Below are 288,358 nucleotides of genomic sequence, written 5' to 3' on the forward strand. Positions count from 1 at the left end.
ACTGCACATTAAAGAGCGCCTGTTTCATTGCTTAAAAAAACAACATTATTTTGTGTATTCGGTAGCCTATAATAAAATGTGTTCGCTTGGTTTACGGTTTAAAAAACATTATTTTCCACATACCGTACGTTTTTGTAGCTCTAGATTTCACTCTCTTCCTGAAACACACAGATTTGAAAAGCACTGTGTCCCTGATTGGCCAGCTAATCTGTACGTTGTGATTGGCCTGAATACCTCTGTCGTCAGCCAGAAATGTGACGCTTCTTACCATGTTTGAAAGATTCGCTCACAATGCAATGCTAACAGGAGTTAACATACAGGCTGTGAGTCCGAAGCGAGAGGAATTCTGATAATGTCGGTCTTTACTACATCACCAATCCCAGGAAGTGAACTGTTGCCTACAATCCGTGTGTTTGTTGTAGTCCAAGAAAAGAGAATTACGTTGGAGACGATCTTAATTTTGTACTTGTTGCATATCGTTAACATATTAATAAACATTTACACACCAAAGGAAATTTAAAATCGTGAATCGGACAATAGGTGCTCTCAGTTTTCGCACTTTATTCAAATCCTTTACAAATGCTTTATCAAATGTCTTCATTTAGAGGACCTAGCCCCAATCTGTATGACTTCTTCAGATGATGACAATCTGCTAGGGGTGTAACGGTACGTGTATTCGAACCGGACCGTTTCGGTTCAGGGCTTTCGGCACGGTGCACACGTGCACCGAAAGGCCGAATGCATTTTGTGTGCGCCTGTGCGGAACATAATACGTGCGTTTCCGCACGAACATATTAAGTGGCGGAAGTCTCCGCGTTCAGCGCAAGTCTTCTGTCAAACATATAACATAATTCGGCCCACAGAAAGATTTTTATTTACTTAGTTGTATATCTGTTTGATTATTGATGTAAACGTTTACGTGTCATATCTAAAAGCGCATGTTAAACGCGTGTCAACGCGCTGCTTTGTTCTTTCAAAAGTGCGTGAGAGGATGCACGTCTTTCGTTGCTACGCATTCATGAGACGCGCTTTCTGTGACAGCGAGAATAAGGAATGCGTGATCAGATTTTTCATCTGCACATCACGTCAATCATATCATTGTCACAATGCGATCAGCTGGTCGGGACAGAGAAGAGCTGTAACCCGGGCTTACTCAGCTACGGAGGGCTTCATTAGTAAAGTCACAGGCAGCTTACATTGACGACACAAGCAAAGATTAGGATAAACATGCAAAAGATCAAAGATGGCTATGTATGCAGCTCACTAATCTCAAAATGAGTGTATAATAAGTATATCATCATGTTGCTTGCTATGCAGTTACACATAGAGCAGTAATATTATTTTTTATACAGAGATGGTACATAGCCAATTCAATACTGTGAGTTAAACAATCCAAAATAAATCAAAACAGAAAATTTTTGGTGGCAAAAATGTAGGCTAATAGTTCATTAATGTATTCAGGAATTGAATTTGTTAGTTCAAGGTTTTAGTAGAAAAAGTTTAAGAGAAGGTTAAGAAAAGAGTTACCTTCTGTTATATTTTATTTATTATTTTTTCATTTTATATATATTTTATGTGTTATATTTTAATAAAAACTGTTTAAAAAAAAGTGTAATCAAATTGTAAAAAAAAGTTTATAGTAATAAACAACCTGCAGTTTAATGTTTGCATTTTTCCCTTACTGTACCGAAAATGAACCGAACCGTGGCTTCAAAACCGGGGTTCGCACCGAAGTGTGATTTTTGCGTACCGTTACACCCCTACAATCTGCGTATTCAAATTGCACTTGTAATTGTTAATGTGTCAACAAATGTGTTGTGAACATTTTAGACAACCACTGTCAGTAAATAAATGTGATCAAGCAACTTGTAAAAAAAAAGGACAAACACATATGAGATCTCTTTTTTATCGCAATAATTTCTACTAGACATCCTAGACAAAGAAGGACAAAGAAAAAACAAGAAATCTCACAACTGTACCCATTATGCTGTGTACACACCAAACGCGAAAGCATTGCTACTGTATACTTCTATGATTAACTTCGTATCATGCGAATCTACTCGCGCACAACGTTGAATTCGCGTTTGGAGAAGCATCGCATTCCTCGCTCCAAATTGTTCTTTGTGTCATGAGAATTTTTCGTTTAAAGTTTTTAAAATGTGTGAAGACACGTTTGAGGTGAATAACGCATGTTTTCGTGGCAAACAAGTCGCCAAATTTGTGTCAATCGTGTCACCCCGCGCAAGTTTGCATCTATTCCCTGGTGAAAAAGTAGTACACTTCCATAATGTACTTAAAGTGCTTTATTTTCGCACACTAATTTTGTACTTAATATACTAAAAATTAATCTTTAGTACTTCTTAAGATGTTCTTAAGATGATCTAAGTGTACTTCACTGTGCTATTTTGAGACACCATGAATATGAACTAAAATGCACTTTTAACATACTATCTCTGTATTAAAAAAATATTTAGTTAACACTTGTATTACACTTGAACTCAACTTTCATACAAAGAGGGGTTCAAGTTTACTACAAGTGGTACCTAAAATTTTTTAAATACATTTTTAGCATACTTTAGTTCATATTTATGGTGTCTCAAAATAGCACAGTGAAGTACACTTAGATCAGGGTTCCCCAAATCTTACCCTGGAGGGCCGGAGCACTACAGAGTTTAGGTCCAACCCTAATCAAACTTACCCACCTGTGATTGTCTAGTGATCATGAAGAACTTGATTAGCTTGCTCAGATGTGTTTGATCAGGGTTGGAGCTAAACTCTGCAGTGCTCCGGCCCTCCAGGGTAAGATTTGGGGAACCCTGACTTAGATGATCTTAAAAACATCTTAAGAATTACTAAAGATGAATTTTTAGTATATTAAGTACAAAATTAGTGTGCGAAAATAAAGCACTTTAGGTACACTATGGAAGTGTACTACTTTTTCACCTGGGTTCGCGTCTTTACGTTGACTTTATGGGCCCTATCTTGCACCCAGCGCAATTGACTTTGTCAGTGACGCATGTATCATTCGTATTTTGCGCCGGCGCACAGCGGGGTTTTTCCCTCCACAGATGCACGTCAGCAAACTAGTGAATGAACTTGCGCTCCCTGGGCGGTTCAGCGCAAAAAGGAGGCGTGTTGTGGCGCAAACCATCTCTTATGCTATTTTGCAGTTTCAAAAAACAATTGCGCTACTAACCAAAAAAAACTAGTCTAAAGTCAGTGGCGCGTTGCGCGTGGTTCATTATGCTATTTTAAGGGCGCATGCTTGACCATAATGTGTAGCGTGCACAACGCGCATACACTTTGCTTATCTAATCTACACAGATGCAACAGTTATTTTTGCAAATCATAAATTGTTACACTTAAAAATATTAATACACGAGATAAGGGGAATCATAGTGGGGAGCATTGTGGTGATATTTTGTATTTATTCTCATGCAACGATTAAAATATTTTCATAACTTTGTTGTGTGGCTGTATTACGTTTATTTTATGTAAATAATAGTTAAAATGTTTTCATAAGAAACCTTAATGTATATGAACTTGATTTGTAAGAGTACTTTGGGGTTGGACCTTGCTTGCGTTTCTTGGGTCCGATTTCAAAGCCCCCAAACCCTTTCAGCGGGAGGGTGGACGCAGCGATGTCCTCTGCTGGCGTCAGGTCCTGAGGCAGATCCACCTCCCGTTACACGGCGTGCCCGATTTATGCTGGCAAGCGTGGGATTCCCCCGTACAAGGACGTCGGTCTCCTCGGCTGTGAACCGCTCCTGGCGTGCGCCTGGTAAATCCGTCATAATAATAGCAACCCGCCATGGAACTTGCGCCCTTACGTTTAAAGGGAATGTTGGCTAGCGTTCTGATTGGTTTATTTGACATTACGCCCAAACCACACCTATGAATAATGAACCTACTTCAGACCAACCTCTTATTGATTTGCGCCCGGCGCAAGAGTTATTTCTCACGCCGGGAAAATAGCAACAGCGCCCAAGATCCGCCCACAAACTCACTTGCGCGTTGCGCTTCGCACTTGCGTTTCAGATCGTTAAAATAGAGCCCTATATGTTATCTACTTGCGCAAATCATTGAATTCGCGCTTGGTGTGTACACCCCATTAGAGTTTCAGAAGATATCTCAATGTCACAAACTGAGCTCAGATTTGCAAAGTGAAGATTTCAATATGAACTCAAACTATTCTCATCAAATTAATCCAAATATACTCTTAATACATTTTATTATTGTCTAAGCAGGAGAAATTCCTAAGTTGAAAATCTGAAAACCCGTCAAATCTCCTGAGCTATGAATGACATCCAAGCAGTAATAACATTTTCCTTTGCGTTTACAAACAACTGATATCTAGATAAGATTGTTGTTCAGTCCCAATAGATTTACCACCTACTGCCAAGTCTCTATCTATGTACTGTAGGGTTTTTGCTGGCAAGTGATTATTTGGAAAAATCACGTCTGCGAGCAATATCAGAAGACTCTCATGGCAGCCAGTATTTCATTCACAGAATTTTACTGTAACAGCATTACCACTGAAATGAGAATCAATTACGTCTCCAGCAGGCAGTGTCTGGCACAGGATTTGAAAAGATAAGACAACCTTTGTTCTGCTTCTTAAAACTACAAACAGAGATCACAGCTCTACAGGGAATTATAAAGTTTGAATCGAAGTTGATGGTGAAATGGCTTCAAACTATAAAATCTTGTAATTTACTACAGTACCCCTGCAGAACAAGAACAGACCTCCCTTTAACATGAGCTGATAAATTTCAGACAAGTGCGTTATTGGTTTATTGGCATAAAAGATATATTGCTTGGCACGACGCCCTCATCCTTTAATATGGTACATGTTAGCAGAGGTGTCGTTCAGGTTTAAAATGAAACAACACAAACCACATCTGTTCTTCTTTATAGGTCTGCCAGATGCATATCAAGGCAATCAAACATGCTCTTATGATCTCAAAGCACATGAGGGATACCGGTAACACTGCTACCCACTGTGGACCACCAGTGAATGAACTCTAGTGTGGATGGTTAAAGACATGCTGTATTGTGTTATTGTAAAGACTGTTGTTGATAAAGACAGTGGGTCAGTTTATTTAACAGGCTGTTTTATAGATTGTGACAGATTTTGGACTCTCTAAACTTAACAAAGAGATCTATCTGCAGTTGTAGCCTAGTGGTTAGAGTGTCGGGCTTGTAACCCAAGCGTTGCCGGTTCGAGGCTCACGACCGGCGGGTTGCGACTGTGGTGCCCTTGAGCAAGGCACCTTAACCCTAATTGCTCCCCGGGCGCTGCAGGGATAGCTGCCCACTGCTCCGGGTGTTTGTGTGTTCACGACTTGCAGTGCGTGTGTTCACTATTCACTGGATGGGTTAAATGCAGAGGTCACATTCCAAGTATGGGTTACCATACATTGGCAAATACTCACTTCACTTCACTGTCTGTCTGCCTGTCTGTCCATCTATCCATACAAAGATACATACACAGTTTTGTTCTACTTTCTATCCATATGATTTGTTTTTACATTGCTTTGGTTGCTTGCATATGAATGCAAAACCATTTTCTTTATTATTAGGCAGAGAATAAAGTTCTGTGGTTTATATATGTCTGTCTATTTGCCTGTCCCTCCGTCTGTCCATCCACCCACCCATCAGATCTATTTATCTATCTGTCTGTCTATCATCCATCTATCCGGCTGTCCATTCGTCCATCCTATCTGTCTGTCTGTCTATTATCTGTCTGTCTGTCCATCAATCTGTCTGTCCACCTGTCCATCCATCCAGCTGTCTGTCTGTCTGTCTATCTACCTATCTATCTGTCTATCCTTGTTACCTGTCTGTCCGCTCGTCCATCCATCCGTCCAACCATCCATCCTCTCTGTCCATCCATCTATTCCATCTGTCTATCCCTCCATCAGCCCATCCACCCTGTCTGTCTGTCTGTCTGTCTGTTTGTCTATATATCATCTATATACCATCTGTCCATTCATCCTATCTGTTTGCCCATCTGTCTATCTGCCTGTCCGTTCATCTGTCCATTCACCCACCCATCTATATTCCCATCTCTTTGTCTGTCTGTCTGTCTGTCTGTCTGTCTATCTATCTATCATCCTTCCATCCATAATACCTGTCGGTCCACTCATCAAACCATCCATCCATTCTATCTGTCTATCCATCCATCCATCCATCCATTCATCATCCTTCTATCTATCCCATCTGTCTATCCCTCCATCCGCCCATCCACCCTGCCTGTCTGTCTGTCCATTTATCTATATATCATCCGTCCATCCATCCTATCTGTCTGTCCATCTTTCTTTCTAACCATCTGTCCATCTGTCTGTCTATCCGTTCGTCCGTTCATCCAATCTGTTTGTCCATTTGTCTGTCCATCCATCTATACTCTCTTTCGGTCTGCTTGTCTGTCCATCCATCCTATCTGTCCATCCCTCCATCCGCCCATCCACCCTGTCTGTCTGTTTGTCTATCTATCTATATATCATCCATCCATCCATTCTATCTGTCTGTCCATCTGTCCTTCCAACCATCCATCCATGTAACTATTGTCCGTTTATCCATCTGTCCATCCATCCTATCTGCCTGTCCATCCATCCTATCTCAGTCCATACATTCATACATCCTGTATGTTTGTCATCTGTCCGTCCATCTTATCTGTTTGTCCATCTGTCCTTCCAACCATCCATCCATCCATGTATCTATCATCCTTTCGTTCGTCCGTCCATCCATCCTATCTGTCTGTTTATCCATCCATACATCATGTCTGTATGTTTGTCTGTCTGTCTATAATCTGTCCGTCCATCCATCTATGTATCTATCTGTCCTATCTAATGGTCTGTCTGTCAGTCTGTCTGTACATACAGTTTTGTTGTACTATCTACTATCTATATGGTATTATCTTACACATACTTTACATTGCTTAACCATTTCTTTATCATGCAGAGAATAAACTAAAGTTATGAGATTTACAAGTGATGTCTGAGTCAAGCTTCATTTCTAATTACACACAAACCGGCACCCAGCGTTCCCTACACTTTCCTTTGTGCTGACGCTTAGCTACATGTTTTTAAGGTTTTTCAGGATAGTAACTGCATGGAGCAGTGTAAAATGTAACTGAAAAGGCAAGTAAAGGCCAAAACACTGCTGGAGAGGCTTCTGACCACAATGGTCTCTCACCTCTGTGTGCAACGCATTGTGTTTGCCAAGTTTTACAAGGCCAAGTGTGACTGACACGAAACTGGAATCGGTTAACAGGGTCCAGACCAAAGTGTGTTATAAATCTCACCCCCTTTCTTCTTCTGGTGTCGGAAAGGTAACATACCGTTTGAAATCTTATGTGTATGTGTATTCGTGCAGACTAAGGAAAGCAAAGATAATTACAGAAGAAGGATACATTTACAGTTTACATTACAGCATGTGTTTTGTGTGTTACACTGCTTTTCATTTGTTTCCTATTAAATCTTGTCTTAATTTTTACAATATACATAGTTACATGTTAAGCACGTGTTGTTCATTATTGGCCAATACCTCATTCATTCGCTTTCCACAAGCTGTCAAAGTTACAGTACAATAGAGTTCTAGTTTTACATCAGTTCAATGGCTGAATAAACATCCCTCCACAAGCCTCCATATACTGTATATCTCAAGAATTTGACTAATATAATATCCATTTCTGAAACTATATATATATATAGTTTCAATTCAACTGACTTGAATTATTTAGCTAAAAAATCATTTCTGATCTGAAAAATGCTCTAAGTGGCTGAAAAACACTGTAATATCTACAATTTTAATTTAATGAATTTTGCTTGTCATTTATTTTTTAACACTCATTTGCTGAAGTATAAACATACTCGAGGAGTCTATAAGCACACTTTTTCGAATAAGTGGATGGAAAATTCTTGTATAGCCACTGGCTGTACCCTATGTGATGTTGACTGAGCGTTTCCACACATCGGACTCCATGGGATTTCTCTCACCCGGCCTTCAAGCACCAATCAATTAAACGAGTTTTTAACAGTTAAGCCTTTGATTTAAATGCTATTCTAACTTCCATGGTTGTCTTACTTTAGAAATGTCATTAAGCGTTGGCTTTGTTCCAAGTCCTATACTGTGAACCTGTAACAGATTTATGTTCTTGAAGGGTTAATGTATTTTTTCTCATTTTATCGCAACAACATTTTAAGTTTCACTTGAATCTGGCAATAAAACAGTCAGGAGTCAGGTAACCTGCTTTATGACTCACAGGAGCAAACAGACACAAAATCCTTTGAGCTTGTTTCAAAAGTAAGATCACTTAAAGGCAATAGCACACCTCTCCACGATATCCAAAACAGTTTGAGGCACCATTTATGTCTCTATGGTGCAGGTTAAAAACAAACATCTTGAAGGGATAGTTCACACAAAAAATGAAAATTCTGTCATCATTTAGTCACTTTCATGTTGTTACAAACCTGCATATTTTTTGCTCTGATGAACACGAAGGAAGACATTTTGAGGAATGTTTGTAACCAAACCGTTTGTGAGCCCCATTCACTTCCATAGTAGGAAAAAAGAATACTAAAGTGAGTAAATGATTACAGAATTTTTTATTTTTGGGTAAACTATCCCTTTAACAAACACCAGTGTACACCAAGTACATCACTGCTCTTCTCAATAATATTGTTGAGCACAAGAAGGATGATACTTTTCCCAAGAAAACAAGATGTTTTTGTCAGCCTTGGTGTTTACTGATGGTAATGGTCGGATCGTGATTAAATGAAGTTTAACTTGGCTTACCTTTGTTTTATCACCAGTCCAAGTGAAGTTCTGGCAATGTTCAGATTTTTCCACAGTTTGACCACCTCTATAATGACAGGTTGTGGGAATCGTTGTTTTTTACTGGGAGCCAAACACTAATAGCAGTGGCATTTAGCCACACCATGTGATAATTACAATTATCATAATTAACAACATTTTGGAGGACAGTCTCGGTTGTAATACGCTGCTGGTCGCTAGATGGCGCTTATGCCTACGTAACTGTACCTCATAATAGAGTGCTGCAGGAATGACGTATTTTTGTCGGCCAACATGGAAGCTAGCGGGACTGCTTCTCTCTTGCCAAAAAGCCCATTAATTCTTCCCATAGACTTTTGGATTATGGCAAAAAAGCTCAATGTTGAATGTAGTGATGGGTCGTTCGCGAACGCCGGCTCTAAGAGCTGATTCTTTGTAGCGAACGAGCAGAGCCGAATCTTCAGACGCATGCAGGGGAACCGGCTCTTCTAAGGGAGCCGAGCCAGAAGAGCCGAATCTATGAAAAGAGCCGGACTGCCATCACTAAAATTTAGAGCCGGAGCTTGAACCGAAAGAGCCGAATCAATGGAAAGAGCCGGACTGCCCATCACTAGTTGAATGACACTTGCACATTTTGTCTTCACAAAAGTTAATATAGATTTTTTAAAATCTAAATGTGTTTACTAGAAATCTAGGAAAGAAATTTAGACTTAAACATTCATAAAGGGTTGTCTTCATCTGTGAAGATTATCTTGTTGGACAATATGTGTAAGTATCTTAAAGGGGACATATTATGAAAATCTGACTTTTTCCATGTTTAACTGCTACAATTGTGTCCCCAGTGCTTCTATAAACCTAAAACAATTTGAAAAAGATCAACCCAGTAACTTAGTTTTGGTAAACCATTCTCTGCAAGCATGTGAAAAAATAGGTCATTGTAATTTGGCTCCTATTGTGATGTCAGAATAAGGTTATACCGCCCCCTTTATCTGCACTATCCAACCACAGCACTGCCATTTAGTACAGAGAGAAATTGAGAGAGAGAAAACAATTCACAGCACAATTGAGTTTCAATTGCAACAAACACCATCATTGTGATCAGTGTTTGCACTTCAGCCGCTCATTTGCATTTAAAATGACACACCCAAAACGGCACACTTTTGCTCAGACCTAGATTAAGACTTAGTTTACATCTTAAAAAAAATCTCATAATATGTCCCCTTTAAACTTTTGTTAAACACAGAGCTTTTTTGCCAAATTTGGCCAAAAAATATATTTACTAAAATATATTTTGGAATCTGTTTACAAAATATATTTGCACTGATATATTTTTCAGTAGCGCCTCACTGCAGAACACGACATCCACGGGGCGGGGTTGGATTTAGATCCAGGGGCGGAGCTGGATCCCGATCCAGAGATCCAATTGGTCGGCAGTTTTACCACAAGACACGTCATACACGTGTTGCTGCGTTACCATTTCCGCATTAAGTCGTAACTAAATTAAGTTATTATTTTAACATAAAAAATAACTTTACTTATGACTACAATAAAAGTAGTGCCTTTAGGGTGAAATGTAAGTTTTTTGCTATATTGTTTTGGAGTAAAACATTTCGGGTAAGCCTACTACGAGTAATCTTACCACATGCAGTTTAAGACCTATTAATGGATACAGTATAAATATGCATAATTATTAAAAAATATAGGCTATGGCATGTTATTTAGAAATTGAATAAATTGAATTAATCAAACGTACACTTAAATTGATACGAGCAAACGTTGGCGACCACAGGTTGCAACTAATTGCGGGCTGCAACAATGCAAATATACTGGTTCATATGGCGGAACAAAGTACGGTATATAAAGTGGGAGGAGTTGGATCTAGATCCAACCCCGCCCCCTGGATGTTGTGTTCCGCAGTGAGGACCATCTCATATTTTTGGCCATTTCTTGTATATTTTGAAATATATTTTAAAAGTAAATACATTTTAAAGCTTTAAAAATATATTTAGCCCTCCATATTTAAATTCAAGGAAATATATTCATGTCGCATTGGAAGAAAATCTTTGTTTATTTTACGAACCTGTGAACATAACAGTTTTAAAAAAAGTTCAAATTAAACATATTTTCAACTTCAAAAATATACTTTATAAAATTAACGTGTATTTTGCATAATATATTTAAAATATATTTAGGCAAAAAAATAAATTTTTGCCATATGGGATGTAAAATTTGAAATGTATTTGCTTGCTTTTGAAATACATTTTGAAATGTACGTTGATATATGAAGGTTAAAACTAAATATATTTCCAAATTCAAAATTATATTCAATTGAGCATTACATTCTACAAAATATATTTAGCATATATTTAAAATATATTTTTGGCCAGAGAAATTTTTTTCCGTATCGGTTTAAACAGATGAGTTACAAAATTCACCCTCCTCCTGTTGTCATAAAGGGCAAAATTAGCTAGATAGATCAAAAACTATTCTGTACCAGGCTGTAACCATATTATTTTCTACTGTAAAGTTGGGCATTTTAACATGAGAGTCTAGGGGGTTTACTCCCTTTTGGAGCCTCTAGTGGCCATTCGATGAATTGCAGTTTAAATCACTTCCGTATTGGCTTTCGGTTGGCATACAAAATACGTCATCCATGCGGCACAGGCGACCATATAAGGTCATTATTTTTATAGGACAGTCTCAACAATACTATTCACCAAAGCAGAAAATGTAAATTGTGTGATACATTGTTAAAAAACATATATTTCTATTAAGTCAGTGTGATTTAAGGAAGTGAAGACAATAAAAATGTGTTAGAAATAGATGCTTAAATGATAATTATAGCTTACTTATGACTGTGTTTCTGTTCTGTGGAATTATGCTATTAAAAAAACATGAAAGTAAAACAAAGACTTGTTTGCTACGCAGGAGGACCAAAAAATGCCATTGCAGAAGGAAAACTAATGAAAAAGGTTTTAATACCGTAATTGCTGCTATGGAGATTAACTTATTTTCATTGGTTTGTACTGAACAATAAAACAGATACATTTAAAAATGTAAGGGGTTAAATCCAGAACATCCAGAACTTTAAGCACGAGCCATTCACAAATCAGTTTAAGCAGACTGCTACATTATGGGTGGTCGCAATATATTCCAAGTAAAGTCTCCCTAGAGACACTGGTCAACATTTGTGTGATTCATTGCTTATTTTTAATAATATTATATGATTCAACTGCTTAAATGTGAAGTCGTTATACAGATTAGGCCTACAGCTGTGATTTATTCACAGGTAAAGATGTGAAAAGGGGTTTTGCTGTTTTTGGACCTGCATTTTACTTTCAAGAGGGTAATTTAATGATAACCACATGGAAAAAGCGAAAGTAAGAGTAAAAGGGGCCTTTATAGGTGAAAATTCTTGTTTAAGGTTACAGTACTTCCCATTTGCTAGAGTGGCTGGATTAAGCTGTCTGCTGAGTCACCAGTCCAGTTGTCCAATCGGGTATATGGATTGCTTTGTGCAACAGCACTTTCTATAAAGAGAGAAGAAAACAATCATTCTCTTGTGTCCTCTCTCCTCTTTTCACATCACAGAGGGACTGGAAACCTTCTGTGTCCACTTCATCAATCTCGCTCTCTCTCTCCTCAACCCAAATCTCCAGTCCGGTACGAAACCGGGAGTCCTATGGAGATATAGAACTAAAGAAAATAACCCCACTTGCACTTGCAAGGTTAGATCAATACAGTATCTGTTCAAGAACAACAATGTGACAATAAAATCATGTATTTGTCAAAGGCTCCAGAGCTTAAGTATATGAAAAAAGAGGTTACTGTTTTTTTTATAAAATCTAAAAATTTCCAAAATTATTCATTTTGAACAGATTTAGCTATTTTTAAGCTAGTTCAGCACAAAACATGCATCTTAGACATTAACCATTCATAATCCAGTTTATCCGGGCCTTAAATGTCCTGAAATATCAGTCTAACACAGAAGGAAACGGGAAGTTAGGGTATTGAGTGTCTCCAGGTTCCAATAATGTTTAATTTATCTTGTGGTCTAGAATCTGATGAGAAGCTAAAGTGCAGAATGATGTCATAAAAATCATCAATCTGTTTTGGGAGAAGTGAGAATTGAATTGCTTTTGAATTGATTTGCTTATATTTTCTTAAAGCAAACTTTGTCACAGGTTTTTATTTCATGGTGACGTTAATTTTAAAACTTATGTTAAAGCATGGAACACTTTGTTATGGTTTCTGGTGGTAGGTTTGGCCACTGTGTTTTTATTGCAGTTTGTGGAGCCTGGGCTGTCTCCAGAGATCGCATTTTTTTACAGTTTGATCAGCAGACAGGCAGCAAGCAGATAGTGAGGAGATGTTTGTTGTATGTAACAAAAAATTTTTTATTGTCTAAAATGCGTGAATTCGATTAGAGCACCTTTAAAGTTTAAAAGGTAAGGTATGTCTGTCATAAAGTGCATTAAATTCTCTGAGTCATTTGATAGCGTTGTATGAATAACAGACATTTAAGTTACTATTCACTTAAGTATTCTTGCCCTCCTCCCCTCAGAACATAGCAAGATACTACAAGCGAGCATCCTTGTTTACACAAGCAAACAAACAAAAAAGTTTTTTTTGGAGTGGAAAGAGACTTTCCAAAACTTAAACAAACATATTAAATTATACAGTGTAGTGGTGATGGTTAATTTTTCTGTGACGAGTTATCTCGTCAATTAAAAGAAAATCTTTTCCTGCCAATGACGCTTCCATGACGAGTTTTTACCGTAATCTATAACTCTGCTATTATCCACTAGGTAGCGCTCTTACCCAACTTTTAAAAAACGGAAGCATCAACTTATTCAAAATCAGTTATAACTATGTGTATGTTTTGATCATTGTTTTGAATCTGATCTCTAACAAACGTTATTTACAAAAATGCAGTTGTTTCAGCTTTTTGCTCAAAATTTGGTATTTTTGAAGAAATGTACCCATATTTAAGAGCTGATAAAAAGTTTTTGTCGTTTTTGTTTGTTTGTTTGTTTGTTTGTTTGTTTGTTTGAAAGCTGAGGGTCTGTTCTTTCATTTGATTTGTTGTATGTTTATATATTTATAGAAGAGAACTTTCTGAAAGGCCCCCAGTTTGAGAATACTGTCATAAGGTATTTTGATATTGCAATTAAACATACATTTCTTTTATAGAATAGCAATTCATCGACTGGTCGCTTGAGGCTGGCTTCAAAAGGGAGTCAATTACCATAGACCTCTATGTTAAAATGCCCAACTTTACAGTAGAAAATAATAAGTTTACAGCCTGGTACCAAAATAGTTTTTGGTCAATATAGATAATTTTTTTTCATGACAACTGTAAGGGGGTGAATTTTTTTGTAACTCATCCGTTTAGATTATATTAAGCCTTAAAGTTCTGTATGATTAAGGGCGTGGCCACTTGAATGACGGGTGAGCTGCCACTGCTGTCAGCAGAGTTGAGCTAGGCGGGCGTGGTTTGAGCAGCCAGCCACCTCAGCTTCACCCACATCCCACCTCTTTACCCATTTTCAGATATCCACGGGTGATGCACAGTGACACGCAGCCAAGATGGCGGCGGCCGGCACCACCTACAATTGGCTTCAAAAATGATCTTCAGAAACCTATGGGTGACGTGACGGACACTACATCCATCTTTTTTACAATCTATGGGTTATACCCAAGTGTGTTGCAGAATGAAAAGTTTTGGGAACCTCTCCTTTAGACTATTAAAAGATAAGAAGGAATTAGTTCCTTTAAAAAAACTTTGACTAAAAAGGCAACAAAAATGGTTCTCCTCTGGCATCACTGCAAAGAACCCCTTTGAAATTCTTTTTTTTGTAAAAGTGAACCGTTCACAGCAGCGTACCAAAAATACATTTGCACGAAGAGTTACAGGCTTGAGTAAAAGTAGAAAAAAGTCTTGACTTCATCAAAAGGGCATCATAATAAGACCAGTGTATATACTGGAGATATTAAACCTTTTTAATGACATTCTTCTTCAAGTCATGTAAATACAGAGAACAAAAGACATTACAGAATCTTCTTTGAACCTTTCAATCAAGTTCTGGTTTTATCTGACAGATTATATCAACAGAAATCCTTCCATAAACAGTTACCTCACTCCACTTGGAACGCTTGTTGTCAGTCTATTGTTGAATGTGAATTATAAGAGAATGGATGGCTTACATTTACTATCGTAATAAAAGCCATTTGACCTTTTATGTCATTTCAATTGTCCTCCGTGTCATCCCATGTTTGCTTTTAAATGTTATGCAAATACCTCGATTGAAACACAAAGAAACACTGACCTCGCAAACATTACACCGTTTTACCATAATCTGTTCTGCAAGTGTTTATTTTGATTTATATTACAGATTGAACAAAGCTAATTTTCCCAAACAAAATAGATGAGTAGACATAACCACAAAAACCACAAAATATTGTTGTATGCGAGTATGATTTAATTGCTTTTGTATGATTTGTCCATTATTACCCCCATTGAATGACAGAAAAAACTTAGTACAAAGGACTTGAAGGGCATATTACAAAGTCAACCTGACACTATTTGGATAATTGCTTTCAAATAAAAAACTTTTGTTAGGTTTTCAGCAACTGATGTCCCCAGCAAACTGAATTAATTTTAGATCAAAATCAGATGTATTGTTTTCAATCGAAATTAATGAATCGGGAGAGACTGAGGCGCACCGAGCATCATAATTTCATCACGGCAAACCTGGAGCCAGCCTTCGAAAAAGTGAAAAGAAATGAATCAAAACACAGCGAAGCATGGAAGAACCAGACTAATGAGAACCAGACGCGGGCGGTTGCTAAGTGATAGTGTGGCAGGCCTGAAGCTTGGGCCACAGTTGCTCACCTCCCGAGCCGCCCGCCTTTCTCTCCCCACCGCAGTGGCTCTCGCTCTGGCAGGGCAAGACAGGGAAACAGGGCGGCCTGAAATGAGAACCAGACCCCTTCAACCCTACAATTGGCTCTCTTCCCCTGACTATTTTTTTCCAGTGTCTAAAATTGAGGGAAAAAAGCGGAGTGCTCCAAAAATAGATTAGGGATTGCGTGCCAATGGGTTTCGAAGACTTGTTTTTTTCACTCCCTCTAGTCACGCAAGAAGCCTGGCAGGACTTTGTAAAGCAAAGCAGGAAAAAACAAAAAACAGAAGGAAAGACAAAGGGCCCCCTAGAGGCCGCAGAGAGTAGGGAGTAGCTGACAAATATGAAAGGACCCCTAATTTTGAGACATTAAAAATGACACCACATCCTTGACCCCTGCATTGACAGACGTAAAAGTGATGTCTCATATTGACGCTTCTAAGATCACCTCGCAGGCCTAAAGAGAGCTGAGCTACAACTGGATGGAAATCTAGACAATATTCAAAGAAAGCACATTATGGGGCCCTCGGTGACTAGAAATATCTCTCTTTGTGGGTCTGCCAAGCTTGGCCGGCATGGCTATGAAAGAAACCCTTTAGACAAAGGGCAAAATAGTCGTTATATTTCTCCAGTTCTGCTAAAATCATTAAATTCGACAGTCGTTATTGTCATTACATTTTCAATACCATGCCAGGCCTTTAGCTATAGCTAGCCAGAGAGGCTGCAATCCCCTTGGAAAGGTTGAGTTAAAGGTTAGTTTGTCATGAAGGCCCACAAGATGTTTTTGTAACCTGCTGTTCAATGTGACATAATTTAGTCTCAAAGTTGCTTACAAGAAGGTTCAATCTGGCTCCGTATCGACCCTTGCAGACACAACAAACCGATCTCATCAAAGCCAAAATGTCAGATGTCATATGCAAATATGAGACAGCACTGAAGATGCTTCAACAAAAACCTACTGATGTAATAACAGGTAAACTTGGGTACGACAAGCATACTGTACGATGATGACATGGAGGCTTCAATAGCTGCGTCCACATTAGCATAACGTCACCAGCATGCACTAGTGATAAAAAAATACCAGTACGCAGGTCCTAGCAGCAAACACATTGTGCGTTGATCATGCTGATTTTCTGACAGAGTCGAAAACTATCACAGGCTATCTTTGGACGCAAGACCGGAAAAACGTCTGTCTTTGAACCTCTCACACTGCACGACATAGGGCCATATGAAGAGCCACGATCACAGAAATCACGATGGCAATTTTTCGTCTGGAACAGCCAATAATCATGCAGTGTATTCCGGGCTTTAAGTTTTAAACTGATATGTAGTGCAGTCAACTATGCAAGAATGATTGGACAGTCCTCTTTTGAGCTAAAAACACAAAGTGCGTCAACAATGGAAAACGGTACGAAGAAAGAAACAGCTCTCCAACTGTGTCATCTCTCTTTCCAACAGATGTAAAAACCACATGCTGTACTGATTTTTTCCACATAACTTGGTGTGACTTAACTGATGTCCAAAAGAATGGGATGGACTCAGAACTTTATGTATTAGGAACAAATTATACCTCACCAAAGTGTTCAAACACCATCGTTTTTCAATATTTTATGATGTTCTTACCTCAACTTAGACGAATTAATTCATACCTATCTTTTTACAGTGCATGCACTTAATTTTTAAACAGCGTGTTTTATATTTGTTAGCATTTAGCCTAGCCCCATTCATTCATGAGGATCCAAACCGGGATGAAATTAGAAGCCATCAAACACTTCCACGTTTTCCCTATTTAAAGACTGTTACATGAGTTAGTATGGTGGCACAAAATAAAACGTGGCGATTTTTTAAGCGTTTTTAAGATTTTTTTTAAATTTTATGGCGAAAGAGCACTTAGCGGCAAGGTCAAAGTGCTGCAAAACTAAGTGCTTCTCTGCCATACAATTTAGTGTTGTTTCTCTGAACTGAAATCTGTTTAAGTTTCACAACAACTTTTTTCAGTTGCTTAAGAGTTATGAAAACAGCATCTAAACATGACTTATTGGGGTATAGTCTTACAATCTCGTCTGACGGTAATAAAAGCGCATTTTTAAGGTGCAAAGTACTGACAGGAATGTTCATCTGACAGAAAGTTTTGTTTTATCAGGTATGTGCGTGTACCATATTTTTCCACTGGCAGCACGACTAACATGGCAGGGCATCTCTGGGTTCAAAGTCAGATATTATATTCCATAAAAGTCTAGTCTAAAAATGGCATAGCAAACTGTTATAAAAAAAAAATAAAAAATCGAGAATCGAATCAAACCGTGACCCTAGAAGCGAAAAGGTAATCGAATCGAGTATTTGGAGAATTGTGACAGCCCTAATACTAACTCGTGTAACTACTCATGTAACAGTCATAAAATAGGGAAAACATGGAAGTGTTTGGATCCTAAGGAATGAATTGGGCTAGGCTAAATGCTAACACATTTATGATGCGCTGTACAAAGATTAAGTGTACGCATTGAAAATAGATAGGTATGTATTAATTTGTCTAAGTTGAGGTAAGAACATAGTAAAATATTGAAAAGCGGTGGTGTTTTCCTTTAACCAATAATAACATATTTTTGGAAACAGACCTAAATATATATTCATCCCTTGCACATGGCTGAATTTAAGTTTGCACAGAGCCAGCAAGAGCTTGGGTACTGTGTCCTTGCATGACAGTTTACGCGCTGTCAATGCTAATATTTTGAGTTTCAGTTTTGCTTCAGGCAGCTGCCTGCCAAAAAATGATTTAATGATATTTTGGAAGTAAATTAAAGGTTTCTCCTTACTTTATCCCACTCCCAAAAAAGTTGTAGAAAATATGGCAGATGGCATGGCTATGTTTTTGTTACAGAAATACTCTTAAAAATAAAGTTATATAGAAAATGTTTTCACAACAAAGCACATTTTGTGCAACAGAAAGGATCTGTGGATGTTTAAGAGTTCTTTATGGAACCATATAGCCAAAACAAACGTCCCTTATTTTATACCACTCATCACAGGTTGGTAAAACATTTTGGGCAAGTTACAGCAGCGTCTTTTGCGTATACATTATTTTATATGTAGACGTGCAGCAAGCACACTCAAATAAGGAGCACATTTCACCACAACCGCACCACAGGTCATGTGGCAAGAACCAACCAATCAGCTTCAACCTCTTCATATCGTATCATGTAAACTGTTTCATAGCCCTACACTCGTAGCTGTAAGATTTAAGGGGTACAGAGTGGGCATGGGTTCAAAATGGGCATCTAACACAGTTAGGATCCATATGGATGATCCCAAGTGGGCTTCCCATGTGGTTCCTATTTGGGCGATTAATGGGAAATATGTGCTCGATTTTTTGATCAAATATGCAAATACCAACAAATTCAATCCCTTATATAGGTTGATTACATGGATAAACAGTGCACATATTGTATGCGTCTTTAAAATTATTTTTGTTGTTGTTTTGACACTTGAATTACTTAATTTAATAAAAACCCTTGTTTAAGAATACAAAGTAAAGCATGACAAATACAACTGTCACAATCTTCCTGTTTCATGTTTGTAGTCATTTTGTAGTTCTTTTGATAATCTCCCCAGGTGTTTCTTGTTACCCATGTTTATATATTGCCCTAGTGTTTCAGTTGTTGTCAGGCGTTGTTGGATGTGGTGCTTGTGCATTCTCGTGTTTATTTTCATACTGTGGGATATTCTTTGTCTCCGTTCAAGGATTACCTTTTCTCTGTTTTGTTAAATAAAGTAACTGTGTTTGGCTCCTCTGACTGCTTACCATCAAATTATGTGAAAGTTGATGTACAAATGTGAAACTTTGCTTAAAAGTGTGAAGCATTGGTTTCTGTTTATTGAATACATTTCAAATTAAGTGGATTAAATGTCATGTTGCATTTAGGGGATTACTGAAAAGTCAGGTAACTCAAACATATGTAGCCATATCTATACATTTAGTGGCCCATAAGAGACCTTCAAAAGACCTATGTGGGTCCCATCTAACCCATATAGACAGACTCCTGTTGGCAACAAATGTGAGCTACCTGTTTAACCCATATGGGCCCTACGTGGAGCCCATCAAGGTCCCATCATCAGCCTATCTGGGCTAACACATGTGGGGCCACCATGGCGAGTACTAATGGCGCTTTTCCATTGCATAGTACCACACGGTTTGAATTGGGTCGGGTCAGCTTACTTTTGTGAGCTTTTCCACTGAGTGCAGTACGTAGTACCCAATACTTTTTTAAGTACCACCTAGGTTGGGGTTCCAAGTGACCCGAGCTGATACCAAAACGTGATGCGAAAATACTGTAGATCACTGATTTGTCTGAGAGAATCGTCACTACCAGCGTCATCACTATAATGTAAAAGATTAGCTTTACCTTCATGCTAGCTTGCGCTGTCTTGAGTAAACCTGTTGTCATTTGTGCTTTGCTGTAAGTTCCTAAAGATAAAAAACATCCACAGGTTGTGAATCAGGAACACCATGACAGTTTTTTTCCAGACTTGCAGTTTGTGGCGGCATATTCGCGACACACACTTTTGCCAAGCCAACCAAGCCAAAGTGAGTTGAGCTGACCCGACCTGACCCAAACCGTAGGGTACTAATAGAAAAGCACCATAAATTAGCTGGGTTTCAGTTGGGTAGCCCATGTGGGCCCCACATATCAGCCCAGGTGCAATCCCTATAGGCACCACATGGGTGTGTTGGCTGGGGCATTACTGAATCTGGGGAAAGCAACGCCAGATGCTACCCATGGACTTTGGAAAGGAGGGGAAAGAGGTGTGGTCGCGTTTTCCAAGCTACGCAAAATGTGAACCGCCCCTAAGGTTTAACATTCAATGTTTGCTTGAATCCCTAACCATGAAAAAGAGCACCACACAAAACTTTTTTTCTCGTTTTTGAGTATCAGCTACTTGGCTGCAAAACAAAACTGCATTTCAGAGATCTTTATAAACTCTCACTAGAATGCTGCTTGCTAATCCAAAACCTTCGGTTTGTCACATTTTAGTCAAACACGTTTTAAAAGAAGTCATTTTAGGGAGTCAACATATTTGCAGCCAAATTCTAGAAGGTTCGTTGGGTCTCTGAAAGCTTGCATAAACACAGTGTATGACATATCCTGTAATCCAATCTGTCTAAAGCACGGCTCTAATGACATGCTTTAAAAGATCCACAAATCATTAAGGTTTAAATCATCATCATCATCAGTATGAAGGATGACTAACTCTTCCCCTTGTGTGGCAAGGTCTGTTATTGTCCAACCGTCTGGAATAAGCACTCTGACTTAAAACCTATTTTGCCCGTTTCAAATAATTAATTCGTCCCTGGCTGTACAGCAGAGCGACCGGACCTACTGTAGTGAGTTGTATATCTTTTCGCTCGATTAAGACCCTTTGGAATTGACAGTTTATTTGGCACTTCCACCCAAAGACTTTGAAGGTCAGGTGGAAAGACTTTTCCCCATCAGTTCAGACCAGAGACCAGATGGAAATACATTAGCATTATATAAACAAGGATTCAGTGGTGTTTGTATGCCTGCAGATTCACATGTGAATCAAATATTAACTGTCTTGTACGTAAAGTATTTACTTTATCCAATCGGGAATCACACATATTTTTATCTGAGCACAAACGTCAGTATTTCCCACCCTTTTTTGGCTGTACATCTGGAATCGATTTGAGTTCAGTTAGTCCCTGCAAGATTCCCAGACTCAGCTACCAATCCACTCTTTATGAACATCCTTGAAGGTCAAAACACCTCAAGGCCCTTTTACATCCACAAATATTAAATTAAACAAATAACGGCACTCGGCTTTTGACATATTTTAGTCTCCTGAAAATATGTACGTTTATAAGTTTTGTTTTATGTGCAAATGTATAATGTAAACAACACATAATCATTACATTTGTAACCAACACATTCAGGCTTACATCCTGTTTACACTTAACTTAAATAAGAAATAATGATGTTGAAGACTACAAAATACATTAGAATGAGAAGTAAACTGATAAATACAAATGACACCACAGATTATATCAATGCCATTTGGACTACCTGATACAAAGGTAAAACAAATACATGGCTAATGTAGGGAACACAGTGCTATTTAAAAGTAATGTAAACAGATTTATTCATGAACAGTGAGAAACATTTTGAGAAACCTTTTTTTCAAACACTGTGAACAAGTGAACATTATTTATTTTCCTTCAAGTCAGCATGAATATAACACATTTCACAGTTAATACGACTGAGGATTTCTTTGTGTACAAAAAAAACAAAACAATATTTGCCATAAATAAAATGAAATGAAGAGGGAGAGAGAGAGACCCCTGGAAATTAAGCTCAAAAACAAGATGGGCATCAATCTTACAGCTGTAATAGTTAAATGTTCTTCTAATTTTAAGTGTGTCAACAAAACTATACATTACCTATTACAAGAATCATTTACTTTGATCATCATTATAAAATCGAGCCTTTGTTATAGAACTCAGAATAGACTTTGAGTCAAAAATAAAAAAATAAAAAAATAAATGCAGCATAATCACCTTGTTTGATTTACATATTTGAGAAAACACATCAACAATTACTTAAGTAAGGTAAAATGCTACACATTAATCTTGTCAATCTTTTAATCAAAAATGATGTGATGTCACCATCGTTTAGTCTGGAGTACTATACACTGGAGTAACAAAACTAACCAAAACCAAATAAAATCAAACTATCAGTGTTTCAAACAAATACGGTTTCCCTAACAATATTTAGCTATGCTGTATACATACATAAAAACAAAATATTGATCAAAACCAATTATTCAACCACAGTTCTGTATGAAAGATGCTACAATAGGGATTTTGTTTCAGGATATGTAAAAAAAAAACCAAAGACAATGTGAAGGAAAATAATACTTCCAGTTACTTTATGAAGTTTGTAAGTCTCAGCTTTATCAATCATCAGTGTGCAGTTAACACTGCCATGCATTTTTGTTTAACTTTTTTATTATTATCAGGCTATTTTCTTGAATTGCCAGCACCTGTAAGCTACAGTTGTTTTACTTAAGTAACAAATAATCAGGGCTGTCAAATGATTAATCGCGATTAATCGCATACAAAATAAAAGTTTGTTTTTGCATAATATATGCGTGAGCACTGTGGGCAATAATTTTGTATATATAAATACACACACATGCATGTATGAATTTAAGAAACATTTACATGTATATAATTAGATTTTCCTACATTTTATTTTATATATAAAATATATATAATATATGTACATGAATAAAATTTTCTTAAATTTATACATGTATGTGTGTATTTATATATACATAATAATAACACACACTTTATTTCACACACACAAATATATAATGCAAACACAAACTTTTATTTTGTATGCGATTAATCGCGGTTAAACTTTTGACAGCCCTACAAATAATGCATTTTAAATGTACAAATGAACCTTCAAATAAATGGAATTCACTTTTAAAATACCTGCAAATTTTAAATATCTGAATTTACCAATATTTTTTTTGTCTGTTTAGTTTTAATGAGCTTCAGTTATCGCCCCATTAAGCTTAAGGAAAGGGGAAGCAGCATGTAAATATAACTGTGAGAATTCTATAGCATAACCTTCCAAAATCTGTGACATTTTGCAGATTTTTTTTATATAAATACTGACAATAAAACGTGTTTCCCAAATATTTAAGAGCTTAATACTGAACACACTTTGAACCTATTAGAATGGCAACTGTTAATAAACTAAAACAAACTCTCATAAACAACATACTGTCACGTATATACAAATATAGATGTATGTCAACAAAACACAGGTTATAGCAACCGTTTGACATGTGTCACTTGAAAAAAAAACATCAGTACAAAAATATATAATACAAAAGTGTTTCCTCTAACAAAACATTGACATCAACAACAACTGTCTTTATAAATGTGCAAATGTTGGGCGAAAAGTCATTTGATCTTCATGATCGTAAGAACAGCATTATATAATAGCCATGTTTTCAGAACTCAAGTCAATAAGTCTGATGAAGGGTGAAAACACCACATTCTGAAACCTCTGGCCAGCCAGTGGGGCAACATGATATTTAAAACTACGCCAGAGGCATTTTTAGTACATGAGTCAGGTGAGAACGCTTTCTGGTAAGCAATAAGAGGTTATATTCTCAGTTCTGCCTCCTCAATGTGTTCCAATGAGTGCTCAGTCGTATTGAGAATGGACGAAGAGTGACCCTGTGTGACCCCAAAAGTAGAGATGGCTGGGGAATGGGCTGCAAGTGGCGAAAGCGAAGGCGAGAAATTCGGAGACATTGCTATTGAAGAAACTGAACCGTCATGGTCAATGGGAGATCTTCGCAGTGAAGACAAGTGGGGAAATGTTCGGCCTACAGCAGGTTTTGGCAGAACAGTTTTGGCCCCTGGGTGCGCTACTGAGGTAATAAGAGGAGGTGGGTCAATTCTGGGCTTGGGATCAGTCTTGGATTTGGAATGAAAAGGCCGCCGATGGCTAGGTGGTGCGTTTTCATCTTTTAACCGAGCTATTTCTGTAAAGACATTAGCCAGAGGCTGAAACTGAGGGCACCAGTCGAGGAGATAGTCCCAGTTGTAACTGCCCCTTAGCTCTTCGTCACTAGCCACAATTGCTGTAAGAGAACCATCAACAACAGGCTTACCATCCTCCGGGAATGTGTAATCTTTTGAATGTGAGATGCTAAGACCTCTTCCAACTCCGAGATATCCACCTCCTTCATCCCGGTATGTTGGCAACTGGCTTGATAATAGTGTCCCGCTTAAACTTCCCAACTTCTTCCCTTTAAACCAATGATTCGCATCCATTCCTTGCTCACAAGAAATATCAGAGAGCTGATCAGCGTCTTGCTGGATACCAGAGTCAGGCCCACGAGCGGATATGTGTTCCTGCATGGAAGAGGAGATACTGGAAACTCGGGGATATTCATTGATCATCCGAATCTCATCATCTTCTGCTGCCTCTGCTTCGGCGGAGCCACGTCCACTGGAGTGGGACGGATCGAGCGACCCACCTCGTGTATAGGTAGTCCCCCCAGTCCCGGATTGGTCTGCTGCATACCCAGGAAGGGTCTGATGGTAGAGCTTTTCATTACCTTGAACTTTTGGTTCCTCAAGACTCTCTAGAACAGTACCATGGGTGACTATTCTCGTACAAGCCTCTTGTTCTTTGTACCTTTTGGATCTCAAAAGGACTATGACCACAACAATGATGACCAACACCACAATGGCTACTAAAGAAGCTGCTATAGCACTGGCAAGCACTACATTCATGTCTGTGGATAAGCCAAATGATGTATGAGTAACATCAATTGTGATCTGGGCAGAAGCTTTGCGTGAGTTTTCCAGAGGACTGTGGGCAATAACATCCAACGTCATCTGGCGCGTCTCTCGCTTGGACCGGCTTATATGTCGATGATAGGCATCCATCTTTAGAGATATCACTCCAGTAGTTGTGTTGACTTCAAAGTAGGGTGAACTGTTTGCAAGAGTGTAAAGGACAATGCCATCCAGGCCTCCATCCTCATCTTTAGCATTTACCTGTCCAATGCTTTGTCCTTTCTTTGCACCCTCAGGTACACGAAATTCAAAGTCTGAGTGGGTAAAAACTGGGTCATATTCATCTTCACCCATCACAAAAACCTGAACGGTGACTGTAGCTGAGAAGTTTCCTGCATCCTTAGCCAAAGCAGTAAAATTTAACTTGCTGTCCTTCTCGAAGTCGAAAGAAATGCGGGTTCGCACCTCTCCTGAGGTTTGGTTCACTACAAAGAAATCTGTACCATTGCCTGAATACATAGAATACGTCAGCTTGCCATATGCTCCGTTGTCGTGATCAATGGCATGTAAAATGGTGACGAGAGCATTTTGGGGTTGGTTTTCACGAATGCTTGCTGTAAGTGTTTTAAGAGGGAAGTAAGGCCGGTTGTTATTGATGTCCTTCACCTCCACAGTTACAGGAACAAGAGCAAAGTGACCCACACCATTTGAGGCCTGAATGATGAGCAAATGCGAGGAATGCTGGTCACTATCTAGAGATCTTCTCAAACGAAGTGACCCATTCCAGCGATCTACAGAGAAAAGCTCAGACTCGTCTCCAGAACTGATAAAATATTCAACCTCTCCGTTAGGTGTCGAGTCTGGATCTAGCGCAGAAAGTTGTAGTATCTCAGTTCCTTTTTCTACCCCTTCATTGACGACAATGTTGTATTCTGCCCTGCTAAAGGCTGGTGGGTTATCATTGGTGTCTGTTACAGTGATCAGCACTGGAACACTGGAGCTTCGCTGCGGGATGCCACGGTCTGATACAACTACAGTGAGATTGTAGGCATTCACAGTCTCAAAGTCAAGCTTGTCGACTAAGATCAGCATTCCGACTGTCTGAAATCCATGGCCTTCGAGAAAACGAACGCTGCTCTCTATTTGGAAGACGTTGCCGATGTTTCCACTGGCGATGGCAAAATCAAAGCCACAGTTGTCCCTAAATAAGTCCACATCCACCGCTTCCAGGGTAAGAATGGTTGAACCAGGAACTTCATCTTCCGAGACGGAGGCTTTATACTCGGTTTGATGGAAAACAGGGGCATTGTCATTGACATCTGATATATGGATCTGAACAGTGGCTAGGGCGGACAGTGGAGGTGTTCCACTATCACTGGCTTCAATCACCACCAAAATGGAAGGACGCTGTGGATCAAATGTAACCTTCCGCTTGACAAAAAGAGTACCTATGCAAAGAAAATTATATTTTAGATGCAAGTTCAAGCAAACACTGAGATTTTACAAAAGAAAATAAACAAATGCATGGACAACTCACCATTGTTTGGGTCGATGTAGAACATGTCCTTTGTTGAAACAACCCTGTATGTTATCTTTCCATTTTCTCCAGAGTCTTTATCTGTAGCAGTAACTGTGATAACAGAGCTTTCTGATGGTGAGTGTTCTGCGAGAGTAACCTGCCAAAAATCAAAACTGCCTTAACACAGATTGTTTGAGCAATACACAGTTAAAACAAAAATCCTTTGCAGTTACAACACTATAAAATGTTCTGCAAATCAGTTTGTGGTCAAAAATGTTTGTATTAAGACAACCATAAAATCTAACCAAATGAGGCAGATAATGTGAAGTCACCCAGTCAATAACTCTTTCCCCGCCAGTTAGCGCCAGAATTTTATGATTTTCACAAACGTTTAATGCCTTCCAGAAAATTTTCTTCTTAAAATGAATAAACATATAATACATTAAAGGAAAGAACAGACCCTCTGCTTTCAAACAAAATAAACCGTTTTATCCTACATCAAGTTCTCTTTTTATCACCTCTCAAATGGGTAGGTTTCTTCAAAAACACAAAAAAACTTTGAACAAAAAGCTGAGATAATCCCAATTTTGTGAAGGACTTTTGATAACAGATCAGATGCAGAGCGACCCTCAAAACTTATACGGAAATACAGCTGTTTGCCCTAGAATGATACTTCCAGGTTTTATAAGTTGTGGAAGATGGTGGATAGTGGTATTACAGAAAGCTGGAAATACTCGTCATTGGCAGGGAAGCGTTTTGGCGGGGAAAGAGTTAAGGGGATTGTTTACCCCAAAATTATATTTCGATAAATAAAGGTGTGCACAGAGTTGACGGTACCCGCCGACTTTCATAGTAGAAAAAACAAATACTACGGAAGTCAATGGGTTCTGTCAACTGTCTGCTGACCATCATTTAATAAAATATCTTCATATGAGAACAGAATAAAGAAACTCATAAAGGTTTTAAAACAACACAAGCGTAAGAAAATGATAACCAAATGATAACTACCCTTTAATGCACACATACCCCAGTCACTATGCCTCGTTCATTGTAAACTTACATTAACATTTTTACATTTATGACAAACACATGACCTTTCAGTTGTTAACACAATGCTATACCAAGTGAGCTACGGGATTTAAAGCCCCCCCAACCTAGAAACGTACTTTTAAGAGTCGCCAGTGTGTGTGCAGAAACATCCTGTTATTATACAAATCCATCTATTTTCTTTGTGTAATCTCCTTTAAACCACAACAGTCACACAAAACAGGCTGTTGGGGATGCCCTATTAATGTGATGTCACATTGATTACACCCTATCCATAACCGTTCACAGACTCCGCCTTATGAGCGCGTAGTTCAACCTTCTGCCAGAGACACATGTTTTGATGTAGTCCAAAGCACATGTGTAAGCGCTCTACCCCCTACATAGCATACGGGGAGGGGAACAGAAGCTTTCTTTGCATTTAAAGAGACACACACAAAAACAGTGCATTTTTCATTGTAGCCACAAATGGCCATGTTCAGCATCGTATAATTAAAGACCTGTGATGAATTTTGATCTGAAACTTTACTGATACATTCTCGGGATACCAGATACTATTTTTATATTACTGAAAACACCTATGTTAGGGGCCCTTCAATATCCCTGACTGTACAATATCCCTTACTTATAATATGTGACCCTGGACCACAAAAGCAGTCATGAGGGCCATATTTTGAGATAACTGAGAACATAATTGAGAACTGAATAAATAAACTTTCTACTGATGTATGATTTGTTAGGTTAGGGCAATATTTGGTCGAGATACTACTATTTGAAAATCTGGAATCTGAGGGTGCAAAAAATCTAAATCTAAACATTGAGAAATTCGGCTTAAAGTAATCCAAATTAAAGGAGTAGTCCACTTTATAGATGGGGCCCATTGACTTACCATAGTATTTTTTTTCCTACTATAAAAAGTCAATGGACCCCATCTTTAAAGTGGACTACTCCTTTAAGTCATATATTACTAATGATAAATATATTTTTGATATTAACAGTGGGAAATTTACAAAATATCTTCATTGAACATTATCTTTATTTAAAGCAACACTATGTAGTTTTTTTTTACCTTTAAATAATGTCTCTAAAATTATTTCAGTGATAGAACAACTTTTAACTGGACATATTGTACTGTTGCTGCAACCTGAGCAGCCTCCTAGCTGCTACAAGCACACTCTGAAAGTGGTGGTGGAGGGTAGGAAACACAGCCCCGCCCCTCCCCCTGCCTGCAAAAGAGTGTCTGATACCAGGCACTGTTGTGCTTTTCAACCACATGGGGGAGCTGTAAGTCATTTTTACATGGAAACTACATAGTGTTGCTTTAATATCTTGATGATTGTTGGCATAAAAAATCTTACATTTTGACCCATACAATGTATTGTTGACTATTGCTACATACCCGTGCGACTCATGACTGATTTTGTGGTTCAGGGTCACATATTAGTAAAACATGCTATATGATATAATAGAATTATTTTCTTTGCCACATATTATTCATGTACCATAGCCTGGGTTTAAATTTAATTTAATCTTACAGGTTAACACACTATGGGGGCGGTTTCCCGGACAGGGCTTATCCTAATCCAAGACTTAAATGCATGTTCGAGCTGCATTCATTTCTAAACATCTTGTATTGACATATCTTAACATATATCAGTGCTATTGTTTTGTCTCAAAACACACCTGTATTGTTTTTAGTAAGATCTGTTTGTAAAAACTACTTAAATGTCCTAAAATAACTAAGGCCTAGTCCTGGATTAATCTAAACCTGTTCAGGAAACCACCCCTAATTGATTATTTCCTAAACTTTCTGATCTCTCGAAATGCTTTATACCTCATAAAGGTCCTGGGAGAAGACTGGAGCGTTATCATTGACATCCTCCACAAGCACGGTCACATTTGCCTGACTTTGTTGCTTGGAGTCCGAGGAGCTAACGGTCAACGTGTACCAAGTTCTCTCTTCAAAGTCCAGAGGTGCAGTCAAGGACACTCCTCCTCCATAGCGATGTATTCCAAATCTTCCCTGAGAGTCCGAGTCCAGGAGAAGTGAATAGGAAAGGGCTGGCCCGGAATCCACATCATTCCCTGTAACCTGGGTGATCACAGTTCCAATCAAAGTATCTATAGATAAAAACATTATAATCCTGCGTTAAACATCATTAGGTTTTCCAGTTCGGTTGCATCTTTCTCTTCGTATTAAGTTTTACAGTGACAGGAAGTAGCCATTAAAGACTTGGCGTGAAAAATGCATGGTAATTGAGTCAATCTTTCAGTCTGGTGTGCCTCATTGCATGCCTGCCAGAAAAATAGGAAATTTAGCTTATTGATTACACTGAAACCGGGTTCACACAACAGTCAACTTACTCTCAGGGATTCGTAATTCTCGTGGAACGGGGATGGTGGGACTGTTGTCATTCAGGTCTACTATGATCACAGTGAGGGTAGCAGAGCCTGCCAACCGAGGTGTGCCTCTGTCTGTTGCCATAATAACCAAGCTGGAGAAATAAGAGGGACAAAGGAAGAAGTCACTATACAGTTTGTGTGAAGTATTTTAGCAAAACCCACAGTAATCATTCTCATCGTCAATTTTCTATGTATATTAAAGGAACATGCTGACTTTTTGGGACTTTAGATAGATCCCCCAGAGTTAGATAAGTCCATACATACCTACCTCATCTCTGTGCATGCCGCACTCAGTCTGACGCACCCACCGCTAGCCTAGCTTAGCACAAAGACTGGAAGTAAATGGCTCCAGCTAGCATACTGCTCCCAGTAAGTGACAAAATAATGCCAACATTTTACTATTTATGTGTTGTGATTTGTATAGTCACAGCGTGTAAAAATAACAAGATCATATGATAAACAGCCATCTTTTAACCCTATACGTACTGGAAACTATATTCTCAGAAGGCGAAGCACTGCTACTTGGGCGGCGTGACTATGGTTAAAAGATTTGTGCTAAGCTAAGCTAGCAGTGGGTGCATCAGACAGAGTTACGGGACGCACAGAGATGAAAAGGGTATGTATGGACTTATCTAACTCCTTGGGATACAGTGAATAAGCTATAGTCCCAAAAAGTCAGCGTGTTCCTTTAAGCTTATTATAGATTTTAGTTCATTATGTATTACAAACAGTTCATTCTAAACTTAAGTGAACATACAACTTTACATAAAGTATTATGCAAAAGGCCACCACCAGTTTTGTTGCTTTAGCAAAGTTTTAAAAGCATCTCTATTTATTTATCACTCTCTTTATTAAAATACAAACAGGAAATATTAACAAAAAATGTACTAATTTTTAGGACAAAATGACTCTTTCTGGCACAAATCTACTGGCACTAAGACTTTTGCAAAGTACTGATTTTTTTTGTGTTTTTCATCTTTCCTAGCTTCAACCCTACTACTACTTGCAAACATATCTTTGTAGACTAACTTATTCTTAGCTCATTGACAAAATTTTAAATGCGGTCTCATTTGTAAGTCGCTTTGGATAAAAGTGTCTGCTAAAAGGAAAAAAATGTAAATGTGAGCATATACTTGGTTTGTGTCCAGATCTCTCTGTCCATGATGGCAGCGGTGGAGATACTGCCTGTAACCGAATCGATCTTGAAGAGGTTGCTCATGGACGATGACCTTATGGAATAGGTCACCTGCCCATTCTGGCCCTGGTCCAGGTCATCAGCCAGCACCTGAGAAAATTACCAGGGGAAATTGGCAATGAAAACACGGGCAGATTTGCAACAGCTGCTTAAACGAAACCTGAACCGCCGAGTGACGTTGGATTGGAACTTCAAGTTTTTGAAATGGGAATTGGTTGTGGCTACATTGGAGAATTGACACTATATTCTCATCACTGAATATGAAAACATGGTGGGAAACTCTTGAAACAAAAATATGCAAAACTATTCATGTTTTACTTTGCACCATAACAAAGAACTGATGATTGTGAAAACTAAGAAGAGATTACTTCACCTGAATAATAGGGTGATCGTAGCCCTGGGCCTCACGAACGTAAGCAAAGTAATTGTGTAGCTGAAAGCGTGGAAGGTTGTCATTGACATCCTGCAGGAGAAGGTTGACTGCCATGAAGGAGCTGGAAGATGCAGTTTCAGCTTTGACCACCAGGCGGAGTCGAGGGGTCTCCTCAAAATCCAGACCTGTGGAGCTCTCTACCCAAATCTCACCTGAGAAGATGGGTACAATTCATTGATTCTAACGAATGGTCTTTGTTTTATCCAATGAAAGACTATTATCACAACCAAATGATTTATATTTAAACCAAGTCTCAGTATCATACCCGTGTGAGGACTGATGGTGAAAGACCTCTGCTTGTTGCCACTGAAAATGCTGTAGTTGATGCCACTGGTAGAACCATCAGGATAGTGAGCCTGTATCTGAACGACTGCTGTACCTTTGAAAGACAAAACCATTCACAATTAAAAAAAAGTCCTGAGTGTCAATACCACCAATACATAAAAAACATCCCTGGTTATGACTGTAACCCTTGTTCTGCCGAAGCGTTCCCGAAGCATCACTACGTTGATGCAGCGTTTGTTCCCTCGACAGAGAACGTCTCTGGTTATGACTGTAACCCTTGTTCCCTGAGAAGGGAACGAGACACTGCATCAACGTAGTGATGCCGAGGCGTTCCTAAAGCATCACTACATTGATGCAGCGCGAGTTCCCTCGAAAGGGAACGTCTCGGGTTATGACTGTAACCCTTGTTTCCTGTGAAGGGAACGAGACGCTACATCAACGTAGTGATGCCAAAGCATTCCCGAAGAATCACTACGTTGATGCAGCGTTTGTTCCCTCGACAGAGAACGTCTCTGGTTATGACTGTAACCCTTGTTCCCTGAGAAGGGAACAAGACACTGCATCAACGTAGTGATGCCGAGGTGTTCCTAAAGCATCACTACATTGATGCAGCGCGAGTTCCCTCGAAAGGGAATGTCTCGGGTTATGACTGTAACCCTTGTTCCCTGAGAAGGGAACGAGATGCTACGTCAACGTAGTGATGCCAAAGCATTCCCGAAGCATCACTACGTTGATGCAGCGTGAGTTCCCTCGAAAGGGAACGTCTCGGGTTATGACTGTAACCCTTGTTCCCAAAGAAGGGAATGAGACGCTGCGTCGAAGTTGTGACACAACAGACATTTCTATCTAATATTAATAGGTAATTATGAAATATTTCACATATGATATTCCTGTATTTGACAGTTTATTATCACACCTTTGGCAGCGTTTTCCTGCAGGCTAACATCCCTGGTGTTGCGAGAGAAGCGAACGCCTTGATAACTCTGTTCTCTGATGTACACAACCACAACTCCCAGAGACGACTGGGATGGGTTTCCCTGGTCCATTGCCTCAACAATGAGGGTCCGTTGGCTCTGGGTTAGTGCATGGAGCTTCTCGGTGGCCTGGATGGCTCCTGTCAAGGAGTTTATAGTGAACCCTTTGACCGGGTTGGCAAACCGATAAAACACTGAACCGTTTGCACCAAAGTCCTTATCTTCGGCTCTCATAGTGGCCAGAACCTTATGGTTGGAGACACTACTGCTTGAGACGTTGATGATCAGTGGGTCTGTGATAAAGAAGGGGGCGTTGTCATTTACATCCAAGATGTGGACGGTCACCTGAGCAGAGGTGTTATGGGGGTTGGCGGCTGAGGAGTCCATGGCATAGACTCGGAAGCTGTAGGAGGAGACTTTTTCTCTGTCGAGGAGTGCCGCTGTACTGATCCGACCTGTGTGTTGGTCCACGATGAACATACCTTTGGACTCCTGGCTCAAGAAGTATACAAGCTGGCTGTTGGAACCCTCATCCTGATCTGAAGCTGATACCTTCAGAACCAGAGAACCTTCTGGGGCGTCCTCGGATATTTCCACAGAGTAGCTGTTGCTAGGAAACACTGGGCTGTTGTCATTCAGATCTAACACATTGATATCCAAAGTGACGGTGCTTGTGAGTGATGGCGTGCCCTGATCTTGTGCCTCCACAGTGAGGGTGTATCTTGCTTTGGACTCTCTGTCCAAAGGCCTGGAAGTGGACAGCACACCTGATGTCTTGTCCAAGTGGAAATCTCCAAAACGGTCACCCTCTGTCAAGATATGAAAGCACACAATGTTGTTACCTGATGTGAAATTAACAGTTCTTACGGAATAGCACAATTAATCACATTAATACAACAGTATCATGAGTCCCACCTGTGATTTTGTAGTGCAGCACCCCATTGTCCCCTGAGTCTTGATCTGTGGCTCTAATGGTGAAAAGTGTCACAGGCTCCTGGTTCTCAGGAACTTCCAGACTGTAGTACAACCTGCCAAAGGCCGGCCTATTGTCATTCTCATCCAGCACGGTCACGCGCACTGTGGTCTTGGCGAAATTTGGCGGAGAACCACCATCTCTGACATAAACTGTTTATGAGAAAGATAGTTATAAATCGACTTGCCAAACATGTGCTCAGCCTTGACATAAGACTGGCATCAACTGTTATCCTAGCCATTAAAACATTTCTAAAAAATTACTGGAGAACACAATCTCTGTTGTGAATCAGCAGGTATCTGTGGGAGTACCTGTCACGGCATAAACTCCTTGGACCTCTCTATCCAAAGCTTTGGTGGTCGTTATGACTCCTGTCACCGGATGAATGCTGAATTCATCTCCCACAATGCTGTCGTATGTTATATCTCCATTGGTCCCTTTGGAAAAAGAAAAAATCTGTGAATTCCCCATCCCCACAGCAATCCTAGCGTGCATTACAAATAATCACATTTGTAGAGTAAAAAGCGACTGTGTACAATTTACTTTTCTCACGGAAAGGGTAAACACATTGGCGCACCCTGTTTTTATTTGTTTGTAGTTAATATTGGCGTTTAAGCGCAATTGTCCCTCCTCCTGGTGTTTAGATGGCGGATTGCGTGCAAAAGGCGAGCTATCTGGCAGAGTGTCACCTGTTTACCTCGCTAATTGTTCATGGAGAGAAAGTTTATGATCCTTCTGTTTTATTTGCCCCTGAGTAAGACCAGGAGAATGCTGCGGCCCCCCTTCATCATCCCCTGGGCTGGCACCAATTAAAACCACACGCTCTTATTTTTGATGGGTTCGGCTCGGCTAGGTTTTTTTGGGGAAATCTTAGCCGTAAACAGACCTTCGTGTCACGTTAAAAGGGCTGGACGTGACCACTGCAAACCTCACAAGGTGGAAATTAGCTTTTCTCACGTGACGCCATGTGCGTATATCTGAGAAGTTCTGGGCATAAACTTGTGTGGCATTTGAGATGCAGGGACAAAAACAAAAGGTGACAAATGTGGTAAAAAAACTTTAGCTTTAAACATAGATATTGCAAAACTTATATTAAATATGGTACTGTATATGATAAAGGGAATATATGTTAAAAGTTACATATGTACATTTATATGTGTGTCTGTGTGTGTGTGTGTGTTTACCTTGGTCCAAGTCGGAAGCTGAAACCACCAGCACTGTGGTTCCTGCAGGCTGATTCTCGGCAATAAAAGCTTCATATTCACTTTCCTCGAAATACGGAGCTTCATCATTTACGTCAATCACCTGGATTGACAGTAACTGTGTGCTGGAGTGCTGCTGTGAACCGTGATCTTCTGCCACTATGGTCAGGTTATAGAGGTCTTGCTCTTCACGGTCAATTGGCCTAAGAATCGACAAAGACCCTATAGGGGAAATGAGCAATCTGTTATGCCACTATATGATAAATGTAAAAAGCATGTCTCATCTTCCTTGTGAGTAGTTGCTTGCTGTACAGCATTTAAACAGTTACACAATAAATGAAGCCATGATGTAAAAGGTTGAAGACTGAAGCCAAAACAAAACCACTTGCTTTTAACCAAAGCCTCATTCACACGCTCACAAGACAAAGATTGATTTCCAGCACGCTGTGATCTTGCATATGATTTACACAGCACAGCACAGAGCGAGCAGACGCCTTTCTGCCGCGTTAAAAACGAGCGGAAGTCATGTGGTGCGTGCCAATAACATGCTAGTAGCAGATAAAGAAGAGTTTGCTTTCCATGCAGAACACTCAATACCTAAATCTGCATGAGCCATACGCGAGCTCAACTATCCGCCCGCAGTTTATGAGTTTTTTCCACAGAAAACAGAATGGGAGAATAAACAAACGCTCTAGACACGCAACAGCCCTGCCTGCCGTGCCCTGCTCAAATTTGGGGGTGCCAGCGCCCTTGTCGTCAGCCCACCGCAAGCAAGTGGCGTTTCTATTGATCCAATCTCAATTGAATGCTTTTAAGAATCAGACGCAATGATTTAAAGCAGGACTATACAGGCACGATGGGAACCGAGACACTAGAGGGTGTTTTTGTTCTGTTTCAACTCATTCCCACTCTTCTATCTCCATAACACTGAGCTAACGTGCCTCCGAGGGCTTAATCTGGTTAGAATTACTAGCTCAAATATTTTCAGACAACTTGACTCCTCAGCCGTCATGCTCTGATAGCATAAAGAGAAACCGAGAGGAAGATTTTTCCTCTTCTGTTCTAAAAATAACAACAGTGATTCTTACATTAGGGAATTATTTCACACTTCTAAAGCAAGTGAGGTAGTTTGTACAGACAGTATGGTTTTTGTAAGGTAGATAAACGTTACTTTAAGGTTATTATGGTTATGATCTCCCTGTAGTCAAGAATTGTATCAGTTTAAACTCATCTTTGAGCATCATAACAGCATCATATAAAAGTTTAACCTGTCTCAGTAATTTCTTCAAGCTTTAAAACAGCCTGAATGTAACTCTACACAATACTAAATCCTCATTTAGTTTATGCGGAGCTTTGAATATGCAAATTAGTCCCCGCCTCTACTGAATCTCACAGCTCAGGTCATAGATATGAATATGTGAACCAGTCCCCGCCTCCACACTTTCGCACAACCCTGGACCATAGATGTATATGTAAATAGATGCTACATTCAGCAGTTTCAGACTTATAACTGCTAAGTTTGTCACTTTAAGCACTGATGTTAATAGGTTACAGCCATTGACAGTATATGGGCGTTGTGTCCGTGACATCACCTATAGGTATAGCTTTTTTGAAGCCAACCATTGGCGGAGCTTATCGTCACTATCTTGGCCACACGTCACCACCATAGACTGTAAACAAAGATGGACGTTGTGTCCGTGATGTCACCCATAGGTTTCTGAAGATCGTTTTTGAAGTCAATAGTAGGTGGTGCCTGCCGTCGCCATCTTGGACGCGCGTAACCGCACTTCACACATGAATATCCGAAAATGGGTAAAGAGGCGGGACGTGGGTGAAGCTGAGGTGTCTGGTTGCTGAAAGCACGCCCGCCTAGCTCGACTCTAGTGACAGTAAAGGCTGTTTAACCGTCACTCAAGTGGCCACGCCCTTAATTATGCAGAACTTTACGGCTTAATATAATTTAAACGGATGAGTTACAAAAAATTCACCTCCTTCACAGTTGTCATGAAGGGAAAAATTGGCTATATTGACCACAAACACTTTTTGTACCAGGCTGTTAGCACTAAAGTTGAACATTTTAACATGGTGGTCTCTGGGAATTGACTCCCTTTTGGAGCCAGCCTCTAGTGGCCCATCAATGAAGTGCAGTGTAAGTCACTTCGGTATTGGCTTCATCAGAGAGATCAAAAGGTTGCCGATCGGGAAAAACAAACACAGCAAGGCTAGTTCACAAACAAATAACTCTTTTAAAGTCATATTTTTTAAACGAATCACTCATTGACTCACAAACTCATGAACCATTTTAATGAATCTTTCACTTAATCCATCACAGTGGGTACTGAATGAACATCTGACTAAACCGCAAGCTACCATAAATTTCGTTTTTTTCCAACTTGAAATGAACAGAGTTTCCATGTTCTGTTTACTTAACTCTCTATGGACCGCATTATGAAATATGCTTTATGAGAATTGAATCAGTATAATTACTAACAATTGCACGTCTAGTTGAAACTGCATAACATTTTTGGAATAAAACATATTTTGAAATCTGTAAATAATCTGCTTGCAGTCACACCTTTTTATAAGTATAGGAAAAATCCATTATTAATGTAAGCAGTTATCGATATGAGGAACGATCTGTACCGCTGGATCAACAAGGGCGTAAGCTGAGGTTTTGAAACACATGCTAAATAATAGGTTTGATCTAGTTCCATACTTCAATAAACCCCATGGGTTTTGTGTGTGGGGTAGAGACATATTAAGGTCTACAACAAAGCATGCTGGAACACAATTTGAGCTATCTGTCGGTGGCAGAACATACAGTAAATTGCTACCAGCTGAGCGCTGTGTACTCTCTAACACTTCTGTGTTATGTCTGAAAAACAAATATGCAAACACACACACATGATGAAAAAGTGTGAGGAATTCTCGGTACAAGCAGCACATCTTGGGCTGGATGAATAAATGCTGAGCTGGTGGTTTTTAGGATTAGTGAACTAAAGGCATTTTTGAGAATGTGACCTGGAAGTAGAAGAAAGATGCAAGGCAAACAGAAATGCAGAAATTACCTGTATCGGGGTTAAGGCTGAACTTTCCTCCCGTGTTGCCACTTTGAATACGGTACGACACCCGTCCGTTCTCACCCTGGTCTGCATCTACAGCCATGACATAGACCACGACAAATCCTACAGGTTGATCTTCCATAACACTAACCACTGACGGTGAGATGAAAACAGGCTCATTGTCGTTCACATCCGTGACAAAGATACGAGCCGTGACCGTCCCACGCCGCCGCTGACTCACATCAGGAGCTGAATCAGTCGCTTGAACCACCAATAGCAGAGATGCTGTTCTCTCATGGTCTAACATCATCCCCAAAGACAAAACCCCTGTGGTGGGATCCAAAAACAGAAGGTCCATGCTGTCCGGCCACTGTTGAAGGATCGAGTAGTGTATTTCGCTGTTAGGTCCGCTACCGTCTTTATCTATGGCGTGAAAGGTGTAGATAGAGGACCCGGGCTCCATGTTCTCAGGGACGACTATGGTGATGGGGTCTTGTGGAAACTGCGGAGCGTGATCGTTGCTGTCTTGGACGTCAATTATCAATGTAACAAAGTGACTTTTAGGAAGCGGCATGGAGAAGTCATCCACCTCAACTTGAAGGGTGTACCGCGGTGCCTTTTCAAAGTCAAGCTCGCGTGCCAGATAAACATCGCCTGTTTCGCGGTCTATAACAAAGGTTCCATCACGGTCAGTGCTCCCAACCACGGTATATATGATCCGGGATCCAGGAAGGGTTTGAGAATCAGGGGATCGCACAGAACCCACGATAGAGCCGGGTTTGGCTCCCTCCACAGAATTTAAGGTTATTGATTGGGAATTTGCAGAGGGTGATCCTTTACTTGAGCTTAGAACCTGCGAAGAACGATACATATGTTTTATTTAGATAGGAATTTTGCTTAATGACATACACATAACAAAATTTAACTGAAAGGATTAGTCCACTTTCGTAAGAAAAATTCCTTTTAATTTACTCAGCCCATGTCATCCAAGAATTTTGTCTTTTAGTCAAAATAAAAAAATTTGAGGAAGACATTTCTGTATTTTTCTCTATATAGTGGACTTCAATTGAACCCAATGGTTTGAAGTTCCAAATTGCATTTTGAATGCAGGTTCAAAGAGCTTTAAACGATCCCAACCGCATGTTATCTAGCGAACCGATCAACTTTTTAGCCAAAAAAATAAAAAATAAAAAGATGTAACTTTTCATGTACTTGTACTTTTGGTCTTGCACTAGCCCTAAGATGTGCGTCCGCAACCTTACGTATTACATAATCACGCCAAAAGTTATGCATGACATATGCGAAACGCAAATGTACGGAGCATTTAAACAATTAACTGACACACTGTAGCATTATTGTCAAATCAGCATATATATTTATGCTAATTTAACTTAAAAATTAAGTTAAACAATTTCAAGCTATTTTATAAACTATTCACAGGTCAAAACTAAAAATCGCAAAACCAAGTTGTATTAATTTCTCTCCTTCACACTTGTAAACATTGGAGCGGTAGTTTACCATACGTCATGCATGATTATGTAATACATAAAAGGGCGGATGCGCATCCTAAGGCTAGCGCAAAACGAAAAGTTGATTATTACATTTCTTTTTTTTTTGCGAAAATTACGATCATTTCGCTAGATAAGACCATTATGCCTCAGTTGGGATTGTTTAAAGCCCCTTGAAGCTGCAATTTGGACCGTTAGGCTCAATTGAAGTCCACTATATGAAGAAAAATCCTAGAATGTTTTCCTTAAAAAAACGTAATTTCTTGTCGACAGAAGAAAGAAAGACATAAACATCTTGGATGACATGGGGTGAGTAAATTATCAGGACATTTTCTTATAAAAGTGGAGGACATATATAATCATTCATATAATGTAATGAAACTTCACGAGTCCTGACGGCTAACAAAACCCAACTAATGCATCCAACATTTGTGTTTCCTTTTCACTTGGAATGAAAAGCAAAACTTTTTGGAGTCGTTAACAAGCTCGAACAACAAACCAACTTGCATTAATCAAAGTTAATTCGATGGGTCTTCGACTGCCAGAAAAAATAATACCAGATTAAAGTAAACATAATTAGAAATGGAAACTGTCAGAACATTCAAATTTTGCAAAGCAGCATATTATTAAAAACATGTACAAAATCCTTACTCAAAGGAACTTCAAAGTATAAGCACCAAACTTTCTAATATGGAAACATGGGTGGATTTTTTTAAACAGGTGGGACGTTTTCAGTTCCGTTTGCAACACATAGGTCACGGGTTTGATCCTGAATGTACTGTAAGTCGCTTTGAATAAAAATGCCTGCCAAATGTAAATTTCTGTAATCATGAAAGACTAAGGGGTGGTTTCCCAGAAGGGATTAGTTTACTGTAAACCAGGACTAGGCCTTTGTTTAATTATGAAATATAACTAGTTTTAACAAACATGCCTTACTAAAACATTATTTGTGTGCATTTTAAGGCAAAACAAAGGGTACTGGTGTATTTTAAGATATGTCGGTGCAAGTTGTTTTCAGTTTGGAAAGCTCTTACATTTATTTTAGTCTAGGACTAGTCTAATCCCTGTCCAGGATTGTCAGAGCACCAAGGTGAAAAAATAGAGATGGAGTTACAGACAAATGAAGGGCAAACATGTACAAATCCTCAGTACTTCATCATCTTATTATTGTAACTTATGCAATATACTTCAGTTTAAGCCTACTGAAAAAAAAATGGTTTGAAAATATAATGGTGGTGTACACACACAGGTGCTCATGAATAACCCATTACTTTACCATGTTGAAATCTTCATTATGCACGAGGATCATTAGTGTAATGGCACGGAATGATTTTAGGCCAAATCCGCTAATGTAACATAACAGGATAAAGAAGTAATTAATCCCACATTAAGAGGTAAATGGCACGTCAAGGCCCGTGCCAACAAACCATCACTGGGGCTTTTAAATACGAATTTCGTAAAAGTCTTGACAAAAAACAGTGTTTCATGTTAATCAGAAATCAATTAAGATCTTCTAATTTGTTTTGGCACATATGTGACGATATTAAATAGTCAGACGCCACAAATGTGTTTTCCATCCGTTTGCATGTAGAAATTTACAACCGTTGCTGTCGTTTGCGTCTGTTTCCACTACGTTCGACTCATTTGAGAAATATTAATTTGATCACCGGGGTATTTCACGAGAACTTTTCTGTTCTTCAAAGAGCTACTGAACTGTATAATGAGTCCTAGACTCTGACACGAAATAGCAGGGAGTCCAGCTGGCACTTCCAGCGCCGCAGCTGGGAGATGCCGCTCACTCCTACTTTAAATGTTTTACGCCCTAATATCACAGTTAAAATGTTGCAGACAACAACGGCCAGAAGGGGTAAAAAGTCAGAGCTGAGACATTCATCTTTTAGAGCATTTGAAATTACCCAGCTGAGAGTACTTTCCCGGCATTGCTTGCGGAAGGTTACAAGAATTGGACTGGGAGAGAAGAGCTGGCTATGGAAATTTGCAATGCAAGAATGCAAAGCTTGATTAGGCCAGCTAGATGATTCCATATTTCCTTAGTATGATGCTTAATCCACATGTAAACTTGATGCATTGCCTCGGAGAATCATTTTAAAGTTGCAAATTTTCATATAATGGTATTAAATCCATCATGTTGCATTTAATAAAAAGGTGACGAGTCGATTCATGTGGTGTACGGTGTTATTTTTAATGTATGATGAATCCAATTTCTGTTGTGGCCAAAGACCCCATATTCACTACAATTTTTGTAGTTTTCTTAGACATGGCTTATAAACGCACAAGATACATTTGTTAGAAAACTTGCTGGGAAAGAGGACAGAGCATTTTGCAGTCCAGAGGAAATAACAGCGTTCCATAAGTGAAGTTTTATTGCTCAGATGTGCAATCCATCATCTATCATTTAGTGGATTTGCATGATTTAGACTGGTTGTAGATATATCTCGCTACTCTTTCTGGTGTTGTGTTGTCAGGCAAGCAGCAAAATCTGGTTACTACATTAGAGGACAAGTGTGAATAAAGCCTGGCTTGGCCGATCAAGACTTACCTGTATTCTCAGTGCTGTGGTGGAGCTCCGAGCTGGTGAACCTCGATCGGAAGCCAGAATGGTGAAGGAGTACTCGGGTCGATCAGAGTGGCTCAGTGGGGAGGAAGACCGCAGCTCTCCGGTGTTAGGGTTTAGAGAGAAACGTTCTGCTCGGGGACCTGCATGAATGAAACACAATAAAAGACATTCTTAAAGATGCAGTCCGGCATTTTTCCTCTTTGTCGCCATCTGTGTTTAAAATCTGCAATTGCAGCTATTGCGGAATTATCAACTTAACGTGGGTTTTACATCGGCACGAAACAGTGCGGACGAACACAGTGTATTGAGGAGTGATAGTAAGGATGCACTACAGGATATTTTAAGTGTGTGCTGTAATATGATTCCATACATTGTGTTGTTGTTTGCACGTGATGCGATGCCAGTCAGTTAATACGCATTAACGGAAACACACGCATTAAAACATTGTTAAAAACAGAAGTTAACCATTCAGTCGATTGGCATCTGAAAACATCCTCACATGCAATATAACCCACTAGCCGGGTCTCCTTATTTATGTTTGCAGAAGTGACGTAATGACGCAAAGATGTGCTCAAATTTCCCACGGAAATCCACCAGTACCACTGGGATTAAAATTATTATTACAAGCTTACCGTTTTGAATCGAGCTAAGGCAAGCAGATAGTTTTGAACAATGTCTGGTTATGTATTTTCTAAAAAAATTTTTTTTTTATATATTTTTAAACCCAAATAAGTGCTGGACAGCAACTTTAAGTTGCACACTACTGTATGTTTTAACCAGGAGAGACAAATGAAAAAGTAGCGTGTTCATATACATTTTTGTCCTTAATTTATTAATTAGTGCATCTTTTTACCAGACATGGAGTAAAAGATAGTTCCATTTTCCCCCTCATCCGGATCTTTGGCATTGATGGTACCGAGCAGAAATCCAGGTGACTGACCTTCCAACACCTGCAAAGGTTTTAGTTTAGATTTTAGAAAAGACAAACATCACCCAGTAAGCAAATGCACATATTTTCTCCGTACATAGTTTTCCCTTCATTTCCTTTGATTCACTGTAGAATGAAAATTTTGATCTGGGAAAAATGCTCTTCATTTCCAGGTTCTTAAATCGTTAAATTCTCATCATCTCAGATCACAAATTTTGTGCCTTTGATCTTTCCGCTTATGAAAGTTTGATACCACAATCTGCATATCTATATATCTGGAGATGCAAAGGCTGATATTAGCTCTAATACCTGCAGTAAGAGCTCACTTCCTGTCTGAGTGTGGATAAAGGAGGGGGCGTTATCATTTTCATCCAGGACTGTGATGAAAGCAGTGCTGGTGGAGCTGCGTGGGGGGGTTCCACCATCCTGAGCCACTACTATGAGTTGGTAGCTGGACTGAAGTTCACGATCAAGGGATAGTCTTGTACTTATCTCCCCTTTTAAAGAATGAGACATAAGAAAGAAACTTTTACTATGCAGAGAAAAAGATGTTAACAGGTTATGTCCCAAATACATGCATCCTGTTGAACTGCTTTATACTACAGGGTTCCCAATTGAAATGTCAAATTCCCTGGCTTTCACTGACTAAAAAGCTGATTTTTTATGACTTGTCTGAGATGCTGTGAGCCTGAAAATGTAGTGTATACTATGAGTTTACAAATTTTTTTGCTTAACTCTTTCCCCGCCATTGACGAGTTGCATGAAAAAAACGTGAAAAAAATCTGATGATTACCCACTTACCCAACTTATAAAATTTTTTTTATTCATTTTATATTCTGTGAATGTTTTGATAATCGTTCTGAATCTGATCTCTAAAAAAATTCCTTCACAAAAATGCAATTATTTCAGCTTTTTGCTAAAATTTTGTATTTTTGAAGAAAAATATAGATAGGATGAATTTTTTTTTTCCCATTTTGTTTGTTAATTGTTTGTTTGAAAGAAGAGGTTCTGTTCTTTCATTTGATATATTTGTATGTTTATATATTTTTAGAAGAAACTTTTCTCGGAAAGCATTTTGTAAAACTTTTGTGAAAATCAAAACAAAAAATGTTGGCGGCAACTTTTCAAAAAAAAGGCTGGCGGGGAATAAGTTAAATGCGTGAACTGAATAAACAATGCCAATAAATGGCTGTTTAGATTCTAGTCTCACTTGAAATCAGTGGAGGCTTGGAACCGGAAATGGCAAATGACATGAAACAAGAATTTAAAGCGACAAACAAAATCCCTGATATTCCCTGACTTTGAATGTCTGGAATAGATGTTTCAAAATTCCATGACAGGGTTCCCACACCTTAGTTTACTACAAATTCGAAGGCCTTTAAAGGACTTTCGAGGTCCAATACCCTCAAATTCAAGGACTAAATGGAGGACACATTTCAAGTGAGGTTACATCATGTTACATTTTAAGATACATTGTTACTGTTCCCTTTCTAGGAGCTTAACGTCAAAGACAGGGTAACGCGGGAGCCAGGAAGTATATCGCTATCTGAAATATTGCCCAAGACGGCGTTACAGGGACGCAGGAAGTATTGCAAGGGAGATGCAGGGAACAACAGTTACATACGCAACCCGAGACGTTTTCATGTGTCAAACACAACGCAAAAAAGCATTTTGGTATGAATCAACATTCGCATACAGAAGATATAAGCATTTTAAGCGAACAGTTTAGCATGTGTGCTTAAAAAGTCAAGAATTTAATGATATTATCCTACACTACACAGGGAAAAATATGGATTTTTTTACCAGAAAACTTCTTGCATAAAATAGATTCAAGCACTTTCAATGACCTGTATCTATGTATGTATATTTTCAAAAACTTCCCAGGCCCTTGAAAATTCCCCTCAATATTCACAAACTTTCATGGATGTCAAGGACCTGTGGGAACCCTGCATGATATTCCAAAAAATCCATGACCTGTGGGAACCCTGATACTGAGGAAGGATCTAGATGGTCAACAAGTTGTAATTTTTAAAAACATAATTTTTTCAAGACCAAAAGTGAGAATGACAAAAAACATGTTTCTGTTATTGTGCATAATCCATAGGATTTTCTTAGAACTGTATGAGTTTTATGCAATTAATCTATCTATCTATTTAGCCTGATATTTAATAGGCCATCTATCAGGTATTCCGATGTGGGGTGTACTAAATGTCCATGTCAAGCCCTTTCAGTACCAATTTTCAGTCTTAATATTCGTCACATGGGCAAAAGTCATGATGGTTAACCTTTTCATGCCTTAGTCGGACTGTCTGCCATGCAGTATTTTTTAATTGATAGATTAATATATTTATTTAAGTGTCAAACACCATATGGTGCCCAGCCCGTATGGGCTTATTAGACACTACAGTAATAATTTCACAATTATCTCCAGATGCCCATAACATAACACAAAACGCTTCACAACACAATTAAACCACTAAAAATAAATAAACTACACATACAAACAAAATTGGCTTTTCATATGGGATACAAAATAGTTTGCCGCCGATACCAGACCTTTTCTATGAATTTTGCCAAAGAAAGACATAATTTTCAAACAGCCAACATAACATTTCCCCTTCACATTTCCAAAATACATCAGGATTTTTAACTGAGCTGATTCAAACAGAGAATTCCTTAAATGACAATATAAAGGACAATAAAAAACAAAATGAAATTCATCTTCCACAACCTGAAGATCACAAAATGTACATAAAAAGTATGCAAAGCTCACCTGTGTAAGAGTTGATCTGAAAGTGGCGATCCAGATGGACCAGGCGGTAGCTCAGTCGACCGTTAAGACCAGCGTCTCTGTCGCTGGCAGACACCCTACCGAAACCAGTCCCTGCCGGCAGGTTTTCATGCACTGCCAAGAACGCCCTGTCCTGGGTAAACCGCGGTGAGTTGTCATTTTCATCCATTACGGACACACGTACAGTGGCGCTACCCGTCTTCTTCATTTGCCCGAAGCCTGATGAAGCCAGCACTGTGAGAAGGTACATTTCTTTGGCTTCTCTGTCTAAGGAGCTTTTCACAAACAGCCAGCCGCTATCAGACACAATGCCAAACCCTGCAGCGTCGCCATCTGGATGCAAGTGGTACGCTAGCGGAGCAGAAGATGTAGACGGCACTCCGCTGATAACGCTGCCATCTCTGTTTACAGCTCGCACTTGCAGGAAACGAGTGTTAAGCGGTGTGCTTTCCTTTAGCTCTACTCTATACGTTAAGCTATCGAACACAGGTCCTTGGTTGTTCTCGGCCTGTACGTGGACGACCAGCGTGAACGTAGAGCTCAGCTGAGGAGCTCCACTGTCTTTGGCAATGACCTGCAGGTCGTAGCGAGGCATGGTGTCGTATGACAAACTCCTAATTAGACGGATATATCCGCTGTTGCGATCAATGCTGAAGGTTCTCTGGGCACTGCTGGTGAACAGGTCAAAACTCAACAGACCATTTGATCCAGAGTCACGGTCTTCGGCTAGCACTTTGTACACCACTGTACCCATCCTGGTGTTTTCAGGTAGAATCAATGACTCGGATGAAGAGGGCAAAAAGAAGGGGGCGTTGTCGTTGATGTCCACCACTGTAATGCGTACCCGAGTCTGGCCAAAGGCTGGTGGGTTACCGCAGTGCGCCTGAACCTCCAGATTTAAGCTCGGTTGGGCCTCGTGATCCAGAGGCAAGCTTGTTCTCAAAGCACCCGTCTCAGGATCCACTGTGAAATAGCCAGTCGAGTCACCCGAGCTTATAGTGTAGGAGATATCCTTCGAGACACCTGAGAACAAAAAGGCAAATGGCCAGAGACACATCAATTCACAGCTGATACAAATCTGAGCTATTTCTGAACAGGACCGGGCGCTTGAACAATCCAAAGCAAGGGTGATCTATGTATCCCATAACAGAATCTATGATTAATTTATATTGTAAATGAGGTGTGTAAAGTGGTTCTGTGCCTATTTGTACAAGTGGTGCACTGTGAAGAAAATAGCCAGATGCCGTCTTTCAGCACACGTTGGTGTGACTGATATATGTGGGTAGGCGCTGCAGTCTAGTTTGTGTGTTTAAACAGGTCAAATGGGGATGTAGTGGCCAAAGGAGGGGGGACACAAAACCTCAGCATCACCCACCGTTCTTAGTGCTGGCCCGCACAATGCCAACTTGTGTTCCACGCAGGGCATCCTCAGAGACCACAAAGAAGTACTGAGCTTGCTCGAATACAGGAGGTGCGACCAGTCCTGCCACAATGCTGATGTTGACCCTGGCATTGGCTGGAGCGGTAAGACCACCACCATCTTGTGCTGAGATCAACATAGTGATGACTGAGTTTGCCTTTCCATGTAGAGCACGCGACAGTGAGATCACGCCTGGGAAAACACAGAGAAAAATAAACATTTCCAGAGGTGAATTGAAACACATAGTTACTTAGGAATTAAAAACATTTTATTGAATAACGAGGTACTAAGATTGAGTGACAACACAGAGGACTTAATAAAAGATAATAAATCTATCCAAATCTATGATTACAATATACATTATTTAAAAATAATTAACTACTTAAAGGGGACATTTCACAAAACTTTTTTAAAAGGCACAATAAATCTTTGGTGTTCCGAGAGTACATGTGCAGACCTGCCAACCTTGGAATTTTTTTTTGAGTACACTAGCATCGGCCGAAAGGACAGAACACAGGTTTTTAACATATAATTTAACACATGCACGCGCACATGCACGCACACACACCTCTTGGTAACTTTCAAGGTAACATGCTGCACATTGCACTCACTTTTTTCCCCATCCTGCCATAATCTGCTTTAAAAATAATTATAAATGTGAATAAAATCATGTTTAACTAAATATGCCTTACATGGTGATTAATAACATTATTAATGTTAAATACTGTATTCTCCAAAGTTTAGCATGTCTGCACAAACACTGTTAAAAGTGATATTACTGTTAAATAGTGGGAGATGGTTAACCCACAAATGACATTCTGTTATCATTTACTCAACCTCATATTGTGTCTAACCTTCATGATTTCTTTCTGAGTAAAACACACACAAAAAAAATTGAGAAAAAAATTGTTGTTTTTCCCTGACTAGCAAAAAATACAATGGAGTGGGGACCAGACACTGTGGTTATCAACACTCTTTAAAATAACTTGTGTATCACACAATAAAGAAACTCATAAATGTTTGGATGGTCTGTTCTGTTATGTAAACTATGACTGAATTAAATGTTTTAAGTTAACTATCCCTTTAAGACAGTATTTTAGAGTTAACACTGCTTTAAATTCAACCATAAATGTGACAGTAGTGCTGTTAACTGTATGTCTGTCTGTAATTTATTGTAGCTTTGTTTACAGTGCAGTACAATACGGCATAGGCACCTATCACATGGGTCCTCGAGACACGAGATATTCTCCATTTATAAAACTTTATTTGATGTGGTTTGTATATGACGTTTTATTTTATTGACAATTATCAAGAGCGCGTTATTTCAGAACGCATTTAATCCGCTTCACTCGGATGTCAGGTGGATTCCCTTCACTGAGAGTGAACTTTCCGTTTTTATTTGACTAAAACTGGATGCTCTCCCCATGGTAAAATCATTGTACTTTTTCTTAAGCGCTCAATTATAAATGATGCTCATTTACAAATCAGAAGTAATGTTAGCGCATCTTGCGGTCAAGTGCACGTTATGAAACGGAGCCCGCGCGACCGTCGACTTCAAAGGATTAAGCTAATGCATTATTTCATTATTTGCACATCCCTGACCAGTTTACCTTAGCGGGTCAGACGTCTTGACTCTCCGTTGAAAAAGATTGTCAGAAACTGCGGGTGGAGGAAGGAGATCACGCTGGATTTTGTGATTCCATCGATAGCAGCCTCTTGTTACTGATTGGCCATACGACTTGTCAATCATCCCCACTTTCTATGTGGTGGATGAGCCCAGTGCTATGATTGGACATATTTTTTCTTTTTTCTGTTGCTTCTTTTGAGTACTCCGCGCGGCAAAGGGCGTCATCAGGTTTTTGCGTAGTTTAGAGCAGTGGTTCCCAAACTTTTTCAGCGTGTGGCCCCCCTTGTGTAGGGTGCATTCCTTCGCGGCCCCCCCAAAGAAAATTTGTGACAAAAAACTGTTCTAAAACTCAACATTTTAATAAAAAAACATTAAATTATACGAAAAAGTAGTGCTTTTGGTTAGTAGCCTTATTTTTTTAGGTTTAATTACACAGAATTCATGATAAATTAATGTATTTCATAAAATTTCATAAAACTGGGGCCCCCCTGGCACCATCTCGCGGCCCCCCTGGGGGCCCCGGCCCCCAGTTTGAAAACCACTGGTTTAGAGTGACAAATCGTACCACCGTATTTTGAGGTCAAAATGAGTACCTGCTACGCAAAATGCGTACAGGTTGGCAGGTCTGCATGTGATGTTTTAGCTCAAAATGTTAAATGTTAAAAATGCCACTTTGTAGGTGTGAGCAAAAATGCTGTTTTGAGTGTGTCTTTTAACATGCAAATGATGGTGTTTTGTTGAAATTGAAGCTCAATTGTACTGTCAATTAGTTTTTCTCACTCTTTCTGCACTAAATGGAGTGCCGTGGTTGGATAGTGCAGATTAAGTAATGGTATTATCCCCTTCTGACATCACAAGGGGAGCTAAATTTCAATGACCTATTTTTTCACATGCTTGCAGAGAATGGTTTACCAAAACTAAGTTACTGGGTTGATCTTTTTCAGACTTTCTAGTTTGATAGAAGCACTGGTGACCAAATTATAGCATTTAAACATGGAAAAAGTCAGATTTTCATGATATGTCCCCTTTAATATTGTGACTTGTCTGTGCAAGGGGGGCCAAAAAATCTCACCGGTATCCTTGTTAAGGGTAAAGAAAGGTGAGCTCCCACCAGCCGCCGTACGGTACGTAACCCTGCCGTTCTCTTCGGCGTCTGGGTCGTGAGCAGTGACCCTCAAGACGGAGGTTCCCGGCGTGCTCTGCGTGCTCAAGCTGACCGCATAACTGAGAGGGTAGAATGCTGGTCGATTGTCATTTACATCTATCAGGTCCACCCGTACGTAGGCAACTGAACTCAGTCCTCCCTAGAAAAACATGCAGCATATATCCAAAATAAGTTAGTGTACAGTTGCTCAGATAGCTAGATCTTTATGGAGAACTTTAAACAACATGAATCATGTGGCATCTTCTGTCAATGTAATTTAACCCCCCCCCCCAAAAAAAAAAACTTCCCCAAAATAAATCTTGGATAAATGTCTTAAAGGGACACTCCACTTTTTTTGAAAATATGCTCATTTTCCAGTTCCCTTAGAGTTAAACATTTGATTTTTATCGTTTTGGAATTCATTCAGCTGATCTCCGGGTCTGGCTGTAGCACTTTTAGCATAGCTTAGCACAATCCATTGAATCTGATTAGACCATTAGCATCGCTCCAAAAAATAGCCAGAGAGTTTCGATATTTTTCCTATTTAAAACTTGACTCTTCTGTAGTTACATCGTGTACTAAGACTGACAGAAAATGAAAACTTATTTTGTAGCACGATGCTAATGGTCTAATCAGATTCAAAGGATTATGCTAAGCTATGCTAAAAGTGGTACAGCCAGACCCAGAGATCAGCTGAATGGATTCCAAAACTGTAAAAATCAAACCCTTAACTCAAAGGAAGCTGGAAAATTAGCATATTTTCAAAAAAAGTGTAGTGCCCCTTGTAGAAACTGAAAAATATGACCAATTAGCTAACATAGGGGCAAAGATGTTTAGTGAATAGGTAGATCATATGCCAATCTGCAGACCGGACAGTGTGCACATGGTATACAGTCCTTGCCGCCAAACATCTTGCTCATGCGGCGTCCCATATGGAGCAAGCCCCACGTCGGGAAAAGCTAATTAAATATAACAATCTGTTGCTCTTTAAGGCCCAGCTGCCCCTGACTGCTTTAATGTGTCCGCAGCAATTTCCTTATATTATAATCCCATATAACTGTGGGTTTGTGGCATGGGATGCTAAGATGCTACTAAGATAAAACAGCATCAAATTGTGCATATCTGCATAATTACTTTAGCAAATCAAGCACTAAAACATGCCAACAGCATGCGAACATGATGCAATTACTAGATGCTATTGATTCTTAGTAAATGTACCCCTTTACCAGATGCTGAGGGATGTGATGTTTGAAAATCAGTCAATATTTACCCCATCCACTGCTGTGACAGCAAAGTCATAGCTGGCTGGACCTTGGTCACGGTCCAAGCTGGTGGTAGTACAGATCTGCCCATTGTCTTTGTCAACAGTGAACTGAGACGGAGTTACGGTGCCTGGACCAGAGCCCAAAGAGTAGGAGATGGAGCCAAAAGACCCACCATCTGCATCAGTGGCTGACACCTGGAATATAAGAAGATACATTAGATTGGAGTAAAGCTTAGCCAAACGTCCCACAGAGTTAAAGAGATGGAGAGAAGTTTTTGGAAAAATGGTTTAAGGCTTATATTGTAAACCCTTGTGATTGCACTGAACAGGAATACGGCCAACAATAAGAGTAATACATAACTGAATATATATGTATAATTGCACACTTTTCTATACTATACAACTAATATATATTAACATTTCTTTTTGTTGAAGTAAATGCTTTTATACACTAAATAATGTCAGGAATATTTTCTATACAGTATACCAAATTGCAAACCACCCACCTACTTTCTGACCCAAAAAACCTGTGGCTTTACTGAACAAACCACACCTCATTTATCTGACTTGAGCCAAAGCCCTGTGCATATTTAAACCCTGTAGCACATGGAGCAGTGTGGACGTAAACAGAGAGCGTCTGGAGACCTCTGCTGCTCTTAAGTTTAGATCACAAAGGCCAAGTGAACAAAAACTACTGGCTGCTAGTGAACATAAGGACTTTCACAGACATATATTAACAGTCTGTATCCAAGAGATGAAGTTAGACAGATAAATAGTTGGGGAGAGAGGTCCACAGCAACCTTTTGCCTTACTTGCCAATGGCAAGAACTGCCAGCTACTGTATGAATAATTCTTAGCCGCACTTAACTGAATGTTATTTCAATGACAAAGTAAATAGTGAGCCATTTTATTTGTATTGCATATCCATATATCTAGTCACTGACAGAATTTAGGGTTCCCACTATAAGCCATATGTCAAATTCCCTGACTTTTCCCTGACAAAAAAGGTGAATTTTCATGACCTGTGTCTGAGATGCCTTGAGCCAGAAAATGTAGTGTACACTGTGAGTTTATAATTATTTTTGCTTAAAGGAAAACACCATCGTTTAACAATATTTTACTATGTTCTTACCTCAACTTAGATTAATTAATACATATCTATCTTTATTCAATGCATGCACTTAAGCTTTGTATAGCAGTCGTGAATGTGTTAGCATTTAGCCTAGCCCCATTCATTCCTTAGGATCCAAACAGGGATGAATTTAGAAGCCACCAAACACTTCCATGTTTTCCCTATTTAAAGACTGTTACATGAGTAGTTACATGAGTTAGTATGGTGGCACAAAATAAAACGTGGTGATTTTCAAGCAGATAAAAAATGAGATGATGTTACTATGACCGAAGTCGAAGTGCTGCAAACTAAGTGCTCTTCCGCCATACAATATAGTTTTCATTTTTTATCAGCTTTAAAATCGTCACGTTTTATTTTGTGCCACCATACTTACTCGTGTGACTACTTATGTAACAGTCTTTAAATGGGGAAAACATGGAAGTGTTTGGCTTCTAAATTTATCCCTGTTTGGATCCTAAGGAATGAATGGGGCTAGGCTAAATGCTAACACATTCACGACGCACTGTACAAAGATTAAGTGCACGCATTGAAAGAAGATAGGAATGTATTAATTTGTCTAAGTTGAGGTAAGAACAAAGTAAAATATTGAAAACTGTGGTGTTTTCCTTTAAATGCATGAAATTAATAAACAATGCCAATAAATGGCTGTTTAGATTGTAATCACACTTGAAATCAGTGGAGGCTTGGACCCGGAAAAGGCATTCCTTATGTCACAACTTAAGTGGATTAGATTTTGATAAATGCAAACTAAAATTTAAAGCAACAAACAAACACATGAAATTCCATGACTTAGACAAAAAATATAAATTTGCCTGACTTTTAATGTCTGGAATAGGCCTTTCAAAATTCCATGATATTCCAAAAAATCCATGACTCGTGGGAACCCTGAGATTTATGCTGTATATGAGATGAGCCAGTCACAGAACTTAAAACATCATAAAGACACATCATGACTTTGTTACTAACATTTTTATTTGGGTGACTTAATGAAGGAAAATTCTGTATTTCCACATAGACTTTTGGTGAGGAGAAACTTTTCAAAAGTTGCAGCAGCAGACTTTGATTTAGACCATTACACTGCAGTTTCCTTATAAACTCATACGCCAACAGTCATGTACCTTTTTAAGCCAATTTTTATGTGCATTTGGCACTTGCCGATAAAATGCAAAATGTGGCAAATTTGGTTCCTGTATAGAGGTGACGACTTTCTAGGCAAAATTTAAAAGCCACTCTGCAAATCCCTAAAGAAAAATAGCTTTTTTTCATCTCACACAGCTTCTTACTCATGAAATATGAAGGAAAAGTACTGGCATGTCTGACATTTACCAGCTGCTAAAACAACATAACACCCCTGCCATTAACCGCCTGCAGTGAACAGCACAAAGCCTGATGACATAGACATAACGGCACTAGACCTGGAGATCGGCCTGAAAAAAAGTTCAACAATCGCCACTAAGACAAGAAATCCCAGTTCAAAGCAGAAAGACATTTCAACATTTCAACCCCTCTAACGAAACGCGAATACAACTAAGGAAGATCGGGGAGGGCATTAAATATAAAATATAAAAACACTACCTATCCTTATTCTCCACATGCTAGCGTGACAAAAGTTGGACGCTTGAGGCTTTAATGTCGAGAGCTTGGAGTAACAAACCATTGAGGGACTGAACAGCGGTTTGACCAAGGCTCTGCTTTACGGACAAAACCATTTTCCATGAAGACCTGGCTTAAGCAGGAAGACTGGGAAATGTCTGAGCACTTGTGGGTATCAATGTAGTCCAACTTTAGCGTTCCGGAGCGGCACTGTAGGATAAACATTTCCTCTTGGTCAGAGAGCTGTTCATAGCAGAATACATTAAGACGTATGAAGGAAGGAAACATTTTAGTCACAATAAAAAATTATGTATTTATTGTTGCACTCAACAAGCCATAACCAAAACATCTGTCAGACTGAATATACATTACTTGTTTATAATAGGAGAGTGGGAAAAATGAGCTAAATGGCATTAGGCACTCAAACGCTTCAAAGGTACAAAACTAAAACCAGAAATGGGATTGAATTTCTTTTCCATCTCTCCAACAAAAAAGATTTAAATATATCAGCTTCTAAATGTGGGGAGAAGCCCAAGCTCATAATTTCTGAACTACGTCTGAATACGTGGTGATATGGTAGTAATCATGTTGACTGACTGTCTTTTCAGCAGTTTGTGGGTCATGAAGGGGCATCGAAAGTGCATTCATGTACACATAACACACAGAGAAGCTGAGGGATTTAGGGATGTACAGTACTGTTTAAGAGGTGCCTTTCTTTGCCAGTACAAAACAGTTCATAAGAAGTTTAGAGGGACCTCAATTTTGACTGGGCTATAAGTGGGTCACAATGTGCTTGGACTGCAGTTGCACCGCTTTCTCGAAATCTCAACTAAATCCTGCGTGATTTACTTCACTATAAGTCACGAAAATACATGAGCACAGACACGCCAACAGCCAAAACTCTGATCCCACAAAAACAACAACCTTATTGTAAAAGTATAAAAAATGAATAATTTCTTTTAATTACATGACATTTTTCTTACAGCGATACTTCAGTGAAAAATGAAAATTACCCCATGATTATTGCCCTCTAGACATCCGAGGTACATAAGTATATTTTATAGAAAAAATACATATCTAAATAGTTATTAACTATAATAACTAGCTTCCTGTAGCAGCCAATGCGAATTATGCATATGATACAGTGACTATAGACTCTCGTGGATTGTGAGTAGGTTTAGCTAAAGATAGGGATAACTCAATCTCTTATATCTTATATCGAAATCATCTGCCATTTTCTGTAAAATCCTTGGTTTAGACTTTTTATTTGTGACTGGCGTTGTTTTGGTCTTTCCTTTGTGTCTCCATGTTCATATGCTTCGTCCAGCGCTAAAATTCTCTGGAGAATGTGCATTGGCCGCTACTTGTTTAGCTGATATATTTTTAAATATTAATATTTTCCCACAGAATCGCACAAGTAAAGTTCTAGCAAAAGAGCCTTTGTCATTTCTATGTCAGTATTGCCATCAAACAGAATTGCAAATATAATGTAGAAAATAAAAATGTTTCTACACGGTTGCCAGGAAACTCTTCTGGATCAAATATGAACAAGCACACTGTTAAATGGATAGTTCACCCAAAAATGAAAATTCTGTCATCATTTTCTCATCCTTATGTTGTTCTAAATCTGCATGAATTAATTTTTTTCTGATGAACACAAAAGAAAACATTTTGATAAATGATGGTAACCCCACCACTGATAGTAACCATTGACTTCCAAAGTAGGAAACAAATACAATGGAATTCAATGGCTACCATCAACTGTGTGCTTATCTTTATTTATCAAAACATATTCTACATAATTTATCACAATACTTTCATAATATTTGTTTTTCCTACTATGGAAGTCAATGGTTATGGCAGCTTTGTACTTGCCATCATTTATCAAAATATCTTCTTTTGTGCTTATCAAAATAAAAATAAAAACTCAGGTAAAAATACAGGTTTAGAACAACATGAGGGTGAGTAAATGATGACCGAATTTAAATTTTTGGGTGAACTGTCCCTTTAATCCAATAACTTTGTCTACACTAACCTAAAGGATTATTAGGAACACCTGTATAATTTCTCATTAATGCAATTATCTAATCAACCAATCACATGGCAGTTGCTCAAATGCATTTATGGGTGTGGTCCTGGTTAAGACAATCTCCTGAACTCCAAACTGAATGTCAGAATGGGAAAGAAAGGTGATTTAAGGAATTTTTAGTGTGGCATGGTTGTTGGTGCCAGACTGGCTGGTCTTAGTATTTCACAATCTGCTCAGTTACTGGGATTTTCACGCACAACCATTTTTACAAAGAATGGTGTGAAAAGGGAAAAACATCCAGTATGCGGCAGTCCTGTGGGCGAAAATACCTTGTTGATGTAGAGGTCAGAGGAGAATGGGCCGACTGATTCAAGCTGAAAGAAGAGGAACTTTGACTGAAAAAACCACGCGGTATGCAGCAAAGCATTTGTGAAGCCACAACACGCACAACCTTGAGGCGGATGAGCTACAACAGCAGAAGACCCCACCGGGTACCACTCATTTCCACTACAAATAGGAAAAAGAGGTTACAATTTGCACAAGCTCATAATTGACAGAATTGGACAGTTGAAGACTGGAAAAATGTTGCCTGGTCTGATGAGTCTCGATTTCTGTTGAGACATTCAGATGGTAGAGTCAGAATTTGGCGTAAACAGAATAAGAACATGGATCCATCATGCCTTGTTACCACTGTGCAGGCTGGTGGTGTAATGGTGTGGGGGATGTTTTCTAGGCACACTTTAGGCCCCTTAGTGCCAATTGGGCATCGTTTAAATGCCACGGCCTACCTGAGCATTGTTTCGATCCATGTCCATCCCTTAATGTCCACCATGTACCCATCCTCTGATGGCTACTTCCAGCAGGATAATGCACCACATGTCACAAAGCTTGAATTATTTCAAATTGGTTTCATGAACATGACAATGAGTTCACTGTACTAAAATGGCCCCCACAGTCACCAGATCTCAACCCAATGGAGCATCTTTGGGATTTGGTGGACCGGGAGCTTCGTGCCCTGGATGTGCATCCCACACATTTGCATCAACTGCAAGATGCTATCCTATCAATATAGGCCAACATTTCTAAAGAATGCTTTCAGCACCTTGTTGAATCAATGCCACGTGGAAATAAGGTAGTTCTGAAGGCGAAAGGGGGTCAAACACAGTATTAGTATTAGGTGTTCCTAATAATCCTTTAGGTGAGTGTATATCTGACCCAAACATGAGTTGCAACAGCTTAGCATTTATTAGGTTGAATTTGCCATACAAACAGATAGCCCTGTCCCATACTCACACCAGTGAGTATCAAGCAACACTTAAAAAAACTTTCTTCACAATAATGGCATAGAAGAACCATTTCTGGCTGAATGGTTCCATAAAGAACCTTTAGCACTTAAGTACTTCACATTTTTCAACTGAGAAACACTTTTCTTACAGTATATTACACCTACATACTTCTATGGGATATGAGAAAGTGTGGAGATTTATTTAGGGTGTGAAAATGAAACAAATGTGAGAGATTGGACACGTTCCGGGGACTGTTCCCCTGTCTCACCGATCTCAATGTGTGAAAGATGCGAGCCGCCCCGGTAAACCGAGCGAGACATTGGCTAGGCAAACTGTTGCTGTAGTACAAGCCAAAGGAATCCAACAGAACATCGTGGAGTCTTGTGGTTCACCCTCCATTTCTCTTGACTCCTCTTTTGAGGAGAAAAAGAAACATTCAAGTAAGCGAATACAAGATTAATATGGAGAAAGAATAAGATTGTCCAGTACTTGTTAGGTTTTGCTCATGCATTGGATCTTGTTTCAGTGCACTGGGTTCTCTCAAGGCTACACAGCTCATTTAGTGGCTAATGTACAACTGAGAGATTTGACTGATGCTTTCCTAAGAGGTTTCACTGTGTACGACAATGAAGGTTTTGATTCGCTTACTGACCACCTTGGAATGAGAACGGCAAACCTTTTTGTCTGCTAAACGTCTGTCAACAAACCGCTGACTAAAGGTCACCAAGGGTTTTGTTTGCTGACAAATTACAAGTGTTTAGTTTCAATACATGAAGTATGATCATTAAAATCATAATGCGAGTTGGTAAAATCATATCAAACTGACCTCCTTAGTACACCTTGCTTAATGTACAGAAATTGCCTTTTCTTTTTTAATTTTGTGGCAGCTTTCCTCTTCCTTAACTATTCAAACTAATTATCTGCAGTAAACCATCTACCTTAGACAAACAAAACATTTAATTCAAAAAGTTAATTTATCATCCAAAAGAAAAAAAAAAACAATCAGAGAATTAGACTGTTTGACAAACATAAGCCATCAATAAACACACAACCAAAGCTATTACATCACCAAAAAATTAACAGTATAAAAGAGCTGAACTTGACACTAAAGTCACAAGCTGCGTTTTCATTTAAGATTTGCGCAAAACTATTAAAGCATTATTTTTAAAATGTCAACAAAAAACTATTGACGACGGCGTTTGCATTAACCAATGTTATGCAACTTAAACATAATTTTGTTCTCTTGCAATAAGTCATTCCAAAAACCATGGCGTCGGGTGTGTTCGACTTCACATGGCTCCACGCAGACCAACATGTGGATGACATCAAAATACCGCAAGAACGTCTTGAAAGCATACAGAGCAATCGAAACCAAAAAACGGTATTTTGATGTCATGCGCTTGTCGATTTTTGTGATGCCGCATTAGGTCGACAGCGCCATATTTTGAAGAATGATCATGTGACTTTTACGCATGCTAGGTGACCTGTAAAATCCATTGCAGTTTTGCAATATTTTTCTTGGTCAAAGTGCCTGAAAAACCACCTAACCCCAGCATAAAAAATGGGGTTAGCATATTTGAGTTTATGTGAAATTGCAGTGTTTCCATTTTCAATTTGCGCAATTTGGTGGGTAATGAAAACGCAGCTCAAGAAATGATGATGATGAGGACACAAACATACAGTAAAGTGGTGGCTTAGCTTGACTAACACACAGCATTATCTCACGTAAAACAAAAGTTTGAATGTCTCGCATTCTCTGTTGGTAATGACAGAGTTTCAACTAAAAACAATGGTGATTTTTATTTAACTCTTCAGAAAGCTCCACAAATAGCAATTGTGGTTTAGTGGGGAAACTATAAAAGGCTAAAACAAAACAAGACGGGAGCGAACAATGGTTAAATGAATAGTTGATCCAAAAAGTGAAAAACAACATAATAAAATCTGTAATTTAGTGTGAGGTATGAAATACCATAGTAGAAACAAAAAAGTGTGTTTTGAAGAAACATAATAATCCTAATATAATAAGCTTGAGTTGACATGAAAAAACCAACAATAAATAACAATAGGCTTACCAATAGCAGGGAAACGCACAAAAGGAAACAAAGTTAACACCTCACATACTGTAAAACTTGAAGACTAAGAACAATATATTGCTGTATACATTGCATTATACAGTAATTTGTTGCTGTATGTAAGCCATAGGGATCACTTGTATTTTACTAAATTAACAACTAAAAAAGTTGGATTAATAAACAAACACACTCAGGCAAAATTAAGTTTCTACTCAAGTAACATTTGACTGCCAGCAATGATAAGTAAATAATCATTTGCAACTGAATAATTTAAATGTAATATGGAGTAGTGTACAACTTATGTACATATAGATAAACTTAATATTACGTGTGAGAAAAGTTTAAATTATTTCTCTTTTATAAGCCGAAATATGGCTTTTGCATTTTCAATCTGGTGCTGTATCTTATTCCATTCCATATCAGGACAGATAAGAGATCAAACGAAAAACAGCACATTCTTTTCATACAGGGATAAGCACGGACCAAGCCAAGCACGCCATAAACACGTTACACTCCCAATAATTTCAATACAGCATTTTATTGAAGCTATCATTCACATCTTATGACTTCATACAGACGAAAAGAGCACACTGATGGACAATTCACAAACCTGCAGGAAGACATACATAAAAACAGACCGATGAATAAAATGCAAACATGAAAGAAAGCTCTGAATGAAAGTGAACTCAAAGAGATGCACGGAAGTCCAAAGAGATGTATGGGACTGAGAGACACCGTTGAAAAGTTAGGGATGGATAGAGATGGATATAGGCATATTTAAATATATCTGTACAAAGAAATACAGTACTATGAGTTGTTACAGCTGTTTCTTTCTTTCTCTCTCTTTCCTGGCATCACTTCACAGACATATAAAGTATAGAGAGATACCTCCTACTATCTACTAGCCTTTTCGACCGATGGCTAAAGGGAAAGCTACACATGTCTATGTCATTACAGCTACACAAATGAAAAATTTGACATGAAGACCTCAATTTCATTTGGCGTATTGAGTGCATAGGTGTAAATTTTTACAGTTTTTAGTAGGAATGCACCAATGTAATCCGGCAGATAAACACATTTTTTTCTTATCGGGCATCTGCAACATGCCATGAATTTTAAAAAAAAGTGCATAAAAAACTAATGCGCATAACTGAGTTGGATACATTTCTTATCTGATAACAAAACATGCACATGAACTGCAATGGAAACACATTTACTGAATAAACTCATTAATGCGCTTCCAAAAAGTCATGTGATTTACTCATTCTGAAATGCCTTGTCCAAAGCTAACAAATCAAAGTTGTACGGTATAATGACCTGCCACAATTGTCTTATGTGGCTGCATTCCCAAACAGCAGGCTTCCTCCATCTTCGAATGCAAGATGACATGAATGCGTTTATTGCCCTTCGTCTGTGCATTTTCTTAGACGGTATTTTGTTATAGACAAAAAAGACCACAGTGGTTTCTCCTAGTGCAGCAAATCTTCTATTTTTCTTTTTGACATTTGCCATCAGTATATGAGGAAGTGACGCATTTGTGCTTTTCGACTTCGTAAATGTAAATATGGTAGCAATATTACAGTTTTGCACACAAGTTTAATTCACTATTGACAACAAACTTGCAGTTTGTACGCTGTACACTTTTAGAATCTCACAATATAATACTTTAAGACAGAGTAAAAAACTAAACGGTATTTAACTGTATCGGTAGATGTCATTTCAAGTACCGTATTTTCTGGACTACAAGTCGCCCCGAAGTATAAGTCGCATCAGTCAAAAATGCGTTTTGAAGAGGAAAAAACATATGTAAGTCTGGACTTTACGTCGCATTTATTTAGAAAATAATAATTTTACAAAATCCAAGCAGAGGAACAGAATCAAGTTATTCAACTAAACAATAGCACAGAACAGCAGGCTAAATAAGTGTCCGTACATGTTAAAGTATAACATAAACAGTTATTTACACAATACACAATAGCATACAGAACATACCTCGGACGCTGAATAGGCTAAATTAACACGACAAGCAAAATCAAGTACAAAAAGGTCCTGAAGTCATTCCACATCACTGAATCCATTGAATTATAAATAAATACAGGAACAGCATAGAGCGGACTCTCGCGGCTGTAGATGCTAATGGTTTTTCTTGGTTCATATGAAATAATTTTGATGTATAAGTCCGACCTGACTATAAGTTCCAGGACCAGCCAAAATATGAAAGACGTGCGACTTTTAGTTCGGAAAATACGGTAATTGAATATTAGTATTGGCACAGAAATTTGTATCGGTGAATCCACAGTTTTTACTTTTGTCAATATTTTAGTAAAACTTTTTGTTATAATATTAAAATTTGTCCATTTTACTAAAAATTCTAGTTAAATAAAATGACTTGACATTTAAAAAATTGGCCAACAGTGTACGCAAAAGTTGTAGCTCTACTCATGTTGTCTTATTTAGCACAATCTTGCTATTTATCAATAAGTTTCACCTATTGCATCCAAAAATAACACAAGCACATCTTCCAATATGCAACGACTCTGTCTGACCAGCCTACAGCTTTATCATAAACTGCCCCTAGATTCAGTGCAGGTGAATCAGTAATATATTCACTGCCAAGAATTGCTCAAAGATCACCAAAGTATGTGCATTTAGACAAAATGCCAAATAACATAACACAGGCAGGCACGTATTATGAAACACACCAGATGCATTCTCTCCATACTTAAGTTTTTATGACACCCTTTTAAGTGGCTGGCAAAGCCCCAAAGGTCACCGTGACCTGCATCTACTGCAGCAATACACCACAGAACAAACTGTCGATGGGCTCAATATGGCGGTGTCCGTATTAGCACACACCACTTCTGCATATTTGCTTTGAGAAATGGATTAGTATGACATCATCAGGGCTCCTTCGCATATGTGAAGTATGTGGCATACTCCAGATGTCCGTTAAAAGGGACCCGCGGTACAATGAGATGTCTGTAAACCATCATATACATGTCGAGATTACTGAGAGTCCTAATTAGTTCTTTTTATCCGAAAACTGCACTGATACAAGCAGCCCGCCAAGACGGGATCATCAAGTCCTTCACATAATTGTGTAACTTCAAAACAAAGAAAAGGACTTTGACCAAATGCTACAATAAGGAGATGCACAAATAAAAAATAATAGATGCCGAAGTATAAGGAAATAGAAATGTTTTGGATAAAATACTGATTATTAATAGTTACTGCAAAAACTGTGGACTTAAAGCCATAATTCAGAGAAAGCAATGTGTCAAAAATGAGAGTTAAGCTATTTTTTCTCTGTCAAGGCATATCTAAAAATCCCTTGGAGACTCCAAAAGGCCACTTGGTATCCAAAAGCAGGGTAGGGGTTCAAAGAACAGTCTAAAACAAACTGGTCAGGTTCATGTTTCACGTTTTTTATCATATGCAAACCTGATAGTGTACTGACTGTAGTACAGTAGTCCACTGTAATTTATGTCAGGTCCTCTATGGTGTAAAGGCATGAACATTGCATGCAAACACAACAGGACTGGATAACCTTTGAAAGGTGTTGGTTTCTGAAATAACGCAGACTTGAGCTTTTCATCCCTGGCCTCGTCTGTGACCTGGACTGGATGCAGCAGGTACTTTCAGCTGGGGTAAGGTGCAGATTTTTGGCAGGAGATCAGACGAGGGGCAATTCAGTATAAAACCGACTAATGACACCAGGAGGACCAGTGTAGAGGAACTATATGGTTTCCCTTTTCTCTCATGTCTCTATAACCGTGAGTGTTTGTCTTTCATCTGGCCCCTGCAGCTGGAGGTGATTAAGGCCTCAAACTATGTACAGAGAGAAGCGATAGGTTGGAGATCTCCAAGAGGAGAAACAGAGACAGTGGGGTTGATGGCTGTAAGAGGAGTTACAGGCTCAAGCGGACGTACTGTAGGGATAAGAATAATTTGATATGGTTTTAGAGAAAGATATTTGCATTTATATATTTTATATGTATTTACACATTTGGGAGATGTTTTAATGCAAAGTGACTTACAGTGCATTCAACCTACACATATTTTTATTAGTTTGTATGTCTTTTTCTGAGAATCAAACCCATGACTGTTGCTCAATTCCCTACCAGCTGAGCTATAAAATGCTTAGTATGCAACATAAATGAATTCAAATTTGTTGACTCTTGTGTAAAACTATATCATCTTTTTCCATAAACTTAAAATGCATTACTACATCTACAATACGAAATAGCTTTATATGAATTACTCTTACTGTATAAGCGGGATATCCCGAGATGGTTTAACAGCTGTGTCTTCTAGCAGTGACCTCTGCAAGGTCAATTTAAGCTCAAAGTGAGCAGGAAGTCAAAACTCAGACCTGTGCCACCTCTGACAAATTCGGCCCATGAGAATGTATGGACCGAATATTTCTTATGGTCATTTTAACTGGAACAATAAACATGCCAGAAGCTCCTCCGGAAATGTAAGCGGTGCGACCCCTTGCACTGACCCCATAACACCTCGCGTGTTTCTCTGTAAAAGCGCTCTGAGATTCGGCCGCGATTGCTGTCACTTCCTCTCTGTTTGTTTTTGAAATGCCAAGTGAAGACACGGCTCTCTTCCGCTGTAACATCTGGGTGATTCTCGTGACATTAGACTTATGAGGGGTCATGAAACATTTTGATAAAAAAGAGTATCAAAATAAGAAGCATACAGTTACAAACATCTCTTCTTGTACATTCTCTTTGCACATGATTTCAAATGACATCATACAAAAAAAATCTGTAGTTTTTTCCACATTGAAGGAGAAAATTTTCATTACTGCAACGTGTCCATGACTGGATTTGGGTTCTTTGACATGGAAAATTTATAATTAAAAAAATTGAAAAAAATAAAAAGCTTCAGTGCATGTTATACTATAAACATGACTGGATTTGGGTTCTTTGACATGGAAAATTTATAATTAAAAAAATTGAAAAAATAAAAAGCTTTACCAAACACCACATGTTTACAGAAACATGTGGTGTTTGGTGATCATTGGTAAATGTAGAGACAATAATGAGGAATATAAATGTGTCCAAGACCAATTTTTTCATCCTCCCATCCTCAATGAACTAACATTTTCAACAAAAAAATTGTTAGAGGGGACATACTTGACTGTGACACTCAAGATGGCTACCAGGTAAGCAGTTTTTCTCTTTTTACTTTTTAGTTCTCATTACCGAAACATGAGTTTGTAAATGCATATATTCAATTTAATATCATGTTGCGGTAATGATAATTTTTGATAATGATAATCTAAAAAAATTAAATAATTCTATAGGAAATATTTTTTAAATCCTCTAAAAATAATGCTTATAGTAAGTTCACACCTTAATCTTATATGTGCAAAAAAAATTTGGCTTCAATGGCTTTATAAAAATTCTGATGCTGGACACCTTCTAAATCTGGATTTCGTGAGAATACCCATCTGCGTATAAAATCCTGATTATTTCAGAAGATAAAGGATTGACAAAATTACATGAGGTCTTTATATCACGTGAGTTCATAATAAAAAAAATTTTTTTTAAGCATTTCTATAAAAACCTTTTATTTAATAATACCTGAGTGCTCCTTCAAACATTATTTTATTGAAAAAGAAATTCTGTACACCTATAGTATTCTCACTATATGTTTGTAATATCTAGCCTCCAATGAGTTAAAAATCAGAGGAGAAAAGAAAAAAAAACAATGAACACAGCATACAGTTTGTAGCTGAGACTGCGTTTGCGAGACACGTGTTCTGTGGTAACCTCTTTAAAAAGCCAGGCATGAGATCACAGTGGTGACAGGCCGCTGGACGAATGAGATGTTGGCTTTAACGGTGAGCTTACTCCATCAGCGGGTCAGTTTTTGAGAGCGACGGTGTTGACTGATCCCAGCGTGACTTAGCTGTGAGCTAAGAGATCTATCTTATGCTGGGGGAACACCAAACCTCACGACTTTCCTGTTTGAACATCCTAGAACTGATCTTGGCAGTCTATTGCCTGGTTTGTGGAAGAGTACAACATTTTTATTTTTCGTAAAAATGTCTTTAAGCACCTTGCTAAAGAGCTCTTGAGGCATTCAAATTTCTAACCTACAATTATGAGGCCAGGCCTTTAAAGCTTAACTAAACCCCTGGTCAGAGCCTGACTCCACCCACTGCAATATTTGAAAAATGCAGAAAAAGTGGGCAGATCCCAACGGAGATAGAGGGGACGAACTAAGCTCTTACCAAGTGTGTGGTGAGATCGTAACAAGGGCGTGGTGAGCTTGAACCTGCTTACGTCACGAGTCATTTCTTGGACCCAACATCCAATAGGAAAATTCAACTGCAGTAGCCACCGTTCAACCTCAAGAGGGCAGCACTCAGACGTTTTTACACCATATATTGTAGTATTGAAACACTTTATATCCAAATGTCAAAAAACTTACTAAAATCAATGAACAGCACTAATAAAGCATCATTCTTACAGATCATTAACTAAAAAAAGTTGGTTTGGGGTTTAGTTACTCTTTAACCACACTCTCAGAACAAGGTACAATAGCTTTCACTAGGACGGTACCTTTTAAAAAGGTCTTAAAATGTACCATCTTGGTTAGGATATGAACCTTTGACGTACCAATATGAACCCAGTTACTTCTGTATTTTTTGTACCTTTTATACTGAGAGTGCAGTATACCACTATCAAATCATTTCAAGCAGATTCAGGTCTATTGCGGTCTATAAATATTTGATATATTTAAGACACCTTCAGACCATCGCTGCTACTGTAGTTGTAAAGCCCATGGATTCTGACTGAATCCATATGAATTGAGCTGAGAATTTTGTGGGACGCTCAAGGGAAGTCAGTAAAGATGGACTAATGTGAACCATGCATACTGTAACAGTACTGATGTGGCTTATGGCAACGTGCTGCTGGTTGATATCCGCTGAAAGTTCACGGGACGGCATGCGCAAACACAACTCAACACGCAAGGAAAACTGAACCTGCAACCCGGTCGCTTGGCACCCGCATTAGATATCTGGAGGCTGGTTGCAGAAAACAGCAGGGGCTTTCCGATGCATTATGGCCTTCATGTGGCCTTTGCAAAAAAGATGGAAAGCATGATATTTATATGGATCGGATAAGATGTCTGCAGTCAGTTGGTAAGATTGGGCTCCAAAATATGTTTGTGGTACATTTTCTTGGCCTCTATGTAAACAGATGGAATGTAAATGGACTTGAGACATAATGTACACGTCAACTGACTACTGGTTTATATGGTTTTCAGCACACGCTGGTCAGTTGAGTCACTCATGATGTTCCTCAAGGCAAAAATTGATAGAATAATTACAGTTCGTATCTGAACAGTGGTTCTTTAACTTTTTCGACTTATGACCTCTTTTGTGTATGGTGGCCCCTACTTGTGCCCTTCGTGGCCCCCAAAGAAAATCTATGACATAATACATTATAAAACATAAAATTTGAATGAAACAAAACTTTTATACAATATACAACGTAGTGCTGATGGTAAGCCGCCTTATTTTTTTATACAGGTTTAATTATACAGAATTCATGCTAAGTTAATGTATTTTATAAAATATGATAACAATGGGTCCCCTGGCACCATCTCAGGGGAGGAAGACTTACATTTACGCATTTGGCAGACGTTTTTATCCAAAGCGACTTACAAGGTATACATTTTTATCAGTATGTGTGTTCCCTGGGTTGGAATCCATGACCTTGTGCGCTGCCAACACAATGCTCACTTACACTGAATGAAAAAATCCTTCTACACTTTGTGTTCCCCAGCGTAAAAATCACAGGGGATTGGAATGACTTTATGTGGAGTGCACAATGACAATGTTTCCATATCCAGGGGAGCTGTGCACAGCAGAGGGAGCCAGATCTGTGGTATCCTGGTTTTTCACTATAACCGCCATTGTGAGCACAGTTACAGACTGTGTGATATTCCAGCACTTTAGTCTGAAACAGCTACTTTGCATATTCCTAGCCTTGAGATATTGGAATCGCATCTAACGGCAAAGGCCTATGGTCTTTCGCAATTCCCACTTTTCAAAATGCTGACCATTTGAAGCCTTAGTAAGAGTTTTTGTAACTCAAATGGAAAAGCATTGGGTTAGAAGCACAAAAGTTGTGGGTTTGATTTCTAGGAAACACACATACACAAAGAAAGTATAGATTAAATGTGAATGGCTTTGGATGAAAGCATAAATGCATAAATGTTAATGTAGATTTCACAGTTTCCTGTGAAACCGAGGGATAATGAAGGAGATTGGAACGCTGGGAGATGTTGTTTTAATCATCCAGAGACGTGTGGAATTCGCTAATCATGTTTATGGATGAGTTAATAAATTATTGTTTTTTTACCTGTACATTTGATCACGCTATTTTATGCGATCGTAATGAATTAGCTGCATGGGAGCTGTGTTTTAGATGCTGTATAACTGCTACTTCCACATTTGTCCATTCATGTTGCCATAGTTCTATAACTTCTAATGATTATAATGTTCTTAATGTCTTTGCGTTTTAAATTAAAAAACAAATAATTTTAAAGAAAGCAAAGAATTTCATTAGCTCGTGTCTAGTGAGTAAGAAGTGATGTAATAATATTTTCATAAATGAAAACCATACTGAATACATGTAATAGTTTAATATGTTTATTGGCTTGTTCAAATATGGGTTCAAAAGGTTCAAAAGTGACATTTTAAACCATCACCTGAAAAGGTTAAAAACACGAATTTGCGGTTTATTCCATGTACAAACACTCGATTGACTTTCCCATTGTAAATATACTGGTATGTCTCTGTGCTTTTATATTTGCGCATTAAAGGTCCAGTGTGTAATTTTTTAAAGGATCTCTTGACAGAAATGCAAAATAATCCACAAAACTGTATTATCAGGGGTGTATAAAGACAATTTCATAATGAACCTTGATGTTTTTTATTACCTTAGAATGAGACGTTTTATCTACATATACAGAGGGTCCCCTTACATGGAAGTCGCCTTTTTGTGCCGCCATGTTTCTAACAAAAGCCCTTAACGGACAAACTTTATTTTACTAAGTTGTCTCCATCTATGTCATTTTTTCTGGTGATGGCTACTGTAGCTTCTCTATGCGTTTCAAATGTGAGGGAAGAACAGTGAACTGAGCCATTGGTTGCAATTCATAACCTCACCACTAGATGCCGCTAAAATTTACACACTGCACCTTTAAAGACCCGTCAACCATGTTCAGGAACACGAAATTATTGAATATATTTTCATATGATATATCAGACCACTTCTTCATTTCATCCTCACACTGGTTCATACATGGCAGGTGTAGTAAATATTAACTGTTTAAATATTGTTTTACTGTATGTGTGCTCCCACTACAGTGTTTTCTACCGGCTGGCTATTGAAACAGACTTTTCGCACACAGAAGGGAAATACGTTACATCTCTTACTTCCATGTTTGAAAATAAGGTGGACAAACTTATAGTAAATAGCCACAAAAACTTTTTTGAACATTCGTTTACTCTGTTATTTCCATTGTGTCTATCACTTTAAACGCTGCATCTGTTTCTGAGTGTGTTTTTATAAAAGTTTTAGAAATCATGATTGTATTTCCCTCCTAGAGAGGCATGAATGCTGTTTTGTAGTCACAGCCATGTGTCTTTGATTTGCTTTTGCTTGCTTCCAATTTGTAAATCAACATTCAAAGTGCATATTTATGAGAAAACAAACACAATCAACAATGGCCACAAAAATTAAGTTATGCCTTTGTATTATGGGCCTCATTTTTTTTTTTTAACTACCATTGTGAGCGTAAAAAGGTGTAACAACATGCCAAGTAAACAATGACTTTAAATGTTAATCAGGCAGGCCCATAATATAAACCCAGATTTTTACATGATCTCATAGCGATGCTGCGGTCAAACATCACAAAGCAACATCTGATGGCATAATTCATGGACTTAATTAAATCACATAAGAGATAGTGAGAAGAAAGAAATTAGTTTATAAGGTGGGGAAGCTGCATCATGCCGGGCCTGCCATGCCCTTGCCGTTTCTGAACATTAGTTGCCCACCTTAGGTACCACCCCACAAGGATTCCGTTTACCTGCACCACACTCCTTTTTTATCTTTACACCGTTATCTGTATGGCCATTTTAATCCTATTTCTTAAATGTTATGTTTCTTTTAGGTTTAAACAAACGTGACACTAAATGGCTCTCAAAAGCTGCAGCTAATAAGCAACAGACATAGAGCTCCCCATACTGTATGTGCTGCCAGAAAAAATGGTCAATGTATGTTCCCCTAGCTGTCACTGCGTCGGTTACCCTTTCAAAAAGTACAACTTTTCACCAAAGAGTTCAAATAAGTGCATCAGAGGTACATATCGGCACCAAATATATACATGTCTGTACCTAATGGTACATATTAGGACGTTATGTAAGGGTACTGTCCCAGGGAAAGCTGAGGTACATATTTTGACAATTTTTCTAACATTATGGAAAACAATAAATGTGTTATTTCTCCCTATGCCGGACACTTAGTGGTTTAGATAAACTGTAAATGTAGAGATAAAATAAAGGTGCATTAATGTTAAGTAGGGACCCCTTGATGTGGTTTCAGCAGGCTTTAATCATAGTCTCAGCTGGAGAGAAAAATAAATGCACTTGCCTTGGGTTCGTCACAAACTGGCACATTCAGTGCATCCCTGCTGCACGAAAACTTCTGTTTACACTGTGTTTCTGTTTAAAAGCCCATTTGGTACAACTGTAAAATGAAGAACTGGTGCACTGGATGCTCAGCATTAGATTGAAACAATGGTGGAACTGATCGAGAGGGTTACAGATGTTTTCTAAATCATGGAAACTTGCAATCATTGCTATGGGATAAAGAAAGATAATTTACTCACAAAAGTAAAAAAATACTCTGACAAATGTCATTGTACTCGCATTTAAAGGGAAAGTGTCATAAGAAACATCATGGCAATTGTGTCTATGACGATCAGGCTGACCTTCAGGTTAAGTGCAATTGTGCACATTCCAAATTCATAAATGTTATGAATCAGAATCAACATCCATAAGGGGGCGTGCAATAGAGGTCTTCTCGGGTCCAAAGAAATGTACCCGACCCGAAATGACCCGATTCACCTTATACCCGAACCCGACGTGCATAAATAGTTTTTTCAAAAGAAAGACCCGACCCGAGACAAACCCCAGAAAATTAGACCCGAGTCCGACCCGAACCAGTGGCAATTTTTTTAACCCGACTGGACCCGAATGTAAACAGCACCGACGTGTGTGCAGTCTGCAGCCCTGCACGCAGCAGTCAGATAGAAAAAACCCCGCTGGTCTTGCAACCAATTTGGCAAGCTGCTTCATTTGTTTTACTTAGTTATCTGACAACGACACCAAGGTAACCGATAAAATGTAGGCTACATTTAAAATTGACTGACATGTCTGTCTAAACGAAAGTTAACCTACCGCCAGCCACACAATGTTGTAAGCGCTCATGGCAAACAGGGGAGAGGTTTGAAAAGGACACTGACGTACACACGCGAGAGCGGTCTTCGGGTCCGTTTGGCAAAAACATTCATTTTAAATTACCGTTTTGGCTATTATTATTCCCGATCCGTGTCTGAGGGACTCGTGGAACTTTTAGACCCGAACCCGATCGGGTCTCGGGTCGGACCTCGGGTTTTCGGATCTAAGTGGACCTGTGAAGACCTCTAGCGTGCACACCAAAACTTTTAAACGCGGCTGAAAAGGCCTGGAGGATGCCGAATGCCAGGTGTTTTTTTATCTGAGCACCAGCTTTCTTCAGATGATCGCTGTGGTAGCTGTGATACTTGAGCTGTGAGCCGGTTGGTTGTTGTGATACTTGTCCTGCCCCTCCTCCACTGTGATTGGATGGCCAAGTGAGAACTGACATTGACAAGCTGAGATTTTCACCCAAAGTTGAATCTCTTTCAACTATCGACTTTCAGCGCTAAAGATCCGCAAGCTGCTGGATGTTTTGAAAAACCCAGTGCATCCATTGGAAACAATTGAAAACATGCGCCGCCGCGGGCGTAAAAGCTTTGTTGTGTACACCCCCTAAAAGTATGCTTCGAAATCTGAGTTGGTACAAAGTTGTCACTGAGACGGTACCTTTAAAAAAGGTCCTATTTCGGGAATGTGTACTTTTGAGGAACCTTTTTAGGTACAAAAGTGTACTTTTTGAAAAGGTACCGCCCCCAGTGACAACTTTTGTACCATCTTGTACATTTTTCCTGAAAGTGTGGCATCAGTGCAAAGTGATGCAAATTCTCACTCGATGTCACTGATGTTAAACCTGGTGCATGATGATGAATGTAAAAACTAATTTTTGAATATTTTTGGACTTTTCTTTCGAATCTCAACATGTCGATTCAAATCTATCTATGCAGAATATAAATTGGGCATATACTCGGCTAGGACCTTGTACTTAAAATAAGCTGAACTCCAAAGGCTCATGTAACATCTTGTATTTCTTAGCTTTCATTAAGTAAAGCTTTCATTATCCCTCCCAGGGTTCCTTTCTGTTCATTTTTCCATCTTTTCATCTGAAGAATAATATATGTGCGATTATAGAGTATGACAACCTCAAAACAAGTCGAGAGCAAAACCAGTAACGGTCTGGAAAGAAGGATGTTATTGTGTGCAGTGCGGCTTGATGCTATCAATTTAAAATAATCGTTTAGGTCGAGGAGTTAATATCAGCTTACTGAAGCCATCCTCATAAACACACGTGGGCCTGTGTGTCACCAGGCGATAAACACTGTTTTCTGTGATACCCGCTGGGTAGCCGTGCTATGTTATGCTGTGCAGTGGCTCTCGTTGTGCTTTTTTTAAGCAGTGGGTCAGTCCCAACCCTCCAGTTCACGCCAGGGTCGAATCCAGAAAAAATGCACGCTTTCGTGAAATAGATATACTCCTAGCGTGGCCAGGAGTGTGTTTAGATCAGTTTCCCTGGTTTTGCTGGCGCTTGAGTTAGGAAGTAAACAGACAATTAATTTAAAAGCCTGACCTTTCCGAGTTCAACTTCCTGACAAAAGACAGCAAATTCGCTTTTAAGGGTAAAACCAAAAAACAAAACGTGTTTAGAGCAAAAGGATTAAACCCCAGTGGACATCCTGATATTAAGATCACGCAACAGAGAGTTGCATTTTCATACACTGTTGGAAAGTATCAAAATGTGGCATATAATAAGGTGTGACAAAAGTCTGTGCACTTTACGTTATGATAGATGAGGTGGCTAATGCACATTTGTATGCACAAAGTGAGCACAGCTGTAAACGTCTCGCTGGACATAAAATAATAAGTAAGCCGTCCACATAAACAGACCCATTTATGAACCTTTAAGAAAGGCTGCCGTCTGAATGGCTCAACTCTGTCTATGATATTTTACAGAGGCCTAAACATTTTTTATTAAGTTAATGTATACAACTGTCATACTTCTTTCATCAGTCTTGAGTATTTTCGTTAAAGATTTGACTGGCCTGCATAATAACATGGTTAAAATAAGCCACACATGCACATACAAAACACAACAGTCAGATGGGACAGATAAATCAATACCCCTTGGAAAATAAACACCAAGCAAAGAGCCAAGCAAAAACTTTGAATTTTCTTATTGTAGATTTTTTCTAACATTTAATGTAAAAGTCTCTCTAGATTGGCAGCGGTAAATTCTCTCTGTAAACAACAAACGATGTGGGAATTGCATGTGAATGACTAATGCTACGTACACACCAAACCTGGGGCATCGCATTACTCGCTCTAGATTACTTGCGGGATTTAACTTCGCATTTGAGGCGAATAGCGCGCGTTTTTGCGGCAAACGCGCCGCCCATATCGTGTCATTCGCCTCCCCCCACACGAGTACGCGTCTGATTGCGTCTTTGCATTGACTTTGTATGAAATCTACTCACGCGAAACGTTGAACTCGCGTCTGGTGTGAACCCACAGTTAAACATCCCACTTTACAACTGTTACAGTCTCTTCAGTCTTTAAAGGGATACTCCAGCCAAATATCAAAATTACTCAATGATTTACTCACCCTCAAGCAATCTGAGATACATATGTCCATTATCTTTTAGACGAGCACATTTGGAGTAATTTTAGTAAATGTCCTTGCTTTTCCAAGCTTTATAATGGTAGAAATCAGGGATCAGGGAATAACTTTTGACTTTAAACCCAATAAAAGTGCATCCATCCTTCACAAAAGTAATCCACACAGCTCAAAGGGGTTAATAAAGGTTTTCTGTGGGCAATTGATATGATTTTGTACAAAAAATATCCATATTCAAACTTTATAAACTGTAATAACTAGGTTCTGGTAACAACGCCATCTTGGACTCACGCGATTCACAAGAGAGTTTTAGCGTAATGAGCGTTGGTTGCTATAGGTATGTTGCGCAGTGATCAGTGAATCCAAGATGGCGTCGTTACCAGAAGCTTGTTATTACAGTTTATAAAGTTTGAAATAGGGATCGACCGACCGATATGGATTTTTCAGTGCCGATGCCGATACCGATTTGTGTTTCATCAGCCTAGCCGATGACCGATACAGGCTGCCGATTTTCTTGAGCTGATATTTGGAACCGTTACTGCTTTGCTCACTCTATATTACCATCATAAAAATGACACAATGCTGATGCCAAGTGTTACAAGTCTCAATTTTAAAAAAGTAACATTTATTGAACTTAAAAAAAAAAACTATATTTAAAAAACTATATTTAACAAATAGTAACACCATGAACTGCACTCTCCACAATGACGAGGAACTGTCAGCAAAGGATATTGATTTCCAGCACTTTACTACCTATATTATATCTCTATATATATTTAAATATATATAGAGATGAGAAACAAAAACCCGTTTTGTTAACCCGTAAATAATGGCGAACACAGCACCCACATATCAGCCGATGCCGATACACATAAAACTCGAAAATATCGCAAATTTTTCTGTGGATTACTTCTGTCACAATGGATGCACCTTGTTGGGCTTCAAAGTCAGAAGTTGTTCCCCGATCCCTGTTTTCTACAGTTATAAGCTTGGAAAAGCAAGGACATTTACTAAAATAACTCCAAATGTGCTTGTGTAAAAGATGATAGACATATGTATCTCGGATTGCTTGAGGGTGAGAACATCATGGTGCAATTTTTATATTTGGCTGGAGTATCGCTTTAAGAGCTCCTAAAGCTCAGTGCCTAAACTAGTGTTATAAAACTTTGAGATGCACTACAGCTGAAACACTCAGTCTAGATGGGTTCCTTTCCAACATTACATCACTATTGACCAAAACAGATTGTTTACTGCTGTTGTACAATTCGAGAATACGCACAAAACTTTGCGTTTTGCTTCACTGAAGGCATACTTCAGAGCAGGCCACCCGACCAGTGACGTTCCAAGTGCTTGGGGCAAATCGAAACCCACTTTTTAGTACGAAAACAACAAGAAATAGCGTGTATTTTCTCACGAACAACAGCTGGTGCGCAGATATGGCCATTTCTGGTCACCACTTTTCAGATGTGAAATATTTTACGTCTGACTCTTTCTGGATTGCGTTGTATTCTTTCATTTATATCAGAGCTTATATCTTACCCCAGATAAATACAAAAACAACACAGGAGAGCTTTGGATAGTCCAAACTTGGAAACCTGGAAATTGTTTCTCCATGTTCTTGGGTTTTTCTCAAGGGTGATTTCAATCACACCAGCATGACTGATCTTTCTAAATATAAACAGCTGATCGTTTTTCTTTTACATTTTATGCATTTTAATACACACGTATATTTAAAAAGACACTTAAGAGAGCATTCCAGGTATACGTTTATCAGAATGTGTGTTCCCTGGGGGTCAAACCCTTGACCTTTATATGGCAAAAACAAAGCTAATTCTCAATAGCTACAGAAACAATAGTATCTCACTCAGGCTACTGAAGTACTGATAAGTACCTCAACTAAGGAATGATATATACAGCCCTCCAACTTCACACCTCCATCAAAAGGCATACTGCTATATATCCTGTGCCCATCTGATAATTCAGATCATGCCATGGTCATGCAAATTTGACATCAAGAAGGATCCTGAGCCTATCCGCTAGCAGGTGAATGGAGATCTGAAGACTTGACTTCAGAGAAGCTATAAAATCAAATAGGTTTGATGTCATAATTTTGAGGTATGAGGATAACCAATGATGTCCAGTCTTCTCTGTTTTGATTTAAGAGCTATTCTTCTTTTGATCTGATATGAATCATATTTGATGACTTTAATGTGTTTATCCATTAAAATGTGGACTTTTGCATCCTTTTGCACCAAAGACTAAAAAAAATTGATGCATGCTTTTAAAAATTGCATTCATAACTTTTGATTTTGGAGTGCACAAACCCATGACTTCAGATACTTCAAACATTAAAAGAAAAATGAATTTTTTTAAGGGTCTGGGTCTGGAGTATATGGCTTATGGGTTATTTTCAGCACAGTGTTGTGTTAAAAACATACAAACCCAACCCTTTCATTGTAAAATGCTAGGTTGATTTAACTAATTGTCGAGTCACATATAAACATTTTCTGTGTAAATTTATCCCAATGTCTGGGTTTGCCCTATTTTTGACCCAACGCTGGGTTGAAAATAACTTTGCATTTTTTAAAGTGTATTTACTCAAAACAATTAAAGAAAATACTATGTTGCCAACATCCTGTTTTCATTGCTTTTTTAGTTTAAGGTTTGCATTGACGACTAAATAAAATTAAACTTTGTTATTATTCACTTTGGCTTTAATAAAAAATAATTTGTAACATTTATTATACAAACAAAATTAATGACATCATATTGCCCCGTTCCGTAAGGTTATTTCAAATGACATTTAAATATCACAATTTCAGCTTAACATTACAACAAACATCAGCATTTCTCATGAACCAAATGAATTCGTCTTAAGACCATCTTCATGTTGAGTTAGAAAAGCCTGCAGAAAAGCCACACACTTTTCATAGGGGACGTATAACATTTGGATTACTGATGAATATTTTAGATATTTACAGTAAAATATTTGCTGTTGGGTGTTTTATTTGTGAAACTTTTATTGGTGAGATGTATCCACCCGCAATAATCCTTTAGCAAAATAAGTGTTTATTTAAGAAGAAAGCCTAAGCCTCCGCATCATTTATTATCTTGCTATATGGAATGAGGGGCGATAACCCATTTCCCATGATAAACAAACGGGCACAACAGGGCGTCTCTAAATTCAAGTCTAATTTATCACAGATTAGATAATAAATGTTATCTGATTGCAAACAGTCAGAGTATGTGTTGGTCTTAAAGGGGGATTGTGATATCACACATTCTTTAGATAGGGAGATATGTCGCTTAGCTCTTTCATTAAATGTTTGAGGGCTCATTTGTTCAGCAAACGCTATCTCAGACACTTAAATCCTGTCACACCTGTTCTTTTGAGAAACAGACCGTAGTAATTTCACACTTGCCTTCTGTGGGTTTCAAAGATCTCAACAGTATCTCAAACTATTTGATCCATAGTCTGTGACTCTGGGATTTCAGTGTGAACTTCAATTATATACAAGACCAAATTATTTAAAGGGGACATTTCACAAGACTTTTTTAAGATGTAAAATAAATCTTTGGTGTTCACACAGCCTTGCAAAGCATAGTGTATTTGACTCATAAGTGTACACAGACATCTAACACATGCAAATTGCAACAAAAAGCAATGCCTCTCTTAGGCTACATACTACATTCTCCTGTACGCGTATATTAATAGTGCGTGTACTATTCTGATGACGAAATTTGCATCACTGTACGTTAATGGAGACAGTTTTGAACAATAATTCTAATTTTATTTTTAACCAAAAAGTTACAGATTGTAGCTTTAAAACAAAATTCTCAAACAATACTAGTTTGGTGAAATAAAACTCATGCAAAGGCAAAAGTAGGTAAAGTCTAATCTGATCTGTCAGTGGGTGTGGCTAACATGTGAGGTCTGGTGTCAAAGGTCACGTAAATGGCCACCTGCCCCCTGTGACCTCTCACCCCTTCCCTATCCATTCTGTCTTTTATGTGTGACCTAAGTATGTACCACATGTGAGTCCTGGGTGTCTATATCGAATTGATCCTACCTGCATTCATTTGAGATGGCTGAGACAGCCGGATCAGTTTCGAGAGTCCCACAAAGACCGATGTTGGAGAGTAAAGCAGAGACGAGGCTTGGATGCATTTTGTGCAGTAATCCAAGAACAGGAAATTCAAAAATTAGCAAGGACCGATTTCTTAGCGACATTTTCCTGAATTATGGCACCTCAGGGTAAATTCATGTGTAATGATTTTTCCTTTCAAAGTTTAAATAAATCCTAAGCCAACTCCACAAGCTGAGTTTTAACATTTTGTGGTTAAGAGAAAAAAAACGTAAGAACTTTATAAATGCAGTATAATGTTTAGCCATGAAACATAAAATGTGCAAATCTGATGCTTTTTTATCAAGCTTTAGCCTAGAAATCTAGACGCACCCTAGCGGCCGCAAAATATATTTGCTGCCAGGGTTTAGTCTAGGCACTCACAATACACTTAACAGCTCCAAAAACCAAAATTTGGTCAGGCCAATCACATCGTGTGTAGCGTCTGTGGGGCGGGCTTAACATGATGACGACAGAGCTGCAACGGTTCCTACTTGAAAACAAAGAATGGCTGCTGGCGAACAGCTTTCTTTTGAAGCGGCTTTGGCCGCGACTCTGGAGGACTTAGACTTATGTTTTTCTTTGAGAGAAGAGCAAATAACCCTACTGAAGTCCTTTTTAAGCAAGAAAGATGTGTTTGGAGTTTTGCCGACTGGTTACGGTAACTACGTCACCTTCTTCGTTGCTCTGATTGGTCATAGCGCTATCCTATTGCGTGCAGAAGCATTTTGAGGGACAACCTTATAACCCGCCCCTTGCATTGAGCCGTTTGTGTGAAGAGATGCCAGACCTTACATCTTGATGTAGGTCTGGCTAACCAGGCTAATCAAGCTTAATATTTTTCTAAATCTAAATGATATTTTCACATCTTTGTTATTTCTGCCTCTGTAATAAAGTAAATCTTCTCTTAAAAATAGGCGTTATTAAAGAAGAAACCATGGATGGAAAGTTTTCATCAGCAAAAATATAATTTTTTTGTCTAAATATGCAATGGCGGCTTGTGACTGCTCATCCGAGGGGCGCAAATTCAAAATAAGTGTTCGGGGTGTCATGTGTGTTGACTGCGCTTTCAAAATGTGTGTTTGTTGCGTCATGTGAACCATGTGCATCACGCGTTTTGTCAAAATAAGTGCCTGCTGCACACGCGTCAAAACCATTTATGATAAAAGAGACGCCCACGTTCACAAAATACACGCAAGACACTCCCTTAACAGTAAACTCTGATTACGCATGAGATTATGCGAGTATCTGGCAAGCGCGAGCGTCTATTTGATCATAAACCCTTTAGACGCATCTGCGGCAGGCACTTATTTTGACAAGACATGTGATGCACACAGGATCTCTCGATGCGCAAAACACATACTTTGAAATTACGAACCACACACATGACGGGCTACATACATGTTGTGACGAACTTCGCATCGAGCACCCTCGAAAAAAGAAGTTACCGGCCGCCACTGTTAATATGAGACATCGCTATTTAAAGCTTAATCCTACGCCAGAGTCTTCATAATGAATGCTGAATCTTTAAGGATTGTATGAGCCACACAGCCAGGGCTGAGATGAATTTCAAGCTGAGGCATAACTGTTGCCATGCCATTTTTTCTTACTCTAGAGTATTTTAAATACATTTCTTCCTTACTGAGCCTTGTGTTTCTCATAAATCCCGAGTCCCTGTCACAGCCCACTCTCTCATTGTTATGAGTGATTCGTCACTGAAATGACTTTAGACAAGTCGCAGTTTTGGAGTCAAGACAGCTGGAACTTTAATGTCTAGGAATATATAGTTATCTCCAGCAAAACATTACATGAACCAGCTTCGGCGTATGAAAAATATGTCTATAAAACTCAAAATTCATGTCTTTGGATTTCGTTGATGAAATGAGTTTAAGGTGACTGATGCCATTTATAACTCTAACTATATAACCAAACCCACATGCTGTGTAATTCATCTTTACGGCTATAATTGTCACAAAAAGCATGCACGTGAAGAAATATAAACACAAGCATAGGCTTTTACACACCTGCACTTATTATAAGCATGTTTTAAAACACGCTGACAGCCGGCATGCAGTTCTCCGGGGACTTGACCTGTAACTTGACTCATGGCCTCACCCACTTCTGTTTAATTGAGTTGAGATGCAATAATGAGAACGTGTTGGAGAAAAGGCTTTACTGCATTTTACGGTTGAATAACACAATGCTATTTACGCTATTTAATAAATAATAAAATGTTTAATAAACACATATTCCATAAAAAAATAAGAATAATTGTTTTTAATTTCATGTGGACTGTAAACTCATTTTATATATTGTAGATAGATTTACAGTATAGATGTTAGCTGAAAATGTATGAATATTTTCATAAATGGCAATTATTTGCTTATTACGTTTGTCAAAATTTAGCCTTAAATGTAGCAATAAATAAATAAATAAATACTGATTTAATGCAATGAGAAGTTTTTTTTTAAGTTAATAAGGCTTTTCAAAAGCTTAGTTTTTGGTGCCACACTCAGAAAAGCACGCTAAGGCAAGTGCACTTTCATTTGAGGGGTCACACGGTTCAGCTAAATCCCCTTTCCTCCAAGATCATCCCTTCCTCTTCCTCTATCCCTTCATCCTTACTTCTGATCTCAAGTTATGCAATCCTGTAAATTGCATTTGAAGACTTCAAGCACAAAGCATGCACGCGTACAGCAGAGAATGTGGTCTCGAGACAGGAAGATTTATGTTGTCTGTAATGCACGTTCATAAGGACATCCACGTGAGCCTACATATGGTCTTTGTATCAGAAACGGCACACGGGCTAGATTTCAATAGCACCTGTGACATGAAAGGCGCCCGCAACTGTGCCTGTTTTGCTTTGTAGGGCCGGCATCTGAAGCTCTTTTCAATGTGGCCCTTTCGGTATAAAACAGTCCGTATAGATCCCGGACTGGTACAACAATATCCGGGGATCTACTAAACTAAGGCAGCAATAAGAAGACAGGATGAGATTTTACAAGAAATAAAGGTAAAGGGCAATAAAGTGATGTGTGCAGAAATAAAGTGAACAGGTCCTTGTTGGAAATAAAGTTGTTGATGACTAAAGTTTTCTTGTAGTTTAACTGATAAAGCATTGCATTAGCAGTGCAAATGTCATAGTTTTGATTTCCAGGGAATACACATTTGCGTGGCAATCAAGGGGGTGGGGCGTACGCGTCGTGCTGAAAATTAAAATATTTTTATTTAAAACACTCAAATAAACCTTAATTTTAAAGAAACTATGACAGAAAATGAATACATACAAGATTATTAATGAATTAAGTGTTTTTACCTCTAACATGAAATAGCTACGTGATGAAGTGAAACTAAAGGGTTAATAAACACAAACTAAAGCAGATGTTGTAGAATGTCTTGCGAACGATGATAGATAGCGCAAAAATTGTAAGAACTGATTATTTACCACTATTAATTACTTTATCTTAAAGGAGTGTAACTACTGTAGCATGAAAAAATGCACATAAATAAAGTGAGCAAGAGCGCTCAACAATTATCGAATCAACAGGCACGTTAAACCTAGCTAGCAGGTTGCTCAAACAACAAAATCACCAGCTAACTTACTTTAAATTTGCAAGAACTATAGACTAATACAATAACAGGCTTAAATGAACCCAAAACATAAGTCCACTTACAGTTCTCCCAGACATGCGTTTTATCAACTGGCTATCCTCCAGACATGACAGACCACATCTTTATATCATTTCGGCCGTGTGGCGCACGTACACACTCACGGTGTGAAGCGCGTCTGCGCTATTGTCCAAGATGCACTTGCTGGCCTTTTGTGCTGCAAAATTATATATTTTTTGGGACGATCTAGTTAAAGTGGTTGGGTTTCCCAGCTTAGGCGGGCCGCCTGAACTGCAAAGTGCTGTGGGAAACCCTGCATTTAAACACAATTTTAACATGTTTGTCTGAACAAATTTTTAAAATAAACTTCAACATTATTCAAAATAGGGTTTTTTTTTAACTTTTTTTAACATACATGTGTTTACAACACCCTAAATAAACAATTTAATATTGCTGTGAATTAAATTAAGGTTTTTTTTTGTCTAAACAGGCTAACCTTTTGTTTTTGCTCATTGAACAAATTCAAGAAATCATTGTTTACATGATGTGCACACATTGTGCTTGAATTTTACATATATGGTGCTTGTTTTGGTGTCATGTTTTGTGGGGCACAACTGGCATCACCTGTATTCACTTCTGGATTTTCTGTGGGTCTGAATTCATCTGCTTTACATGGTATTTCCAATACATTGAAAATAGAAATGATAGTTAACTTTTACTTTTCTATGCCTGAGGAAGTCTTTATCAGAACTGAAAATAGTGAGCACCTGTGACATGAAAGGCGCCCGCCTATATATATATATATAATTTGGGTTTGTACAGTTTTTTTGAAGCAATAAAAATGTTGGTCAAATTGACCCGTTAACATCAAAATTGTAAAAAACTATATTTGTGTTAAAAAAACAATATTTGTGAAAAAACACCCTTCAATACACATCAGTGTATTCTAACTTTGCATGTATGTTCATGGCCCTAAATGAGAAAAAGTGACCAAATGTCTGGGAGAAAAATATAAATTAAGTAGTTTTATATATATTGTAAATAGAAATAATAGTTCACATTTACCATCTGTGTAAAAGTCTTTTTCAGTACTGATAAGTGTAAGGAGAAGCATTTTTAGTTCATTTCAGGATAGTAAAACACCAATATACAGTAGCAACATACACTAAAGACATATATATATATATATATTTGGGAATTGTACAGTTGCTTTGAAGCAATAAAATGTGGGTCAAATTGACCCGCGAACATCAAAATCGTCACAAAATTATTTGCGTATTAGTGTATCCTAAATTTGCTTGCATGTTCATGGCCATAAATGAGAAAAAGACACACAATTTCAAGAATATAATCACAGGTTAACTGTCTGCCTTACATATGAACAGCAGGAAAAGAGCATATATATATAATTTAGCATATCTTAAATAAACAAAAACAAAACCCTCATGTTTATCTTCTCCTAAAGTACTGCAGATTAATCATTGAGTGTGGGAAAGAGAAATCAGCAGTCTATGGGAAGATTTGAGTATTGGGTTGGGATCTACTGAAGCACTGAGACACTTCAATTAAATTATGGTTTTTCTATTTTTCCGGCTAAACTGCTGAAGAGGCAGAGAGAAGCCACCGCTTATAGACATGGAACCACATAAAACCATGAATACTCGACCCATTACTGAGAGCCACTATTAGCCCGATTTAAATGTTAATAATTCAGCAATAATTACAAATCTACAGCACTGCAATTTCCGAAAACAGAAAGTACAAACTGAAACTACCGAATAGAGCGTACAGTAGATTTGGTTAAACGGTTCTTTCTGTTTTTGGAAAACACATTTAATTGCAATGTTGGCAGTGATAATTCTCATAGGTGGCTAACCAGCAGCTATCAAAATATGGCGGATTACTACAGCAGGGAGGTTGCGGTTTGTCTTTAATAACAAGCAAGAGATGTATCATTATTTTTTCTGCAGTACTAAAATATCTCATAACGAACATCATCAGTCGCTTCTTTACAGCAAGCAGTCTTGCTGTCTGGTTCCAGTACACTAGTATAGTCCAATATACATAACACCAAGATATACTCAGTAAATTAGTCAGTATTAAAAATAAGCAGACTGTATCGACATTCATTATTCTCATTATGTTGCCATCATGATTACATTTTTGGACAACATGCAATGCTGCTCCGGATTTTGTCCAAAATAAAGTAACTTTTGGAAAAGTTCTGACATATGAAGGGTTTTCACAACTACTATCTAGAAAGGCAGCTCATTTGGTTTTGGAAGAGGGTTTATGTGTTAGCTGTGATATAACAACACTGAAGGAAGTCTATGGGAATTAAGCTTAATGTCAAAAGTTGTAAAGCTGTTCAATCTCATTCTGTTAGTCTTTAACTTTAAAAGTTGTTATATAAGCAAATGTTTTTTTAAACTACGGAAAGTGTGAGACGCCGCAAGTAAAAGTGCTCATTTATTTCTGTGACAAACACACAATGCACAAACAAGAATTAAGGTTCTTATTGGTACGAATGGCAGGATTGAGGCTAATGAGGGATTTGAACATACATGCTTGTAAGACTCAGTGGAGGGAAATGTTAAGTGGAAAAGCTGAACTTACACAAAGAAAAAGTTTATTGTTTTCCGTGAGGAGAGGGAGAAAGTGAAGGGAACGAGGGATTAATGATGAATCATGGGATCTACCTCGCCAGTAAAACTTAAGCTCATTTGATGGGTTAAAGATTCAGGTCTCACATGATAGCCAGCGTTCTTTTAGAGAAAGGCGTGTAAAAAGCACGGGGGATGGAGAGGGTGGGGTCCGATCGGTGACGGCCCAGGAGGATTGCGTTTCATTTCTGGTACATGACGGAGGGCTGGAGGCGGCCCACCACCTCCGGATAGAACCTAAGAGAAACTATAGTGTCCAAGGTAGCTCTGAAATAACCCAGTTGAAGCTTTACTCTTCTAATGCGTTTTGACAGAATAGGAGGCCCACAGCTGTCATCCATGTAGTCTGGTTTCATTTAAGAAAGGTAGAGCCAACTTCTAAACCTTCACTACAAATGTCAAAGTAACGTTAAAACTGCCCTACTTATCAGGTTACAACTGAATTTAAAATAAATTCGGCTTTTTGTGATCTGCAGTTGCCATATGTCCTGGGAATTAGTTCTGGATTTGTAGCTTTGTTTGGGAAAACATGAATGGGTAAATAGAGACAAGTATGAAAGAGCACTGTTTAAAGGAAAACACCACCGTTTTTCTTTATTTTACTATGTTCTTACCTCAGCTTAGATGAATTAATACATACCTATCTTTTTTCAATGCATGCACTTAATCTTTGTACAGCGCGTTGTGAATGTGTTAGCATTTAGCCTAGCCCCATTCATTCCTTAGGACCCAAACAGGGATGAATTTAGAAGCCACCAAACACTTCCATGTTTTCTCTATTTAAAGACTGTTAGATGAGTAGTTACACGAGTAAGTATGGTGACACAAAATAAAACTTTTGTTTGGAGCCATAGGAATGAATGGGGCTAGGCTAAATGCTAACACCTTCACAAAGAGCTGTACAAAGAATAAAAGTGCACGCATTGAAAAAAGATAGGTATGTATTAATTCATCTAAGTTGAGGTAAGAACATAGTAAAATATTGAAAAACAGTGGTGTTTTCCTTTAAAGTGATAGTTCACCCATTAAATACCTTAAAAGTGAAAGTTTAGCCAAAAATGAAAATTGTGTCATCATTTGCCCACCCTCAAGTTGTTACAAACATGTATAAATTTTTTTTGTTCTGCTGAACACAAATGAAGATACTGTATATTACAATAGATCAGGGGCACCATTGACTTTCATAGTAGAAAAAATAATACTATGGAAGTCAATAATGCCCCAAATCTGTTTCATTTGTGTTGACCAGAAGTTTGGAACAACTTAAGGGTGAGTAAATGATGACATCATTTTGCATTTTTGGCTGAACTTTCACTTTAAAGGTACTTTTAATGGAGACTGCTGTCTGTCTGTCTTTATACCAGAATTATCTTAAATGCATTTTTTACTCCTCTATGGACAAATGTGGTTTTTGAATCTTGCTTTATGGGGGCATTTTTCATAAAGATGTGAGATCCAAACACAACATTGAACGATGCACAGCGTCTGATTTGCGGGTGGCGTAGATGGAACGAATACTGCGTTTTTTTCCTCGTCATTAATCACGAATAGAGCTGACACAGCACTTTGTGCATTCAAGAGTACACTCACAAAGACATCCGTCCAAGGAATGCGGCATAATCTGAATAGAAACCGCTATGGTAAGGTAATCACTTTAGTTCTCTATCTCTGCCTTCGTCCCGCCAAAGTCACAAAAAAGCACTTGCCGTGATTTATCGCTGCTTACGGGGACAATATTTGACAGCTTATATCTCACATTTAACTGCACATTTAAGCAGGCAGGACACGGGCGACTTTGCTGGTCCTCAGGCAAGTCTTTTGTGTCTGTGCGGACTCGGAGCGGCCAAGAAAACAAAATTCCTTGGACCACACAACATTCACAAACGCAGAGCTAACTGCAGTTCCCATAGGAAACACCACAACTTATCCACTTTCCATGTTTTAAACTTTTATATGACGTATCAACATTTTCTTCAACACCATTTCCTTGCCATTTTAAGCAGACATTAAGCAACAATGTGGTTACATTTTACGTGGTTGGATGTAATAAGTAACACGTTTATATAAAACTGAAGCTAAATTTGCTTTAGCACAATATATTGTACTAAATGTGTTTAAGCCTTTACTCAACAGTAAGTATTTATTTAGGTCAAATCCAATCTTTGCTCTATAGCTTTAAATAATCTCCATTGTTTTCTCGTGTAACACAGTGTTGTTCAAGATCAAACTTCTTGTTAAACAGGCTGCTTGAAATCACACATTGGCTGGAAACACTGTTATGTGTGTAGCGATGAATGAAAACCAAAAGGAAAATCTGGCAAGAGCACATTGGGTTCAAGCAAAAAGATCTGCAAGTAGACAAAAAAAGGCTGTGTTGACATATTATGACAAGTGAGATGATGGTTAATGGCAAACAATGCATGATATACATTCAATGGTGCAAAACATGTCACAGCATCACAAGAATATAAACTAAGATCAATTTATTAAAACCCCTGAACCTGAACCATGAGCGGCTATGGCCTGACTGTGGTGCAGATGAGATATTAAATAACCCATAGAAATGACAAATGAGTATTTATATCTGCTCCTACACCATTTTACAATCTGTTTGCTATGTGCTTACTGAATGTGCATGAGGTAATCCTTACAAACTAACCCCACAGTAAACCCACTTCCAAGTGTTAGTAAACTCTCTAAACAGCTTTTATTCCGAAGTCAACATGACTTCCTGCGACCTTTGTGTAGGAATGTGACTAATGTTCACCTAACTGTAATCAGGGATGTGCAAAATGAAGATGTATGCCACGTTTCGTATTAAAGCCTGCATGCATGTGTCTTTCATAAAGATTTGGGACAACTCCACGAAAACAGCGGGTTCACTGTGGGTTCAGGGAGTCTTGCACTGTATATAATTCACGTTTAAAATAAGGTTAGCGTGGATAGAAATATAGTCCCATGTGTACCCTAGACACTGTTTGTCTTTACTCCCAATAATATGAAAGGTGAACTGAAGGTGGGCAATATCAGGAAAATAATAAATTCAGCTTTGAAGCAACCATACAGACAAGTTTCACCTGTGCGCACCACAAGCTTAGGAAACATGAACGTTTTCCTCTGCTACCCAAACTTTACTTCATATATTTGAAGAGTTTGGTTCCAAAACACAATAACAGCATCTTTTTTTTTAATGTTACCACCAAAATTAGTATTGTATCTGGTCAGTATTAAAAAGTAAATTCTTCATTTTATGCAAAATCTGATATCCGCCGTGTTATTCTGTCATCTTTTCCCAAAATGCGATAAACGCCAATCTTCCTTCGCTGTAGCATCCACTCAACAAATCACAGCACATCATTTCACGCATTGTAAACAATAATGGCGGCGTTTTGAATACCACGCAATCCTAGTTTTCATCATCTACTTTGAACTTTGTGATCAACAAACAAACAAAAACAAAATAGTAAATTTGATGGCATTGATAAACCTGTGGTGGTTCAAATTCGAATAATTTACGTGAGAGGCACTCTTGCAAAGGAAAAATGCAGACTGTTGCTTGTTCTCACACACAGCATCAAGCTTCTGTCATGGTAACACATTGACTACTGGGGATCTCCTGAAATACTTTCCATTATTTTACTCGAAGTCAACAAAAAATGAGCAAGAACAAAACATTTTACAGCTGATCGCTGTCAAAATGTTCAACCACGATGTCCCAAGGTTGACAGCTGCAATGACAGTGTTCTTAATATGATAAAATAAGTGTTTTGATTATTGCTACTAATGTTTATTTTTTATCAGTGTATACCACTAGTCAACTAAATGAATATAGCATGGGAAAGATGAATGCACATTTGTATATTGATTCAATAGATTTATAGCATTTTGTCAAAATGGATTTATTGCGTTTTGGAACCAAACTCTTCATTTGTTTCCAAAAATTGACACTACTATCAAGTGATGAGCTCAGATGCAAAACCCTCTTACCAGACCGCGTCATACCAGACGCGAATTAAGCAAATAAATTGCTTGAAATTCACACGTAAAAGTTTGCATTATTCATGTGTGAAATTCAGATGCGAATATGCTCAAATTGCCACTTTAGCTAGCTTGAAGTCTCAATATGTGTATATATAGCCCAAATGGAGTATTTCTTACAACCTTACCCACTTCCAAGCAAGATTCTTTTTATTCATGTTGCTGTTAAAGTACGAAGATGTGTCATACAGCTCCGGGTGTCCACATGCAGCGACAATGATTTTGTTCTCCATTGTTGTTTCGTAATTCTGCCTCAGATTGCTACGTCATAATAACATCACTACAAGAGCAAGTTACTGATCCAAGCTCCTGATTTTTTAAATCATGCGAATCACATGTTATGTGCGTCAAACTCCCAAAACGCTTATTTTCACAAATGTCACTGCATTATTTCATTGGTATTTAACAAATGTAACTGTCTTTTGCTGCAAAGCCCTCTACTCTACAAAAATATCCTCTTTTAAAAAAAAGTCAAGAGACTCTAAAGGTAAAAAGCTCAAAAATTTGGTAAATATCCTAATATATTCTGTAAACCTCCTTTAACCGGGTAAAAACAGCTTGCACCGTGATGTACACTCAACATTGTTTGAAAAATTCTTCTTTCGAGCACTTAGAGGAATTTGGTGAAAAATCAATTGTGGCACTTAATGAATTCTGCCAATAAACCAGTATTTCTGAATGGCCTGAGGCTGGAGTTAAAGGGATAGTTCGGCCAAAAATTATATTAAACCCATGATTTACTCACCCCGAACCTGTCCGAGTTGCATATGTCCATCGTTTTTCAGACAAACACATTTTCGGATATTTTATAAAATGTTTTAGATCTTTCAGTTGATTAAATGTAATGTTACGGGGTCCACGGCCTTCAAGTCCAAAAAAAGTGCGTCCATCCTCCACAAATTAAATCCAAACGGCTCCAGGATGATAAACAAAGGTCTTCTGAGGGTAATCCGCGCGGTGTTGTTGTAGAAATATCCATATTTAAAACTTTATTAACGAAAATAAATACCTTCCGGTAGCGCCGCCATCTTAGACTCATCTGTATTCAGGAGAGAGTATTAGCGTAGTGTACGCACTTTTCTTAGTGACGTATGACAAATTCAGAGGGCGGGGGCACAGAGCAGCAGCAGAGTAGCCTCCGTAGGTATTTATTAAACATATAGTAAGTGCCAAGAGCTTTCGGTCAATATCATTATCTCATTTTTGACAGAGATGGCATTTAGCGGCTTTTGCATCAGAGTTCCTCAAGTGCAATTACAAACAGCCATGTAATGCGTGCCTTTAGGTACTTTATATTTGTATTTATGAGTTTTGGTTGAAGGCCCACCTGGGTAGAAATGTTTGTAGCTTACCTTACAATAATTACAAGTAACCATTACGTGAATGACTCAAAGAAACAGTAGAAAAGTATAACTGCATTACAAGCTTACAATTAAGAACGGTCAAACCAGAGTGTGACCATGCACAAAACCACAAGTTCATAAAATATTGGTGGTAATGCTGATTATAAAGAAAATTACACCAGAGTTCTTCTAGCCTGCCTAGCCTATACTGTACAGGCACTTGTAATTACAGCCGACTGACCAGTCTTTGAACTTTTGTTGCCTTGTTTGCCAAGTGCAGGAAGAGGGACTCCAGCTGTCCTTGGCTTCATAGTTTCTCCAGATGGTACATAAGGAAAAGATAAAAAAAAGCGATTCGCTGCCCCTTAACACGAGTCTTCTGTATTCGCAGTAAGAGGCATCTAAGGGCACGCAAACATCCACCTTATTTCCCCTCTTAAAGTGACAGATTTTTAGTACACACAACCCTATTACTTTTTTAGGAAAGCCGTGGAATGTTGACACTAGTTTGGAAGCTCTCACACATGTTGTATTTTTGGTGTGCATCGGTCCGATATACATTTGCTCTGAGCTCCCCAAAATATATGCCTAAAGCAACACCCTTTGAAGCCAACTTTTCAAACAAAAGTATACAAGTGACTGTTTAAGGAGAACAGAAACACTTCTGTTTATCTCCAAACACTGGGAAACGGCCTTGAGAGCAGTCTGATATCTGCACACTTTGGGTTCACACTAAATTCCTCTGCTGAACTCTACAAACATCTGCATTTTCCTTCATATCTCCCTGTGTTTCACACACACATCAATCAACATAATAAACAGTCAGCTAATTGTTCAGACTCTCTTAGAAGATCACTGTGCCGTGTGAAAGGCCCTGCACTTGTAATACTAAGGTCTCTCACATAGAAACGTTTCAACCGAGCATGTTTTATTTGCTTATCATTTCATTTATAAAAGTCAAACAAGCTCATTTCATTCAAGCGACAAGACAACCTTTAAAAACATGGTTTGATGGAAGAAGCTTGATAAAGATTAATGTTTCTTTTAATGTCATTTCATGGTCAAAAGTAGGAATGCACATTCCACATTAATCAATCTAGTCTTTCTTACACTGACTTAAAAGCAAGGCCTTTCCTCAGGCATTCAGGTTTAATAGTAATGCCATTTTGCTTGAATAGAGCAATAGTTTTAAGCAAACTTATAGCACACATTCTTCTTATATTTCACACAATCAGAATGAAATCCATACTTATCCTACACAATCCAAAAATCGTTCCTAAAAGTTTCAAGTAATTGTTTTGTAAAGACACAAATCTGTGTTCTGAGAAACAGCAGTAAAACTCTATAACTTCTGCGTATTTTGGAAATTCTTCATTGTGATTTCAAATAGGAGGATTATGTTAGTCAAAGTAACTAAAATGCCTGAGGAAAGGCCTTGATTTAAAGTCAGTCAGTGATACAAAACAAGGTGGATTTATTTTAGGTATCAAACTACAGAAGAATGTTAAACAACTTTCATGATTTCCATAAAATTGAAAAGTAAGAGGTGCACTGGAAATGTGGTTACACATAACTGCTGAGCAGTGGCGGCTGTGACTTCTCTTCTGAGGGGCGTGAATTCAAATATGTGTTCGGAGTGTCATGTGTGTTGCACGTTATTTCAAAATATGTGTTAACCCCGGATTTCCACCGACTGCGGAATGGTTGCGGATCCTCTGCGGAACGGCGGCGGAGTCATTCGGTTTCCATTCAAGTCTACAGTATGTGTGTATTTCCACTGACTGCGCTCCGAATCCGTCACAGCTCCGGCAATCCGCAGCACAAATACGCAGAGCTTCTATTTTTGATGGATGCCGGACAGCTCCGCAGGGCGGAGCCATGACTTTATCGCGTGATCATACCTGAATTCGCGAGAACTCGTGTTTTTTTATTAAATCTTTGCAATACAAACATTACAAACACACACAAATAAAGTCATTAATACAGAAAAAACAAATAATAGACAGGAACAGAGCCAGGGGGAGTTTCAAATAAGATAGAGCATAAAGAAATGTTTTAGCAGCCTTCTTATTTTTTGAATTTTGGATGGATGTGATGTACTGCTCTGTCTACGCGAGATCTCGTGTTGTGATCTGGGCTGGTTTGTAAAAACGTCATAATTCAACGGCATTATGGGCAGAGACAGAACTAGGTATCGCACGTTCATCACGTGAATTTGCGAGACCTCATGGGTCCTCGTCACTTCAGCACGCAGCCGCTCTGCAACAAATACGGAACTGGTGGGTATTGATGGACGGCGGAGTGCGGAGCCGTAACGCAGCGGAGCTGATCTGCAGCCGCTCCGCAGTCAGTGGAAATCCGGGGTGAATTGCGTCATGTGAACCGTTATGTGAATTGCGTCTTGTCAAAATACAGCCTGCTGCACACGCGTCGAAAGGATTTGTGATAAAAGAGACGCTCACAAAATACTCTCAAGACACTCACTTAACACTAAACTCTGATTACACGTAGGGATGGGTATCGTTAAGGTTTTAACGGTATTACTACTCTTACCGGTACTGCTTAATGGTCCGGTGCTTTAACGGTATTCTTATCGGTACTTTGGCCAATGTTAACATTTGATCACAAACCTATGTTCACATGATTAAGTTAATTATGTGTCTGCTAGGGGTGGGACAGTTGTCATGACCACCGCGGTGGTGCATTGCCACCGCAGTGGTGAAGTGCCACCGGCGGTTGTGTGACGTCACATATCAGGTGAATGATTAAACAAAATAATAAGTAAAAATTGCAGTTTTTTGTAAACGTGAAATAATAATAACAAAAGTTGTAAAGTAATTTATAGCCTAAGATACAAATGTATAACATTGTTTTATGTTAATACACAAATCTCCACTACATTACCATGTATGGCGTTTCCACTAAACTGGTGGATTTTAGCATAACTCAGCACGTTGGAGTTTAGCCATGTTGTGTTGTGCGTCTGCGTTCGTTTCTTTTGGTCTCCAGTGACAGTGAAATACATACACATCACGTTTGTCTTTTGTTGTGAAATAAAATTTTTACCAGGTTAAAGTCGCGCGCATTTAGTGAAACGTTATTTTCTTTCACCATTTAATCCACCCTAACCCCCCCCATCCCCCCCATGGACCCCACCACCGCAACACCGGCGGTTGTTGTTGATGGTTCCACCGCGGTGGTAAAAATTTGCCACCGTCACAGCCCTAGTGTCTGCATTTCATTATTACAAATTAATTTCTGGATATCATTTTTAAATATTATACATATATTTATTAATGCACCAGCGTGAAAGCTGCAGAAAAAATACTCTAAATAGGATATTTAGGCTAAATAAATGTTTACATGCTGATTTTTCTTTATTTGGGATTTTAAAAAGAAGTAGAAAATATGTTGAATGCATAATGTTCAGCATTTCTCCCAAAAGAAATCAACAGAATTTCAACGTAAGGTAAGCAAACCAATTAGGGAGATTGTACATTTATTTTAAATGACGTGAACAATGTTGATTCAACATGATTTTAGCATACATGCCTGACGTTGATGCGGCAACCACCAGAGATGATGGTTGAATTTTGCAGGCTGCGACCTTCTAAGGACGTATTTTAAGACCGATTGCGTCACAGCAGCGCGACTTGAGGCTGTGACTTGTGTTAATATTATTCTGTTTATGTTGCGTATTTCTAAGGTTGATTAATTTTATATACTGTTGAATAGTTTAATCTACATCAACGTGTCATATTTTCTAAAATAAATGAATATTTTTCTGATTCCATATTTATTTAAATAAGTCAGAAACGTCTCCGCTGTGTCCTGCTGACAGGCGCGGTGGGCGCGTGCAACAGGTGACGCAAATTATAGGTCCTCCGAGGGTTAGACTGTCTCATTTCAGTTCTCTTCGCGGACTTCTGAGGCTGCCACCTTGAAAGACAGAGTGCTCCCCTTTTAAGGTTGTATGCTTAGAAGGTCGCAGCCCTTGAATTGGGACACAGCTTCTTTCTGCACGTAATAAACTTTTGAAAGATGCTTTGACAGATTGCTTGTGTTTCCGCCCTTACATGCAAACATCTTGTTGCACTTACCTGTATGACAACGAGCGTTGTCTGCATCAACTCTAGTGAAGTATAACCACACTTTTGAATGTTTTGCTCTATCCGCCTTCGTCACTCTTTGTATTAAGCGGTAGTTTTCGTGCTGTTATGCGTGTGCGTGCGCCGCGCTCGTTGTTGTGGTTGTGTTTGACAGACAGCCAGCCTCCGCGGCGCGCATGAGAGATCTCGCAGATCTCACAGACAAACGTCTTAATCGCAAATTAGAAATGTTTGGTGAAATAAAATGTGCACGAAAACATTATTAAGCAAGAATACATAGTACATTTATTTTTATTTTTTTCTCCAGGACCGAAAGCAGAACCGATAGCGTCAGATCTTACTGATACTACGGTCTTTCATAATTTAGCCCCGGGGCCAGTTTAATACCGGGTTTCGGTACCCATCCCTAATTACACATGGGATTAAGCGAGTATCTGGCAAACGTGAGTGTCTCTTTTATCATAAACCCCTTCAAAGTGTCTGCCGCAGACACTTATTTTGACATCACGAGTGATGCACATTAAGTTTTCATGACGCGCCGAACACATATTTTGAATGCAGCATATCTTAGCATAATCCATTGAATCTGATAAGACCATTAGCATCGATTAGCAAAGATTTTTAATATTTTTCCTTTTTAAAACTTAACTCTTCTGTAGTTATATTGTGTAATAAGACCAAAGTAAAATTAAAAGTTGCATTTTTCTAGGATGATATGGCTAGGAACTATACTCCAGCAGCGTCTGAAAATAGTCCCCTTTGTATCTTTCAATAGCAGATTACTATTTTTGGGCACTGCATAATATCATTGCGCCTCCTGCAGCCATTTTACGGCAGCAAAGTCCTTGATTATTATGCAAGAATGAGAGTATAGCTTCTAGCCATATCGGCTTAGAAAATCACAAATTTTAATTTTCCGTCGGTCTTAGCTCACAAAGTAGCTACCAAAGAGTCAAGTTTCAACTACACGTAGTCAAGTTTCAACTACACGTAACTACAGTGTGTAATATCATTACGCACTGTAGTTACGTGTAGTTGAAACTTGACTCTTCGGTACCTACATTGTGTACTAAGACTGATGGAAAATTATAAGTGGCGACTTTTAATTGCGATGTAACTACAGAAGAGGCAAGTTTTAAATTGGAAAAATATTGAAACTCTTTGGTTATTTTTTAGCATGATGCTAATGGTCTATTCAGATTCAATGGATTATGTTAAGTTATGCTAAAAGTGGTAGCGCCAAATGCGGAGATCGGCTGAATGGATTCGAAGCTGGAAAATTGAATGCTGGAATGACAGCATTGCTATGTAAATCAACAGTAGGAGGATGCATGTGAAGTTTAACCCAATCAATGTAAGGAATGCAGTGTAAAGTAAAAAGTGTCCGGACACAAAGATACAGAGTGACAGAGTGTGAAGGTCTGTGATGAGGTTTTGTAACATCAGCAGTTGGTTCCTGTGACAGTTGCCAGGGTGATGGACCGTCATGCAGAGAACATTGTTTCAATGAAAACAGGCAGGTCTACTCAAGCCAATGAACCATGATGATGGACACACTCAAAAACGTATGCTTTTTGGTTTTTTCAATTACTCTTATAAAGAACAGATTCCTTGAATTCCTCAAGGAGAATAGATATCATCTTGATGGACATGCAATGAACTAATTTAACCCCATAAATCACCATTGCAATGTGTTTCCAATCACAATTCATACACCCTAAATTCTGCTGGGTTATTTTTAACCAAATGTTGGGTAAATATTGGACAGAACACATGTTGGGTTAATAAACAAACCTATGCTGGTTTGATACAATGCAATGCTGGGTTGTTGTTAAAGGAACACGCTGACTTTTTGGGACTTTAGCCTATTCACTGTATCCCCCAGAGTTAGACGAGTCCAGTCATACATTTTTCATCTCTGTGCAGGCCGTAACTCTGTCTGACGCCCCCTCGCTAGCCTAGCTTAGCACAAAGACTGGAAGTAAATAGCTCCAGCTAGCATACCCCTCCCAATAAGTGACAAAATAACGCCAACATTTTCCTATTTATATGTTGTTATTTGTATAGTCACAGCACGTACAAATAAAAGGGTCATATGAGACACAACCATCTTTTAACCGTATACATACTGGGAACTATATTCTCAGAAGGCGAAGTACTGCTACTTTAATTGCTCACAGCACTTGAGAAGCCCCGTGGTGAGGAGTAGAGAGTTTGCGCAAGTGTTGTGCTAATCACTCTGCCCACGTAGCAGTGTTGCCGTTATTTTGTCACTTATTGGAAGCATTATGCTAGCTGGAGCCATTTACTTCCAGTCTTTATGCTAAGCTAAGCTAGTGGTGGTTGCGTCAGACAGAGTTATGGGACATATCTAACTCTGGGGGATACAGTGAATAAGCTAAAGTCCCAAAAAGTAGATGTGTGCCTTTAACAACAACCCAGCATAGGTTTATTTACGACACAACATGTGCACTGTCCAATATTTACCCAGCACTTGGTTAAAAATTAAGAATTAAGAGTGTATTCGCACTGTTCCCCAATATCCAAGAAAGAGAGGATATAAACAGTGCACAACGTGACACACAAAAGCATATTTAAAAATTTTCTGTGCTTGCATTAGCAATGTGCATATTACATTGCAAGCTATTCCTTACAGTCTTATATTTTGTTGCTCATACTGCAGGGTTTGTGTTGAGATGAGTGGGCCTAATTGTCAGGTAATCTATGGTTACCGCATTCCACCGGGATGAATGCAACACTCCGGTAACCAAGAAAGCCATTATTCTCCGTTCAGAAGAACTCTTTAGATCTTTATTCTCACACCCGGAGCTCTAGAAAGTGCGTGTTGTGCCGCTGTGGTACTTAGTGGGCGAGAGGGTTTTTGAAAGAGAGCGAAATAAAGAATAAAGAGAGGGATCTTATAAAAACATCATCTATATTGCAAATACATCAACATGTCTACAAGGCGAGTCTGATCTTACAATTAATAAAACAACATGAGAGCATCTATTGTACATGTGTGAATAACTGTGATCAAAATCCTTGGGGGTTGTAAAATAATCATGACATTACTAAATCAATGTCTCAAAGAGGCCATACAGAACGAACAGCACCAGTCCGAATCGCGAGTCCCATTTGTTTTCAATCACATAAGTCAACGTTCCTTTCATTACATTTACACTTAGCTTTTCAGTTGGCAGCGTCTGATTAATCTACCACATTAAAACCAGAACAAACACCCTGCTTCCAAGCTTGCTTCCAGCGGGCTCTGACAGTCTCCCGGGCCAACAAATTAGGGATGGATGGCGTGTGTGCAGAAATCCTGTTAGGCTCTCTGTTGATGGGTTGAGACTTTGTGACAACGAAGACAATGGCGTTGCTCTCCGCACCAGGGTCATTTTCATCAATTAGCCCACGTAGGGCTCAAAGACTAATCCAACAGCCCGCCAAAACAGTTCTCACGGTCGCAGGGGCCGTCTGAATTAGCCTGGTGGGCCGGCGGCCCAGGAGAAGCAGAGACACAACAATGTGGGCTTCAAAATGATAGAAAGAAGTAATCGGATTTGGACAGAAAGAGAGGGAGAGAGAGAGAGATGGGGAGGAAATATACAGTTCCCCTAAGAAGTCAGACTTAAAAATGTATGAATGTCTTTGCCTTTGATAACAAAACATCAAACCAAGAGCCAACTGCAAACTAATGATGCTAGATTTTTTTCAAATAAAATGGCAAAATATGTACCCCAGCTGTCACTGGGGTACCTCAGAGGTACATATTGGTACCAAATGTACAGTATACATACCTGTATCTGTACCTAATGGACCCTTTTAAAGAGTATTTTGACCATAACATATTTTGAACTTACTTCACATCCATTCATTTTTGGAAACACTTTTAACTAACTAGTCCCAAGGTCATTTTTTATTTATATTTAAAATCAGTTCAAGTTTCCTAAAACAGCTAATCATAGGTGTAGTAGTTCATCATATTAAAGAGCAACTTTCCAACTTAAATCTCTTTTCTTGGACTACAACAGTCACAGGCAACAGTTTACTTCCTAAGCCGGTTGACATGGACACAAAGGTCATTATCTACCCTGATCTCACAAAATACGTAAAATAGTCACGCATTATTTTGCTCAGTTTTGCGTGCTATTGTCACGTATTTCCACCATATTACGTGCCCCTGCCACGACTTTCTTTTCCGTGACAGTTTCACGTATTGGTTACTCAACTGTTTTTCCTATTTTCTTACAATTGTCGCTTCGGTTTGGGGTTAGAACAACTTTCTGTTACATAAAATGACATCCTTACCCAAACCCAACTCTAACCCTAACGTCAGGTGACGATGGTTTAAAAAGCATACGGAAAAATTTTATAAACCAATACTTTAAGTGACATCCTAACGCAAACAGCAAATCTAACCCCAAACCGAAGCGACAATAGTTTAAAAATAGGAAAAACAGTTGAGTAACCAATACGTGAAACTGTCACAGAAAAGAAACTCGTGGCAGGGGCATGTAATATGTTGGAAATACGTGACAATGTCAGGCAAAACTGAGCAAAATAATGCGTGACTATTTCACGTAAATTTGTGAGATCAGGTTGTCATTATCATAATCCTACCCAGAATGAGAGTGTAGTTCCTAGTCAAATCTGCCTAGAAAATCGCAACTTTTAATTTTCTTAGTCGTTCTTAGTACACAATGTTACTACAGAAATGTCAAGTTGTAAATAGGAAAAATATCTGCTATATTTCTGCTATAAATAAGCTAAAAACATTTATTAACCCACTGTTATTTGGATCACTATATCGATGGATGAATGGATGGATGTGCTCTTTGGAACGTCTCCATTTTGGTTCCCATATAAGATAACTTTTTAATATAAAAACTACTTTGTTTAACTAGTTTGTGTTCAACTGAGGTAAAGAAGTCACATACATCTGGGATGCCATGGGAGAAAGTAAATTGTCACATCTTGATGAATTTTTCATTTAAAAAAGGTCGACAACCTACGGCTGCTGATGAAAATGATGCTTCAGTGATTACAACCTTTGAAACAAGGACCCCAGTCATCATGAATGTCTCAATTGTCTTCTTTTGGCTGACTAAAGACTCTGTATGTACAAAGCTGTGGAAACAGAAGATAACTTCTTGGAGAAAAGCCCACGAGTTTTGCAAAGATATGAGGTAACGCACTATATCACTATGTTGCATTGATTAGGCGGGGCCAATACCACCACTAATTTATCAACAGCAATAAACTGAACAGAGATTTTGCAATCCAATATAAAATTTAAACCTTCTGTACAGTATAAAGCATTCGGTTAAATGTTCAAGGCAGCCTCGGAAAGCATGAATATCAAACCACTTTCAAATTGTTGCTATAGCTGACTCACATCACTGCTTTAAATCGGCTTAGCTGGGAAGCTGTTGATGGAGATTTGACTAAAACCTCCATCACTGCTTAAGCTTGCATGCCAACTAGATGGTGGTGCTCCCAACTTCATGCAAAGGGGTCAATGGATTCGCCCATCTGGACCGAAACACGCAGGCAGCTGGGTCTGATTGTGTGATTTGCCAAGCTCAAAACAATGCAACTGGCAGGCTTACCCATAGTATTCCTTCCAGAAACTGTATCATTTGTGTTACTTAACAAGTTTTGTGGCATTCAGGCCAGGTGCTTTATTTCCAAAGCCTCGCAATGAGGTTCGTCTTGGGCGAGTGGATGAATCTGATTCGGTGATTTATTAACAAAGCTGAAATATATCAGAATTTGGCAGTCAACAAGTGAAGCTCAAAGGATTTTGTCTGATCGAGCAAACAAGGCCAAATCAGTCATCTGAGAAATTGCCTCAGTATGTTATTTTAGAAATGTGATTTATTACCATTACATTGAATTGATAAACAGTTTTTCTATATAAGGTATTTTAAATTTAAGTTTCATCTGATCAAAAATATACGTATTTGGGAAAATACTACTGTATAAAAATACTAATACACTGTATACTCTTCAACCACCACCCTGAAGATGCCCAGAAACACATTAAAGCTAAACAGATTGTGAACAAGAGCAAAAACGAACATTCGCGAAAGTGGTTCACCACAAAGTTAAAATGAACAGTCCAAAATTTCCTCTGACATTTGAATCTTTACTATTTTAACTCTCAAATAAAATCATTTTTCCACTTGTAATGCTAAGTTCAGTCTGGGTCATGTGAAGCCCTCTGTGTGGTTTTCAACCAACGCGTTTAAGATTGATGGACGCAACCGCCAAGCAGTGAGAGTGAATAGATTAAGATCAGCAAAATCCGAGCCTCGCGGAGAGCGGTATCGCCGAAGCCGGACGTGATCTGTAGGAATGTGAGGAAGCTAGCAGACCGACTGAACCTGTCGGACAATCTTATGAAAATATTGTTCCCCGGTCTAGTCAGGCCACAACAGGCAACTGGATTAACTCTCACTGACATTTGCTGCTTATATCCTTGTTCTTCCTCTACCCCCAACCAGACAAGAAACCGAACCTGTGAGATGATGCCTTGGGGTTGGGGTGGGAGTGCAGGGGGTTAAAGTTGTGTTTTGCAGACGTACCTCCTCTCCATTTCAATCCATTGGGAGTCTCACTCTCCTTCTATTTCATAAACAAGCTACAGGAGCGTGATTCAGGATGTGGGGGTTGGTGGGTAAATGACACAGCCGCAGATGAATGAAGCCCGGGTACGAGGGAGCAGTTCAGTTCTCAAGACCCAAAGACCCGAGCAACAGTCTCTCTTTGTTTAGTGCGAAATGAACAGAAAGTCGGTGCACTTTCTTAATTTATACATTCAAGCTCCTGACTGGCACGCTAGCACGCTAATTTGTCGGTGGCTTAGCAAAGGTGCGACTGAAATGTGTGCACATTTGTCTTGGGAATGTTTGAAGGCAACCAAATGTGACGCCGTGTGTGGTCATATCAGACACATTTGGCTGGGACATGTGCGCCTTTTTTGGGTGTGGCAAAAGATGTGTGGCACATAATGAAGATCACATCCCACCTCGGATGATGCGATGCATATTAAAATCTGAGCTGAGGTCAGACACATGCTCTCTGGGGAAGTTGGAGACGGGGCAGCTGGTCTCAGAAGATGCCTTAAGGATGCTCAGACTGTGTGTCAGTGCACAGTTCAGTGTTCAGTGTCGCTGAATTTTAATTTCACACAAACAAGATTATAAAAGGTGTCTCACTGTCTTAATGATGAATTGTTTTGCCTGGATGTCAATCAGTTAATGCTTTTAAAAGTCATAAGAGGTGGTCAAGATCATTTGGAACACAGTAGCCGGTTTGGTACTAGTCCAAGGTACAGTAATATACCAGCTCTAACTAGTTAGCAAACTGGTCAACCTCTTCCGCACCAGATGGTTGACCATATGATCAATATGACCCTCTAGACTTGCTTGGCAAAAAGTGAATGAGCAGTGTGAACCCACAAAGCAGCGACTGTTTCCAAAATAGATTCAAAATATTTAATGTAAGGAGCTGAAATGCAAGATTTAGTTAATGTCTAGCATATTTTTCACAATTTTAACATAATATTTGCACAATTTGTAGTATCAGGGTTCCCACACCTTAGTTAACTTCAAATTCAAGGACCTTTCAAGGACTTTCCAGGTCCAATACCCTCAAATTCAAGGACTAAATGTGGGGACACATTTCAAGTCAGAGCAATGTTACATCGTGTTATCCTTTAAGATACATTATAACAGTTCCCTTTCGAGGGAACTCGCCCTGCGTCACTGCTGTGACACTTTGGGGACACCTCCAGGGGTAAGTGGGGAATAATATGGGAATATAATACACAGGGAATAATATGGATTTTTTTCAAAAAAAACATATTGCATAAAATAGATTCAAGCACTTTCAATGACCTGTATCTATGTATGTATATTTTCAAAAACTTCCCAGGGCCTTGAATTGTTCCCCCAGATTCACAAACTTTCAAGGATTTCAAGGAACCGTGGGAACCATGTAGTAACCATGTTTTATGGTGTATTGCAAAATCACGGTTTTATTTAAAAAAGCATGGTGAAACTATAGTTACTGTAGCAAAACCTTGGTTAATTTGAGTAACCATGTTTTAACTACACTAACCTTGTTTTTTTTTTTTTTTTACTAAAACCATATTTTACTGTAATCGATACCCAAATTCATTATTGTAGATATTCATGCATTTGAAATATTACCCAGTGAGAGGATGCAAAATATTATGAACTGAAAAAACATTTTTGTCTTACACTTACATGATGTCTTTCACTTTGAGGTCAAGGCCTTTTGTGCAGAATATTAACCTATGGCGCTGACTGACTTTCCCAGGAGATATTTAATAAGAGAGGGGAAATCTGTACACCCTCTCTGGTTTCATCGTCTGGCAGCTGGATCTCTGACATGAGTTGATGCCCTGGGTCTGTAGTACTCTCCACTAACTAAATCACAAAGGACTATCTCCGGCCTATTGACTCTTACAGATTTCGGAGCGAAGAACCTTCGCATGCTCACTTCACCCGACTCATTTTGGTCGGCTTTGTGAAGAGATTCTTAATTTCCTCCCAAGTGAGCAACTAAGAGCAGACATCCAGCATCCCACAATCCCCAGGGGCAGGCCTGCACTAAAGTTTTCCTGTTCTCCTTTAAAAAACTTTGAAGCGGCACGCATCTCATGTATTCGTGAGAGTCTGAGACAGATAGTAAGTTTAGAGACTGCTGTTTTATCTTTAGACAAGGACTGCTAATATTACTTGGGATCTCGGTGCTTTTGGTCTTTCATGCTAAGCGGAAATGATTGGTTTATGCCGTATAGGTAGATACACACCATATTAAACTTTCACAATCCATCCTGGAATTAGTTTTGTCACAGATAAATTAAAACAAAGAGAGTACGCAGTTTTTCCCAGGTTTTGAGCCAGTGGATTTAGACACAAATGCCTTTTTCTTGTAGTGTTTTGTTTTGTGAGGTTAAAGGAATAGTCTATCCATTTCACCTTAACATTAACGTTTTTCCTATTTAAGAAGAGTAGTTATAAGTACTCCCAAAGTAGAAGTACTCCCAAAAGTGCTGTTCCGCCATACAATATAGTTCCTCTTTTAAATCCGCTTAGAAAAGCGCTACATTTTATTTTGTGCCACCATACTTGCGCGTATAACTACTCGTCTTAAATAGAAAAAAATGTTGATGTGTTTGGTCACTTCTAACTTTATCTCTGTTTGGTACCATTGAATGATGGGGCTAAGCTAAATGCTATCGAAGTGTCGCAGCGCGCCCCAGCGCTTACGTGCAAGCACTAAGATGATAGAGGTATGTATCAACTCTTCTTAGTTTAGGTAATAACATAGTTTAATATGGAAAATGGATAGACTATTCCTTTAACACTATCAGTGAATACATTTACGCTTAAAATTATTTCATAAAAAATATAAAGTTGAGGCAAAACCATTTGGACATGTAAGCCATGTTTAAATATGTGTTGATGTAAAATATCAATAGAAATGGATTACTAACAACAAAGCTAACAGTATACAGTATATAAATGAACTTAAAACCAGATGGTTAAAATGAATATCAAAAATAAGTTATTTCTGAGCAACGGTCGAGCATAATTTATTAACCACTTGCTTTGCTATTTTCTCATCGAATTTAATTAAGTTCATACGTTAAAGTGTGGTTTATTATTCAAACATGCCCAAATTCTTTTAGAGCCCACTGTATTAGACTTGACACAAAGAAACACCCTACATACACTTATACTATAAGCATTATTAGTTAATATTCAGCCTCAGCAAGCCCCGCATAGAAACACTAGCAGCTAAAAAAACAAGACATTTCTGAACATGCTAATAAAGTGCAGCACTGACCAGACTATGTAAATAAACACAAATCCCATCTTTGATCCTCTCTGTGCCATTCATCATACCTATTCACACTGTTTTCACAGGAGCCTCCACAATCCAGGGCCAATTTACTCCTACTTTAACCAAACAGCGCACGCTAACATGTCTGTGCAACATGAAAGACCAACGCAATCAACTCCATGCACCGTCAGGGACTAAATTAGACTCATTACCCTCAAAATGCATTATTTTCACAGGAATAATGGGCAGACAGTTACCGGTGAACAGACGCGCTACATCGCATTAAACAGGTCGAGTTCATCTTACAATAAACACGCTGCCTTTACAAATCCAGACCTGCATCAGCTTCATCCTAAAGCAATTACATGCAAATAAGTAAGCTGACTTGGTATTTTTCCATTTTAAAAGATCATCTATTTTTCCCTGCATTTACAGTCGACGTTCTGCCCCCATTTCTCTCGTTCTTGGGCAGATGACAGTTGCTGATGAATTGGGCTGTGGTTGGATGAAGCGGGTTTAGAGAAAGATTGCTACCAGATGACAGGGTCTTAACTTCTGCATGGAGATACAGTAAAGTCTTCCCCCCACCCCACCCTACACGTGGTACACTTCTTTTGCTGAAGTTGTGTGTGTATATTAATATGTATGGTCCAAAGTCAGAAATGAGATTCGGTTAGGGCCTTTGGTGATGAAATGTCCCATTATGTTGAAGCCACGTGTGGTCCGCACACTCAGCTAGGAGAAGGGGTTTTGACAAGATGCTAAACAGGAATATCATGCTCGATATTCAAAAAGGAATTCAGGAATTTGTAATAATAAAATTGACTGCCATTCTGTGACCTAGGGGGATTTAAGAAAGGCGTTAGGAAAAAATGAAAGACTTAAAAAATACTCTTGTAATTTTGTTTGATTTGGATAAGTCCATTAGAGAAGTGGGAGGCAAATGGTGAAATATTTTGAAACCAGACCAAATGGCTTTTACTGCTGGTCTTGTTTCTTTTCTCGATATCTGGCATATTTGGAAATCTTACATTTTGGGCTGTAAAGCTATGTCTTTAAAACGCTAGGTTGAAAAAGATTGGTTCATCTTACGAAATACAGAGCACTATCAGATCACATATTGATATCAAACAGGTGCTAATGTATCAGTATTAAAACATCACCAGTGGAACATAAACTGTGGGACAGATTAACAACACATTCTCACTCCCTAAGGCGTCAAAATCTGAAGCATGTTCAAACGCCTTCAGAGTCAGTATGAAGACGCGAAGGGTCCGTTGCTTTCATGCTAATCCCTCAGCATCGGATATAGACGAAAGGGCATCCCAGAAGGTCGGCAGGATCATGCCGCTTCTGGACGTTAAATACTCAATTGTTTTCCTATTTTTAAACCATTGTCGCTTGGGGTTAGAGTTCGAGTTTGGATGTCAGTTTAAGTATTGGTTTATATTTTTTGTCTTCTAATTTTTAAACCATTGTTGCTTGGGATACGGGTTAGAGTTCGGGTTAGGATGTAATTTTATGTAACAGATAGTCATTCTAACCCCAACCCCAAGCAACAGTGGTAAAAATTTGAAACAAAAATTGAGTAGTTAACGCCCAGAAGCGACATGATCCTGCCGATCGTCCCATACGTTGACGTCATATAACGTGACGGCATCACCTTCCGGGATGCCCTTTCATCTATATCCGAGGCTGAGGGATTAGCATGAAAGAAATGGACCCCTCGCGTCTTCATACTGACTCTGAAGGCGTTTGAACATGCTTCAGATTTTGACCTCTGACCACTCCTTCTGTACTGTGAATCGCTCATAAATCTTATAAGAGTTCAATAATTTCTTTTCAGTTCCACCAAATATAAATTGTTATAGGAAATAAATATATATTTTTTAAGATAATGCACACTTTTTTGTCTTTTTGAAAGATTTTTTTCATACCCAAATTGTGTGAGAACTACAACTTGCTTTATGATGTGGAACAACTTTTTTTTAAGATCTCCCTGCAAACTAATGAATAAACCTGTCTGAGATTGATACCAGATAGCAAGAAAATATTGGGAAAACAAAACAAAACGCAAGGTTTTTTTTAAAACCTGAAGGTGAAAACTTAAAAATATTTTATCGGATGTGCCTTTCGTTTACACAGCGACTGCGTTTATAGGGCTTAAAAACGCAAAAAAGTGAAACAACCCTCCAGAGTGGAAATCTTAAAAACTATCTACTCTCGCGTTTTCGTCTAAAGGCTAAAAAAAACGCAAAAGTCTGCTCACGGTCTGCTCTCGTCGCGTACGCGTTTACGTCACAGACATGCGCCAGTTCAGGAAAATAACAACAAACATGTTGTATTATTTCCATATGTCAGACCTTCAAGTTGCCGTAGCATCTCTGATAAGAGTTTTTCCAGCAGTTGTACGAAATATTCACAGCTAGTATTACTGATCAGAGAAGACGCATTAATTACCTTCATCAATTGTTGATGCGGCATTCGTCGGAGGCAAACCAGACAGCTATGGACGAGACCTGGGAGAACCAGGAAGAAGGTTGTACACAGGCAAGCAGACTTGGTGTTGTTGTGTGTCAGTGCTTCACAGTGCCACCTAGCCGCCTGGAGTGCAAACTACATCGAATATCACACACTTTTGCGTCACCATATGCACGCAGATTTCCCCTTCAAAATGCTTGTACTGTATGAACATGGAATAAAAAGTGATAACGCAACGGCACTTTTGCGTTTTCTTTTCAGATCGTTTCTGTGTAAAACATAGCCTGAATGTTTTTTACTGAAATGTGACAAGGATAATAATTTGGAACACATTGCATTAACCTTATCAGTGCAAATAAAGTGAAATTACTAAGCATGAGAAAATATGCCAGAGGCACTTACATATCTTAGTATCTACTTCCCTTAGAAAGGTGAAAAAAGAATTGTGAGAAAAATATTAAATGCATTGTGTTTTCCAAATACCTACTGTAAAACTCCACAGTCTCTTTTTAACAACACAGGTAATGCAAAACGGTGTCAAGATGACTTACAGAGAAATGAATTACTGTCCATAATAAGCTAACAGAATCCAGATGTCTTCTGGAAAATAGAAGTGAAAACTGTATACAGCCTCCTTAATCCACTTAAAATCTAAAATTTCCAACTGTTATGAAAATATTTTTCCTTAAAATACATTCCATATGAAGACGTATATACCGCTCCATTGCATTTCTCCTCTAGTGGATCCTCCGCATCTCAGTTCATTGCAAACTCTCTAATGCTACCTGACATGCCCTGCTGAAATAAATAACTGTCTTAAACCACTCAGATTAAAGTGAATAACTCTTTCTATCCATACACAATAAACCTTTTATTTCTGGTTAAAAGCTTATCTAATTCCAGACAAGCTAAATAAATCTTAATATGTGAAGCTTTTCTGAATGCATATCAACACAGTATTTCCACCGGTTTCTTATGAGAAGGACTGAATAAAGGAAATAATGTTGTAAGTTCTAAAAACATCAGTTTAAGGGTCACTGCATCCCCACTGGGCTGTGTCAGGTGAATAAGGGCTCTCGGTACAAAAAAATGAACTTTTCTGCCTGGTTTAAATAAGAAAGTCAAGAGTATCAGACTCATTTATTCATTCGATGTCTGCTGGATCCATCCTCTGTGACATCTCTATGCTACTGAGCTTAAATTTCTTTTCGGGATGCAACGTCCTATAATGCTGTTTTTATCATTGACCTTTACAGAAACAGATATGATGCCAAAGCAGACAGTTTAAATGACTAAAAAATATGAGAGTAGACTTAAATGGAAAGCTGTAATTGCCGTAAACAGCTGCAGCAAATATTTTCTCCATTATTTATTCAATGAATCCCGCAGTCCCAAGGGACACTTAAGTGTTAGCTCATATAAACAACTCTTTCTATTGGGTGTAACACAAGCGTAATACTCCTCGGCCCAGCCTCGGTAGCTATAGACCCCCAAAGTGGAGAGGTACAACAGTTTCGACAACCAGATGGTTTTGTGGTCAGGCCCCTCCCGCTCTCGGGGCCCGCCTGAGTCGGGGAGTGTGGCGCCTGAGAGGTTAGCGGGCGGCCCTCATCAAGACACCATCTCTATGGAGAGCCTATTTTTATTCCAGTCCCTATCGGCCCCCCAAACCCCACTATTTTCCACTTTAATCCTTCGTACAGTACCTCACATCCCCCAAACGTTTCCCTTTTTTTAAATAAAAGTTTTAAAAAAATTCACTTTCTGGTTTGAATCCCAACGCATTAATGTTTGTGTTCTGCAAGTATTTATTTCACGGGACTCTTGCCAAACAGCCAGCTCTTTCTGTCACCGTCCTGGCTGTAGCTGAGCAAATACAAGACGTTCTGTTGCATTGCATGTGCTGATGATCTGCCTCTCTCAATGACTAGGCGCCTACAATAGCGTGCATTCACCAAAGAGCAGACTCTAAACTAGCTGCGCATCTGAGAGTTGACCGTATGGGACATTTTCACCAGACCCTTTCAGGGTTGCCAAGCATGCCGTTGATAGTGTCATAGCACAGAATGGAGCTGGCTGGTGCTGAAAGACCGTGGTGGCCCTTTCTGAGACCCGCATTCAAATGCATTAAATGTCACAATTGTGCGTCTGAGGGAAAGGATCACTTTATTTAACCAGCTAATCCAACATGAGGAGTCAATTCACGTACAATGCGGTTATGCGTATGACCTCAGCTGGGGGTTCTGCGCTTTCAGACGGGATGTTTACCATCACAATGTGGCCGTCTAACATCCATTCGCCTGGGAAACAGATAGAGCCTGGTGTTAGTGATGACATTATAAAGGTCTATACAAGAGATTTAGATCAATTCAGATGATGTTAGGGATGCTCAAGTCATAATTTGGGTAGTAATAAGAAATCAATCAACAATTCAATCATAGGAAGAGAACTACAAATAGTGTAAAGACTTGTAGCCAATCAGCAGTAAGGGGTGTGTTTACAAAATAACATCGTTGCCTGGGTTGCGTATGTGTGGTAGAGGTCTTCACGGGTCCACTTAGATCCGAAAACCCGAGGTCCGACCCGAGACCCGATCGGGTTCGGTTCTAAAAGTTTCACATGTGCCTCGGACACGGGTCGGGTACAATAATAGCGGCATCGGGTCTCGGGTAATTTAAAAATGAATGTGTTTTTTCTGAACGGACCCGAAAAAAGACCCGAACTCCCTCGCCTGTGTGCGTCAATGTCCTTTTCAAACCTCTCATCTGTTTGCCAAGAGCGCTTGCAACATTGTGTGGTTGTCGGAAGGTTCATTTTCGTTGAGACAAACATGTCAGTCAATTATAAATGTACATTTTAGCGGTTACGTTGGTGTCGTCGTCAGATAACGAAATAAAACGAATGGAGCAGCTCGCCAAATTGGTTGCAAGGCCACCGGAGTTTCTTTCTGTCTGACTGCTGCGCGTGGGTCTGCAGAATGCACACACATCAGTGCCGTTTACATTCGGTTCCAGTCGGGTTAAAACATTTTTTTCACTAGTTCGGGTCGGACTCGGGTCTAATTTTCTCGGGTTTGTCTCGGGTCGGGTCTTTCTTTAAAAAAAAATTATTTATGCACGTCGGGTTCGGGTATGAAGTGATTCGGGTCATTTCGGGTCGGGTACATTTCTTTGGACCCGAGAAGACCTCTAATGTGTGGGACGGGTCTATCAAAAGAAGGTCCAGATTCTGTTGGGGTAGGGGCGTGTTTGTTGAGGTGATTTCAAATATCAACATTGGCTTTCAAAGATCATGCACCCCACCTTTAACTTTGATTTAATGCTATATAAAACACTTGCTGATTGCTTTAACGTGAACAACATGTCCCTTTAAATCCAGTAACCACAAGTTGTACCATTTTCTCATTTAAATAATACATACAATCCAATGTATCTTAATTCAGTCTTTTCCACCGTCTTCGTTTCTAATGACCAGAAATCCATGACGTCTGTTTAAGCTGAGATCATAATTCTTCCTTTGTCACTTAATATGTGCCATTACAAGTGCTAATACCTGAAAATTCAACCACAACGTTGCCAGTCTCTTGAAGCTGGAGAGCAAGCCCTAATAGAACAGCACTTACAACGGAGAAAAAGCAATTCTTTCCATCTGAAGCGCTTTGACGTACAGTATAATTGCTAATACCCGTCAGCACACCACCCAGGCTTTTCTCAGGGACCACACCAAGCCCTGGTGTCTCCAGCATTAAAGGATCTAAGCTACCAGTCTGCTATAATGAACGTCAATTTCTGAACCAGCGTTAGTCTGCGATATGGAAAAACGATGTCCACTTAGACAGCCGCCACCGCAAATCATATCAAAGCGAAAAGCGAGTATTGTTTAATAAATCTGTGCTCGTGTTACATCGAAAGCTCAAATAATAAACTCAACAGGCACTGTATAGACATAGAGCAGTGGAAAAATTAAGTGTGATGGACTATAATGTGGCACTTATTTTATAAAATAAAAATCCTCATACATTGTACGAACAAATCTGTAAGACGTTATTTTTCTGAGGAATAACAAATAATGTCCCAAATTATCTCACAGTAAAAGTGGATGGAGACCAGAGTTGTGCCAAGTACCATGATGTCATTATAATATTATCAAAGAAGGATCACTATATACCATACGATTTGTAAAGCCATACCATTGTTTCATCTGAAGAACAGACTAAAATGTATTCATATGAAAAGTTTGCATTGAAAATCTTGGTCATTAATTTGGTATTAATTTGACATGCACTGATAAGAGCAGTTTGGACAGTCTGGTATCTAACTACGTCTGTGGTCCACGTTAAAAAGTAATTCATACAAGGTGTTAGAGAAATTATTTCATTTTAGGGTAAACTATTCATTTGCCCATTCAGTGTTTAAAACCACCCACTTTAATAAACGTCAAGTAACTGAGAATGTATAAGCTAACAAATGATCCTGAGTGGGAGGATTTAGCTTTAACTCCCATCCATTTCCTCCTCCTCATTTGGTTTCAAGAAGTATGAGTTGGCAAATCCCCCTGATGTCCACTATTGAGGGTTGTTTAGATAATCCTGTTGGGAGATCTCAGACAAAAAAACGTGTGCTGTTCTGTAGGTCGTCCAATGAGGATTAGTCAATACTCCGCACTTCTCTTGAAAGCCTTGCCAAGAAACATGAGAACTAATCCTCTACTGAGCAACAACTGGACCACGAGGTAGTTTTTCACGTATTAGCTACCAAGTGCCATGTATGTTTAAAAACATCTCAGATCGCAATCATCAAAACTTTTACTGAACAAATTGAAATTTATTTTGTTTACATCTTTTAGAAGTCCAGCTTTCGCACGAAGGAAAACAATCAGCTCAGCTCGCTGAATGTCCACTGGTCTGGACTTTTCTGTGTGTGTTGGACCAGACAGCAAAACCCTGCTATGGTTCTGTGGCCTGAATTCAAGTTCTTGACATACAAAAGGTGAGGGATAATCACATCGCTCACACATAGCTGGCTTCCCTGCAGGGAGATAATCAGAAAATTAATTAAAGGATGAATTTCAAGATGATTCTCATGGTTGCCAACTGTAGCTGCATTGAGTGACACTCTGCTCATGTGTTTCTAATGCCAGAACCACTCACTGTTTGCGTGTCTTGGCACATCTTTTGACCTTGTTCACTTTTAGATCCAATGCAGGCCAAGTCCTGCAGATATTAAAGCAAGCTTCTTTAAGAAAGAATGCGCATAACACCATGAAAGCCACGTTGCAAAACAAAGGTCTTTATTACAAAATAGTTCTCAAATTTAACTGGGCCAAGTACTACCCTTGATCAAATATCCAGGTACTAGAAGGTCTGAAATTGCATACTGTGATTGTATGTAGTGAAATAATTCCTATTCGGACGGGATTAGATTTAAGGGGTGAAGATGGATAATGTAATTTTACCACAGGACGTCTGTAACAGTGGCGGCTCATGACTCCTCTTCCGAGGATGCGCTAATTCAAAATAAGTGTTCGGATTGTCACGTGTGTTGTTCCCTTTTCCAAAATATGTGTCATGCGTGTGGAGAGATCCTGTGTGCATCACGTGTTTTGTCAAAATAAGTGCCTGCTGCACAGGCGTCAAAACCGTTTATGATAAAAGAGACGCTCACGTTCTTTAAATACACGCAAGACACTCCCTGTAAACTCTGATTACGCATGAGATTATAGGAGTATCTGGCAACCGCGAGCGTCTCTTTTCAAGTTAAAGTTCAAGGCAGCAGGCACTTAATTTGGCATGACACGTAATGCACACACGATCTCTCAAAGCGCAGAACACATATTTTGAAATGACGAACCACACACATGACAAGCTACATACATGTTGTGACGAACTTCGCATCGTGCGCTTCAAAAAAAGAAGTCACCAGCCGCCACTGGTCTGTAATATTGATGGTCAATTCGCACGGGATTAGAAATCACAGTAAAACATTTAGAAGTGGGAGGGGTTACTCGATTGCGCAGGTTGTCACCTCCCTTGTCGTCACGTGCACATTATGTTGCTTCCTGATATCACATGTGCAAACGCAACATGACGCCGACTAGAAAAACTTGAAATCGGACCATGTTTAATTTCAGTTTGGGGAGCAAGTCAGTTTCAGAAACAATTCGGTGCCTCTGAGAAGTAATTTTGAGATTTTTTGAGAGTGTCTCGATATGTATGAACTGAATTGCTACTAGAACGCAAGTTAATGCTTTTTTAAGCACTTCTATATTTGAAAAAACGGTGCAAAATTACATGAAATTATGACATTTACGTGTATATTTACAGATGGTCTATTCGCCGTAATCTTTACTGACATTGGGTCTCATTCACTAAGCATGTATACGCACAAATTTGTTCGTAAAATGCGCAAATTTCTCCTTCATAATGTTTCATACTTTGCGTACCATAAACTTACATAATCGATTTTCTTGTAGATAAGAGTTGACAATGTAAATAATACATAATATAAATAATTACATTATGCAAAAATATAATAAATAATTTAATTTACTATTTTTACAGAGTCCTTTCGCAAACCACCTCCACATACTGTACTGTATCTTAAACGGTATAACACAATATGTGATACCAAATAGTTGAAAATTACCTACTTTGGTCTACAAGAAACCACATTAAGTTGGTGTGGGATTTGTCAGATTTGTAGGTGTGTTTCGCGATCAGATATCGTCTCTTTTCTTCCGCATCTGGCGGAAACCGAACACTAAATTCAATCTAATCACACTGGCACCTCATTAGACCACCCAGATCCCTATCAGGACCCCGGGGAGACAGATCCGCCAAGTCAGGGAAGTCGCCTCATGCGTACACAAACCAAAAACAAAGAAGAGGAAGAAGCAGAGGAGGAAGAGCGGGGGAGGACGAATACGTCTGTGTGTCTTCTGAGTTTGCTTGTCAGTGACCCATGGCTTCGTGCTGCCATTGTGGGCCAGAGTTACATCACACATGCTAGATAAACACCCGGCCTCTCGAAGCTTTCCTCAGCTAAACCCCAAAAATTACCGTAACAGATTTAGCAAACGCATGTGCTCTTAAAACAGCTCATTGATATTGTAGACTAAATCTATTCACTTGGACTAAATCTGTAAGTAGCTAAAGACTGTATAACAGTGCTGTGATAACCTGTGATGTATAACGTGCACAACAATAGTGAAGTACAAAAAAGACATGCATGTAATTATAAAACAGGACTCATTTAAATTAAGTTTTGGCTTTCTTTCAGTTTAAGATCATGAGATTCTTAGCTTTTTATCCATACATATTAATGAATCTTTAAGAAAATGAAGATTTTAATGGTAACACAGCAAGAACATCATCTATCCAAACAGATACTAGTGTTGTTATAACCTTTGATAGGTAATGTGCATGACAGTAGTAAAGTCTAAAGGTAAAATATTGGACAAACCCAAACCTTGGGTTAAATTAACCTAGAAAATGTTTAGATTTGACCCAACATAGACTAATTTAAACCCGACAGTTGGGTTTTTTCATATTTAAAGTTTTAGGGGTGCATCTCCCTGTTTGCCAGAACAATGCAGTGTTTGCAATTTGTGGAACCAAACACATTTATTTGCTGATTTCACTTTTGAAAAAACAAACCAAAAATAAAAAAAAAAACATTGCAAGATAACACTTTTGAAACCCAGCGAGGTTAGTAATGAATAACAGACATAAAGTCCGCCTGTCAAACAAAAAGTCTCTCCTGAGTGCCATGGTAACCTACATTTCACCCCAGTACCTTACACATCTCCATTATCTTTTCTTTTGTACTCTCTCTCTCCGGCTTTCTCTCTCCATCAGTCAGCATTGCTCTTGTCTTTTTGGAACCGTCTCCACTATGTGCCAATCATTTTCCTTCCTGCTCTTTGTTCGGCGCTTCATATTTTCCGGACTGGTCCAACTCCACTTTTTCTTTGTTCTCTCTGCCTTTAGCGGCCACTCCACTACAGCCTGTGCCAGGGAAGGGTGTATGATTGTGTGCCTGTGCGGATGATGAACAGCTGAATCGTTTCATCAATCGCAAGTCCAGATTAATGATGATATTTAAAGCCTTTACTTGTGTAATACCGGGAATTTAAATCTATCATGAGACCCCAGTGTAAACCTCAAGAAAACACTCACAACCTTCTCCTTTCACCCATGTCATTAGGCTTCGATTCAAACAACCCACAGCGGCACCTCTCGCTCCATCATAAGCCTTTCAGACAGCCACCAATGGCTGGCGTGAAGAAAAATTATCCGTTCGTTTTCCTCCGGGCGTGCTTATGCGGTTCCCTTTCGGGATGTGCTGACAGAGGTTCAATTAAACATGGAATCAAGGCCTAAATGACATTCTTGTATACCTGAAAATTTTCTTACTCGGTTCCAGACTTCCAAATGATCCGAACATTTGATTTGTGATCCAAGTTTCATTTTTGCCTACTCGGCAATGGAAGCAAGCACGCACGGCCTTTCTGGATGACTCGTGGATAAATGAGAAATAAATGCCGCTGTAATGGATCCTACAGGACAGTGCAGCAGAGCGAGAGAGAAAGCCAGAGAAGGTCGTAAATAATAACATTTTAGTAAGCACAGATGATAGTTAGTGGCGATGGAGTGTTCGCCTTGATAGACAGCGACACTACTACAGATTTATGCCATGCTGACTTACGGGGAAGAAAACAGGATTTTGATTCACTGTGGCCTCCAAAAGCTTTTGGGCTACAGCGCAATGCAGTGTATTCACTCTGTAATCCAATTTAAACAGTGATATGATGTTACTGCACAGAGCTGCGCATGTAGCATTTGCAGTACTGGCATGCATCTTAAATATTTAAAGCCAATGTGAAACTGCATTAGCAACCCATTTATCACACTACGTTACATGAATTTCAACAATATGAATAAATTGTAGGCTGGGATTTGTTTTGCATCCAGTAGGGATGATTGTTTAATGCACAACTTGTGTTTTATACTAGAAAGAAGTCCTTATAGTACTTGGTTATTTAATGTTTGAATGTTAGAAAAGCTGTGTCCGTACACTGTAAAAAAAAATCCTTTTTACAAGTCATTTCAACTTTCTTCACTAGTCAGGAGTTGGTATAAATAAAAAAATAAGTTGAATGGGCTTAAAAAACTTTATTTTTATAATTTATAGCAACTTCTAGCTACCCAAAAAAGTTGAAATGACTTCATCCAAGTTTAAGTGCACCAAGGAATTTTTAAAGTGAAGCCATATTGGTTTTGTATTTGGGAATAACATACATCCACAAATTGACTCGAGTGATCAGTAAAATTGGATAAAGTAAAGCAAACAAGATCTGCAAATGTTTACCTCATGTTGACTCTAAAGGTACACTCACATTATAAGCGACTTTATCGCTGTGTGTCGCTCGTCTCTTTCAAAAAAGGCGCTTTTATATCTGGTTGTCATAAACAAATGAGTAACATCTACTACAGTAACTGACGAGAGATGGATGACGTGAACTTCACTGCTTCATTCTCATTGGTAGTCGCTCCTGAAAGTCGCTCATAATTTGCATAAAGTTAAACATTTCTCAACTTTGTCACGCAACTCACTTGCTTTGACAAGAGTCATTCGTGAGCCTATCGTAGGAGTTTGTTGCCTAACCATAAAAATCTACTGGTCCGCAGGTGCATTTGAGTCAAGGGTAGCAATTACGATGCCAATTCCCGCCTTAACAGTTTACGTATATACAAATCACTTGTGAAGAGACTCTCAAGAGATGCTGATTTTTTTATGGAAGCAGACCTGAATTATTATACAACTTTATATAAACATGTTTACTATACTATCATATTTGTTCCTTAAATTTGTCAAAAGTTAAACATTTCTCAACTTTTTTCACGCAACTGGACACGCCCCATAAAGTCACCAACGGTCACTGTCGCTCGTGTGATCATAAAGCCAGATTTATAGGCATGCGTAAGTTAAAGGCCGTAGCTACGACATAGCCTATCCATAGCTTGTGCGTAGCTCTGCGTAGCCTGAAGTGCACCTCGCAAAATTTTTAACAGCGCCTCAGCTCTACGTGGACCACAAGCACTGTGGTTGGTCCACCAGAACCCCTGCTGTCAGGTAAAAAACTGCGTCATAGGTATATCCGTTTGCGACAGTGAAAACAAAGATGACCAAGTTGTGATTTACCTCAAACTGCAACAAAAGTCGCTGTTTATTTACTTCAATCATTGCTGGTCTTCTCAAATCATACACAACAAGTTGCTGTTTCTTCTTCATTTGTGGGTTAACTTGCCACGCTTCTTCTTCTTTGACGGTCGCGCTGCTACTGTGGTTACACCCGTGAATACTGCCTACCAGCGGTCTGTGTGCGTAGGACATACGCACAACTATAACGAGCCCTTAAGTCGGCAAGATTTTATTGAAATCAATGAGTTTGTGTCGCTCTGCTACTGCTAGTCTTAATGCAGCTTAAGGCCGCGCTCACATTTTCAAAACCGCGCCCAAGCATGTTTAACGTCCAACCTCTGCAAGCTGGCGTGGCCAGGGCACTTGGGCTCAGGCAGTATGATCGCAAATCGAGCCAGAGCGGTTCAAAAGCATGTTTCAAAAGTTGCCCGCAGCAGGGTTACGTCAATGTCTGAGCTACACACGCGACAAACCAACTGACCAATATGATAGGCATGTGAGAGGGCAGTGTGTGATCACGCACCAAATAAAACACAGACATTACGATGGATTTAAGTGTTAAAGAGAGCGCTTTACTACTTCCTGTTTTTTTTTTTCAAAACAATCACATTCTAATGAGGAAAGCGCGCCTGGGCCCAGATTGATCAAAGTACAGTGTAAGTGAGTACTTCTGGTGGGGTAGGGAGGGGGGACAATCGCGCTCGGGCACAGTTTGGTTAGTACAGTATGATATAAGTGCATCCTAAAGAAGAGTTTCAGAGATATCATCCAGGTTTTTTAAGTTAGCAGATGTCTGAACTTCTCAAACTGCAACACAGAGCTTTGATGAAGCAGTCAGGTTTCACTTGAGTCAGACTTCAAACAGCATCGATGTGTTTATGAGTCATTGCATCAGTACCTGATAGGCCTACACTTCCATCCCAAAGTCATCACGGTATATAGACAGTATTTTTTTAGATATATGATGCTCTAGAAACATCTATATAATGTTGATAATAAGGTGCATAAGCTATGGATAAATCATTTTATGAAAGATGCCTTCTGGCCTGTCTGACGTGAGGAATACATTTGATAAGTTAAAGAGTGATTTTGCAGTTAAAACAGCCATGGGACACTCCACGTTTCACTGTGGATCAAAGCGTAGATGCTTTTTAGTACTGAAGATTTAAAAGATGTGCACCTGATGAGATAAATTATTATGTTCACATTAAGCCCCGTCTGATTCTGATTCGAGGCAGATGTCCGAACCCCTTAGCAACATCGAACCACTGACAGCTCCCCAGGGATCGTAGGCACCACCTTTAACAGAATCGATGCGAGGAGGCTTTGAGAAAAATGAAGGTGCTTGACGTTTTTCTACCATGACATGTTCCTGATAAGTCCTTCGAGGTTGAGTGCACAGTTGTACTTAAAAGGAGGGAGAAGAAAACAGTTACACAGACACCTCGTAAAAATTTTGAGAGTGGAAGGTCACTGGTTTTCCATATGATCGATGAAACGTCTTTCCTGGATCCTTGAGCCGGACCGTTTAATGTTCATCGTATTTATGGACTGTGAGGGAGGGCTTACGGATCAGCGCATTCAGGAGTAAAGCTCACTTGCTTTGACATGAGTTCATTCGCGAGCCTATCGCAGGAGTTTGTTGGAAAACCATAAAAATCTCTCTTGCATTCCTACTGGAAGTGCACAGAGTCTCGCAGGTGCATTTGAGTCAAGGGTAGCGATTACGATGCCAATTCCCACCTTAACACTTTACATATATACAAATCACTTATGAAGAGACTCTCAAGAGATGCTGATTTAGAATTTTTGGGAAGCAGAAATGAATTATTATACAACTTTATATAAACATGTTTACAATACTATCACATTTGTTCCTCACGGAAGCCCATTATTACTATGCTGGAAAGAAACATCTAAAAATGTCAGCCATTTAGTTTTTGAAGCAGATATTTAGAGAAATAAATTGAATTATAATCAAAATGCAATGTGACACACATTTTTATTGCTTTAACTTGTAAACAAAGACATTAAAAAGTCAGCAAATGAAAAATGAAACAAAATGTTGCATCCTCCTTTACTGACAGGACTTCGTGTGTGTTCCAATGTTTGTATATCTACGTTACCAAACAACTTAATAACAGCTTAGATTTACAGCATCAACATGTGATTTGTCCAAGAAAACCTCCTAAAAGGTTGTGTTCTTATTTCCACTGATGCTCATAACTTCTACACTCAGATATGCTCTCTCACCTTAAAACTAACTAACTTGCCAAGTTATCCCAAGTTCTGAATATAAAGGGGAATCTGCTCAATGACTTCAATTCTGTTCCCAAGCACGACCCACTTGGTGCTGTAGCATTATTGTTGCTCTCTATTTATTGTAACTGGCAGAGCTTAATCATGGGCCTGAGGTTGCTGGCAGACATCAGGGATGCATTCTTTAAAGCAGCAGGGCTTTGAATATATATTTGCCCGGTGGTTATGATGTTTAGAGCGGAAAACATATAAAAAGACAAGAAGAATTACAAGAGGGCACTTCCAAAAATTACAGTGCGCATGAAAAGCGAGGTCACAAACTATACAACTATACAAACTATACAAAGATTCCTCCAAAAAAGAGCTGTTTATTCTTTCTTGCTGTGAGTTTTGTTTTTTAATATCTGCTGTCATTAACTTCTGACTTCCGCACTACAATTTATCTACAACATCACAGGCAATCTCTGGATTATTAATAGATTAACTAATATAATGTATAGATTAACTAATACATTTATTTAGACTAATTTTTAAACAGCTAGAGAGAGAAAGAACTGTTAATAAAGAGAAACAGAAGTAAAGGGTGAGCGATATGAAAGAGGATGTGTGTGTGTATGTGTCAGGTTTTGCTTGCATTGTAGTCCCCACATGGACAGTAAAATCTGAAATCACCTACACTGCCAATGGTCCGCACATGGAAAACAGCTTAGTAAACATTTCTAAATAATGTCTTACTAAAAGTTCAAAAATGCAGAAATCTGGAAATACAAGATGGGTTTCCATCTAAAAGTGATACAAATCTTTTCAAAATTTGCCAAAAAAAAAAAAAAAAAACAAATGCGAAATGCTGCCTTTCCATCAAGTTGTTTGAGCGAATGACAGTGGTATTGGTAACCTAGTAACCAACATTAAATAAAACACAGGCACGCTTTAAAAATGGAGGTCGCAGGACTTAATTTAGTTACAGTTGGGCATAGATATGTCAACTAGATGTCGCCTTGGCTACGGCAGTTCATTGGATCGAATGCGTCAAATAGAGCCGCCATCTTGAAACAGGGGAACCCCGCATTAGCGTCATTGTAGGCAATGGTGTAACAGAAATAAAATCACCATAAATCGTCATGAATGCTTTTTTTCTTGGTTTTCTTTTGGTTCGTTTCAACAGTCAGACATGTATTTAGCACTGAGTCCAGAAAAAAATAAAAGTTTTGATTTTATGAAAATTTACTTATTCTAACTACAATGCATAGTGCTTGTAGCCCTAACATCTACGCAGCACAAAAGTCCGGCTTCGTCCATGAATTCGAAGAACAGGCGGAGATAGCAGCTTTACCTAGCTACTTCCTACAGTATGACAAGACCTCTGTTCTAAGATGGCGTAAGTTTTGACGCATGCTTAAAACCCCAAGGCGACATCTAGTGTATATATCTATGACAGTTGGGCAAGTAAATTTACTAGCAGTTCAGCTTGTAACTGACTGCTGTGCACAGAAGAAGAAATGCAGACTTTTTGATGCAGGCACTAGCAGTAAGGGTTTTACGACGACGTTGAACCCAATATATGGGAAAGACAACTTCAGCATAAAAGGCTAGACAGTCAGTCACGTGGGTTTAATATTCGCTAGGTCAAAATTTTATCTGCAAATGCGTTTCCATCTCCCATTATTCACATTTACTCTTTATCGCATAAGTCAAAACCTACCTCAAGGGAGCGTAAAAAACTTTTTTGCGAATTAAGGGATTTTTATTCGAAATTTGCCATTTCCATCACTCGTTTCTTATGCGATATTTCAAAATGCACATAAAATCAGGGTGATAGAAACCCAGCTATACTTAGGGAACAGTAATAAAGTATCACTAGATCAGTATGAGAAAGAGAGAAGTCAATGGAAAGTCCCTAACATGATAATAAAACAAACATTTATATGCTTGTGGATGGGTTTAGATATTAAAGTGTGCTTAATCCTAAAAAAAATAAGGCTAATGTTTGTTTTAAGAAAAAGCAATTTAGGATATACAGTAGGCTATGGTAAATCAACTTTAAGCTTGGTATGTCTTTATTTATAACTTTGTCTGTGAAATCCAAGCTGAAGTCTTATAATCTAATTTTGAGATTATATCTTCAAAGTTTGATTTCACTTTAATTTCAATCGTTGACATAACCTTACTTCATATTAAAAATATAAAGGTTATATTTTCATACCATGTTCTTTCCTTTTTTATGCAAAAAAAAGACTGCATGGGTTTTCGCAGACTATGTCAAATTTGTGTGTGTGTGTGTCAAGAAAACAAGGAAAAAGGACACCACACAGACATTGGACAGAAGAAGAGAAATCAACTGGGAACTATTCACAGCCAAATCCAGCAGCTGATATGAGGCTCAATTCCAACTGCTCATTGCAAATCTCATCTGTCCCTCTGCTTGTATTTTCTCTCTGTGTATCTTTGCATTTATTATTGTGCTCACACCTAAGGTCAGTCTCACCTGCAGCAGACAGCTGTCTGACAGATGAAAGCACCTGATGTAAGTTTGGTGTAAGGGGCTGTTTACACTTGGTATTAAGATGTGTTTTCATCGATCGGATCACAAGTGGACGAGAGAGACACATTACGTTTACACCTGGTATTTAAATCCGTCTCTTTTGTACACTTTCGACCCCTTCTGTCCTGAATACTGTGAGGGGGTGGTCTGTGAGACGGTGGGCGAGTCTCTCTGCTGTCATTCAAACGCGAGCGGGAGTAATTATGAGTTTATATGGACGCAAACTAATATTAGGTCAGAGTCCACTGCTTGTTTAGCAAGTAAACGTGCTGCACAGTGTTTTGTACGTGTGTATGTAAGAGCTTTCTCTGAATTTTCAGCGCAATTGATGAAATAGGATCGCGCAACTTTCACACGCTTTCAAAACGAAACTACGGAGATCAGCCGCTTTAGGTTTATCAATGAATGGCTAAAAATTGCGCTGTTCACCGTATGTTCACGCCATCAAAAAAAGACGGTAAATTAGTGTTTAATACCTCAGATTAGATAAATGGACGGAGAGAAGGTGGTCGCGTGTGGCTGTTCGAACACATTCAACCACATATGCGTTCCGCAACTCCAAAGCGATCCGATTGAAAGTGGTTTCGACTACCTCTGGATGTGGTTGAAAGTAGTCGAAAGTGGACGAGCTCAAAACGTTTTGAACACCGTTTACACCTGGCATTAACGTCGTCCACTTGTGATCCGATCGACGAAAACGCATGTTAATGTCAAGTGTAAACAGCCTCAATGAGGCATATACCATTAACTAAGATAAAGCACTAACTCAGCAGTCACAATGTTGTTTTAGCACTGTAACAACATTGTACTTAATTTAATGTGCAATTTCATGTTGTGGGCATACATCACGACTGTAACGTCACAGTCGGTGTTATGTTGAGATTGGCCTGTTTTTGGACAGTTTTCCATCTTAGTTAAATATGTACCATCAATAGCCTTAATAATGACTGTCAAACTATTTTATTTTTAAACAGAGAAAACCACAAATACTATAACACACTTTAACCCCAAACCCACAAAACATAATCTAAAAGCAAAACCATTAAATAAGTCAATAAGTCTTTCTTTTCCCTCTTTGAATGCTCTTGTCACATCACACACGCAAATCCTAAATTCGTCAGTCACTACTAAGTAATTCGCTGCAAGCGCTTTCCATTACACCCTTGCAAGTCAAATAATTTCCCCCGCTACAGTTGCATCAGATTTGAATTGATGGGCTTTGTGTGCTATAAAAACATCAGCAACTACCTTATGTGTAAGTGAAGCAACCCCAATCTGGACACCCACAAAACGTCCAGATGTGCGTCCATGTTTATATTCGCTTCAATGCGCCTGCCTGGTCTCAAACGAAGTGCTCGAGGAAGTATTATATTTGCAAACACATTAAGTAGTACATTTCGTTTCCTGCAATTTGCCTGTTCTGTGTAAATACCGTGCTAAACCACAGGGCCGATGTAGCGGGGGCATGGCAGTTAACAGCGGGGTGGAGAGCTAAATACAGCAGAGGTTTGGCCCTAACCCATACGACTCCTGCGGGGTGGAGGACACGAGTGTGCCGCAGAGACTGTCTGAATGGCTTTGGCTCTTCTTGAATTTTTTTGGTTGCTTACATTGATTGCAAGGTTTATCTATAAACAATTACCGACAAGTCAAGCATAGGAATGTTCTTCCCTAGAGAGCTCAAAACTTTACATTTAGTTATTTGACTCAAAGTTGTCTTCATGTTGTAACCATTAAAAAGTATTTGGAAAAGCAAATAGCTATATTTGATCGAAATAAACTGGTTGACATTAACTCAACACCAGATGGCCATCAATCAGACGAGAACGAGAAATCATGTTAACACATAGGTAAAGTAATAAAAGTTTTATAAATGTTGGTTTGAGGACATTGTTTTATTTAATTATGTAAGGTTTCATGTAATGTTCAAAACGAAATTGTTAGTCATAGATGTTACAATATTGGTCCAATACGATGTTGTATTAATACAGCAAAGAATAAAGTGTTCAGATTAACAAACTAACTGTAAACAAGCGAGTGGCCTGACCAACGCTATTACTTTCGCATTTGTCCACGACACTGTTGTCATGTGGTTTCTACGTCAGTAAAGGCGGTAACAAAGGGTAACGTGGATATTGTCGTCATTGACCGGTGACTGCACTGCCCCGTGTCACTGTTTAGAATGACAATTTTCTTACAATTTACAAGTAGTTGAAAACATTATAGATGTTGTTAGTCATCAACTGAACAAAATATATAACCCTGGATTAGTGGTTACAGCAAATATCTTACAAATTGTACCTTTAAGAGCCACGATCACAGAAATTGCACCGATTGTTTCACGATAGTAATCTTTCGCCTGGGACAGCCAAAAATTGTGCAATGTATCCCGGATATAAGACCTGCTGTGCTTTGAATGTGTTGCATTTGAGCAAATACTGTATGTTACTCAATAGAAATGATAATTGATTTATTCTTTTGTTTATTCTCTTTATACAAAAAAAACCCATAAGCAATCAACATTATGAAACAAAAGTGGCCACGTCGAGCTCCCCAGGCATTTCCTATAAAGATTCTGCTACAGATTCCAAAGAAATGGATTCAAAACGGTTGCTACGATCCAGTCACTCAAAGCCGTTGTAAAAACTAAGCAAAAGCTATGCAATGTTGGCTGGCATCAAACCAGACTGCAGGAATGATCGTCTTTTGTGTGCGCTAAAGCAGTGTGACCAAGTCGTTGGAAATGTGGAGAATGGCTTTTTAGGCTTGAGGAAAAAAGAATCTGAGGCAAGTCCTGGAGAAAAAAACTGGACATCTGATCAAGAGAAAAATGCCATATGGTAGTGTGTGTGCAGCTTAATGAGGCATGCAGACATCCACTCCTCCTAAGACCAGGAATCAGGTCCGTGCAAAGGCCTGCTGAGTACCGCTTGTTGATGTTTTGAATCTAGCATGAATAATAAGAAAGGCCAGCGAGTAAAAATGTAGCGGGGAAATTTTTATACAAGTATAAAGTTGCTTCTGAACCACATGCGATGCCAGAGAGCCTTAAAATTAAAATAAAGCAGACATTGTTTATGAAGATATACTGTTAAAATAATAAAATAAAGGTTGTCTATCATATTTCATCATTTATTTGACAGAAAATTGATAAATCTGGGGCATAAATGATTACTGATTTATAGTGCCAAACAGACAGACAATGTCTGCAGAATTAATCAATGACGTCCAGTACAGAATAAAGTTAGTGAAGTTAAAACCCAACAGAATTCACCTATTTCCTCTTTAAGACTTAGAAAACCCACTGTAAACTAATTGTAAGCATGTGGATTAGGAAAATTATGACATCACTGTTCACATTCTCCAAGAAGACTCCAAATCTCCAAGACTCCAAACTAGAACTGGTGATGGACCGGCATGAAAGTTGGGCTAAAAAGCTATGGAAACCATTAAAAGGAGCCTATATTCTTTTAAAGAAGTATTTAGCTGTAACAAGCAATTTATAAGTTTGTTTAAATGAATAAAAAAAAATTCAATTCAATTCACAATTTTGCATTGTAGCAAAGTAGCATTTTTTTGTAACGACACTATATTTAAAAGATGTTAGTTAAGTTAGTAGCATCACTAGTTTTAGTTAGCTACTCCCCAAGACTCTTAGGTGTTAGGTCTTTTACTGAACACCATCATGCTCAAAGACATTCAGGATATTCTCCAACCTTCCGACTTTACGGCTTTCAATGATTTAAGATAAAGCACAAACTGGAATTCACGTGTCTAAAGTGAGTGATAGCATCGTTGGCTGCTGTAAAATGAGCAATATGCTCCAAACTGTCCAGCACATAAAAACACCTTTGGAACAATTGGCAGTAAAGCAGAGAGATAAAGCACTGCCCTTGACCATAGACGGTGAGTGTATTTATTTTATGCATGGGGTAATCAAAGACTGTGGAAGATAAATGGAACAATACCAGTAATGTATTTTCAAGGACAGCAAAGGAGTTAAAGTTCACTACCACCAGAAAGTTGCCAAGGCACGAATGAGACGGGAAACATCTTCAGGACTGAAGGGAAAACTGACAGACGTAGAAGTTCTGCTCAGAGCTTTGAAATGGGCAAATGCCAAAATATTTTGGTTTGGCTCAAGATTCTTCTCAGGTTCTTAAAGAACCTCCAGCGTTGACAGATCTTTCCAAGAAGTTTTAAGGTGGTGGGATTGTGCTTACATCCTCCTAATGAACTGTGAAGTCTTATCAGATAAGGAGATGTGGAGACACATAGCTCACCATGAGGAAGGAAGAATATTTCCTTAAAATATCCCTTGATGGGACACAGTTTGCCCTCTTTACCTATCACAGTCATTCCCAACCATTATACTTTGTTATTTGTACCCCAACAGCCCCAGAAAAAACACTGGGGTTCCTGCTTCATCCTTACTAAATACATTCTGTTTCATTAAGCTCATACTACAGCTGATTTTTTTAGCATTATCATTAAAGAGCACATATTTCGTTGCAGCCGTAAATGTGACGCTCCTTACCACGTTTGAAAGATTCACGCGTAATGCTAACCAATTAGGTGTATCCAGGGTGCGATTTGCCGGGGGGGATGCGTGGGATTTCCCCCTTTCTGGTCAATGTATCCCTGCCTCTGCTTAATTATTTTTATCCCCGGTGGGGATAAATTTATCCCCCCCTCAAAGTGATCAGTGCTACTACACTTGTGGCGAGACGGATCACAAAACTTATCACTGATCCGTGGTTTGATTAAAGTCAATTTTGTTTTAAAATGCGCTGCTTTGGCTGGCTCTGATACAGCTGCCGCGCAGCCTCTCTGTATTCACCACTCTGCATGCAGACTTGCTCAATGTCCCGCCCACGGCGCTATCTGATTGGTTACAGACCCGGTTACACCTCACGAGTAGCCTATCAACACATGCGAGATGGTTATGGAGCTGTGTGTCGAAACGGTGTAAGGCAGCATATTCATCCGCATATTATTAAAGCGGGAATAAACATCACAATCTGATTATCTGTTTATGATGACAAGCAGAGTTAGTGTCCCAGTCACACCACTGAGAATGGCCGAAGTTACACGCAGAAGAGGCGTTTAGCGAGGCGAGGGCGCGTCCAGTTTGCGCAAATGAGGCTAAGTGACTAACACATAATGCATCTGTCTTTTCTATCATTTCACTGTAGCTCCGCATTGCGGTGTAAAGTTAATATTATTACTTTAAAAGCAGCAGTAAAACTGTTTCTACTGTAATGGTTTAACTTTGCAATCAAGACATTGTTCATATTTATATTTAAGTTGACACTACATTGTGCCATACAGTTTTGCCATTCAAGATTTAATTCTTACGCGTTTTTCGTTGTGCATGATCACAGTTCATATGTGTGGGGAAAGATAAGCTATTAGAATAAAAATATTGCGTTAGGCTGCTTCATGAGTTAATAAGAAAAAATATTTTACAATTCCTGCAAATGCAGTGATGAGTTCATGTTCTCATTATTTATTTTTATGAATTAAAATGTTTTGAAATGTGCTGTGGACAGAGACGCATTATGTCAAGAATTATAAAAAATCGTCAATAAGCTCATAATTTGCGCTAAAATAGTCTAAATGTTAAGTTTTAAAACCATTTTAAAAAGCTGGTTATATTTTGATGTTTCTGCGCAAGTTCAGCAGACAGTGAGGTTCGGGTTGTTCCGATCAGAGCTCGTGAGCGGAGAGCGCATTTCTGAATATTAGAAATATTTTAATTAGAAATATATAAAAAAAATAATAATAATATTATAATGGATTTTTGTTAGGTCAGACAATGATTACCAAATTTCTCTCTCATATTGCTCTTCTTAACCACTGAAAACAGTCAAAAAAGTAAAAACTAGTGGTGGGTACAAAATAACTCATGACGAAATATGGTGGGTGCCCACCGTCGCCGAAATCGACGCCTATGAAAACATCCCCCCCTCTGTTTTTTTCACAAATCGCACCCTGGGTGTATCTGACATGTTTTCTTGAAAATGTTTTCTTGAAAATGTTCTTTTTAATTGCCAACAAAGTGCTATTTCTGAATAGCCTGAGGCTAGGATTAAGCAGATAAGAGACAAAATTATTTAATGAAAGTATAATGGAGTGCATTCAGTTAATATCATTACCGGTTGTGTTTAGTGGCTACTGCATCTGAGCTCCTGAATTATTAACTATAATTATATATTCTATTATTTACTTAATTACTTTATTAACATTTTCAAATTAATAGAGCAAGTTTTGGAGCTTTACTTTTATTCATTTTGACAGCATACTGAATTTGCTGGAGCCCATTATATAGCCAAACACAAGCGAATAGCGCAAACAACCCCAAAGATGAGTCTTTCAGGCACAAATAATGTGATGAAAGGCTTTAGATATAGAATGCAGTGTTAACAAGACTATGTTAACACATGATTGTTCAGGGCCTCCAATGAATCTGAATGGGACAAAGGCCTTTCCTGTCTCATTGTGACGTGGAGACCTGCAGAGCAACCTCACTCCATCTCTTTCACAGCTCGCTCAATTCAAACCATTAAGAAAAAGGAGACCTGACTAAATGTACCAATTATGCAGCTGCCTCTCACTGAGTGAAAAATGTTCATCACCCCAGCGGTGAACATGTCCAAGACCGCGGTTGGAGTGTGTTGTGAATAGCACCCTAAGAAAGTGAAGTGTCCGAGCCCAGGAGAAAAAACAGCAGACCATTCTTGAGCATCTACTAATGAAAAAGCCTTTTATCTATGGCCTTCATAAGAGCTCACCATTACTTCTTTGTTAGCGCTCCAACTAGTTATAGGGTTCGCAATATCACATGATATTTATAATAGGCTCGGTTTTATGCCTTATTATAACATAACCAAAGTAATCGCTGCAATAATTGATAGTAGGGTGATGCGGCACATTTGGCAACAAGAGACAGCATGTCTGCATTTATTAAGCCACAAGTCTTTTACAACTTATCTTTGTGGGTTAAACAAAACTGCATATAGTAATCAAAAAAATTCACTGACAGACAAATAAAACTCACTTAATTATTACTCAGCCATTGACGCTCAAGCAAAGTGACAAAAGCTAAAACGCACTAAACCAGCGGTGCCAGTACACATTAAACTAATCATCTTCTGCTGTGAGAGAACAGACTGGAAAAAGTGAAATCAAGCCCAGTTCAGATGTTAAATGAATGATCACAATAGCCCCATTGTAATGGCATTCGGACAGAAGCTTTGATTCAGAAACAGGGAGGTGATGGGAACTGCGCACAGAGATCTCTGATGAAGGGAAAAAAGCAACTCATCAAGTGCCGTGCTGTGTTGCTTGGATGTGGATTTGGCAGCGGTTTTTGCAGTCTGTGCATCATCAGACTCCCAACTGCTCTTGAGTGGCATGCCAACTTCCATCTACTGAGCCCTTTATGCCCCAGCCTGAGAGACAGTTGGTTTGGACCTTGTTCTTGGCTAGTCTGCGTTGGAAGGATAGACTTGGTAACAAACTCCTTATATTGTTCTGGATTAGAGTGTTGAAAACTCAAGCCGCTTGGCAACGGCCTGCAAATCATTAGCACTCGTTGAATTATGACAAAAACTGACAGAAGGGCAGGGGCACCTGATCAAACATTTGATGTTCAGTTGATTTGCAGACTTAAGAGCTACTGATCCAGTTTCGTACTTCTAATCTTTACCAATACTGTCTTATTTTACATTCAGACCTCCCACTTGACCCTCAGCAGCTCCTATTCCCAGTCTGCAGCGGAGAGCAGTCGGCCAGACTGAAAAACCGCCCTCTCTCTGGAGAGGCCCAAGGGCCAAGTTCCCTTCTGCTGGGCCCTCTGTCAGCCCAGCGGAGTGTGTCTCAACCCACGCCAGCACAAATCCACCACAGAGTAAAGCATTAATGCGCTTTACCCTATATGTCACTATGTAAAATTACACATTTTGATTTACTGGGAAACGAATGACTAGGCTTGAATTTGCCTGTGGAGAAACTTATTAGAAAAATACTTTGAAGTCCCTGTACGGGCATTGATAAAACACAGAGAATGGAAAATGGTTTGTTTTCTTTTTTTAAAGTCAGTGGAAAACAGGGTTGGAAATTATAGGCCTGAAGAGACAAAAGGTCAAACTCTAACAGCGTACTCGGTGAATCCTCACACTTTCAGATTTGATCGTAAATATAAACCGCTTGCACTACAACAGAAACCAATATGAGGTGAAGGTGAGGACAGCCAGCAAAATACAAATCTCTCAAAGCCTGTAGAGATCAGGTACCTCCCAAATAAAGCGGTCCAATCCAAACAAAGCTTACCTAAAAAAGCTCCCCAATATCTGACAATTTATCATGGTGGCTTCCAAGTCAATCTCCCAAAATGACTTAATTCAATTTACCTACGTTAAAAAAGCTAGTAATCTATCTGTAATGCACGCACATTTAACTTAGGTTTCCACACACTTTAACATACTTATCAGAATAATATACTTAGACAAAAAAGTATAGTCCTACCTTTGTGAAGCAGGTCCCAGCTGCAGCATTTTCCTTAATGGATGTATTGTAGAATTTGGTGCTAAAAGCAGGTTCATTATCATTTATATCCTGTAGGATCACTTTGACCACAGCTGTAGAGGACAATGGCGGTCGACCCCTGTCAGTGGCTACCACAGTTATGCTTGGCATAGGGTCCGTTTCGTAATCTAGTTGGGTCTGGGTGGTGATAATGCCAGTGACCGTGTCAACGTTGAACCAGTCTGAAAGACTTCTTTCATTGTGTAGGATGCTGTACTGAACATCCCCATTGGGTCCTTGGTCTTTATCTCGAGCTGTTACCTGTAGTACAAAACTTCCAGGAAGGGCCACCTCTGAAATGACCTGGGTGTACTCAGGCTGGTCAAACATAGGTGGGTTATCGTTGACGTCTGTGACCTGAATGGTGAACGAGGACTCTGCACGTAAAGGAGGGGTTCCGGAATCTGTTGCCATGACTCGGAGTTCATATTGGTCCTGCACTTCACGATCAAGGATCTTGTCTACGCAGATGAGATATATTATGTTGTCTTTTGTTGTCAGGGCAAACTTTCCATCTCCCCCCTCCAAAGATACGTTGACGTTGGCGTATTCACCATAATCAGGATCTGTGACGGAAATCCTGGCAACGTACTGGCCAGGCTGCGCTCCTTCGGAGATGCGCGGAGAACCGTCTTCGCTGAGGAAGATGATGGTCATGGTGGGCTGGTTGTCATTGTAGTCTCGAACATGGATAGTCACAAATGCATTGGTTACTTCGGGCTGAGTGGCATTGTCTCGTGCCTGTATCACAAGCTCATGGACTCTCCTCATCTCATAATCCAAAGGTTTGTTGAGCGTGATAACTCCACTGCGAGAGTCAATGACAAAGTAACGGTCAGGGTCGCTCTGTCTTCTATTGATGTCATACAGCACCAAGCCATTTTCACCCTCGTCAGCATCCGAAGCGAACACCTGCAGTATATTGTTCCCAGGTTGAAGATTCTCAGAGATCACTGCATGATAGCGACTCTGGTTGAAGATGGGGGCGTTGTCATTTATGTCTTGTACAATCACATCCAGGATCATCTGATCTGTCCTCTTGGGTGAACCACCATCAAATGCTTCCAAGACCAGGGTATACGCAGATCTCGTCTCTCTGTCCAAAACTGTATTGACCATCAGATCCAAATACAGCACTTTGTTGGATCCCCGTCTAGTTTCCAAAAGAAAAGCCTGTCCTACGTTTCCATCCGTAATAATGTAGCCTTGCGTGGTTAGCTGGTTCTCATCAGCATCCAGGGCAGGCTCAAGAGGAAACTTAGTGCCTTTAGTCGTCTGTTCAGAGATTTTAAAAGTGGCTCTTTTTTTGGGGAACACTGGTGTGTGATCATTAATGTCATTAACAATGATGGTGACTTCAACTGTTATACCAGTCATGGTGACAGCTATGAAGCTGTACTGGTCTCGCACTTCCCGATCCAGGACTCTGGCCGTTTTTATGATGCCCGTACTCTCGTCGATGTCTAGATCTGTGCCGACACCCGTACCTTGATGATCTGAGATGAAGTAATGGGAAGCAGTCATTCCAGGTGGTAGGCCGGCGCTGATGTCACCTACAACAGTACCTGCTGGCTGCTCCTCATCCAACTGAAGCTGCAATGTTCCTGGCACCATGGATGTGCGGACAGTCGTGATTTCAAGTGCGACATAGAGGATCACCAATATCCTCCACTTCAAAGTCCCGTCGTTCTGTAATGGATCCATAATCGTCCTTCTTTCTCGCAACGTCACTCTCTTCATCTACAATGCTTCTTACAAGACCTAACAGGACAAAAGAAAAAGGCAAGAGCATAAGTGAAATAACAGAGCTGTCAGACATTATAACAAAATGTTAAGTATGCAATATAAAAATTGAATTGCACAAGAAGATTTTGTTTCAGTTACAGCAAGAATGCTTAAGCGACTTTCCATATGGACGGGTTCTCTTTTTAATAACACAGCACCACACACTGAGTGCTCACTTTGTTCCTGCATTTTCTTTTCACCTAATAAGTCAATGGGTTATTGCAGTAGCTTAACCAAACCGCTTTTCTGTACAAAAAAAAAAACAGAAAATGCAAGGCAACTGGACATATTTTGAACAATAGACTGATGCTGTATTGGATCTTTATTTATATCTTTATAAACTGGGGTAGGCCATGCATCAATGGTCAGTATCCGACTTTGCATTGTCCTTCTAAAACCTAAAGTATATTGGTGTTTTGAGGATTCTTGGACCTGACAGACTGTTGACATCCACTTACATGCAGTATTGGGTTTGTCAAAAACATCTAGCTTAAAAAAACCTTGATATCCTGAGTTTAACCTCAACTCTCATTTATTTTGGAGTAAAAACCCAAGAAATGTCCTGCTTCAGCAAAATATCAATGCAGTGTATGGCAGAGGCCTAAAATAAGGGATGTGGCTAACAGAAAACTGCAGCTCACATTGATGCTGTACAACATAAAACCTGTAAAGAAAACCCAGTGGTACATTAATGCCAACATTAATGCACAATTTAAACGAAACAGTGCTGGTTGGCCATTTCTTATATATTATAGCCACAAAGATCTCCCCAAGCTCCTCTTTAAAGTAGGAATCAGTTATTTCTCATGCATAAAACTGTAGCACATGGACCTGCAAAAAATTACGATTTTTATATATGACTGCAGTATTAGGTCCACTGTGCTGGCAAATATATGATAAACGTTCAGTTAGACTGAAGCTTTTATATTTATGTATGCTTGTTGGAAGAACTTGATTCATCCGACCCAGCTATTCAAGTTTGAAAAGTCTGCAAAGCAGAAAGGAGATGAAAGATTGAGAGTTATAGGAGAGCTTATTATCCGAAGAATAATGAATTGCCTGGATTTCTAGTTCTCTTTGAGGTTTTACAGTACCTCTATACAATTTCTACAGGAAAAGGAAGTTAATTATGTTCACATGCAAAGGGGCAACTGAACCCCAGATTTGTCTTTGAGCTCGAGTAAATTTCTTTTAACTGCCCTGTAAATCAATAAAAATCCTTTTTGGAGCAGTATTTGTTAAAAAAGTGTGCAAAAAACAGTGACCATAAAGAGCACTGTATAGACATTCAGTCGCTAACGTAAAGTAAACCCTGACAGGGTGGAAGCAGTGGCAGCAAGTATATTTTGTAGTATTTTTGCAAAAATATTTGTTTATACATTCAGGGCTACAGACTAACTTTTTTCACTAGGAGCACAGTGGCCCCCAACTGAAAATTTTAGGGGCGCAACCAGAAAATTTAGGGGCACACACCGTAAATCAACATGCTAACCAAATATTCACATTTCTACTAATTTCCACTGTATTACTAATAAATACTTGATGATAGAAGCAGAAATTACAATATGCTGTTTCAAATTCAGTGTCACATTTTATTGTGCACTTTTGGAAAAAAAGGTCAAATTTACTGGTTGCACATGTGCGACTGGATGGAAAATTCAGTGGCACACTCTCAAATTTTAGGGGCAAAATGCCACCATTTGGGGATAGTCTGGAGCCCTGACATTATCCTATACTGTCAGAAAATGGGCACATGTACAGTTTTGTACCTAAAGAGCTCATATTAGTACCTCAGAGGTGCACATTTGTACCAAAGGGTGCATATTAGTATTAGTACCTCACAGATATTACCTAATGGCACATATTAGGGCCTTATGCAAAAAGTACTGCCCCAGTGACACCTGTGGTACATTTTTTGACAATTTCTTCTAACAGTGTAGAAATTATTACATGGCTATTTTAACAATGAGCAATACTTTTGTACTAAATAAGAGACCATTGAGTGATCCAAAATACATAAAACACAGCTGTCAAAAATCGATTAACAGGAATGATGATCAGTAACAGAGATTTTTATTCATTTGACGAATGTTGCGACTGACCAATCAGAGTCAACTAATCCAGACAGCCATGTAAAACTTTTTAAACATTCACACATTACATTGCCCATCTGACAATCTAGGCCGTATATCCAGAGCCAAAAGCCAGCTCATCTGATAGAAAATTAAGACATGAACAGTTTTACAATGAGCTGTCATCATCTGCATTACCAAACAGCCATACACTGTACAGTATAATCAATTTCAGGCCACGAGAAAATAATCACATGTCACTTCCAATAAATCCAAAAAGGCATGACATCATTAACATAAATCTCCTTATTCCATGGCCACATGATTTCACATGGTTTCACAAGGTTGATAAATAAAAACAGAATAGTAGAAATAGTTTTGCTCCATCGTGTGTCTTACATGTATCAGAAAGGCTCCCTCCGGTGGTTTACTGGGGACTTGACTCTTTATGCCTTTTTGGGTACAGTAAGTATGTATGTATGTGTGCAAGCTTAACACAATTACCAACTTCAAAATAACCAAGGGTGCAGCTGCATGTGTGGTAAATCTAAAGTGCGTGTTAATGAGACATTACAGGTGTCCATATAAAAATGTCTCAGTGCCTGTGTGTGAGTCTAATGTGGGTGTGCTGTGTGTGTCATCACAGAAGTCTGGTAAAAACTATGTGTGTGTTCTTGTATCTCAAACTGTAGAGAATAGTGATAAGTTTAGTTAGGCCAAGGTTATGGGGTCGTTTCCTAGATAATGCAAGAACTGATAAACTTTTGACCTTCAATGCACTGTACAGAAAGTCTCAAAAAAAAGTGCAGTAAGTTAAAACAATTTTAAAGTATAAAAATTAGACCATTTTAGTGTTGGGCGATATGCCCCATTTTGAGATCGTCCTATCGTCAGCCTGTGATCGTCCGTTCGTGAGCCTGTGACGATACACGATAGTATCGAGGGCAGGGCAATAGTTAACTCACTTATTTATTTGTTTAATTTTTTACTCATTTAGACAAGTCACTTGATTGGTGGAAAAAAGAAACAGGGGCAACACTGTCATGGCCGCAACCTTCTTAAAACTGATGCCATTAATCTGAGTTTGTCATTAAAGCATTGAACTCAGAAATTTCCTGCGTGCCGGGGAGCAGAAACTACCGAGCCCCTAAGGTGACATTGGAGTAAAAAAAATCTAAAGTTTAGAAACCTTCATGTGCTCACGCAAAACTTTTATGTGCCAAATTTTTTTTTACAGTTTAGTTTCACGTCCTCACGTGAAACTATCGTGTGCGCACGCTAAACTTTTGCGTGCGCACATGAAACTTTTGCTTTCACGTGCACACGCGATAGTTTCACATGAGCACGTGAAACTGAATGTGATAGCTTCACGTGCGCATGCGATAGTTTGTCCCCTTAGTTTGGCTCCGTAGGGAACAACACACTTGGTAGTATAAAACCCCTGCACTCCTAACAACCTCTTCAGTGCAAGGAAATGTCAGAGCTGCGCATATTAAAAGCTCATGCGCAAGGAAGAGTCCTAATCATGCGCATTACAAGTTCAGATGCTAAGAGTCCATGCCACGCGCATTCAGGTCCGAGCAAGAATCCATGATGTGTGCAAAAGCCCAGGTGCGTGCGAGAAGGAATCCGCGTGTTAGTTTGTTTATATTCGCATTTTGGTCCGCAACGTGAGCCTCCGCTGATCGCGTGTCTCAACAAACGTCTAAGCTTTCTAGCGCACAAGCCAACAAACCCCCTTATGCGAGGAAAAGCATGCAAAGCACATATTAATGTGAAACTATGATGATAATAGTAAACATCGCAACTATCGTCATGAAATCATGTCTGACGATCGTCGATACACGATACTATCGCCTATCGGCACAACCCTAGCCCATATTTGACTCACCCCCAGGTGAAAAAGTAGTACACTTCCATAGTGTACTTAAAATGCGTTTTTTCGCACACTGATTTTGTACTTAATATACTAAAAATTCATCTTCGTCCTTCTTAAGATGTTCTAAAGAGCATCTAAGTGTACTTCAATGTGCTATATAAATATGAACTAAAATGTGCTAAAAAATGTATTTAAAAAATGTATTTAGGTACCACTTGTAGTAAACTTGAACCCATCTTTGTATGAAGTTTAAAAGTGTTAACTAAATACATTTTTAATACAGAGATAGTATGTTAAAAGTGCATTTTAGTTCATATTCATGGTGTCTCAAAATAGGCCAGTGAAGTACACTAGATAATCTTAAGAACATCTTAAGAAGTACTAAAGATGAATTTTAAGTATATTAAGTACAAAATTATTGTGCAAAAATAAAGCACTTTAAGTAAACTATGGAAGTGTACTACTTTTTCACCTGTATTAGTTAATAAATGTCTTTCTGATGGGTTTTTGTAAAGTTGGATCAGGGGTCAAATGTTTGTTTGAGTTGCAAAAACTCATCGCTTTGCTTCAGAAAACATTTAATAACTGGACTGTTTTATTTTTTTATAAATTGATGAGCTGTAAAAATGGGGCACTATCCAATGTCATTTTAAAATAAAAAGCCAGTACATTATTAAATATAACTCCTACTGTGTTTTTTTGAAAGAAAAAAGTCATTTATATACCTAGGATGGCTTGAGGGTGAATAAAATATGGGCTACTTTTCATTTTGGGGTGAACTATTCCTTTAAGTGAATGTGTGGGTTTTTTATTTTTGTTAAAAACTTGAGCCAAATCTGATATATCATGGGATGGATTCATTTGTGGAACCTATATATATACGGCAAATAATGTTTTAATTCAAATTTGGCCAAATTTGGCCAGAAAAGGCCCAACTTTTCCGTTAAACGGTTAAAGTCAGTCTACAGTCTATTAAATTATAATCAGCTGAGTATGATATAAGAAAATTCTGTGACTCCATTTAGACAGTTTAGAAAACGTGTGTGTGTGAGTGAGTGAGACTGAGCGAGGGAGCAGACCAGCAGGGCTCCTCATAGTCTGCCCTGCACCCTCTCTGGCTTTGCTGCATTGTAATTGGGGTCTGCTGGAAGCCTGCCCTGTGCATATGGGAATCCAAAGCTAATTTCAGTCTGTCAGCATCACAGGGACTGAAAAGACACATACACACGAGCAGAAACACTTTCATATGTTGGACAGCGCACCCACCCCACACACATTACCTCCAACATAGATTAATGTACACTATCAAGCACTCCTTTTTAAAAGCCTTTAAGCACACGATGACAAAAACGGCAGATATATATCAAACAATAGCATTTATCTTAGACTTGCGTTATGTAAAAGTAAAACAGTCATTTATCATTAACGTCCTGAAGTGAAATACTAAACCATAATTTGCCAGTCTAAAAGCTTTCTTGCAGTATTTTTTATGGTTTCTGCAAGGCACATTGTTCACATTGATAGTGAAGGAAAAACATTATTATTTCCACTCATAACACTGTGGTTAAATCCCAGTCATTGTTCCTCGGATGCTAAAAAAGCTCCACAGAGATGTGTTTAACTTTTACTAAAGACTGCAAAATGCTTCCAAAGGGCTGGACGTGCACCACAGCAAACAAACCCAGAGCGCCGCTATATTCTGTCCAAGATAAGTTTCTTATTCTTGCATTTAATGCCTTGTTAAACTGCATGGCATGACGAGAAACTTTTCTAAATTGCAGCGACATGTAAATAGTAAGGCATGCACTTTCAATGTGAGATCCATATGGCCTTTTTCCTTTACTTATGGACCACATATACAGTATTTTTATAGTTTACTACAACTAGGGACTTCGAATTAGTGCGGTGCGCTATTTGCAAGGGGAGGCAACTGATATCAATGATGACCCACTGGCTTGGGGGCCCAACAATGAGGCAAGATATTCTCTCTTAGTCACTTTTTAATCAATCTGTGCTACCAGTACACCATCAAAATGCATTTTCAGCACTGCTGGAAAAATTATAACCCCAATAAGGTTCCTCAATTGAACCGTGTATTGTATCACGGATAGAACTGCTACAATAAACACGCACATAGGCGCCGATCGCGTAGTTGCTCCGGGGCTCGGCTCAATCACCCACAAAAATGTCCAAGTACATATGCTCAATTGCTTTACATTTCGCATCTAAAACCACACATGAAAAACTTGATGCGCAACTTTTCAAAGCTCTTCCTCCTCTTCAAAGCGCTTGGGCGCTCCAAAGCGTCTGCTGTTGCTAAGTACCCAAAGCGTTGCTTAACGTTGTGATGAGCACCCACCGGCAAAAAAGAAATTTGTGCCTGAACATGCACGTTTGTTAAGAAATGTATGTCTGATCCTCGTTTACATTTATATATTTCAAAATATATGTATGCATTATATATAAGCCTATATGCATCAATTTGGTTGGCGCAGTTACCATCAAAGTGGTAAAAACCTGCCACCATAACAGCCCTTGATAATAATAATGGCATAATACAGTGTGTAACTTATATATCACAAGATCATTGTGTCTTACTTTTCATCTTTGTGTATGTTTCCAGTCCTTTGGATCATGTGTTTGACCCAGACCACAAAATACGACAAAGGACACACGGTCTAATTACAGAAAATGGTCCATTTAGAAGAAAAGAAAACATGTCAGGCAAGGCACAGTCTACTTCTTTGACAAAGTCTGACACAGCTAAAATGAAAACAGATCCTACCTATTTATTTAAAGCAAGCACCCAATAACATCAATCTAAGACCGTTATTATCTAATAATGGTCTCCGAGCTGTTCACACCTGCTAATTCCAACCACCCTGGGGTGTTTTTTTAGTATTTTATAATCTTCTTTCATAAAGAACAGAGAAGATAGCGGATTTGTGGCTTTTAAGACCACTAAACGTTATTTCTGAGTAAGTACCGCTGCCTTCCTCTATTAGCATGCGCTTCTATTTCTCACAATGGTTCCAAAGTTCTGACAGAGAAGAAATCTGGAGCTAAACAATTCCAAAGAAGCAGCGCTGTTATACACTAAAACCACTCTGGCCGAGACGCTAAAATGAAAACTACCACAGCTGGCCAGACCAACCCTGATCATCTATCACTTTGTGTCCAAAACGTTTTCCAACCAGTGGAAGACATTCACGTCAGATCACCAACACCTCAGACAACACTTGCGCGTGAAATCGAAGCGACTGCAAATGTTGCCTAAACAGGAATAAAGTAACATTGTCTATCTCAATGGCGGGCAAATAAAGGCGTATTCATAGTATCCAAACCATGCCACAGCGCGATTGTCCCCACTATACCCCCCAGATGCAGGCACAAACATTGTGCTTTTATCGATCCGAGCCCGGGTGCGCTTTCGTCAGGATGCGATTGTTTTGAAGAAAGCAGGAAGTAAAGCACTCTCTTAGTCTTAACACTGGAACCCATAATCCATAATCCCGTAATGTTAAGTATGTGTTTTTTATTCAGGGATTGTGTACACCAAAACTTTTACGCCGGCGCATGTTTTCAATTGTTTCCAATGGAAGCTCTGCGTTTTTCAAATAAGCCAGCAGCTAGCGGGTTTTTTCCGCGCTGAAAACCGGCGCACGGCGGTTTTTCCATGCTAGGGCTGAGCACCGAGAGTTGAAAAATTTTCAACTTTGAATGAAAAGCTCCGCTCGTCAATGTCAGTTCTCACGCGGCCGTCCAATCACAGTCGAAGTGGTAGTGGGACAAGTATCACAGCAACCAACCGTCTTACAGCTGACGTATCAGAGCTACCAATGCGCTTAGCTGAAGAAAGCTGGCACTCAGCTAAAAAACAGCTGGCATTCGGCGTTGTCCAGGCGTTTTCAGCCGCATTTAAAGGTTTGGTGTGTCCAGCCCCCAAAGAGTCATTTGGTGCGCGATGACATATAGCCCTCTCACATGCCATCATGTTGATTAGTTGATCTGTCGCGTGTGCCGCTCAGACATTCACGTAACCCTGCTGAGAGCATCAGAAGGTTTTAACAAAGGAAGGTGAAGGTGAGTGGTCGCGCAATTGACGTCTTTCCTTTTGAAACAATCACATTGCGCCTTTGGCACCTGAGCCCAAGTGAACTGCACTCCAGCCCACCTCTGCAAGGCGGCCAGGGCGCGATTAACTAAACCGCACCAAGGCGTAGCACAGAGTGATCACACTAGTCAAACGAACCAGGCTTTGAGGTCAAACGCTCCCAAGCACGGTTTGGTTTGGATAGTGTGAGGGTGTTTAAAGATGTTTAGTGGTGGGTCAAATTAACTTAGATTATCACTTGATCTCACACAAACATACTGTCACATTGAGATTACTTTTCTAAAATGTTTTGCTGTTAGAAACATTAAAGGAGATCAAAACGTAACAAAACTTGGCAATTACATTACGATCAATACCAAGACAACTTCTGGATGTTTGAGCAAATCAAATAATTCAATCACCTTGAGATCCTTTGAGTTTAGCGGCGAGACAGACTTGGCTAAAGAAACCTCATTTTAAAACACTTATCTGCAATAATGGATAGCTTAAAGATCCGCCAATACCACCCAGAGGACACTTCAGCGTGCAAACAGTCACGGAAAACCACAGAGTCCTGCCAACGCACTGATTAAAGCCCTGCCGCTATTCTCAATCTCAATTATACCAATGAAAATAAATCTAGATAAACTGACAGACTTCAATAATCAGGGCCCACTTACACGATATCGTTTTCAACAACAACAAAAAAAGAAAAACGTTTCGTTCATTATATCTTTATCGTTATAGTCGTACTCAACTTTCTAATACAGCAGACCAGATTAAGACTGAAGGTGTGCCCACAGGAGCTAGTGGGAAAAATCAAACCATCTGTGGTCAAATATGTACGTGCGCTCTTAAACTACATTAAACACACGTGTGGCATGGGAAAAATGAAGCCCTATCAGCCGTGGTTTGGCTAGCATTTTAAAAAGCTCTGGCTTCGGGGGACCATCTTTTTCCCACACCCTCCAACCTGCTGAGCGTGTTTGTGGAAATGTTTGTCGACGAAGGTCCGAGTGCTGAAGAAAACAAAGAGCCACACGTGCCGCTGTGTGCTTTGAACATGACACCAGCTGATACAGCTTCGGTTACGGTGAGAAATGGGAAACATCTGGTGGCAAGGAGCGGGCGAGTTCAACGTAGAGTTTATGAAATTCACGGTGTGTAGTTTTAACTGAACGCAGACTGTACCATCACGTTTTCAGATAGATTCAAAGAGAGGTATTGTGTCCGGTATGCTTGTTGCCATATGGCCAATCGTATATTTGAGTTGGTCAAAAAAAAACTATACTGTAGCCGGCTGAAGAGCTGCAAGTATTTTGTCTTCGCCTGTCCCTCAGGAGATTCAGGTTACTCTTATTACAAATGCTACTTTGGCAGTTATCTCTTACATGCTTTTGTATAATCTATGGTCAGTTATTTGGATTTTTAAGTGCCATCTTTAAAATACGTAGTCATCAGTTGATTTTGGGAAGAAAACCCAAACTCAAAGGCAATGTACACAGACACTACTGTATACGTGCCTGCATAAGACATGTTTACAGATTAACCTAATGACAAATGCAGATGCACAGGGCAACGGCCCTATGGCATGCAAGCTATGCTTTGCACTGCTGTCCACCCCATACACAACTCTGGAGAGCAGATGTTGAACGTTGTGTAGGGGTTTAGTGCTCCACCAGAGACCTGTAAGGATGAGTTTAACTACACTACAACAGAGGTACAGGATTTGTATGATTATCACAAAGTCTTTTCTTTGGCCAAAGGCAAGCAATGAGATCATAAAGTTTGCGTATGTTTTTGCTTTTTTCAAACGTCCAGATCTTAGCTGACCCAAAACGGTCAAAGGTCAGGTACAGGTCTGGTTGTCTTTTGGGATGAGCGTCTGGTGACACAATCCTTGGATTGTCTTAAAAGCCGTACAGGATTTGACCTGGTGCTGCACTGTCTAAGAGTGGATTCTGTGCTTGTTTTCTTTGCAAACTTTATGCATTTCGCTCAATCCAGCTAACTAAAAAAAGCCCAAGATGTTTTTCCTCAACTTGGCTCATTACAGAACCAACTACACATCCTGTCTAGTCGCCTTGTAGTTTAATCCTTAATTTATTGGTATCAGCATGTTTTACCGTGGCTGTCACATTAAACAGGCTGTTCTTGTTTAAACACTATTACAAAATGAATGACCTGATGTAGCCTTGCGTGAGGAAGGTGCCTAATGTTCAAGCTTATGACTTCATCTCAACTCAGTGAAAAAGAATTCAAGTGGGATGGGAGTCACTAATCTTATGGATCTATCCCAAAACCTCCCAAAACCAAGAGTGTGAACATGTGGAGTTTAAGAAAGGCACGGCGGGACAGTGATGGGTGGCCCTTTATGTTCAAACTGTCTCTGAAACTGAAACAGTAGCTATAATAAGCAATTGTGGTACTGCACCATAACAACCATCATCCGAAAAACAGCGATCCCGAGAAAATGTAAATCAAGCGAGTTGATTATACAGTGAGTGTGATAGCTATATAAAAGCAAATCCACAGTGGCTGGAAACAGGCCTGTTATCTTGATGAATATTAATTATTATAGTCCACAGAGGGACATTCGGAATGTGGTCTGGATAAAGCTCGGCCAGTCACAGACACAATAGCACAGCACTTCTGTACGGCTAACAAAAGACTTTTACCGATGAACTAATTTAAAAGGAATGCCTTGCAAGGAGAACATATCTATATGGCAACCCAGTTAAATAAATGACCATTGGACAGCTGCCCCTGTTATTCTGAAACGGAGTTCCTTGAGGTGCGACACGCTGCCAAAAATATCACATCAAATACTACAGCCCAGAAAGGTTAAGCTGAAGGTGGACTTTAAAAAATACATTAAACTTGTAATTTAATTGGAATGCTTGTCGACCTTTCATCTAATGGCTTGTGCAATATTTTTACATTTATTATTTGTCAGATTTAAAGTTACAGTAAATCTTGGAATATTTGGGGTTGTTTAATAAAATGATAATCAATGCACACTTTTTAAATTTCCAATACTACAAAAAACAAAAGTCAACCTTCCATTTCCAGTTGTGTGCAGTCACATACTTTGATTTCTCCAAGGTTATGCAATATAAACTCGCCCCCTGCTTGAAAAGAAAAGTTTGGGAGCCTTGTGGGCTGAGCATGGCTTACACCAATACCAAACTAGATTAAAAACAGCAGTGTAGAGTATATACAAATAACTGATGCTCAGCTGTTGCAGGAACATTAAACCACAGCTTCTCCCATCCAACAGACTTACAATGTGTTCTAGTGAGTTATGGTTACAAAATAAATCTTATAAGTTCACACTCAGCATTTTGAGATCATTAAGTTGCATTATGGCACAGTCTAATTTATTGCTAAATATTTTTTAGACTTGCCTATGAGCTCCATGTCCATTGAATATAAAAGATGGATCCAGCTAGACTGGGAAGGTTTTGACTCCCCAATATAGATGAAATAAACTTTTAAGTTCAATGAGTTCATTGCAGAAAAATACTATGGTGAAACAATGTAAACGAGTTTGATTCAAAACTTCCCATTACGGATTACGTAAAGTAAAACTCAAGCAGTGCATTTAAACTAAACGCAAGCCATTGTAGATAAATGTTAAAAAGTTTAGAGTCAATCTTGAACTGTTAGTTAGTTTTTACTATAGTAAACTGTAGAATAGTTTAGTAATAACTACACTTTGTTAATGTACACTACATATAGTAATAAATACTGAATTGATGAAAAGCGTTTTTATAACGGTGTAGTTACAACGCGCATCGCATCACCTCCGTCTTTCAGAACTTACCCTCATCAGTTCTGCTTTGGACCGATAGAGATCCAGCCTGTGGCCAAAAAAAAACTGCAGAATAAAACCCCAAAATGAAATGTCGTTTCAGTAAATCTCGTTAGATTATATCCATCTTCCCATAAGTTGTCGCGTGCCGCAATAACTTCCAGTAGTGTATTTCCAGTCTTTTCCCTGTTATAGTCCAGCTCAAAATGCGCAGAAATAAGCGCGGCAGACAGGATGATATCAGTCCGTCAGCATCGACTACAGCATCCAACTCTACAGTCCACACATCCAAAAACACAATCTCAACCTCCAGGAGTAAAACTCGAACCCTCGACAGGCAGCCGTCCCACTCGCTCATGAATATTCATGCGACACGTGCAGGAGCGTGGTAATGGCGTCACCGCGCCGAACGGTGGCGACAGTGTGCCAAAACATTTTGAGGCGTTTTTAGTCAGACTCTGGTGCCACCAATGTTTCTAACAAGGAATTGAACGTGAGATCTAAACTTCTGACAGCTTTTGAACAACCTTTGAATTTTCCTTGTAAATGATATGAGGAAAATTTACAAAGGTTTTATTACAGTTTTTTGACTGATTGTATACCATTATGTGTTGCTATAGTTTTACTACAAATATTATGGTTAAACTACTATATTTAGAGAATGGTAAATTTGAATATGCTGGATTGTTTTAGCTATAATTGAATTAAATAACGGATGGGTTAAAATAACCTTGAGTTGAAACACCCCCCCCCCCAAAAAATAAGAACAGTGTACGGCTTCACTACAAAAAACCCCAAAAAGTATAGTTTTATGGTTACTAGTACTACAGTTAAAAATTAAATCATTGTTAAAGGCAGAGTGCATGATCTCTGAAAGCCAATGTTGATATTTGAAATCACCTAAACAAACACGCCCCTACCCCAATAGAATCTGGACCTTCTTTTGATAGACCCGCCCACACATATGCAACCCAGGCAACAATAGGTGTGTTCGACTTCATGCGGCGCTGCGCAGATCGGCGGCTGACTTGAAGCAGTGCATGCCGGTTAGTTAATTTGTCCGACTTGAACTGGCGCTGAAGGCACGTGACTGTGTCATATGGGCTTAAAGTACTGCAAGAGCGTTTCGAGAGTAGCCAGCTGTGTCGTCATCACGTGCGTTTCATGTTTAATCCAACCTTCAGTTCCACTAATAAAGATTATAAATTCATGTTTTTCTAACAGGTAAAACACGTTAATATGCATACATATGTTATATTGTGTTGTGTAAAAATAAAATAAAAATACCAAACTATTGGAACTGTAATAATATAGGCTTGTTTACTGTTATTTTAGGGCATACAGTATAAACAGCAATTAAAATATTAGATCTAAAATGTTTCTGGTTGCAACTTTTAATTAAAAGGTTTGTTTTTAACAAATTCACCATCTAATTCACTTCATTTGCGAAAAAAAACAAAACAAGCAAACAAGGCGCAAACGTCACTACTGCAAGCAGCAGGTGTCCGGCTTCACGGCTCTGTCTTCAGCTCCCCCCTCGACTGCAAGCGGCAAACCTCGGCGATCGGTCTGCGCAACCTAATGTCGGTTAGTAGACACGCCCCTTACTGCCGATTGGCTAGTGTGTTTTGGTACTCGCCCGACTCCTTTTTCCAAAGTGTATTACAAAAATCATGCACCCCGCCTTTAACTTTTTTAAGGGAACCCAAAAAAAATTATTTACTAAGCTGATTCATACTGTAGGTGATTCAAACCACTTTTGCAGCATATACAAGATGATGCATTAAGCTCATAGGCTCATTAGTGTGACATGTCAATGTCACCACTATGATGGAGAGGGCAAAACTGTCCTTAAACAAAGATTTTAAGATAAAAAGCACAGTACAGCATAGGATTCCGCAACAAATGACACGACTATACAAGCACTGACAAGATTGAAAGTAACATGCAAAATTTTTAAGAAAATGCGATGAGAACTTATCGTTATAAATGTTTTGTCATTCTAAAGGTCGATCATTTGTCAGATCAGAGAAAATTAGCCTTTACAGATTTTTCAGATTTGGTTTGGGTGAGAGTAAGTGAATGTAGGCCAGGACAACAGCTTTCATGCCAATTCGTGTAACTGAACAGTTTCTCCCATCTGTTGGTTCTCAAAGAGGAGCCCCGGAGAACATTAACTTTCATCTGCTGCAAAACTGAAGCCATGACCTTGGATTATTTACTTGCCCATCAATCCTGAGAGACAACAAAAGAACAAATCAATGTCTGTTTGCGTAAAAATCCTGCTGACATAGATAAAAGCAAGCTACTCCTAAGGCCCTTGTATTGCGTAGACAGTCCTCAATAGTTTCATTATGTTTCAGAACAACATCCCAAATATTTTTATCAATACATCCATCAGCAAAACGGTTATTATGCTTCCAGACAAATTTAACATCCACTACAGTATTACCTTGACAATTTTCCACACGTGGTACGGAAAGTATCACGGATAATCAAATTTTTCTTCATCAACAACGTGTCGTACCTTTATTGCTTTGTTCCATACAGTAGTTATACATCTCTTGTTACACAATGCTTTAAAAAAAAATGAAAAAGTACACTAAATACATCCATATGTGAGAGACCTATGACGTGTATCTTTAAGAATAACTGTTCCAGTTCTATTTTCTATGGTATGAGCTGTTGTTTTATTTACTGAAGTTTACTCGAATAGCTTCGCACTAATAAATATTTAATCATTCTTCATCGTGTAAATAAACTTTTCATGACCTATGAGTTCAGCTGCTGAGCAGAAGCATCATCTTCAGCAGTCTACATGGTGTATCATGTGAAAATGTTTGAAATCCCATGAGATCGCCAATGTCTAGATACAAAAATACATTAGACAGGAGATGAAGCTCTCTTGAAAAATATACTATAAAATTTATTTATATGAATGGAGCCTAGACTTGGCTGCAGGTTTGGGTGAAAAATGAAAAGAAAGCCATCTCATATACCCTTGAGTCTTAAAAACTGCAAACTTTCATATGTCCTGGATGGGAAAGAAAAATAAAGATATACCGTGTATCCTCTTTCTCAGTACCACAATGATTAAGAGACATCTGCCTGTTGTAGGGATGAGAAACATGGTCATATGCTATTTTATTGTCAATTTTAATCCATAGGGCCTTCTTTCCTTAGTGTTAACAAGAAATTATTGTACACATCGATACGCACCAGGACCATGTCTAGCTTTACAAAACGCCAACAGTTCTCATTCACATCGCAGTTCATTTTGAAAAGTAACAACCTTGCTGAAAAGAAAGAAACAGTCCGTGTAAAAAAAGAATGAGGTGTCCCCTTCCTTCCAAAAGTGGAGTAAAGTCAGCCAGTCAGATCACAGCTTTCCAGATTAAGAAAGTATTGTATGCAATATGAATTGACAATGCAATAAGGCACATGCTATAAACAAGCTAACAAACATATTTCTAGTTTAATTGAATCCAACAGTTGGGTTTGTTTATTTCTGATCCAACCGTGGATTGAAAAAGCCCAACTTTGTCTTAACTAATAATCTTACTTTCACACACAGGTAAACATTCAATTACAACTCAGTGTTTTTAGATCAGGAGAAAAACCAGAACATTTGTATTTGGGTGGAGTGAAACTCATCATGCCGTCAACGCCAAGCGAACTCATAGGATACATTTTTTCAAGTTGATTCATGATGTCTGAGCATCCACGGTTATAATACCTGCCAAATTTAAAACCGTCATTTTGTTATACTGATTTGTTTATGAGGGGTGGAGTCATTCATTTTGTTTAGACCATTGCTGATTCGCATTGTGATTTCTGTACCAATTGATACATTACTTCATTTTGAACAATGAGGTCATGTTTACAATGTTTCTGCAGGATGGAAATTTCTATCAGGATGGAGAGAGACCTTTTTATACATCGGCTTTGCTTTGTGCAAAAATGTAGCAGAAAATAGGTTACACTTTATTTCAACAGTCCTCCAGTATTAGTATATATATTGGATATAATTAAAATACTACAAAAAATTGGTAACACTTAAAAACTTAAGCTTTATCAACTTAAAATTTCCACTTAAAGTGAGAAAATTTTAAAAGTTGAAAAAATTATTTTTTTAAGTTAACCCAGTTTTACTTTTTACAGTTTGTCTACTTAAAGAGAACCTATTTTTTTGCTAAAATGAACGTCATTTTGTGTGTTTGGTATACAATGTGTTTGTGTGGTTTATGGTTAAAAAACACATTATTTTCCACATACAGTACATTTTTGTAGCTCCAGAAGTCCCTGCATTCCTCAAGCCAGGAAATGTGACGCTCCTTACCATGTTTTGAAGATTAGTTCACAATGCAATACTGACAGGAGTTAATATCGTCTTTATTACCTTATCAATACGAGCTGAATCTGCTTCAGAAAATGCAGATGACCAAGCTGTTCGATCTGCTTTGCCAGCATGGCTTGAGCAGGATGTGACAGATTGGTAAAGTAAGGATACTTAAACATTAAAACCATGTCTGCATTTTTGATTGTAGAAACGACAAACAACAAGGGCTACTCCGCACTGCTCAAAACTTGTGTTTGAGTCATGGTTTAGTCAGTAGTAAATTCTTTAAATGTGAAAACATAGACTTCTTACAGGCTGTATTTCAGAAGTAAAAGGAGGAATTATGATAATGCCCGTCGTGCATGTCAACCGGCCCAGGAAGTAAACTGTTGCCTACAATCTGTGTGTTTGTTGTAGTCCAAGAAATGAGATTTACCTGAGAAACAATAACTTGCGTCATTGTTTACTAATACACACTTACACACCAAAGGAAATGAAAGGAAAATTGTGAATCAGATAGTTTGTGCTCTTTAATATCTACTCAATTCAATTCATATAGCGCTTTTCACAATTGTTTAATTGTTTCAAAGCAGCTGTACATTAATAGATGCAGGAAAAATTAGCCATACTAGCAAGCGTATTAAAAATGTAACGTATGTAAGAGGGTGCTAAATTAAGCCAACGTCAGACTCCCCAGGAGAGGAGAAAAACCCTCTGGGCGAAAAAACCCTTGGGAGGTAGCCAGACATAGCTGATTCCACAGAGGATATAATAGGTACGATTTTTACAATATTATGGGGATTAAAACATAACATATATGTATATATACATGGATAAGTAGATTAGATGGGGGCAGCTGATGGTCGTTGGTCTGACATCGGCTGCTCATCACGTTCAAGGGAAGGCCAACTACTAACACGTTATTGTGATGATCACCCAATAGACATTAAATTGACTATAAATTACTTTCCAACTATTTGCAAACTTATTCTACTAACCCTAATCCCTTCTCTAACCATACACTTAACAGTTTACAAGTACACCGATGAGAGTTAGTTTGCATGTTGCAAATGAATGAGAATTAGTTGACAAGCTACTTATAGTGGACTTAAAGTGGACTATGGAAATAAAGTCACCAAGGCTATTTATTAGACACAACTAAGGCCCTGCTTAAGTCCGCGTCTGTCCTGATAAGTTTGCAGGGATTGTATGGGCTAGTCATTACAACACGAGCATTATTTAAAAAATACTGCACAATATTTTTACATGTATACGTGAGGGATTTTCAGATATTTCAGAGCAAAATAAGCTCAAACAACTTTCACACGTTCGCAAAATTAAACAAAAATTAGCAATGATAGCCCAAAGACTGCACAGAACGCTGCAGGTCCGCATTGGAAGCCAAGACCGATGGAAAATTTAAATGTCAGTAGGCTGAAAGTAGGCGTTCTTTTAAATGCATTTCTTACTACCCGTTTACACGTGTATTTACGCTGCCCACTTGATCTAAATCAACCAAAACGCATCTTAATGCCAAGTGTAAACAGGGCCTTACACCAATTTGGACTAATAAAAATCTAACTGGATTTGGATAATCCAAATCTACCTCCTTGTTGGTTCATTGCCACAGTTCAACAAACAAAAGGATAAAACAGAATTTCAAACGAGTCAATGCGAGCAAACTGCTAAAAGCAAATTAAATATATAATATAGATGTAATATTGATAATGCAAACCTGTTTTGTTCTGTTGCATCTCTTTGAATTTCAATGCACTAGAGTCATAAACAGGATGATATGAAAAACTAAAAGTATTCATCATTGATTTACTTTAAAGTTTCTGCCGCCAGCAAAATACAGCGAGATAAAAAACAAACTCAAAGATTAATCTCGCATTGGAAATGTTTACGGTTTGCACAATGGTAACTCTGATTAGGATGGTCTATCGGGGGACCATATGCTGCCAACATGTCAGAGACGTAATGTAGAAAGGCTCAGCCGAACTCTCCTGAAACCTTTGTATAAACCACAAGAAAAGACGCTTTGAACACATTGCAATATTCTTATCATGTCCAGAAAAAAAAAACATTTAGATGATTTTCCAGTTCTCCTTCAATAATTGCGAGTTTCATATAGTTGATAAGAAATGTTTGGTATTTCTTCAAATTTGTTTACACTGTCTGGTTTACACCTCTTACCGGTTGTCATCAGCGTTTTTCCACTGGTCTCACCGCCATTTACTGCAAGGAATCCAAACAAACTTTGGTATTGTTTGTTTCGAATGTTCACATCTCACACATTTATCACCCAAACATCAAGAAGGAGAAAACACAGACATTTGTTAACAGAAGGATATTGCCTGGTTTAGCTTACAAACTCCTTGAATGGAAAAGTCAGGTAATGACTGTGGGATCTGTTGCAGTTCTTGCGGTTCGTCCGATGGCCACATCACACGACCGTGGACTTTGAAATGACTCCACCATGGCTATTTCAGTGACAGCGTTCTGAATCACGCTCGTCCTCTGGCCCTCTCATGCAAGGGTCAGTAGTGACGGTGGTCTGGCATTTTGATTTGTGATGATATGTTGAAATATTTATCGACGTCTGAAACCAAAACTCATTCCGTTAAGTATTCGTCTCATGTAAGTCGTTTATCCATCTCGTCACCTTTCCGTTTCTTGGCTCGTGAAATAAATACAAAAGTTCAAATGACTGTCTCCAAAGCACCTGCTAGTCGAATCCCTCCGCAAGAAACATCAAACTTTCACTTACCTCATTCATACTGGCTCTCTTCACAAACTATTTTTCTCCTTGGCCTTTTTCCCATGAAGTCCTCAATGATACTTTGTGCGCTTAAATCCACAAAAACGCAAATCGGTCAAAATGTTCATGAGAAAGCACCTGAAAGTTGTCTCTTGCCCCTGCTGTGAAGCCACAGAGGTGGATTAAAAATCTTTATAAGATTTAGATGGTATTTGTGAACAATTTCGGAAAGGGAAATCGTAAGGTATTTCTGTGTTTACACACCGATTGAGGATGCAGGGAAGACAGAAGAATGATAAATAATCAATATCATTTTTCCTTTCATACTGCTAGAGGTTCTTGTCTGATGAGCCGTCGGTCTGTTTACAAAATTCATGTCATATCACAGAGACTTATATGCCTGGGATCCTGAATCCATCTGCCTGCAGTGATTTACTATTCTGCCAAAATACTCCGGCTTAATCTATTTAATGGATACACTTAGATCCACCCTCACTTGATCTTTGTTTACATTCATTCTTTGCAAACCATACAAAAATGCACCAACAATTTGTCAGCCCTGCTGAAAAAACCAGCATCAAACCAGCATGGACCAGCATGGGAATTATGCTGGTCTATGCTGGTTTAGCTGGTGGTCACAGCATACCAGCACCAAAAGACAACATATGCTGGTATTAATGCTGGTTTAGCTGGTGCTAATGCTGGTTTGTTGCTGGTTTAGCTGGTGCTAATGCTGGTGCTGATGCTGGTTTAATGCTGGTTTAGCTGGTGTTCACTAGCAAACCAGCACCAAAACACAACATATGCTGGTCTTGCTGGTATGCTGGTTTTTTCAGCAGGGAGGCATTGGTAGTGTTGCTTTAAACTGCAAATACACAGGAATGTACTTGCAACCATATATTAGGACTAAACATGTGTTTCTTGTATCGTCAAGAATGTAGATAACACTTTATAATAAGGTTGTGTTGACATTAGTAAATGCATTAGCTGACATTAATAAGATATATCGGCCGATGATGCTTGCTATGCTTCTAAATGAATTACGGTGAAATGCCGCTACATCCAAAAGCCAGAGGGCGCTCTCGTGCAGGAACTTAATATGCACTCCAGACTCACGCAACCATTCTCACGCAGCTCCAGGAAATGGCTTAAGGATATATTTATATTGCCATTCTTCAAACTTTTTCAGGTATTTTCGTGTTAATAAGGAATATGTATAATGATTATGTTTGATGAGTGTTGCTTTTTAAAATGCATGTTATAAACGCCTCAAACTAATAGTGATTTCAGATTGATAAGGACTTACTGATCAAAAGCCGTAGTAATGGTTACATGAAATAGCTGTGAATAATATCGCTGTGTGATTAAGAATAGTTATCGGCCACGTATTATTAGTGTAAAGCATTCAACAGCCCTGTGGTATATCAAGAAATAAAGCTGTAGAAATAGTGCATTAGTGCACAGTTGTCAAGAAATACAGTTTTTTTAAGAAAGAAACAACACTACCCAGACACTGCAGCAAACAACAAAGGCAGTTTTAAGCTTTAACCTTATTTATGACAGAGAAATCTGAGCTGGGCCCCATTATAACTGCACATAAACTCCAGGAAGCAGATATTTAAACATCAGCGTGGTGGCCTGGATGAATAAAGCACACAAACACCTGCTCTTTAATCTATACATTCATCTTTAAAAGCCATAAACTCCATATCACAGTCATCCACTGATTGAACCAAATGCTACGTCTACCCTTTAGATGTAAACAAAGGCATTAAAATGTATGTTTAATGCCACATTATAAAGTAAAGTGTATGTGGTGACAAAGTGTATTTAAGTAGGGGACAAAACCTTACACAGACCCCTGAATGCACACGGGTTTAAAGCTGGTCCAAATCAAAGACAACCATATTCTAACCTTGATGTCACCTTCTTTAGACTATAGAGCACTTTAATAGACGTCCTGTTTAGTGTTGCTGTACTTTGAAATAAAGGGACTGGTATTGCGCTTTTCTGGTGCAATAAGAAAATGGGGTAAATGTGTATAATGAATGACAAATAATTATGAATCGACAAAAATTGCCTATGATGATAAAAGGTGGCATGCCACAGAAAGTATATTAAATGGTTACAGTGCACTGATTTCAACATGTGGCTCATGATTAAAGAAAATTCGCCTTGTTTGGACTTAAAGGTCTGACAATTTCAACCGAGTGCCATCATTCTGCAAGTGCTGGATGAAATATTTAGGTACGTATGGAGTTGGTTTGTAGTAAGATTAAAGGAAAGAGGAGGGTATAAAATTAACATGGCTTGTTTCGGTACACAAGTCTTTAAAATGTCCTGTCCTGAGGGAGGTTTTAAACTACAAATGAAAAGTACGATTAGTTTGTCCACTTTAATCAAGGGCTAAATGTTACGCTAACCTCATGAGTAAACCAACGTTTTTTTCTTTTTCCCTGCCAAGCCAAAATGGTTTCGGTATACACAAAGGATATTTTAAGTCATGTAAGGGTCTTGGAGAAATATTCCTACCGATTTTGGCCCCTTCTTTTACCCCCATGCCAGCGAAATGACTAACTTCATAATTTTATTTTCAGTTATCTCGAGCTGCTGAAAGAGGGGAGAATTATTGTTTCCTCAGCGAGGGCCAGTGTAGGGTTCAGTTACATTTGGATGGAGATGGAGAGATTGTCGTTTCAGAAAACCACAAGAGCTTTTACTACTTCAAAGCTCACGGCTTATCAAGTGCATGAATCGAATGGCCCTTCCTTATTTTGTTAAGATATACAGTAGGTTAATACAGAACATATAAACAAACACTGTTGCCTGTTGATATCAATGTTTTATAAAAACACTTCAAACTTTCCTGTACTGTTTGTCTTCCATCACACAAATGTGTAGTTTTTCCATTGTAAAAAAAAGCAGGATAAAGTTAAAACGAGTCAATTCAACCTACTATTTAAAGTTTTAACTAAGTTGACATAACTTATAAAACAAGTTGAAATTGTTTACCTTAATCCGTTAATTTATAGGAAAACCCCACCGTTTTTCAATATTTTACTATGTTCTTACCTCAACTTAGACAAATGAATGCATACCTTTCTTTTTCAGTGTGTGCACTTTATCTTTATCCCTGCTTGCCCCAGTCATTCCTTTGGATCCAAACAGGGATGAATTTAAAAGCCACCAAACACTTCCATGTTTTTCCTATTTAAAGACTGTTACTTGAGTTGTTACACGAGTAAGTATGGTACCACAAAACAAAATGTGGCGGATTAGAAAGAGAACTATATTGTATGGCGGAATAGCACTTAGTTTGCAGCACTTCGACTTCAGCAGGCAGTAACATCATCACTTCTGACTACTCCCCTTCTAGCTCAAACTTCCATAAATTTTATCCACTTAAAAAATCGCCACGTTTTATTTTGTGCCATCATACTTACTCGTGTAACTACTGATGTAACAGTCTTTAAATAGGGAAAACATGGAAGTGTTTGGTGGCTTCTTAATTCATCCCTGCTTGGATCCTAAGGAATGAATGGGGCTAGGCTAAATGCTAACACATTCACAACGCGCTGTACAGAGATAAAGTGCACGCATTGAAAAAAGATAGGGATGTATTAATTCGTCTTAGTTGAAGTAAGAACATAGAAAATGTTGAAAAACAGAGGTGTTTTCCTTTAAATAAACATAAAAATATATGTTGATTTGACGTTATTATTACAGTGTAGGAACAGCACAATGTTCAGCAAAGCTCCCATTAAATTAAGTCAAACTTTTTTATAAATCATGTTGCATTAACTTAAAGGTTCTAACAAGCGGTTAAAATATTTTTTTTGTGTGTGTGTGTGATTTTGTATTTATTCAGTAAACCTTTATAAACATAGCGATTTTAAGATGCTCCAGCATAGCTCGGTAGAGCATTGCATTAACAGCACAAAAGATCATGGGTTCAAATCCAGAAACACACATTCTGATAAAAAAAATGTATACCTTGTAATGCCCTGTAAGTCGCTTTGGATAAAAGCATCTGACAAATGCATAAATTAAAGCAACACTAAAGAGTTTTTGCTCTTTGCTCCCCCAACAGGTTAGAAGCGTAATTGTCCATTACCACTGTCGTAAATACTGCAGCATAACTGGCTCTGATTGGATAGTAGGTCTGCCGTAAAGCAGGTTTTTATAGTTTTCACTCGAACTAGAGGACCGTGACCCAACGGTTTGAAACTTCTTTAGTGTGGTTTTGGCCGATAGAGGGCTGCAAAGCGAATGTGAAAGTGCCGTTCACTCTGTTTCGAGTGGATGAACAACTGAAACTTTTTTGGAAACGTTATTTTAAGGTAAAAAAACTCTTTGGTGTTGCTTTAAGGATATCAAAGTAGAATCAATATTGCAAACTGAAACATGTAACCAACAAAGGCACATAAGAAGAAAGCTATTTTTTTTTATTAGTATCTTCTATTCATGTTGGACATGGATAATATGTTCTGTCTCCTCTAATAATGACCCTAAAACGAAATAAAAGTCACTACTAAAATGTAGGCCTAAACTTCGGTACGCTAAGCAAAAATAAAATCGCTTGCTTTAGAAAATCACCCGTCTGTCTAAAATCCATGTAATTTCATAACTATATTTTTAGATGTATTTTAATCACATTGATAATTCCAACAATTTTAGTGAGGCACGTGCATGTCCTCTTTCCCTTACGCAAACAGGAAAATTATGCAGATTTAAATCTGAACCTTCATGCCCATTTAAACTAAGGTATGAGACCTCTCCAATGTGTCAGATTCCATAAAACGATGATTAAAGTAAAAGTAAATAAACTACTAAACTGCTAAATAAAAGTACATTTTAAATGCCCACCTTCCTGAAAATGTAAATATTTTTTGATCCTTTAAAACAAGTTGCATTTTGTACGTATACGTTTTAAAACACTGCAGACGTAAATCACATGTGTAAAATCTTCTGCAGATCATTTACATTTACGCATTTGGCAGACACTTGGGTATACATTTTCAGTTTGTTTGTTACCTGGGATCGAACCCATGACCTTTTGCGCTGTCAATGCTGTTAATGGTTTAACAGGAACACAGATGAAAAACTTTGAACCCCTGCTTCAAAAAATGCACCCATGCATCTAGTAAATTTTTTAAATGTTTCCTTTTAAGACTCCAATGCTGACATCCAGTATGTTTATGACTAAATGAATTGCAGAATTGGCATCGATGGTTACCTATAATCTATGTTGGCTCATATAATCGTCTCCCATCTCAGTCATGGTCTTCTCAGGTCCTCTTGGCCAGACAATATCTGACAAGACAAAGAGAAGCACTTTATAATCAGTCAGACAGTCATACAGATGGCTGGACTGACTCAGTGTAACCGAATCCTCTTGATTACTACATGAACAATGGTATCACTAAGATGACCTAACTCTGCCAAGTTATTAGCATAATGCTAAAGTGTTTAAGCTTTATTTTACTCCTGAAATGTAAACAACAATCTGGTTGACACTGCGAAATTCTTGCCAACATGGCTGTGTTCTTTATTGATGTGCCAAGAGTCTGTTCTGACCAATATTTCAAATCTGATTCATTCATCCACATCTCCATAATTCCACTTTATATTTATGCATAATGCACTCACAGCCACAGGTTGTTATTTAAAGGCTCTTGAGATTTAAAGCAATAGTTGACCCAAAAATGAGAATTAGCACATATTTTACTCACCCACAAGCCATCCTATGGCTTTTTCATTATATCAAATAATGTCCTCTTTTCAGCTTTATAATGGCATTAGATAGTACACCATTTTTACAGATCCAAAAATCAAAACTAATCTATGGTTGTTAAATGTCCTCCGAGGCGAAGTGATGGGTTTATATGACATTGAGTTCAGCCTTCAGTTTAACGTTTAAAGGGACACTCTACTTTTTAAAAATATGCAAATTTGCTAGCTCCCCTAGAGTTAAACATTTAATTTTTACCATTTTGGAATCCATTCAGCTGATCTCCGGGTCTGGCGGTTCCACTTTTAGCATAGCTTAGCATAATTCATTGAATCTGATTAGACCATTATGAAGGATCCTACCTTAGATCCTCACGTGCAGAATGTTTTTATTATTGTGTTTTTTATCTTTAATCATTTATTTACATAATCATCATAATCATTTTATAATCATTAGTTTTTATCCATTTAATTATTGTATTTGATTATTTAATATCATTTTATCATTATCATTTTTATTATTCCATTATTGTTTATTAATTCATTTATTCATTATTGTTTTTATTTATTATTCATTTATTCATTCATTATTATATTTCTATATTTTATTATATCATTCATTAATTCATTGTATTTCTATATTTTATATGTCTCTTGGTGGTTCAGTTTCATAGAGCTGTTCTGTCTGTGTGTAAACAGAGATAGATAAAGAGAATGTTTATGGAAGCCCAAGGTCTAAGGGATGTTTCAGCTGAGAAATTGTAATATAACAGTGCATGCTGTATTCTTGGGGTAGACGAGGTTTGAACATTGAGGCATATGCAACTGAAACTAACTGTCCATCAATAAAACTCTGTTCTATTTTTATCATCTAAACCTCAGTCTCACGACTCTGTTTATGCTCTCCAGCAACGATTGATCAGCCTTGTATCTGACAGATATTTTAACAAAGAAAACTTATATTTTCTGATGTGATCTGGTGTCCGGGGCTGGATCGTTCTTTTTTTATTTTGTCTGTGGTGTGGAGTCCAGATCTAACAATTAGCATCGCACTCAAAAATAACCAAAGAGTTTCAATATTTTTCCTTTTTAAAACTTGACTCTTCTGTAGTTACATCGTGTACTAAGACCAATGGAAAATTAAAAGTTGTGATTTTCTAGGCCAATATGGCTAGGACTATACTCTCATTCTGGCGTAATAATCAAGGACTTTGCTGCCGTAACATGACTGCAGCAGGTGCAGTGATATTACGCAGCGCCTGAAAATAGTCCCCTTGTTAACTTTCAATAGCAGAGGACTATTTTTGGGCACTGTGTAATTTCATTGCGCCTGCTGCAGCCATGTTACGGCAGCAAAGTGCTTGATTATTACGCCAGAATGAGAGTATAGTTCCTAGCCATATTGGCCTAGAAAATCACAACTTTTAATTTTCCGTCGATCTTAGCACACATTGGCCCTCATTTATCATTCTTGCGTAGAAACGGGCGTATATGTTGGCGTAAGATTATGCTTACACTCCTCTCACCGCCTGATTTATGAAACTGTGCGTACCGTTGATATTCAGGTGTACGCAATATCTGCCCTTCATAAATGCCGCGGCCGAAAACGAGCGTCATTAGAATAACAAGCCCATATAAATTCAAGTCTCCGCCTCCCCCACGCCCTCATTTTACGCCATTGACACACGAAAGACGGCAAAGAAGAGAATCCGGGGAAGTGAAAAGAAACAAAATTGTTTTATTTGGCAGTTTAAAGAGTGGGATTAAAGATACATTAATAATTGGATGACAATTTGTAATATTCTTATTATTATTTTTATTATTAATTGATATTTAGAAGAATAATTATTTATTATTATTATTATTATTATTTACTGTTGCCTACATCTAAATTCTATGTCTGCTTAATGGTTCAGTTAATTTTTTTTATATAATATTTTAAAATGATCTAGTAACTTTTGTAGTGTGTTGTTCTGTATTTACATACAGTTGTTTGTTAACTGTATCTTAGATCCAGTTTGATACGGAGCTCCAGATATAATTCAAATTAACAATTTGTTTCCACGACATCCACATGTTTTAGCTAAGCTAATTCATAATTTGAAGTAATATTAATTGTAATAGTAATTACGAAATATTCTAAATATTATAATAATTAATTCCAAGGAACAAACTGTTGAATATTGGGAACAAATTCTAAATTTATGGCCATACTTTAGAGAAAAAGAAGTGTCCATAGCATAAAAAATTATTCGTGGCCATAATTTTGTCCGCATGTCATCATGATCGGATTTACAGCTCCATTCAACACAATCATTTTACCTTACCTCATCTGTATTTATTTATCATCGAATGGTACGTAACTAGCTTACCTTTTGATGCATTACCATGTTTTCGTAGCACATCCTTGTGCTTTCTTGCAATGTGCCGCTTCAGATTCCAGGAAGAATATTTGCTAACTCTTTACAGTCTCTCCGCAGTCCCTTTCAATTTTTCTTCCTGCTCAATCTTAACTTTGATTTTTACTTTACATTTATGTATAAGGCTTGAATTCCATAACTTATTGCTAGACGTTTTTACAGATTCTCGAACTAGCAAATTATCAAAGGGCGTTCTGGGTTCAACGAGCGGTGCTGAGGGAGCGGAATTTTCGGAAAGGCGCTTTGATGGTAATATTACCGCACCGCTCAACGCTCCGCTCCCACTAAGCTCCGTTCACATGCTCGCTCTGAAACATCAGGTAAAGCGCACAGGCTCTCAACTGAAGGAATACATATGCATACAAATCAAATGCTTTGGTAAAGTCTCACAAATTAAACATTGAACATTGTTGCATAAAAATAAACACTGAAGTTTATAATTACTATGTTTTTTACAGTGGGTCATAATATATCATATATTTTAGTTTGTCAGTAAGTTTTGTGGTGTTAGGAAGTGTTTGCGCATTTCTGCACTGACTCAAAATGTGCGTACACCACCTCCCTAGCTGGCGTAGGATTTGAGCGTGCCGTACGCCAACGTCCATATTGATAAATCTCAAAGTCACCGTGGTTTTGTGTGTACGCAAGGTGTGCGCTGGAAATTTGGTGTACGCACTTTTGATAAATGAGGGCCAATGTAACTACAGAAGAGTCAAGTTTTAAACAGTAAAAATATCGAAACTCTTTGGTAATTTTATTGCGATGCTAATGGTCTAATCAGATTGAATGAATTATGCTAAGCTATGCTAAAAGTGGTACCGCCAGACCCGGAGATTAGTGAAATGGATTCCAAAACGGTAAAAATCAAATGTTTAACTCTAGAGGAGCTAGAAAATTTGCATATTTTCAAAAAAAGCGTAGTGTCCCTTTAACTCTCTTGTGAATATGCGTACAACCAGTTAATAAAGTTTGAAATATAAGTGTTTGCTTACAAAAACCCATTGCTTCACCTCCTTCCAAGTTTTTGAGCGAAGGATATGCTATTTGGAGCTTTAAAAATAAGGTATTATCCAATGCCATTATAAAGCTGAAAATAGCAAGGATATTATTTAGTATAACTCCAACTGTGTTTGGTGTTCGGTTGATCATATATACTTAGGATGGCTTGAGGGTGAGAAAAATATGGGATCATTTTGATTTTGGGATTAACTATTCCTGCTTACAATCTCTGACTTAAACTATGTTGACTCTTGAGACATTGTTGAGATCTCTTCTGAAGCTCTAGATGAGGCATTAAAAAGTTATTAAAGAGTTATGAAAAATATCTCATTTTGCTTTCAGGGATTGAGCAACTGGAGTTTTCAAAACACTTTGATAAACTGTGAATAAGACCAATAAGGAAACCTCATCAACCATTCACAGCATTTACAAAGTACTAAGAGTAAACGTCCGTTGTTAATAATACATCTTTTTAAAATGACTACTTGCCGCTTTGATGTTCAGTGTAACAAAAGTAAAAAAACAAAAGCACAACAGATTGCCTCCTCTTCTCCCCACCACATCCTGACAGCCAACGTAAGCCCCACTCAAGACATAAATCATTTGCCAACCCCCACCACGAGAATCATCACCAAATTCATAACAAACCATAAACCGAGGGAGAAAAACACTTTGCTCCTGCGAGAGGGAGGCTATTAAACGCACGATAGTTTACTCTGCCGCTTTGTAGAACTTCACACGGGACGCAGATGCCACGGCTCCTCGGGGTGAGACAAACAGTAGAGGGACTACAGGGCGGAAGGGAGTGATTAACAAACTCATGACCTGTTCAGCATCTGTTGATTGATTCTGACTTATTGGCTCAGCTCTCCGCACGAGGCCAAGGCACTTGTGCTGTGACCAGCTTTAAAACCAGTACAACAGTTCCAGCAGAAATCACATTTCTATCAAGATTTCAAGCCAGGATTTGTGAAAATTTACCGGAACGGTTCTTGGCCCGCTTTTCGCTGAAGTTGCCAGATGCATTTTTGAGTAAACACACAGAGAAATCCATAAACTGTCAAAAGTCATGTATTCACGGCACTGCACTCTAAACTAAAAAAGTACAAAAGCTGGCACTGGGATGGTGCCCTTTAAAAAGGTCCTAATATGTACTATTTAGGTACAGATATATACATGTGATGTACCAGTACAGTATGTATCATTGAGGTACTGATATGGTATGAACTGATGTGAACATGTTTTTTTGAAAGGGTACCACCCAGTGGCGGCCGGTGACTTCTTTTTTCGAGGTCGCACGATGTGAAGTTCGTTACAACATGTATGTAGCCCGTCATGTGTGTGGTTTGTGATTTCAAAAAATATGTGTTCTGTGCGTCAAGTGAACCTATGTGCATCACGTGTCTTGTCAAAATAAGTGCCTTCTGCAGACGCGTCTAAAGGGTTTATTATAAAAAAAAGACGCTTGCGTTTGCCAGATACTCGCATAATCTCATGTGTAATCAGAGTTTACTGTTAATAGAGAGTCTTGCGTGTATTTTGTGAACGTGATAATCTATTTTATCATAAACGGTTTTGACGTGTGTGCAGCAGGCACTTATTTTGACAAAACACGTGATGCACATGGTTCACATGACGCAACAAACACATATTTTGAAAACATGAGCAACACACATGACACTCCGAACACTTATTTTGAATTTGCACCCCTCTGAAGAGCGTAAAATACGTATGGTGCCATGAGATAGCAAGAGGCCATTTTTTGACCACCTTTTTCTGATAATGTATACTTTTAAAGTTACCAAAAGATACCCAGAAAGAAAGAAAGAAAGATTCTCACTTATAAAACTGTGCGTTACTAAAACACCCAAAAGCCAAAATTGGCATACACCAAAAAATATTCAGATTTATAAAACCGTGCGTACAAATCTGTAAGGGACGTTCCTTTAATAAATCACACATCACCTGCAAGTTTGTATACGTGAATCAGCCTCATATCTTGCCTTAAACACAGCTATTTTTAATAATAAATAGTCGATGCAAATCACCTCGTGAATGCTGTGTACGTTTTTCATGTTTTGTTATGAACACCATAATTAGGACTATTATATTGAGGATATAGATTGTAAGAGAGTTTTGTTTTTCACGCCTTCACATTTGATAATAAATATGCAATATTAAGTTATTTACACTATGTTCTGCACAATTATCACTCAGTATACAGTAAACGCAAATAACACTGCTGGATTTAGACTTCATGATAATGTGGATCTAACGTATGATATGGAGTTCGTCTGACATGTACTTTCTTCGATCTCAGTTAAATTCAAGAAATTACACTGTAAAAAAATTGCTGTAATTTTCAGCTGGTTGCCAGTAACTTACTGTAGAAGATAAAGACTGAAAATGTTTCATGTTCATTTGACTTTGAACAAATTGTTGCCAATAAATAACATAAATGTAAAGTCTACAGTAAGTTACTGGCAGGGAGTTGCCAGTAATACCAAGTAATACTGTAATTTCTACAGAAATTTTTTACAGTGTAGTATATTTGTCGCATGGGTCAGAGTGTACTTGCAACATTTTCCCATCAAGGTTTATTTTTATAGATTACAGCCTTTGTGTGGGAATTTGCATATGTTTTTAGACCCGTTTTGTGCTTATCCACACTTTATAAATGAGGCCCCTGGCATTTTTGCAAATTTAAAGAGCTACTATGGTCCGATTCACATTTCCTTTGGCGTGTAAATGTGTGTCAATACATGTTAACAATATGCAAAAGGTTTTCAATGTAAATCTTTTTTCTTGAACTACAACAAACACACAGACTGTAGGCAACAGTTTATTTCCTGGGATTGTTGATGTAGACAAGATGGACATTATCATAATTCCTTTGTGCGCTAATCTTTCAAACATGGTAAGGAGCGTCACATTTCCAGTTGACGTCAGAGGTATTCAGGCCAATCGCAACGTACAGATTAGCTGGCCAATCAGGGACACAGCTCTTTTCAGCTTGATGAGTTTTATACAAAATCAAAGTGTTTGAGGAATGCAGCAGTATCTGATGCTACAAAAATGTATGGTATTTGAAAAATAATGTTAATACAATAATAATACCATAAACCACGTGAACACATTGTATTATACCAAATACATGAACAACAATAACATTGTTTTTAGTAATGAAATAGGTACACTTTAATAATTTAAATGCTGTAAAAATGATTTGTTGGTTCAACTTAAAGGGGACATATCATGAAAATCTGACTTTTCCATGTTTAAGTGCAATAATTGGGTCCCCAGTGCTTCTATCAACCTAGAAAATTTGAAAAATAACAACCAAATAACTTAGTTTTGGCAAACCATTCTCTGCAACCATGTGAAAAAATAGCTTATTGAAATTTGGCTCCCCTTGTGAGGTCAGGAGGGGATAATACCACCCCTTATTCTGCACTATCCAACCATGGGACTGCCATTAGGTGCAGAGATCAACTCATTTGCATTTAAAAGGACACACCCACAAGAGAAATTTTTGCTCATACCTACAAAATGGCAATTTTAACATGTTACAATAAATACATGGTATTTTGAGCTAAAACTTCACATATGTACTCTGGGGACACCAAAGATTTATTTCACATCTTTAAAAAGTCTTGTAAAATGTCCCCTTTAAAAATGTATCTGGTTGCCTTAATATTTTGAGTTAATTTAAATTAAAAAAATATATATAATTGCAAGGCAATTTACTTCAAGTTGAACTAACATTTTGTCTTTACAGTGAAGGGATGTATTGAAAGTATAGAAAATGTATTTGGGTCATTCATGAGTTTAAGGGACAAGTCCCGGTTTGACTCGAACAATCCTCGCAGGAATGTATACTGGGTTGACAGTTTTTCTTGGATTTCTGTAGTCCTTTATACGTTTGGATTGCTGAATAACCTATACATCTGGCTGAATTTAGCAGCAAATGAGGTACAATCATCTTCCAATCTAAATTAAACTGAAATTTCTTTTTCCATTATGATTGCCAGCAGTTCTCTGATTGACAAGCCAAGCTGAAACAAGAACCCTCCCAGCTATAAACCACAACGTGGCATTAAACTTATCCCACAACAACTTACGGGCTCCCAGTCTTTTTGCAATTTATTTTAATATTACACATTTGTTCTTGCTGAATCGGGCAATTCAGTTTCTCTGTGCAAACGTCACAGGACATTACCATGCTCGACAACATCGTTTTCCACTCGAGTTATAGTGCAACAGGCTATGACGGAAAGCTGATTTTTAAATGTGTTTAGAAATTCAGCTTGCATGGGAGATTCGTTTACAACAGAACCTAGAGGTAATTAAAACCACCACTCATTTGATCATTTATCAAATAAATAAATCCTTGAATATCTGCAAATTCGCACAAACCACCCGATTTGTCCATAATAAACTATTTTATTCTGTGGTCGACATTTCCTGTCTCCTACACAAGTGCATTAAGGCATGAAAACATACAAGGACAACTGCATAAACGATACTTTTTTGGCACACTATAGCTAACTAAATGGAACATAAGCAAAGACATGACATCTGCATTATGTAGATGTAAAAACCCTGTAGATGGATACTATGAGATCAAGAGAGGAAGGCGTGACTACAGATGCGAGTAAGCAGGGTGCTAAAGTGCTCTAGCATGCTAAGAGTATCTGGAGGCCTTCCTGAAATTATCCCAAATGTATTCCTTAATCCAAACGCACCATTTAGAATGATAATGTTTTGTGTCCATGTATACACAAGTACATATTTTTTGTAGAAATGCATTTGGTTTGACCCCGGAAGAAACCCCGGTTTTGTATACACACAATTTGCGGAGAAGAAGAATGCGTGCAACTACAGAGCGGCAGTCAGGGAAACTGGACAGTTCCTGGTGGGCTGCACGTCATTTGGGAACGGTTATAGGCTGGGAAAACAACATGAACTTCTGCAGTAATGTAAGCAAATTAGTTACGATGAAACAATGAAACACTAACTGTCTACAAGTTTGGAAATTGAAAAGTCTAAATACAGATGGATGTTTTCCTCGGCAGTGGTTTTCTTTGATGGGTTTTATACAGACTTCTGAATTATGTCCTCTAAAATAAAGACCAATATTATCATATTTGTGACTCTGTCTGTGAAATCCAGGCTGAAGTTTTTATAATGGAATTATGAGATTAGGAGCATCGAAATGTGATTTCAATAATTTATTTAACTTTAATCTCAATCTTTGACATAGTCTTACACTGTCAGAAATAAAGGTACAAACTGTACCTTTTCTGTCACTGGGGCTGTACTCTTTCAAAAAGTACAGCTTTGTACCTAAGGATTTCATTTTAGTACCTCAGAAGTACATACTGGGACCAAAGAGAGCTCATTCGTTCCTCAAAAATACATATTAGTATTTCAAAGGTACATGTTGGTGATAAATGTTTACATATCTGTACCTAATAGTCCATACAATTACCTTCTTAAAGGGTGCTGCCCCACTGACAGCATATTTTGACTTTTTTTTAACAATGTAGGTCCTAAAGGTACGGTAATCTACCAAAAATTGTATTCTGTTTTTATTCATGTAAAGGTACCAAACGGAAACTTAGGGTACAGCCCCAGTGACAGAAAAGGTACAGTTTTGTACCTTTATTTCTGACAATGTAATCAGTCAATATTAAAGATATTAAGGATATATTTTTACACAATGTTCTTTACATTAAGATGATTTTTTTGTAGAAAACAGTACTGTAAATCACAAAAAAAAACCTTTACATAGGTTTTCACAAGCAGGGTCTCAATATTATTTATTGAGTGAAAAGCCGCAAGTGAAATTCTAGTCAGAGAGACAACTAGACGCGCAAATGAAGCAGAATTGCGTCTACCACGGCACGCTGAACACTTCATTCGCGTTGCGAGACCTCCAGACGTGCGTCAACGCGTCTTCACATTGACTTAACATTGAAATCACTCGCGCTTGACGCCTCTACTGCGGCAGGTGTGAACAAAGCATTATGCTACGTACACACCAAACGTGGGGCATCACATTACTCGCTCTAGATGGCTCGCGGGATTTAACTTAGTGTCATGCGAAAATATTCAACTTGAGCGAAGACGTGTTTGAAGCGAATGGCGCGTGTTTTTGTGGCAAACGCGTCGCCCATATCACATCTTTCGCACCGCCCCACGCGAGGACGTGTCACGTGACTCAAAAGTGAAATGTGTATTTACAACTTACCAAGTTGCCCAGTGTCCTCACTGACACTCTTCCAAGCGAGGTCCTTTTTATTCCTGTCTCTATAGAAATTAGAACTTGTGTCGTATAGCTGTGGGTGACTGCTCACGGACAATATCAAGCGTTTCTTCATGTTGAATGAGTGACTCCAGGCTCCTGATTGGTAAACGCGGTGCGAAAGTTCACATTTTTCAACTCGAGCGTCAGCTGCAAATTCGTGTCAAACGCAAAATGCACAAAAAGCATCATTCGCGAGTACCGAGCTAAATGCCTCATTCGCCCCGCGAGACCTCCAGACGCATGTCAAGACGTCTTCACATTGACTTAACATTGAAATCACTCGTGCTTGACGACTCTACCACGTCTGGTGTAAACGCAGCATTAGACAACGAGATGATCGTCCAGTGGCGGCTACCATATGCGTTTTGAAATTGATGGGTGAGTTGTTGGTTGAAATTTGCAATCTTACCACTAGATGCCGCTACATTTTACACACACCACTCTTAAGCCAATAATCGTTTTTGTTTTCTTTTTTGCTTATACAGTAATAAGTCTACTCCATCATGATTCATGTGTGACAACAAGCCCCGCTCTCCCCTTATGTTGCATAATCTTGAAATGCCCATGACTGCTTGCACAGCTCGCTTCACACTCTACTAATTTTGTATTTGTCCCATTTCTGCACTATTTTCCTCACATAAGCGGTACTGAAAAATGAGAACAGACTTCCAGTTCAAAAGGTTCCTACATGCACAAAACATTACAACGAAGCATTTAAGATCGAAATCATTTGAACTTTGTTATCTACAGTGTCAGTTTACTATAAGCCGTCTTGTGTCAAGACCATTATAACAGCACAGCATCAGTCTCACCACTTCAGCAGAACAGAGGAGATCTTTAGCAGTCTATGGATTATATTTTAGTTATCGTGTTTTATTCCCCAGTAAAGCCAAAGCCACATGTCCTAATAAATCACAGAGCTTTTATGTTTGTTATTTAGGGGCACTGAAAAGAGAAAACCTCCAGCCAAACATTGTACTTTGATGGGAATTATTTGTAGTGCAGCATTAATGAGAAGACGTAATGTCTTTCTCTTGGTGTATCAAATGGTAGACATCCATAAAGTCTATAGGTCACCTTTTGTTTAAAGATGGTGTATTTGAAGTAAGGTGGACTGTTTCATTGTTTCAACATAGTTCATTACAGGCTTAAGGGACATATTGGAGCTCAGTTGTGACCTTCCACAAATATGTTTTGGGAAACATTTCATTCGACTGTCAAAAACAATTGTTTGTTCAGTTCAAAAGTGCCATTTTTAAAGCTGCTGTAACAAAAAAAAAATGGTTACAAAAAGTTGGAGAGAGAGCGAGAGAGGTTGGAAATGCTGTTATATGGTTTGGCATAAAAACCCTACATGTTGAAAAAAATGAATATTAATAAAATACTTTATTGTGAAAACGCACACGTGACTGCAGATGTAATTGACACTGTTTACTGTTTAAGAGTTGGATTCTCATGCTAAACATGGTTAAAAAAACAATTGTTGGATGTATGACAAAGTTTTTCTGTGCCGCTCTACACAGAGTTTGTAGGGTGCGTGCATCCCAATTCACGGGCTGTGCCCTTCGAAGGGCGTATTTGAAAGACAACGGGCATCAACGAAGGCTGTCCTAAATTGAAGGCTCCTCATAGCTGCTGTTTTTAGTGATCCGATTTTTCAAACTTTAGGGTAAGGTTGCTACTAGAGCATAAATAATGGCTGCAAAATTATAAAACTCAAAGTTCAATTCCAAGGTATATATTTTCTTAAGAGGGGACAATTCACAAGACTTTTTAAGATTTAAAATAAGTCTTTGGTGTCCCCAGAGTACGTATGTGAAGTTTAAGCTCAAAATACCATAAAGATCATTTATTATAGCATGTTAAAATTGCCACTTTGTAGGTGTGAGCAAAAATGTGACGTTTTGGGTGACCTTTTAAATGCAAATGATCTGATCTCTGCACTAAATGGCAGTGCCGTGGTTGGATAGTGCCGATTAAGGAGCGGTATTATCCCCTTCTGACATCACAAGGGGAGCCAAATTTCCATTACCTATTTTTTCACATGCTTGCAGAGAATGGTTTACCAAAACTTTGTTACTGGGTTTATCTTTTTCACATTTTCTGAATTAATAGAAGCTCTGGGGACCCAAATATAGCACTTAAACATGGAAAAGTCAGATTTTCATGATATGTCTCCTTTAACAGAATTCGATTTTCTAGGACTACAGAGAACGGCTGGTTTGGACTACAACCCTCTATTTCTCGGATATATGGCATCAATACTGTATGAGTTTTTGACTAACCTTCACCAACAGGTATACGCCAATCCACAGATAAACTAAGCTGCTGTCGAATCACAACACACTAAACCAGCTACACAATCAGAACTCGTTACATATTTCTGAAGGAGGGACTTCATAGAACAAGGTACAAGACATCAGCACATTTTAAGGACAGCGCGGTATAGAGAAAAGTAAACTGTGTAAAAAAAAAAATTTTAAACACAAAAACGCAGGAAAAACTAAGATGCCCTATAAGTTTACCCTAAATCCACAGATTGATCCTTCACAGCCTTGGCTATCCCAAGATTCAATGCGTCCCGGTGACGTCCAGGTGTTTTGAAATAAATATACAGGACTGTTGTTAAGTAAAAGTGTATATTTTGCAAATTAAAGGTTTTATTATGATGTTTTAGTGATGTGAATTAATATTATTGCAAGAATATTGTGCATGTTGTGTTTTACTCTTGTATATTTCTACGGTTGGTAAATTTTATATACTGTCGGGAAGTTTAACTTGCGTCATATTTTCTAAAATAAAATGAAAAAATATCTGGCTCCCAAAACTTTCTTAAATAACTTATTCATAAATAACTTATTCATAACTTATAGCTAATTCAACTTTTTAATTTTTATATTTTATAGCAACTCCTCACTAGTCAAGAAAGTTGAAATGAATTGTAAATTCAAGTTCATTAAACTAAAAAATTTAAGTGCAATAAAAAAAGTTTTACAGTCTATGCAACTTCAGAACTAAAAAACCTGTTAAATCATGTTGCATGTTGAATTCGAACCCAGTTGGGGCTGAAGTAAATCTAACAGATAGGCAACCCATGGGAAGCACTTACTCATTGATATCATGTAACAACATTAGTCATACACAGATGTTTTTACAAGGAGTGAAGTTAGGCAACATTACAGCTAAGGGCAGGTTGGTTTGCATAAACACTATAATCAGTAGCAGTCGAAAAGGTCCGCTGACCAGGCCGACTTTAAAAATACATATCCTGTGTCATCCACCAGAGGTTTACCTACTGTACTGCGAAGACAAGATGATTTTAAAGCCTATGTCAACTTAGACACGGACACTAAATCATAAAACCGTCGGACCATTGATGGAGGATGTTCAGTACATCAGGGTTTTGGATAGCACTGCTAAAAGCAAAAGATGGGAACCATGACTCACCGCTTTGGAAAAGGAGCACTGCTGTCGAGCCAAGCCGTAAAGAAATGAAGGGTTTCGGACATGAAGGACATCAAACGCGCCAAATATCAGCCACGCGTATCAGGGTCAGTTTGGATACACACCATTACATTCATTTTCATCAAAACTCTCAGTCAATCGAAAGCCACTTGAAAGAAGTAAAATTTACAGTTGGTTCCCATTTTAGCTTTGAAATATAGTAGTTTTTGTAATGGGAATCTAAGATCAAATACAAATTTGTACTTTAGTATACCGTATAAGTCTTTTCTGATACACACTGTCAGAAAAAAATGGTCAAATAATGGTCCCAAGCTGTCACTAGGGCGGTTCCCCTTTAAAACGTTCTAATATGTACTATTTAGGTACAGATGTGTATACATTTGGTACCAGTATGTACCTTTAAGGTACCAATATGCACTCTTTTAATACAAAGATAAAAAGGGAACTGGTTCATTGACAGCTAGGGACCATTTTGTTCTGACAGTGCAGGAATTGAATCATCACACTCATTTAATGGTTTAAATCCCATTGACACTAATTGATACGACATGCACTGAAAGATACACCAAACAAAATCCTAAAATATCTCTTAAGAATCTAAATATAATCCCAAATCCTCAACTGTAATTCATCTTTGTCACTGAAACAACATAAATCACAGCAGCTGACAAAAACATCCACTACTACACGTTCACTTCTACTCACCTTTGTCGTGCAATCTTACATCTAACTGTAGGCTTTGCAGACCCAGAGCTGTACAGACCTATCAAGACAATGGATTTCCAGACTGAAGTTCAGCCATACCTGCGCTTCACATGTGGAGCTGCAACCACAAGCAACCTTGTTCAAAATGATTACTTGCAGAAGGTAACAATTGCAGTGCATGTGACAGCCATCGATGATGACGAAGGTGATGAAAAGCATCACTGCTGTTCTCAAAGGTTGGTGTGCAGTTTAAAAATGAATTCTGTATCAAAGATAAGAGATGAAAAGGAGTATACTTATACATCTTTGATCCAAAGCTGTTTACACTATCAGTAAAAATGGTAAAAAGTATCCCAAGCTCTAAATAAATAAATATGTACTTTTTAGGTACAGATATGTTCATTTTTCAGTACCAATATGTACTTCTGAGGTAATATGTGACCCTGGAGTACAAAAAACAGTCAAAAGTCACACATGTGTGTAGTACTTTATGTAGCAATAGCCAACAATACATTGTATGGGTCAAAATTATAATGAAAGAAAAAAAATGGTTTTCTTAGTATTTTTGTCTTGTTTTCAGTAGAAATATCTTAAATTCTTTAATCAAGATCTATTTTCTGGATGAGCAAAATTACCTTAGAAATTAAGTCTAGTTTTATATATATATTTAAGTGAATGTGTATTTAAAACAAGCAAAAATATCTGCCAATAGGGTGAGAAAAAAATCTTGAAATAAGTTTACTTTTTCTTGATGAGCAAAACGCCCCAAGAAAATAAGTCTACTAAAATACTGAAATTTAAGTGATTTTGTGCATAACACAAGCAAAAAAATTCTGCCAATGGGGTAAGCAACAATCTTTTTAAAAAATATTTTTTTTCTTAAACACTAAATTCAAGAGAAATTACAAAAAATGTGCTTACCCCATTGGCAGATTTGTTTTGTCTAAAAACTAGACTTATTTTCTTGGGTTGTTTTGATCATTAAGAAAAAGCATCTAATTTAAGAATTTTCAGATATTTTTACTGAAAACAAGACAAAAACTTTGCAGTGATAGATATTTCTTTAATGCCAAAAATTATTAGGATATTTGGTAGGCCTAAAGATCATGTTTCATGAAGATATTTTGTATTTTTTTTTCTAGCGTAAATATATATATATAAAAAAACTTATTTATCATTAGTTATCATGGGTAATGCTAAGGACAACACTTAAGAAAAACACTTAATATATTTTATGATATATATATATATTTATTATTATTTTTTTTTGCTTGTTATAAGCTCAAATTCAATTAAATTGTATATTTTTTTGTCTAAAACTGGACTTATTTTCTTAGGTCATTTTGCTCATCAAGAGAATGCATCTTGATTGAAGAATTTTTTGATATTTGTATTGAAAACAAGACAAAAATACTAAGTCATTTGTTTTTTTTGCAGTAGTGTACCCTTAGATTCCAGATTTATTTTGTTGCATAGCCAAATATTGTCCTCTCCCAACAAAATCATTAATGGAAAGCTTATTTGTTCAGCTTTTATGTGATATAAAAATCTCAATAAAAAAAACTTATGTCCAGGGTCACATATAACCTTTTTATGCACAAAGGTGTACTTTTTGAAAGGGTACTACCCAGGGGACGATTTTTGACAACATTTTTTCTGACAGTGTAAAGGTATACATTTTTGTGAGTGTGTCCTCTGGAAATCAAAACTATGACCTTTTGTGCCGCTAACACAATGCTCTACCAGTTAAGTTACAGAAACAGATATATTGCATTCACAATAAAACATAAAATATTTCACTTACTGTATATTTTAACACTGCATACTATCAAAAAGTCTTACAATTTATTAATTTGACATATAAAAATACCTTTTACATTTTAGCAGGTGTTTTGTAATTTTTTTAAGGTTTAAATGTTAATAAATTGCTTACGATTGTATACAAATCTTATATTTACTCTCAGAGTACCATGCATCTGTTTCTTTGTTTTGTTTTTTAGGTTTGTTAGGTCATGGAGAATGCTCTGGAAATAACTTGTGATGTTCAACCTCATGACCCAGACGCTGAGATATTATTCTAATGGCACCAAGTCAGAACAGAGCTGGTGGGACTGTGGAGAGAAAGAATAACAAGGTGTAATATCCACCGAAGTGTTTTTCCAATCCCTACAGGGATCTTACAGAAACGGAAGAGCAGGATCAGCTCGGAGCGGATCTGGTGCTAACATCACTCATGCACAGCACATTACGGTACTACAAACTCTTCGATGACTCATAGCGCATCTCATCATTTCTTCACTCTTCAGAAACATGCCAGATATCCAGAGTTGCTTTTTAATGAACTAATCCTATTAAAGTCATTTTCCCTTGATAATTATTTACACATGTAGGACGGTAATCTTGCTCAGTTCAGTCCAACAGGAAACACGGAGTTAAATTTGATTGCCATTTAATGAATTATAACGTAATATGTTTGTTTTCCCCACACGCTAGCTAAGTACAAATTCAAATCAGTCTGCAGCTGTCTGTCTACATCTCATGCCTGATATACAGTAGCATGTGAAATTCAAAAGAAAGAGCTTTGTCTTACCTGTGCAGCAGACGGGTTACATAAGGTGAAGAAGATTCATATTTGGATGAACGTCTGAGCTCATTTTGCTCACAGCTGACAGTGGATTGCTGATTTGGCCAATTGACAGTAACCTGTACAATGATTAAAACATCCATGGAGAATTTTGGAAGGATTTGCTTTGCACCTGCCCTTCATTAGAATCCCACTTGCGCCTATGAGGTTTCCCGTCTGAATTAATTTGATTTAAAGAGGTTTAACCTTGCATGGGAAGAACTAAGTAATGTGGGATAGAGTAACATTGTGAGGTAAACAGTGAGGCAAAGCATTACTTAGGGCAGGTGACATTTTGAATTAGATGTTTTCTGCTTTGCATTGCAAGTCAATTAATTAATTTAATGAAATAAACCTTATTAGATTTGAAATGAACTGTATGAAGTTACCTAAATTTCAACAATCAGCCCAATCACTTTCAATTGCATAAAGGTAATATAGCAGATTTGAATGTGTTGACCGACTTACACTGCAAAAATTGACTTTCTAAATTAGTATTTTCGTCTTGTTTTCAGTAGAAATATCTACAAATTCTTAAATCAAGATGTATTTTCTTGATAAGCAAATGACCTCAAAAAATAAGTCTAGTTTTTAGACAAAACATTTCAAATGTAAGCGAATTTGTGCTTAAAACAAGCAAAAAATCTGCCAATGGAATAAGACATTATTTGCTGAATTTTTCTTGTACATGGCAAAAAAATACTTTCAAAAATATAAAATACTTTGTATTTTTGTCTTGTTTTAAGTAAAAATCCAACAATTCTTAAATTAAGATCCTTTTTCTTGATGGGCAAAACGACCAAAGAAAATAAGTCTAGTTTTTAGACAAAATATTTCAAATTTAAGCGAATTTGTGCTTAAAACAAGCAAAAAATCTGCCAATGGAATAAGACATTTTTTGCTGAATTTTTCTTGTACATGGCAAAAAAATACTTTCAAAAATATAAAATACTTTGTATTTTTGTCTTGTTTTAAGTAAAAATCCAACAATTCTTAAATTAAGATCCTTTTTCTTGCTGGGCAAAACGACCAAAGAAAACAAGTAGTTTTTAGACCAAAATATCAGATTTAAATCATTTTGTGCATAAAGCAAGCAAAAAAATCTGCCAATGGGGTAAGCAAAAAAATCTTGAACATTTTTTTTAAACACAAAATTCAAGAAAAAATAGCTTACCCCATTGGCAGATTTTTTGCTTGTTTTATGCACAAAATCACTTAAATTTGATATTTTTGGTCTTAAAACTAGGCTTTTTTTCTTGGGTCGTTTTGCTCATCAAGAAAAAACATCTTAATTTAAGAATTTTTTGATAATTTTACTGAAACAAGACAAAAATACTAAGATTTTTTTTCTTGAAAATCATTTTTTGCAGTGTATTAAGTAAATGTAAGAAAAAAATTATTATTCCATTGGCAGATGGCACAAATTCACTTAAATTTTATATGTTATTTTCTTAGGTCATTTGCTCATTCAAGAAAATACATCTTCATTTAAGAATTTTTAGATATTTTACTGAAAACAAGACAAAAATACTAAGTAAGAAAGTCATTTTTGAAGTGCTTTTAACCTATACATTTTTATCAGTATTTGCATTGCTAGCACATTTCACTGTAATTTTTTTATTGAATCAACTTGAATTTACAATTAAATATTTTTTATATTATAGCAACTCCTCCATGGTCAAGAAAGTTAAAATTGTAAATTCAGGTTGAATAAACTCAAACATTTAAGTGCAACAAGGAATTTTTTAACAGTAGAACAATAATGCGATCTGTTGCCAAATCTGATAACTGACATCCCAAAAATATATTTGGCAAAACTCAAACAATAAGCCTAAAGGCTGATTCAAAATTGCAATTATGTTTTGGTAAACAATATCAGCTTCATTCAATCATACTCGATGACTGTAACCTCCTGTCCCCCGGCTTCACATGCAAACTGTGTGTAGCAAAACAATCGAAATTTAAAAAGGACCTGAGACAAAGGCACGGCCTGCCCGCGGTGGTCTGAGCGAAAGCAACATCTGTATCTTACGTGAGATGGATCTCTACACATCTGGACCGCATCCTGATGGTTTTAGGGGCGTGGGCATGACCCGACATCTGTACCAAGCCGGTGCCAGATGTTTGTAATTGTAATGTGTCGGGCTGTTTGTTAGGAGGAAACTGATCTTTGATCCCTTTGGCAGATTTGGCTGCTGTATTATCAGGACGCACGCAGTGAAGGCGAAACAATGTCACTGTAAAAAATTTACAAAATGGGTGGGCAATAGAAGAACCACTTTTGGCTGTATGGTTCAAGCATCTTTACTTGTACAGCAAGATGCATGCATGAAATGCTTTTTACACAAAAGTGTTGACCGTTATAATATAAACATCATAAACCTACACTAATTAAAATCCAAAAATGTATGACACACAAAATAAGAATACAATTTTATTCAACCCAGCATTGGGTCAAACAAGGATGAACCAAACCGTAGGGTTAAATTAACCTAGGAAATGTTTATATTTAATTCAACAATGGTTAAAAACAACCCAGAATATATTGAATTACAACCCATCTGGTTGGGTTCGACCTTTTTTGACCCAACACCGGGTTGAAAAAACCCAGCACTTTTTTGAGTAAAATAATCAACTATTTGATCCAAATACAACATTGATTCAATTAGTAATATTGTTCTTTAGTTGCCTTCTTTTAGGGAGCAATGATGTACCTCAAGACCAGAAGTCCTTTTTGAAAAAAATACCCATCCTAAAAGACACAAGTATGTTAAACTGTCTGGAAACGATCCCAGCATTTCTGTTTCTTACCACTATATACTCTATTTTGAACGTGATTCCTTCTACATCCGATGGTCGGCTCTTGGCAGTCTCGTGGAGCATGGCATCTTGTTTTAGAGAGGAGGTATTTTCGGAAGTTGGAGTACACCGATGCAGAGCGTCGAAAATAAATGCAGCGTTTCCAGGCCGGAAAAGGCTGTTCAGGCCACACGGTTTCCTCTGGTGTAGGGCTTATGAAAACACCTCCAGGGTCCTTTGGGAGGCCTGAGCACTCTGGTAACAGGTTCTAATGAGGCACAACGGCTGGGTGCAAGACATAAATGATGTTTAACAGAATTACTCACAACTCAAGTATTTACTGGGGAAGATATGAGATCACCCACCGCAATAAAGGTGTGGGGGCGTCCAAGACAGTGACTGCGAAGTAAAAAAACAACAACATCTGCAACGCAGAAACTATGTTATGGGACAAAAATCTATTTGTTTTCATGTCAGAAAGCACAACCGAAACACTATACCAAATTAATTTTTCCGCTCAACAAAGCAGATTTTTCAGGAAAGAAAAACAGAAACGTACAAACTATAGAAGAATTAGTAGGGACGGAATAAACAGCATGATTTGTTGACCAACGCCACCCCCACTTTTTTTAGTATTTGTTAAAGGGATAGTTCACCTAAAAATGAAACTTCTTTCATCATTATAAATATAAATTCACAAGACATTTTTTTTTGTTCTGATGAACACAGAGGAAGATATTTGTAGGAATGTTTGAAACCAAACCGATCATGACCCCATTCACTTCCATAGTATTCTTTTTTCCTACTATGAAAGTGATTAGGTCTTGGTTCATTAGAACAAAGAAATGTAGGTTTGTATGTAACAACATGAGAGTGAGAAAATTATGAAAGAATTTTAATTTTTATGTGAACTATCCCTTTAACATTAGTACACTCTCAGAATAAAAGGTACAAGAAGGTACAAAAGTTGTCACTGGGGTGGTCAATTTTTAAAAAAATACACTTTTGTGTCTGGTGCACATTACTGTACCTCAAAGGTATCTTTACCAAAATGGTACATATTAGGACCTTTTTAAAACGTACCGTCTTAGTGACAATTATTTTTACCTTTATTTCTGAGAGTGTAATTGCATTAGCTAACATGTCCTAACCAGACTGATCTCACAGAAAGTTGTGCTATGGTCACGAAAGATGTGATTATTCGTGTCCATGGCACGAAATGTAGCTTTGTTATGTATTGTTTTCTCATGGTTTTTTCTTTTTTTCTTACAGTTGTCGCTTGGGGTTAGAATCGGTTACATTTTTAGACATCCTAACCCAAACCCCTCTAACTTCATGCCAGAATTGTTTTAAAAGTGGAAGAAAAACATACAGAAACTAGGAATGCATAACGATTAATCGCGATTAATCTATAGAAGAATACAAGTTTTATTCCTATATAGATTAATCGTGATTAATTGTTATGCAGCCCTAGTAGGAACCAATACATAAAAGTACATCCTCCAAACCCAAAATCTAACCACAACCCCAAGCAACAATGATTTAAAAATATGAAAAAAATATTTCAAAAAAATTAGAAAACAATACATAAAATGACACAAAAAGGAAAGCTGTGCCATGGACACGATAAACTATTTTTATAAATGCATGCTGAATGACACGAAATAGACATTTGTGCTTAAGGCATGAAAAAAAGCTGACTTTTTTGCCATGGACACAAATAAATTAATCACATTTTTTATGACTATATAACACGAATTTCCTTGAGATCATGTTGCACCTAACAATGAACAATAGTTTTTCAGCATGTGTTATTGTTTGTTTATGCTACTTTAATTCCAATACAATTGTTCATGCTATTTCATGTTGCATTAAAGGCGCTCTAAGCGAATCTGTGAGACGTCACTTTTTGTTGATGTTTGAACTGTTTTCAAACAAACAGAGCGTTGCTAACTCCACCCCCTCAGTGCTTTCATGAACGCGCCCAACCCCCACCCCCAAATCGTTCTTGTCGTTTATTGCCTGGAACACTTTGTTTTGTTACGTGGTGCTAGGTTTGACCACTGTGTTTTAATTGCAGTTTCTGGAGCCTGGGCTGTCTACAGAGATCGCGTTTTTTTACAGTTTGATCAGTGGACAGGCACAGGGAGCTACACTGCGACCACCTAATGTTTTAGACAATATGCTATGATTTACTATGAGCATTTATTAAAACAGAAATGTGGATTTTAAGAATACGTTTTATAATGTGCTCTGAGCCATCAACACGTTGGCTTCATTTTGCGTGAAAGCACGTCGTGTCTCTCCCTATCAGTATGCGTTTGCGTGCTCAGCTGTTTCTCAATAGGTGCGACGCGACGCAAGCGCCAACCCAGTCTCACCCCATGGCGTCAATATTTGACGACACTTGACCATGCGTCAATATGTTGACGCGGAGGGTATACCTTTCGCGTCATTTTTTGACGAACTGGGGACTTCAATACTATTAAGTCCGTTGCATTCTCTTTCCTATTTTCTTACCATTTTCGCGTCGGTTTAGGGTTAGATTTACATAATGACATCCCTACCCAAACCTAACTCTAACCCCAACGCCAGGTGACAACTGTTTAATTTCGCGTACACTGTTTAATTTTGCGTAATCTAACCCTAAACCGACGCGAAAATGGTAAGAAAATAGGAAAGAGAATGCAACGGACATAATAGTATTGAAGTCCCCAGTTCGTCAAAAAACATATTGACGCATGGTCAAGTGTCGTCAAATATTGACGCCATGGGGTGAGACTGTGTTACAAGCGCAGTGTCTTCCATGTTTCTGAACTTGAGCAGAGGTCTTTCTTCACTAAGGACGCGGGACCCGTATGGTTCCGGGTTTATATTTGAAATGGTCAATCGGGTGCGGTTAGGTCCTAGTTTAATTACTTTGGGTCCCAAGTCTGATTAATGTTGTGTTTATAACCCAAGTCTATCGGAAAACGGCCATGAGCGCTACCGCGCTAAAGCTCGAGTGCAGATTCAGCGTGCCTTCGGTTTTTATGGCGATGGTTCTTGTTACGACCACGCGCTGCATTTTCTTTCTCACATTTTTTTAATAATCTTATTATTAATAAACCATATCTTTTCTAAAACCATATCCATATTAAGTTTGGACAGAGATTGTAGCAAAAAGCAATGCTAATGTCAAGCCAATTGCACTGAACGAGCAAAGCAATGTAAAGTCTGTCACCGGGACAGCAAGTAGACTTTTAAATCTGAAATAATGAGTGGATTAAGCTTTTTAAATCGGCAAGAGAGAAATAGAAAGATAGAGCAGAAGCAGTAAAAGTGCCTAGCTTATAGAAGTTATTAACATTATAACATCAGTCATAACATCAGTCACATTTATAATCTATAGACCTGCACTGTCTATTAATATACTATACATAGTATTGTATTATATTGAGTTTGATAAAAGGGGTCATCAAATTGCTTCATATATCAGTGCAAAAACAGTAAGTGTTTTCGTGGTGCTTTGACAAACAGTGTCAGCTTTGTTAATGGCAAAGAAAGTTTGGGGTGGTTAGATTAATGAAATATAATGTGAAATTAATATTAATTTTCAATAAATCAAAGAATTGTGTTGTGTCACACATTATTAGTTCTTTGTCACATGTATATTAGACCATTATTTGTCAGTGGGTTATAATTGCCCTTTTTACCGGCTACCACCACCAAGTAAACTTCAGATCTGTGGGAAACACTGCAACGTTTAAGAAAACAAGAAGGCATGTGGTTTAAAAGATGGCAACTAAAATAAAAAGCATATCTGTATGCAATACAGTTTCATTATTGTTCATTATTATCCAGAGCGCCTTAATATAACTTGAAAAAAATATGTGCGACCAAATTATATTTTGCGCCAGTAACTGAAAAAGTTGGTAGCGCAAGTGCCAACAGTGGAAAAGGTTAGTGTAGTTCCCTGAGGCAGCAAGCAGATAGTGAGGAGATGTTTGCTGTATGTAACAAAAAATGTTTATGGTCTAAAACGCGTGAATTCGCCTTAGAGCACCTTTAACTAATGTTACAATTTTAAAAATGTATAACACTATAAAAAGTGAAAACTGCCCTACGTAAAAAACTTATTTCAGTTGATAACACCTAAAATAATGAAGTTTTATAAACTTACATTCTCACTTTAAAGGAAAACACCACAGTTTTTTCAATATTTTATTATGTTCTTACCTCAACTTAGACGAATTAATACACACTTTTTTCAATGTGTGCACTTTTACACGAGTAAGTATGGTGGCACAAAATAAAACTTTTGTTTGGAGCCACAGGAATGAATGGGGCTAGGCTAAATGCCAACACATTCAAGAAGCACTGTACAAAGATTAAAAGTGCACGCATTGAAAAAAGATAGGTATGTATTAATTCATATAAATTGAGGTAAGAACTAAGTAAAATATTGAAAAACCGTGGTGATTTCCTTTAAGTGAAAATTTCAAGATTAAAAAACTTAATTCAATTGAAAATATAGGCGTTAATATATAAATATATTACCATTAGGCGTTACCAATTGAGTGTTCATCACAGCTGTCACCTGGGATGAGATGATCTTTAAAGGAACAGTATGTAGGATTGTGGCCAAAACTGGTATTGCAATCACAAAACTTGTGGCTAAAACTGGTACTGCAATCACACAACTGGTGGCCAATACACTAAATGACAACATAAACATCAGTTGAGGGCTGCAACTCCACTTTTTAAATGACAATATCCTGGCCAGACCGACTGTTGTGAGTGATATAAGTATTTGAAATAAAAAATTTTTCTTAATGTCTAGTGACATATCAGTGCCATTTTAAGATTAATTGATATGAATTTCTTACATACTGTTCCTTTAAAACAAACTGTAGGTGGTGCTGAGACTGAAAAGATGCCAGGCTGTTTTAAATGATTTCTATAAACGGGCATTTAAGGACAAGATTCCGATGGAAAACTGAATGATGCACAGAATATGAGACAAAGCGGTTAACTGCTCAGTTTAATTTTCATCGTTTTCTTTAGCGTTTTATGACTTCCAGTATCTTCGCATCACGGGACTATATTTACATCGCTGCCTGCACGGCCCGTCGATAGCCAGCTTCTCGAAAGTGAATCGAATTGGACGGATGTAAAATAAACCGGGATGGTTAAACTTAACCAGCCAGAAAATCCCAAACTCCTAATACTCAGCAAAATTGTATATCTTCCTCACCCTGGCTACGTTCGACTTGAAAAAACAAGAGAGAGCGTAAAGAGATTTACAACGGGGTGAGCGTGAGGGTCACGCTGCAGGATCTGCTTGTCCAGACCTCAGGTGGTGGGTCTACAAGGTCAACAGCCTGTGAAGCTCATTTCCAGTAGAAGAGGTGCAATGAGGGGTTACAGAGGAAGGGATGGAAATTAAATAAAAAGAGGAAAAGTGAGGGGATGATTTGGGAGCTAAAGTTCAAATGGCCATGAACGGTGAGGAACAGGAAGATCGGCGTGTGCTTCACCAAACCGCAGGGTTTAATTAAAGCAACGTGAAGGAAAGTGACTGAAACCCATAACCATTATGCATGTTATCAAGTGACGTCCTCCGCCCGCCCGCTTTTGTAGGGTACATGCCTAAGCCCCCCCCAAAGAAAATTTGTGGCATAAAATTAAAAACTTAGAATTTGAATTGAACAAAACATATTAAATAATACAATGTAGTGCTCGTCTTATTTTCTGCCACGTTTAAAAGCTTTGGTGTGCACGCCCCCTTACAACAACAGCTATCCACCATCACTCTACTAAGAATTACATTATAGTGCCCATCTCTCTATTCTTCGGTGAAATACTCCGGCAACTGTTTATTTCATTGTTTTACAGCTGCCGTTAAAAGTCTGTCCAGACTTTAGTCCCTGAATCAGTAGTTGTTAGATAAGAGTCTAGTCGAAATCATGAGATCTGGTTCTCGGATGCAACACTTAAGTGGGACGCTTAATTCGTTCAGTGTGCCGGGGTTGCGGAGAGGATACGAGAATATCAAGTGTCCGGTCCACGTTATGGTCCTCCTTCAGGTTTTATTCAAATTTTCCCAAGGTCCAATTTAGTTCTGGGATGTACTGCCAGAAACAGGCTAAGAGGGTGGATTAGGGCAGCTCAGGGTGGAAGAAAAGGGTTTTAGATTTTATGTTTTAATGGAGATCATTAAAGCCCGTCTACTGATAACGGGGCCGCGATAGTGTAATGGCTCAAGATTTCAGCTGAAAATATAAAAATTGTAGATTGAATCTTGGGAGGTGATAATGGGGGGGTATTTTTTTATTTTTTATCTAGGTTCACAGAAACAGTTTTGGTCTGGGTTATTCTTTTCTCTGTAAACCACAGCCCGATATCATCTTCTCTGTCTCGTTACAATGCAACAAGCACACTGCCTATCTTTATCATTGTGGGCCAAGCTGCTTAAAATAGAGTTGGATCTAAGTTGACTCAGCACATTCCCAATGTGAGATGATGGATGTTAAACTAAAAACTGAGGAGGAAAGCCACTGATGGCAGCTTATGGCAACGCTGGAACTCAAATCTGGCATGTCTGAGGTTTTTTGATGCATTCCTTGGAGACAGGATATACTACTGGGTTATTTTTATATTTCAAAAATCCTTAAAATTGATTTAAGAAACAAGCCAGTGGCCACATCACGTTCTACATTAAATGCCTGGAATTGTAATATTATGATCCATGATTATTAATTATGACAATGTGCTGTATGGAAAAGAGTCTTTGCGGTTTGAAAAACTCATTTTGCTGTAAGATCAAGAAGTCTTTCACTCGTGTTTGTCATAATTGCAATCGGCCCTGCCAATTTCAGTGGATTTAATCATTTATTTCTCTATTTGTATTTTTGGACAGATTCATATAGGACAGTGGTTCTCAACGTTATTCCTGGAGGCCCACTGCTCTGCACATTTTGTATGTCTCCCTTATTTAACACACCTAATTCAAATCATCAGCTCATTAGTAGAGATCTCAATGAACTGAACTGATTGTGTCAGAGAGAAACTTACAAAATGTGCAGAGCAGTGGGCCTCCAGGAACGGAGTTGAGAACCCCTGATATAGGATTTTACAAATGGAGCTGCTGGTAAATCAAGGGGAGGTTTTAAGGCGCCACCTGCTGTTCATCTAAAAAAGGCTTCTTTACTAAAATCAAATAAAATATAAAATATTTATTATATATTTTTACATACATTTCTTCCCTGAACAAGTACTAATTTTACAAAAACTACAGCAGTGCAAATACAACAAGTAGTTAAAAATATTGCAGTAGATGTAAAACGGCGCACTACTTCCTGTGTATTTGCCATTAGAGAACCGTGGTAAAGGCAGGGAGAAGTCAAAATGCAAAGCTGTGTAACAGCTATGACATTTGCTTTCACTGCAACAGTATGAACACTTTTTATGAACCAGTCAGCGTTAACTGTTCCTTCCTAGTGCCTTGAACACTGGCTCTAATCCTCCTATTAGCGTTTACAGTCACATTTTAGCATTTTGCTTCACGTAGTCCACCAAGTAATGCCTGGGTGTCTATCATCACAAACTCCTCATCAGGCACCCACCCCTCATCTCCCGATGGACGGTGCGAGGACCGGGATGCGAAGTCGCGCTCCTTTTCCGGAGGCTTTGGGGTCACAGATTTCCGCGGTGGATTGAAGGTCTTGTTGACAGAGGGAGAAGCTTTGGTTTTTAGAGGCGTGATGGGTGGAGGGGAAGGGATGCGGGACAGGTAGACCAAACCTCGTTTTCTTTTTAAGTTTTTGGGGTCTTTGGACTCAGAGTCACCACTGGTAGATACAGGAGTTTTCTTGGTAACTGGAGTGAATGCTGAGAAAACTCTGCCTTTCTGTTGAGGAGTCACCTGGAAATGTCAACAAAGGGCTCATTACATTGGAGATTGCATGTGAAAAGATTTAAGTATGGATATCTGGGCATCAGAGTACAGCAGTGGTTCTCAAAGTGTGGTACGAGTACTGGTGCAGGACTTCTGACTAGTAGTGCCCGAAGGAATCACTGAATTAAAATGTAAATTCATGAGCTCGCCTGCCCATTCAGTTTTAACCATTAAATAGTAAACGAACTTGGCTTTCTGCCATCAAAAGGAGCTCGAATCGAGGCCCATCTCGAGGCCCAAGTTCAGAACTGCACGAAGGGAAAATCGTCCCAAATCGTTCCATCCCTAGGCTTTGTCATTAACAGTGCGTCAACCAGTTTAGGCAGCACTGCACATCAAGACGAACATACAGACAACTTTGAAGGATGCATACTTGCACACTTTGAAGGGTGCATACTTTGAAGGGCGCATGCTTGCATACTCATGCGCATACGTCGAAGGGCGCACACTTGCATACTTATGCGTATAGTTCGAAGGGCGCACGCTCGCATACTCATGCGCATACTTCAAAGGGCGCACGCTTGCATACTTATGCGCATACTTCGAAGGGCGCACGCTTGCATACTTATGCGCATACTTCGAAGGGCGCACGCTTGCATACTTCGAAGGGTGCATACTTTGAAGGATGCACACTTTGAAGGATGCATACTTGCATACTTTGAAGGATGTGTACCTCGAAGACTGCACACTTCTGAGGATGCCAGTTTTGGCATGGAAGGATGCATACTTTAACAAAAGAATGGCTTTTAGTGTCTCCTCCAAATACTGACCACAATGATCCCATTTTCAATAAGTGCTCAATAATGCATTTCTTTCCCCATTCAAAAATCATCCTCCATGTCTATTAGATAGTTTAAAACTTCTTTGGGGTTAGGACTTTGTTCAAATCCCTGACTCTGTAAACTATAATTATAGTGATCATCGCCTAAGCAAGCACCACTAATAAATTAAATCTAACAGCATTAAAACAAAAGTCTTACTAACCCCGCCGTTAACTTTTGGATTAGACACACCAGGAGTTCTCGGACACTGAAAAGAGCCAGAGGGGAATGAATTGGACACCTTCTCCTCCGCGATGCTAAAAAACTCTTCGCATGTCTGCATAAAAGGAAAAAAGAAGCATTTGGATTTTATAAAGACAGAACAAACATTAAAAACAGAAATATAAGAGCCACTGCTTTATTAACCTGGACAAAACTCTTCATATGAACCATAGCATCCTGAAGATGGGAATCCTTGGGGTTTATGGAGAAGAGTGTTTGTTCTCCAGCATACAGGCATGGCACGGGGCCAGAAAGCTGTCGTAGCTGAACGTTACTTAGGGCAAGCAGTGCTTGTGGCTTTATAAGCTCCTCTATAGCTAACTGCTCCAAACTACTAGACAGTCTCACAGAGACCATATCAAACTTTTCATCCACAAGGTGCAGCACTGGAGAATTACCTGAGAAGAAATTAAAACAGCCATAAATAAAGTGTGAAACAACAACAAAGATTTTAAGCTGAACAAATGAGACAAACCTTGTTTGTCCACTATAGAGACGATATATCCCACAATGTCCACCTCCCCACAGGGGGAGCTAAACTGGGGGTTTTGGAGCTCCCTGAAGCAGACGCACACCCTTGGTTGGAAATGCAGATGTAACCATTCTGGAGTCACCTGGATCAATCACATATAAACGTATACAAAAAAATTACAGTGAGGTTATCTGTTAACATTACATAAAAGAATATCCCATAACATCTACTGTAACTGTTGTAAACATCTTTGAGAATAAGAAGCAAAGTTAAAAAACACTCGTGTTTACCTCAATGTCCTGAAACAGTGTTTTCTTAGTGGCAGTGAGCTGTATCTGAGCAATGCCCGAGCGTTTCTTGCCCTCTGATGTGGCAAGATGATACGTCCTGTATCTGCGGCCCTCCTTTAACAAGCCACGCAAGTCTGCTGACGGGCGCCAGATATTCAGTGTGTAAACTAGAAAATGTAATCGCACACAACCACAGCAGGTTAAACTGGGTCCTGACCAACATCTGACCAAGTAATGAGGATATGAGGACTCACCAGAGTTGCTCTGCAGGTCACTGGCATCTATAATGCTGAGTTTCCAAACTGGGGTGATCCCTCGATCGGGACACCCGCCGTCTGCCTCCTTTGCCTCGTTTAGAGCCATCTGAACACGTTGCTGAAGGTCCACCTGTCTCCTTTCCTCCAGGCAACATCTGAACTTACTTACAGCCTCCATCTGCCTTTCGCTTAGGTGGTTCTACTCAAACATTGCATATGTGGTTATATAATCTGTTTACTTTGTGTAGGAATACTGTGTTAAAATGTTAGTACAAGACTTACCTCAACAGCTGGGTCAGACTCCATTGCTTCATACAGCTCTTCCCCATCCTGCAAAGCTTCAATCTCATGTTGACTAAATGTCCTCCTTCTCCCTTGGCTTTTCTTCTTGCCTTATATAAGCACAGTAGGAGGAATACTCATCAAGAAGCCACACATCCAAGCTTATTATCTAGTTTGACGTAAATATGCCAAATGAATAAATAAATAGTCTTACCCTCCATCTCTTTTTCAAACTGAGCCTGTATGTTGGAAATAAGGAGCTCCATGGTTTTGTGTTTTGAGTTGCTGTGTTTTCTAGCCTCTCGATCTTCTGCACGATCATTGCGAAATATAAAAACACCATTGGGCATCTTCTCCATCCACTGTTTGAGGAGAATATCAGTTAATAGATTGGTCAACATTCAAAATTATGCACTTGTGTTTTTTCTGTTTAGTTTTCAGAAGTAAACAAACCAAAGTTTACAGCTGACACCAGTTTTAAACTATTTCATTAAAAAAGTGCTTTCTTGCTAACCAAGACACTCTTATTTACAGTCTAAAGTAAAAAAACACATTTGGTAGACCAAGTTTCCACTAAAATAGTAGGTTTCTTGGTGGTGTAACAAGCAAAAACAAATCTTTTGCCCTGCGATTAAAGGGACACTCCATTTTTATTTAAATATGCTCATTTTCCAGCTCCCCTAGAGTTAAACATTTGATTTTTACCATTTTGGAATTCATTCAGCTGATCTCCAGATCTGGCGGTACCACTTTAAGCATAGCTTAGCACAATCCATTGAATCTGATTAGACCATTAGCATCGCGCTAATAAATAACCAAAGAGTTTTGATATTTTTCCTTTTTAACACTTGACTCTTCTGTAGTTAAATCTAGGGTGGCCATTCGTGCCAGTTCCGCCGGACACGTCCCGAGCATGTTTTCGGGTGCGTTCTCCGGAAGTCACGTTGGTCGACCGTATACGTCATCAAGGTTTATTATTTCTGGTTTATTTTCAGAAAAACAACCGTTACATTTCAAGGTAAGAATGAAACTACAATGATTGAATGTTTTAAAAGAAATAAATCTTAATTTTCTAATGTATTTTAACTGAAATGTGAGAACCTCAATGACGTATGCGGTCGAGCAAAGCGACTTCTGGAGAACGCACTCGAAAACATGTTCGGGACGCGTCCGGCGGAACTGGCACGAATGGCCACCCTAGTTACATCGTGTACTAAGACCGACAGAAAATTAAAAGTTGTGATTTTCTAGGCTGATACTACTCATTCCTGCGTAATAATCAAGGACTTGGCTGCTGTAACATGGATGCAGGAGGCACAATGATATTATGCACTGCCCAAAAATAGTTCCCCTGGTATCTTTCAATAGCAGGGTACTATTTTCGGGCAGTGCTTAATATCATTTTTTAGCGCGATGCTAATGGTCTAATCAGATTCAATGGATTATGCTAAGCTATGCTAAAAGTGGTACCGCCAGAACCCAGAGATCAGCTGAATGGATTCCAAAAAGATAAAAAATAAAATGTTTAACTCAAGGGAAGCTGGAAAATGAGCATATTTACAAAAAAGTGGAGTGTCCCTTTAAGAATATGCATTGCTTGTACTTAAATCAAAAACATAAAATGAAGCAAACCTGAGTGGGGTAACTTCTCAACACCACAATGTCCACACAGCTAACGGCACCTCCAGCAGCATACAGTGAAGAGAGTGGAAGTCTGAAAGGTCGGGGATCACGATAGTATCCCAACTTAGTGTCCCACCGGGCTCTTCTTGTACTGTTTGCTGAAATCTGAAAGGTAAAACTCACAATCAACACAGCAGTACAAGACACAGTACACAGTAGAATTAAAGCTGGTGTGCCATATCCTGAATCTGTTAACTCTCACCTTTAACATCAGAGATTCAGGAGCTTCCAGAGGTGGGCAAGCTTCTTGGCAGCCAACCAACTCTGCTCCATTGACCACAATTTTATCGCCAACTTTTAGACGACCCTTACTTAGCATCGCAGAGAGAGGAAGGTCCAAAAGGCCTTTGATGGCGTACCAGCCATCTGTGAGCCAGATGACGGTTGACTCCTTTTTTGCATCAGGCGATCGGTCATCAGTTTTCTCTGGATTTTGACTGGGTTTAGCAATGCCACATACACAGAGCACTAATGTCTTAGCAGGGGTGTCATCTCTCTCCATGATCCTTCTGAGAGAAGACCTAAGGCTGTGGTCCACCTCTACATCATATCTAAGTGCAGGTGCATATCAAAAAGTTATGGTTTTGTTTAAATCTTTTCTGTGAAATCATCTATAAGCTGTACAATACCTCAGTTTCAGCTGCAGAAGTACTTGCTCTGGAGTCAAACACAGGCTTCCCATCAATTCTGGAAATGACTTTTCCATGGATGCCCGTTTCCATACAATCCAACGGTAGTGGTTGAACACCCAAGCATCGCTGATCAACTTTGGATCAACGCCGGGGGTGTCAAACAGCGCCCTGCCAAATAAAGTGTTTGACATTAACTGGTATAACCGGTCAGTGGTGCAAGACTTTTTTATCCACATACGTATTTAAAACTGCCATTGAAATAACATCAGATATTTGTACTAACCTGCAAAACTCCTCTTTGCCTACAGTGCCCTTACTGTCTGGAACCAACCAGCCTCCATCAGCCAGCTGGATAGCACCAGACTCCGCAAGGAGCTCACGCTTAAAAAACTCATTACAGTCAAAGCGAAAGGATTTAGCATTTTCACTGGTTATCTGCGAGACTTTGTAATGCACTCCGTGCTTATACAGCTAAAAGGACAAAAACAGTATTGTTTTGCAGTAACCAAAAGATTCAATACTAGCCAATTACAAAATGGTTCAAAACCGTACCTCCTCTGAAGTGTACCCAACTGGACATTTGTGTCCCACAGCATCTCTCAGTCCAATTCTGGAAACACCTGATGTTTTAGCAAGGTAAAGTTTGCCAGGCAGAGGACGCACAGTCTGCCTTTTCTTCTTTCCAAGCCTCATATCCTGCATATCCCTAGCCAGCTGCAAAGTCTCCTGCCATGCATCTGTATCTAATAACCCGGAAAAAACGTATTGTTGTATTTTTGTATAATGATTTAGAACAATTTCATACCTTTCCAAAACTGCATTATAGACACACATTATGACCCAATTGGCATAAACATATAATATGATAGAATTATAACTTAAATGGAAAAAAAAACTGTAAATGGTTACCCCTCTCTTCAGAGTCAATCTTTTTCAAAGATATGTTGTCCATTGAAATCGTTGCTTCTGGTTTCAAATCCGCATGTGAATTAACGTAATATGGTGCAGCACTGTGGGTAGTTGGTGTAGTGCATGTTGTCTTATTTTCTATTGCTTTACAGGAGCCAGCTTGAGCTTTGGATTCACATGAATTTTTGATCAAACAATTGCTAATATTGTCTTTGTTTTCTTTTTTGAATGGTGGGATAAAACTGCTGGATGCTTTGCAGGCATCCTGACCCCTTGAAGTTTTTGTTTTATTACTCTTTTGAAAGGGGGGTACAAACACTGGCCTTCTGGTTTGGAGAGAGGCAACAGAACAATGCTGTACATCGTCATTGGACTTTTGGTCAACAGAACTCCTGCAAACACAAAAATTTGTAATGCATTAAGATATTTCAGTTGAAATGAACTGAAATGAAGTTATTTGTAAATCAGTGATGTTCATAGCTCACCGATTTGGAGGTTGGACATTAGATACATTAGGCTGGACGCTGTATCTGAAGGCACGTCTGCCTTTTAGAGTTCCTAAAAGATTTCATAAAACATAATTTTAAGATTAGTATTGCATGATAAAATAAATTAACCGCTAAAGTAAATATTTGAGATCTTACCATTTGGACAGCTTTTTGGTGTGGACTTGGAACAACCGCCAGCCTGGTCAAACTCCGAGAGAAGTTGTCTTTTCGAAGGTGGTTGACATGAATCTAAACAAAAACAAAAAAAAGACCACGATAAGAGGTTAAAATGTCTTAGCGGATATAGTTGCCATTGAAAATCGTCATGAAAAATTAAGCAATACCTGCTGTACTGCTGGTGTCCAGTTGATGTTTTCTTTTACCATTTTCTTCAACGGTGCCCTGTGTCTGTAAATCATGAACAGATGGACTTTTCGTGCTGCAAATGTTTGCTACTGGCATCAACTCGGGTGGTTCATTTAGGTCTTCATCTGCTAATAATGCTTTAGCACATGCCATAGCTTCCCGTTCAGAATACTCCTGCTGGGTCTCTGTGCAACTCTTAAAATCCAAAGAGTACAAGTTTATTTGAGAAAGTTCATTAGGAACTACTTTAGTTGGCATAGGGTGTAAAGTGGTTTTGTTAGCTTCTTCTTTAAATCCATCCAGTATTATGGGAAGTTCCTGGTTTGATTTTGAGTCAACAACTTGTAGATTACTGGTATTTGAGGATTTAGCCTGTTTATCAGTGTCAATAACTTGTTGGGCATCACAATCTCTGAATAGTTTGTTGGCTTGCTCAAGGGCAACCTTTGATATAGAAACGCTTTTACCACTGGCTGTGCTGAAACCATAATCTGTCTTATTCAGTTGATCAAGCTTTAGGTTTTCATCCCTAGTGTCCCTAGAGCTTTTAGTTTTGGGTACAACAGGTACCTCAGATGCTAACGTTTCTTCTTCACAGTCTTTAAAGAGACTCTTAGCCCTTTGCAGTGCAGAAGTAGATATTGCAACCTTCTTCCCACCTGCTGTACAGAATCCCCCTTGTTCATCTGAGGAACCACTAGTTACAGATGGGACACTTTTTTCACAGGAGACTTTATTCACAGAAGAGTTATGACTGATGGAGGAGTCAACAAAACCTGCTGCTTTTACCTCATACAGTGCTTTTTCTGAGACTGCAACATGTTTTCCACTGGCAGTGGTAAAACATTTATTGCTTTGGTTGTGGGGAGCATCTGAGGTCAAACGATCCTCTTCACAATCTTTAAAGAGACTCTTTGTCCTATGTAGTGCAGACGCAGATATGTCCACCTTCTTTCCTCCTGCTGTGCAGAATCCTTTGGGTTCCTCTGAGGAGGTCCCACATCCAAACGAGACCTTTGACATGGGACCATTGCTTCCATTGGAATTTTGATGTTGTCCACTTTGTAAATCAGGATCTGACACAATAACACCTTTGGCATTGCCGAAACCTCTACAGCTTTGGTGCTGAAGATTCTCAGGTGCTATACTTTCTTCTTCACATTCTTTAAAAAGATTTCTTGCTCTCTGCAATGCAATAGCAGAGATGCTCACTCTATTCCCAGCTGCTGTAGAGAAGCCTTCATGTTTTCCTGAGGAACTGTTATTCGTTTGCATATCCGTGATCTGTTTTGACTTTCTAGAACTACTAGTACATGGGGTGACATCAGCTGAATCGGATAACACATTCTTAGCTTTCTGGAGGGCTTCAGCTGAGACGGATAACTTTCTACCACTAGCTGTACTGAAACCAAAGTTGCTATTAAGAGAAATCGACTTATTTTCAAAGTCTTTACTAAATTCTTTCATTTTCGGTTCACATTCTTCTTGAGGGCTTTGCCCGTCCAAAGGGGGGTTTTCACCATAATGAACTTGATCAACCTGGCATGTTTTCATGACCACATCCAGACTTTTTTTTGCTTTGTCACAGAATCCATGAATAAGAGCGGAGTCCTCGTAAACAGCTTTCGCCTCTTTAAGCACCACTTTGGAACCGCTTGCGGTTGTAAATCCATTAGTTTGTTTAAGGATTTCAATATCTAGCTTATCATTCGTTTCCTCCATTATTGTAGGTTCAATATTTTCATTGCAGTCTTTAAATATTATCTTGGACTTTTCAAGTGCCTCAGCTGAAACTCTAACTCCTTTCCCACTGGCTGTCTGAAAGCCATAACCATGGCCTGACAATGGCTGGAAAGAATTGGGGGGACAAATGTTTGTGAAAATTCCTTCAGTGTCATTGCCAGATTTCTGTTCTTGGAAGAAGTTCTTACATTTGATGGAAGAAATGTCCGGAACATTAGATACTTGATTTATCTCTTCGGAGTCTGACTGATTTATCTTTATAGATGTTTCACGCCAAGAAACAGCTTTTGTTTTCTGAAGGTTAGTTGTTGACATGGAGTCGTCATGTCTTCCAGAAGTGTGGAAAAGAAGTTGCTTAGTGTCTGACGCCTCAATGCTGTCAACATCATTAAGAAGTTTGCTTGCCTGTTCAAGGGCAGTTTCAGATACTTTCAGATGTTTTCCACTAGCTGTGCTAAATCCAAAACAGCCATCCGAGTAAACACAGACAACATCTGTTTTTCCATCTAAACAATTCAGCTTAGTCCCTACATCTCCCGCCAAGTTCTCATTTACCTCAGGGTCTTGAAGAGCTGCATTTGCATCTTGATTTAAATGAAAGGGGCTTATATATTCCTTGTCCATACAATCAGAAGTATTAGCTGAAGATACCATTGCTTGTTCTCTGTATTCCTCGGGCTTTTGTACTTCTGTATCTGTCTTCTTGTTTTTATTATACGAGACCTTTTCATCATGCTCTTCAAAAAAGTGCTTTGCTTTGTTTAAACTTGTTGCTGAGACGCTTATAACTTTCACTGTAGCGGTTTTAAAACCAAAACAGTGTGATTGATTTGTATCACTGAAATAGTTATTTATTCCATCAACTGAATTGTCTTCAGTTGTTGCCACAGGCAAAATCCCATTTCGGAATTCCTTTGATACGCTGCATAATTTGTCAGCATCCACACTTTGAACCGGAGAACGATCAATTTCTTTGTTTGTTTGAATTGAACTGTTTGTCGTAGATGCGTCAGTCTTAATCTGAAGACTTCCTTTCACAACATCACAATTAAAACTATCATCAAAGTCAATACCGTTGAGAATATCGGGGTCCCACTCTTTCTCAGTGGTGTGGCTGTCCGAGACAAACTTTGTGGGTTTGAACTGCGTGAATTCATACTGACTGTCGGCTTCTTCCAACAGATTGCACAGTTCTGTAACATCTGCCTTTTGTGATGCAGTCAATGGGCAGTTTTTATCTGCATCTTCTCGACTGGTGTCCAATTCAGCTTTGTGTGTGCTGTTATTGTCTAACACGGTCTGTATTTCTGCAACTCTTTCGAATTCCTGTTTCTGCTTTGATGAATCAGAGTCTTCCTCCAAATTCTCCTTTAAAAGAGTCCCAGGTTCCTGGGGGCCAACATCCAAAACCGTAATAATCCTCTTTGAACCAGTTTCATAATCTGATTCATTTATTTGTGGTGAAGAGCAGCTCGAAACACTCTTAGAACTTAAAAGACCTGGATTGGATCGAGCATCACTAACACAAGTTGTTATTGCATTTTTGGAAGAGTTGGACTGTTCCAGTGGTGATCTGGTTGTATCGATGCTCACTGCATCCATTTTGTGGTTATGTTGTGTAGTGACATCAATGAAACTGTCCCCAATAGCTTCATGTAATGATGCCTTGGCCTTTATTATAGCCTCGTTTGATATTGATATGGTTTTGTTGCTTGCCGTTTTAAAACCAGAAAAAACATCCTTAGAGTTTGAGCACAAGACCGTGCCATCCAAATCTGAAAAAGTGGTGGGAAAGCCACTGTCACGACTGACTTCAAATGTTGGGAGAACAACAGTCGACTCATTTGCAGAGTCCATGGATACATCAGCTAAAGCGCAGCTGACATCATGATCACCCTGAATGACCTGCGGGATGATGAAATCATTCTTCTGCTCAGACTCTGCTTCAGGCTGAACCTCACGTGTTTTCTGTACATGGGTGGTTATAGTTGATGAAACTATACTGACATTTTGATTACTCTGTCCTTGCAAATCCACAAGTTCTCCTAATGTCAGTTCTTGTGTGAAATCCTCTGCAAATGCCTTGGAAAGCTGTGTCATATCAATCCCTTCATCCAGATTATGGGAAGTGGTTTGCTGTAGTGTCTGAGGATGGCCTGCACCTTCACTGACAACACTTGATTCATTCAAGTCACCAGACATTGAGGGATTTGCTGTTTAACATAAAATGAAGTGGAAAGAAAAACAATCATATGTCTGTCATCAAAAATGTGTACATGCATATGCCTTCAGATCAATAGGTTTTTAAGATCAAGAAAAAAACATTTCAGAAAAGTGATCTTAAACTGCAATCAATAATATTCTTACCCATTACCGCTTGCTTTAGACATGGTGGTGAAGCTGTTTTGTGATTAATTCCCATTTTTGACACAGCAGAGCTTGGGACTTGATACACAAACTTCCTAGGCTTTTTAGTAAGCGTGAAAACAGGTGATTTGTCCAACAAAGACTTCTGACATTGAGATCCTTCCAAATTGGGATCTGGATAAGACAGGAGTCTTTCATCATTGCATAAAAACGTCCTACCTGCAGCACTGCTGTAAAATGTGTCACCATTGGGTTCACCAGTATTCAAAGCCAAGCTTGAAGAAACATTTTCATTCAGGCTGGAGTCTGATAAGCTTAGTGGGGTCCACTGCATTGCATCATTGTTTTCAAGAGGGCTTTTAGTTTCCACCTCATCTGAATGAGTTTTATCTGTCTTTAATGTCTCCTTATCCACATCTTTATCAGTCTCTAAAGTTGAATTAATATCTTTTGAGGAATTGTTTTTTGTTCTGTTCCTTTCTTTAGATTTGACCCTTCGGAGAGCCGATGTCCTGTTGCTGAAAAATATGGACAATACGTCCTCAGCACCATCGAGAACACTCTGCACCGTGCTGCGCACGTTCCCGTCCTCTATTGAATTTGGCACCTTCTGTTTCCAAAGATTGCTTGTGTCCAGAGATGTATCTGGGGAGAAAATGGGCTTTCTTCCCATTTCTTCAGTCTGGATAGTCTCAATGGTATCTATAACCGTAGAGGAAAATAATATCAGTTAATTTCCCATGTGGTTTTTGGTGTGTGGATGTGTGTGTATACATTTCACATTAACTACTAACTATATGTGTAATATTTTTTATTGCATTTTTTTAAACATATTTTGGTAACACTTTACAATAAGACTATATTAGTTAACATTAGTAAATACATTAACTAACAAACATGAACAAACAATATAGCAGCATTTATTGTTTGTTAATGTTAATCCAGTTATTCATGTTAGTTCATAGGACATTAACTAATGTTTACATTTTCAACGTTCGATTTTATAAATGTATTAGTAAATGCTAATATGAACGTGAATTAAGATTAATGAATGTTAGATAATGCATTAACTAATTATTCACAAATATAACCTTATTGTTAAGTGTTACCCATATTTTTAATACAAATATAGAGTGTCTGTCTACGAATACACACTCACCATCAAGTTTAACAATCTTACTTGTAGCTGCAGTACTTTCAGGGGCTTTCGAAAGAGACGGAAACAGTTTCCGCACAAACTAATATGTGAGAGGAGAGTAAGAACAAGCCATCAGCCATGAACTTATTACATGGTAACATTTAGCTTGCAGAACATGAAGCTTCAAAGTCTTAATTCATAATGACAATTAAACAGGTAGAATGTACAAGAACCTACATTATATTTGTACTTACAACTGCTTCCTTGTCTTTAAAGCAACTTGCTGTTGAAGGTCGGTCTTCTGCTTTAGCTACAGATTAAAAATAAACTCAATCAGTTACAAAAGTTCTCAGTTTAACTTAAGCACATCTTTACTTCCTACTGTATACATACGTAATATCACAGTGGGAGTCAAAGTTGATGGTGTGTTAAAGGAACTGGTCCAGGATAAGTCAGGGTTGATTTGTGCCCCAAGACTCTCAGATATTTGTTTTGATGAATGTGCCTGTCAAAGTCAAAGTCAGCATCAATGTTGCAGATCTATCAGAATTGTATATCAAATTAATCTCTGCAATGATATTATGGTTAATGATTTTTCAAAATCATCTTACCAAATATCTTTTTGGTGTATCCATAAGGCCTGTAAAGTAATATATAAGTGTCTTTAAAGGGATAGTTCACCCAAAAATGTGTCATCATTTACTCACTCTCATGTTGTTATACAAACTTTTATACATTTTAATATAAAGTTCTAATGAACACAAAAGAAAGATATTTTGAGTAATGTTTGTAACCAAACCAATCATGAGTTCCATTGACTTCTATAGTATTATTTTCCTATTATGGATGTCAATGGGGCTTCTGGTTGATTATCGGTTTAGACTTTCCTCAAAATATCTTCCTTTGTTGTTGTCAGAACAATGACATTTATAAAGGTTTGTAACAACATAAGGGTGAGTGAGAGAACTATCCCTTTAAATGTAATACACGTTATAACAAATTTTAAGCTGTTTTTAACTTTAACAAAGAAAAATGAATTTAACGCTTTCTTACCAAAGTAATTACTGGGTCGTCGATGGGATCTGTTAAATCTATCAAATACAAAGCAAAACACATTGACCTTGCATAATTATGTTGTATTAAAGTATTAAATCCATAACTCAACTGATACAAATGTTTGTATTCAGTTTTTTCATTATTAAACAAACTTACGTGTCTTTTCCTGAGCCAAAAAGAGAAGGACTTGAGTCTGCTATGGGAAAAGAGATTAAATCTTTAGTGACACAAAGGAAATATTTGTGAACCTGAACCACAAAACCTACGTGGCACAGGTATATTTGTAGCAATAGCCAACAATACATTGTCAAAATAATTTTTCTCTTATGCCAAAAATCATTAATTATGTAAATATCATGTTCCAATAAGATATTTGTAATATTCTACTGTAAATATATCAAAACTTTATTTTGTGAGTGGGAATTCATTTAGACAACTTTAAAGGCGACTTTCTCAATATTTAGATTTTTTGCTTTTTCAGATTCCAGGGGCCGTTTCAATAATGAGGTTCAACCAACTCAATTCAGTTCAATTGACTCGGAGTAGGCCAGGTTAACTCTGAGTTAAGCGCGTGGACAATCACTATGAAAAGCCATCATCAATGGAGCTCAGATATTACGATTAACCATGGCAACAGCACGTGACAAAGAGGTCTTAATCCTTTATACTACTAAAACTGAAAGTGTACAGCAACTACGAGCATATATTTTAAAGAAAAAAATATTTGTTGGAATTTGCTACTCTATTAAATGCGTATATTTAATTTTTCATCACGGTAAAAATATCAGAAGTAAATACACTGAGGACTATACGTTACTATATCCATTTTCATGCAAATGCAATCCCATGGACAAAAAGATGACAGCAACTCAGCTAAAAATGAAATCCCTCTTGCAACATAAATTTAACTTCCTACAAATAAATGCAACATCATCATCTACAGGATCCTCTATAAAAGCACTTTTTAGTCATGTAGACGGTCTCTGCACCTAAGTATATCAAATTGGCTTTACTAGTCATTTCAATATACTGTTTAATTTTTTTGTTTAAATTTAAGTGGAATTTATAAAATATATAAAGCACTAAGGTAAAATTATTTGCACTGGCAATTTGATTATAACTTAAAGACAGCTACAGTAAAAACATATTTTACAGTCTACGTAATAAAAATCTGCACAATGAATGAATGTACACTGAAAAAATTATTCCTTCAATTTATTTAAGCTACATTTAAACAAAAAAAAAGTGTTTCAGTGTACTAAAGCAACTAACAAGATTAAACACAGCTACTCCTTTAAAGATGGGGAGGAGACCACCAGAAACTCTGAGTTTACAGGATAAAACCTGCTCCCGACAAGGTTAAGTTCAGAGAGTAAGCTACTGTACTCCGGAAACAGACTCTGAGTATAAGTTACCTCTCCTTCTGAAACAGGCTTGACTTACCCCGGTGTCTCAGGTTTAACCTACCTCCCATTTTGAAACAGAAAACTCAGAGTTTCCCTCATTTCAGGGTTAACATACTCAGAGTTTTCACTTAACCACCTTTCTGAAACGGGCCCCAGATTTTCAAATAGTTGCATCTCAGCCAAACACGCTCTTTTCCTAACAAACTATAAGTTACATCAATAGAAGGTTTATTTATTGACGATGTATACATATACATTAAAAATATTACCCCAATGACTGGTTTTGTGGTCCAGGCACATTTTAATAAAGGACATCTCACAAGACTTTTTTAAGATGTATAATAAATCTTTGGTGCCCTCAAATTACGTATGTTAAGTTCTATCTCAAAATACCATATGGGTAATTTATTATAACATGTTAAAACTGCCACTTTGTAAGTGCGAGCAAAAATGTGCCGTTTTTTCAAGTTGGATAGTGCAGATAAAGGGACGGTGTTATCCCCTTCTGACATCACAAGGGGAGCCAAATTTTTATGATTTATTTTTTCACATGCTTGCAGAGAATGGTTTACCAAAACTAAGTTACTGGATTGATCTTTTTAACATTTTCTAGGTTGATAGAAGCACTGGGGACCCAATTATGGCACTTAAATATGGAAAAAGTCAGATTTTCATGATATGTCCCCTTAAAATTGAACACTACACCTGTCATACCTTCATAAGGAGATTCTTCATTACTGGAATCAGGGGACTGAAAATGTTGCTTAAATATTTTTGGTGTTGAAAACAGCTGACTGCACTGAGCTGGTGTCTCCGGTGCTTTGATGCTGTTCTCCTCTTCCTCATCTTTTGAAATGTCAGGACCTCCATCATGTTTAGAAGATCTGGCCGTCAACTCCTCAAACCAGCAGGGATTAAGTGGGCCAAGTTCTTAAACGGCAATAATCAGATCAGTTTCAGTAACTTAAGTACACAGCTAACAGTTACTTTAATATTAACAGTAGTAATGTATACCTTTGTCAAATTGATCGAAGAAATCTTCAAACATGCTGCCATGGGTGTGATTTTGTTCAGTCTGAACCAAGCACATTTATTTAGTCACTGGTCCTAAAGGTAAACAACAACACGACATCGTTTAAGTCAGCGTTACATGGTACAACAGTTTAAACTCGCTCATGTATATTCATTTTGTTATCAAGAGCTTGTCTTTAATACAATTTTCACTGACAGATATCATACACATGATTGTACATAACGTTACGTTCACTGTGCTACCTGGACAAGCTAATAACAGGAAAACATTAGATAACAGAGATGAAAGTTACCGTAAATCAGCGCGTTATCACAAATGAAGACACGTCAAACGTTTATCGCCAAATCTTCATAATGTCCGTTATAAGTTTGAGATTTCCATTAGTCGATAACATCTGAGAGGATCTGCTTATCACGCGTACCTTAAAAGAGTTTTAACATCCCGCCAGTAAGCGTCGTGTCGTCAACGGAAGAGCAGCGGTCCTGACCAATCAAAACACGTGCGGCACTTCACTGGGCGGGGTTACGTGCGCCATTGAACCGAAACTGGAATTACTTTAAAATACTGAAGCAGCATATGATATAACGTTACTGTATCAACAGTAAAAATCTCAGGCCAGGGTGATGGTATACAAATTAAATAACTTTTTTTTCACATAGCAGTCAATCAAATCATTATAAAGCAATTTTATAACACATTTTAATATAACGTTACATTTAAAAATCAATTTTATTTCTAATAAGTTCGCATTACCATCTTATTTGACTGCTGAAAGTACTACACAAAACAAAATGGTCCCTTTAAACCAAATCTGTCACATTTTATGAATGATTTCAAATTATACAGTACACCTTTGGAAAAAACAAAAAGCTCTACATTTTCTTTAAATCTTTTTTTTTTCTTTTTTTCTTCTCTGGAAACATTATATATATATATATATATATATATATATATATATATATATATATATATATATATATATATATATATATATATATATATATATATATATATATATATATATTATTTATTATTTTATTATTATTTATTATTTATTATTTACTATTTATTATTTTATTATTATATTATTTATTTATTTATTTATTTATTTTTGTTCATGTGGCATTGAGCAAAATGTGATTTCTTTTAATGAAGTTATGCAAAAAGTTTATTAAAAAATTGGCGTGCTGTAAAAATATATATTTGGCGTGCTGTTCAAGGGGAGGGCTGCCCCCGAGCTCAGAATATTAGCCCAAACCCAGAGTACTCCCCCCTTTTAACTAGGTCTGTAGTCTCTTGCGGTTTCTCAATGCGAAGGCTGCAGCCTCGGAGGTCGCATATGCAGGCTGCATACGTCACCAGGCTTGATAAACCAGGTTTGATGACGTAGGCAGCCTACAAATGCGACCTTCGGAGGTTGCAGCCTTCGCATTGAGAAACGAGACAATGGGGTGAAGGAGGGATTGCGCAAAAAACTGTAACGGGACGGAGGTGAGGGATAGCTATATATAGAGACCTCTTCGCGCCGATTGATTGGATTACATCATGGTCCTCCCGAATTTAGTTAAATAAAAATACATATTTTTATTGTAATTTCTCAATTTGTTAACTTTTTGAAATTTAAGTTATTTTCATTATAAAGGTATTTAAATAATTTTTCAGCCATTTGTATATAAAAAGCATTTAAATTTCCTATTTTATTTTTGAAATTTTATTTAATTTTTCTATTATTTATGTTTTGTGACATCAAAAATGGCTTTGTAATTTCCTAAGTGGTGACAACAGAGGGCGCACTTCATGTAATTTCAATCAGGTTTCAATGATGGCCACTAAAGGCAACAATGATCTGACAAAAACTAGGGATTTGATATGGTCATGGCAGGAGTTTTATAGTTTTGTGAATACAAAAACATAAAAGCTTACAAAAACAACAGCCAGCAATGAAGATTTCTATTAATAGCATTTATTAATCTATTTAATACATGCACACTTTCATACAGCAGACGGCAAAATAAAACCATAAATATAAAATCTTACAAGCATTGGCTATCCCACTACTATGTACAAATGTAACTTTCAGGTAAAATATCTTCTTATTCCATAAATAATTCAGTTTTCTCTTATGGTACATAGCGTTGCGTGCTTGGCCATTTCAAAAGACAGGAAAATACATATTACATCCTACAAAACTATACCTCTTGTATATCGCATGATGTGATATAAATAAATCTTCTATGGAGCAACTAAACAGTAGAAAGACATTAGTAAAATTAAACACCTCCATAAATAAGTGCTGGAGTGCCCTTTAACGCATCCAGGTCTGTGACAGTAGCATTGCATCATATTGGAGACATTGTGTATGTGCGGATGAAAGCTGAGGCAAAGATATGAAACACATGTCTTTAAAACAATTAGAAAAATCCACATAAGCAAAAGCTTTCAGCTTTATCTGAATCATACCAAATAAAAAACAAAAACAGTATCATTTGTTGCTCTATTCAAGTAGCTGAGAGCACAAAAAATGTTTCAAACAATCTTTTTAAGATAACCTGTTTCACTTTGTGTGAGGCATTGCACATTTTCCCGTGACATTGATAATGGTAGACGTGAGCCGGAGGAGTCGTTCATAGAGCTTTGGTTTCTTTTGATGCCTGCAGCTGTATGAGCCTCGATTTTGGAAAGGGCCCTACAGATACACAGTAGTGCAAAAAATCCAAGTTTCTATCATCCATCCCCTGTTGCAATTCTTTAAGCGATATAAGTTACATCCTGCAACCTCTTATGGAGAGCGTAGACAGGGAAGTAATGTGTGCACGAGTTGAGAACAATAAAGACAGCTGCATCTTTAGACAGGAGGAGGTGATGAGAATGGATGATCCTTAAAGGCTGATGCCAGTCACGCTGGAGTCCGGAAGCAAGGCGGCGATTGCCCGGTAGCCACGCGCTCGTCTGATCATCTCTCGGATCTCGCAGTTGAGCTCGGTGAGTCGACTGCATATCTCTGACATGTCTTGCGTGGAACCAACCAGGGCAAATGTGCCTGTCTGGCCCAGAGTCTGGTGCCGGAAATAGATGTTGAGTAGAGTCTGGATCTCATTTTCTGAGCTGCTGCCGAAGATGTCCCTCGGCCACATTTTCCTGAAATAGTAAGTTGATTGGGTTTAATTTCACATATTTGTGACCCATTCTGTAAAAACCCAGTCACAGTCATGTGATTTTATGAGAATTTTACCTGCATTCCTGTATGTGGTGGATGGCTCTGGAGAATTCATTGTTCTTTAGGCTCTCTAGAATGGCCTGTACAGCAGCTTCAGATGAGCTGTAGGTGGAGCTGTCAGCAGTGGAGTCGCTACACTCGGCTGCTGGCTCCTGACCGGCCACTGATGCTGCATGCAGGTTACTTCTCAGATCATTCAACTCTCTGGACATGTTCTGCAGCTAGAAGATATAATAATAACACACAGGCAGTATATCATCGAGAATGATTCAGAACTTTCAGGAAAAAGTACAAGGCTTGTATCATGGTACAGTCTTGCATATATACAGCACATAAATGAAGCTATATACCACAGTACTGTATTTGGACGTTTTTTTTAATGTTCATTAAACTATTGTCTTCTGATAAAACATATTTCAGTGTAAATATATGAAAAAACTGTAGTAGATACCACAGTATATTCCTATTGTTTTTTACAGTGGTTCCCAACCTTTTTCACTTCAAGGCCCCCTAGTTAACCACAACAATATTTGAAGGTCCCCCACTCACTCAATTCTTTCCAAATAAAATTAACTACAGCTTGGAATAACTAGACAAATATATATTCGCTACTAAAATGGCCAAAAAATAAGAAACATCTTGATTTTTGCTTGTTTTAATGCTTGTTTTGTCCAATTTTTTATCATTTTAAGTCATCTTGAGGCCCACTTGGAAATCTGTCGAGGCCCCCCTGTGGGCCCGGCCCCCTGGTTGGGAAACACTGGTTTTATATATTTCCTGGCAACCTTTTCATGTCATCTACACAGACTGCACTACACATGGAATAATGGCGACCTCCATAGGTTAAAATAAGTATTACATGTTTTTTTTTAAAGAGGCCCTTCCACATAAAACCGTTTTTACTTGTATTTTTTGATATGTGTTAGGTCCATATGTGTTTGTGTTGTGTCGTGAATGTGACAATTAACTTCCACCTCCTCTGTCAGCTCTAGCCACTGAAAAGAAATAAGCGGAGAAATCAGGTCAGTTTGAAAAGCTTATCAGTGTAACGTGGGACTGATCGAGGTCATTACTATTCATGAGCTCTTCAACTTGAGACCGCGCCCACATATTACGTGTATTTGAGTTAGTTTTCATAACAAGTTACAGCAAGAAAGGCTAAATGTCAACAATACCGTATTCTGGCCATTGTTTTTCGGCGAGACATCATTTCTATTAAACGAGGGAATCATAACAGTTGCTACATGTTTGGATGTTCAGAAGAACGCTGGATTTGAAGAGAGACTGCGATTAAAAAGCAATGCTCCTCCATCAATATTGGATCCGGACAGAATGGCGCATTTTATGTGAGTAAAACACTTAGTCTTATGTGTCACTGTGGCGGCCGGTGTTTTCTCTTCCGAGGGACGCGAATTCATGCTGCACACGTTTTGAAAGGGTTTATGATAAAAGACACGCGTGTTTGTGTGAGTAAAACACTTTAGTACTATGTGTTATCAGTTGCGGCCGGGATTTCTCTTCAGAGGAACGTGATTCATGCGAATTCATGATGCACACGCATCGAATGTGATAAAAGACAAATGTGTGTGTTTGTGCGTTCGTTACACGCACATCGAAGGGTTTATATGTAAAAGACGCTTGTGTGTGTGTGTGTGTTTTTGTGCGTGGGTTTACGATAAAAGACACGCGTGTGTGTGTCAAAAGGGTTTATGATAAAATATGCGTGTAAGAAAGACACTGTGTCTTAAGACACTCACTTAACATTAAACTGATTACACATGAGATTAAATTGAAAGTTAGTTTGAACGAAAAACTGTTATCCAATCAAAGCAGTGGGCGTTTACTTCCAAGTCGTCAATGCAGCCCGCCCATTAAAACTGATCATTTCTCTAACCGGCCTCAAAATCAGGGTACAAAATGGCCTATTACTTATTGCTTTTGATGTTTTTGGATGTAAAAACCATGCAAACGTCATGAGTAGACCTCAGACAACAGTATAAAGCAATAAAAACGACAGAGGAAGGGCACCTTTACGTAATGAAAATAATGTGGATCTTATTAGTAGGCAAATATAAAGGAGGTAACCTTTAAGTAATTTTATTACTGTTACTATCATTATAATGTATGTTGTATATACTTTCAACAATTTTGTTTAAATTGAGGTGATTTTGCATTAGAAATTTGTTAAAAATGCTTCAAAAAGAGTTGATTAAAAATTCGAACTGTATAAAACAAATGAAGAGTTTCGTTGCAAAACTAGATAACTCTGTTTTTAACATTTTGGTCAAAACATGTTTATTATTACGTTATCATGTTATTATTTTGTTTTATGGTGCTACTTAGCTGTATTTGTTAAGTTATGAAGGTTTAAATCATAACAAACCAACTGCAGTTGAATTGATATTTAATTGGAATGCACAACCAAAAAACGAGATTTCTAATAAATAAAAAAAACAGAGTTATCTCGTTTTGCAACGAAACTCTTCAAATGTAGTGGAAAGTGTAATATTTATATCCTGTTTTTTAACACTGAGTATAACAATGTCCAGAAATGTACATGGTAACAACCCGAGGAAGCAATTTTTGCTAAAAAAAGGCCAAATTTGGGCTGTCAGTGAAAGACGTCTAACCATAGCCCAAAAATCGACTTTGCGTACATGCTTAGAACGTGTAAAAGAAATGAAAGCAAACACCTTCAACACCTGTTGACTTTGCTTACATGATGGAATATAGTACATCAAGTTATTTAGGCAAAAACAGCATGTAACCAAATTACCAGTGGGTTACTTATACAGTAGCTGGACTATACTGGGTCTATAGTTAGCCGTCATTAGAGCTGAAGATCTTTGCCCGAACCCGACAGGACCCGTCGGGACCCGACGGGCTCGGGCGGGTTCGGGCTTCCTTTCTATCATTTTACACGGGCTCGGGGCGGGCTCGGGCTTGCGCTCCGGCTTTGTGAGGTAAATGAGCGGTCAAGTTCAATAGCGCAGGATCGCGCTGAATTTATTTACAGTGGATTGGATTTAATGATTTTCCTCATCAAAAACATGTAGCCTAATCTTGGTGAGTAGGCTTTTCAATGTATAACTAAATATGAATCGAGTCTTAAATACATAATTTAGACAGAGGATATAGACTAATGTTGGCAGTAATGGAGAGAAGTGCCGACGCAAATCCCGCGGAGCCTTTCTCTTAATTTCGTTATTGCCAAATACCCATCTTAATTCAGAATGTATTATCTTAATGTAATTCGTTAAGAAATAATAATTTTATTGGCATATTTATAGTGTATTGCATAAGCCTATTTAGAATGAGATGTTACAATGTTACAGATGACTTATTTTATTTCTTTGTTTCAACTTCCAAGTGGCGTGTAGATTATTAGTCATGAATAAATAATGTTAAAACCTGTGTAAATTTCTCATTCTTGACAAAAGCTGTGTGTGTGCGCACATTTAAATAATGTCGGGCTGTAAACGGGTTCGGGCTTTTAAATAGCTGTCAATCTAAATGTACGTTCGGGTTCGGGCTGCATTCTGTCGGGCTCCGGACATTTCGGGCCTAACTTTTAAGGCCCGATTACAGCTCTAGCCGTCATATCACTGTCTTGGTTTTTGCTAGCTGGGATCATGGTACCTATTTTGTTTGGGAAACATAAAAATCTTAAATAAAACTAAAATCCACGTACCTCTGGGATACAACTAATGGTGTGAACCTGACCGATCAGCTTACAGTATGACTGAAAAAGTAGCAGCAGTTGAAAGTGGAGTTTGTAGAGTCTTTGACAGAGCTCCAGTCGCTGTGAATATAAGAAATAAGATGAAGATATCTACAAAGCAAATACTATATTTCATAAACAAAACAAAACGCATATTTAAATAAATCAAGAAATTTATAAGCATGTAATTAAAACATAATACTCATTTAAAATATAAAGCCTGTGTTCCGCAAACATGCTTTGTAATAATCTGCTATGCTATAAACAAGGAAAGATGTGGTGTTAAAAAAAGATTTTTATTAAACTTACTGCAAGAGATTCCATTTGCTACAAAGCAGGTATAGCAAGGCAAAGGTGACAAAGTGAGAAGGAAGAGAAGTTTTGAATTTAGTGAGACAACATGCGGCTCGCAGGCATAAGCAATATAAAGCACGGCCAAAAGATGGCGGCATATTTCAGAGGCATGCGCGAGCAAAGAGAAGTAAAGAGAAAAGCAGATAGAAACTCAAGAGTAAACCCTGCAGATGTCTTTAATTCTGCCAAGCAGATCACAAGTGCACCCTCATATTTTTACATCGGGTCTCTACTGGGTCACAACAAACTGACTGTATTCTCAAATCGCATTTCTTATTCGTTCTTTTGCCCATTTGACCTAATGATTAAGGCTTCCACTATTTGATATCTAATGTGACGCCTAAAAATCTGAAAGATAGTCAGTACCTGATGTAGATGTTTCCCGGACAGGGCTTATCCTAGTCCCAGAATAAAATGCATGTTTGAGCAGCCTTAATTTTAAAACATTTTGATCTTAACATATTATCAGTGCCATTGTTTTGTCCCAAGATGCACACCAGTATTGTTTTATGTAAGTTATGTTTTTAAAAACTATTTAAATGTCCCAAAATAACCAAGGCCTAAACCTGGTTTAAGCTAAACCCTGACTGGGAAACTTCCCTGTAGTGTTTCTATAGTCTCCTATGATTATTTGGCACAAAAAAAAATGATAGTGTTGCCAACTTAATTAATATTTTAGGCAGTTTGGATTAACATCTGCTACTAGCCTAGAAAATCAACTACGGTAATTGTAGATCATATCATAAATTGGAGAAGACCAGTATTTAACACTCAGATTAAATAACAGGTACGGCTGAATTAGACAGTCAGAGGTTAAAGTGTCAAAAAAGAAAGTTTTTATTGCCAGCAGACTTAACCACTATAACAAACACAAAAATATAAGGTGCTGTTGTGAAGTAATAGCTTAAGATAAAGAGCAGAAAGATAGAAAAGAGAAGTATGTCACTCACAGAGCTATCACAGAACAATCGAAATGCAGAAAATATAAGAGATCAATTAAAATGGAATCAAATCTCAAGAACAAAATGGCCATTACAGGGGCATCAGTCAATACATGATGCAGTAACACCAAATTTCCAGCTAATACCTTTTCGATTTGAAGAAAATATATGAGATAGTAACACATGCACAGGGTTTGCGATGTTAGTTAAAATTGTACTTAAATGGGTATTAGATAATTCATATACTTTATCAGTTGTACCTTCACTAGTAATTGTCTTAGTAAAAAGTTCTTTTGAAAAGGCAAAAGGTGTCGTACCTTCTCCTCTGTTTCAGCAGGCTGGTATGTGATCACTCCATCCCCAGCACATTTGGGAAAGCTTGCCTTGCAGTTGCGTAGCCACTAGACGTCAAGAACAGAACAATAAGATTTAAATTCTGCACCATATAAAGCTTTTGTGACTATATAAATTAAAGAGATAGTTCACCCAAAAATAAAAAATGCAGTCATCATTTATCAGCGCCGGCCGGCTTGATGCAAAGTTTGTAACAACATGTATGTAGCCCGTAATTTCTAAATATGTGTTCTGCGCGTCGAGAGATCATATGAGTCTTGTCAAAATAAGTGCCTGCTGCAGACGCGTCTAAATGGTTTATGATAAAAGAGACGCTCGCGTTTGCCTACACTTGCATAATCTCATACGTAATCAGAGTTTACTGTTAAAGGAGTGTCTTGCGTGTATTTTGTGAACGTGAGCGTCTCTTTTATCATAAACGGTTTTGACGCGTGTGCAGCAGGCACTTATTTTGACAAAACACGTGATGCACATGGTTCACATAATGCAACAAACACATATTTTGAAAACACAAGCAACACACGACACTCTGAACACATATTTTGAATTTGCGCCCCTTGGATGAGCAGTCACGAGCAGTCACTGTCATTTACCTACCCTTGTGTTGTTAAAAAAAAACTGTATGTCTTAGTTCTGATGAACACAAAGGAAGATATTTTGAGGAATGTTTGTAACCAAACAGATAAGAGGCCCCATTGACATCCCAAGTTTTCTTTTTTGTCCTACTATAAATGTCAATAGGGCTTCGGATTCTGATCAGAAAACGGTTTGGCAAGATGAGAAATTCAAAAATATTTTTAAAAAACTTGTTTTAAAAGCACGCATCAGGTTTATTTCAATGCACATAGTGTATTTATGTTAATTTTATACAATACAAAGATACATTTGCAAAATTTTTATGAAAGTTAAGACTGAAAGGACCTGAAAATGTCAAATGGTGTAACGGCCAATTGCGCCAAAGAATGAGAAATATTAAATATTTTATCCACCCTGATGGCATATAAGCGTAATCATCAAAATAACCGTTTTAAAAAATCATTTTATTAGTTATTTCTAAATGCAAATTTTTATGTGTTTTTGTAATATTTGTCCTGACGTATGCTGAAAAAAGCTCTGTTTTCTAAAGAATCTTTAACAAATGATGTAAAATTCTATGTAAAAAAAATCATATTACACTAAACTAGATGATTATATTTTGTTCCACATTTTTATTAATGTATTTATATTTTCATTAAAAAAAAACTAGTTATTGTAAAATAATAATAAAAAGCAATTGACACAGAAAGATTACACCACATTAATATTTTTGCAATTATCCCCAAAATAGAAAACCAAACCAGAAATTTTAGACTTGCTCCTCAAAAAAGAGAATGTATGCAAGTAATCTGCAAATGTATTTTGAAATTTTAACCCTTTTACATTTAATTGAACCATACGGACACAAAATAATCAACGTCACATCATTGACCCAGAAAACAGAATTTAAATTTTTGGGTGAACCTTTATGTAACCTTTCTTAGTTATTAAAACATAAGTAAGTCTGTAAATAAGGCATTTTAAAGGCTAGACCACATTTACACCTTTTTACTTTATGTCCCACAAAAAATAAAAATTAAATTGCATACATGTTTACAATGCATGGTCTTTATAATTGCATTGTAATGCTTTTGAATAAGTTAACAGAACAGAAATGTTTTTGTAAAATATAATGCACATACTGATATGACAGTCTCCTTTCTGTTATTGTAGGTCTCCAGATATTCCTGCAGCTCTAGTACACTAAACTTCATCTTCTCCAAGAGCCCATAGGACACAATCTGAAACACAAGTGCAAAAACTTTGATACAAAGCTGAGGTTGAAAATGATGTTTTTCATATAGGCTGTGTTGTGTTGTGGCATGAACATCACTCATATTTAATATTGAACTCACGGTGTCTGCATCGACAAACAACGTGGGACATTCAGAGCACGATGTCAGCATCTGGGAAGACCTCAGAAACTTTGCACCGATTCCTTGAAGGCCATCGCCAAGGAAACCAGCAGAATCACAGGTTAAGGTGCAGAATTTAGTCTGTATACTCTAGAGGCGAGAAACAAAACATCTCTATTTATATCTCTACACCTTTGACAGTTTTATTGAGTTCCTTTGTGTGCTGAACATCCTCTCACTAAACGCTCTACATTATTTATTCATCAAAAATTGAAACTTTATTGTTATTGTTTAATTCTTAACTGGTTGAGATGTTCCAAGAACTCTGAAGTTCCTCTACTCTATGTTACCTGAAATAGCGAGGAAAAGACTTGAAAAGTGTAGACAGCACAGGAGCCATCCGTGTCAGCCACCAGTTGGTTGAGGTGACTTCGCCAGGCCTCCTCAGCATCGTCACAAGCCGTTGGCTGGAAAGCGGCCAGGATGGCAGAGAAGAACGGAGATGGCGGAGGTGATGAACGAGACTCCAGCGACAGCTCCTCCTTCTCCTCATCTGGCTTTGCCACAGGGCCGTGCTGCTCTCCAAACCCACTGGAGAAAGGGAAGGGTACAATTATGTGGCGAGGAAAAAAATAGCATGTGAGCTCTGTCGCAAACATTAACCTGTTCATGTACTCAAAGATTTGACTTTTACTCTAAAGACTTTTCTACGCATCTATAGAGGGTATGCAAGTGACGTCACCTTCGGCGAAAGTGACTGCGGTTACGCCCACTAAGTAGCAAAAAGTCTAAGCGACAGCAATGTCTGCCCATATGCTAATGTCCACAGACTACTGGTTGTTTGGCAAGTTGTTAGGGTCACTGTTAAGGCCGACTAAATTCAATTTAAGCTGATAATCGTCAGTTTTACTGGCGTTTTCGCAGCAGCCGCTATGAAAACCAGCCATTTTGTTGAATGTTTTGCCACTCAACAGGGCATGGTCACTTGAAAAAGTGACGTTATTGTATACCCTCTATAGATGTTTCAATGGACGCACATACGTTATCACGGTTACGTTTAAAATAAAACAGATTTGCAAAGTTTAAACCCACATCCAGTAAAATTAGCAGATTTGGTGTGGTAAATACCTGGGTACACAATTTATCTCAATGTCCATCAGGCTGTTTTCATCCCTTTGGGGTGTGTCTACTGTTATGTCTTCAGAGGAAGTGAAGTCAGACGGCAGCTCGTAGATGCAGAGCGAGATGTCATTCTCATTGATGCTTGCTTCATCTTCTGTAGCTGAATCCTCGGGCTAGTTTTGGACAAGAAATAGGAAAAGTTTGGTCAGTATATTGTATGTAAAACGAAATCAAATGCATTTCAAATTAGCCATATGATGGAAATAGCTCTGGCAATAGATACTGTTAATGATATTCTTTAAAGGTTAGATTACGTATGTGGCTGAATTTATTGGCCTGTGTTTAGAGATTATCTCTTATCAGCTGATAATTCTGCCATTTTGGTTAAACAAAGGTTGCTCGGTCTAGTCTTCACCTCCATGCATAGTGCACAAATCTGTTTTTTTTTGTGATGTAAAAGAAATATTGCATTCGATTCAGCAATCTTGCATGCACCCACTGTACTTATTCTGGATGATATACTGTACATTGACTTTGCACTACTTCGTGAACTTCAGCCAGCTCCTTGTTTCCTGTCTGCTATTATTGGACAAACTGATTAATCCAGGTGTGCCTGACCTCAGTAGTCACAACAACAATAATCAGACACACCTGGATTAATCAGTTTGTGCAATAATGGCAGACAGGAAACAAGGAGCTGGCTGAAGTTCAGGAAGTAGTGCAGCTGGGCATAAAGCCTATTGGTCACAGTGTTTTCTTTATAGATACAGATTTATTCTCGTAAATGTACTGGCATTAAAGGAATATTCAATTTTCTTAAAAGAAAAATCCAGATAATTTACTCACCACCATGTCATCCAAAATGTTGATGTCTTTCTTTGTTCAGTCGAGAAGAAATTATGTTTTTTGAGGAAAACATTGCAGGATTTTTCTCATTTTAATGGACTTTAATAGAGCCCAACATTTAATACTTAACTCAACACTTAACAGTTTTTTTCAACGGAGTTTCAAAGGACTCTAAACGATCCCAAACTAGGCATAAGGGTCTTATCTAGCAATAGGATTGTTATTTTTGACAATAAAAATAAAAAATATACACTTTTAAAGCACAACTTCTCGTCTAAATCCGGTCCAGCGCGACCTAACGTAAATGCGTAGTGACGTAGGGAGGTCACGTGTTACACATATAAAACGCACATTTGCGGACCATTTTAAACAATAAACTGCCACAAAGACATTAATTAGTATCATTTCACATACAACAACGTAGGAACGGTCCTCTTTCAACACACTTGTAAACACTGGGGCGGAGTTTTGCGTTCGTCCTCTGTGACCTCTTGACGTCATGACGTATTGCGTGGGGTCACGTTGGCGCATCACGAACGGATTTAAACGAGAAGTTGTGGTTAAAAAGTGGATATTTTTTCTTTTTCTTGTCAAAAATGACAATCGTTTCACTAGATAAGACCCTTAATGCCTCGTTTGGGATCGTTTAGAGTCCTTTGAAACTCCGTTGAAAAAAACTGTTAAGTGTTGAGTTAAGAATTAAATGTTGGGCTCTATTAAAGTCCATTAAAATGAGAAAAATCCTGCAATGTTTCCCTCAAAAAACATAATTTCTTCTCGACTGAACAAAGAAAGACATCAACATTTTGGATGACATGGTGGTGAGTAAATTATCTGGATTTTTCTTTTAAGAAAATGGAATATTCCTTTAAACAATAAAAACCTTGTCTCTGAGGACATTTTCAGACATTTATATTTATATGTACAGATTTCTGGGTCGCAAGACATGCATAATTAAAAAAACACACACAATGGAGCCACTGACCTTTCAAGACAAAAACTCTCCATGCTGAGAATCTTGTCTTTTGAGCGCTTGTCGGATTTACATTTTCAAATTTAATGTCCGATTCGGACATTTAGCGACCCTTAAAAATGAGGTGACCAAAATGCGTTTGGTCCGGTCTCATGTTTATGGCCACGGGCAATGTGTACATGCACCCTCAGCATTAAGCAAGTAAGTGATGTTACAGCCTGGCCACCCACAGAGAAGACAGACACATTGCCGCAGTGGCTCATCCAGAGCCTCTTTTTGAGACAGTGGTATGCCTCAAGAACGAAAGTGGAAAAATGATTTGCAGATAGAAACGATTTTTAAGACTTGCCATTCCATGCAGCTTTGCAAAATAATCACATGCCCTTCCTTCTAAAAAGCAAACAATAGCAAAATAATAATATCAGCCGACTACATACTAGATTCAATTAAAGCTAAAAGCGGAAACGGATAGATAAAGCAAGCGCAGAAGAGGATATATTGTTTTCAGCCGTTATAATGGAGAAACTCTAGAGCGGTGTGGTATGAGTAGGGATGAGTCTGCCCCCAAAGTTCAGCCATTTTGAAACTCTTATTCACCCGATGGTTCGAGCCCTCGGGTTGTGAGATCTCAAAGATGGGTGTTGGGGTGGAAGGAGGGACTGGGTCTGCTTGACTGTTGTCAAAGAAGACGGGTGGATAGTCCATGGGGTTTAACTCTTCAGTGGGAGACAGGCTGACATTCTGAAATGAGACACATAATATTTTTATTACGTTTGCCATATAGACATACTTGTTACACTGTCTGTGAAATCTCGGCTATGGGGTAATAATCTAACTTTGAGATTTTATGTAGTAGTAAATCACAAAAAAAATTAGCTATAATTTTATAACCAAAATTGACATTACTAGCTGTGAGGCAGAGAGGATCTGACTGGCCGTGAGCGGGTCCTCCTCAGACGACTCATCAGAATCATCATTAATGATGGGACACAGGCTGGGTGAACTTCCTGACAGCTGACTGTCTTCCTCCATAGGCTGAGGCTCAGCCTGGTCCAGGCTGTCAATGGATCGCCTCCGTGCACCCCAGTTAAAGCTGTCAACTGTTTCACCCTATCAGAGAAGGAACGGGAGTACTTTGAATGATGTATGGTGCATGTATCAAACTTACATGGTCATTGAATAGTACATGCTGTAGTTTCACAAAGTACACTGTAAAAAAATGCAGCATTTTTGTCAAATCAACATTTATTTTTATGTTAAATTAAGTTAAATGATTTCTAGTTGTTTTTATAAGTTATGTCAACTTTAAATCAAAACTTAAAATAGTAGGATGAATTGACTTGCAAAACCAAGTTGTTTTAACTTCATGCTGCATTTGTGTTTGTTAAATAAGGTTAACAGTACACTGCAAAAAATGATTTTCAAGAAAAACAATTCTTAGTATTTTTGTCTTGTTTGCAGTAAAAATTAAGATGCTTTTTCTTGATGAGCAATACAACCCAAGAAAAAAGGTCTAAACAAGCTATTTTGTGCATACAGTAAAACAAGCAAAAAATCTGCCAATGGGGTAAGCAAGTTTTTCTTGAATTTGAGTGTTTATGAAAATTTTTAAAGATTTTTTTGGTTACCCCATTGGCTGATTGTTTGCTTGTTTTATGCACAAAATCACTTAAATTTGATATTTTTGGTCTAAAAACTAGACTTATTTTGTTGGGTCGTTTTGATCATCATCTTAATTTAAGAATTGTTTGATATTTTTACTGAAAACAAGACAAAAATTCTATGATTTTTTTTTATGAAAATCCTTTTTTGCAGTGTACCTGCAAAAAATGACTTTCTTACTTAGTATTTCTGTCTAAATATTCTTAAATTAAGATGTATTTTCTGGATGAACAACAAGTCTAGTTCTTAGACAAAAATATACAATATAAGTGAATTTGTGCTTAAAACAAGCAAAAATATCTGCCAACGGTGTGAATTTTTTTTTCTTGAATTAAACTTTTAAGAAAAACATAAACTTATTTTTAGTATATTTTTCTCACCCCATTTTGATATTTGGCTGGACTATCCCTTTAAACACAACATTTTAATGCTTCCTTTGTTTTATTATATTTGAGAACTGAACTGTGATAGAGGCAAAGAAACTGTGGTTGGTTGGTTGTTGATGTTGATACTCTCATTCACAGGACAGGATTTATCTGAAAAGGCTGAATCTGCCCTAAGAACTCCTGTGGCTTTGCAGAGTCGCAATTTGTTGACTGTTTCTAAAAAAGTCCCAGTACAAACTAAAGGGACAGACATGCTTAAATATAGCTAAGTTAAGTGGTGAATCATTTGTGCTTTATCAAATTCCTTGTTGTTAAAATTATTTATATGATCCAAATCAATACCAAATAGAGATGCATGTAACATGCATGTATGTTTTTTGTACTTTTAAATCATTAATACTAAAATACTTTCTGTTTATATCCACAAGTAGTTTTTAAGTGTCACTGTGTTTGTTTACATACTTCTTTTTTAGTACAAATCATAACTATAAATATAAACATGCATCACAATGCAAACAATGCGGTTGCAGTGCATGCCATAAAAAAACATTACATCATCTTATTCTACTGCACACAGCACAACGCTGGCGTTTCCCGGTCTTACCTGCATCTCCTTGACAGCACAGACATAGAGGAGAGGAGAATGTAATATAAAGAGTTACATTACAGTCACATTGTGCAAGCGGTGCAACAGTTAGTGCTCTTCTAATGCTATACATTTTGCAAATGTTTAATACTTCCCAAAAAAAGTCCATTACTACACTCAAAACCATGTTTAACCAAACTGGAAGTCAAATGTCTTTAGAAAAAAACACAGAGTCAATAATTTTAGTTAAGTTTTTTTTTTGCTGTTTATATTTCTATGCAAAATTGTCCTTACCTCTCCATCTTCCAGTTCTACATCCAGGAAGTCAAAGTCTCTGAACACTCGAAACTGCTGCTCAGATGTAGTGTCATCCATGTTTTCGGTGTCTCGCGTGTCGTCCTCCGAAGACACCAGACTGGGCTGGTGCTCAATCAGGTCCAGTTCCCCACAAGATGAGAAAATCACCTGGAGGGGGGGTGATGAGCGTTTTAGTTTGACTCCAGTGTGTCAAATATCAGCCACTGCAATATATCAGTTCATTACTATCACACAAATAAGGTATTGTATAATACAGTAGGTCACTTACAGATGGATTTTTGGTAAGTCCAACTTCTTGCCCACACAAAGTCAATACATTCACCAGCTTCTCACGTGTCCTTTTCTAAATGGAGAGAAAAATAAAATGAATAAAATAAAAAAACTGAAAATATTACAGATGCACTTTATAATGGGTGGGCCTATAATAAGACAAAAACTGTGTTTGACTCACCTGTGAGGACTGTGGCCGCTTCCAGCTGACAGGTACCAGAACGTGGTTGCTGTGGTATGAACCCGAGGATGTGGAGGAGACACTCCGCGTCACGGCGACCCCTCCGCCATTCTTTCCATCTTGCCTCGGGGAACCATGGAGGTCGTCGCACCGCCGGCCAATCACTGGAGTCTTAAACACACACAATGTCATGCACAGTTTAAGCTGATGTCTGCTGTTTCCTTTTCAAGTCCTAAGCTCACAACCCCTTAAGAGTTTGTTTCGGTGCCTCCCAATGTTAACGTCAAGTTGAATTGGTTCTGCCTAAGATCCTAACCAACAATTCAATGCTGGCTGGAAAAGTTGGAAGTCTTTTCTCAAGGGTCCTGATCCACTGTATCCCGGCAGTTATGCTCTTGAATAGGAAACTCACAAGAATGGAGCCAAGCAAAGAGTGTGGGAACCTCAGGATTTCTATTATTGAACTCACCTGCCCTCAAGTCACATGAAATCCTTTCTGCTGGGATGTAAGCAAGCATGTTTTGAGCATGCCCTCGCTATGATAAAGTAAGAGTGATACATCACAGGCTAAACACGTCTTAACAGAGGAAAAAAAGTCTTTTTTTTTTAAGTTCGTGGAAGGGCCGTCCCTCTCACACTCTAAATGCAAAGCACCACAGCAGGAGTGACATCATTTCCTGGAATTCATTCGCTACACAAATAGTTGCCTGTTCAGTTCCCACACTTTGATAAAATCAGTAGACAGAAATGTTAAACTACTGTAAATAAATCTACATGGAAGAGATGGCAAACAAAATAATATATGACTCATGACACTTTGGTAAGTGTAGACAAACCCATAGAGAATGAAAGTATTTGGTGGTTTGCTTCTAAGGTTAATTTTAAGGGTCACTTTTAGACAGAGCCTCACTGATCTTCCTAAATGTACTCTGACCAGTCAAAAGTACTCTTTTTTTTCTTATTTTCCACATTTTAACATTAAAGATGTGTTTTTTTTACATTTATGCATTTAGCATTCTTACGTAGTAATTTTGTCTTGTTTTCAGTTGAGATTTTTCAAACAATTTAAGTATATTTGTGCTTAAAACAAGCAAAAATATCTGCAAATGGGGTGAGAAAATTTTGCCTAAATTAAGTGTTTAAGAAAACATAAAACTTATTTTAAGTTTTTTTCTCAGGAAATAAAGAAAATACATCTTAAAACAAGACAAAAATACAAAAAAAGTCATTTTTTGCAGTGTAATAAGACTAGTTTTTAGACCAAAAATATCAAATGAAAGTGATTTTGTGTATAAAACAAGCAAAAATAATATGCCAATGGCGTAAACAAAAAAAATCTTGAAATTTTTTCTTAAACACTACATTCAAGACAAATAAAAGATAAATTTGCTTACCCCATTGACAGATTTATTTGCTTGTTTTATGCACAAAATCACTTAAATTTAATATTTTTGGTCTAAAAACTAGACTTTTTTTCTTGGGTCATTTTGCTCATCAAGAAAAAGCCTCTTAATTGAATAATTTTTATATATTTTTATTGAAAACAAGACTAAAATACAAAAAAGGCATTTTTGCAGTGTAATAAGACTAGTTTTTAGACCAAAAATATCAAATTTAAGTGACTTTGTGCATAAAACAATCAAAAATAATATGCCAATGGCGTAAACAAAAAAAATCTTGAAATTTTTTCTAAAACACTAAATTCAAGACAAATAAAAGATACATTTGCTTACCCCATTGGCAGATTTTTTTTGCTTGTTTTATGCACAGAATCACTTAATATTTTTGGTCTAAAAACTACACTTATTTTCTTGGGTCATTTTGCTCATCAAGAAAAAGCATTGTAATTAATAATTTTTAGATACTTTTACTGAAAACAAAACAAAAATACTAAGAATTTGTTTTCTTGAAAATAATTTTTTTGCAGTGTAAGGGTCTTATCTAGTGAAATGATTGTCATTTTTGGCAAGAAAAAAAATGCACTTTTAAACAACAACTTCTCGTCTTCCTCCGATCCACTGACGCCCCAGGGCGACCTCACGTAATACATCATCACGTCAAGAGGTCACTGATGACGTATGCAATACTCCGCCCCAATGTTTACAAGTGTGGCGAAAGAGGACCGTTCCAAAGTTGTTGTATGTCAAATGATACTAATTAATGTCTTTGTGTCAGTTTATTGTTTAAAATGGTCCACAAAGGTGTGTTTCATGTAACACCTGACCTTTCGACATCATTACGCAATTAAGTGAGGTCGCGCTGGGCGTCACACAGCCGGAGGAAGAAGAGAAGTTGTGGTTCAAAAGTGCATATTTTTTATTTTTCTTGCCAAAAATGACAATCGTTTAGCTAGATAAGACCCTTATGCCTTGTTTGAGATCGTTTAGAGTCCTTTGAAACTGCAATTTTAAACTGCATTAAAACTGTTAAGTGTTGGGGTCCATTAAAGTCCATTAAAATTAGAAAAATCCTGGAATGATTTCCTCAAAAAACATAATTTCTTCTCGACTGAACAAAGAAAGACATCAACATTTTGGATGACATGGTGGTGACTAATCCTTTAAATAAATGTTTACGAACTTAAATAGTTGCCTACACAGTAAAGTTTTAGAATTTTCTCTGTAAAAAAATATTTGGGACCCCAGTTTAGTCTAGATTACAGACCTACACCTGCCCAGATCACAAAAAGGAGAGGAAACAGTATGTTTGGTCATATTATATTATAGCATATAGGGGTAGGAAATATTACCTCTGAAATGTCAAAGTGAAAATCAAGGGTCTTCCCGGGCAGGGCTTTGGAAGGCGTGTCCCACACACGCCTGACATCCACATTAGTCGCGTTACTCTGCGGTGACGAGGGCGAAACCAGACTTGCCGACCGGGAAACCACCAACTTTAATATGTTCAAGGCTTCTTTCCAATGTGCAGTCTAAAGTCGCGAACACAGACCCACACAAAAAACAGAAATGAGTTATTTCTCAAAGGACATATAAAAAAACCTTCAATTACCAAAGCGTTACACACAGTCAATCAAGTCTAGCAAGCAGTAGTCCTCTGTTCCTCTGCCGATATAAACACAAGTCCAGGGGGAGAAACAGTAGTTCAGAAGAGCGTCTCTGCTGAGGGCCTCAGTAATGTGGACAGCAGCCAATAGGACTGACTGTTTATAGACTGACTGCTACAGGGTGTGCCGCTGGATTTATAGCCCTGGCACAAGGTTGTGTTCTTTTTTCCCTTCAGAGGAAGGGCTGAGAGATGGAAAAGTCATGATACTACCAACAATGTGAGAGAGATTGTTTTGTTTTTTTACTGCAGAAATGCTGTAAAATGCTATTATGAGGGAATTAGATATGAATTGAATAAATGTGATAAAAGTAAGTTTCAAATCTGGTCTGATTATTAATGCTCACATTGACAAAAAAAGCATTGATAAATCCCACCAACATGTGTATATACTTTAAATACAGTAAATATGTTACCCAGCCTGTGAAAATCCAGCTAAAGTCAGTTTTTGTCATTTATTGTTTTTTTTTTACATAGTGTAAAATTCAGTAAAAATATAATTTTTATATCTTTAATATTGACTGAGTAGGTATTGAAATTAAAGGGATAGTTCACCCAAACATGAGGGTGAGTCATCCTTTACTCACCCTCAAGTTCAGGAGCACTATTGACTTCAATAGTAAGAAGAACTATGGAAGTTAATGGTGCCCCAGACTTTACTCTGGATTTCATAGACAGGGTCACATACAGTGTATTACAGGAGTCACACCTGAACAAATTTCTCAATGGTTGTCAGAACCTCCGCGTTGAAGGGCTTTGCCTGGATAGCACTCAAGTCCATATGACTCAGAAGACTATAGATGATCTGCAGAAGAGTCTGTTGCATGCTGGATAATCCTTTCTCCAGAATCTGTTAATAAAGCAAACAAAGTATTCATTGCTTCTCATAACATACACATACTGTATAGTTGTATTCTAAAATTTTCATCAATAATCTTTTTAGGAAAACACCACCAGTTTTTAATATTTTACTATGTTCTTACCTCAACTTTTTATCAGCTTAAAAAAATCACCACGTTTTATTTTGTGCCACCACACTTACTTGTGAAACTACTCATGTAACAGTCTTTAAATAGGGAAAACATTGAAGTGTTTGGTGGCTTCTAATTTCATCCCTGTTTGGATCCTAAGGAATGAATGGGGCTAGGCTAAATGCTAACACATTCACAACGTGCTGTACAAAGATTAAGTGTACACATTGAAAAAAGATAGGTTTGTATTCATTCGTCTAAGTTAGGGTAAGAACTGTGGTGTTTCCCTTAAATGTCTTACTAGATTTCTATTATACTGTTATGCCCACCTCTGTCATGCAGGTAACCATGTTAAGTGTGCTGTCACTAAAAGCCTCATGAAGATATCGGCAAACTACATTGACCCAGGAAAAGCAGTCTCGGGTATAGGAGTGTGTTTTGTACAGTGTCATCACATGGGCAAGGTTGGACAGCTTGGAGTTCTTTTCCTCAAGACAAACCTGCCAATCAAAATGAATACAATTCAGAAAAAATGCTGTACATTAGGGTGGTCCTCATTTTTTAACTTTTTAAAGTTCATGCTCTCACCCTACCAATATGTTTGAATAAATAAATTAAAAAATTGGCCAACATTTTTTCTATATTAATTAATATTTAGAGGTTGCTAAAGACCTTTGAAGTTTAAAACATTTGGGTATTATGTGATACTTTGTCCTAGCATGTATAATTGTTTAATAATATATAGTTATGGCAGCAATGGACTTATTTGACCATGTCCATGCAATTAAAACTCATGTTTTTTAAAGCAAGAAAGCTTCAATGTGAATGAAGCACAATAGACAATATACACTGAGAAAATGGCTGAAGCAACACAAAGCAAGTCCGCTATGGTTACTCGGATCAGAAGAGACTGAAATAACTGGAACAAAGTTACCCTCCAAGAAGTTTTATGTGAGTTGTGCGTTTTTAAATGGTACAGTTTTTGCAAAAATATGTGATTTCGGAAATATTCAAAGGCTTTGAGCAACCTCTAGATATTGTAGGAACAATTCAAAATTGTGCACAGTGTGTTTTTAATGATATCCTAACACATTTAGGGGGTGAGAGTTGAACATTTCAAAGAAAAAAACTTGACCCATTATAAGGACTACTGTACATGTTTACTGATTGTTGAACAGTGCGGTTAATATTTTCTGTTAATGAAAAACAGGAGATGAACCTGAGAAATTCTCTCAGCGACGTCTTTACAGAATTGGGTGGGCGAGTCAAAGTGAAGAACCAGGTGAGGGATGAGACAGAGCACATTCAGTGGGAAACCTGCAACATAACAGAAAAAATAATTTTTTTAGATCCCACCTAAAAACATTATAAAAGATTTTATTAAAATACCCAAACATGTTCTTCAAAGGTTTTGTGAGATTTACACATTAAATATATGTCTCAGGTTGTACAGTGTTTCCCATACACTCGCATTATCCAAGCCAAACCACGCCCGAGCATGTTTGACCCCCCAAAGCCTGGTGTGTCTGAATAGTATGATCACTCCGTACCATGCCCGGGCACGGTTTGCATTAATCGTGTCCTGGCCGGCTTGGACAGGTGAGTGAATTTGTGCTTAAAACAAGCAAAAACAATCTGCCAATGGGTAAGAAAATGTTTCGTAAAATTTCTTGAATTGTGTTTAAAAAAAGCACAAATTCACTTAAATTTGTGTTTTTTTTGTCTAAAAACTAGATTTATTTTTCTCATCAAAAAAAAGCATCTCAATTTAAGAATTTATACATGTTTGTACTGAAAACAAGATAAAAATACTAAGTTAAAAAGTAATTTTTGCAATGTTGGTGTAGGCAGAGAAAATGTCATTGCAGAATGGGCAACAGGGTCCTGAATTTGAAAATGACCGACCTGAACCCATATTAGTTACCCGTTATTTACCCATCCCATAAAATGCATGTCTGTGGGAAACTGGGTTGTACAATAATTCAAAACAAAACATTCAGTTGGTTGCTGGAAGAATATAAATGGCACAAAAATAGCTAACCTACGACTTGTGAGGTGTCCACAACCGGCAAGCGTGACACAGGTGTAAGCTGGCTGAAAAGCTCCAAAGTCAGTTCTGTCGTGTTAGCAGAAGTAAAGCCCTTCAGGAGCAGCTGTTGTATCCCTGAGAACTCTTTCCATTTTAGCTGGACCTGGATCTTCTCCAGCTTTTCTTTGTATTCTTGCTTCTCCAAAGAAATGTGGCTTAGCAGCTTCCCTAACAACCTGAGGGACATTTGATACTCAAACTCAAAGTCTGACTCCATAAGTGACACCGTTGCCCAAAAGATTGTGGCCAGAAGGTTGCGTGGGTGGTTAGCATTGGCTGGATCGGTGGAGACCACGTTGTCCCTGGAGGAGGTGGAAGACTGAGATCGGAGCCTGGAGGGATTGTGAGTGCGAGCATGGATTCGATCCAGGGTGGCACTCCGAGGAACTTCAGAGGAACGCTCGGCTTCTCCAAAGCGCTTGGGGACGGAGTAGCTACGTTGGTGACGGATTCGCTCAGAGGCTGTGCCCGATCCTGGGATTAGGTCCAGCTGACTAGTACTCTTACGGTTTAGCGTAAGCTTGCCATTGGATGTAAGGTCTGGAGAAGTAGCCCTGTAGAGACATGGATTGATCACAAATGGGAAATACAGCAACCTCGACTTGTTCAATTGTAAAGACTTTTAAATAATGACAAAGACCTACCTTAGTATAAGAAAGAAGTCATTGTTCTTGAGGCACTCAGCCAGGTTATCAACCACGGACTCAAGAGTGAGAAGAAGCTCCATCACGTAACCCTGTGGAAAGTATGAATGATGATACAAGTGATAGAAACCCAGTTCATTCTGTGAAAGTATAACATTGATATCTTTCATATTGTCTGAATAAGGCCATATCAAAGAATAAAGTGAAATCTCCATATCTCAAAATTAGATTATTAGACTATGTTTCATCTTCAAATCTGACCTGCACCTCCTCTCCGTGCTCCCCGACCACCTCCACCAGGCGTGAAAGGAGGTCGGACACAGCCAGTGCCGAAAGGGGCTGTCGCATAGCTCTGAACACTTGTAAGGAACGACCAGCGTAGTGTCTGGAGGAGCTGCAGAGAGCCAGCTGTAATGCCACTTCACTCAACTGCTGCTCGAGGTGAACATCTAAACACAAAAAACTCTTTACAAACACATATCATTTACAAACAGCTCATTTATTTATACTGTAATGAATTTAGCTCCAACCCAAATCAAATCCTGAAGACCTGTAAGACATGTTTCATCTGACTAATGAAATGATTAGGGTTGTAGCAAAACTATGGACATCGGTCCTCCTGGAATTGGATCGGAGAACTTTTGTACATAGAAACAGGACTAAAATCAAACTTTGGGGTGGGACTCGCCTGATTTGGCCTCTTTGAACACAGACAGCACGTGTCTCAGGAAGTTAGTAAGCTGCTCAGTGCTTTTTGAGTGTGGATTCTTAGGTGTGATGTCTTCATGGTTCCACAACGGACCGAAAGGCCTGCACAAAGCAACAAATGCATAGGATAATTGATTTATTAATAGATACATTTTTACATATATGGTGTAAACCCATAATAAGAGAAGCAACTACCACCAGCATGTCATGAACATTTATTTACATGTAAATAAATCCAGTTTTCAAAAGCTGTTGCATTGACTAAACTTAACCACTAGATGGAGACAATTGGCCACGTCCCTGTAAGCCAGCCACAACATTTAAGTTTCAATCCTATACAAATGCAGAAATCATGGAGTACCGTCATGAAATCCAGCTGAGGATTGGGTTAGTATCATCAGCTAGGTTTTCTAAAATCAATTTTCTCTGTGAAATATTTAAATCAATAAATTCAATGGAAACAGTCTGGATTGTTGTATGATTTGTAATTAAATTATATATTAATAAATAAGAAACATAAAGAAATACTTGTCTTCATCCTGTATATTAAAACCTTGTTTACACTATTACAGGAATGTCCAAACTCGGTCCTGGAGGGCCGGCGTCCTGTTGAGATTAGCTGAAACTTCCCTCAACACACCTGCCTGAAAGTTTCTAGTCATGCCCTGTCCCAAATGGCGCACTTCATGTGGACTTTCAGTCTCGTGGCCTTAAATTGCACATGATCGCTTAGTCTACGAGTCTGTAGGGTGTCCCATCTGTCATTTTTACGCTTTGAAGTGTGCTCATCAGCGCCTCCTTTGCCCCCTTGATGCGGTCTTCAGCAAAGCCTGCACTGCAGCAGGCTTCGCGCACTTTGCCAACCCAGAAGTCCTTGCGAAAGGGCAATCAAACCAATCAGGCGACGGAAGGAAGGAGTTCACACTGACGGGCAACTTCTCTACCTATTTCCGGTGTGATGCTCGAGTCTGTCCCAAAATACAACTCCGGTGCACCCACGTGGACTCGCATCAAGGGTCCCTAAAGTCTGGACTACGTGATGTCATCAAAGTGTGGACTCTGAGGAGGACCACAAGTCCGGAGTGTGCCATTTGGGACAGGGCCCCAGAAGTCCTTGCAGAAGAGCAATCAACGACGAATGAGAGGAGTTCACACTGGGTAACTTCTCTTCCTATTCCGGCGTGACGCTCGAATCTGTCCCAAAATACGACTCTGGTGCCCCCTCGTTGACTCATGTCAAGGGTCCCTAAGGCCTACACCACATGATGTCATCAAAGTGTGGACTCTGAGGAAGCCCACAAGTCCGGAGTGTGCCATTTGGGACAGGGCCTAAGATCTTGATTAGCTGGATCAGGTGTGTTCGATTAGGGTTGGAGCAAAACTCTGCAGAGACAATGGCCCTCCAGAAGCAGGATTGGACACCCCTGCACTAACAACTTAAATCTTCATCATTTCCATATTCAAGTTCAATTCAGTAGTCTAGACAGCATGCATCATCATCATCATCACAGGACGGTCTTTACAGTAGCCGCCAAAGTAGATGTGATGTTCCCTGAGTAATACTGTATGAAAATAACTACTGTGAACAAATAACAGTGCTCACAGTCATTCTTAAAGATAAGAATAAAAAAACATTCTGATTTGCCTACAGTGTGAACATGGAGAACCAACACCAGCATCTTACTCCCACCTAAGCACCAGAGCCCTGTTTAGACTAAAGAAAATACAACATACGAGTCTGTAATATCTTGAGTGATGTCAGATGTAAGATGTTTCATTTCCTGAACGAGTTCTTGAACATCTCTGAAATTTATCACATAAAATAATCCCGCGTTTCAGTTAAAGTACATTTTAAGAAATCTGATTGCTTTAGTTTATGTACCTTGCACTTGAAAAAATTAGAACAACCCAACATACATGGCACAGATGAATAATTATGACATTTTTAAATAACTTACATACATTGTAGTATTGTATAGAATTAAAGTACACATTACATGGTTTTATATAACACAGGAAGCAGTGTTGGTTTGTGTACCTGGTAGTGAGAAACTCGATGAGTTTACTGCTCTTATCATCATCTTCGGTACTGCTCTCCAGATTATCCACCTCCTCCTGGGCCAAATGAGGCAGGTTGGAGCTGCTGCCTCCAAGACTCAAGCTAGAGGAGGTGGAGGACGAGCTGAGGCCGGAATCTGGAACCGGAGATGCCTGGCCGTTCCGCAGGAAGTCCACACCACCTGAAGTCAACATGGATGATAAGTAAATCTACCATGGTCACAGTTACTGGAGTAATCCAGATAGTTGCAGGGTTCTTGCTAAGGTATTTTACTGCCATATCAAAAGATCTTAGTTCCTTTATGATACTCTGGTCCTTAAACAAGTTTCAAGATGTTTCCACCAGTTTTAATAATATTTCTAAACACTTATTAGCAGCATTTATTTCCATACCAAAATGCTTTGTTTTTAATCCTTATTCCTAAGTCAATGATATTTGTATTTCTATAGCTCAGTTGGTAGATTATTCAGTTAGCAGTGCAAAAGGTTGTGGGTATGATTCTCAGGGAAAACACATACTGACAAAATGTATACCTTGACTCCACAGCTTTGGTCGCTTTGGATAAATATATATGGTATATACACTCACCTAAAGGATTATTAGGAACACCTGTTCAATTTCTCATAAATCAACCAATCACATGGCAGTTGCTTCAATGAATTTAGGGGTGTGGTCCTGGTCAAGACAATCTCCTGAACTCCAGAATGGGAAAGAAAGGTGATTTAAGCATTTTTGAGCGTGGCATTGTTGTTGGTGCCAGACAGGCCGGTCTGAGTATTTTACAATCTGCTCAGTTACTGGGATTTTCACGCACAACCATTTCTAGGATTTACAAAGAATGGTGTGAAAAGGGAAAAACATCCAGTATGCGACAGTCCTGTGGGCGAAAATACCTTGTTGATGCTAGAGGTCATAGGAGAATGGGCCGACTGATTCAAGCTGAAAGAAGAGCAACTTTGACTGAAATAACCACTTGTTACAACTGAGGTATGCAGTGGATGGGCTACAATAGCAGAAGACCCCACCAGTTAGCACTCATCTCCACTACATACAGGAAAAAGAGTCTACAATTTGCACAAGCTCACTAAAATTGGACAGTTGAAGACTGGAAAAATGTTGCCTCGATTTTTGTTGAGACGATTCAAAAGGTAGAGTCAGAATTTGGCGTAAACAGAAAGAGAACAGGGATCCATCATGCCTTGTTACCAATGTGAAGGCTGGTGGTGGTGGTGTAATGGTGTGGGGATGTTTTCTTGGCACATTTTAGGCCCCTTAGTGCCAATTGGGCATCTTTTAAATGCCACGGCCTACCTGAGCATTGTTTCTGACCATGTCCATCCATTTATGACTTCCATCAGTATAATGCACCACATGTCACAAAGCTCCAATTATTTCAAATTGGTTTCCTGAACATGGAAATGAGTTCACTGTACTAAAATGGCCCCCACAGTCACCAGATCTCAACCCAATAGAGCATCTTTGGGATGTGGTGGAACGGGAGCTTCGTGCCCTGGATGTGCATCCCACAAATCTCCATCAACTGCAAGATGCTATCCTATCAATATGGGCCAACATTTCTAAACAATGCTTTCAGCACCTTGTTGAATCAATGCCATGTAGAATTAAGGCAGTTTTGAAGGGGAAAGTGGATCCAACACAGTATTAGTATGGTGTTCCTAATAATCCTTTAGGTGAGTGTATATTTAAGTAATTTTTTGGGCCATTTTGCCTTTATTTGATAGACAGTATTAAAGGAGATGACAAAAAATAGAGAGTGGAGAGAGCGGTCCGGGATTGGCAAAGGATTTGAGCTTGGGTCGCCGAGAGTGCATCTGCGCTATATGTCGGAGCACTGCCAACTACATCACCAGCAACAACGAGTTATCTTTAAATATTTAAAACAATAACATACTGTACAGTATCACTCCCTCAAGCAACATGATTGTTTCTTCTGAACAAAACAAGAGAACAAAAGGAGGTGATGACAATCAAAGACTCAAAACAAGAATGTTAGAAAATTATATTCCTCTCAATACAATGCTATGATGTGCTGATGAACGATATCTTATCAGCATCATTTTAATGTTACCTAGACACGCTTTGACAGCATGACAACTGAGAGACCACCCTCTCATGCAAACCAGACTTCCCAGTGCCCAATAGAAGGTCCCTTTTATGATAGCAGGAGTGCAAAGGAATGTTCTAGAGATGCTCTGTGTACATATAATTGTTTTTTGGCTGCCCTACCAGAAATTTCTCCTGTGAAGATAAGAGTTCTCACTCTCCACCCCTCCAAAGGATTTCAACATGACTGCACTTACTAAAGCAATGTGTCAAATACCAAACCTAAAGGGTAAGTGTTCACACTAGATGGGCGTGTTAACCCAAACATTTTTTTTTTATTCATATGGGTTTAGAAAAACATGTTGGGGGAGTAGATAATAGAAATTTCATTTTCGGGTGAACTGAGTGCAAGAGGAGCACTATAATCAACATCAAGCATAGTCAATACTACCCTGCAAGTCTAACTTTTGCCACATTAAATTTGTGGTTCAAAGGTTCAAATGTTTAAAACTCCACAGTAAGCATTTATAATGATGAAATGCATGGATAATTCTGGAAAAGCATTTAGAAGTGCAGCCCTAAAAGGCCTGATCCACTGCACCAGATCCATTGATCTTAAACACACCATGCAAAGTACATATAAAACACTTCATGCTTTTCATACTAAACATTTTATACTGTCTAAATAACAAATTATTTCAAACCCAAGAGCAACAGCATGAGAAAAGCAGTACCCGTGTAGAGAAACTCAGGCTGGTAGCAGGGTTTAAAGGTCAGGCTCTTGTTGCTGTTGGCATCTCTGGTGTTCAACAGAACGGAGGCTATGATGCTGAAGTTGTTGTTGCAGGACAGCGTAATGAGAAGATGCAAGAGAAGTCTCTTACAGTGTTCAAACACCTCCGGACGGCAGTGGTCCATACCTAAAACAGTCACATTTAAATGCTTATACTGTAGCCTATTATAAATGTTAAACCTGTGTGCATCTATGTGTGAGTTTGGGGTTTGTAAGGATATTTTATTAAACAGGATCTACTCCCAAAATTGTTTTGTGCAGCCGGCATGGCCTGTGCTTGTTATGGTTTGGAATAAGGAATGTTACATCCGCAGGGATACGAATACTCCACATATTTCTGATGAAAGATATGATCGCTCATCCTTAAAGTTCAGGCAGAAATGACTGATACACGCTTTAGCGTTCTTCTCATAGCAAGCCACATAGTTACTGTACGTAGCATGGTCATAAGACGCTCGCAGTCACGCCATGGTTTAGATGGAAGAAGATTAGATTGAAGATACAGCAAACGCATGCAGAACTTTATAAATGATTACAGGTACGTATTTACACTGCCTTTTTAAAATGACACCCCTGTGGACACCACCCACGATCACATGACTCTTCTTAGCAGCGCAATGAAGGATGGCTCCGCTTAGTGGAGTAATGTTGAAGTTTTATGTCTTGTTACAGATATTAAGCTCTATAATCTTGTATTATAATTTTATATCGTGACATTTTACTTCCTCTGTGATTTAAGAGGTTAAGTATGTCTACCTTAAATTATTTTGCCAAGTGTTTAGTGTAAATGCAAACATCAGATACAAGTCGCTTTTAAAAGATGATCGTCAAAAAATTTGGATACAGGCAACAAATTGGAATTGGGCAGAGTAAATCCATCCTAAGTGACATCAGCTTTTCTCTTGAAAGCTGCTTTGCAACAATGCAAAATTGTAAATTAAATTTAATAATCTGAGAGTCCCAAAACTCATGGAACCCCCATATGATGAGAACATATGATCTACAAACCCAGAAAACAGGCATGGAGGAGCAAAGGGAGGTGAAGAACCCAGTCCTCCTTTACGCTATGATCCACCATTAGCTCTGTCATGAAGATCACCGCTATGTTACACCTGCACAAGAAAAATGGACAAAACGCATACCAGCAATGACCTTTCAACGAGAACAAAACATATTCAAGACAATTTGTACAGCAAAACACACTCCTAAACATAGCATGTTTCTTTTGTCATTATGGAGACTACGTATGTGAATTGTATTCATAGTTTCAAACAAAGCATTCCGAGTGTAAAAATACTTTAGCAGTGCTGTAACATACACGTTATCATAATTATCGGGCCAATGGCAGCTTTTGAACAGCTATTTTCCATCTGTCTGATAACCGCTGAGTGACATGCTTTAAAATCTCAGGATTACATCAGATGAGGGACTCTATAGGGTAACATGTCTCTTGCATTAAAAACAGTTATTAATTCTCTAGCAAACCTGTGCAGGGGTCCTCGCGGGGTGACTGTTTCGGGAAGATAGTCGACCAGCGGAGCCCAGCAGCCTCCACTGACCGGCATGGGAAGAGGAAGCGGCTGATTGGTTTCCAGAACGCTCATGAGCCACATGGCATACGGAGGTAGGGGCTCATCTGCACGCAAAGCAAAGAGGTTTAAAACAGCTGAACATTCCTAAACAGTGCTTTGATGTGCGTGAGACATTTCGTAAAAATGAGTGGTATGAAGACAAAATCGCAGACTGTCACACCTTATGCAATCATGCATATCAATGTGGCCGTTTAATAGAAACAGGCTTAAAGGGATACTCCAGCTTAATATCAAAGCTATCCGATGAAGTACATACCCTCAAGCAATCCGAGATACATACGTCCATTATCTTTCAGACAAACACATTTCAAGGTATTTTACTAAATGTCCTTGCTTTTCCAAGCTTTATAATAGTAGAAAACAGGGATCAGGGAAAAACCTCTGACTTTAACACCCCCAAAAAAGCATTCATCCTTCACAGAGGTAATCCACACGGCTCCAAGGGGGTTAATAAAGGTCTTCTGCGGGTAATTGATGCGATTTGGTAAAAAAAAAATCCATATTTAAAACTTAAACTTTAACTGTAATAACTAGCTTCCGGTAAACAATGCCATCTTGGACTCACACGGTTTACAGGAGAGTTTTGGTGTAGTGAGACTTGGAGACGTTGTGCAGTGACTCTCGTAAATCGATGGCGGCATTACCAGATATAACTAATAATGGCGGCATTTTTTGTTATTATACAGTAGTTTATAAATTTTAAATATGTATTTTTTTTCGACCTTTATTAACCCATTGGAGCCGTGTGAATTACTTTTGTGAAGGATGGATGCACTTTTTTGGGGTTCAAAATCAGATGTTTTTCCCTGATTCCTGTTTTCTGCCATTAAGAGCTTGGAAAAGCGAGGACATTTACTAAAATAACTCCAAATGTGTTCGTCTAAAGGATGATAGACATATGGTTCTTCTTGAATGCTTGAGGGTGAGTAAATCATGGAATGATTTTGATGTTTGGCTGGAGTATCACTTTAAGCCAGTTACCCAAGCCGGCTATTGAAAAATCCCAAACTGGTAGAAGATACAAGACTGCTTAAGCTTTTCTAATTCGGTCAAGATGCTTGTAAAACCTCTGGATGACAACCAAAGACAGGGCACCGTATTTCAAATTTCCGTCATCTCATATTGACTCCTATAATGCATGGAATACATATGAATCATTCCTAAAATTCTCCTGCGTCGAGCCTGAGGGACGGCAATGGGTTAGAAACTGCACTCACTCTTCTCCTCATCGTAGGAACCTCCTGAACTGCTGCTGTACCGCGACTCCAGCCGGTTGTGAGCTCGTAGAGCATTGTTCAACCTTCAACAAAAAGATACAGATGAGTATGTTAGTATTGACTGAGTCATGTTTAAACATGTGAACAGATAAACAAACATAGCAGCATGTTGCGGTGCAGGCTTGTGGTTGAAGGAAGGTTGAAGCAAAATGTGATTTGTAAACAATTATCATTGTGTCTTTGACAGAGGGTTGGGAGCAATGTAGAAAAAGTCTCTTTGGATAAAGATGTCTGCTAAATGATGTATTGAAGAAAGTCAAATGTAAGGGAGGTCTTAAAACAGTATTAAAGAAGTAATACCATTCATAGAGTCTGTACTGTATCAACAACAGGTCATAAATGTAAATTGTGTGGTTTTGTGGGATATACCTGTCATCACAATCCTTTGTGACGGTAGAATCGTCCGTGTCGGGAATGTTTTCCTGGCCAGGTACCAGTACTTTGCTAATGGAAGTTGGACCTTTAAAGACATTTTTAACAAATTGTGTTAATAGCTGCCATTATGCAAGATGAACATATAACATTATTCGTTAAACATGCATTATGGGGCAGTTTCCCAGACAGGGTTTAGGTTTATCCAGGCCTAGGCCTTAGTTATTTTAGGACATTTATGTAGTTTTTAAAAACATACCTTACAAAACTTTCAGTCTGGGACTAGGATAAAACCTGTCCGGGACCCCCCCATATGTTTAATTTATACTTATACTTATTTTACATACTTTTTTAAGATGTAAAATAAATCTTTGGTGTCCCCAGAGTACATGTGTGTAGTTTTAGCTCAAAATACCATATAGATAATTTATTATAACATGTTAAAATTGCCACTTTGTAGGTGTGAGCAAAAATGTCCCGTTTTTGGGTGCTTCCTTTTAAATGCAAATGAGTGGATCTCTGCACTAAATGGCAGTGCCGTGGTTGGATAGTACAGATTACAGAGCAGTATTATCCCCTTCTGACATCACAAGGAGAGCCAAATTTCAATGACCTATTTTTTTCACATGCTTGGAGAGAATGGTTTACCAAAACTAAGTTACTGGGTTGAACCTTTTCACATTTTATAGGTTGATAGAAGCACTGGGGACCCAATTATAGCGCTTAAGGTCAGATTTTCATGATATGTCCCCTTTAACTCTTTCCCCGCCATTGACGAGATATCTCGTCAATTAAGAGAAAACGCTTCCCCGCCAATGACAAGATTTTCCGTCTTTCCGCAATATCGCTATTATCCACCAGGTGGCGCGCTTCCGCAACTTTTTAAACCCGGAAGTATTGCCCTATGGCAAGCGGCTGCATGTCCGTGTCTGTTGTAAAGATCGCTCTGAATGGGATCTCTATGAAAAGTCCGTCACAAAAATGGAATTATCTCAAAATGTGGTGTTTTTGCAGAAACCTACCCATATTCAAAAGCTGATTGCAAAAGAACCACTGAAGGTAGGATGAAACGTTTTTTTTTTTTTTTGTTTGAAAGCAGAGGGTCTGTTCTTTCATTTGGTATATTGTATGTTTATATATTTAAAGAAGAACATTTTCTGGAAGACATAAAACTTTGGTAAAAATCATGAAAAACGCTGGCGGGCAACTTTTTTTTTAAAACGCTGGCGGTGAAAGAGTTAAGGTGAGGGTTTGATATTGTTATTGTTCAGCTTTTGTACCGGAGGTTGTGACGTTTATCTTGCTCGTGGCTGAGAAGCGATAAAAAGGGGGATTGTCACAATGCACCACCACGGGATTGACTGCGTCCGTCTGCTGGAGTTCATAAAGAAGCTCCTCCATGGTTTGAATGGTGTTGTTTCGAGACAGGTAGATCACCACCTTCTTAACCTGAACAGGAAATGAACCATCAATCGTCTGCTAAGTACAATTGCGTTCCTGCAGCCCAAAGGTCATGGGTTTGATCCCCAGGAAACACACATACAGATGAAATTCATCGCTTTTAATGCACTTTAGATGTACCCATTTTAAACCTCATCTTTAAAATCAAAAAGCCAAAACACATACTGTAGCACACTAAAGGAAGTGCAATCATATAATATACACACATAAATCTATTACAATTTATAATTTTTAAAAAATGTGTGCACTACAACTTACGTGGGGCAAGAGTGGGGTGTCGCTGCTGACCCCACATAAGCTGATGAGGAACTGCAGGACAGTCCGCAGGTTATTACTCCACCGGTCATTGCTGACCAAAGCGTTCCATGCATTCTCCATTTCGGCACCCGGGACATCATCTCCATACTGGCACAGACACAATACGCTAGATTTATATCTCTATAAGCTCTCTATAGTGTTAAAGTACAGATTTTGCATGATGCACCTGCGTACCTTTGCGGTCATGAACATGAGGTTGTTTAGGACCAGCGAGGAAGCCTGCAGTGACCCCCAGCCCATGCCTCTGAGCAGGTAAGGTGTTGAGGTGTTGGACGTAAAGCTCTTTCTGTTGTCCAAAGAGCAGTTAGGAGATGAGATGTAGGGCAGCAGGCCGCCATCCACCAGCTCGATATTACTGAGCCACGGGAGCAGGTATGTTAACATGACCTGACGCCCATTCGGGTGAGTGGTGGGGAACCTCTGACTGACCTCTGGAGAGGAGAGACATGGATATTTGAGGTTATAGTATTGTAATTATTAATATACTATAGTATAGCATTTATTTACGGTGCTGCCCAAAAGTGATATTCGAGGACTCAAAGGGGGGATTTTGTACAGTATTTGCTTTTAGTGGGCCCTCAGGTTAATTTAAAACAACAAAATATGAGGTGTTGGTACAAAATGGACAGGTATTTATTAAACAAAAGAAATTTTTATCAAAAAGTGTCCTGGGCTATATCTTTATAAACTTTGCACATGTATTGCTTGCAATTTATTGCCAAGTCTCCTTCAATTTTCAAAGCTGAGCTCAGTTTTTACACCAATGCAACATGCATACAACATGTTTTATGTATCTTAATAAAATATTTAAATAAAGAGCAAATATGTCAATTTTTGGTCACTACTGTACATGTTTGAATGTACACACAATGTACATAAACTTAGATGTATTAATACATACCTATCTTTTTCAATGCGTGCACTTTTAATCTTTGTACAGCGGGTAGTAAATGTGTTAGCATTTAGCTTAGCTGCATTCATTCCTATGGCTCCACACAAAAGTTTAATTTTGTGCCACCATCCTTACTCGTGTAACTACTCAAGTAATAGTCTTTATAATTATTAGAAAAACATGGAAGTGTTTGGTGGCTTCTAAATTCATCCCTGTTTGGATCCTAAGGAATGAATGGGGCTAGGCTAAATGCTAACACATTCATGACGCGCTGTACAAAGATTAAGTGCACGCATTGAATAAAGATAGGTATGTATTAATACGCCTAAGTTGAGGTAAGAACCTAGTAAAATATTGAAAAACGGTGGTGTTTTCCTTTAAAAATAAAGATTCAACCCTAAACTGCATTTAATCTGGAAAACACCTTCAAATTATGCTTTGAAAAAAGAAAATGCTAGTTTCTGATTTACAATATGAATACACAAATCTATAGTCAAAAGAGAAACAAGACAGAAGCAGTCTCTGTCTTCATCCCTCCACGTGTAATACCTGAAAAGAGGGGCAGGGTGAGTTCAGGATACATCCTGGCAAGGTGCTTGGAAAGCTGGGTTACAGAAAGACTGTAGAGGGCAGGTAGAGGTCCGTGTGTACCATACAAGATACAGCCACTTTTCTGCTCCGCAATCCTCTTTGAATAAACAGACAGCTTGGCTCCTAGGATCTATTCATACACACATAAACAGATTACAACACAAAGACATCATCTAAAGCACATTTTTTTCAACACTATTTGGCACAGAATGTCCTCACTCACCTGCATTAACTGCATTGCGATCTCATAGATCTCCCTGTTGGTGTCGGATGCTTTGAAGAGAACGAGGTTCAGCAAAGTCACAACATCACTAGAGTAGTTTCTGTGAAGAAGAAAGATCAGACCAACTCACTACACTAAATGTTACCTGATGTAGTTTTTGCTAAATATTTGGGCACAAGTAATAAAATACAGAAGGTATACACTGTAGTGCCAAGACTCCATCATTAGAAACAAAACAGTGAATGGCACCAAAGTTGCATATAGTAAAGCTTTATAAGTATCTGGGTATAAAGCTGAATTAGATACTGTTTAAAGATTTTGCTGTGTAATTACCTATTACAATGTTGTACTAATATATTATCAGACATTGACCTTTACAGGTCATAATTAATGTTAAAAATGACATCTAACAGAAATGACACAACAGGCTTTATGCCCAGCTGGACTACTTCCTGAACTTCAGCCAGCTCCTTGTTTCCTGTCTCCCATTATTGGACAAACTGAATAATCCAGGTGTGCCTGACCTCAGTAGTCACAACAACAATAATCAGGATTAATCAGTTTGTCCAATAATGGCAGACAGAAAACAAGGATCTGGCTGAAGTTCAGAAAGTAGTGCAGCTGGGCATAAAGCCTATTGTCTACCTCTGAAAACAGTAGGTATGTTCTGCCAATGTTTACGCAAGCATTAAACTGAAAAAGTCAACATTCAACATGGGTTTTCAGACCATCAAGTACCTGTTTCCACAGACACTGGCAATGGCTTTGAAGCAACCAGAAGCCAACTGGCAGGTGCCAGTATAGCATCGGTCCACAGCCCAGTTAAAGAGATTCAACTGATCTGGGTTCAGTTCCAGCAACAAAACCACCACTTCACAGCCCAGCTGATGCACCTACAGTAAACACACAAAATCAGTTTAGATGAAACATATCTACTTATTCATGGGTTTTTAAATAATTTACAATGGCAGCCAAATATTTATAGGAATAGTTCACCCTAAAGCAAAAATTAGCACATAATTCACTCACCCTCAAGCCATCCTAGGTGTATATGACTCTTACCTCCTAGGTGTATATGATATCCTGGCTCTTACCAGCTTTATTGACACTGGATAGTGGCCCATATTTATAACTACATAATTTTACAAGGGAAACATTTATAGTTTAACCTTACAAACTACATATAAACTTCACAAAATGAAGCTCTTTTCGATGCCAGGATATAATATAGTGTAAAACTTAGGAGGATCTGACTATACATATGTTTTCAGTGGTGTGTAGACATCATAAACAGATATGTTTTATTACCTGAATAAATCATTTTATCTACATACACTGTGTGCCCCCCTTACATGGAAGTAGCCTTCATTTTTCTACAGTAGCCCAGTAAATGGACAAACTGTTCTACAGAGTGCGTTTTGTCATTACATTGTCTCAGATGATGACATGTATGTCAGGTGGCTGCTGCCATAGCTATACTAAAAGGACGGGTGACCTTCTTTTGATTAAGCCAATGGTTGCAATTCAAAGTCTCACCACTAGATGCTGCTAAAACTCCCTGACTGCACCTTTAATATAACACAGACTGTGTTTGGCTAAACAAAGACATATACACATAAAAAGGCTTAAAGGAAAACACCACCGTTTTTCAAAATTGTACTATGTTCTTACCTCAACTCAGAAAAATGTATACATAGCTGTCTTTTTCAATGCATGCACTTAATCTTTGTACAGCGCGCCGTGAATGTGTTAGCATTTAGCCTAGCCCCATTCATTCCTTAGGATCCAAACAGGGATGAATTTAGAAGCCACCAAACACTTCTAATGTTTTCCCTATTTAAAGACTGTTACATGAGTATTACACGAGGAAGTATGGTGGCACAAAATAAAACGTGATGATTTTTATAAGCGAATAAAAAATGTATATATTTTAAACTATATTGTATGGCGGAAGAGCACTTGGTTTGCAGCACTTCGACCTCATGTGCAGTAATATTGCGGCAGTTTGAGCGAGAGGGACTGGAAAAAATGACTTTCTTACTTAGTATTTTTGTCTTGTTTTCCGTAAAAATATCCAAAAATTAAAATGAAAACGTATTTTCTTGATGAGCAAAATGACTTAGGAAAATAAGTCTAGTTTTTAGACAAAAAATATAAAATTTAAGTAAATTGGTGCAAAAACAAGCAAAAAAATCTGCCAATGGAATAAGAAAAAAATTCCTAGAAATGAGTTTACTTTTTCATAAACACTTAACTCTTTCACCGCCAGCGTTTTAAAAAAAAAGTTGCTACCCAGCGCCAGCGTTTTTCATGATTTTCACCAAAGTTTAATGCCTTCCAGAAAATGTTCTTCTTTAAATATATAAACATAAAATATACCAAATGAAAGAACAGACCCTCTGCTTTCAAACAAAAAAAACCCGTTTCATCCTACCTTTAGTGGTTCTTTTGCAATCAGCTTTTGAATATGGGTAGGTTTTTGCAAAAACACCATATTTTGAGCAAAAAGCAGAGATAATTCCATTTTTGTGACGGACTTTTCATAGAGATCCCATACAGAGCGATCTTTAAAACAGACACGGACATGTAGCCGCTTGCCATAGGGCAATACTTCCGGGTTTAAAAAGTTGCGGAATATAATAATAGCGGTATTGCGGAAAAACGGAAAATCTCGTCATTGGCGGGGAAGCGTTTTCTCTTAATTGACGAGATATCTCGTCAATGGCGGGGAAAGAGTTAATTAAAGAAAATGTTTCTTATTCCATTGGCAGATTTTTATGCTTGTTTTCAGCACAAATTCGCTTAATTTTTTAATTTTTGTCTAAAAACTAGACTTATTTTTCTAGGTCATTTTCCTCATTAAAAAATACATCTTAAAGGAACAGTATGTAAGAAATGTATATAAATTAATCATTAAATGGCCCTGAAATGTCACTAGACATTAAGAAATCATTTTCATTTTTAATACTTATATCACTGACAACAGTGGTATAACCAGGATATTGTCATTTACAAAGTGGAGTTGCAGCCCTCAACTGATGTTTATGTTGTCGTTTTGTATATTGGCCACCAGCTGTGTGATTGCAGTACCAGTTTTAGCCACATGTTTTGTGATTGCAATACCAGTTTTGGCCACAATCCTACATACTGTTCCTTTAATTTAAGAATTTTTAGATATTTTACTGAAAACAAGACTAAGTAAGAAAGTCATTTTTTGTCTACTTCAGTGAGTAGTCAGGAGTGATGATGTTACTGCGCGCCGAGGTCGAGGGTGAACTAAGTGCTCTTCCACCACACAATATAGTTCAATATAAAATCACCCCACATTTTATTTTGTACCACACTTACTCGAGTAACTATGCAGTTAAAAACTGACCTAAAAGTTAAAAACTGAAGTAAAATATGGGCTTATTTTCATTTTGGGGTGAACTATTCCTTTAATAAGAGTTATTCCAGTGTTTACTTTAATATATTCACTTGTTGTAATATCATAAATAGTACAGCTGTGTTGATTTAGCCCAATCAAAACCAAAGCAACGACAGAGGACGTATATGGGTCAAGTCAATTCATAACTGTGCTGAGTGCCTGGCCACGTACCCGCAGATCTTTGCAGGCGAGGATGTTATCCAACCACTTATAGAGGTAACCATCAGGAGACAGACCCACGTTGTCGAACACAGGGCCACAACAAAGGACAGTCGACATGGCCTGCGAAAAGGAAAAAATAACAACAGGCTTTCATGCAAAGCTTTCTTTTAACTTGGAATTTCCTGTTTTGAGGAAATCAGGTCCTATCGTGTCTACACGAAAAAACTTCAAAGAAACAAGGAAGAGGCTCACAAGGCTCATGTCATGTTCTTGGATGTCTGTGTTTTGTATTGACGCCAAGGTCCTAAAATTACACGCCTTTTATAAATGCTACAACATTGTATATGATCGTCTTACAGCACCCGCCTTTATATATTTGGAAAGGGGAGATACAAGAAGCTACACGGACACACACAAACAATAAAGTGAAAAGGTGGGTGTCCTTTTACCAGCATCTCCAAACAACACGTACTGTACTGTACTCTACTGTATGTTTACAGATCATTAATCTTCATGTTGGCATTACAGCACGGGTCTCCCTCAGACAAAACAAAGCACATTTGCTCTGTCATCAGAGAGAGACTCATTCATCACATACCAAGCTTGCTATTGTCTTTTTGGTATGTCTGTCGACAATGAGGTCTTGCTCTTTAAATGACTACATGGTTTGTTGAGCAACATGGGCTATAAAAAGATGTCTGGAGATAAAATTAGCAGAGTATTAGTCTGGGGTCTGAATGGAAACAGCAGCCGTGTTTAAAAATAAAAATGGGCTTTAATGTTACCACAGCAAAGCATTAATGTCTTTCGTGGTGTGAGTTTCGCAAACAATTTAAGAGATGACCAGAATATAAAATTTGTCAATAACATTTGCTAACTGTAGAAATTTACTGGAATGAGACCGATATAGCGTAAAAATTGCAGAAATTTATCATGCACTACTTTACCTTAAGGGCGCAGTACTGGTATCGAGTAATCTGATGGTTCCGGTCGCTATAGCGATCAAGGGGCGTGAACATAATACTGAAGGGGCCGGCCCATTGGCTGAAGAGGATGAAGAGGTGGTGTCTGAGACTTTGTTGAGGGAAGAGGAAACGGCGATGATGCACTATGAAAAGATGCAGATTAGATATGAAAAAACAGTGAAGATTAGGGTAAAAAACAGGAAAAAACACACTAAAATGGTAAATGGACTGCTTTATAGTGATGCAAAGTCCAATTCATTTCCGCGAACCGTCTCTTTTCGGACAGTTCGGCTCATTGAACCGGTTTTTGATGTCATCAAGAAATGTCATCACTACGCATTTATTTTCTAACTAAAATATTCAAATAAAGTCGTTTGTGTCAACACATTAAAACATTCAAATAAAAACTGACCAGTTTTGACTAGCCTGCAACTTGGACAAGATTCCTAAAAGACACTGATGCACAATTGCGGATGTGTTCTACATATCCTTAGTATAAAAAAAAAAATAAACTTGTATTTTAAACTCATTGGTTTTCCTTAAACAACTAAAATATGATTTGCATGCACCATTAATCATACAAAAACTAAAGCTTTTTAATAAATCAAGCATATCAAGAAACTAATTAAACAAGGAACTTCACGCATCAGGCTCGTTCAAATCCTCTGTGATACACACGCAGTGTCAGCAACTCATTCGTCAAAATCGTCGGCAATCCTAGCCTCGGCAATCATCGGCAAACTTCGACAGTTGGTTGAACCCTATGGGTTGAACTGGCTCATTCGGGACTTTTTGAGTCCGACATGCTATTTCGGCTGTGCGTCCTGCGTCATCAACCTGGAACCTATGCCCGAAACTAAAGTTCGATTCGGTTCGATTTGCGAACCGGCTCGACCGGTTACTTCCTGAGAACCGGCTCAAAAGAACGATTTGTTCAAGAACCGAACATCACTACTGCATTTATATAGCGCTTTCAACAGACCCATGGCCATCCAAAGCGCTTTACAAGTTGCCTCACATTCACCCATTCATACACAGACGGCAGTGTCAGCCATGCAAGGCGCCATCCAGATCGTCGGGAGCAGCTGGGGTTAGGTGTTTTGCTCAAGGACACCTCAATACTTGGTCAGGTGGTGCCAGGGATTGAACCACCAACCTTCCGGTTTGTAGACAACCTACATGAGCCACTGCCGCCTCTACACTACACATAAACGTACACATGAAGCCCCTACAATACACATCCCTTTCTGATGAACATGTTTGCTTATTTTAGTTATTTTTGTGAAGGCATAAGTCATACAATAACATCCTGGTTGGAGAAATGCCCTTTTGTATTCCATCATGACAACAGGCTTGTTCACAAACTAAGATCCTTAAGGACATAGCTTCGGAAGAGTGTTGTTATTATATGACTCATCATCATCTGCCATAAAGTTGATCTTCAGTCTCCAGAGTCTAAAGTAACCTAGCGATCAATTGCATTTTACAAATAAAGAAAATATGAATGCATCCAGGAGCCAGAATGTGCTTCATGAACGTCAGTGTGATGTAATTTCTTCTAATGTCGGAAATAAATATTCAAAGCAGGGAGGATAATACGATGACTATTTATGGATTAAAACATGCTGTTCTCTAATGTCTCTGTAGAGTTGTACGAGGAGGAAAAGTGAGTCACCATTTGGCATAAATCTGAACAGCCCAAGGTGCGTAGAAAAGAACATACTATAAAAACAATATAATAATTATTTCTTTAATAGAAAAAAATATCTACTTTTGTGTCCCACAGAAAACACTGCAAATGGGTTTGAAACGAGATGAAAGTGAGTGAACTTTTCAAGTTTGTCAAACTCTTTACCTGGTACACACTGTATAAGGTTAGCCGTCATAGCGCTGAAGTGAGCTCGGATGTCTTTGAGGATCTCCATGTCTTTGTCATTCTCAGCTTCCAGAAGCATCCGGGTCAGGTCTACATACTCAAGGAAGAGAGCGCCCAGGGCCAGGGTATCACGTTCCAGTGCCCCATTAGTGCTGAGAAAAAGAAAGAGGGAGGGAGGGAGAACGAGAGAGTCTAAGAGTTTATAATAAGAGTCAACGGACACGTGAACATAATGCAAGATAAAAATATTTTTACCTATCACTAATAACACCAGCGTCCGCCAGCAGCTCAAAGATCCTGAGGAGCTGAAGCCTCAGTAGATCTCGTCTTTCTCTACGCTTTTTATTCTGAAGAATAAAACAAGCAAATTTGCAATCAATATCATAACATAACACAACACATAACATAATACATAACATAACACAACATAACACATAAAATAATTCATAACATAACACATATCATAATACATAACACAACCTAACACATAACACAACACATAACATATAACATAACAAATAACATAACACATAACATAACACATAACACAACATAACACAACTTAACACAACACATAACACAACATAAAACATAACATAACACATAACATACAACATAACACAGCACATAACATAAAACATAACATAACATAATACATAACACAACATAACACATAACATAAAATAACATAACACAACATAACACAACTTAACACAACACATAACACAACATAAAACATAACATACAACATAACACATAACATAACATAATACATAACATAACACAACACATAACGCAACATAACACATAACACAACATAACACAACATAACACATAACATACAGAATAACACATAACATAACACATAACATACAACATAACACAGCACATCACATACAACATAACACATAACACGACATAACATAATACATAACACAACATAACACAAAACATAACACATAACACAACATAACACATAACACAACACATAACACAACATAACACATAACACAACATAACACATAACACAACATAAAACATAACACAACATAACACAACACATAACACAACACAACATAACACAACATAACACATAACATAACACAACATAAAACAACACATAACACAACATAAAACATAACATACAACATAACACATAACATAACATAATACATAACATAACACAACACATAACGCAACATAACACATAACACAACATAACACATAACATACAGAATAACACATAACATAACACATAACATACAACATAACACAGCACATCACATACAACATAACACATAACATAACATAATACATAACACAACATAACACATAACATAACATAATACATAACATACAACATAACACATAACATACAACATAACACAGCACATAACATAAAACATAACATAACATAATACATAAAACAACACAACACATAACATAAAATAACATAACACAACATAACACAACTTAACACAACACATAACACAACATAAAACATAACATACAACATAACACATAACATAACATAATACATAACATAACACAACACATAACGCAACATAACACATAACACAACATAACACAACATAACACATAACACAACATAATACAACATAACACATAACATCCAGAATAACACATAACATAACACATAACATACAACATAACACAACACATCACATACAACATAACACATAACATACAACATAACACAGCACATAACATAACATAATACATAACATAACATAATACATAACACAACATAAAACATAACATACAACATAACACATAACATACAACATAACACAGCACATAACATACAGCATAACACATAACATAACACATAACATACAACATAACACATACCATAACATAATACATAACACAATATAATACATAACACAACATAACACACAACACATAACACAACTTAAAACATAACATACAACATAACACAGCACACAACATACAGCATAACATATAACATAACATAATACATAACAACATAATACATAACACAACATAACACACAACACATAATACAACATAACACATAACATAACACATAACACAACTTAACACAACACATAACACAACATAAAACATAACATACAACATAACACATAACATACAACATAACACAGCACATAACATACAGCATAACACATAACACGACATAACATAATACATAACACAACATAACACAAAACATAACACATAACACAACATAACAAATAACACAACATAAAACATAACACAACATAACACAACACAACACATAACACATAATACAACATAACATAACACAACATAACACATAACATAACATAACACAACATAACACATAACATAACACAACACATAACACAACATAAAACATAACACATAACATAACACATAACATACAACATTACACAACACATACAACATAACATACAACATATCACACAACATAACACAACATAACATACAACATAACACAACATAAAACAACACAACACATAACATACAACACAACACAACACAACACAACACAACACAACATGGAAGTATTGGATAGTCATACTGAAAACATTTAAAAATGTAAAAAATTGTACTGTTAGTTTTCTGAAAAACTTTATTTACAGCAGGAACAACTTACACTTTTCTTACAAGTTAAAGAGTTATTTTAAGGAGAAGCATGAAATCAATGTAATTTCAGCACATCATTTACAATATGACAACCTACTGTACATAGAAGCTAATTTGAATGAACAATCAAAAATAAGATCAAACTGACCTCTGGTCTCCTTTCTAAAGCTTCTTTCATCAACGGATGCAGTTCCTCAATAAGCTCTCTGCATGAGACATCAAATTTAAAGTCAATATCAATGAACAAGAATCAATACAGTGCTGCCACAGTTTACAGGGAAATAATTGCTACAGTATTCCTATAAATACTTTTATTATTCCAGGAACTGGAAACTGAAGCAATGACTTTTGGTCAATGCTTTGTAGAGGATTTATGTGTTCGTGATTAAGAAACGATCCACATTTTTTTCCAGTAATATAAGAGTGAAAATTGGTGTCCATTCACATAAAATCTTAAAAAAAAACTGTGGCACGACCAGAATGTAAACATTAGACCTCTTATCTTCAAAAATCTTGCTGAACTGACATTTAACAAGGCTTCAGGTGCAGACAATGCTTGTGAAAGTAATACACGGTATACAGACTGGCAGGTGTTATGTGTTCTGTGTAATATACAATAATCATTAAGCCAAAAAGAGTGGCAATTGTTTGCATAAGTATTATTTTAGTGAATCTATAAAGGGATAGTTCACCCCCCCAAAAAATGTGTCATCATTTCCTCACTCTCGTTGTTACAAACTTGAATAAATTTCTTTGTTCTGATAAACACGAAGGAAGATATTTTGATGAATGTTTGTAACTATACCGATCATGAGACTTCATGAAAAAAAGAATACTATGGAAGTGAATGGGGCCCATGAACGGTTTGGTTACAAACATTTCTCAAAATATCTTCCTTCATGTTCATCAAAACAAAGAAATAGAAACAGGTTTGAAACAACATGAGAGTGAGTAATAATGACATCATTTTTATTTTGGGGTGAACTATCCCTTTAAGTTCTAAAATTAGGTATTGTGCAACACGTTACCTAAAAATTAGTGAATTTGTGCGTCCGAACCCGAGAACCAACGCCTCTGTGATCTCAATGCTCTCGGATCGCATCAAAGGAACCAACTGCTTCAGAAGCCAAGCAACAGATGGGCTCCCCAGAATCTAGTAAAGAGACGGGCAAACAAAAGCTTACAATCAATACCATTGTGATTCTGTCAATCAACTGATGAATAAAAGCCATCAATATTTAATACTACACAAATTAAAGCAAGATAATACAGACACACCTTGTTGTCATAACCACTGTTGCTGTCAGCGCTGGGTGTGACGATCTCGGGTGTGGATGTCCGCAGGTGACCCGGGCTCATGATGCTGGGCTTGGCCACCCCGAAACAAAGAATCAAGTAGTTTCTCCAAAGAGACACATAGCTGTCCGCTAATCCGGCTGAGCTTGTCTTCTTGGCGTTTGCTGGGTTGCTAAAAGATCAAGACATTCAACCAAACTTAACGTGTGATAACAAATAAAGAAAAAAATAGCTGCATGATCCTCCGTTGGTATGAATGTATAGAAAAATAAGAATACTGTAACTCAGTGGTTCTTAAAACATTTCCGGCGTGGGGCCCCCCTTGTGTACGCTGCATCCCCTCATGTCCCCCCAAAGAAAAAGTATGACATAAAACATTCTAAAACATACAATTTGAATAAAAAAAAATTTTATTATACAACATATTGCTGTTGGTTAGTAGACTTATTTTTCTCAGGTTTAATTACACAGAGTTTATGATAAATTAATGTATTTTATAAAATTAAACTGGAGCCCCCTCTGGCACCATCTCGCAGCCCCCAGTTTGAGAACCCCTACTGTAACTCAAAGCTGCTCTTCTATTACAGACAGAACCATAAATGCTGTAACATAATAAAATATGAAAGCCAATTGGGGAAGGCATTTGAGAAACAGATCTCTAAAAGAGTCATGGAGTCTACAGTAAGTGCACGTTAAACCCGGGTCTACTTACAGCAGAATTAAAATGTCCGTAGCTATAAATAAAGTACAGCTAAAAGGCAGATCCATCCACAGAGAGATATTCACTGAAACACCAGGATAAAACTACTGTTAACTCTTTCCCCGCCATTGACAAGTTATCTTTTCAATTAAGAGAAAACGCTTCCATGTCAATGACAAGTTTTTACAGCAAGCCATATTTCTGCTATTATCCACTAGATGGCACTCTTACCCAATTTATAAAACACTAAAGCATTCACTGATCCAAAAACAGTAAAACTCTCTGTATGTTTCTGATCTCTAACAAAAGTCCCTTACAAAAATGCAATTATCGCAGCTTTTTGCTCAAAATTTGGTATTTTTTAAGAAACCTACTCATATTTAAAGGAACAGTATGTAAGAAATTTATATCAATGAATCCTTAAATGGCCCTAAAATGTCACTAGACATTAAGAAATCATTTTCATTTCAAATACTTATATCACTGACAACAGTGGTCTAGCCAGGATATTATCATTTAAAAAGTGGAGTTGCAGCCCTCAACTGATGTTTATGTTGTCGTTTTGTATATTGGCCACCAGCTGTGTGATTGCAGTACCAGTTTTAGCCACACGTTTTGTGATTGCAATACCAGTTTTGGCCACAATCCTACATACTGTTCCTTTAAGAAGTAATAAAAAGAGAATAAATGAAGATAGGATGAAACTTTTTTTTTTTAAAGCAGAGGGTCTGTTCTTTCATTTGATATCATATTGTATGTTTATATATTAACTCTTTCCCTGCCAGCGTTTTTTTTTTTAAAGTTGCCAGCCAGTGGCAGCATTTTTCATGATTTTCACAAAAGTTTAATGCCTTCCATAAAATTTCTTCTTTTAATATATAAACATGCAATATATTAAATGTAAGAACAGAACCTCTGCTTTAAAAGAAAAAAAAAAGTTTCATCCTAACTTCATCAGTTCTCTTTTTATCACCTCTCAAATATGGGTAGGTTTCTTAAAAAACAACAAATTTGGAGCAAAAAGCTGAGATTTGTGAAGGACTTTTGCTAGAGATCAGATTCAGATCCTCAAAACATACAGCTGTATGCCCTAGGGTGATACTTCCAGGTTTTATAAGTTGATAATAGCAGTATTGCAGAAAGCCGGAAATACTTGTCATTGGCAGGGAAGTGTTTTCTCTGGTTGGGAAAGAGTTAAAAGAAGGACATTTCCTGGAAGGCATTCAAATTTTGTGAAAATCATAAAAAATGCTGGTGCTGGCTGAAAACTTAAAAAAAAATGTATGTCCTGTACATCCCCTACCTGGGCTCCAGCAGGGGCATAAGGAGCTGGAGGCGCGTAAAGGCGTAAGGCCAGGCGTAGCTGAGAGCTGTGGGGCAATGCTTGGGCAGGTACTCCTGTCTCAAAAAGCTGAAGAGACACAGAGGCCAGGGCTCCTTCAGAGACTGAGCCAAGATCCACACGCGGGACGGGCTACGCACGTCATAGTGGCTGCCGACCAGAGATCCGTTCCACTCCACCAGCCACTGCAAGTCTGCATGCTGCCCGGCGGGAAGAGACGCCTGCGGGACAGAGAGGTGACCCAGTTCATTTGCACTGTAACTTTAATGAAGCTTGTTTTATCAGAAATTAAACCATTGTTATTCCTGGGAATCAAAATGGCATCAGAACTTATGCAGTGTGATTATTTTGAGTTAGGTGACAAAGAAAAAACGATCAATATTTATTGGAATCTGTAGATCGGTATTGGCACATTTGATATAATCGCATCCCTACTAGTTAGCATTTTACGGTATTGTACAATACTTGGGCTGTATCTTAGGGCAGTGCATTAAGATTTTAGCTCAGTTTCTCAAATGTGCAGAACACAAGATACTTTGTAGAGTTGCACGAGTTTTCCTGAGCACATATGAGAAAGCAAAAGACTGAATAGAGAAGCACTTACTGATTCGGCCACTGCCACGTGGGCAAAGCTCTCGAGCACCACCGGACTCAACTGGTCCAATACATCTATCATGGGCCTCTCATCGTCCTGTGCGGGAAAGAAAAAACAAACCCTAAACTGAGTATACCGTACATATACACTTATGTCTCTGAATTGACTTCACTGAAAGTTGAGGCTTATATTTCCAAGCAAGGTGGGTCTTACCTCAGCCTGTCCGAGGGTGAGGAAGATTTGGCGGACCTCACGAAGAACAGACACGGCTAGTTTGCGTGTGGCGGTCTGGCAGGAGCACAGCAGCACTACGGCCATACCCTCAACAGCGTGCAACACTGCAGAATGCGAGGTCCGTTCTGCTGGCAGCCTGGAGCTTGAGCTATTTTGCAACAACTATAATGCGAAAACACAAATAACCCTATGACACATGGGTTATGAGTGGGCGTTCACGTAGCTCAATGTGTAAGCAATGCAAAGCTAATGGGGTTGATCAGATACTGGCGATAAAAGAAATATATGGAATGAATGCACTGTAAGTCGCTTTGGATAAAAACGTCTCCCAAATCCATATATGTAATTGTTTTCTTAATATGCAAATTTATTTATCACAATGCATGGGGTTAATGTGGCAAAAATGAGATTCATCATCATCTTTAACCATTTAAACGGCAACAATCAACCAGATCACAAAAGTTTTAATAACTTAATGGAGCCTGAAGAATTGATTTTGTCTCAGATGTGTCTGTAGCAGAAATGATATACAGTAAATGTACAGTATTGAGCTATAAAATGAATATGGATCTTACTTCAGCGGAGCAGATGTTAGATGTTTCCAAACTTTTGGAGGGAGTATGAAGGGCCAGTTTCCACTGGGTGAGTAACTGAAGCAGCAGTTTAAGTGAGGAGTCCAGCAGGGTCTGGTGTGTGTCCTGAACCTCTCGGAGTAAAAAACTACAGTAACCCATGAGAACTTCTTCTCTCCAGTCTTTAAAGTCCACCAGGAGACTCTGCAAAGAATTCTGGGCTATCAGACGCAGTTCATCATCCATGTGGATGGTTAACCTGCAGGAAGAAGGACAGTATATAATGAAGAAGAATGTTTTTTCACGGCTGGCTTATATTTTTAGATATGTGCTTTACACATGTGACACTGGACCACAAAACCAGTCTTAAGTAGCACGTATTTGAAGAATTTGGTTCCAAATGATAGATTTATAGCATTTAAAAAAAAATTATCAATAAATCTTTGAAATCTTTGAAAATCTAATTATGGTTTTGAATTTTTAATGTTATTATTATAACCTAAAGATGCTATGTGAAAGTTTGTAACAGAAAATAATGGTTTTCATCTTGTCAATTTCTTGGTATAGACCGTTTCAGCAGTAACAACATAAACAAGCAGCTGTCGCGGTCCGCACCTAAGTTCCGGTAAACTCCGCTAATAATAAATAACAACAAATTCTTTAAACCTAGTTTATTTATATAACAAGGAAACAAAACAACACATAGATTACATAGGAAACCAAAACATTTGTTATTTTCGACGAGGGATTTGTTCAAGAGATCAGTTTAGCAACTAGTCAAGACCATTAAAAAAATGAAACCGGAAGTAAGGTTCGAATCCAGACGTGTAACATGTGCGTCCGATGAAACCATCTATAGAAAATTTGTTTTACCCAAATTAAGTCAAAATGGATTTATTGCGTTTTGGAATCAAACTCTTCATTTGTAGCAAATGCCAAAAATACATTTTATGGGTCAAAATTATTGATTTTTCTTTTATGCCAAAAATCATTCCATGAAGATATTTAGTACATGTTTTGTTGTGATTTGTTTGCACCCTTATGGTGCATTCACACCAGCCGCGGTAGAGGCGGCAGAAACACGCTATTCACGCGTAGTTGGACGCTTGAACATTTTGAGTTTACTCGCTACATTCGCGCGTAAAGGCCACACATGAAATTCTAGTCATTCGAGACATTCACGTGGAAATTCGCGTCATGGGAGGGGCTTCTACGCCTCCGCTGAAACTCCGCTCGCTTCCTGTAATCACGTCACTACTGGAGCAAGATCCTAATTGGTTAACGCATCGCGGAAATCCGCCAAAGTTCAGATTTTTCAACACGAGCGTTTCCCCCAGCAACGCTTAATTCACGCGTTCCACGGCTTCCGCGCCGCAGGATGCCTATTCGCGTCTTTGCATTGACTTAACATGTAAATCATTCACGCTTGCTGCCTCTACCACATCTGGTGTGAACCCTGCATTAGATTCCAGATTTTCAAATAGTTGTATCTTGGCAAAATATTGGAAAGCTTATTTATTTAACACTTCAGGTGATGTATACATCTGAATTTTTAAGAATTTGATCCTTATGACTAGATTTGTGGCCCAGGGACAAGATGAAATTTTATGCAGAACTACAGGGGATTGTAGTATGATTGCGTGATTATACTGACCACAATATTTCAAAATCTTCTTTTTTTTAAATCATATGATACATACTAAGGTGCAAAGCACCAGGTCTTATAAATAAACTTCCATTACAGTCCATTACAACGCTCTAGCTCCAGCGGAGGAAGTTCACAGAGAGTGAGATCAACTTTAGGCTGACCTATAGGCTGACCTAATGGCTTAAACATGATGAATTAAGTCTGATTAGACAAACCCTGAATCAGATTGCACCGTGACATCCTATTCAAGCTGGATGCCGAAGAGATCACGTTACCAACGCTTTTAGGAAACCTGAGCATCAGGCAATTCGTCGAAACAAATGCTTCCTTCGGTACACACACCCATTCACGCACTAAATGTACACTCACCGAGCCAAAAGCTCAATGAGCTCCGACTTCGGCATGCTGTCAGGAAGGATGCGTGGAATAGCAGCAATGCATGTTCTGAGGAGGTCGATCTTGGGCTTTCTCTCGCCTCTGTCATATAGAAAGGGGTCACATGAAAAAGTAAGATATTTTAACACCACTGCCTTACAAAAAATATCAAGTACACAGTCTATCAAATCAAAGTCTGTCATTTTTTTCTCAGACCTGGCCTGTATAAAAGCTTAAAACTCTTTATTTAGAGTTCACATACGTGATCATATCCTCAGGTTCCTTGTTCATCATCTGTGCGTTACTTAGCATCATACAGCGGCCGACCTCTTTATCCAGATGTCTGAGGATGTTGTCTAAAGCTTTCCTCACTTGAGGATAATACAGAGACATTCCTAGGGGATTGGAAACATGGAGACTGTGAGGACAACATTACCAACAAAGGAGAAAATGTGTGGCTATAGTCAAATATGTTTGAATTACAGTGTCCTAATATTTATGTTTTAACTGAGTACACACATAAAAAATCTTAACTGTTTCCTCACCTCAATTCACAACATTGAGCTTGTAATAATGATTTATTATTTTAGCTGTCGGATATGATTTTACAATAGTACATGTAAAGATAAGTACGTAAAGTATGCTGCAATATTTTGCTTTAAACAGAGGTGGCGACATAGAGGGAAAAAATACAGATTGCTGCCTGTTTTGGATGAACTCACCTATGATTTTTGCCTCTTCTTCAGTAAGAGGCTTGTTTAAGTACGTCTTTTTAATACGTAGCGTGCTCCCAGATGGCAGCGTGGCTCCCGTGTTGGGCATGGGAGGCTCGCCGTCCTTCTGCTGTAGCTTATCAGCAATAACCAGGAATGCTCTGAGACCTATATTCATTCTCTATATCACAGACATAGAAGAAATTAATGAATAAGCCGCAATCAAAACGGAGACATCGCTATTAAACAAAAATGAATTCTTTACCTCTGGATTAAGACTAAAGGCTTTTGTAGGTTTCCCAACACATAACAGATCAAAAATGACTTCTTTCATTGCAAAGTCAAGTCTTTCCTGTACGAGAAAAAAGAAATGAGGAAATGCGATTAAAGTTAGGGACTTTGTGATACAATATGTAAATGTTTTAACACAAGGAACGCTGAAAATGTGAAGCGTTGCAAATTATGATCAGAATGTAGCTGTAACAGCAAAGTTATTTTGGTAACAACACTGAATTATTTAGTTTTTTTAAAGCAAACGACACTTAACAGATTGACACTGTGGTATTCTTTTGACTGTAATTTCAACATACCTGTGCAATAAACTGAATAATCTTAACAAATATATTAAGAGGCATGTCTTTAGGAACCACACTGCGAGATCCTTTGGGGAACAGAGTCGTGATGATAGAGTTGAGGCGTCTGTAGGGGCGAGATTGTTGTGTTACACATAACAGGTAAAAGGGACACTCCACTTTTTTTGAAAATATGCTCATTTCTAGCTCACCTTGAGTTAAACATTTGAGTTTTACGGTTTTGGAATCCATTCAGCCGATCTCCGGGTCTGGTGGTACCACTTTTAGCATAGCTTAGCATAATCCATTGAATCTGATTAGACCATTAGCATTACGCTCACAAAATAAACAAAGAGTTTAGATATTTTTCCTATTTTAAACTTAACACTTCTGTAGTTACATATAGCACAATGATATGACGCAGTGCCCGATAATAGTCCCCAGCTATTAAAAGTTACCAAGGAGACTATTTTCGGGCGCTGCGTAATATCATTGCGCCTGCTGCACCCGTGGTACGGCAGCAAGGTCCTTGATTTTTACGCCAGAAAGAGAGTATAGTTCCTAATCATATTGCAACTTTTAATTTTCTGTCAGTCTAAGTGCACGATGTAACTAGAAGAGTCAAGTTTTAAATAGGAAAAATATCAAAACTCTTTGGTTATTTTTTTGCGCGATGCTAATGGTCTAATCAGATTCAATGGATTATGCTAAGCTAAGCTAAAAGTGGTACCGCCAGACCCAGAGATCAGCTGAATGGATTCCAAAACGGTAAAACTCAATTGTTCAACTCTAGGGGAGCTGGAAAATAAGCCTATTTTTAAAAAAAGTGGCGTGTCCCTTCAAAAAGGAATGACAGACACACGAGGCTACACAAAAGAAGGGCAAAGCATACTGACACAGATAACTTTTTATAATTAGCATTTCATTATAGTGACAGACCTGAGCTTGTCCTATTTGTGAAATCAGACACATTTATTTTAGGATTGACCTCTTTGGGGTAATTGGTGCCTGGTATCTTTTGGTAAACGCTTGTATTTTTTGGTATGTGGTGTGAAATCCAAGGCATCTGATGATTATGACCTGATACGATGCAATCCTAATAAATCTCAAAAACTACAAGATGACCCAACAGTTTTCATACCTAATTTGAATTTTTTTAGATATTTATTATCATGCTATACTTCCTATAATAGATAACACTTTTAACACAAGATATAGGCATGTTCAAAATAGCATTACATACAGTAGTATGTACAGTATATTATGCAAAGTATGTCCATTTTAGTATGCAAGCAATAGCCAGATGACCTGCTATATTTGGCAGTCGTAGAAAAATGTAATAAAACTACGTTATTATTTTATTCATAAACTGTCAAAAAATAAAATTACAAAAGCTGTCACTGGAATGGTACCCTTTAAAAAGGTCTTGATATGTACCGTTTACTTTAGGTGCATTAATGTACCTACACTATTTTAAAATGGCACCGCTCCAGGGACAGCTTTGTACCTTTATTTCTTAGAGTCCACTGTATACTGTATTATCGCATTTTTTATCGCATTTTGTAATCAGCAGTATTTTGAGTATACTGCGCAGTGTGCAATTATTCTATTCTGAACACATCCCGCAATTCAAAACCCATTACCACAACTTCCCTTTTAGTTGTTTTTAATTATCTGTACACTATTTTCCCAACAATGGGCAGCAGCACATTGCTGTAATCTATCTTGATCAATATCTTGTGCATTAGCTACCAAAAGACATCAACTTGCGTACAGTTCTGGCCCTAAAAAACACAAACATGGGTGTACACTGTATGGCTCAGTATGCCAAGCTTTCATTTCCCAGTGGACCATCTTGATGTCTCAACGCCCACTACCCATGACCACCAGCCTCCCTTTAGTTTCTCCTTCCTCCACCCATTTCTGGTCAACACCATTGGTAATTACCAAGCCATCCTCCCCTCTGCCTTAGGCACGGCAGCTGTAATGGATCGCTTGTTTACTTGGCTTCCTGCTACCAAGGACGGAAGGGTGTGGTCAGACCCCGAATCATTGGAGTGACGGCACCGAGAGGGTGGGGTACAGACGCCTGTTTTTGTTTTGTTAACCTCCTTAAACTCACCAAGAAAGCTGGCATTCATGAGACGGCCAAATAAGCAGTTTGTCCCTGTTGGGACCAGCATGAGTTCCCAAGCTGGTTTGTGCTGGGCAATGTTGCTTAACCAATATGGTTTTCTGTTGATGCCAATTGACCAAAGATGCTTGGCTGGTGAGGCTAGTATTAATAAGCATTATTAAACCCCTGGCCCATGTTATAGGGATGTGCTTTTTCTATGGGACTTTAAACTCAAAGCAACAAATTACATGTATCTGCAAATTTGAAGGACATTCTTACCCCTGTGTCGCAGTGTTGCTTTCACATTTAATGCGAATCATGTAGACCCACAAAAGTCGATAAAGGGATTCCAGTGCTACCCGTGCCATTTTGGGGTCCTTGCTCTAAAAACAAAATACACAGTAGAACGTTTCCAACAGTCTCCTAGTGATATATTATGGATAAAAAAAATGAAAAATATTATATATTTTATCACGTGTACCTTTAAATTGGAGAGGCAGTTGTTAAGAAAGACATGCCATTTGTTGAGGAACGCCTGCTTTTGACTAACACACAGCAAACATGTCACCAGTGGGTAGAGAGCCTGAAAGACCACAAACAATGTTCAAATGTATGTTTTCAAACAGGAAAAAATGCCCAAACATCATGAGAGCAAGACCAACCAGAGAATGCTTCTTTCTTGTTGACAGGTCCAAGGTGGTATCATACAAGCTCTCCACAAAGTTCCTCAGACAAGGAACATTCACCTCATTTTTGACAGCCTACCAAAAAAGTACAAAGAACAGGCAAAACAATGAGATTCAAGTGTGTAACATTCATTTCTAACTCGAACAATTACTGGCCAAGTGTGCGGTATAAAATGTATTTAAAAAAATACGCTTTCTCTAACCGCTGCAACAGGAACAAGGATTTCCACGAAGAGACCAGCCAAAGCATGTTTGATGTCTTTGTCCTTCACTTCCAGGAAATACTGTGCACATTCCTGTGACAGAAAAGAGGATTGTGAAAAACATGGTTGGCTTTCACAAACGCATTACAAACTGTACTAGTGAGCCAAATTGACCTTATCAATATAGTCTTGTCTGCAAGGGCCTTTAAATTCAGTATAAACTGATAGAGAGTTTAGCACCTGCATGAACTGAATTGAGGCTTCAAACTCCTCGACAGGATACATCTTTACTCTGAAGAACTTCACACCCATGATGAGGCTGATGGTGCTCTGAACCACATACGGGCTCTGCTCCTTCTGTCGCAGTTCCTTAAGCTCGCATATAAACCTCTTCTTCACTGCAGGAAATCTACAACCAAACATGATTGACACATATATGCATAATTTTTACAGATTACTAACTGTGCATTCACATCAGACGCCTAAGAGGCGGCAAGCAGGAGTGATTTACATGTTAAGTCAATGCAAAGACGCGAATAGGCATCCTGCGTTAACCAATCAGGAGCTTGCTCTAGTAGTGACGTGATTACAGGAAGCGAACGAATAAAGCAAGTAAACTCAAAATGTTCAAGCGTCCAACTACCTGCGAATAGCGTGTTTTTGCCGCCTCTACCGCGTCTTGTGTGAACGCACAGTAAAGCTAGAAACAAATGTAGACAAAATTTCCCAAAATTTGTATGACAACTAGCAATTTTAGTAATAACTGATTTGCAAATAGTACTAGGTTTTAAAGTCAGTGTAAAGTCAGATATTAAATGCATTTTCAGTTTGTGACACCACAGAAATTTTTTATATTATTTATGGTTAAAAAATGTTGTCCCTGCTGTGACCTGAACATGCTTCACAAACAGCAGCTTTGTGTATTGATGGACACTTACTTTGCTTGAGCTAAAATTCCAATGACTTCAGCATAGAGATCAGCTACAATGTGCATGTTGGCGATGTTAGGACCGTGGTACCTGCTCATAATGAAAAAAAAAAACGGTGAACTTGTATGCATTTATGACAAAGTTATATTAATTCTGTGCGAAAGGAAAAAGCATCTCACCCTTCTTTGTATTTAAAGTGCTTAAAAGCCAAATGAATAACCTCATTGACCAAACCATCCATTACTGGGTGGAGCGGCATCTGATCACAAAAGACAAAAAAAGAGCACTGTTATATTGCACTGCTACTTCTATTCATATATCATTCACATGTATTATCTAAAAAGGCATATTTACAAGTTTATGAGCCAGATTTACTTAATGGGGTAAATTAGCTCAAGAGTGACAAAGCGCAGATACTGTAGGAGGGGTAATTTCTGCAGGTTATTTACTAAAAAGGCGCAAATTAAATAACACAGTCGCAAAAACTGATTTGCATAATGACCAACGCAATCTAAAAATTAGTTCAGGGTCACAAATAAGAAGAGCTGATGCTCCTTCAGGTGCGGGTGATCTACTAACGCCTGATGCGCTTGAGTTCAGCACCACGGACATCCCAGCTGAAAATTCAGGGTGAAATCCCAGCTAACGGAGCCATAGTACACTGAAAAGAGGACAAACAAATGAAGAAACGCCTGGTATTGTGTAAATTCATCTAGTGACTTTTTATTTCCTCCAGCAAATAAAAAAAACATGGCTTGGTAAACAATATTTATGAATAATATGTTCCTCTGGCATTCCAAATAAACTGATAAAAAAACTCTGCTTTGTACCACAAGCTCTCTGAACAATTGCAGCCATTTTGAGGGCAAAATTGTTTAAGACATGCTTTTTTCAGCATTAAATAATGGCACAAATACCAGTTATATCACACGCGCAAACATTAGTAAATCACGCTGTGTGATTCATTTAAATAATCTCCTCCCACAAATTTTGCATCTGAAAGGGAAACTTCTAGGACTGCATATGCAATAAGGTCAGTCGCGAAAATAACTAGACAACACCTCTTTAGCGATAATTATCCACTGCGTGTCTTTAGTTAATCCCAAATCCAAAAATGATGGTTTGCGCTGGAGCAAGCTATCTGCAAGTAAATCTGTCCATATACGTTTTGCTCTTCAAAAGTTGATATTTAGAAGGCATCTGAATAGACCATATTTTGATATATAGTAAAGTATTATTTCTTTGTTTGTTTATTCTTAACGCCACTCCAGCATCTATGGCTATATTCATGGCGAGACCTAGTTAATCCAAACACAAGTTAATCCACACACACATTGGGAGCAGTGCAATTTGTCATTCCCAATTCACCTAATCTGCATGTTTTTGGCCTGTGGGTGGAAACTGGTGTATCTGTAGAAAACCTACGCTGACACAGGGAAACATGCAAATTTAAAACAGAACGGCCACCTGGGCTCAAACCGCTGATAGTATATATTTAAAAATGGAGATCAATATGGGGTAAGTAACCGATTGCATTTTAATTGGTTTGTCAGTTTTAGGTTACCTGTTTAAGAACCTCTATGAGTACAAGAGCGAAGATGAAATCTATGGCCAGGTCTCTCCTCTCCAATAGATAATCTTTCTGTTGTTCATCGCTGAAAGAGTGAGAGAGAGAGAGAAAAAAACTGATTACATAATCCAATTTGGTTCCCATCTTCCTACACATTCACAGACTTAAATGTCACTTCTGAATGATGAAATTACTGAAAGTCCAGGTAGTTTACAGTACATTTATAGTACATTTCTCTTTAAAAAAAAAAAATTACATTAATTGAAAACCCTGACTTTAAATTTAGGCGTTATCTGCTAAAAGCTTATTTCATTATCATCCATGTGCACTACAGTAGCATACAGAAGAGAGATATAAACTAAAACCAAATTCACAAAACTTGAATTAACGCAAAGGAATACTTTATTAAGCTTAGATTAGAATGTTGGCAGGACTTACATTTTGGACTTTGTACCGGAGCGTGGCCTGTACTCATGGGATTCATCTTCAACACCATTTTGTCTTTTGTACCAGTCAAATAAGGTGCGTAAGATAGATGGTAAACAATACTCAGCTAAAGAACTCATGGTGTTTATTAACTGAAAGAGAAAGAATATTGTGTATTAATCCCTGTTACAAACTAAAATACATTTAATGCATGGTCTGCCTCATGTTTTTTACGGTGTATATTCTGTACAAATAAAAATAAATTAACCTTAGAACTGAAAATATGAGTCGTCTAAAAATGTAAGAGTATCGAACTTGTTATTAATGTTATATAAAAGTGGACTGGGAGTGGACATGGTCTTATTGTGGACATGAAACTTTGTGTTGTATGGAATACATATTTTTCTGCATAACACAAAAGGCAAAATTATGAAGAAATGTCACATTTATAGTAAATACTTTTAAGCTTCAATAGGACAAAAATAAAAGGTAATCCACACAACCTTACAGTAGCTTTACGGAGGAGAAATCTTATTAGTAAATAATAAAATTTAAAGCTTAAAGGAAAACACCACTGTTTTTCTATATTTTACTATGTTCTTACCTCAACGTAGACAAATTTATACATACCTATATTTTTTCAATGTGTGCACTTTTAATCTTTGTACAGCTTCGTGAATGCGTTAGCATTTAGCCTAGCCCCATTCATTCCTATGGCTCCAAACAAAAGTTTTATTTTGTGCCACCATACTTACTCGTGTAACGACTCATGTAACAGTCTTTAAATAGAGAAAACATGGAAGTGTTTGGTAGCTTCAAAATTCATCCCTGTTTGGATCCTAAAGAATGAATGGGGCTAGGCTAAATGCTAACACATTCACGACACGCTGTACAAAGATTAAGTGTACGCATTGAAAAAAGATAGGTATGTATTTATTAGTCTAAGTTGAGGTAAGAACATAGTAAAATATTGAAAAACTGTGGTGTTTTCCTTTAAGAGACAAGCTTACTTAATTTTTATTGGAGTTGCATGAACATTTTTTAAAATATTGATATTTTGTGTAACCATAACCAACGTGATATAGGCGTGGAACAACAGAACATTTATTAAATAATGACCGCATTTTATGTAAAAAATAATGTTCACAATAAATAAGTGAGCCAAGTGTGAATGTAGTGGTATATAAATTTGGTAAAGCGTGTGTAATTTGTATCCTCTGAATTTCCAGAATGCAATGAAAGCAACAAGGAGGGGAGGGAGTAATAAGTACAGGAAGGAAATGCGGCCCCTGGTGAGGAGTCGACACAGAGGAAAGGGAGGGGTAAAGGGCGACGGTCTGGGGCCGAGGGTGAACACAGCAAGCCCTTCATTCCCTAAAGAACCCTGGGAGAAGAATCCTCTCTCAGTGAGGCTGCTGAAAGCCCAGAGGTTCATGGATACAAAAACAGCCCTGTGAGCTCTGAATGAGTCTGCTATTCACCTGCCTCCAACACACACATACATACATGCATGCAAAAACACAAACTAACAAACTCAGGGCAGGGAACACACACTCCACCCAAGCAAGCAATAAAAAGACCTTTCATTCAGTTAGTGCGTAAGTGTTACAGAAATTAAATTCTGTTTTCTAGACATTCATAAAAACACCACAGGAAGCAGATCTTTGGAAATATTTCAAATAATATTAATATTTGCATTACATGTAATGATTTTGCAAAACACGCCATGAAACTTGAAAATTATAATTTTTACAGTATGTAATAAATGTGTGATGAATAAACGCATGCAGAACAAAATGCCTAAATGTAAAATATATATAGGCCTTCCTTACATACAGTATTGTGGAAGTAAAATATAAAGCTATATAATTTAACAGAATTAAAAATGGCTGCCTCACTTACTAATAGCCATATATGCCAAAAAAGCCATCAAGCTTTTACAGAGTTCACTATCGATGCTTTTAAGGCCAGACAAATCTATGAATCTGTTTTAATAATTTGAAAAGTCAGATTAATTTCTGGCACAGCCGGGCAGCTAAAAAGGCTTTCTCCTGTCTTTCCGCTGTGACATCTGTACACAGATTGGACTTGATGATGTATGTTTGTGTGTTTGTGTGTGTGTGTGTGTGTGTGTGTGTGTTGAGGGGTTAGCAAAGCAAACAGTACTTACTTGGTCAAACTGTGGATCTTCATTCCTCTGGAGGGACTTTATCAGAGGTTTTTCCTGTAAAAGCAATGACCGTTTTTCAGAAATTTGCCAGTGAAATGATACTTTCACTACTTAGTTGACAAGATATTTAGTCAATAAAGTCTAATCTTTACTACCTACTCATTAATTTTAACCTTATGAAAAGTACAACATATCTATGAATTAACATATTGAACCATTTTAAACCATTTATTAACATTTACCAATTTGAACCAGTGCATGTGACGCAATTTTCGTCAACAGAAGAGCGCATACATGTCTGCGTACATGTACAAGTCAAATAAACCATACTTTACAAGGCTGTATGTTCGACCGTGCGCATAAGTTCGCGTACATGTAAAAAAAACAGACTTTACACCGGGCTTAAGTGGACATATCATGAAAATCTGCCATTTCCAAGTGCTATAATTGGGTCCCCAGTGCTTCTATCAACCCATTTTGCTCACACCTACAATGTGGCAATTTTAACTTGCTATAATAAATTATCTATATGGTATTTGGAGCTTAAACTTCACATACATACATACTCTGGGAAACACCAAAAATGTATGGTAACACTTTAGTATGGGGAACACTTATTGATTATTAATTATGACTTTTGCCTTAGTAAACTCCCAAATTTACTGCTAATTAATAGCTAATAAGGTAGTTGTTGTAGACGTTAGGTTTAGGTATTGGATTGGGTTAAGGGATGTAAAATTTGGTCATGCAGAACAAGGCATTAATATGTCCTTTATAAGCACTAATAAACCGCTAATATGTAAGCTAATAAGACACTAGTTAAAGCAACACTATGTAGTTTTTTTACCTTTAAATAATGTCTCAAAAATTATTTCAGTGATAGAACAACTTTTAACTGGACAAATTGTACTGTTGCTGCAACCTGAGCAGCATCCTAGCTGCTACAAGCACACTCTGAAAGTGGCGGTGGAGGGTAGGAAACACAGCCCCGCCCCTTCCCCTGCCTGCAGAAGAGTGTCTGATACCAGACACTGTTGCGCTTTTCAACCACATGGGGGAGCTGTAAGTCATTTTTACATGGAAACTACATAGTGTTGCTTTAAAAGTGAGAATTGGTCCCTATACTACATATTTAAAAAGTCTGATGAAATGTCCCCTTTAAAGGTGCAGTAGAATGTAAAACTGTATTTTCCTAGGCATAGATGAATAATAAGTGATCTGTACATGATGATGACATATTGTGACCCTCAGACACAATTGTTTCCTCCTTCTTATGTAAACATTGTGCATGCAAAAGACCGCTGGAAAACAAGCCAATCTCAACATAACACAGACTGTGACGTTACAGTCGTGATGTATGCCCACAACACTAAATTCCACATTAAATTAAGTACAATGTTGTTACAATGCTACAAACTATGTTGTGACTTGCTGAGTTAGTGCTATATGCTAGTTAATGCTATGTGCTAGCGTTTATGCTGAAGTTCTACTGTTAACGTTATGGTTACGTTTTGCAGGTCCATACTGAAAAAAACAACAACTTACCACTCAGAAACGTCCAATAACAATCTCTAAACAATTGATTATTCCTCAAATTCTTTACTTTTCATCTGATACAGGCTCAAACATAAGGTCTGTCTGCACACATACAGAGCTACTGAAAAAAACTGCTCTGTGAAACCGCCAATCAGAGCAGAGTTCAAAATTATTATTCATAACTCTTTTTTAAATAAGGTAATAAAAGACCATTTCATTCTAAAGGCAAATCCTAGGGTTGTAAACGCACATGTAAACGTCTATGGATGATGTTTGCACACAATAAAGCCACATACCTTCTTTGTAAAAAGCAGAGAACAATTTAACATATTATTTCAATGCATCCTTTGGCACCTTTAATCCCTTTGCATTATATCAAGCAACATTTAAAAAATGTACAATAGCTGTCCTGATCACCATGTTGACCACCGTATAAACCCGGTTCTTTGAGTCATTTATAGCTTGGTCTTGTCAAGTTGTTAGTCTCAGTTTTTTGTTGTTTGACTCCTGTCTGTATCTCTCTTTGATACCTATGGTTTTGGATGTTTATTTAAATTGCTTGCTTTGTATTTTGACCCTTTGCCTGTCTTTTATTATTCTGGATTCACTCTTAAGTAAAGCTGTATTTGGATCCTCACCTTTTGTCTCTTTAAGCGTTGTTTGTCGACAATAGCACACTTTTAAAAATGTAACAAAAATAAGTGTATTTGGTTTGAAATGATAAACCAAATACAGAACACAGTTTTTTAGATAAGTTTCTCCAGATCACATTTGCTTTGCTATTCATTTTAGCACTATATATGCAAACAGTCACCTGGGGTATTTTAAAGCTGATGATTTCAGCAACTATCACAGATTAAACATGCAGATAACAGAACACAAACTGGGTGAGAACTGAACTGACCTACATTCTGAGTCGAGTCTCTGCTAAGACAGAATGAATGCAAAAATGATTTATCTGCTCCTTTGACATCTTTACTTCACATATGATGACTGAACTTCCATAAGAACAATTTGTACATCAGTTACAAGTGTGCAAACAGCAATAATGTTTTTTCACAGGCAACATTACCATTGGGGTCACCGTATTTTACATCTCCAGCCACAGAACAAGCAGACCGTCTTCTCTGGCTATGCTCAAATATAATACTCTCTGACAATATTAAATTATATTTCATCACCCCTTCAGTCTAAGGTTAATAAATATTTCTGTTACCAGAGTTATTTCAGAGAGAAATAGATGAGGGGTCGAACAAGAACAGTGCAATACCCCGATGTGCTGTAAAACATTTATACACGGTTACTGCAGCCAACACCTCTTTATGCTCCTATAAAAGCTTTATACCAACTTGTGAAATGAAAATACATATGCATATATAAAGAAATGAAATAGTTCATGACCAGGTTTATATAATGCATATTATGCACCACACAGAAAATCACTGAATATCAAGTGTCTATGTTTGTCCAATGATATACTTATCTTTATTTAAATATCTAGTTTTACAAACAACAAAGTACACAATTGTGACAGGGTATGCGTAAGTTGATCTTGTTTTTTTGTCCTGGTATAAACTAGACAAAAGATGAGCTCATCCCAGTTGTGGACAGTTTTGTTAGAAACACCATCTTTGCCCTGAGGTTATTAACATCAGAAATACTGGGCACGAATCTGGCTGTTTAACACACAAATATAGGTCAATTTGTCTATGGTATGGAAAATGTTACAAGACCAGGAAGAACAAACAAGGACAGAGCTTTATACTGTAAGTCGAGCGATCTCACTGAAATGAATCATGAAATCTGAAAAGAATACGAGAATTGAATATCAACAAAATCTGCATTTTCTGTGCATGGAAGATAATTTAATTTCTATTGATGAGTGCCGAGACAGAGTCCCTTTCAGGGAAAAGATAGAAAAAATACAAAAAAAGTAGCCTGCTCAGATGATAGTTTAATAGATTTATATGTTTTAGGATTGCAAAAACGCTTATCAAAGAACTTGAGATCTGTTTATCAAGACCACCAGACCAAGACCAGACATACATTACACATTTTACCATCTGACCTGTGCAAGTACAAAAATGTCATCATGGGTGATCCCAGTATCTGTAATAAAGTGTTACTCACCAGAGGTTCGGCCATGACAATGCGGATTTTGCGCTCAGAGATGGTGGTGAAGTTGGCGAAGAGGCTCTTGAGCACATACTCGCCCGGCCGGCTCTCTGGGTCCACGCTGATGGGCATCATGGCTGGCGGCCCTTTCTCACCCTGTGAGCAGCACACCGGGGGGACAGGAGGCTTGCTGTAGCCTGGTGAAGCTTTGGATAAAAAGCATAAAACAAAAAGGTTAATAAAGTGATTCATAGAAGACTAAAATTTTGTTAAATTAAATTGTAAAATTAAAGGATTAAAATGTAAAAGATTATTATTGAGTCTCTTGGACATAAATGAGGACCGATTATGAGACGTTATTAGAAGGTGTAAAGAGCTGCTTCACCTGTGGCCTGGTAAGTAAATAAATGCTTTGCTTTAAACAAATTCATCTGTTTTTAAATGCTACCCCACGGGTTTATTGTATATGATGACTCTGTACCTGTGTATATGGTGAGATGAGAAACATTTTTAAGTAATGCTTTAAAAAAAAAACATGGCGCTGTCCGAGTGCTGAAACGGCTCTCCGCACGTATGTTCTTTATCTCTTGTTTGTTACAAAAAAAGTATTTTTAGAGTACAAACCTTTTTCTTGCATATTTGCAAATTACTTTATGAGATTACATTGATTATGTAGGATATCAATACATTTACAGCAATTAAAAGCCTGCTATTTTTACTTCTCTCATTGGTTTTATTGCACGTTACGCCCAAAACACACCCATTACTCATTAGGAGAATATGAACAACCCTTTTGGGTCATGTGCTTGGCGCATAAACCATTTTTCCCGTCGTTAAATTAGCAAAAGTGGAATCGAACACACCGTTTAGACACTGTGCCATGCGCTTTAGACAATGTGCTTAGATGCTTAGAGCGTTAAAATAGGGTCCTAAAAATTGCTGGGTTAATTTTAACCAAGCGTTGGGTCAAAAAGGACCCAGTGGATTGTAATTTAACTTATGCTTGGTTGTTTCAACTAGAGGTATTCTCTGCTCCAAAAAAATGTACCAGACCCAAAATGACACAAATCACTTTTTTTCATGCATTTAGGCATTTAAAAAATTTTTTAATGCAATTTTATTGAACCCGACTGGACCCAAATGTAAACGGCACAGACATGTGTGCAGCTCCGCACGCACCAGTCAGACAGAAAGAAACCCGGGTACCCTCGGAACCAATTTGGCCCGCTGATCCATTTGTGAAAACGACACCAATGTAACCGCTAAAATGTGCATTTAAAAGTGGTTGACAGGTCTGACTCAACGAAAACTAACCTACCGCTAGCCACACAATGCGCTCATGGCAAACAGAGGAGGGGTCGGAAAAGGACTCGATGCACAGAAGTGAGGCCTTGCTAATATATTATACATGACCCATGTCCATGGCACACGTGAAACTTTTAGACCCGAACCCTTTTGGGTCTCGTGTCGGACCTTGGGATTTCAGATCTAAGTGAACCCAAAGACCTTTAGCTACATCACAAAATGTTAAAAACATTTTCTGGTTTAATTTAACCCTAACAGCTTGTCCCTTTTTGACCCAACATTGGGTTTAAAATAACCCAGCATTTTTAAAAATGTAGTGGCAAGTGTCTACAAACTACATCATATATTTTTACACCCTATTACACTTACTCACTTTTTCCATTAAGGCACAATAAAAATGTCTACTTAATAAAATAGTGTTCTCATTGATAACTCAAACCAAAAAAAAACTCTGTCAATTACAGTATCACAGACAATAGCTGTTTCCTAATACAGATAGTTACACCCACTTCAGAATTCCCCAAACATTTCATGGCTTTCCACCAGTTGCACAAAGATGCTTTAAATCATGACCGTGTACTTAAAATATCACCCAGATCGCCACACAAAGCAGAAAACAACGGCAGTGCTTACAAGCATACACAGAAGCTACTGCACTGTACTGCGAGCAATGGTGGTCGAGTTGCAGTGGGCTCATGTGACAGCGATGTTAATTTTGACAACACATTTTAATGAGACTTATCACTGATGAAGGCAGACTTCATTTTACACAGCTTACACACAATGAGGACAGGATGAGTTATGATCTCAGTTAAATGCCAACAAAAGCATACTGTATAGGCAATTGATCCGCAGAGGTCTCCGAAACTTTTTAGTTTACTAGTTTTGACACTACAATTATCATTTACGAACAGATTCCGACTTAGCGTTTCATTTGTGGCACCTACCCAGACCCTTGATGAAGTTGACCATGCTGGTCTTATTCCAGCACATGACTGTGCTATCCATAGTGGGTGAGCAGTATAAAGGATCCAGATTTGCAAACGCTCAACTCACACGTCCTTTTCAATCATTCCAGCAATGGCCAGACCCCTTCCCGTTCACCACCTGCCGCGTACGCTTGTGGTCCCAGAGCGGGTGTGCAGAAATTCAGAAAAACAGGTGATAACAAATCCACATGTGCTTGTTTAGCTCGGCTGCTGTTTCCCGAGAGTGAAGGTCAGGCTGGAATTTTTAGCTGAGGCCTGAGCAAGTGTGCAAGACTGACATGCTACAGTGGCATAGCTGGAGAGTTATATTTATCCCTTAGTACACACCATACGTGCCGATTCCCCGTCCACTGCTAACCAACAGTGTAAACATCATTCGATTGGGCGCAGATTCGCTCACTCATTCACTCTCACACCCATGCTTGCTCAAGCACCCACATAAAAACAGACAGTCTGGAGCGAGACATTACACAATCAACCCTGAGGAGAACAGCAGTAGGCAGGTCATGGGTTGCAAACTATGCTTGCAAATAAGATGCATAAGAGAATAAAAACGGAGGCACGCACTTTAAAAAGCTCCTTTAACAGGATTTTTATAGAGTGAACTGTATGGTAACCCCTAAGGATCAAGATGATGAGATTTGGATGGACCAACACCACTTGTATCTGACAATAACAGTGAACAGGACAGTTTGCATGACTGATTTACTACATGTGACTCTGCAAACAAGAGATGAAGTCAAGCAAAGTATTACATCAGGCTCTAAAGCCACTGAGGATTGAGCTGTTCTCAACAGGGACAATACAAGACTCACACGACGCCTCTCTATTTCACACATGCTGTACATTCACTAGAGACATAAACAAACGCACAAAAGTCAGACATGCAACAGCTCAATTAAATTCACTCTACCAATTGTGATAACACAGAAAAGCTCAAATGCTCTTCAAGTTGTGCTTTAAAAGTGTATATTTGTTATTTTTATTGTCAAAAATGACAATCGTTTTGCTAGATAAGACCCTTATGCCTCGTATGGGATAGTTTATAGTCCTTTGAAACTCCGTTGAAAAAAAACGTTACGTGTTGATTTAAGTGTTAATTGTTGGTGTCTATTAAAGTCCATTAAAATGAGAAAAATCCTGCAATGTTTTCCTCAAAAAACATAATTTCTTCTCAACTGAACAAAGAAAGACATCAACATTTTGGATGACATGGTGGTGAGTAAATTATCTGGATTTTTCTTTTAAGAAAATTGAATATTCCTTTAATATTTGGTTTATTAATACATTACATGATAATATAAATATTAGCAAGATAATACATATAAACAATAGCATAGCCATTAGTGATGCACGGGTCGTCTCGGGTCGGGGCGGGTAAAGAAATTGTAACTTTAATGTGGGGCGGGTCATTAAAAACATGTATGTTGCGTCTAATTCCATGTAGCATATATATTAAATATTTGGTAATATATATTTTTTACTGCGTTCTTTGATAAGGTTAAATTACGTAGGCCTACGTGGTAAACGTAACTTCCGCAACGTATCTTGCGCAGCATAACTTGATATCCCCAAACCTTTGGCCTCACGTCACGGAAGCGCCAAGTAGCTCCCGCTGCCAGCCACAACAACAAAACAAACGGAGAAATAAAAGATGAAAGACAATCTGCGGGAGAAATGCAGATAGGGAATTTGTGAATAGATAATACAAACGCTGCTTTGTAAATGTTGAAAATGTTTCTCAAAAATCTCAAACTTTTTAATGTTTTTATCATAAATTTATGTATTAATGTACCCCACTGGCACAATCTCAGGGCCCTCAGGGGGCCACGGCCCCCAGTTTGAGAACCACTGCTCTATACTGCTTATTCACAGGTAGTGCCGGAGCATATCCCAGCTCGTGTTAACATGCTAAAGGGACACTCCACTTTTCTTGAAAATATGCTCTTTTTCCAGCTTCCCTAGAGTTAATCATTTGATTTTTACTGTTTTGGAATCCATTCAGCTGATCTCCGGGTCTGGCGGTACCACTTTTAGCATAGCTTAGCACAATCCATTGAATCTGATTAGACCATTAGCCCAAGCTAAAAAAATAACTAAAGAGTTTCAATATTTTTCCTATTTAAAACTTGACTCTTCTGTAGTTAATATCATTGCGCCTGCTGCAGCCATGTTACGGCAGCAAAGTCCTTGATTAATACGCCAGAATGAGAGTATAGTACTAGCCATATATGGATAGAAAATCCCAACTTTAAATTTTCCGTCTGTCTTAGTACACAATGTAACTACAGAAGAGTCAAGTTTCAAATAGGAAAAATATCAAAACTCTCAGATTTTTTACCCCTTTTTTACTTCAATGGTACTAAAGTACTGGTACTTTTGACATAAATTACACGTCATCTCTACAAAACAAATCCTGTTGTGTCTTTTGCAAATTCCTTTTCTTCAGGGTGTGGACATCAAGCACGGAAAACTTCTAACAACATCTCCCTCTGATGTAAATAATGTTTTTTACATCTATCAAACCTCCGACTGTGTACAAAAGGCCCCTGAGGGCAACTGCCAAAACTGAAAATAAATGTGATCTCTCCAACCACCCTCTCATATTTAGATGGTTATCAAGCTTTCAAAACTTAAAGCCCACTCATATCCCACTTGTATCTTTCATCAACAGTCTAGGACAAATCTTAGTTCTCAACATGAAGTGATGTGAAACGTAAAGTACACAGTATGGCTGGTGAAACTCAAGATGTCTGGTTGATGCACAGTCACAGAGCCACATAAGTCAGGTATCTTCATAACGTCCTTCAGGCTATACAAGTAACATCCAGAGATCACAAATCCACAATCACCTTTTCTCTGTGCCCATGGGCATCCACACCAGAGTTGCAAGATCAGTCTATGTTACTGTCCGAACACACAGGCCATTTGAAGAGTCTCCATACTGACTTACAGAGAGGTCTAACTGAAAGATATGTTAACAGATATCTGATATGTGCAGACTGTGACAGCTAAAAACAAGGACATTTTTCCTGGATTTATCCATTAGTAAGGGCACTCACTGCTCTAAACCTCTGAGCCAGTGCTAAAAATATATTTGGTACACTGCGCAAAGCACATTTGATTTAGTGATAAGAACGTTTCACCCATTTACTCAGACAGACAGCGAGAGATTATGATTTGGTCCAAAAACGTTTTAATGTCTAATATCACTATATCAGAGAAGTGATTACAAAAAGTGTATGTTATATGTTTTTACCTTTTACTTAGCATCTAGCACACATTTTTATCCAAAGCAGTGCATTTAATACGCATTTATTCATCTGCATGCACTTTCCCTAAGAATCTAACCCACAAATATTGCGTTGCTAGCGCAAGTCTCTGGCATTCGAGCTGCAAGCAAGCTTGTTTGGAAATCTTTACAGTAAATACACAGGTTTCATAAGGACACACTTGTAGGTTATCATCTGACTGTACACATTTACTGCCACTCCTTCTGCAAGCCGATTGGCTGCTCGCTGACCATCCCTCACAGCTGATTGGCTGCTTAGCCTGGTGAGAACAGGCACCTGATGCACATTGCTCTGGGGAGTATACTGTGTACCAAAACACTTGGAGAGGGATAACAAAGCAATATATAGACAGAATTGTAAGCCAAGGAAACACATATGAACTTCTATACAGTACAGTCAATACAAAAGAAGACTGTGACATTTTTATTCTGATATTTTTATTAAAATTTAGTTTATGAAGCATCATCTTTCACTGATATCGATGTACTTAGTTTGATGTAAACAGATAAAAAAATGCTTCATTCTGATTCAAAAAACGTATATTTACTTTTCAGGAACACAGTGTTCCTAAGTCACGAGTACAAGTCAACCACATGCACACTGTACAAATCATAAAGCTATTTATATGTCCTATCATTCCAAATCTAACATCATACTCCCTTCACATAATCAAAATGATCAAATGACCAGTATGAATGAAGCAATAAAAAACAAGACAGCAGCAACAATCCCCTCCCACGGGGACTTTAACAAACACGTGCACCAGAACAACACGCAAGCTGGATGGACCCACGCCAGCACTGGCTGTGATCCCGCAACTCTGATCTCCAAAATACTCACAGCCGCTCCAGGACTTCAGTAGGGACTTGATGCTGATCTCAAAGAACCCTGAGTCCTGCTGGCTGGTCATGGCTGCAGGCGCTGAAGTGATGCTGCGGTCCTGTGGGTTTCCAGCCCCTGCTTGAGGCAGCGTCTAGAGCGGGCGAGTGGAGTCAGACGCTGATCACAAGTGATGCAAAACAATGATGCTGAACCAGAATAGAGCACCACAGATCCATTAAGCTCCCCCCCTCCTATGAGCGATTCTAACACACCCACCCTCTTCCTCTCTCTCTCTCTCTCTCTCTGTAAGGCAGGTTCACTTTAAATAACCCTGTGTAGGGAGAGCTAGCAGAAATCCTCTTAACATCGCATGGTTAATTATAAACCCTGTTTGCATGCAACCCATGCCAGTGAGAGAGACATTAACTGCTCATACGGTAAGCTAACTGTCCTTTCCTGCTTCTGAGCATAACCAGGAAAGTGAACATCAGGTAAGTTGTGCGGTTAGTTTTTTATTAAGTATTATGGAAACAGGGAAGCCCTAGCTAATAAGTTACAAACAGTGGTTAGGTTCGGCCAACCATCTTTCAAGTATATATTTCAAATGCTTTCAAGTATAGCAGAAGTAGTTTTTGCATATATAAATGTTATGCCTAAATTTGGTCTAAAGGCCCATTCTTACCAAGATCGATAACTATGACCCTAGAGTCACATTAGCTACAAAAGTGAGTGACACAGCGCGACACGCACAAGCTTGATGGGCGTTCCTGGGCATGCCTACTTCAGGTTGCTTGGCAACAGTAAAGCGGTATCAAAAGTCACTTCAGAGGTATTGTTAAGTTACAAGAATGATGTTTTTGGATTTAAAAGTATTTATTTTGCGATAAAAGTAACAAAATATATGAGATAAAATGCTAAACTTATCAGATATATACAGAAATACGCATTTTCTGTGCTTCAGTTTCATATACAGTATTAAATGTGCGAGTCCTTTAAAATCAAATCAATTTCGATTGGCTGTCAATGTTACTGTTATCATTCATATGATGGAAAAATCGCTCTGAAAGTAACCCCAATGGTATCGTTCCTCTGTATCCTTATTATTATAGTTATACTATTACATTTATAAAAAAATTCTATTTAGAGCGATTTTTAAAACTTTATCTTTATAGATGTAGTTGTCGTTGTTGGTGCAAATGGGCCTTAAAGGTGTAATGTGGTTTTTAGCGATATCTAGAGATGAGATTGCGAATTGCAACCAACCTTAATTTCGAAACGCAATGAGAAGCTACAGTAGCTGCCACAGGACAAAAATGTCGTCACCTGAGACAACCATGGCCGGACTTACCATTGGGCTTGATTGGGCTTGAGCCCAGGGGCCCCGGCCAATAGGGGCCTCCGTGCTTGCTTGCGTTCGTTTGATTTGTTCAGTCGTTTTCATTTTTTATTTTACAGCCTAAGAGCCTATTGGTTGGTGTGGAATTGTTTGGTGCTGCATTTAATTCGTTAATATATATATATGTCAGTCATCTTGGTGCTGAATATGACGCGCTGAGTTTACCGCTTTTGAAAACCATAGATGATGCTAGTATAATAGCGAATACGCGAAATGGGAATCATGAATGAGCTTTACAGATAATGAGAAAGAGCCACGCGAAAATGAAGCGCGCAGTATGAAAAAGATTACTAGAGTAGGCTATGGTCTTGTAACTCTGTTTTTTCTTGTTTGTTTGTAATCCGTTATACGCAATTTACTCACTAATGGTCAAGGATTTCCGTATACCCATTTTAAAAAGCGTGAAAATACTTAACAGTGTGTGACAAACCTTTGACACTTTCATTCAGAAATTGACATCTGAATCCTTCACCATTCGCATGCTCCACTTGCTACTTTGGCAGGTTTAACCTCATATACAGTCGGCTATTTGGTATTTGGTGCATTTGACTTCATGCGGCACTGCGCGATCCGATCATCATATGAAATCAAATTATCACAGCGCAAAAGTGACTGTAAAGCAGACGGGTGTATTCATGTGATTCCACAACAGCCAAAAGAATGACATCAGAGTACCGCGAGAGCGATTCGAGAAATCACACAGAGAAGTCTGCTTTCTAATCGCTCTCGCGGTACTTTGACATCACCAAGCGGTCTGCGTAGCGCCAAATGAAATCCAATCTGCTCGCAGTCTGCAGCTCACACGACACTAACCAAACAGTCCCTGTGGAGAAATAAACGAGTGGAGCTACGAAACATAACAAAATCCTGAGAGTTAACAACGCACATGATTATATCAACATTTAAATCATCAGTCCAGTTTATTACTTCATCTGGAGGTGAGGATTCACTAAATTATGGCCTTGTTGATGTCCTGATGGTTTTTGATATAATTCACTAGCTAGCCTAACTTTCCTGTAGTTTCTCTTTCAGCATGTTTGCTAACAGAATCACAGTTTCTGAAAAGTGTTCATTTTTATATCTACGTTCAAGGTTTTAATGTATTACGTTCATATCAGACGCAAAAATTAATTAATGATCATCTTCCCCACTTTAATTTTGGTGTCTAATAGTACATGATAGTCTTGTCATAATTATTAAATTACATCCTAAAATCTTTTGTTTTTCATTGTTAAACACTGCACCACTTAGGCTATATGCACAAAATACACTTGTTGATTATGTTTTATTATATGGTGTGTAATAAGGTGAATGTTTATCAAGACATATCATTCTTTTCTTAAGCTAAGTCTTACACAATGATTTTAAATGTTGTTATGGGGTATTTTTTAATGTGCATGATTAATTTGGATTTATGACATCCCTAAAAATACATGATTTAATTTTAGACTGGGCTTATGTTCTGCTATACAGACATAGGGGCAGTTTCCTAGACAGGTTTTATCCTAGTCCCAGACTAAAATGCATGTTTGACGCACACCAGTAATGTTTTTTGTAAGGTTTGTTTGTAAAAACTACTTGAATGCCCTAATATAACCTAGCAATAGGCCTAGTGCTGGATTAATCTAAACCCTGTCGGGAAACTTCCCTAAAATATAGTTCTATGATATATTTTTTATTTTAGGTTGGTTACTGTATGTGTGCACTCTCAGAAGATAATTTACACAAGCTGTCACTGGGGTGGTACCCTTTCAAGTAGTACACCTTTGTACCTAAAGAGTGCATATAATGGGTTCAAATGTACCTATATCTGTACCTAAATGGTCAATATTAGGAACCATTTAAAGGGTACCGTCCCAGTGACAGCTTTTGTTCTGATAGTGTAGGGCCCAAAATTAATTCAAGCCCAGGGGCCTCCACCCTGTTAAGTCCTGCCCTGGAGACAACGTATAGGGACGAAACATGCTCTATAGAGCAGTTTGTCAGTTTAGGGCTACTGTAGAAACATGATTGCTACTTTCATGTAGAGGTCGAGGTTTTTTTTGTCTGGCCGATGCCGATATTTAGAAATCAGGGCAGCCGATGACCAATAAATGATGCCGATTTGGGGGGGGGGGTGATATGTTTTGCTGATTTTCTGTTTGTACATAACAATCAAAATGTCCTCATCATTAGCATATATTTTAAATGTACAAATGTCACTATTAAAGCCAAAGTATTTAAAACAATTATGACTTTCTGAAGAGTTTTAAAACCTCCTTCTCCACACCATGCATTTATCAGGCACAGATATTACCGGACACTCTGCTGTCATCATTTCTTTCTCTTTGCTCCGTTTTTTACCATGGAAAAATGTGTTATCACAAGAAGCGCTGTCACAAGTTCTACAATAACGCTTAGGTGCGCGCAGATGTGCCTGCCTATTAATTGGCCTAATTTTGCAGCAAAATCGGCCAAAGCCGATATTTTAAAATATGCCAAAAATAGCCAAATTATCAGCCCGGCCGAAAAATCGGTCGACCTCAAGAGATTCTTCTAAAAGTTACACGCTGCACCTTTAATACATGATCAAAAGATGTGCAATCTTAAAACGGCGGTAGTCAGCAAGCACCGGCTGACCTTCTGACACTTGACTTTTACAGGCTGATTTCTGGCTGGAACTTAGCTAAAGTCACTATTCAACACAAGTGTCAGTCAAGCAAAAAGACACAGCTATGATGTCAGCACAAATACATCTCCAAGTGGTATTCATTTATTTTGCAGAGGGACTAAGTAGCATTTTCCTACAAGTATACAGTTCATAAAAGCCAGCAAAGGTCATAAGGTGCAAACAGCAGTCTGATCAATGCGGTGCAAAAGAGGTCAGTTGTGACATTTTAAGCAAGCAAAATCGGTCTCCAACACAAAGTGCACTGTGCAGAGGATCTTAGTATGCCAGGTGATAATACAAACATTAGCGATTTATTTAAGAGCATTAAGATGTTTACTGCTATAAATCAAAGTCTTGATAAAGTTATTACCAAAGTTAATGTGTCTAAATGTAAATGTAAACAGTGACTCTTTAAAAGCAGACGCTGAACCTGTGACCGCCTGGCAAGTATTGCACATCCTGATTCACTCAGGGCATAATCCTATAATGCCTCTCTCAACAACTTGCCCTTTATTACATAATGCACATATTTACAGTATCAGGCCAGTATACATATGTGAGGACTAAAGTATCATACTATTGAGATTAAGGGCATCAAAGTTTGATTTCATTCACTGATTTCAATCTTTGACATGACCTTAGATATCAAGGTGATTTTTTCACTAAATGTTTTTACATCATGTACTGTATGATGATTTTAGGAGAAAACAATAAATCAAAAACCATCATTTTAGCTGGGTTCTCTCAACCCTTCAATCAACCAGAGCATTACCACCATACAATGTAAGTGAAGAGTTTGATGGCCTAAAACTTCTTGTTGTAAAAAGTAAAGGGCACAATTCAGTACAACAGGGTTTAAAAGCATTATAGGTAAAATGACAGAGCAATCATTTGAATAATCTTAAGTGAACCAAGCATGGGACTTCAAAAACAAATAATCACATTTACTTTGCAACCTTTCATTAGTGAGTTAACATTGATAAATATGTTGTCATGTGTATGAGTGAAAGCAGGTTGTTGTGCAGGTTGACTCCCATTAGGAGCCTATTAAATGCATTTTCATACTCTGATGAAGAGATGGAATGTAAAGCATGTTTAACTGATGCGGGCGTCATTGTAGATAGCAGTACCAGCACTCACTCCTCTTGCCCCCCCCCATCTATCCCGGCCCCTCATTCTCCCTTTTCACTTTTCCCTGATCCTCTTCCACAGATTATTTTTCATGGACACACACACAGTATCTTTTAATGCCTGAATCTCTCATCAATCTAAGCAGTCTCTGCGTTTCCTCATTTTTAACTCTTTCCCTGCCATTGGCGAGTTATCTAATGACGTTTTTATGGTAATCTGTAATTCCGCTATTATCCACTAGATTAACCAATTTATAAAAAACTGAAGCGAATACTAATTTAACAACATTTTAAACTCTGTGTATGTTTTGACCATCATTCTGAATCTGATCTCTTACAAAATTCCTTTACAAAAATGCAATTATTTCAGCTTTTTACTCAAAATTTTTATGAGGTTATAAAAAAATAACAAATTAAGAAAGTACGAAAAGTTTTTTCCCTGTTTTGTTTGTTTGTTTGAAAGCAGATTGTCTGTTTTTTCTTTTGATATATTTGTATGTTTATATATTTATAGAAGAAACATTTCCTGGAAGGCATTTTGTGAAACTTGTTTAAAAATCACGGTAAAATTATGGTATCTGTCATTCCGAAGATAAGATGAAACTTTTTTCCCTATTTTGTTTGATTGTTTGTCTGTTTGAAAGCAGAGGATCTGTTCTTTTATTTGATATATTTGTATGTTTATCATTAATAGGAGAACATTTTCCTGGATCGCATTTTGTTAAACTTTTGTGAAAATCACAAAAAATGCTGGTGCCAATTTTTTTTTTAAATATGAGTTAATTCAAATAATGTGTCAAAATGTATTTACCTGTATACATTTTTTATTTTGAAGACATCTAACAAGACAAAACAATTATTTATAGAAATATTTACAATATTCTGTAGCACTATTTCTAGTTTTTATTTCTTAATAGGCGACTAAAAAGTAGTTTGATTGAACACAAGATGCTTTGGCCAAATCTCAAATCACGCTGGGACAACATGGATCATCAGGTTTTCCACAAATTCAAGTCCATAAAAGCCTGAATAAATGCTGTGGTGGTTAAAAAATACCAAAACAATAGTGAACCTGCCTGTGAAAAAGTCTCAATCAAAATTTGAAATTAGGAGCATTAAAGTTTGATTTCACTCACTATAATTTCATGGCCTTACTCATTAAATATTAAAGACATCAAGGTTATATTTTTCACAGATTGTCCTTTAAATCTAAAAAAAAGGACTTTAGCTGGGCTTTTATAGGCAGGGTCACAATTAGGTTTAAATTTTTCACCCAAATTGATTTAATTTCCATTGTAAGATCTCACTGTAAAGACACACTGTTAAATAAGGGCAGTCTAGAACAATTCAGTCATAAAACTACATTCAGCTATGACTTTGCATGCAAAACTAAAGCAGCGTTTTGCCTTTTTCACTTTGATTATCAACTTTCACACAACCTTGCTCATTACTCTGATTTGAATATGTCAGTCTTGACATTTGCACCCCTGTTGGTTCACATTCAGCAGTGATGAACCAAAAGCAACAGTCTATTTTAACAAATATGACACCACATTCCTGTGGTAACCAATAAATGCCTATAGACAGTGAGGCATTTCACACATGGTGGACAGAAAGAGTTGAACTGACCAGAAGAGTCTTCTGACTCTTCCTACCAAAGTGCGCTTTCATGACCAATCCAACCTCTAATGTCTTTAAACAGAAAGTGACAACAAATAAACACAAACCAATCGCTACATACATGCCAAAATAGTGGGCCTTTTCCTAGATCGTAACATCTTGAACTTTCCGCGTAATTCAGGCATCAGGTCCTCAGGTAAGCCATCCATGCTCTTCAAATCCAGCTCATTTGGACCATCCTGATGTATCTCCAGCTCTTCACAGCCCGACATTTTCAGCCGGTGGGCTCCTTGATATCTGTCAGTCACTCCTCAGTGGCAGCATTGAATTTGTGGTGGTTAAGTTTATTTCTACTCTTAATTCCCTCTTCCTTTTCCTGACACAGAGCTGTGTCTTTATTCTGGGCTGTTACAGTACTTATACTGTGCGTGCACGCATGGGTGTGTGTGTGGTGAAAAGATGCAGGCAGATAGCAGTCCGGCTAAGAGCGGCCGGTGTGTTTTAACCCCCTCGCACTTGTCAAAGCAGTTTAGCCAGTTACTGTACACTTTTTAAAAAAACAAGCAGGTGTTGGATTACTGCACCGCCCCCGTGGCCAAAAGAAAAACAGAGGTAAAAGAAGAGAGAAAGAGAAATCGAAAGAGGAGACAGACTTACAGAGACACAGGAAACGCTTTAGTGAGCGCGCTCAGAAACTCCCTGATTTGAACTGTTATCACAAACAAGTCATTTCCTCTACTTCAATCTATCCTAATCATTTAGTTCTCATCATGGTAGTCCAAAGGGCGGGATTCCCCAAAGATAATGTGGATGAGAGCCTATCTGTGCTTGAATCCTGAGATCTTCATGTTAAATTGTGTTCCTGGAGCGCAAAAGGTGGGTTTGATTCCCAAAGAACACACTTACAAAATGTATACTGTTGTTTGGATGTATGCTACAGCAAGTTGCTTTGGATAAAAGCATCTGCTAAATGCAAAAATGTAAATAAGAGTCTTTCCCCGAGATGGAGGAACTTGCTTTAAAATCAACTGGGATGTGAACTACATAATCACTTCTGACACAAGTGAGTCAAATGCTAACACACACATACACAAGCTATGCAATCGGAATAGTTGCCTCATGGGTGTAAACCCATCAGGACTGAATGAGACACCGATGTAAAAAGTCTGCTTTTACCTTCTGACGCTTATTTGTACTTAGAAATAGTAACAGAAACGGCCCACACCTAAGTGAATGGATTTTTCCACAGCTACCCTAAGTGAGAAACACAAACACACTTTGTGTGCACTTAAAGGGTTTTCTGTTTTAAACGTATGCCAGTTTAGGCTGAGAATACATTTAAGAATAGACATACTGTACTATTACGCAGAAACGCGCAACTAAACATTAACAGATTTCCCTAACATTAGTTGTAGTTATTTATGTAATTATTTAACAATAATTTGTAGTTATTTATGAGTTTTAACTAAAATAATATGATAATGCATTTTAAAAAGAAACTTGTTTCTTTTATTGTCATACAGAACAGAGGAACATCAAAATATATTAAAGTTCTGATAAATAAAATGTATAAAAATATAAACTTAAGATATGAAACGTTAAGGCCTTTGAACAAAAACATAAAAACAACAACAACCAAATCAAAGTTACCAGTTTTAAAAGACTTGGTTCATGAATATAACTTTGAATAGGACTGGAGACAAATTCTGTTAAGTTCTGATAAATAACAACAACGGCAAAATATAAATTGCTGATCACTTGACACAGGCAGTGGCTAGACGCCTAAATCTGGACCCAACGAGCAGCTACTGGTTCAGAGGGCTCTGTCAAAAACACCAACAGTGAGGAAATCTAATGAAAGCTGTTTCGTCCGTTTTTTTTAATATATATTCATTTTATCTGCCATTATGAATGCCGATACCGATAGTTTGGAAAATGTCTAATATCGGCCGATAATATCGGTCTGCCGATATATATCGGTCGGGCTCTAGTTAGAATAATATTTAACTCGTCCAAACGATGGCATAACACAATGAAACTGTAGGAATTATGTTAGTAAATAAAAGCATCCAAAGTAAATCAAAACTGTTATGTTTTATCATCTGAAGTGCAGTCACCCTTTGCCTAGAAATTCCAAAACCATGCATGTCATTTTATCAAGAAGCTTCTCGAAGTTACACCTTAGGATGATTTTTAAAAAATATCAAAGGAGTTCACTTTTATTTGGGGCTCTAATTGGCTGCTTTTCTTTCAATATTCAGTCTACGTAATCTATTTCAAAAATAAATAATATTTTTAAATAAAGTTTTCTAATAACATAAATTAATCTGTTTGGCAGAGGTGTACTTTTGTCTACAAAAGTAATTTAACCATACACCTACAAGACTTTTAGGACCATATTTAACATTTCAGTCAAGTGTTTCAAACTTTTGACTTTTGTCTTTGGATAAGCCCAATGTGCTATTCCAGTGGTTTTCAACTGCTGTCGCCGCCCGGCTCTCCTGATTTTGCCAAGTGGTTGATGGGTCACAATATGTTGACCCTGGGACAACATTTCAATCAACCAATCAGATTTCACGGTTACGATTTGTTTTAAGTTTAAGCTTACAACCAGGATTAGCTGTTTCTAGACCATTGTTTTTCACTTATCATGTTCCTTTGATTTTAGGGTTTGGTTAGGGTTGGGGTTTGGGTTGGGTTTAGGTTTTATTTAAAAAAAAATGTGTCCTTGGGTCAACAAAATATGTTGCCCTGAGGACATCAACCACTTGGCAAAATCAGTTTGAGCATCCTCACCCCCCATCCCAGAATGTTTTAGATGTCTCCTTATATGAAATGCCTGATTCCACTCATTAGACTCCTTCCAGGATGTTTGAAACGTTTCCTTAATTAACACACTAACTAACCAGCTGATGAACTGAATCAGGTTTATTTAATATATGAAGACATCTAAAATGTTCTGGGGGGCGAGAACTGGAGTTAAGAACCACTGTGTTATTCAACAAGAAACAATGGTGCAGCTGCGCCCTCTAGAGTTAAAAGTGTATTGTACGTAAGTATTAACATTATGCATTTAGACAGATTCTTAAATCCAAAGCAACTTAGTGCATTCAAGAAATACATTTCATAATTAAAGCTGTCCCATGGAAATCAATCCCATCACCACTGCTTTGCTAACACAATGCTTTACCAATTAAGCAACAGGAACACAAGCATAAAAAATTGACACATTAAGCCAAAGTTTTTAAAGAACACAATTCAAAATAAACGGAGCAAGACTGCTGATAATATAGATAAGGCTACACAAGAGTTTATTATTAATATCAGATAAACTGAAAAATTATGTTGCTAAAAAGTAGCTCAGTTGGTAGAGCATTGCATTAGCAGCACAAAGGAAATGGGTTTAATTCCTAGAGAACACAAATACGGATAAAATGTATTCTTTAAGTTGTTTTGGATTAAAACTTCTGCCAAATGCATAAATGTAAATTCAACAGTCAACAGAAATGCTTTTAAGAAAATCTTTCAACTCAAAAAGTCAAACGTTTTATCTAAAAAATGCAGAGCAGGCCTCTGTGGGCTGTGAAAGTATGCAACAGTTTGACCAAGACAGGCAACACCTCCAGGTACTGGGAGAATTCAGCAAGCTGTTGCCATGGTGAGGGACAACTGAATTTGCATACGCCTTGTGAATTATTAATGAACACCTATTATTAGAATAAACTAGTTTAAGGGTTAAGTAAATTTTAAAGAAAGGAAATAGCGGGACAAGGGAGCATGTCAACAGCAACTGACATGTGCCTCAATGCAAATAAACAGACACCATGCACTTTGTTAGATGTGTGTACTTTGTCTCTTATGGATCCACCTCACATGTTATTTCTCAATTATTTGCACTCATTGAATGACCAATGCAAACACTTTTACAAAATGCTCCAATTTATGAGACCTCTAGAAACTCAATGGCTAGATTATTATTTGAAAAAAAGTTGTTCCTGTAAAGTGATCTTGTGTTTGCAACAAATTAGATCCCAGGAAAACAAAGGTTAAGTTGAGTAGAATGGACTCTTGAGTAGTTTTGGATGAAAGTCAATGCCAAATACAAAAAGCAATCATCATTTATTAACCAATATTGAACTATTGATACTTCTAACCAAACAAAGATATCCAAAGTAGAGCTAGCAATGTAGGCCAGCCAAATGTTTAATGCCAGTGAATGATGAAAACGTATCAAGTAAGTTATCAAAGGAGCTTTTTCACCTGATCTCAAGTGCTTCAGTTGCCATCTGGACCCTACAGGACTTGTTTGGCCAAGCATCTACTTGCTTCTCATTCACATAGTACTTGATGGGACAGTTTATCCAAAAATGAAAATGTTGTCATTATTTATTCACTCCCATGTCCTTTGAACCCCAATGTATTTCTTGGTGCTTTAGAAGCCAAATGCAAATATTTCTTCAAGTGTTGTCAGTTTCTGTGTCTGTTGTTTAGGGCAATTTTAGGAAGTTTACTTTCAAATACTGTGTAAATAATGTGTAACAACTGAAACAAAAGCGATATCCACAACAAGAAGATAGGAGTAAATGTCTTCAGGACACTTACTGGAACACATATGACACAAGTCGAGTGGAGTTATTTATTTATCATTTTGGGTCCTTTTGAAGCTTAAAGGGTTTTCTGGTTTCAGTGGGAGTACGGTGACCAAGGCGAATAGTGACCCAAACAAACACATTGGGGGTTCAAACGGTAAATAATGATAACGTTTTCATTTTGGGGAAAACTATCCATTTAAGGACATGCACACAAGTCAAGAAAAAGTTTAAGTTGTGTTTATACAGTGATCCCTTGAAAGTTAATATTGAGATTTAAAAATACAGTGGTCCCATAAAGTTGCTTAGGCTTATACAAAATGTATGAATGTCATTAGATAACAAAATATCAAACTCAAGTCTAATTAAATGCAATAAAATCCATGTATTTTGTTGCAATTGTCCAAATTTCTTTGTGGCCACCGTAAATTCTTATCAGTTTAAGAATTGTTAATGTCTTCCTAGCACTAAAGCTGAGACTCTAGGCCCTGGCAGTGAAATAAAAACTATCCCCACAGCTTGCCAACGAGAGTATCTTTCCCAGGGTTGAGGCTGGCGCATGAAAGTACTCTTTTTTTCTGCTCCAATGATAATGGGGTCTTTCAGGGCATCTGGGTCTTCACCCTGCACCTGTCCCTCTAACCGCTCGCCTGTCAGCAAGAAGAGGCCGGGCTTATATTTATCCAATGTATACATCCAATCAAATGGCTTGGAAACAGTTGGGGGTGGAGCTAACAACTCTTCTCACTATGACATCGCAGAAAGCCGATGGCACTGACACCAGCAGCATCGCTTATATCCAGTTACATCCAGGTGATTCTGTTCCTTTCTGAGCACGGCATCGATACGTACAACAAACACTCAATTGTTAGGTCTTCAAGGTGGAAAGAGGAAATCAGCCGTTGGATCGGGTTCAACTATCAAACGTTTGGCAATCACAAAAGACGTCAACCGTCTCAAGTGTCAGGTGAAGATGTTAGGCATCGTCCATTGTCTGATCTGCAACGTGCATGCCAAGTTGCATCTAAACTGATCTCAAGGGTTTTTTGGAGGAAATATGCGTTGGCGGATGAACACGAGGAAAGCAAAAAAATATAAATACTGGAGGAAGAACACGACTATGTAAAACATACCAGATTATAAAGCTCCAGCATGCCCACCTCTTCGAATATTTATAGTAGTGAACTAAAACCAGCACGGTTGCCTGAGAAACGAGCATGGATGTTCAGATGAAAAGATGTCTTGGAACAGTCTGTCAGAATTTGAAAGCTGGCGTCTTTTCTGTGTACTGTGTAATGAATGACAGCTTCTATAAAGTGAATTAAAACAAATCACTTACGTTGTGAAAAGTCAATTCACAGTCAATTATTCCTATTCTTCTAAAACAACAAGAATCATTATTTTAACACAGAAAACTGACACCAACATTGTAGTTGCTTGCAACCAAATAAGCAGCACCTTTACAAAAATAATTGAATGTATCCTCCTACACTACATTTTGCTCTTAGCATCCAAATTATTAGTTATATAACTCGTTATATACATTATTCCAATCTATTTTGTCTACAGCTTACAAATCTTTCTTCAGCGAGATAGTATTTTCAACTGAATAGTCATGGAGAACCCTTTTATATATTTGTTACATTGGACTTTGTAATCCTATAAGCATAAAAATGCTTTTTTACATAATAAGTATGGGCAGTACCAATACAGTATGATATTTACATATATTCATTGCATATTTTTTTACTGTTCATTCTTTTTGTTCAATTTTATAACAAAAGTAAAAAATATTCCTGTACCTGTAGTACTAGCTGTATGTTTACGTTAATAAGTATTCTTATGGATAATCATAAGAATTAACGGTTTGGAAAACTAGCATGCATACTACTACATAATACACATTGACAGTCAGTTTGAAGGGATGCTATTGCTGTAATGTTATCTCCACAACTCTAGGGATGAGGTTATAAAAAATGTTACATTTTGATGTGTTTGATGCTAGTTGATCCCAAAATAAGCACATGCGCAACATGTTGCACGCTCATCGTACATCACTTTCCCACGGTCATAACAAACAAACATTATAACGGTTACGGCAAAATCCATCACGATTTCACGGTTTGAAGTTCAAGAGATAAGGTTAAAGTTATGAATATTTCATGCGTTGTTTTACACAGATGACAAATTAGTTCGCGTGGTCGCTGGAATAAGAGAGTAAACATACCTCAGAGAAGACTTTTTACGATTATTGCTCCATTCTTAAAAGTTGATGCGGTGAATTCTCGCACTTGCCTCGAGGTATGAAGAGCCTTTTCCTCGTTATAACTGTCAATCAAGCAGAAGCGAGTACGGCTAAGACCCTCCCACCAGGTTAGGCTCCTCCTACTGAAAGCGATAGCGTCATACAGTATGCTCGTGAACAAAATACCATGGTAACCATATTCCGTCAAATTGTTATATTTAGGACAGTTATGATTATTACTGAAAAAAATAGACGAACGCTAAGCCAAACAATGAACATTTTATAAAATAAATTAAACAATAGGGCACTACATTATACAAGAAAATATAAAAATATAATATATATGAAAATATAAAATATAATATAAAAAAAATGAATAAATAAAAAACAAGAACAAAAAGCAAGAAAGACCTATGAAGCTTTTTGTTAATTTTAATTGTTGTAATTTACCACTGGCATGACCTTTTTTACTTTACATTTTTATGTATGTTTATTTTATTTTTTATTTTTTTATAAATCTTTGTATAATTTTTGCATTTGTGTAATAAAAAGTTATGATTATTACTGTATTAAACTTAATTTTTTTGTACATTTATTCCCAATTTTATTTCATTTTTCATTTATTCCTTTAATACTAAGTTATTGGAGTAGCACTGTTGTAATTCGACAAATTGTATAGTTACAACAATTATGATTGCTACTGTATTAGAACAATACATTTATTTAAATTTAGGTTCTAATTAAAATATGTATCTATTAATGTGTTATTTTTAATACTAAATTACATTAATGAAGACTAACCCCATATTTGTTTAATTTTATTCCCAATAGGATAAAAAGAATATTAAAGGGATAGTTCACTTTAAAATGAAAATGATGTCATCATTTATTCATCCTCATGTTGTTCTAAACCTGTATGAATTTCTTTTTTTCTGATAAACACAAAATAAGATATTTTTGAGAAATGATGGTAAACACACAGTAGTAAGTGACCATAGACTTCCATAGTAGGAATAAAAAAGTATGATGAAATTTAATGGATACTGTCAACTGTGCTAACCATCATTTATCAAAATATTTTCTTAGTCATTAAACACAATACTCCCAAAATATTTTTCCTACTATGGAAGTCAATGGTCTCAGCAGTCTTACTTCGGTGTGTTTACCATCATTTTTCAAAATATATTTTTTCATACAGGTTTTTTCAAATTCATATAGGTTAAGAACAACATAAGGATGAGTAAATGATGACAGATTTTTTTTATTTTAAAGTGAACTATCCCTTTAATTATGGCTTGTAAAACTTATTTTGACATAGCCTACTTGCTAGTGCAACAGTCAACATGGGTAAAACATTGGAAAGGGTAAGCACCACCATTTCTTTCATGACCTAAAAACAGAAAATATTACTAAAATATTAACAATGTGTAGGGATTTTTCCATTTTTTTCAATGAACCTAAAAGAAACTTTATACATAAATAAATACTCTACAAAAATGACACACATATACAAATATTTGTCCAATTTATTCACATAGTTTAAAAAACAATCAACACTCTGCCTCACAAATAGATGAAATCAGATGAAAACCGTCCAAGTGATAGAAGATCATCCCTTTAACTTTTGGCAACAGTCTAGAACCGTGTCTTGCTTTTTTGTTCAATAGCAATGTCCCACCATAACATCTTCAGGTACATGATCAAGCACAGACGACTGTCTGGATCTCAGTCCTTGACACTGAGATTTGTCAGAGCAACACCAGGGAGCTTTAAAAAATGCCTTTAAAGCCTCCTGCGCTTATGTTCCACTCCATGTATGAGAGCATCTTCATCTATAACTGGCATTACTGTCTAAGATAGATGTTTGTGTATTGTAGCCACGATGGTAGTAGGAAGATCTTGATGGGTCCATGTAGATAACAGAGCTGGTGAGGCTTTTACGGTCTGGTTTAAGCTTTGGTTGTCTTTGCCAATGGCACCATAAAAGTTCCACCTGCTCTCTAAAGAAGCTGGTGGTCAGTGTGTAGAGGATGGGATTTAAGGCACTGTTGATGGGGAGGATAAAGATCACCACCCATGACGTGATGGTTCCTGTGAGAGATTATACACAAGACAAAAATATAAAGTTTTAATATTAATATAAAATATAGTATATTATGCTTCCAAATGAAATGAAGTACAAATACACAGCACTTCACTACTGTGCACCTCTGAATGAATGCAAGATGTGCTTTTTCTTGCATAATATAAAATTAAATTGAATATTTTTCTAAACTATTCTGTATGCCACAATTATAAATAAACTTTTGCCAGAACCTGTAGATTGTGTTGTAGCATGGGAAATACAAACACTTCAAGATAGACTATGATATATGGCCTAAATAAGATCATACTAGTGACAGGTAAACTAATGACAGGTTAAGTTGTCTGATGGTTAATGGATTATTAAATATTTAATGTTTTTTCCCTATCATGCATTATGCAATCTAACCTGGTATCTTAAATTCCAGCAGGGAGAGGATTTTGACAAGGAATATGGGAATCCAGCAGAGGGCATCAGAGAACACAATGAAGAAAAAACGGTGCGCCATGGCTACATCCCTGTGCAGCCGTCCACGCAGCTCTGTGGCATTGATGCCCGTCTTATAGATGGAGTAAAACATACTGGAGTACGAGATGACAATGATGAGGAAGGCCACCAGGTTAAGTCCTACACAGATATAGACATAAAACTATGATTAAACAACAGCATCACAATGCACACAGGTCACAGCCGCCTCTGTGCTGTGGCTGGAAGGCTCATAAACCGCCGAGCATCATGGGTAATGTGCCAGAAAACAGCTTTTATCAGATGTTTGTGGGTAAAGGCAAATCATTGACTGTCACCATTTAAAGGGATAGTTTACCCAAAAATCCATTCTTTTTTATCTATTTTATTCTTTTTTCCTACTATGGAAGTGAATGGGGCCTCTGATTAATTTGGTTATAAACATTACTCTAAATATCTTACTTTGTTTTCATCCGAAGAAATACATTTATACAGGTTTGTAACAACAAGAGAGTGAATAAATGATGATAGAAATTTCATTTTTCAGTAAACTATCAATGATTATTTTTATAAATATTATTATTATTTATGTAAATGACAAATAAAGACCTCACCAAGAAAAATTCCAGTGGAATATCCTTTAGCAGCTGGCTTTTCCAGACGCTCTGAGTGAAGTGGAAAACATACTCCATTGTGTCCGTAGTAATTCCCAAACATCTCCTCATTGAGGAGAGGCACGGCAGCTATGAAGAGACCCAGGAGCCATATGGAGGTCAGGACAGCACACGTTTGACGCTTGTTTGGTCGCAGGTGGCTAAAAGGAAAAACGATAACCAGGAATTTCTCCATGGTCAAGTAGGTGAGCAACATGACGGAAACTTCAGACGACAGCATAGCCAGGAAACCAATGGTGCGACACTCCAGGCTGTCCATCCAAAGCTTGGCGTTCTTGTTGTACTCGCCGCGAAACTTCACATCAAAGATCCCCACGAAGAACAGATAGACCCCCATCAGGCAATCTGCACCTAAGCATTGTTGTAAACAGCACATCATTCGCTGGTACATGTCACAATGAGATTTTCACAATCTCACTTTTTAAGATGTCAAATAAATCTTTGGTGTCCCCAGAGTACATATGTGAAGTTTTTATATAGAGAAATGTATTATGTTAATTTATTATAGTTAAATTTGCCACTTTGTACGTGTGAGCAAAAATGTGCCGTTTTTGGATGTGTCCTTTAACATGCAAATGAGCTGATCTCTGCACTAAATGGGTTTGCCATTGTTGGATAGTGCAGATTAGGGGGCGGTATTATCCCCTTCTGACATCACAAGGGGAGCCACATTTCAATGAACTATTTTTTCACATGCTTGCAGATAATGGTTTACCAAAACTAAGTTACTGGGTTGATCTTTTTCATGTTTTCTAGGTTAATAGAAGCTCTGGGGACACAATTATAGCACTTAAACATGGAAACAGTCAGATTTTCATGATATATCCCCTTTAAAGTAAAGAAATCAAATATTAATATTCAAACTTTGATGTTCCAAATCTTAATGTGTGTTTAGATTTCACAGACATAGATGCCACACAAGCAGTTGCTTTAGGTTTTTTGCACATAAATGTATAAAATATCACTTTCACGACACAAATTTGCAATGCTAACAGAAATGTGAAATATATATGCAGGTCAGAAATATATTTTCTGAGACATTGCACGGTTGCGTAGCAAAAGCACCAATGGCAATCACATTACAGGCCAAATTGGAAGCTTTTTTACGTCAATCGAGGTGTATTGATTCATGGCACCAGCCGAAAAAATCCAGCCAACGGTGGTCAACATCAAAGTCGTACAAGACAGAGCTAGAATTGATTACTGGATGTGATTGTAATAGAGAGTGAATCCTGTGTATAGGGAATTGTGATAGGGTTATAGATTTCCTGTCCAATCATGACAGCCTTTCAAGGCTGATGTCAGCCCAGACACTGTCAGCAGTGAAACACTTCGCTTATAAGGGACATTCAGTCAGTGAGCCTACAGAACAGAGCTTTCAAACAAAGACGGCACATCCAGCACTAAATAATTTTGTCAAGTGTAACACACACCTATACAATTGCTAAAAACATGAATGTGGGGAGAGTTATACAGCAAGATGATTTTAAGGATCAAAGAACATTCAACAGACTTTTATAGCTTCCAAAATGTGGTTATATAATAAAGAGGATATTACGGGAACACGTACACTTATCATTTGAGGGTCTGGTGCCCTAGAAATTTGTTTTTCACAAGTACCAGCTGTCTCTACCTGCGTCACATTGAGTTCATAATGGCAGATATCCAAATATAGCAAATACAAACCTATAAACAGACATACTCTATGTCAGTTCTGCTTTATGAATATGTTTCTGTATATGACTGTAATAGATGCAGCACATTCGAACAGTGAGTGTAAAGCAATGGGGTGTGTAGATCAGCAATGGGGTGTGTAGATCAGATCTTTGGTACTTACAGCACAAAACTTTAATGCAGAGAGCATGCAAGTTGTTTTCAGCACGTACGACTGTCCGCATCCCGA

General features: G+C 38.2%; 4 protein-coding genes across 8 annotated transcripts in view; all 4 read right to left on the reverse strand.

Annotated features, from left to right (window-relative positions):
• Window positions 1-23,069: 23,069 nt before the first annotated feature.
• dchs1a (dachsous cadherin-related 1a) lies at window positions 23,070-143,383 on the reverse strand. The gene is made up of 21 exons (XM_065280849.2): window positions 143,108-143,383; window positions 129,393-131,213; window positions 51,401-51,589; window positions 50,059-50,290; window positions 47,315-47,551; window positions 45,922-46,962; window positions 43,458-43,645; window positions 43,074-43,170; window positions 42,203-42,360; window positions 38,141-38,987; window positions 35,055-35,294; window positions 34,182-34,307; window positions 33,813-34,022; window positions 32,840-33,706; window positions 31,904-32,017; window positions 31,579-31,790; window positions 31,144-31,295; window positions 29,972-30,102; window positions 29,442-29,728; window positions 26,582-26,720; window positions 23,070-26,492 (listed from the first exon to the last, which is right to left on the reverse strand). Exons 2-21 carry the CDS (start codon window positions 131,190-131,192, stop codon window positions 23,896-23,898), a joined length of 9,864 nt encoding a protein of 3,287 aa, XP_065136921.1. The 5' UTR covers window positions 131,193-131,213; window positions 143,108-143,383; the 3' UTR covers window positions 23,070-23,895.
• A 38,940-nt stretch (window positions 143,384-182,323) lies between these two features.
• brca2 (BRCA2 DNA repair associated) lies at window positions 182,324-198,798 on the reverse strand. Its single transcript, XM_065280850.2, has 27 exons — window positions 198,643-198,798; window positions 198,332-198,424; window positions 198,032-198,247; window positions 196,068-196,107; window positions 195,909-195,946; window positions 195,467-195,495; window positions 195,249-195,360; window positions 195,110-195,165; window positions 194,877-194,955; window positions 193,718-194,419; window positions 189,586-193,563; window positions 189,398-189,490; window positions 189,239-189,311; window positions 188,754-189,145; window positions 188,397-188,587; window positions 188,128-188,315; window positions 187,842-188,012; window positions 187,415-187,763; window positions 187,162-187,317; window positions 185,744-185,891; window positions 185,530-185,639; window positions 185,245-185,446; window positions 184,991-185,157; window positions 184,704-184,842; window positions 184,373-184,626; window positions 184,170-184,283; window positions 182,324-183,152 (listed from the first exon to the last, which is right to left on the reverse strand). The coding sequence occupies exons 2-27, from the start codon at window positions 198,405-198,407 to the stop codon at window positions 182,778-182,780; spliced, it is 8,448 nt and encodes a 2,815-aa protein (XP_065136922.1). The 5' UTR covers window positions 198,408-198,424; window positions 198,643-198,798; the 3' UTR covers window positions 182,324-182,777.
• A 1,432-nt stretch (window positions 198,799-200,230) lies between these two features.
• Window positions 200,231-283,312, reverse strand: frya (furry homolog a (Drosophila)). Of its 5 annotated transcripts, none has more exons than XM_065280853.2 (62): window positions 283,216-283,312; window positions 263,210-263,400; window positions 259,544-259,597; window positions 257,386-257,525; window positions 256,942-257,032; window positions 255,557-255,636; window positions 255,387-255,467; window positions 254,689-254,857; window positions 254,449-254,541; window positions 254,222-254,320; window positions 254,041-254,142; window positions 253,839-253,942; window positions 251,462-251,570; window positions 251,137-251,223; window positions 250,881-251,052; window positions 250,421-250,553; window positions 250,153-250,260; window positions 248,139-248,394; window positions 247,543-247,725; window positions 247,339-247,425; window positions 246,696-246,955; window positions 244,675-244,864; window positions 244,425-244,549; window positions 243,545-243,602; window positions 241,015-241,106; window positions 240,739-240,911; window positions 238,866-239,026; window positions 237,928-238,038; window positions 235,068-235,222; window positions 234,330-234,429; window positions 234,065-234,236; window positions 232,798-233,054; window positions 232,564-232,710; window positions 232,125-232,293; window positions 230,842-230,932; window positions 230,413-230,495; window positions 229,089-229,239; window positions 228,612-228,715; window positions 227,545-227,730; window positions 224,726-224,927; window positions 222,668-222,789; window positions 222,241-222,428; window positions 221,980-222,071; window positions 221,288-221,889; window positions 220,466-220,563; window positions 219,576-219,746; window positions 218,985-219,125; window positions 217,962-218,141; window positions 215,213-215,383; window positions 215,030-215,104; window positions 214,738-214,908; window positions 212,716-212,919; window positions 212,407-212,550; window positions 209,997-210,163; window positions 209,219-209,459; window positions 208,869-209,018; window positions 208,656-208,754; window positions 206,901-206,984; window positions 205,598-205,615; window positions 205,259-205,369; window positions 201,583-201,788; window positions 200,231-201,488 (listed from the first exon to the last, which is right to left on the reverse strand). In XM_065280853.2, exons 2-62 carry the CDS (start codon window positions 263,327-263,329, stop codon window positions 201,230-201,232), a joined length of 8,949 nt encoding a protein of 2,982 aa, XP_065136925.1. In that variant the 5' UTR covers window positions 263,330-263,400; window positions 283,216-283,312; the 3' UTR covers window positions 200,231-201,229. The 5 variants fall into 5 exon arrangements, with proteins under 5 accessions (XP_065136925.1, XP_065136924.1, XP_065136923.1 ...); XM_065280852.2 differs by lacking the exon at window positions 283,216-283,312 and adding an exon at window positions 269,622-269,799; XM_065280851.2 differs by lacking the exons at window positions 205,598-205,615; window positions 283,216-283,312 and adding an exon at window positions 276,521-276,692.
• A 1,519-nt stretch (window positions 283,313-284,831) lies between these two features.
• Window positions 284,832-288,358, reverse strand: part of rxfp2b (relaxin family peptide receptor 2b) — an 18,900-nt gene continuing 15,373 nt past the window's right edge. Inside the window, exons 15-18 of the mRNA XM_065280083.1 lie at window positions 288,293-288,358; window positions 286,396-286,806; window positions 285,725-285,943; window positions 284,832-285,324 (exon numbers count right to left, since the gene is read on the reverse strand). The exon at window positions 288,293-288,358 is cut by the window's right edge and continues 164 nt beyond it. Of these exons, the coding sequence (XP_065136155.1) occupies window positions 285,062-285,324; window positions 285,725-285,943; window positions 286,396-286,806; window positions 288,293-288,358 (959 nt within the window). The 3' untranslated portion in view covers window positions 284,832-285,061. The remainder of the gene's footprint in view (window positions 285,325-285,724; window positions 285,944-286,395; window positions 286,807-288,292) is intronic.

This window comes from Paramisgurnus dabryanus, chromosome 8 (genome assembly GCF_030506205.2).
Source record: "Paramisgurnus dabryanus chromosome 8, PD_genome_1.1, whole genome shotgun sequence".
NCBI classification, from domain to species: Eukaryota; Metazoa; Chordata; class Actinopteri; order Cypriniformes; family Cobitidae; genus Paramisgurnus; species Paramisgurnus dabryanus.

Bases quoted from the DNA above. Each gene is read 5' to 3' on its own strand.
- dchs1a (XM_065280849.2), bottom strand. From the start codon at position 131,192: ATGAAGAGAGTGACGTTGCGAGAAAGAAGGACGATTATGGATCCATTA. The intron at 46,963-47,314 runs GTGGGTGATGCT...TTTTGTTCTCAG, and splicing joins GCGGGCCAGCACTAAGAACG to GTGTCTCGAAGGATATCTCC. The intron at 34,308-35,054 runs GTAAACACACAC...CTTTTTCCAAAG, and splicing joins AGCTTCCGACTTGGACCAAG to GGACCAATGGAGATATAACA.
- brca2 (XM_065280850.2), bottom strand. From the start codon at position 198,407: ATGTGCTTGGTTCAGACTGAACAAAATCACACCCATGGCAGCATGTTT. The intron at 195,496-195,908 runs GTAAGAAAGCGT...ATTACTTTACAG, and splicing joins ACGACCCAGTAATTACTTTG to GCCTTATGGATACACCAAAA. The intron at 189,312-189,397 runs GTAAGATCTCAA...GAAATCTTTTAG, and splicing joins ACCAAAAAGCTGTCCAAATG to GAACTCTAAAAGGCAGACGT.
- frya (XM_065280851.2), bottom strand. From the start codon at position 276,671: ATGTCGGGCTGTGAAGAGCTGGAGATACATCAGGATGGTCCAAATGAG. The intron at 253,943-254,040 runs GTACACGTGATA...TTTTGTTTTTAG, and splicing joins ACTGCCTCTCCAATTTAAAG to AGCAAGGACCCCAAAATGGC. The intron at 234,430-235,067 runs GTACTTGATGGT...TCTTCTTCACAG, and splicing joins GCCAGTGTCTGTGGAAACAG to AAACTACTCTAGTGATGTTG.